At 45.1% G+C, this 283200-nt stretch overlaps 2 protein-coding genes and 1 long non-coding RNA gene across 5 annotated transcripts; 1 reads left to right on the top strand and 2 right to left on the bottom strand.

Moving 5' to 3' along the window:
• Positions 1-16540: 16540 nt before the first annotated feature.
• On the bottom strand, positions 16541-29489 carry LOC141051207 (uncharacterized). 3 transcript variants are annotated; one of them, XM_073548084.1, is made up of 8 exons: positions 29404-29489; positions 28319-28498; positions 27897-28084; positions 27583-27682; positions 27275-27454; positions 20331-20421; positions 19990-20136; positions 16541-18059 (listed from the first exon to the last, which is right to left on the bottom strand). In XM_073548084.1, exons 4-8 carry the CDS (start codon positions 27637-27639, stop codon positions 16744-16746), a joined length of 1791 nt encoding a protein of 596 aa, XP_073404185.1. In that variant the 5' UTR covers positions 27640-27682; positions 27897-28084; positions 28319-28498; positions 29404-29489; the 3' UTR covers positions 16541-16743. The 3 variants fall into 3 exon arrangements, with proteins under 3 accessions (XP_073404185.1, XP_073404183.1, XP_073404184.1); XM_073548082.1 differs by lacking the exon at positions 27897-28084; XM_073548083.1 differs by lacking the exons at positions 27897-28084; positions 29404-29489 and adding an exon at positions 29232-29252.
• Positions 29490-39875: 10386 nt separating this feature from the next.
• On the bottom strand, positions 39876-208741 carry LOC141051123 (uncharacterized). The gene is made up of 15 exons (XM_073548011.1): positions 208592-208741; positions 208283-208462; positions 208075-208198; positions 207894-207991; positions 193519-193532; positions 186322-186346; positions 179559-179566; positions 152728-152827; positions 152414-152593; positions 152214-152331; positions 152033-152130; positions 151744-151834; positions 143671-144591; positions 101293-101970; positions 39876-40413 (listed from the first exon to the last, which is right to left on the bottom strand). The coding sequence occupies exons 1-15, from the start codon at positions 208670-208672 to the stop codon at positions 39947-39949; spliced, it is 3183 nt and encodes a 1060-aa protein (XP_073404112.1). The 5' UTR covers positions 208673-208741; the 3' UTR covers positions 39876-39946.
• LOC141051149 (uncharacterized) lies at positions 117429-120897 on the top strand. The gene is made up of 3 exons (XR_012220585.1): positions 117429-117966; positions 119300-119582; positions 119854-120897. It is a non-coding gene; the product is annotated as an uncharacterized lncRNA (long non-coding RNA).
• Positions 208742-283200: the final 74459 nt, after the last annotated feature.

Below are 283200 nucleotides of genomic sequence, written 5' to 3'. Positions count from 1 at the left end.
AATGGTGACCGGTCTGCAAACCCTGTCTTATGAGGAAAGGTTGCAGGATTTGGGAATGTTTAGTTTGCAAAAGAGAAGACTGAGAGGAGACTTAATAGCTGTCTACAAATATCTAAAGGGCTGTCACATTGTAGAAGGATCAACTTTATTCTCATTTGCACAAGGAAAGACTAGAAGCAATGGGATGAAACTGAATGGGAGGAGACACAGATTAGATATTAGAAAAAACTTTTTGACAGTTAGAGTGATCAATGAGTGGAACAGGCTGCCACGAGAAGTGGTGAGTTCTCCTTCAATGGAAGTCTTCAAACAGAGGCTGGACAGACATCTGACTGGGATGATTTAGCGAATCCTGCTTTGAGCAGGGGGTTGGACCAGATGGCCCAGGAGGTCCCTTCCAACTCTACGATTCTATGATTCTATGATTCTAAGAGAACAGACTCTGCATATATGTGGGATCACCACGCATGAAACAATTATGTGAAAATATAAATTTTTATTGATTTCACAAAAGCAACAAAAAACACCACACGTTAAAAACAATTAAAAACAGTCTCATCAGCATGTACACCGCTGGCTGCAGAATATAATGGCACTTAATCTGGATAAATCAAGCTATTAATAAAGCTCCATATAATACAGACAATACAGTGGGAGCAATAGAAAGAAACAATCAAAAATGACTGGACAAGTTATTATAACCCTGTAGTAATGTAATGTGCTAAATGTATAACAGACAGCAAGGACAACCAATCAATAATCCCTGATAAGAACCCTGCAGTGTTTGGTAGATACCTGATGGAAAGAGGTAAAGAAAAACCTGGGTAACAGATAAAGCTCCTCATGAAGTGAAATCACTTATTCAAAAGAGCAACTGAAGCTCAAAAAATTAAAGAGCTAATAAAGTGCGGTAATACCACACCCCAGACTGGAGTGCAATACATCACCCAGAAGCAGAACAGTCAAAGAGTCCAGTCAAAATCGCCCCAACGTCTGTGTAAAGAGCCAGCTGCCACAGCGGGATACAATAACCCACGCGTTCCGACACCACAGGTGTCTTTCTCAAGGTGAGTGCTAATGTTGCTTAGTAGAGCAGCTATTTAAGTCAAAATAATCACTGATAAATCCTTGCCAGGTGGCAGCTAGAGGCGTGCAAGCGCACAGGTAGGCGGATATGGCGTCATGAGTTTCGAGTGTAATGCGCAGGCGCCGTCACAGCATAACAAACAAACATTAAGGTATAAATCAAGATCTCGTGAGAGTTAGATGTCCCACGCATGCGCACTACAATCAAGCGAGTAGCCATAGCGCTGTTTGTAAGCGCCATCACAGACTGCAGAGCGGCGTTTGTTCTAAGTCAAAGTCTCGTGAGATTTGCGGATCTCACACATGCGCAGAAAAGCCCTAAGGAAGCCATAGCAATACGAACAAGTGCTAACACATCATAGAGGGCAGTAAACCAAGATCTCATAAGGCCCATACATCACATGTAGGCACAATTCGGCTGAACATATGAGTAAAACAATAAAGGCTAGACACATAAGTTTAAAATGTGAGCGCTATCGTAGTATCCGCTATGTTGCAGAAACCGATGGCTAATACACACATATTAATATGACAAAAGAGCGCCGCCCTTTTGTCATATTAATATGTGTGTATTAGCCATCGGTTTCTGCAACATAGCGGATACTACGATAGCGCTCACATTTTAAACTTATGTGTCTAGCCTTTATTGTTTTACTCATATGTTCAGCCGAATTGTGCCTACATGTGATGTATGGGCCTTATGAGATCTTGGTTTACTGCCCTCTATGATGTGTTAGCACTTGTTCGTATTGCTATGGCTTCCTTAGGGCTTTTCTGCGCATGTGTGAGATCCGCAAATCTCACGAGACTTTGACTTAGAACAAACGCCGCTCTGCAGTCTGTGATGGCGCTTACAAACAGCGCTATGGCTACTCGCTTGATTGTAGTGCGCATGCGCGGGACATCTAACTCTCACGAGATCTTGATTTATACCTTAATGTTTGTTTGTTATGCTGTGACGGCGCCTGCGCATTACACTCGAAACTCATGACGCCATATCCGCCTACCTGTGCGCTTGCACGCCTCTAGCTGCCACCTGGCAAGGATTTATCAGTGATTATTTTGACTTAAATAGCTGCTCTACTAAGCAACATTAGCACTCACCTTGAGAAAGACACCTGTGGTGTCGGAACGCGTGGGTTATTGTATCCCGCTGTGGCAGCTGGCTCTTTACACAGACGTTGGGGCGACTTTGACTGGACTCTTTGACTGTTCTGCTTCTGGGTGATGTATTGCACTCCAGTTTGGGGTGTGGTATTACCGCACTTTATTAGCTCTTTAATTTTTTGAGCTTCAGTTGCTCTTTTGAATAAGTGATTTCACTTCATGAGGAGCTTTATCTGTTACCCAGGTTTTTCTTTACCTCTTTCCATCAGGTATCTACCAAACACTGCAGGGTTCTTATCAGGGATTATTGATTGGTTGTCCTTGCTGTCTTTTATACATTTAGCACATTACATTACTACAGGGTTATAATAACTTGTCCAGTCATTTTTGATTGTTTCTTTCTATTGCTCCCACTGTATTGTCTGTATTATATGGAGCTTTATTAATAGCTTGATTTATCCAGATTAAGTGCCATTATATTCTGCAGCCAGCGGTGTACATGCTGATGAGACTGTTTTTAATTGTTTTTAACGTGTGGTGTTTTTTGTTGCTCTTGTGCAATCAATAAAAATTTATATTTTCACATAATTGTTTCATGCGTGGTGATCCCACATATATGCAGAGTCTGTTCTCTTCTTTTGTTCTATGATGACATCAGCGTCACCATGGCAACCATTGTGACATCATAATGAGGGGCGGGGCTTGATACGTACACACTGCTTCCCCATTATGCAAATAGGGGCATTATGACATCATAATGAGGGGCGGGGCTTGACACGCACACACTTTTCCCCAGTATGTAGACGGGGCAAAATTGTTTGGTGAATTGGAATGCACGGGGTTAAAATTTCGCCTCACAACATAGCTTAGGACGCTCTCGGGGTCCAGACGTGTGACTGTGCCAAATTTTGTGGCTGTAGCTGCGACAGTGCGGATGCCTATCCCGGACATACACACATACACACACACATACACACATACATACATACAGTTGTGGCCAAAAGTATTGACACCCCTGCAATTCTGCCAGATAATACTCAGTTTCTTCCTGAAAATGATTGCAAACTCAAATTCTTTGGTATTATTATCTTCATTTAATTTGTCTTAAATGAAAAAACACAAAAGAGAATGAAGCAAAAAGCAAAACATTGATCATTTCACACAAAACTCCAAAAATGGGCCAGACAAAAGTATTGGCACCCTCAGCCTAATACTTGGTTGCACAACCTTTAGCCAAAATAACTGCGACCAACCGCTTCCGGTAACCATCAATGAGTTTCTTGTAATGCTCTGCTGGAATTTTAGACCATTCTTCTTTGGCAAACTGCTCCAGGTCCCTGATATTTGAAGGGTGCCTTCTCCAAACTGCCATTTTTAGATCTCTCCACAGGTGTTCTATGGGATTTAGGTCTGGACTCATTGCTGGAAGTGTGTTTTGGGTCATTGTCCTACTGGAAGACCCATGACCTCTGAGGGAGACCCATCTTTCTCACACTGGGCCCTACATTATGCTGCAAAATTTGTTGGTAGTCTTCTGACTTCATATAGCCATGCACACGGTCAGGCAGTCCAGTGCCAGAGGCAGCAAAGCAACCCCAAAACATCAGGGAACCTCCGCCATGTTTGACTGTAGGGACCGTGTTCTTTTCTTTGAATGCCTCTTTTTTTCTCCTGCAAACTCATGTTGATGCCTTTGCCCAAAAAGCTCTACTTTTGTCTCATCTGACCAGAGAACATTCTTCCAAAACATTTTAGGCTTTTTCAGGTAAGTTTTGGCAAACTCCAGCCTGGCTTTTTTATGTCTCGGGGTAAGAAGTGGGGTCTTCCTGGGTCTCCTACCATACAGTCCCTTTTCATTCAGATGCCGACGGATAGTACGGTGTTATGAATGAGTCACCGTAGGAGGCAAAAACAGAAATACTAGCTAAGTCCAGAAAACCAGAGAAGTTGGCAGCTATCGGATTGCAGACCCCTGAACCTAACAACAACAACTAGCAGTAGCCGTGGGGGGTTTCTACGGTGCCCTAGACCCCTCGATCACAGCCGGAGAACTACACAGCCTAAAGACAGAAAGGGAAATCTAAACTGCCCCAGAGCAGACCCCAAAGCAATAGGCAGCCCCCAACATATAATGACGGTGAAGCAAGATGAAAAAACACTCACACAGATAGAAAGATAGGCTGAGCAAATGATGGGGCCCAAGCTAACTAAATAGGACAGGACAGAAAAGCTGCTGTCTGCAATCCGCCAAAACCCTCTCAAAACAAGAGCCAACAGACTGATAGGGAAAAAAGCCCTGAAGACGCTAGGCTTCAAAAAGACTATATCAGTACTCAGGTATTTTTTGAAGACAGAGCAAAAAGGAATTCAGCTCACCCAGCAGGGAAAGGCAGAAATCCAGAAAAACAAGGCAAAACAAAACCAAAGCACAAATGCAAAAAGCAGAGCAGAAAACTTATCTTTTGAGGAGCAGGAATCAGACTGGTCTCCAAGAATCCCTCAGAGAAATCACCCGCAAGGCAGAAGGGCGTCGGCTGCCTTATATCCAGTCAGCAATTCCAGTCATCCAGTCATCATCATTCTGCTCAGGTGCTTTGTAATCAGCCTCACTACCTTCCTTCACCAGAAGAGGGAGTTCATCAGACCTCAATGGTGAAGGGGAAAATGAACTCACAACAGTACCTCCCCCTTGAGGAGGGGTCACCAAACCCTCATCCACGCCACCAGGGCGATCAGGGTGAGCCCGATGAAAGGCACGCACCAATCTTTTGGCATGAATATCAGAGGCCATAACCCTTCCCCTTAACCAAATACTGGAGTCTCCGTCTAGCCAGACGGGAATCCAGTATCTTCTCTATCTCATATTCCATGTTACCTTCAACTAATACAGGGTCCGGAGGTGCCACCCCAGGAACAACTGGTTCAACAAACCTCTTCAACAAGGACTTATGAAACACACTATGAATTTTAAATGTGACAGGAAGAGCCAAACGAAAAGAGACCGGATTAATAATCTCCAAAATCTTGTAAGGTCCAATAAATCTAGGCTTAAACTTAGGAGAAGCCACCTTCATAGCGATATTTTTTGATGATAACTAAACCATATCACCAACCTTAAACTGGGGACCAATGGTCCTATGTCGGTTGGAAAACCGCTGGGCCTTTTCCTGGGAGAGAGATAACTTATCCACCACTTGGTCCCAGATCTGGTGCATTCTCTCCACCACAGTGTCAACACCTGGGCAGGCAGAAGGCTCCACCTGCCCTGAAGAAAATCGAGGATGAAACCCAAAGTTACAAAAAAAAGGTGACATCAAAGTGGCAGAACTAGCTCTATTATTTAAAGCAAATTCGGCCAAGGGCAAAAATGAAACCCAATCATCCTGATCAGCAGAAATAAAACATCTCAAATACGACTCCAAGGTCTGGTTTGTTCTCTCCGTCTGCCCATAGGTCTGAGGGTGAAAAGCAGAGGAGAAGGTCAGCTGAATTCCCAGCTTGGAACAGAAAGTCCTCCAAAATCTAGACACAAACTGAACTCCTGTGTCAGATACAATGTTCTCAGGAATCCCGTGCAAGCGAACCACCTGTTGCAAAAACAGGGGCACCAACTCAGAGGAAGATGGCAACTTAGGGAGTGGTACAAGATGAACCATCTTAGAGAACCTATCACAAATCACCCAAATAACAGTCATTCTCTGAGAGACAGGCATATCAGAGATGAAATCCATTGAAATATGGGTCCATGGCCTCCTGGGGACCGGCAAAGGCATCAACAACCCACTAGAGCGAGAACAAGGTTTAGATCGGGAGCAAGTCCCACAGGACTGCACAAAATTCCTGACATCACGAGACAAGGCGGGCCACCAAAAAGAGCGACTCACCAGATCTCTAGTACCAAAAATACCTGGATGACCAGCCAATGCAGAGCAATGAACTTCAGACATCACTCTCTTCCACTGGTCAGGAACATACAACTTTCCACTGGGATAACGCTCAGGTTTGTCCTCCTGGAATTCTTCCAGAGCACGTCTCAAATCGGGCGAGATGGCAGAAAGAACTACCCCTTCGCCTAAGATGGTAGCAGGCTTGGTCACCACAGGAGAATCAGCAAAGAAGCTCCTAGAGAGGGCGTCTGCCTTGACATTCTTAGTGCCAGGAAGAAAAGAGACCACAAAATCAAAACGTGTAAAAAACAAGGCCCACCTAGCCTGTCTAGGGTTCAAGCGTTTGGCCGACTCCAGGTAAATTAAATTCTTGTGGTCAGTGAGGACCACGACTTGATGTTTAGCTCCCTCCAACCAATGTCTCCACTCCTCAAATGCCCATTTCATGGCTAACAGTTCCCGATTCCCCACATCATAGTTACGTTCAGATGGAGAGAACTTTCGGGAAAAGAAAGCACAGGGATTCATTTTAGATGTTACAGGATCCTTTTGGGACAAAACAGCTCCTGCACCAATCTCAGAAGCGTCCACCTCTACCTGGAACGGGAGTGAGACATCAGGTTGCCGCAAAACCGGGGCAGAAGTGAATCTTCGCTTCAGCTCCTGAAAGGAAGCAACAGCCTCCGGAGACCAATTCAACACATCAGCACCCTTCTTAGTCAGATCAGTCAATGGCTTGGCAATACTAGAAAATTTTGCTATAAATTTCAGATAAAAATTAGCAAAACCCAAAAACTTCTGGAGGGCCTTCAAAGAAGTGGGCTGAACCCAATCATAAATGGCCTGTACCTTGGCCGGGTCCATTTCAATAGTTGACGGAGACAAAATAAATCCCAAAAATGAAATCCTCTGTACCCAAAAAGGCATTTAGATCCTTTGACATACAGGGAATTCTCCCTCAAGATCCGGAACACAGTCCGAACATGTTCCACATGAGAATCCCAATCCTTGGAGAAGATCAAAATATCATCCAGATAGATAATCAAAAATTTATCCACAAAGTCTCGGAAAATGTCGTTCATGAAGCACTGGAAGACAGAAGGGGCATTAGTGAGCCCAAAAGGCATTACCAGGTACTCAAAATGTCCCTCCGGAGGTATTAAACGCCGTCTTCCATTCATCACCATGCTTAATGCGGATAAGATTATACGCCCCCTGAGGTCAAGCTTGGTAAACCAGCAAGCACCTTTAACTCTGGAGAATAGATCCGAAATCAGGGGTAACGGACACTGATATTTAATAGTAATTTTGTTGAGGGCACGATAATCAATACAAGGCCTTAATGAACTATCCTTTTTGGCCACGAAAAAAACCCCGGCACCTAAGGGTGAAGAGGATGGTCTAATATGACCCTTCTCCAACGCCTCCTTAATATAGGATCGCATAGCCTCATGCTCGGGTACAGATAAATTGAAGAGCCGACCCTTGGGAAATTTACACCCCGGGCTCAGTTCAATTGCACAGTCATAACTTCTATGAGGAGGCAAAGACGCAGACTCATTCTCACTAAATACATCATAAAAGTCCGCCAAATAGTCAGGAACATCATGCGACTGAGGAGAGGTGGAAAAAAACGGAGCCTCACTAAGGGCACACCGACAACCCCAACTCACCACAGACACAGATTTCCAATCCAAAACTGGATTATGAATTTGCAACCAGGGAAACCCCAGAACAATGGTATCATGCAAATTATGCAACACCAAAAATCTGCAATTTTCTTGATGGTCTGGGGCGACCCGCATTACCACCTGGGTCCAAAACTGAGGTTTATTTTTCGCCAAAGGAGTAGCATCGATCCGCCTCAAAGGGATAGGCATCCGCAGAGGTGTCATCGGAAATCCACAACGTTTAGCAAAATCCAAGTCCATTAGGTTCAGGGCTGCTCCCGAATCCACAAAAGCCTTGGTGGAAAATGTGGACAGGGAGCAGATCAGAGTAATTGCCAGAAGAAACTTAGGTTGAACACCACCCACAGAAAACGTGTGTGCAAAACGTTTCTCTCGTTTAGGACAGACAGAAATAATATGCGAGGCATCTCCACAAAAAAACACACAGCTTATTATGCCTTCTGAACTCCTGACGTTGCTCCCTGGACAAAACTCTATCACATTGCATAGGTTCAGACACTTGTTCAACAGGTGGCAACACCTCTCGTGCAGTCCTGCGTTCACGTAAACGCCGATCAACCTGAATGGCTAATGACATAGAATCGTCAAGACCAGAGGGAACAGGAAATCCCACCATAGTATCTTTTACGGCTTCTGACAAACCCTTCCGAAAGAGAGCTGCCAAGGCATTATCATTCCAGGTAGTAAGGACCGCCCACTTTTGGAATTTTTGACAGTACAATTCTGCAGAGTCTCGACCCTGGCTCAATGCCAACAGGGTCTTTTCAGCCTGATCAATAGCATTAGGTTCATCATACAACAACCCCAAGGCTTGAAAAAATGCGTTCACATTAGTCAGAATAGGATCATCTGGTTTCAAAGAAAACGCCCAATCCTGGGGATCGCCACACAGCAAAGAGATGACAATTTTAACCAGCTGCGCGGAGCTCCCTGACGAGTTAGGCTTCAAGGCAAAAAATAATTTACAATTATTTTTGAAATTCAAAAATTTAGACCGATCCCCAAAAAACACATCAGGAGTAGGGATCTTTGGTTCAGCAGCATGAGAATGAGCAAGGTAGGCGGAAATTCCCCGCACTTCCGCAGCGAGCTGCTCCACACGATCAGACAATTGCTTTATCTCCATTGAGAGAAAAAAAAATTTCCCCTACGGCCTCAGAGATATAGAGGAAAAAATATACACCCTTTTTTTTTTTTTTTTTTTTTTTTACAATTCTTTCCTGCTATTGAGTACCCTCGGATCTGCGGTATGGCGGGTAATTCTGTTATGAATGAGTCACCGTAGGAGGCAAAAACAGAAATACTAGCTAAGTCCAGAAAACCAGAGAAGTTGGCAGCTATCGGATTGCAGACCCCTGAACCTAACAACAACAACTAGCAGTAGCCGTGGGGGTTTCCTACGGTGCCCTAGACCCCTCGATCACAGCCGGAGAACTACACAGCCTAAAGACAGAAAGGGAAATCTAAACTGCCCCAGAGCAGACCCCAAAGCAATAGGCAGCCCCCAACATATAATGACGGTGAAGCAAGATGAAAAAACACTCACACAGATAGAAAGATAGGCTGAGCAAATGATGGGGCCCAAGCTAACTAAATAGGACAGGACAGAAAAGCTGCTGTCTGCAATCCGCCAAAACCCTCTCAAAACAAGAGCCAACAGACTGATAGGGAAAAAAGCCCTGAAGACGCTAGGCTTCAAAAAGACTATATCAGTACTCAGGTATTTTCTGAAGACAGAGCAAAAATGAATTCAGCTCACCCAGCAGGGAAAGGCAGAAATCCAGAAAAACAAGGCAAAACAAAACCAAAACACAAATGCAAAAAGCAGAGCAGAAAACTTAGCTTTTGAGGAGCAGGAATTAGACTGGTCTGCAAGAATTCCTCAGAGAAATCACCCGCAAGGCAGAAGGGCGTCGGCTGCCTTATATCCAGTAAGCAATTCCAGTCATCCAGTCATCATCATTCTGCTCAGGTGCTTTGTAATCAGCCTCACTACCTTCCTTCACCAGAAGAGGGAGTTCATCAGACCTCAATGGTGAAGGGGAAAATGAACTCACAACAGTACGGGTTGACACTGTTGTACCCTCGGACTGCAGGGCAGCTTGAACTTGTTTGGATGTTAGTCGAGGTTCTTTATCCAACATCCGCACAATCTTGCGTTGAAATCTCTTGTTAATTTTTCTTTTCTGTCCACATCTAGGGAGGTTAGCCACAGTGCCATGGGCTTTAAACTTCTTTATGACACTGCGCACAGTAGACACAGGAACATTCAGGTCTTTGGAGATGGACTTGTAGCCTTGAGATTGCTCATGCTTCCTCACAATTTGGTTTCTCAAGTCCTCAGACAGTTCTTTGGTCTTCTTTCTTTTCTCCATGCTCAATGCTCACACAAGGACACAGGACAGAGGTTGAGTCAACTTTAATCCATGTCAACTGGCTGCAAGTGTGATTTAGGTATTGCCAACACCTGTTAGGTGCCACAGGTAAGTTATAGGTGCTGTTAATTACACAAATTAGAGAAGCATCACATGATTTTTCGAACAGTGCCAATACTTTTGTCTACCCTCTTTTTTATGTTTGGTGTGGAATTATATCCAATTTGGCTTTAGGACAATTCTTTTTGTGTTTTTTCATTTAAGACAAATTACATGAAGATAATAATACCAAAGAATTTGTGTTTGCAATCATTTTCAGGAAGAAACTGAGTATTATCTGACAAAATTGCAGGGGTGTCAATACTTTTGGCCACAACTGTACATACATACACACTTTGAGCTTTATATATTTTATATATATATATACAGTATATATATATATATATATATATATATACTGCTCCAAACAAAAGGGAACACCACTTCTGTGAAAATAATCTGAAGCAACTCCAATTGTGAATCGATTTTTCCTGCTGTTATGCAAATGGGCAACCACTTTAAAGGGGTGTGTACTGAATAAAGATTTTCAACTGGAATATTTCATTCAGTGCTATCTAGGATACGGTATTTTAGTGTTCCGTTTATTTTTTGAGCAGTATATATTCACTGCTCAAAAAAATAAGGGGAACACTTAAACAACAGAATATAACTCCAAGTAAATCAAACTTCTGTGAAATCAAACTGTCCACTTAGGAAGCAACACTGATTGACAATCAATTTCACATGCTGTTGTGCTAATAGAATAGACAACAGATGGAAATTATTGGCAATTATCAAAACTCCCTCAATAAAGGAGTGGTTCTGCAGGTGGGGACCACAGACCACATTTCAGTACCAATGCTTTCTGGCTGATGTTCTGGTCACTTTTGAATGTTGGTTGTGCTGTCACATTCGTGGCAGCATGAGACTGACTCTACAACCCACACATGTGGCTCAGGTAGTGCAACTCATCCAGGATGGCACATCAATGCGAGCTGGGGCAAGAAGGTTTGCTGTGTCTGTCAGCGTAGTGTCCAGAGGCTGGAGGTGGTACCAGGAGACAGGCCAGTACACCAGGAGAGGTGAAGGGGGCCGTAGGAGGGCAACAACACAGCAGCAGGACCGCTACCTCTGCCTTTGTGCAAGGAGGTACAGGAGGAGCACTGCCAGAGTCCTGCAAAATTACCTCCAGCAGGCCACAAATGTGCATCTGTTTGCACAAATGGTTAGAAACCGACTCCATGAGGATGGTCTGAGTGCCCGACGTCCACAGATGGGGGTTGTGCTCACTGCCCAACACCATGCAGGATGCTTGGCATTTGCCACAGAACACCAGAATAGGCAAATTTGCCACTGGCGACCTGTGCTCTTCACAGATGAAAGCAAGTTCACACTGAGCATATGTGACAGACGTGACAGAGTCTGGAGATGCTGTGGAGAGCCATCTGCTGCCTGCAACATCCTTCAGCATGACTGGTTTGGCAGTAGGTCAGTAATGGTGTGGGGTTGCATTTCTTTGGAGGGCCGCCCAGCCCTCCATGTGCTCGCCAGAGATAGCCTGGCTACCATTAGCTACCGAGATGAGATCCTCAAACCCCTTGTGAGACCATATGCTGGTGCGGTTGGCCCTGAGTTCCTCCTAATGCAGGACAATGCCAGACCTCATGTGGCTGGAATGTGTCAGCAGTTCCTGCAAGATGAAGGCATTGAAGCTGTGGACTGGCCCGCCCGTTCCCCAGACCTGAATCCGATTGAGCACTTCTGGGACATCATGTCTCGTTCCATCCACCAACGTCATGTTGCACCACAGACTGTCCAGGAGTTGGCAGATGCTTTAGTCCAGGTCTGGGAGGAAATCCCTCAGGAGACCATCCGCCGCCTCATCAGGAGCATTTCTCTTCGTGTATACTCATCAGGAGCAGGCCCAGGCATTGTAGGGAGGTCATACAGACACGTGGAGGCCACACACAATACTGAGCATCATTTTTACTTGCTTTAAGGACATTACATTGCACTTTAATTTTGTGTGGGACTCCAAATCCAGGCCTCCATTGGTTAATAAATTTGATTTCCATTGATGATTTTTGTGTGATTTTATTGTCAGCACATTCAACTTTGTACAGAACAAAGTATTCAATGAGAATATTTCATTTATTCAGATCTAGGATGTGTTATTTGAATGTTCCCTTTATTTTTTTGAGCAGTGTATATTTGAGAGATAGCAGAATAGCCGTTAATTCATTTGTCGGCTTCTGTAAAATAATTGCAGAAGCCGAGAGGATAGGAGACATGGTTTACATACAGTAAACCATTGCATATCAGGGAGATTTACATATGTCAGTGACTACAAATTTTATTAGTGTGTTAGTGTAAAATTTTGGATCTGTAGGTGTTAAATGAAAGAATATAATCACAGAAAAAAATTGCGTGGGCTCCCGTGCAATTTTCTCCGCCAGAGAGGGAAAACCATGATTGAGGTCAGATATTAATAGCCTAGAAAGGGACCATTGTTTTTGCCCCCCCCTGGCTAAAAGCATCTGCCCCCAGCCATTCAAGAAAAGGTGCACTTAGCCTCTCACTTCCCATTGCCCTGTAGTGGTGGCATATGGGGGAATAAGAGGTTAATGTCACCTTGCTATTGTAAGGTGACATGAAGCCCGGTTAATAATGGAGAGGTGTCAATAAGACACCTATCCATTATAAATCTAATAGCATGAAAGGGTTTAAAAAACACAAACACATCAAGAATCAAGTTTTTTAATGAAATAATTAAACACACAGGTTTCCCATCTTTATTAAACTCCCAATCCAAGCGAAGCCATCGTTCTCCTATAAAAAATAAAAAAACAAAACAATATCCCATACCTGTCCGCTGTACAGTCATGTCCCACGACGCAATCCATCTCAAGGGGTTAAATAGTTTACAACCGGGAGCAGGGCTAATGTTACCAGCCTGGATGTAAACCAATGAGGAATAAATGAAAACCTGCCTGACCGGACATGAACTCTGTAGCGTCGTAAAGTTTCTGAACATTTTCCCACGCTGCCAAGTTCACCTCAGGTCAGGTGGGGCCTCTGGGCAGCCTCAGTGACATTAGCGCAGGTGATTGTCAGGTTCAGCTTTCAGCGCCAGCCACCCTGAGCTTCACACTCTTCAAGACACCTCACCAAAGTGGGTCTTTGCAGCTCCACCTCCTTAGCACTCTGGCACTGCCGCTGTAAGTCTGCGACCACCATCTCCTTCTCCTGTAGAATTCCTCTTAATGCAGCTCTGAGAACCTCCATATCTTCCAATATGACCTGGTTAATGGTTTGACACGTTGACAGGTGACCTCTGAGCTCAGAAATTTCCTTCTCCAGCACATCCATTCTGTGTTCAGCCGCTTGCCTCAGGATCTTTTCTCGCTCGACATGCTCTCTTACTATCTCTTTAAGCATCTCTATTTTGTGATCCTGTTCCCTTTTGGCTAACATGTGTCGCACCATAACTTCTTTAACTATATTTTCAAATGGGGCAGCTTGCCCACCCACACTCTGCTGCTTCAGAGTCCTACCTATCCCTTCATCAGCAGGTTCAGTTTTATCTTGGGTCTTCCCTCCATTACTTTTAACCGCCTCTAGGGTCTCTGCTGAGCTCTCTGAAGTCACTGTTCTTGTTCCCAGACTCCATCACTCCAGCCTCGGGTTCTCTAGAGTTCTCACCCCCTTCCAGAATTTTGGCGCAGTCATCATTTTCCGCCACCTCGGAGGCAAATGAACCACTGGACCGCTCTCCATGACCTTTGTGGGTTTTCACTCCACCTGCGCTCTCTGGGATTTTGCCTCCTACCGCGATCTTTGCTGATGGATCTCCACCGTCACAATGAGTCAGTTTTATTTTCAGCACATCAGCGGCTACCTCTGTGCTGGAGTTTGTCAGCGGCAATGTGACCTCCTTATCTAGGACATTAAGATTGTTTGCACCTGACCATGTCTCTTCTTCAGAGGGTTCAGCCTGGCCTACCTGTCTGCAGCCCCCGTGTCTTCAGTGGCGAGGGGAACCCTTGCCATTTTTACTCAGGTCCACCTTACCGCTCTCTTACCCTTGCGTTAGCATCACAGTCCAAATTGGAGTCACCACTACACACCCTGTCACCCTGGAACAACAAGTCCCCACTTAAACAGGTGTCGGTCCCCTTTCCTGGAGCTAACTCGTTTTTAACGGTCACACTGTTTGTCACCTCTGCTAAGTCCCAGAGATAGTCAGACCCACACTTTTTCCCATTCATCCCTTACTCTGGGACACCGACCTTAGGGGGCGCTACCTCCTCCTTTTTATGCATCACATTACCAGGAACCCCTACAGCCACCTGCTGTGGTGGGGATCCCTCCCACAAGTCCCAAAATGATTCAAAGTCCCGGCCTATTATAATAGGGTATGGCAAGTCCAGGTCTACAGGGACGTCATGGCTGTTAATAATTGGGGGAGTCTCTATGGTTACCCTGGACACCAGATAATCCCTAGGGACCCCATGGACGCAGTAGACTTCCATCTTCCTTCTGGAGATCAGATAGGCAGGGAGTGTGGAGCCCACAAGGGTCACCGAGTCCAAAAGTCTACTCTCACTCTCTCCATTGACCTCTACAGTGCACCTCTGTGACTTCTTGTCAGATGGATAGACAGTACATAATCCTGGATATGCACTGTTCAAATGTTGCCGGCAACAGTCCTTTGGCGCATTTGCAGCAGCCCCTTTTTGGGTCAATGGCCCCTTTTGGGACTCCACCCCTTTTTGGACAACCATCCCTGTTTGGGTCACCACCCCCTTTTGGGTCTCCACCTCTTTTGGACAACCATCCCTCCTTGGGGTGCATGCCGTGGACTCCCCATGCCCTCTAAGGCCCTTAGCGCCTGTGCACGGCAGTCTCTCCGCCGTGTTCCTCATAGCAAGGCTCCGCACCGCTCTGCCTGGCTCTGTCCGGCTCCGCAAAGCTCTGCACAGTGAGACTCCGCACTACTCTGCAAGGCTCCCCTTCGCAGATTTTGTGGACCCGCCGATCCACAACAAACACCTGCTGTTGTCCTCCCAGGTACCTCCTGGACCGATGCCCGCAGTTTAGCACCAACTGTGACATGTGTCTCCACTATCTGTGGACAGGGGAGTACTCACTTGGCTGGTCCTTGAGGCATATGCTGGGACATTCAGGGTTATAAGTCCATTCGGTTTATTAGTAGTACAACATAAACCTCACTTCAGGATCATGGAAACATACAGGACCTCGTGCACTGTTCGGCTCTACAGTACCCACAGTCCGCGCTGAGCCCGGTGTGCCTAATACGGATTAGTGTCCGTTAACTGTCTGTGACACCTGCACAGGATCCGAGATACCTCTTATCCTCATAGGCGTCCTCTCTGGAGGAATAACACAGGCCTCCTCACTCTGCCTCACACGAGCTAGCACTGCCATCCGCACACAAACACGCAGACTCCATCTTGGGTGTTCAGACACAACCCTTGGGTGGGGTATGTAGGTGACTGGAAACCTCCCAACGTATAGCAAAACCTTCAACAGTAGATCTGCTGAGCAAAACACTCCATGCTTCCATCACAGGGCCACCCATCTCTGTGATACATACCGCCCATTAACCACATGACCAGTCGCCATACCACACCTTATTGACAATTTAGTAGAGTCTTCAAGGAGTTCAGTAGGTGATATGTCAGCTGCCAATGGTGGATTTCAAAATAACCAAGTCCCAGTTTTATAACCATATAACATTTTACACCATTCGTACAGACCCTATGTGGTGATATTATAAATCAGGCGGTGTTTAGGCAGATTGTTTGCGGTTTTTGCAAAGCCTGGAGGGTATTCTTCACCACATAAGGACAATATTGATATGCCCAGACACTCTACTGTAAATGGCCACCACCATACTTCTTAAGCTTGCACAAATAAATTCAGGACGTTGCTTATTAAGGCAATGGCTAGTTGCAGTTGAAACCACCCTGCTTGAGATTTGCTAATAAATGCAAATGAGCAACTCGTAAACTGTAAAACAGCTTGGCAGCACTTAACCTTATAAGAATGAAAAGACTGAAGGCAGGTAGTGGATGCAATATTTTGTGCCATGTTGCTGTTTGGGATGGGGTTGTGTTCATTGAATATAATAATGTGGACATTTTAGATTGGGTAGAGTTCCCAAATCACAGTGTCATGGCAGCCAGGTGATGGACACTAATTAGTTACTGTATATCTAATATAGTCTGCCCCAGATATAATGAAATAACCAATTTTAATTCTGAGGTGATTCGATTTCCAGTAAAAGCTACTCTGGGGCATTCTTGTAAAGAATAATGAAAGATAACCCAAAAGTTTTTGAAGTAAACATTTATTAATGATAGGTAAGAAAAAAATGCAGTAATATCTATGAATGCCAAAAATTCTATATGCAAAGCTGATGAATAGATATGCTATCTGGTTTCTTTTTGCATTTTGTAATAAGCTTTTTATTGATGATTGCAAATATTTTACTACTCCAAATTGCTTTTCCTTTCTCTTGTATGACAAGTGACTTTACTTGACTATAACAGGTGTTTGTTCTGCCGTACTATTTGCCAATAACACAAATCTGTAGCAAAAAGAGAATGGCTCCTCCTCTGTGTGATTTCTCTTATGTCTGATAAGATGTGATTTCTCTGTAAAACATAGCCCACATTGTGAACATGGATATGGTTTGTCCCTTGTGTGACTTCTCAGATGTGTAACAAGATGTGATTTCTCGATAAAACATTTCCCACATTCTGAACATGAATATGGCTTCTCCCCTGTGTGAGTTCGCTGATGTGTAGCAAGATGTGATTTCTGGTTGAAACATTTCCCACATTCTGAACATGAATATGGTCGCTCCCCTGTATGAATTCTTTGATGTCTAACAAGATGGGATTTTTCGGTAAAACATATACCACATTCTGAGCATGAAAATGGCTTCTCTCCTGTGTGAATCCTCTGATGTGTAATAAGATGTGATTTCTTGGTAAAATATTTGCCACATTCTGTACATGAAAATGGCTTCTCTCCTGTGTGGATTTGCTTATGAGCAATAAGATGTGATTTCTCTGTAAAGCATTTCCCACATTCTGAACATGAAAATGTTTTCTCCCCTGTGTGAAGTTTCTGATGTCTAACAAGATGTGATTTCTTTGTAAAACACGTTCCACATTCTGAGCATGAAAAAGACCTCTTGCCTGTGTGAATTCTCTGGTGTTTAACAAGATATGATTTTAGGATAAAACATTTCCCACATTCTAAGCATGAATATGGTTTCTCCCCTGTGTGAATTTTCTTATGTGTAACAAGATACAATCTATTGGTAAAACATTTCCCACATTCTAAATAAGAAAATGTTTTCTCTCCTGTGTGAGTTCTCTGATGTCTAATAAGATGTGATTTCTTGGCAAAAGGTGTCCTACATTCCAAACATGAAAATGTCTTCTCCCCCGTGTGAATACTCTGATGGCTAACAAGATATGATTCTTTATTAAAACATTTCCCACAATCTAAGCATGTAAATGGCTTTGGTTCTCTGTGAAGTTTCTCATGTTTAACAAGATCTGATTTATCTATAAAACATTTGCCACATTTTATACATGAAAATGGCTTCTCCACTGTGTGAAATTTTTCTTCTTTCCTTTCATCCTCCTTATCATTCTGTGATAAGTCATAAGATATGAGCTGTTGATACGGATCAGATGATAAATCTTCACTGCAAAGAGCAGAAGGTATATCTGGAAGAATGTCATCCTCTTCATATGTAACCGGTATGATATCCTCATCATCTTCTTTAAAATCTGTAGACATCACATATCTCTCTGAGCATCTGATAGAGTAACCTGTTTAAAATAAAACAGAGTTTAACCTAATGATCTTATGTCTTTCACTACTTTGAAGAAGCCAGTTCCTGTTATACCTTGCTTTTTTCCAATCGTTTCTAGTCAACTTTTCAGTAAAGAGTAATAAAGGGACCTATAGGTCAGTGCTATTAGGCAATGTCCATCTTATAAACTCCCTTAATGACTTTAATGAAGCAGCAGGTTGTGGGATAAAAAAAGTTTATGGATGAAGACGTTAATTACATTCTAGCCAGCATAACTCAGGGCCCTGTTAGTTTGTCTTTCTGCACCCCGCCACAATGGTCGGTCATCATGACCAACGTCATCGTGTAATGCTGGATATGCACATAGTTTTAACTTTTTTCATGAACGGTAAAGAAAAAATATTCCACCATTTTAACTGTAACGTCATTTTGATGCTTAAACAAGAATGTAATAAAACATTCTACTGTATTCAGGGAAATATTTCTTATGTCTGCATAATATTATTGGTCAGTGACTGACAGCTCAGTCATCCAGTCTAGTGCAGGGGCGTGCTGAGCTGTCTGTACTGTGATTGACAGCTCATTTGTTCAGTCTGGTGCAGGGGTGTGCTGAGCTGTCGTATTTTGGACAGCTCAGCCACCAAATCATAGTCTGGGAGGTACAGACCTCTCACTAGATGCTCCCAATTCCCTTTATTGCTCAGCTATTTACATGAGCTGGCAGTCTCATATAGCTGTCAGCTGTAGTTTCAGCTCTGTGTGCTTTTTTTCTCTATGCCTAGTGCCTTAAGGGCCTGTCACACTAAGCGATATCGCTAGCAATATCACTATAACATCACTGGTTTTTGTGACGTTATAGCGATATTGCTAGCGATATCGCTATCTGTGATACTTACCTCCGACCGCTCCCCCGCTGGTTATCGCTGATTGCGCGAGAACGTCCTGGGCCATTTCTCGTCGTCAGCTTCCTGCTGGGCTTCCTGTGGCGCCGACGAGCGACGCATGGACGCGGGCGAGAGGATGTCAGGATCGCTGCGTCTGACAGGTAACGACCCCCGACCGCTGCTATGTCGCTGGTGAGACCTGCCTGTGTGGCAGCTCACTAGCGACCACTTAGCGATGCATCAGCGATCCTGACCGCGTCATATCGCTGGTCGGGATCGCTGGTGCATCGCTAAGTGTGACAGTACCTTTACTTATAGATCTATCGCTGCCTGACCTTGGACATCATTCCGACCACCCGTTTGTCTAATCCTTTTGCTCTGATCAGCTATTCTCCCTGTATTTTGACCTTGTACCGTTACCTCACTACGCCTTTGTCTCTTCCCTCTGTTTATGACTTACCCTCCTGGTTTTTGACCTCTGACTCCTTGACTATCCCGACTCACGGTTTATCTGTGAGAAGTGACTCACCGTCACAATGGTGTTCTTACAATTGCTCATTTGCCTTTCAACCCAGTTACTCTCTTTTCTCTGCTCTATGTAGAAACAGGAAGTCTATTGTCCCTGCATGACCCGTTCCCCTCTTCAACGACTGACCTTGCTTCTCTGCTTCTCTCCCCCTGCCACAGACTTGTGCAGTGACTCATGATTTGTGCAGAGAAAACTGACCTCCTGTTTATACCTAGAACTTAGAATAATTCAGCTAGTCAGTTTTTAATCATGTGATGTCATAGACCTAATGAAAAAGAGAAGCATTATCTGGATACAAAGGCAAAATGAGCAATTGTAAGTAAACAGTACTATATAAAATGATGACTGTAATTTATTAAGAGGATAAAAACTTTGATGGGAGGAGGAGTGCTTCTTTAAGATACAAAATGATGAGCAGTCTCCTGCTAAGTAGATTCTTCTTTGATGGAACTGTGCATGTTCACTGTCTACATGCAATGTAAAACGCCACCTAATAACTTAATGCTTATACAAAGTGATTACAAAAAAAATACCTTCAGATATGGTCGGCTGTTCAGAACGGAAAACTGGAGACTGAATTTGTACAGTAGTTGGTGAAAAACGTTTAGTTCTCATTCGCTCTCCTTCCTCTGGCATCTTGTCTCGCAGTTCTCCATCATAGCTGTATGAGTCCACAATTTCTGGTGCCAAAACACAGAGCCCAAAAATGTCAGGAACAGAGGATAGGAGACTGAACCTGTGTCACTTATAACTGAGAAACCTTTATGTCTTATCTTATCCCTTATTTTCTTATTTTCTCCCTTCACACTCCGTTCTGTGTCATAAATACAGCTTCTTGATTTTTTTTATGTCAAAACGCGGAGCTACTATTCACCTGGGTAGTCATCTGTAGGAATCTCCCTTTTACACCGCTCATCACCCCGCACATATGTCTCTGTAGTATTAATATGGGTCAGATCTTCACCCTGAAACAAATATTGTAAAAGTCACAGATGGAGAAGTCACATCTACGGTCAGCTCTAATCCTGCCATCTCCACCGTTCTCATTACACAAGTAAAAAACATATAATATCGGTGGATAAAACCAGACTGAACACAAGACTAGTGATGGGTGAGCACTAAAATGCTCGGGTGCTCGTTGCTCGAGTCGAGCAAATTTGAATGCTCCTCGAGCAATGAGCCCAATGTAAGTCTATGGGAAACTCAAGCATTTTTCCTGCGGCCCCCCTGGCGGTCTGCAGAGTGACTAGAAATTGTGGAAATTGATGGAACAGTGCTCAGATGATATGGGAACAGCATGGGGAAGACCCTTGGAAGCATTGCTGACTCCCAGGTCACTGCTGTGAACAATGTTGTCAGAGTATTACAACACTTTTACAGACTCACAATAAATCGTACAAAAACAAAACAAAAATGGATTTACCTTGGGTAATATGTTAAGAAAAATCTTTTCCAGGGTAATGACTTGTATATAAGGCAAAATAAATAACCAAAAACAAAAAATGCTACTCCACACCTTGGGCTAAGTTCACACATATCGTTTTTGAACTTTAGCATTGCTTTCAACCAAGACAAATGCATTCACTGGAAAATGTCATTTTAACATTTTACAACCTTATTTGGCCATGTGGTGTGTGACACATCATCAGACACATACTTTTCATTTATGAAGGAGGGACTCTGAAAGCCACAAAGCCTATTTTTATAGGGCCATCAGGCGGCCTTTACTATTCTAAAAGGGCCAGCAGTCAGCCCTCACTATTCTAAGCGAGCCATCAGCAGGCTGTGCTTTGTTGTTCCCATTATTAAACAGTGGGTCTCCTATACTGTTATTGCCTCTGCAGTGAGTGGCAGAGCTGCCAAAAATTAGGATGCACCCAAATACCCCTTTGAAGAGACGTACAGTAGGGCCTCATGAAAAATGTTCCCATTATTAGGAAGTGCCCCTTGGAAGAGACGTGGAGGATGGCCCCATAAATGTTCCCATTAGAAAGGAGCGGGTCTCCTATACTTGTAAAACCCATACACTAAAGGTATGGGCTGACAAACAATTACCCTTGGGGGTATACAAGAACATACTGTATAACCATTTTTTTTACGGGCATCATAAACACCCTTTAAAAAAATTATGTGGGTGCTGCATCATGGACCACGGTCACCCTGGTTATATGGTGGTGGAGGATAAGGAGAAAGAGGAAGACAACAGCAAATAGCCAAAATCAGGAAGCGTATATCCTTGTGTGGGTGTGAAGAGGTGCATGTGAATAGACCTCCCAAAAAAAGATACTGGATTTGAGTTTATGTTACGCTGCTATCATTCGGTGGTGTTGAGAAGCCTGGCCCAATCCAGTCCTTGTTCATTTTTATAAGACTCAGCCTATCAGCATTTTCAGTTGACAGGTGGAAGCGCTAATCAGTTATAATTCCACCAGCGGCACTAAAAACCTGCTCTGACAAAATGCTAGCGGCAGGGCAGGGCAGGCCAGGATCTCCAAGGCGTAGAGAGCCAGTTCATGCCATGTGTCAAGCTTGGATACCCAATAATTAAAAGGCACAGAGGAATCACGGAGGACGTTGGTACGGTCAGCAAGGTACTCCCCCAACATCTTCCCAAACTTTGCACTCCTTGTGAGAGTACCAAGTGCCCCAGGGCCAGTGTGATGGGAGGGTCTGAGAAAACTCTCCCAGAACTTTGCCAGTGTTCCCCTGCCTCTGCTGGATTGGAGTTGTGTCTCTCGCCTGTACTCCTTGATTGTCCAACAAACTGTGACCTCTTCCACCAGCGTTTCCAAATGGGAATTATTTTTAATAATTCCGCAACAAGGGCCCTCTGGTACTGCACCATTTTAATAGACCTGTCCGCCTTGGGAATAAGAGAAAGTTCTCCTTGTAGCGCGGGTCTAGAAATGTCACCAACCAGTAGCGACTGTCACCCTAAATTTTGAGAAAGCAAGGGTCACAGGAAAGGCAGCACAACATACTGTAAACTTTCCCACTTTTGCCTTCGTTAGACCGTGGCTGCTCAAATATTTGGGCATCGCTACATGCGATCTCCTCTTGTACAATAAAGTCCTATCAGTTTAATTAAACACAGCTGGACTCCAATGTAGGAGTAGAACCATTTCAAGGAGGATCACAAGGAAATGGACAGCATGTGACTTAAATATGAGTGTCTGAGCAAAGGGTCTGAATACTTATGACCATGTGCTATTTCAATTTTTCTTTTTTAATAAATTTGCAAAAATTTCTACATTTTTTTTTTCAGTCAAGATGGCGTGCAGAATGTACATTAATGAGAAAAAAATGAACTTTTTTGAATTTACCAAATGGCTGCAATGAAACAGAGTGTGAAAAATTTAAAGGGGTCTGACTACTTTCCATACCCACTGTGTGTATGTGTGTGTGTATATATATATACATACACACTGCTCAAAAAAATAAAGGGAACACTTAAACAACAGAATATAACTCCAAGTAAATCAAACTTCTGTGAAATCAATCTGTCCACTTAGGAAGCAACACTGATTGACAATCAATTTCACATGCTGTTGTGCAAATGGAAAAGACAACAGATGGAAATTATTGGCAATTATCAAGACACCCTCAATAAAGGAGTGGTTCTCCTGGTGGGGACCACAGACCACAACTCAGTACCAATGCTTTCTGGCTGATGTTTTGGTCACTTTTGAATGTTGGTTGTGCTTTCACACTCGTGGTAGCATGAGACGGACTCTACAACCTACACAAGTGGCTCAGGTAGTGCAGCTCATCCAGGATGGCATATCAATGAGAGCTGTGGCATGAAGGTTTGCTGTGTCTGTCAATGTAGTGTCCAGAGGCTGGAGGCGCTACCAGGAGACAGGCCAGTACACCAGGAGACATGGAGGGGGCCGTAGGAGGGCAACAATCCAGCAGCAGGACTGCTACCACCGCCTTTGTGCAAGGAGGAACAGAAGAAGCACTGCCAGAGCCCTGCAAAATGACCTCCTGCAGGCCACAAATGTGCATGTATCTGCACAAATGGTTAGAAACCGACTCCATGAGGATGGTCTGAGTGTCCGACGACCACAGATGGGGGTTGTGCTCACAGCCCAACACCGTGCAGGACGCTTGTCATTTGCCACAGAACACCAGGATTGGCAAATTCGCCACTGGCGCCCTGTGCTGTTCACAGATGAAAGCAGATTCACACTGAGCACATGTGACAGACGTGACAGAGTCTGGCGACACCGTGGAGAGCGATCTGCTGCCTGCAACATCCTGCAGCATGACCGGTTTGGTAGTGGGTCAGTAATGGTGTGGGGTGGCATTTCTTTGGAGGGCCGCACAGCCCTCCATGTGCTTGCCAGAGGTAGCCTGACTGCCATTAGGTACGGAGATGAGATCCTCAGACCCCTTGTGAGACCATATGCTGGCGCGGTTGGCCCTAGGTTCCTCCTAATGCAGAACAATGCCAGACCTCATGTGGCTGGAGTGTGTCAGCAGTTCCTGCAAGATGAAGGCATTGAAGCTATGGACTGGCCTGCCCGTTCCCCAGACCTGAATCCGACTGAGCACATTTGGAACATCATGTCTCGCTCCATCCACCAACATCATGTTGCACCACAGACTGTCCAGGAGTTGGCGGATGCTTTAGTCCAGGTCTGGGAGGAGATCCCTCAGGAGACCATCCTCCACCTCATCAGGAGCATGCCCAGGCATTAAACAGTAGGGAGGTCATACAGGCACATGGAGGCCACACACAAAACTGAGCATCTTTTCCTTGTCATGAGGCATTTCCACTGAAGTTGGATCAGCCTGTAATTTGATTTTCCACTTTGATTTTGAGTATCATTCCAAATCCAGACCTCCATGGGAAATTCATTTTGATTTACATTGATAATTGTTATGTTTTATTGTTCTGAACACATTCCACTATACAATGAATACAAATTTGCAACTGGAATATTTCATTCAGAGATATCTAGGATGTGGTATTTTAGTGTTTCCTTTATACAGTATATATATATATATATATATATATATATATATATATATATATATATATATATATATATCACAATTCTTTTTTTAAAATAATATATCTTTATTTAGCTTACAAAAACGCATACAAATCCGCATGAAAATCTGCATCAAAAACGACGCAGAATTTTAACTGCGTTTTCTGCCAAGAGAGGCAGAATCCACGCAGAAATTTCCACAAGCAAATCCGCAACGTGCACACATAGCCTTACATAGCTGGCCTATAGATAACTGTTTTTAACCCCTTAACTCCCGGAGCTTTTTTCAGTTTTGCATTTTTGTTTTTTCGCTCCCCTTCTTCACAGAGCCATAACTTTTTTATTTTTCCACCAATATGGCCATGTGAGAGCTTATTTTTTGTGGGAAGAGTTGTACTTTTGAACGACACCATTGGTTTTACCATGTTGTGTACTCGAAAGTGAGAAAAAAATTCCAAATGCGATGAAATTGCAAAAAAAGTGCAAGTCCAAACTTGTTTTTTGTTTGGCTTTTTTTCTAGGTTCACTAAATGCTAAAACTGACCTGCCATTACGATTCTCCAGGTGATTACGAGTTCATAGACACCAAACATGTCTAGGTTCTTTTTTATCTACCGTAAATGGTGAAAAAAATTCCAAATTTTGGTTAAAAAAAAAAAAATTTGCGCCATTTTTCGATACCATTAGCATCTCCATTTTTCATGATCTGGGGTTGGTTGAGGGCTCACTTTTTGTGCGCCGAGCTGATGTTTTTAAGGATACCATATTTGTGCCGATACGGTCTTTTGGTCGCCCGTTATTGCATTTTAATACAATGTCACGGCTACCAAAAAAATGTAATTCTGGTGTTTCGATTTTTTTCCCGCTACGCTGTTTAGCGATCGGGTTAAACCTTTTTTTTATTGATAGATCGGGAGATTCTGAACGCGACGATACCTAATATGTGAACGTGTGATTTTTTTATTGTTTTATTTTGAACGGGGCGAAAGGGGTTTATTTAAACTTTTATGAGACCTCAGGTTGTTATGGCAACGCATCGCTGACCCCCGATCACTTAACGGGGGTCAGCGATGCGCTTATTTCCAGGGCGCCGGAAGCGCCGGTTAAATCCTGCTGTCAGCGTTTGACAGCGGGATTTAACTAGTTAAGGCTACTTTCACACTTGCGTTTTTTGCTCTGCGGTTTTGCGCATGCGTTTTTTTCCCCTATATTTAACATGGGTGCGCATTGTCATGCGTTTGTACACGTTTGTATGTGCATCCTGTTGTGCGACCTGTCTCAAAAAAACACATGCACACGAAATTCATGCAAAAACACATTAAAGTCTATGGGAGCGCTGGTAATGCGCACGTCAGTGCAAAAAAAAAGCGCATGCTTTTTTTGCAAAAACCATGGACAAAAAACAAGAAAACGCATGATGCGTTTTTTATGCGCGTTTGAACTGCGCACACAGCGCAAAAAACCCCAAGTGTCAAAGTAGCCTAATAGGCGCGGGTGGATCACGATTCCACCCGTGCGTATTGCGGGCACCTGTCAGCTGTTGAAAACAGCTGACATGTTCCGACTTTGATACGGGCTCACCGCCGGAACCCTCATCAAAGCGGGGGTACTGCCATTGGGTATACTATTGCGACCAATGGCAGAAAGGGGTTAATAGTAAACTGATGTCAATAACTTTGCCAACACACTGCAGCAAAATTTAAATGGAGGCCAGAAATGGCAAAATTTTGAGCGATCTTATATGTGATCCGTGTGTCGGACAAACCACAGTTTTAAATAGATGGATTTTTAGTGCTGTAATATGGAAAGGATCTAGCTGTATTCTGCAGTGCCAACAAGCAAATGGAGCAGGAAAACGGTGTTCTCTGGATTGCTTTTTAAGCAAATAAACAGGATTAAGATTAAAAAAAAATATTCCTGGCCCCTGATACCTGGGGCTATGTCTAGAAATATATCTATGCAGCTTTATTAGTCGTCAGAAGGACTGTTAGTTGAGATGGATATGTGTATAATAGATTGTGGTATACCTACACTAACTAATAAAGCAGCAAATCTCTCCCTAGCTCAGCAGCACGTCTCCCTACACTGCCTGATTCCAGAGTAGACCGTGACAAGCATGGCGGTGCCAGGTCTGATATAGACCTGATGATGCTGTGTGGCCAGCCAATCACTGTAATGCCACAAGCAACATGTCTGTGGCATTACAGTGTGTGACAGACAATCCCTCCATGTTCATTGGCTCTCTAAAGAGCGACAAACATGCAGGGAGTGGACCCAATTTTCACCGAGCAACCCTGGAAATACTTGGCGAGCTCTGAGCATCTCGAGCAGCGAGATACTCGGGCAAGTATCGAGTAGTGGCGAGCATGCTTGCTCATCATTGCACAAGACCTTCGCAGCCGTCTACACAGCATAGGGGAGATCTCATGGCACTTTCTTTCCATCTACCTGATGATCCTGAGGAACATTGGGATCTTCCTGTTAACAGTCCTGTGGAAGAAGAGGACGGGGACATCTCTCTGGTGTTGTCCTCCTACTGGACGGAACTGGAGGAAACACATACAGGGACTGAACTCATTCTTTACATATAGATAATTTTAGGCCATGTGTATTTAATCCTGCCTATTACCCGGTGATGTGAGGGGCTGGGGAACCTCCATCATGATGTCTTTGTACAGATGTTTGTGTCCTTCTAAATACTCCCACTCCTCCATGGAGAAATAGACGCCGACATCCTGACACATACAATGATATCATCATCCCCCAAATCCCTTGATAACATTACTGTATAATGTCCCAGCATTCCCAGAAGTGTCACCTCTCCAGTCAGCAGCTCAATCATCTTGTGGATGAGATCCAAGATCTTCTGGTCATTGATGTCATCATGTATCAGGGGGTGAGGTGGAGGCCCCGTGATTGGGCTCAGGGGTTTTCCACATCCCTCAGACACAGGGGCCTGACAGCGCTCACTAGAGGTCTTCTTCACTACTGTGTAATCCTGGTTATGGAGAGACACATTAATAAATCTCACTACAGACATTTCCAGAGTCCTCACCTCTCAGTTCTGTCCATCTGTTATTCCCATAGATAAGAATGATGTAATGTGACGTCATCAGAATCTCTCACCTCTCCAGTAAGCCGGAAGAGGATCTCTAGGGTGAGGTGTAATATCCTCTCCGCCATCTTGGCCTTTTCATCCCTGACTGGTCAATCAGAAGATCTCCTCCTAAAGGATTCAATATTGTCGGACTTACATGGGTAGAAGATGATGTAACATCATAAGGAATCTAATGTAATACAATAACTAAAGTTATTATTGAAAACATATGAAGAGACAGAACGTGTAGATGTGATATTCTTTCCTTTTTTATGGAATTGAGCACAAGTGTAATATTTTATGAAGGTAGCTCCTCCATATTTGAAGTTAATGCATGTCGTACCTTCACAAGAACGCTTCAGTCAGTCTCTGGCCACAGCACTGGAAGAACCCAAATACCTATGCAGTGGAACCTTTCCACCTTCTTCATTTATTAAGGTTTGGGATATGGACAGACCTCACAGCTTAATAAACATCTTCACATGCCGTTCTGGGCAGTGTCTCTTTGGACCAATTTTATTCAGATATACTCTAATTGAAGGAACCAAATCAGCTGAATTAAGTTTGAGGTTTTGGGAGATTTGCTCAGTTACATAAATAATCATTATCAAACAGCAAAACTAATATCATGGTGGTACGAATGCCATAATGAGGGCTTATACTGCAAAATCCAACTGCAACAAAGACAGTTTCAAGAATCTTCCAAAACATTATTTTTGGGATTCAGACTTTTAGCATAAATTTCTGTTTTAGAGTAAAACTCACAATCCTCCTATAATGTGACGACTCTGTGTTTTCTCCATATTCAGCCCCACAATCTCCTCCTCCAGGATCAGCGTCCTCAGCACAGGACCGACGACACAGACATTTCATGGGAAATCCCTTTATTCCAAACTATTACAGCCAAAAGGAGGGAAATGACAGATTCTCCATTTCTCCAGATTTCTATGGAGAGAAAAACCCGACATTTCCATTATTCCCTGTAATCTCCACCCCAGAGAGAAAGCGTCATCTGCCCCCAAACCAGAGCGCCCTCCCCTGTATACATGAGCCCAGCCAGCGCTCTATTACTGTCCATATACACATGGCAGAGGGCGCTATCTCCGGGAATGGAGGGGTTACTGCCCCCTGTGCAGCCCAGTAATGGGGAATCTCCAGCACCTACCTCCACCTGCAGGGGGCGCTATCTCCGGGAATGGAGGGGTTACTGCCCCCTGTGCAGCCCAGTAATGGGGAATCTCCAGCACCTACCTCCACCTGCAGGGGGCGCTATCTCCGGGAATGGAGGGGTTACTGCCCCATGTGCAGCCCAGTAATGGGGAATGTCGAGCACCTACCTCCACCTGCAGGGGGCGCTATCTCCGGGAATGGAGGGGTTACTGCCCTCTGTGCAGCCCAGTAATGGGGAATCTCCAGCACCTACCTCCACCTGCAGGGGGCGCTATCTCCGGGAATGGAGGGGTTACTGCCCCGTGTGCAGCCCAGTAATGGGGAATCTCCAGCACCTACCTCCACCTGCAGGGGGCGCTATCTCCGGGAATGGAGGGGTTACTGCCCCCTGCGCCCAGTAATGGGGAATCTCCAGCACCTACCTCCACCTGCAGGGGGCGCTATCTCCGGGAATGGAGGGGTTACTGCCCCCTGTGCAGCCCAGTAATGGGAAATCTCCAGCACCTACCTCCACCTGCAGGAGGCGCTATCTCCGGGAATGGAGGGGTTACTGCGCCCTGTGCAGCCCAGTAATGGGGAATCTCCGGCACCTACCTCCACCTGCAGGGGGCGCTATCTCCGGGAATGGAGGGGTTACTGCCCCCTGTGCAGCCCAGTAATGGGGAATCTCCAGCACCTACCTCCACCTGCAGAGCCGCACTCCACATATATGGCTGCTCTGTGCGCACAGGACCTGAGATGAGGTCACAGGAGGGGAGGAGTCAAGGGATTCAATAAGGGCATGCATGGAGTGGAGCCTCATGTGGCCAATGTGTAGGCAGTTTGTGGATACTGGAAGTCATAGGTGCCAGTGACTGTCTCTCACATTCCCTGGATCTGAATTCAATTGAGACCTTCCGAAGCATGTGTCACTACACTTGACATCACCAAGTAGATCTACAGTCCAGGAGCTCACTAATCCCATATATGTTGCTGACTTTGCCCTTGTTTTGTTCCCCTCTTCCCGTCCCGACTCTGTGTTCCCCTTTCATGTTTTGGACTCTCTGGTATTTGACTTGGCTTGGACCCTGATATGCTGTTTGTCTCTTGTCTTTGGCATAGCTCTTCCTGACTGGTACTGACCCATTTGGCTTGTTCCTGACTCTGTATTTGTTTATTCCTTTGGTACTGCGCTACAGACTAATATCGACCCGGCTTGTTTGACTATTCTGCTGCACTGCAGGTCTGCTCTTGCTGTGTGCAGTCCTCCCTCCACTCTTTTTCCATCTAGTGGAGCTTGCATCTACCTGCATAGCAGGAGCGTGACACACGGTTTGACTTTTTTAACATAAAATTGGCTATAATCGAGAGAAGATGCCATATAGTGTTTGGAGAGTCCCTGATGTGCCTAAACAGTGGAAAACCCCCACAAGTGGCCTAATTTTGGAAACTAGACCACCAAGGAATTTATCTAGATATGTGGTGAGCACCTTGAACCCCCAAGCGCTTCACAGGAAATTATAACGTTGATTCATGAAAATTAAAAATCACATTTTTTCCACAAAAATGTTATTTTAGCCCAAATTTTTTATTTTCACTAAACTAACAGGACAAATTAGACCCCAAAATTAGTTGTGCAATTTCTCCTGATTAAAGGGAATCTGTCACCCCTTTTTTGAGATATCATATAATGATATCATTCAATTGTGTGTCACATAAAGATTCTCTTAGTACTTTTGCTTCCCCCTGACCCCGCACCTTTCATGCATAAATACCTTTTTTATATCGGTTCAAATGTATGTAAACTGCCGCTGTTCGATCCACTGGGCGGGTCATATTTACCTGCTCTCGCCCCCCCGTCTTGCTCTACGCATTTCTTCTTGTGTAGTGCAAGTCGGTCAGACAGTGTTCACGCCACCCGCTGGCTGAAACACAACAAGAAAACACAAAGTGACAAATTTGCAAAAATACTCTGCAGTAAAAATTATCACAGTAATCAGCAAGTGCTGGAAAACAAATACAGGGTATTTAGTTGATACATTTTTTGCAAAAACTTTTTACTGCAGAGTATTTTTGCAAATTTGTCACTTTGTGTTTTCTTGTTGTGTTTCAGCCAGCGGGTGGCGTGAACACTGTCTGACCGACTTGTTCACACTTGTGCATGTCACATGTTTTTAATCCGTTTTTTTCTTGCTCAGCATGGTTTGGGAGACCCCACCCCTCTCTTGTGTGACATTCACATAAATGAGCTGTCTTGCACCACGAGCCCATACTGGGGGGCGCCTGTCTGTATCCTGTTCATTTAGACACTGTTCACATGTTCAGGTTTTAAATACATTAGATAGGGACTGCTCCGTGAAGGGTTACCGTGATGTGGTGGAGCAGCTTGCTATACAGTTTTTGCAAAAAATGTATCAACTAAATACCCTGTATTTGTCATCCAGCACTTGTTGATTACTGTCATAATTTTTACTGCAGAGTATTTTTGCAAATTTGTCACTTTGTGTTTTCTTGTTGTGTTTCAGCCAGCGGGTGGCGTGAACACTGTCTGACCAACTTGTTCACACTTGTGCATGTCACATGTTTTTAATCCGTTTTTTCCTTGCTCAGCATGGTTTGGGAGACACCACCCCTATCTTGTGTGACATGCACATAAATGAGCTGTCTTGCACCACGAGCCCATACTGGGGGGCGCCTGTCTGTATCCTGTTCATTTAGACACTGTTCACATGTTCAGGTTTTAAATACATTAGATAGGGACTGCTCCGTGAAGGGTTACCGTGACGTGGTGGAGCAGCTTGCTATACAGTTTTTGCAAAAAATGTATTGACTAAATACCCTGTATTTGTTTATTACTGTCATAATTTTTACTGCAGAGTATTTTTGCAAATTTGTCAATTTGTGCTTTCTTGTTGTGTTTCAGCCAGCGGGTAGCGTGAACACTGTCTGACCGACTTGTTCACACTTGTGCATGTCACATGTTTTTAATCCGTTTTTTCCTTGCTCAGCATGGTTTGGGAGACCCCACCCCTCTCTTGTGTAACAGGCACATAAATGAGCTGTCTTGCACCACGAGCCCATACTGCGGGGGGCGCCTGTCTGTATCCTGTTCATTTAGACACTGTTCATATGTTCAGGTTTTAAATACATTAGAAAGGGACTGCTCCATGAAGAGTTACCGTGACGTGATGGAGCAGCTTGCTATACAGGTTTTGCAAAAAATGTATCAACTAAATACCCTGTATTTGTTATCCAGCACTTGCAGATTACTGTCATAATTTTTACTGCAGAGTATTTTTGCAAATTTGTCACTTTGTGTTTTCTTGTTGTGTTTGTGTAGAGCAAGGCAGGGAGGGGGGGAGCAGTTGAATAAGCCCCGCCCATCGGACCGTGGCAGTTTACATACATCTGAACCAATATAAAAAAGGTATTTATGCATGAAAGGTGCAGGGTCAGGGAGAAGCAAAAGTACTAGGAGAATCCTTATGTGACACACAATTGAATATCATTATATGATATCTCAAAAAAGGGGTGACAGATTCCCTTTAAGCTAATACCCCACCTGTGGGATAAAACCATTGTTTGGGCGCACGTTAAAGGGTCAGAAGCAGAAGAGTCACGTTTTGGAATGCAGACTTTGTTATAATGGTCTTCGGGCATCATGTCGCTTTTGGAAAGCCCTTGATGTGCCTAAACAGTGTAAATCTCTCACAAGTGATCTCATTTTGGAAATTAGATCCATCAAGGAATTTATCTAGATATGTGGTGTGCATCTTGAAACCCCAGGTGCTTCACAGAAAATTATAATGTTGAGTTGTAAAAATATAAAAAAGATTACATTTTTTTTCCACTCAAATATTATTTTAGCCCCAAATCTTTTTATTTTCACAAGGGTAACAGGAGAAAATAGACCCCAAAATTTATAGTGCAATTTCTCCTGAGTAAGCAGATACCCCATATGTGTGGGAAAACCAGTTTGGGCGCATGTCAGGGCTCGGAAGGGAAGGAGCACCAATTGACTTTTTGAACGCAAAATTGGCTTGAATCGAAAGCAGATGCCATGTTGCGTTTGGATAGCCCCTGATGTGCCTAAACAGTGGAAATCCCCACATGTGACCTCATTTTGGAGACTGTAGCCCCAATGGACTTTATCTAGATGTGTGGTGAGCACCTTGAATACCCAGGTGCTTCACAGAAAATTTCATTTTAGCCCCAATTTTTTCATTTTCATAAGTGTAACAGGAGAAAATTGACCCCAAAATGTATTTTGTAATTTCTCTTGAGTAGGCAGATACCCCATCTGTGGGAGAAAAGCACCGTAGGGTTTGGAAGGGAAGGAGTGACTTTGATGGAATGGTCTGTGGGCGTCATGTCTCGCTTGGACAGTGCCTGATGTACCTAAACAGTAAAAATCCCCCCCACAAGTGACCCTATATTGATCTAGTGTTTTCCTGGTATGTGAATGTATAATGTATACATATGCATATACGTAAATTGTGTAGTGTGCTTCAGGTTGGCATACTGAGTTATGTACTGTACGTCAGGTAAGCATACGTGTTATTAAGTCAGAAATTAATTTAGTAGCATGTGTGTGTGGCACAGTTTGATGCATCCTTTTATATACAGGCCAGGTTTTTCAGGGCAGGTGTCGCATTGCCATTGCGTATCCCTTTTGTAATACACTCAGCACCTTTTTTGTGACCTTCCTTTCTTTGAGGTTTGAGGGACCTCACCGACGAAATGTTGGCCTGGTTCTATACGAGCACCTTCAGTTCTAGAAATACTGAGGCCCTCTCCTTCCTGACTGCCAAATATTAGGGCCTTAATCACTACCTCCTGGTATCTGAAGGTACACACTGGTCTGGCCTGCATATCGTAATAGCAAGAAAGCATTATACATTACCATCTGTACGATGTGCACTGCCAGCTTCTTATACCACACCTCGGCTTTTCTCATGGTACTGTATGGCTGGAGGACGTCATCTTCCTCCATGTTTTTGTTGTTCCCTAGTACACAGTTTGGTTTGTGGACCTGTGAAGAGTGGTGGGGGTGCTGCCATCACCATGTAAGGCTGGTTTCACATTAGCGCATTTTATGCGCACGCACGGCCGGGGGTAGCTCCGCCCCCGATCCGGCTCTCTGCCCGGCGTGCCCGCCCCTTGCCTGTAGCGCCGCCTCCTAGCGGACGGCGGCGCCTGCGATCGGCGCACCCTATCTTTAGCATAGGGTGCGCCGATCGTGCGCAGGTCGTGCGCTAGTTGCGCTTTGACCTGCGCTGCGCACTTATGACGGTGCGCCGTGCGCGCCAAAATCCGAAAAGTTCGATTTTGGCGCGCACGGCGCACCGTCATAAGTGCGCAGCGCAGGTCAAAGCGCAACTAGCGCACGACCTGCGCACGATCGGCGCACCCTATGCTAAAGATAGGGTGCGCCGATCGCAGGCGCCGCCGTCCGCTAGGAGGCGGCGCTACAGGCAAGGGGCGGGCACGCCGGGCAGAGAGCCGGATCGGGGGCGGAGCTACCCCCGGCCGTGCGTGCGCATAAAATGCGCTAATGTGAAACCAGCCTAAGGCAGTCAGGAAAAGGACATCCCTCTTGTCCTTGACCACCAGCATGTTGCTGCTACATTGTGCTCTGCTCTCACGATTTCTGAGCAGCTGCCCTATTAGCATCATTAGGGAGGACTTTCTGATTTTTGCTGACAGTACCGCAGGCTGCAGAAGCTCGTACAGAGAGGCACTTAAGTCCGATACTGCTATAAGTTATCTACATAGAGGTCATAACCTTGATCCAGCAGTGGGTGCACCAAATCCCTCACAATTTTCCCACTCACCCCCAGGACAAGGGGGCATTAAGGGGGTTGAATCCAGGTGTTCTTCCCTTCATAAACTCTAAACTTGTGGGTGTAACCGGAGGTGCTCTAACAGTTTGTAGAGCTTATTTCCATACCTTGCCCTCTTATTGGGCAGATATTGTTGGAATTTGAGCCTCCCTTTGAAAGGTATCAGGGACTCATCCACACAAATGTCCGTTTGAGGCACGTACACCTCACCAAACTTGATGAAGTGATCAATCACTGGCCAAACCTTAGTCAGTCAAAGTTGGTGCTCTCTCAAGTAGCACACTGTGCATTATCATTGTAATGCAAAAATTAGTGGATGGCCTCACAACTTCAAAGTTCTGACATTTTCACTAGGCCCATGTGAAAAGCCAGGCCCCAAAACATCATCATTTCTACTGCATCTACAGGGGTCCAGTTAGAATATGATGAAGGGTGGTTTTGTGCCAAAAATTGCTGGGCGTAGAAATTTGTCTTGTCCACCAAAAGGTTTACAAAATCCTCAGAGAACTTAAAAAGTGTATTTCTGTGAGGCCAGTGGTGTCAAATTGGATTCCTGATTGGGCCACAGGAATTTGTGGCTCATAATCTTCAGTGGGTGAGGTCCATAAGGGGTCAGTAACGATGGGTGCGGATTCATTTTCTGTCCTCGGGCATCTACATGGTGGTTCGCTATCACTTGAGGTCGATCAGTGATGCGTTGCTGATTAGCCCTCAACGGCTGTAGGACGGCGGCACGGATGTCATTTTTTTCTGCGCTATCTGACTAACCATAACTCAGTTCAGTAAAAATAACTGTAGTAGACAATGATTACTACGATATATTTTTACTGTCCCTAATCTAAATTGTTTTTTGTGAAAAAAGAATAAAAAGTAAACAAACTCAACAACTGGATGTTGAGCACTGATGTACATCAGTGTTCAGCCTTCAACGGCGGTAGGACGCATGCATGGATCTTATGCTTTTTGTGCGCTGACACTAACCCTAACTCAATTATACTTATAAATAATACATTATAAAATTATACAGTATAAAAAATACTGTAGTAGACTACGATTACTATGGTATATTTTTACTGTCCCTAATCTAATCCTATCAACTAATGTAAATTTATTTTTTACTCTTTACTATCTGACATTATCTAACTCAATTCAGTAAAAAGTACTGTAGTAGGTGACCATTACTAAGGCTGGTTTCACACTTGCGTTTTTTTTCGCGGTATTTTAGCGCTAAAAAACGCATGCGATTTTTTTTCCTATACTTTGCATGGGATGCGCTTATGTGCGCATACACACGCGTTTGTATGCATTTTTGCGCGCATGCGTTTTTTTGCAGTATGCGCTCGGGCGCACAAAATGCATCCTGTTGCATTTTTTGGGCGTCCGACTTGCCTCAAAAAAACGCATGCGCGCACATTGCATTTTTTTTACAGCAAGACACCCATTATAAGTCTATGGGTGCGCATCGGCATGCTTATGTATGCGTTTTTTTGCACATGAGTTTTTTTTTGTTAACCATGGAATTTAGGGGTTTGGGTGAGAGTTAGGGTTAGTTAAGGGGGTTTAGGGTCAGGGTTAGGGTCAGGGTTAGTTAGGGTTTAGGGTTTGGGTTAGTATGGTTTGGTTAAGGGTTAGGGTCAGGGTTAGGGTTTGGGTTAGGGTCAGGGTTAGTTAGGGTTTGGGTTAGTATGGTTTGGTTAAGGGTTAGGGTCAGGGTTAAGGTCAGGGTTAGGTTTAGGGTTAGGGTCAGGGTCAGGGATAGGGTTAGTAAAGTCATGGTTTGGGTTAGTGTGAGGGGCCACCTAATGTTTGGAAAAAACGCAAACGCGGTAAAAACGCACTAAAAACGCATACAAACGCATAAAACGCTGCGTTTTTTTCATGCATGCTCATAAAAATGCTTGAAAAAAACGCAGCAGTTGTATGCGTTTCTATGAGTTTTTTCAATGCGTTTTTTTGCGGGAAAAACGCGCTGCAAAAAAAAGCAAGTGTGAAATTAGCCTAAGGTATATTTTTACTGTCCCTAATCTACTTCTATCGACTACTTAAATTATTTTTTACTTGATTCATTTTTGACACAAAAGAAACAACCGGAGGCCGATCAGTGATTCATGTCACTGACCAGCGCTCAACGGCAGCAGGACACACGCACGTACGTCTGTGTTGCATTAAAAAAATAGGAAAAAAGTCCTTGCCATAAGCAAGCACGGTGCTAATCAGTGGTGTTTGTTTGAACAGCAGCTCCACAGCTGTAGGATGCACACATGGAGTGGAGCACAGGAGGGGGGAGAAAAAATAGTTAAGGGGAAAAAAAATGTGGAAAACAGCGAGCACGAGTACCAGTGATTTATGATGCACGCTCGGAGGTGGTGCAAAGGGGGAATAGACAGGGACAAAAAAAGGCGTATAAAACACAGAGCATGGACATTGATTAGCATCACTGAGCAGTGATCTGTGGCGGGGGGGCAGGGAGGCTGGAAGAATAATAATCTTTATTTTTATATAGCGCTAACATATTCCACAGCGCTTTACAGTTTGCACACATTATCATCACTGTCCCCGATGGGGCTCACAATCTAAATTCCCTATCGGTATCTCTGGAATGTGGGAGGAAACTGGAGTACCCGGAGGAAACCCACGCAAACACGGGGAGAACATACAAACTCCTTGCAGATGTTGTCCTTGGTGGGATTCGAACCCAGGACTCCAAGGCTGCAGCGCTAACCACTGAGCCACCGTGCTGCCCCAGAAGAATGGCAATAAAGGGGAAAAGGAGATTGAGTTGGATTAGGAATGATCAGGAACGGATCAGGGAAGGATCAAGAAATCTTCTTTCAGCTGCAGCAGCAATAAGAGTGATGGCACAGGCTTTGTTGCACCCTAAGGCCAAGCATGGCGCACAAAAGGATACAGTGACCACCCTGTACAAATCTGCAGCAAGAATGAGGAAGTACAGCGAGGTAATTTTGGGGTCACATTGCATGTGTGCACTCTGATTGGTGCGATCGACAATTACCAATCAGAGCTGGTCCTGGTGACGTCTTGGTTGCTAGGCTCCAGCCTTTGATCGGTGCCGTTACAGCACCGATCATAGGCTGGACATCAGCGTTTCAAGCAATCTGATTGGCTGAAACACTGAAAACGCTGTGATTGAACAATTGCGCTGTGATTGGCAGTTATCGTAGATGTGGGGAGACAGCGCCATCCCCCCAGGATGACGACTCCATGTGCTCTGCCACAAGATTGAGCAGGCACATGGATGTGAACACCACGATTGAGTGATGCCACATTTTAGCCATGGGTACGTCTAAGTCGGTAAGTACCTGCCGACCAAGACGAACTGTATACATCTAAGTTCGTGAAGGGGTTCATAAATAAGTTGAATAATATCGCACCCTGAACAGAATGTTGGGGTACACTTCTTATAACCAGGAACCATTCAGAGTAGTAGTCATTCACCACAACTCTCTGGGTATGATCTTTGGCCAATTTTTGATCTAAACAGAAGCCTTACAATCGAAACTTATAGACCTTAAATTTACTCATTAGGCGTTTATGTGGGACAGTGTAACATGCCTTTGCAAACACAGCTACCAGATGTCAATTTTCTACTCAACTCTTTACTAAAACAGCTTGGTTTGACAACGGTTTTCCTTAGTAAAACTGTGCTGATATCACTTCCAATCAGGGTGACATCTCACCTCCGGCAGCGCTGTGAATTATTTCTTGGGGCGGCAGCAAAATACTCCTGCAGAGCGGAGAATGAGTCGGGGAGTGACAATGTCCGCTCAACAAATTCAATAAAAGTGGTGGCGTACATTACGCCAGAAATGTTTTTCAGTACAGTCTAACTTGAGTAACATTTCAAATGAGGCGCACAACGCTGATCAGATGCACCAAATTCATTAGGTGGCATGCACAAATTAACTAATTTGTACAGAACACCAATCTTAATGAATAGAAGCCATAGTTTGAGTATTTTTTTGTGTGCACCTAGGCCAGGTTCAGAAGACTGAACATATTGAAAAGAGCCAGTTGCATCCACAAATTGAAAAAGTGCAAACAGACCTGGACACGGAGTCACAGATGGTCACAGAAGATCATGTTTTCCACAAGACAACGTACTGTTGAGAATGATGATTTATACAGGCCAATAATTAGAAAACGAGACAGTCAAAACTTCTTCCACCACCCGGATTATTCTCCCCTGCTTCTCGATATCTGTATAATGCCAAAAACACGTCTGGTTTTCCTTTTCTCATGCAAAAAAAAATATGGGCCGATGCTGATCAGATTTTCATCTGTTTTTGATTTATGTATCATGTTTTTCTTTTGTATGCAAAGAAAAACTGCGTATTTGTCACTATCCCTACCCATTCTTTGCACAAAAAACTTGGATGTGACTTTAAAGGGGGTCTCTGCTTCTCATACTCACTCATCCACTCACATATCGCAATAGGCCGACAATCAGCCAAGCGTTCTCCACAGCCAGTTTACACTCCTTGCTGAAACCACTCCCGATTTTTTTTTAAGCCAGCGAGATGCATGCCCATGGTCACACACTTGTAGACATGCACACCCAGCTTTCTCCAGCACCTGACAGGTGCACTACTTGTATTCTAGCATACGCATTTTAGAAACTTTAGATTTCATATATGAAAAAAAGTGCAGCGCTTCGAAAAATTTAAAAAAAGATGAAATAATAAAAAGACATACACAAGAAAAAAACAAACTGTGCAAAACCAGGTATAAATACAGAGGCATCTTGCAGACTGGATTTGTGAGATTTTCTGGGAGAGGAAACAGTGAAAATTGGACAGATCTTTGATGCTCGTCATTTCTCCAGGGAACACTGAGTTTTTCTGTATGACAGATGGGACCCATCCAAACCTCTCACCCCTCCTAATAGTCAGGTGAGAGGAGGATGGATAATTGTATGCAAGTAAAAAATGGGACCAGGACATAATTCTAATTTGTTGCTTATTTTCCCACCATCCTAAACACACCCAACATGACATAATATCCATAATTTGGGTTGATATTACATTTCTGTGGTTCCTCAAGACCGAAAACCTGGAGCGTGAAACCACAGATGCGATTATGTCCCCCAATCACAGATATATCAGTAAATTGTGTTGACAACAGAATATTGTTGATAAGGCATGGAAATTTTGAATTTCCATTGTGCCATGTGATGTCTCTGGTATGCAATTATCTTCCCTGCATTTATTGGCGTACCTTTGCTAGCAAGAAAAATACAGGAGAAGTTTGCTATTGTTGGGATCGTTGGCCATGTAATGATCTACTTCTAATCCTTAACACAATCCATAACATTATAGTAAAAAACATTTTAATGGAGATATACTTTACTTGACTATAACTGGTATATGTTCTGTTGTACTTCTCATTCACATAAATCTGCAGCAAAAAGAGAATAATTGTCCCCTGTGTGATTTCGCTGATGTCTTGCAAGATGTGACTTCTGGTTAAAACATTTACCGCATTCTTGACAGGAAAATGGCTTCTCACCTGTGTGAATTATATGATGTCTAAGTAGATGTGGTTTTGTTATGAAACATTTCCCACATTCTAAACATGAAAATGGCTTCTCCCCTGTGTGACTTCTCTGATGTCTAAAAAGATTCGATTTCTCGTTAAAACATTTCCCACATTCTAAACATGAAAAGGTTTCCCCTGTGTGAATTCTCTGATGTCTAACAACATGCGATTTCTTGGTAAAACATTTCCCACAATATGAGCATGAAAATGGCTTCGCCACTTTGTGATGTTTCTCGTGTTTAACAAGATTTGATTTCTCTCTAAAACTTTTTCCACGTTTTATACATGAAAATGGCTTCTCCACTGTGTGAGCTCTATGCTGGTCAACTTTCTTCCTTTTATTTTTCTTAACATTCTGTGATTTATCAAAAGATAGGAGCTGTTGAAAAGGATCAAATGATAGATCTTCAGTGTGTACAGCGGAAGGTATATTTGCTATAAAATCTGTAGCCATCGCATGTCCCTCTGAGCTTCTGAAAGAGTCACCTGCCAAAAATAAAACAGTTGAAGTTAATAATGTTAGGACGATTGTGTTAACGGAAATTTGTCAGTAGGATTAACCCTGATACACCATCTAATGTATATGGGCACGGAGGACATAGAAAGTTTAATAAAATGATACATTTATGTCTACGATCCGATAATAATAATACATTTTATTTCTATAGCACAGACATATTCTGAAGCACTTTACATTTCAGAGGGGACTTGTACAGGCAATAGACATTACAGCATAACAATAATCACATAGATCATAACAGATACCAAGAGGAATGAGGGCCCTGCTCACAAGCTTACAATCTATGAGGAAAAAAGGAGACACGAAAGGTGGGTGGTAACAGTTGCCCTGATTGTATGGACCAGCCATAATGTTAAGTGTGTATCAGTACAGACGCAGAGGGCTAATGGATGCATAAAGCATGTGGGAACATGATGCGGGGAACCTGGTTATGGTAAAACTTTTGGCTGTGCCACACAAGGATCGATTAGGTTAATGTGTTGAGGCAATAGGCCAGTCTGAATAAATGCGTTTTCAGGGCACGCTTAAAATTGTGGGGATTGGGGACTAATCGTATAGACCTGGGAAGTGCATTCCAAAGAATTGGCGCAGCACGTGTAAAGTCTTGGAGACGGGAGTGGGAGGTTCTGATTATTGAGGATGCTAACCTCAGGTCATCAGCAGAACAGAGGGCGCGGGTAGGGTGGTATACTGAAACAAGGGAGGAGATGTAGGGTGGTACTGAGCCATGGAGGGCTTTGTAGGTGAGGGTAATAAGTTTATACTGAATTCTGGAGTGGATGGGTAGCCAGTGTAATGACTGGCACAAGCTAGAGGCATCGGTGTAACGATTGGTGAGGAATATGATCCTGGCTGCAGTATTCAAGACAGATTGGAGATGGGAGATTTTGGTAAGAGGGAGACCGATTAGAAGAGAGTTACAATAGTCCAGACAAGAATGAATAAGAGAAACAGTAAGAGTTTTTGCAGAGTCAAAAGTAAGAGAAGGTTGAATTCTAGAAATGTTTTTGAGGTGCGGATGACAAGAGCGAGCCAGTGATCGAATGTGGGGGGCAAAGGAAAGCTCGGAGTCAAGTATGACCCCAAGACAGCGAGCATGTTGCTGGGGAGTAATAGTGGAACCACACACAGAAATGGCAATGTCGGGTATAGGTACATTAGTAGAGGGAGGATGTTATTCATGAGAAATCCACATTTTTCTTAATATGTAAATGATCTGTTAAGATCTCATTTTTGAAAGCGGTCTTGACAAGGGTACAAATAAATCTCCATGGCATTGGATAGTCAATGAAACATTGTGAAGACTGCCATCAAGAAGTGGCTTAAATTTCGCACAACAGTGATATTAATTAAAAGTGGATGTCCCTAAAACATTGACGGCAGGGAGAAAAGTGGTCAAAGAGTCCTACAGCAACAATAAAGGAGCTGCAACAATTTCTGGCAAGTAATCTTTGTGTACTGCATGTGACCATAATCTTTTCCATATCCTTCATGTGTCAGGACTGCCGATGGGGTAGGGTGGTAAAGATAAACATCCAAGACTCGCTATGTTTTGTGAAAGCCTGCATCAAGTCTGCCAAAAGAAAGTGGGAAAATTTGAACTTCTTGACCATAATTAAAAAATATATGGTTTGGCGCAATGCCAGCATTGTGCATCAACAAAAGAGCACCATCCCCACAGTGAGGCATTGTGAAGGCAGCAAATGTTATGTCTTGGAGAAGTTTCTCAGTAGATGGAACTGGGGTTTTAGTCAAGATGGAGGGAATTATGAACCAACCCAAATATCACTCAATTTTGCATCAAAATCTTTACGCTACTGCAAAAAAGCTGAAGATGAAGAAGAATTTCACTTTTCAGCAAGATAAGCATACCTCCAAGTCAGGAAAAGAATGGATTCGCTAGAAGATGAGAGTTCTGGAACAGGTCAGCCAGAAACTAGACCTGAAACCAATTAAAAATCTGTGGGTCACATGAAGACGGGGCTGTACACAGGAGATGCCCCAGCAAACTGACAGATGGGCAAACATTGCCATTATTAGATGTGCCATGCTGACACACTCCTACCCCAAAAGACTGAACGATGTTATAAATCCAAAGAGGATATCACCAAAGTATTAGAATAAGAGTGTGCACAATAATACAGGTGCATTATTTAAGTTTTTTTTTTTTACTTTCACCCAAAAAGATTTTAGTTTTTTTTTTTTCCAATGGATTTGTAGATTATAGGTGACATTAAAAGGTGGAAAAATTCTGAAAAGATTCTTCTTGGTATGATTTTTTTTTTCCTTATTTTTACAGAGGTGTGTAGATTTTTTTATATCCACTTTATATCTGTTTTTAATATCCGAATTGCATCTATATGCCTGTTTATAGCATCCATGTGCCATCCTTCTGTCGATTTTATACATGCGTGTGTAGCACAACAGTGAATGTGCTCCTACACAACTGAGTTGGCTGTCATTCAGTACTGGAGCTTAATTACTGTTGCCGCTTACTATGTACTGTGCAGTGACTGAAGCTGCTCATCTATGACTAAAGTCCAAAGGCTGCTGGGAGGAATAAAGTCAATTTCCTCCCTGTGGCCAAACTTTCAGTGCGTTGGCCACACGACTTTATTAACCTTCAGATCAATCCCGTAACAGTTTCCCTTTATAGTTTAACAAGTACATAAGCCAACAATAGTGCCAGAAGACTAAAGGAAAGGATTCGGGTCAGCCCAGAGAATAGAGGAATTGGAGGAATAGGGCTAAGCAACAGCACATGTAAAAAAGACTTGGGTATACTAATAGATCACAGACTGAATATGAGTCAACAGTGTGATGCAGCAGCAAAAAAGGCAAATGCAATTCTAGGATGTATTGACAGAAGCATACAGTCTAGATCACGTGAAGTCATTATTGCCCTCTACTCCTCTTTGGTCAGACCTCATCTGGAATACTGTGTCTAGTTTTGGGCACCACATTTTAAAAAAGACATCAACAAACTGGAGCAAGTTCAGAAAAGAGCGACCAGAATGGTGATCGGTCTGCAAACCCTGTCTTATGAGGAAAAGTTGCAGGATTTGGGAATGTTTAGCTTGCAAAAGAGAAGAGTGAGAGGAGACTTAATAGCTGTCTACAAATATCTCAAGGGCTGTCACATTATAGAAGGATCATCTTTATTCTCATTTGCACAAGGAAAGACTAGAAGCAATGGGAAGAGACTGAATGGGAGGAGACAGATTAGATATTAGAAAAAACTTTGACAGTTAGAGTGATCAATGAGTGGAACAGGCTGCCACGAGAGGTGGTGAGTTCTCCTTCAATAGAAGTCTTCAAACAGAGGCTGGACACACATCTGTCTGGGATGATTTAGCGAATCCTGCTTTGAGCAGGGGGTTGGACCAGATGACCCAGGAGGTCCCTTCCAACTCTACCATTCTATGATTCTAGATATTTGAACTGTTTATAGTGGTTTCTCAAGTTAAAAATTCTTGTGAACCTCTGTCCAGACAATTAGAATATGTTGACATTTATAATAGGTACAAAATCTGAGCAGAAATTAGCAGAGGAATACTATGCAGTCATGTTTCAGTTGTATTTTTATTGCTCTGTTTTGTCATCTATAACAGTATCACAGTTTCATCCATCGCTTATCAGTAGTTTGACTAAAGGGAGAATATCAAGAGAGTTTTTTTTATTTCAACAACAGCTCATGTGGTTTCCGTCTACATCTGGACAACGGGTCAGAATTATACATTGAACTGAATACACCTGTGTTTTGCTACTTCAACAAAATCTCTACATTTATTGGTTACTTCTTACCCGGGTAGTCATATGTAGGAATCTCCTCTTTACATTGCTCATCACCAATAACAAACGTCTCTATATTAAAATGGGTCAGATCTTCATCCTGAAATAAATATTGCAAAAGTCACAGATGGAGAAGTCACCTCTATGATCAGCTCTAATCCTGCCATCTCCACCATCCTCATTAGGCTAGGTTCACATTAGCGTTTGAGTCCACAGCATATCATCTGTATGCGCAAACGCATGCAAAACCGCATGCAAAACACAGTTACGCAGCGTTTTTTATGCGCATCTTACGCATGACAGAAAAAAATGCTGCGTGTGCATGCATTTGTGTTGCTTATGCGCATGCGTTCGATATGACACCAGACAAATATGGGTGTGTCTCATGGGATTTCTATTAACATTTTGAAGAACGCATGCGTACGCATGTCCTTGCGTACCAATGCATTCCCACAGACCGTAATACTGTTTTCTGACGCACTCATCCGCATGCCTGCGCATATTTGACGCCTCAAAAATGCAGCATGTTACGATCGCCGCACAATGCGAAACTACGCATGCGTACGCAAAAGCATGCGAACGCATGTCCCTGCGTACACCATGTTAAATATATGTATGCATGACGCATGCGGATCAAATGTTACGCACACAGACGCAAATGTGAAGCCAGCCTTAAACAAGTATTAAACATATACCATATTTTTCGGACTATAAGACGCACTTTTTTCCTTCAAAAATGTGGAGGAAAATGGGGGGGGGTGCGTCTTATAGTCCAAATGTCCCCAATCTGGCTGTGGTGGGGAGGTGGGGGAGCGGCAGCAGCGGGTCACAGGAGACAGGAGCTGGCGGCTAACTCCTGTGTCCGCTGCTAAAGAGAAATGAATATTCCATGCCCATGCATACCAGGAGGGAGATGGGGTCCCTGCATGCCAGTATGGCGATTGGGGCCAAACATACCAGGACGGAGATGGGGGCCTTGCATACCAGGATAGGGATTGGGCCATGCATACCAGGACAGAGATGGGGGTCCTGCATACCAGAATAGGGATCGGGGCCATGCATACCTAGCCAGTAAAGGCTAAGCAAACATTTGTGAGCTGATATTAATAGTCTGGAAACCATCATGGCTATTGGCTCCTTCTCTGAATATTAACGTCCGTCCTCAGCTGTCAGCTTTCCCTTTGTTGGTTATGAAAATTACATAGCAGCACACACAATTTTTTAAAATAATTTTTTTGAAAAGTAAACAGATATTGTGTCTTATTTAACTCTTTATTTACCATTACTGAGGATATCTGGCTGACACCTGTTCATTACTAAATCTCGAGCGTAGTAATATATATATATGCACACACACACTGTGTGCATGTATGTGTATATATATATATATATATATCTATTAGGGTGTTTCATTTCTCCGAAGTTATGATTTTCTTACGACTTTGCTTGAATCCTTGGTCTAAGTCATCTAAAAGATCCATGTAAAAATTTTTAGCAAAATCGATTAATATTTAGGGGTTGCACACTTTGATCACTTCTATCTGAAAGTACTGAAATTCATGAAAATGTATCATCGACACCACACTAATGCGTATGCTGTGTTTCTATTATGCTTTGCAGGTAGTTAGACTGAAAATGAGTACTAGAAAGGGAATTTGGTTACTTGAAAAGGTGCCTGGTGGGGAATTTTTGGGAGCTCGACTCCATTCCAAGGAACAAGTGCTTTTAGTTTTTGTTTACCATCACAAGGAAGTGAAAGAAACACTCTTGTGTGCTGCTAAAGCCACAAGTATTAAACTACAGGAAGTGTGGAAGAAAGCAAGTATCCCTGTGGAATATCAACATCTGGGCAAAGAGAAATCAAGGAACACTGACAAAGCAAATATGAAGCAGCAGATTTGGAAAGATGATCTTGTTGAGCCATTTGATATTGCCAGGCAAAATGTGATGTCCATGAATAGCGCACTAGAAGACGATAAAGCATTCCTTATGTCACAAAGAGAGGATCGTATGAGTTCATCAATGAGTGGGGTAGATAAGGTTGTTGCCTCACAAATTAAAAAGAAAATAAATACAGAATAAAAGGAGGCATACAAGATGAAACATTATAAAGAAATCGCCAAAATGAACAAGACAGTTATAGTGGATCACTTAGTCTTATCTCCATCATCATCAATTCACGAAGAGGACAAATTTTCTGCACCACCAGTGAAAAAATCTTGTGCAGGTCGTAGAGTAAAACCTCTTGATCACACACTCACGGCTACATGGGATCGAGAACAACTCTCCATTCGACAAGCAAGTACTTCATTTATTGCAACTACGAAAAGCCTTGGTCACGATGTTTCATGCACTTCCATATCTCCATCTACTGTTTTCCGAGCTCTGGCGATTAACAGAAGACAAATGGCTGAGAACATGGAAAAGTCAGTTTGAAAATCCTCCTCATTTAGTCTTACATTGGGATAGTAAATTGTTGCCCTCGGTTGTCTGTGGGAGTGTCAAAACTCTAGAAGATAGAGTTGCTGTTCTTGTAACTGGAAAAGATTTTGAGCATTTGCTTGGCGTACCTGTTGCCCAGAAAGGTACTGGTGAGCTGAAGTTGTTATTCAGGAGGTGGACCGATTCGCGCAACGTGACCATATTATTGGTATATCTTTCGATACAACTGCATCTAATACAGGAATGATCCAAGGAGCATGTATTAGAATTGAAACTGAATTTGGGCGACCATTGTTGTGGTTGGCTTGCCGCCACCACACCCACAAATTAATCTTGAAAGGAGTGTTTGGTAACTGTTGTAACATACCATCAAGTGGTCCTAACATCCAGATTTTCCGAAAGTTCCAAAATCAGTGGAATTCAGTTGATAAGAAGTCCTAATCCACGATGTTAGATGAAGAAAATCCCATTCAAGGTTTTCTAGAACAAAGTGTGAAAATGGTGGACTACCTCAACAATGTCTTGAAAGATGGCAGTCATTGAAGAGAAGATTACAAAGAGCTATTACAACTATCACTTCTATATCTTGGAGGCTGGGATGAAAACGATTTAGAATTTAGGGTTCCAGGGGCTCTGACTGAAGCAAGGTGGATGGCAAAGGCCATAAATGTACTCAAAATTGTGCTATTCACTAAACAATTGCATATTTCTAATACCGAACGGAAAGGAATAAGAAAAGTAGCACGTTTTGTCTGTCTAATATATGTCCGCTTTTGGCACGAGGCAGTTGTAAGTCGATGGGCTCCAAAGAATGATTTGGAGATGCTACAGTTTTTGCAATATTATGCAGATAAAGATGTCAGAGAAAGTGCCCTCACAGTGGCTAAGAGACACATTTGGTATCTGTCAGAAACCAACATAGGATTGGCATTTTTGGATGAACGTATCGGTCAGGCTGAGGAGGATAAGATGTTTGAAAATTTAAGAATGAAACCTGCAAAGAAAAAGGAACTGAAAGAGTTGGAAGGTAAAAACCTAGTTTTTGAAGGAAAAGACCTCAGTGATTTTGTTACAAGTAAAACAAAGACTTTTTTTAATTGTTTGGGATCCACAAAGTAGAAGAATATTGCAGTGATACACTAAGAAGCGCAGTCAATGCTCTTAAGGTGGTGAATGACACTGCGGAAAGGGGCATTGCTCTGATAAAGAAGTTTAATAATTCAATCAGAGATGAACAACAGAAACAGTTCTTGTTAAGAGTTGACGAGTATCATAGAAAAGCCGTCACCAAGCGAACAAAAGGAGTTGCATCTTTCACAGCACATTAGTGTAAATCATTTAATACTGCCTATCAATGTTACTGTTTATTGTCACTATCATTCTAAGTTTTTAATTGTTTGAATTTCTAATAAAAAATAAAAGTGTGCAACCTCTAAATATTGTTCGATCGTCTTGAAATTTGGCATATATACTTTTTAGTACATTAGTGAGACTCGGGGTGTAAGCAAAGTCTGCAATAATTTGACATTTTAATTTTTACCATACAAAATGAAACACCCTAATATCTATATATCCACAAATCCGCTTAAAAAATCCGCGTGGATTTTCAACTACGCTTTCTGCCAAAAGAGGAAGAATCCGCACAGATTTTTACAACAGCAAATTCTGCAACGTGCGCCCATACACTTATGTTCTGGTGCATCTTAGGCTATGCGCGCACGTTGCGGATTTGCTTGTGCAAATTTCTACGCAGTTTCTGCCTCTCGGCAGAAAATGCAGTTGAAATACCACGCAGATTTGATGCGGTTTTGATGCGGATTTGTAAGCTATATAAAGATATCTTATTTAAAAAAAAAAAAAGTTGTGATGTCATTTCCTTATTCAACCTTTTCTCTTTCAATATCCATTGAAGATCATAATATCATTACACACGAATATGTTTATTTAAAAAAAAAAATAAATTGGGTGGGCTCCCGCGTAATTTTCATAACCAGCAGAGGGAAAGCCGACTGCTGAGGGATGATGTTAATATTCTGGGAAGGAGTCAATAGCCATAAAGGTTCCCATGCTATTAATATCAACTCACAGATGCTTGCTTAGCCTTTACTGGCTATTTTACAGCGGAACCGCAGAAAAAAATTGACATGGGGCCCCCCTATAAAATAGAACCAGCAAAGGCTAGGTAGACAGCTGCTGGCTGATATTAATAGCCTGGGAAGGGGCCATGGATATTGGCACTCCCCAAGCTAAAAACATCAGCTCTCAGCCGCCCTAGAAATGGTGCATCTTATAGATGCGTCAATTCTGGCACTTAGCCTCGCGCTTTCAACATGCTTTGTAGCGGTGGCAAGTGGGGTTCATATTTGTGGGGTTGATGTCACCTTTGTATTGTCCGGTGACATCAAGCCCACGGCTTAGTAATGGAGAGGCGTCTATAAGACACCTATCCATTACTAATCCTATAGTTATATGGTAAATAAACACACAGCCAGAATAAAGTCCTTTATTTGAAATAATCACACAGACTGCTTTATTGAATCTTAAATAACCATACTTATTGAACGCCTAATCCCCAACTCCTTTGTCTCCTGCAACAAAAATAAAATAATAAACTAAAATATAATACTCCCTATCCGACGTAGTCCATTTAATACCGAGTGTCCCACAACGATCTCACATATAGAACAGTCAAATCGGGAGATGTGACTACTCTACCCGGCCTACAGTTATACACTATGGGAGGGATTACCTCCTGTCCGTGTATCACTGCACTGCCGTGAGAGTTCACTGGAGTTCATCAGCGCTGGTGCTTTCACTTTACGGCACTACCGCTGTGTGAAAACTTTCCCACGCAATGGTGACGTAAGTGACAGCACTGGAGCTGATCATCTGATACACTGCGGGAGATATTACCTCCTGTCAGTGTATCGCCGGAGGCCGGGTAGAGCAGTCACATCTCCCGATGTGACTGTTCTACACGTGAGATCGCCGTGGGACAATCTGGATTACCTGGACTATGGCAGACAGGGAGTATTTGTTGGTTTATTATTTTACATTATTTCTAGGAGACTAGGGAGTCGGGGATTTGGTGCGAGGGGAGTACAATGGGTATTTATTTTTAAGTGAATATGCATGTAATTTTACTGTGAGCACAGGCACCAGCAGATGATACTACTCTCCCATCAGCATCACCTGCTGTCACTGTTATCAGTGACAGCAGACATAGCCAGATGGAAGCAGTAGTCTCATCAGCCCACTCCTGCTTTTTTACCACAGGTCACCACTGCGAGTCACAATCAACTGCGGAATCACTCTGACATCTGCAAGCATGATCCCCCAGTGCTGTGACCGACAGTACTGGTGGTAGCGTTACCGCCCACAGCCGCACTCACACACAGATACCTGCACACACACAGACACCCGCACAAAGCCAAACACATATACGCACGTATTCTCCGCTCACACATTTTTTCCGCCCACACACTCTTCCTCCTTCTGACATCATTTCCTTTTCTGCAGCAGTTTTGCCAGCACATCCGCAGCAAATCCGCAAACCTTTTTACACCTGCAGTTTTGTTGCGGATTTGACCGACTCAATGGAAGTCAATGGGTGCAGAAACACTGCAGATCAGCAAAAAGAATTGATATGCAGCGGAAAATAAAATGCTGCAAATAAGGATGGAAATTTTCGCAGCATGTGCTGAACAATTTAATAATGCCACTGATTAACATTGGTTTAATAATCACTTGCGGATTTATAGCATTTCCGCGTGGAAAAAACGCTGCGGAAATGCAACAAATCCGCACATAGCCTTATAGTCTGAAAAATACGGTAATACTGGTGGATAAACAAGACTGAGCACAAGACCTTCACAGCCATCTACACATCATAGGGGAGATCTCATGACACCTTCTCTCCATCTACCTCATGATCATGAGGAACATCGTGATTTTCTTGTTTACAGTCCTGAGGAAGAAGAGGACAGGGACATCTCTCTGGTGTTGTCCTTTTACTGGATAGAACTGGAGGAAACAAATACAGGGACTGAACTCATTCATTACATACAGATAATTATTGGTCATGGGTATTTAGTCCTGTCTATTACCTGGTGATGTGAGAGGCTGGGGAACCTCCATCATGATGTCCTTGTACATATCTTTATGTCCTTCTAAATACTCCCACTCCTCTATGGAGAAATAGATGGCGACATCCTGACACCTTATAGGAACCTGACACACACAATACCACCATCATCCCCCGATCCCTTCATAGCGTTACTGTATAATCTCCAAGCATTGCCACCAGTGTTACCTCTCCAGTCAGCAGCTCAATCATCTTATAGGCAAGATCTAGGATCTTCTGGTCATTGATGTCCTTATGGATAAGGGGGTGAGGCAGAGACTCAGTGATTGGGTTCAGGGGTCTTCCCCATTCGTCAGACACAGGGTCCTGACAGCGCTCACTAGAGGCCTTTTTCACTACTGTGTAATCCTGGTTATGGAGAGACACATTAGTAAATGTCACCACAGACATTTCCAAAGTCCCCACCTCTCCAGTACGTGACGTCATCAGAATCTCTCACCTCTCCAGTAAGATGAAAGATGATCTCTAGGGTGAGGTGTAATATCCTCTCCGCCATCTTGTTCCTGTCCCTATCCATCCTTGTTGGGTCAATCAGGAAAATTCTCTTATATAGATATCCAATGAGAGGATCCAAAATTAGGGACCTGAATGGGAAGAAGATGAGAAAATGTAACATCATAAAGAATCCCAGGAAATAATACAATTACTGAAGATAATAAGGGGAAACATATGAGAACATAGAATGTGTAGATATACTATTTCCTTTTTTATGGACTGGAGCAGGAGTGTGATAGCTTATAAAGGCATCAGAGGTTAAAGCATGTCGTACCTTCACAATGTTATAACCAGTCTCTGGCATCAGCACCAGGAGAACCCGAAGACCTATGCAGAAGAACCTGTCTCCTTAATTTATTAAGCTTTGGGTTCTGGAGAGACCTCATAGTGTAATAAATATCTTTACATGCCAAGAGATCCAAAGAACCAAAGAGTCTTTACAAAACCACAATGAGTAACAATCTACAGATTAGCTGCCAAATCATGACTCCATCACAAGGAACACAGATTTGACATTCTACAGAATGCCAGCTTAGGGGTCTACGGCCCCAACAGATCTGCTCCACTGACCATCACTGAACTCGGATACGTATGGGAGTAGTCAGGATTTGGAGCCAACGGCCACCTGAGCCCCATGGATACGTTTGGGAAAGCCAGGATTAGGACCCACCGGGCACCTGGCTCCATGGAGACGTTTGGAGAAGCCAGGTTGAGACCCTTTGGTCACCTGGACTTGTACCTCAATAGACTGTCAGCTTCTTAAGCATGTCATTACCTTCTCTCTGTGTATGCCACCGGGGGGGTAAATCGGCCCTGGAAGCTCTGAAGTCACAGCTGCTCTGATCCCAGCGAGTCAGAGGAAGTGTGAGACTCTGTAATTTTGCACCATCTTAAGGCTCATTCACACGCCAGTATTTGGTCAGTATTTTGCATCAGTGTTTGTATGCCAAAGCCAGGAATGGAACTTACCAAGAAAAAAATATAATTGAAAGACTGATGTCTGTTCTTTGTTTTGGAGACACGCCTGGTTTTGGCATACAAATACTGATGAAATACTGATCAAAAATACTGATGTGTGAAAGAGGCCTTAGTTATTCTGCTGGGACTGTTCTATGTGTTATTTGCCTGTTTTTTGGTTCAATGAAGTATTGCCACACAGTTTTACCCTCACCCTGTGTTGTCTGAGTAGCATTACGCCCACGGTAAAAGGAAAGTGGGCGGGTGTTCGGTGAGATGAGTACTGGTCCATGCGGTTTCAGGCTAGCAGAATAGAGCACCCACTGACCTCTGTGTCTCCATATAATACAGCAAAACAAAATATTGTTTTTCCATGTCCTGTCTATGCAGCAGAGTCAGAATGGCTGCCAAAGGTGAAAGCATTGAAGCCTGATATTTAACACCTATTGTAAGCGGTCACGGACGTGGTGAGTGCCTGGAGGGGCGTGACTAAGCGCGCAGCGGATTTTTCACTAGTTCACTAGCGCCTCTGATGGTGAGGTTAGGCTTGGCTCCCGATGCACGCCAGGTGCCACTCCAGGACAGACCAACGGACGAGCAGCAGCTGGACCCAGTAGGACAGACTGGATGGTACAGCAGGTAGAGTTAATAGCAGAGTGCAGCAGACATAATTCGTAGCAGAGTGCAGCAGGCAGGATCTGCACATGTTCTGCAGCACTTTACATTTTAGAGGGGACTTGTACAGACAATAGACATTACTGCATAACAATAAACACCTAGATCAAAACAGATGCCAAGATGAATGAGGGCCCTGCTCGCAAGCTTACAATCTATGAGGAAGAAGGGGAGACACGAAAGGTGGATAGTAACATTTGCATTCGTTATTCAGACCAGCCATATAGTGTAAGAATCGGGTGTTCATGCAATGCTGCATGAACTGGTTATCGGCCTAAGTATGTAACCATACAGACATAGAGGGCTTTTAAATGCATAAAGCATGTGAGAACCTGTTTATGCTAAAAATTTTGAATGGGCAACACAGGGATAGTTAGGTTAATACGTTGAGGCGATAGGCCAGTCTGATCAAATGCGATTTTATGGCACGCTTAAAACTGTGGGGATTAATCGTATTAACCTGGGTAGTGCATTCCAAAGATTTGGCGCAGCATGTAAAAAGTCTTGGAGACGGGAGTGAGTGGTTCTGATTATTGAGGATGCTAACCTTAGGTCAATAGCAGAACAGAGGGCATGGGTAGGATGATAGGCTGAGACTAGGGTGGAGAAGTAGGGTGGTGCTGAGCCATGGAATGCTTTGTAGGTGAGGGTGATAAGTTTGTACTGGATTCTGGAGTGGTTGGGTAACCAGTGTAATGACTGGCACAAGGTAGAGGCATCGGTATAATGATTGGTGAATATGATCCTGACTGCAGCATTCAAGACAGATTGGAGAGGGGAGGGTTTGGTAAGAGGGAGACCATTTAGGAGAGAGTTACAATAGTCCAGACGAGAAGGAATAAGAGAAACAGTAAGAGTTTTTGCAGAGTCGAAGGTAAGAAAAGGTCGAATTCTAGATAACAAGAACGAGACAGTGATCAGATGTGAGGGGTGAATGAAAGCTCGGAATCAAGTATGACCTCAAGACAGTGGGCATGTTGCTGTGGAGTAATTGTGGAACCAGACATGGAAATAGAAATGTTGGGCATAGGTAGTTTAGTAGAGGGAGGAAATACAAGGAGTTCAGTTTTTGACAGGTTCAGTTTCAGATAGAGGGAGGACATGATGTTATAGACAGTGGTAAGACAATCACCGGTGTTTTCTAAAAAGGCAGGCGTGATATTAGGAGAAGTGTATAATTGGGTGTCATCAGCATATAGATGGTATTGGAAACCAAATCTACTGATTGCTTGACCAATAGGGGCAGTATAGAAAGAGAAGAGGAGGGGGCCTAGAACCGATCCTTGAGGAATCCCAACCATAAGGGGAAGATGAGAGAAGGAGGAGCCAGCAAAAGATACAGTGAAGGAGCGGTCAGAGAGATAGGAGAACCAGCAGAGAACCGTGTCCTTGAGACCAATGGAGCGGAGCATAGTGAGGAGGAGCTGATGATCCACAGTGTTGAATGCCGCATAGATATCCAAGAGAATTAGCGTGGAGTAGTGACTATTAGATTTAGCTGTTAGATCATTACAGACTTTAGTGAGGGCAGTTTCAGTAGAGTGTAAAGTGCGGAAAAAGGATTGTAGAGGGTCGAGAAGAGAGTTATCTGAGAGATAGCGGATGAGACGGGAGTGGACCAGGTGTTCCCAGAGTTTAGAGATAAAGGGAAGATTAGAGACAGGTCTATAGTTAGCGGCACAGTTTTGGTCAAGGGATGGTTTTTTAAGTAATGGATGTATGATGGCATGCTTAAAATGAGGAGGGAAAGATACGAGTAGATGTTGAATATTTTTGTTAGGTGAGCGATGACAGCAGGGGAAAGGGACTGGAGGAGATGTGATGGAATGGGGTCACTGTTGCAAGTGGTAGGGCGAGAAGATGCAAGGAGCCTGATTACTACTACTTCTGTGACTGGTTCAAAATCAGAGTGAGCTAGATGCAGTGGGGGAAGGAGGACAGTGCATGGTATGAGGGGATTGGGAGATAATTTCCTGTCGGATATAGTCAATTTTTTCTTTGAAATTATTGTCCATATCGTCAGCGCGGAGATCTGTGGTTGGGGCCTGCACTCTTGGGTTGAGTAGGGAGTGAAAAGTGTCAGAGAGACATTTAGGGTTATTGGAGAGTGAGGTGATGAGGGTGTTGAAATAGATTTGTTTTGAGAGGTGAAGGGCAGTGTTGTACGTTTTAAGCATAAATTTATAATGGATGAAATCTTCGTGTAGATTGGATTTTCTCCATAGACGTTTGGGGCACCTGGAGCACCGCTGTAGGAAACGTGTTTGCAGTGTGTACCAGGGTTGTCGCCGTCTGTGCCGTGTTATTCTATGTATAGGCGGTGCAGTTTCATCCAGGGCACGTTGTAGTGTTTCATTGTAATGCTTCAGTGCAGAATCAGGACATGAGAGGGAGGAGATAGGGGCCAATGATGACTGCAAGTTCTTCATAAGTTTCCAGGTGTTAATGGCCTGTATATATTTCTATAAGTATGGAAGTGGGGGCGACCTGAGCTGGATGGCAGTCCTTGATAGAGAATGAAAGAAGGTTGTGGTCAGAGAGTGGGAGAGGGGAGTTTGTGAAATCATTCACTGAGCAAAGCCGGGAGAAGACCAAGTCGAGGGAGTTTCCGTCTTCATGCGTAGGAGAATTTGTAAGCTGCGAAAGGCTGAAAGAGGTTAGAGATAAAGGTGAGTGATCGATGGGGAGAGGGGAAAAGCAATGGAGAAGGTGAAATCAGCTATGATGAGGGTGGGGATGTCACAGGAGAGAAAATGTGGGAGCCAGGTGGCAAAGTGATCCAGGAACTGATGGAAGGGGCCCAGAGGACAATACACCACCGCCACTCGCGTGGAGAAGAGGATGTAGAGTCTGACAGCATGGACCTCAAAAGAAGGGAAGACAAGTGAGGGTACTTGAGGGATAACCTGAAAGGTAAATTTGGGTGATAGGAGCAGACCAACGCTTGCACCTGATCTGTTTTCCGATCTTGCGGTATGAGAGAAGTGTAGTCCACCATATGAAAGAGCAGCAGCAGCGGTGGTGTCTGACTGCTGGATCCAGGTTTCAGTAAGAGCCAGAAGCTTAAGAGAATCAGAAAGGAAGAAGTCATGGATGAAGGAGAGTGTATTATACACTGAGCAAGAATTCCAAAGGGCACAATTAAAACAGACAGAGGGCATGCAGGGAATATTAATGAGATTTGAGGGGTTTCTGAGTGTAGCATTTGAAGGGTTTGACTTACTAGAACATGAGGGGCTGGGGTTGGGAGAGATATTTCATGCGACAAGGAGGAGGATAGAAAGAGTGAGCAGATGGTTAAATGATTTGTGAGAGCACCTCTTGTGTTGGATGGTGGGACTGAGTGGATCTGTGCAGTTTAGCAATGTGAAAAGAGCATGAGTGCTATACATAGAACAGGAGAGGACTGAAGGGCCGATATGTAAGAAGTTTAAAGAGTTAATGCAAGGACAGTGGATGTGGGTGAATGCAGCCAGGATATAAATTATACAAATGGATATGGTAAATATTTGTTGTAATCCAAGTTTACAGGGAATAGGTTTAATTGTCTTACCTGTCTCCTGCCCTGTCTAAATGCCATGGTATAACTGCTAGGTACTTTGATAAATGTACTCCGATTAAATGTACATAAATGCTTCCCCTGCGTAAATGCTTCCCCAGACTATTTCTGAATTTATAGGAGGCTAGCTCTAAGATCTCTCACTATTTTACCTCGTTAGCAATCAAACTAAGTTAAGACAGAAAGACACAATAAATTTAGTGAACAGATAAACAAGTGTGCAGGTCTACATGGATCATCAACCTCTTTGAAAAAAGTTAAATGACCTCACACATCCATATCGGCCCCTCGCTTCTTTCCTCTCCTATGTATAGCACTCACGCTCTTTTCACATTGTTAAATTGCACAGATCCAGTCAGTCCCCCCATTCAACATCAGAGACGCTCTCACAAATCACTTAACCATCTGCTCACTCTTTCTATCCTCCTTTTCCTAGTCGCAGGAGACATTGCTCCCAACCCTGGTCCCCCATGTTATAGAAAGCCAAACCCCCCCAACTGCTACACTCAGAAACCCCTCTAATCTTATTAATATTCCCTGCATGCCATCTGTCTCTCTTAATTGTGCACTTTGGAATTCTCGCTCAGTGTGTAACAAACTCTCCTTCATTCATGGCTTTTTCCTTTCTAATTCTCTTAACCTCCTGGCTCTTACTGAAATTTGGATCCAGCAGTCAGACACTACCGCTGCTGCTGCTCTTTCATATGGTGGACTACACTTCTCTTATACACCAAGATCAGACAATAGAGCAGGTGGAGGCGTTGGTCTGCTTCTATCATCAAAATGTACCTTTCAGGTTATCCCTGAACTACCCTCACTAGTCTTCCCTTCTTTTGAGGTCCATGCCGTCAGACTCTACACCCCCTTCTCCATGCTAGTGGCGGTGGTGTATCGTCCTCCCGGCCCCCCCATCAGTTCCTGGATCATTTTGCCACTTGGCTTCCACATTTTCTCTCCTGTGACATCCCTACACTCATCATGGGAGATTTCAACATCCCAATTGCTCTTCCCCTCTCCCCATCTGCTACTCACCTTTTAGCTCTAACCTCCTCGTTTGGCCTTTTGCAGCTTACTAATTCTCCAACGCATGAAGACGGTGTTAAATATTAATAATCCGTTAATTTCTTATAAGACTCAGTTCTGTACATTGCTTTAGCTTACACGACATAGGCTATTTTTACGCTTGGCTCATGGTAGAAAGACAGCTCCATATATGTAGAGACCACGTGCTTTAGGAGACGTATATAATTCATGGCTAACTGTAGAGGTCGCTCTTGCTCCCTCCCCATCATGAGACACAGACGCGAGGATGACAGCTCGGCACGGATATAGCATTGAATGGACAGACAGCTGGGATATTACTTGACGGCTATGTGAGAAGCCGAACTGAGAGACAGCAGCCATTTGCTATTCAGGATCCCAGAGAGAAGAAGAATACATGTCGTTTTGCAATAATTAATGAACAATTTCTCTTTCACCTATTTTTATGTTTTTCTGTAATAATCTTTTACTTTGATGGAAGAATCCAAATAAACCACTACATTTTTATCTGGTAACTAGTCCTGAGTATTTTACAGGATAAGCATTATTTTACATTGGAGAGCCAGCCAGATCTGAATTTTTGTATTTTTTTTGTGGATTTCCCTCCACTTGCCCACAAGGGGGATTGAACTTTGCTCATATGTGCAAGTTGTCAGGAACTCCACTAATCACAAGAATCAGGCAGAACCTAGACGTGAGGACTAAGAATTGCCAGATGGATTGAGAAGTACTACAAGTGCCAAAAGTACCAGACGTGCTGAAGCCAGACGTGTGAAGACAAGTGCCCAGTGTTGTCCATCAAAGGAACAAGCTGAGACATTTCAAGGTAAGATAAAATGGATGTCGTTAATTTTTATGCTAAGCAGAGTAAATTGAAATTTAAGTCTGTAGACAATTCTAATTCAGAAGTTTTATGGTTAAGTTTATATGCCGAGTGTGAACTCGAGAATCAGAGGTTAGATTCTAAGTTTTTCAATAGAGAAAGAGAGAGAGATTAAAAAATATTTTACTGATGGTAGATATATTTCATAGATCTGTCTCAGAGAAATCCAAAAATGATTGTGTGAAGGAAAATAGTGATGTTCCCGAGATTCACTGTAATGTGGAGAAACAGTTACAGGTAGCAGCAGCCATTGAAGGTGACCTTGCAGACGTGGAACAAGATGGAGAAGTAGGAGGAGACTTCAGAACTGACGTAGAGGACGTACAAGGGAAAGACGTACCACTAAAAATAGACGACTCACAGGCCGAAATCCGAAGTAAAGTAAGGAAAAGTTTGCTAAAGATATGCAAAATAATTCCCGCATATGATAACAAAATCCATGTTTGTAGAAACTCTGAGGTTTTTGAAAGTTGTGTTGATAAATTTGATTTATCTAACGAGGAGAAGAATCAGTTGTTCAAAATGTGGATACCTGTAAATTTTGCTAGGAGATTGACATTAAAGTTATCTGGTGAAACACATGAGAATTTAAATGATAAGGACAGATTACAAATTCTTATTTTTTGTTCATCAAATGAAAATCATCCAGATATTGATATTCTTCAAAAATTAAGGATTGGTCGGAAGGAATGTACCTACACATTCATGTCTATATTTCACCGCTTGTATAGAACGGTCATGGAGAATGTCAAAACACCGTCCCTCATAAGGAGTTTTGTAAGCAAATTTTGGTTTTTAAATCCTGCATCTCGTGTTATTGCGTCACAAAAAGATTCTTTGTTTGAATGTGCGCAATCTCTTGATTTTGCTAGAAAACACGAGAATCGTGAAAGGAAAGTAAATTGTGCTAATTTTGTGAAGACAGGCAGAGTAAAATCTTATCAGAAGCCGGTATTAGCAAAGCCTTCTAAAATGAGTTTTCCTTAAAATCAAATCTATGAAGAACGAAGAAAATTACATATTTGTTATAAGCCCTATGGAATGATGCAAAGGACCACCGAAAAAACTTCACAGTTTAAGCCCTATAAAATTCCAAGTTCTGATCTTCTTTCTGTAACAAAGATGGCCGAATTTGACAGCCAGAAGCAGGTGGTGAGTGACATCATGGCCTGTAAACTGAATACTCTGCTCCAAGAATCTATCAGCTTTAAAATGGCAAGAACTTTTCAGGATATTTTTTGCAGAGAAATAAGTATGGGTGTAGGAATTGGCTAGAAAAAGTAATTATATATATTGTGTAAAAGTGTTATACAATTAGTGAGTTATATGTAATTATTTTATAGAGTATAATCCTGTAGTTTTATGGTTTGTGGATAGATACATATTCATACAGTATATATAGAGTGTTTGTAGAAGTAGAAATAGTAGAACTGTATTTTTTAATGAAAATTAAAATCTACTCCAGTAATAATATTTAGAATTATGAATATGATATTAACCTTATTTTTTATTTTTCCTTAGAATTTTCATTTCAAAGCAGGACTTAATCGGGAAAAATTATCTTCCAAGGATTTATGCCTTTATTTACACAGGAAGTTGCAATAATTGCATGATTTTATATATCTAACCCTTAAAAGGAAATAACTAATTGCATTTTAAAATGTGTGTGTGTGTGTGCGCTTTTCCTGCTTGGCTTGAATGACAACCACAGCATGTGAAATTTGAACCTTGTTCTAATAATACAAGTATACCAGTATACTATGTCCCTGTTCTTAGGAAAATAATTTTTAAGGGGGTCTCAACTTTTGCAAAGCAATGGAATTTTTTTTTCAGGCCTAAATGTCAAGTATAGCTATACAACATATATTTATGTCATGTGTATTTGTGGAATATTCTAAGAAATATTAAGATACTAAATTTAAATAGTTTACAATGCATTGATAATTATGATAATTTGGGTTAAAATACGTGTATTCATCACACCTTCGTATGTGAGGTATTTGGTTTAAACTTAATATGTGACACAGTCGGAGTGACAGTGACTGAGTGTATGAGCAGCTGCTGAGTGAGTAATGTGATACGTTTGTTTTGTATGAGGCCTCAGGATTCTGAATGAGAGAGAAAAAAAAAAAAACCCGAAAAGCTTTTATCTTTAGGAGAAATATGCAGATCAGTTAAATTATTAGAATATTAGGATATATAATGAAATATTATCTACACAACATATATTTCTATATTTCTATAGTAATTATTATTTCTTGATTTGGTTAATTGTGATAAGTGCAATCGCACATCAAAATGGTTTATGAAGAAAATCTACATTCAAATTAATTTTTCCAAAGGATAATTTTATGATATTCAAATTAATTTTGATGGTTACACATCTTCAGACAAATAATGGTATAAGCAAGTATAAATTCACATAATTTATAAATTAATTATTTTTCATTTTGGTTTTGATAAATGAATTATTTCATGAAACAATATTTTTTGGTATTAAGGGGGAAAATATGTTTTTGATCCTCACTACATCGTCACATTTGATTAATACCTCTTCTTCACACATTTTAATAGAAAAGAAATAAATAAGGTACAATGGTATAAGTATTGGGGATAATAACATTAAGCATTATAAAGAGTCATTTCTTTACAGTAAAAGGAATATTATATGCAAAGTTGCATAATTTGAATATTTTGGTAACACAAGTTTATGACAATTATGAAATAATCCAGATCATGGAAATATTAAGGGTATATGTTACTGAAGACATAACTACTCTGCATCAACATAAAGGCCTTATTCTTATTTTTATTCTTATTCTTATTTTTAATTTTCAATTTTTTATTCTATTTTTATTTTTAATTCTAACATTTTTATTTTTTCTTTCATCAATAGTAAAGTAATATCTACTATAGAATTTTGCTTCATTAAATATAACAATGATACGGTTTCATTACAAAGAAAAATGTTTCACTTCTGAGTTATATGCAACAATTCTTTTATTCATTCATTCGCTCACTCATATATTCTTATTTTGGTTCATGGCTTTACATTCCTACATATTATTAGTATAATAAATATATTCCTTAGTAATAAAGATGATAACGCTGATTACATAAAACACAGTGACACCTATGGGTTGAAAAAGGTAATTACACCTATGACATAAAAAATGTTCTATCACATGAAAAAAATATGGATAATAATGTATTATCACTTATTATTGGTTTATTATTTCAAACATTGAAATCCATATACGGTACAAATTCTGATAATTATATGGATATTACTGATTGCTATGGTACGCTGTGATATTATAGGATAGGAAAATTACCAGATTTGGTATACAATAGGGAATGAAGACTTCAAGCAAGATACTGAAATTACGTTAATAAAGACTTTTCATATTTCTAAACTTTATTGATTCTTATCAGTTGCAAGAAGAAGAATGCCGCGATCCACAAGTCCCAGAAGGTAACAAAGCTATGACTTCTGAGAAATGAACTGTGTTAATTACAAGTGCAGTATCCACCACTGACAGTCACAAGTGCAGTATCCACCACTGACAGTCACAATTAAAGTGTCTAACCTGACAACCAGAGGACGATGATCCTATGATGCTGAGATGAGCTGTGTTATCACGTTCTTATCAAGTTCCAGAAGTTTTCAATCACCTGAAAATCTTCGATGAAGGCTGGTGAACAATATGGTAATTATCAGGAAGCTACAACCCTGACATATGTCCTGTGCATTAGGACTGAGGACTGGTTATGGTGCCATGTTTAGCAAGGAAGAGTCATTTTAACCCTTGCTTTGCTGACCAAAGACGTCACACCTGTTCAAAGACCAGTACCGATGGAGGATTCGAGAATATCCAAGGCGAGCCAATGTAAGCCCAGGTTTTTAAAGGTGACACTGCACAGATATTAAAGCTGCATAGACTTTGTTTTCATATTAACATTTGAATTTATGGACTTTGATTTGATACACAACACAATTTCTACAACATCTATATGCTATAGGAAAACTGTATTTTTAAAAAAAACAAGAAGAAGACAGAAGACATCAAAATGAAGACCAGATGACACCAGATGATGACTGGACCTGAAATGCTTCAATTTAGACTTAGGGAAGTATAATTATACATATTTTATATGAATATTGTTCACGGCTTACCATAACATGAATTCACATCAATTATGTCATTGAGTACTTATAATGGTAATCTAATATTATTATTATTATTATTGATATTAAATTATTTTGTCAAAGAAGAAGAAAAGAAGAAAAAAGATCTCATTATATTTTGAGGGTTCCAATTAATGTCTGTCTCCCTCAAAAGGGGGAATTGTTAAATATTAATAATCCGTTAATTTCTTATAAGACTCAGTTCTGTACATTGCTTTAGCTTACACGACATAGGCTATTTTTAAGCTTGGCTCATGGTAGAAAGACCGCTCCATATATGTAGAGACCACGTGCTTTAGGAGACGTATATAATTCATGGCTAACTGTAGAGGTCGCTCTTGCTCCCTCCCCATCATGAGACACAGACGCGAGGATGACAGCTCGGCACGGATATAGCATTGAATGGACAGACAGCTGGGATATTACTTGATGGCTATGTGAGAATCCGAACTGAGAGACAGCAGCCATTTGCTATTCAGGATCACGGAGAGAAGAAGAATACATGTCGTTTTGCAATAACTAATGAACAATTTCTCTTTCATCTATTTTTATGTTTTTCTGTAATAATCTTTTACTTTGATGGAAGAATCCAAATAAACCACTACATTTTTATCTGGTAACTAGTCCTGAGTATTTTACAGGATAAGCATTATTTTACAGACGGAAACTCCCTCGACTTGGTCTTCTCTGAGCTTTGTGCAGTGGATGATTTCGCAAACTCCCCTCTCCCGCTCTCTGACCACAATCTTCTTTCATTCTCTATCAAGAGCTGCCAGGCTGCTCAGGTCTCCCCCACTGTCCATACTTATAGAAACCTACAGGCCATTAACACCCAGAAACTTACGAAGAACTTACAGTTTTCATTGGCCCCTATCTCCTCCCTCTCATGTCCTGATTCTGCACTGAAGCATTAAATGAAACACTTCAAAGTGCCCTGGATGAATTTGCACCCGCTATAAATAGAACACCACAACACAGACGGCGACAACCCTGGCACACCCTGCAAACACGTTTCCTGCAGCGGTGCTCCAGGTGCGCCGAACGTCTGTGGAGAAAATCCAATCTACACGAAGATTTCATCCATTATAAGTTTATGCTTCGAACATACAACACTGCCCTTCACCTCTCCAAACAAACCTATTTCAACACCCTCATCACCTCACTGTCCAATAACCCGAAACGTCTCTTTGACACTTTTCATTCTCTACTCAACCCAAGAGTACAGGCCCCAACCACGGAGCTCCGAGCGGACGATCTGGCCAATTACTTCAAAGAAAAAAATTGACCAGATCTGACAGGAAATTATCTCCCAATCACCTTATACCATGCACTGTCCTCCCTCCCCCACTGCATCTAGCTCAATCTCTGATTTTGAACCAGTCACAGAAGAAGTAAGCTCCTTGCATCTTCTTGCCCAACCACTTGCATCAGTGACCCATTTCCGTCACATCTCCTCCAGTCCCTTTCCCCTGCTGTCACCACTCACCTAACTAAAATATTTAACCTCTCTTTCTTCTGGTATTTTTCCCTCCTCATTTAAGCATGCCATCATACATCCTCTACTTAAAAAACCATCCCTCGACCAAAACTGTGCCGCTAACTATAGACCTGTCTCTAATCTTCCCTTCATCTCTAAACTCCTGGAACGCCTGGTCCACTCCCGTCTTATTCGCTATCTCTCTGATAACTGTCTTCTCAACCCTCTCCAATCCGGCTTCCGCTCCTTACACTCTACTGAAACTGCCCTCACCAAAGTCTCTAATGATCTACTAACAGCTAAATCTAATGGTCATTACTCCATGCTAATTCTCTTGGATCTCTCTGCAGCATTCAACACTGTGGATCATCAGCTCCTCCTCACTATGCTCCATTCCATTGGCCTCAAGGACACCGTTCTCTCCTGGTTCTCCTCCTATCTCTCTGACCGCTCCTTTACTGTATCTTTTGCCGGTTCCTCCACCTCTCACCTTCCCCTTACTGTTGGGGTTCCTCAAGGATCAGTGCTAGGCCCCCTCCTCTTCTCCTTGTACACTGCCCCTATTGGTCAAACAATCAGTAGATTTGGTTTCCAGTACCATCTCTATGCTGATGACACCCAATTATACGCTTCTTCTCCTGACATCACGCCAGCCTTTCTAGAAAACACAGGCGATTGTCTAAATGCTGTGTCTAACATCATGTCCTCACTATATCTGAAACTGAACCTGTCAAAGACTGAACTCCTTGTGTTTCCTCCCTCTACTAATGTACCTATACCCGACATTGCCTTTTTTGTGTGTGGCTCCACTATTACTCCCCAGCAACATGCTCGCTGTCTTGGGGTCATACTTGATTCCGAGCTTTCCTTTGCCCCCCACATTCAATCACTGGCTCGCTCTTGTCATCTGCACCTCAAAAACATTTCTAGAATTCGACCTTTTCTTACTTTTGACTCTGCAAAAACTCTTACTGTTTCTCTTATTCATTCTCGTCTCGACTATTGTAGCTCTCTTCTAATCGGTCTCCTTCTTACCAAACTCTCCCCTCTCCAATCTGTCTTGAATGCTGCAGCCAGTATCATATTCCTCACCAATCGTTACACCGATGCCTCTACCTTGTGCTAGTCATTACACTGGCTACCCATCCACTCCAGAATTCATTATAAACTTATTACCCTCACCCACAAAGCCCTCCATGGCTCAGCACCACCCTACATCTCCTCCCTTGTTTCAGTATACCACCCTACCCGTGCCCTCCATTCTGCTGATGACCTGAAGTTAGCATCCTCAATAATCAGAACCTCCCACTCCCGTCTTCAAGACTTTACACATGCTGCGCCAATTCTTTGGAATGCACTTCCCAGGTCAATACGATTAGTCCCCAATCCCCACAATTTTAAGCTTGCCCTGAAAACGCATTTATTCAGACTGGCCTATCGCCTCAACATATTAACCTAATCTATCCCTGTGTGGCACAGCCAAAAGTTTTACCATAACCAGGTTCCCCGCATCATGTTCCCACATGCTTTATGCATCCATTAGCCCTCTGTGTCTGTACTGATATTGTGGCTGGTCCAGACAATCAGGGCAACTGTTACCACCCACCTTTCGTGTCTCCCTTTTTTTTTCCTCATAGATTGTAAGCTTGCGAGCAGGGCCCTCATTCATCTTGGTATTTGTTATAATCTATGTGATTATTGTTATGCTGTAATGTCTATTGTCTGTACAAATCCCCTCCGAAATGTAAAGTGCTGCGGAATATGTTGGCGCTATAGAACATTCATTTATTATTATTATTAAGGAACAAGCAAAGTAAGATGAGTGAGCTAAATACCATAACATTTGCTTGCTGACATAGAATAGAGCAACTGAAGACATGCAGGAATTGAATGGGGTAAATGCCATTACATAATACATATCATTGACAAACTCTTGAAAAACTGCCTATGCATTACTGAGACCGAAGGGCATCATTCGGTATTTATAATGTCCATCCCTGGTGTTGAAAGCAGTCTTCCATTCGTCTCCCCGGCGAATGCGGATTAGATTGTAGGCGCCTCAATCTAATTTGGTGAAGATCCTGTTACCTCTTAATAAGTCAAACTCAGGGATCAGTGGGATAGGGTATAACCTTGGTAAATCATATAGGGTCGGAGTGATCCGTCTTTCTTTTTAACGAAAAAAAAACCCTGGTCCCAGCAGGGGAGGAAGATTCTGAATGAACCCCCTGGCCAAATTCTCCTGAATGTAGTCTGACATAGCTTGGGTCTCAGCTGGGGACAGAGGGCAAATTCGTCCTCCAGAAGGTGTAGATCTGGGAATCAGGTCGATAGAGCAGTTATACGGCCTGTGTGGCGGCAAAGTCTCAGCTTCCATTTTGTCAAATACATCTGCAAAGGACCAATAGGCAGATGGCAAACAGGGCAGCGATGCTGGAGAAGACGGGCCCTTGGTCAGAAGTACTGGAGCCAGATGCTTCTCAAGACAGGAATGTCCTCAGCGGAACACCTCTCCAGTTCTCCAGTCCAACACAGGTTCGTGCTGCCGAAGCCATGGTTGGCCTAAGGGAAAGACGTGAGACATGTGGGAAAGAACATAGAAGACTATCCTCACAGTATGAAGCATCCCATTATGGACCTCAACCGGCTCAGTAACCAGACAAACCAAAGAATTCTCCCATCGACAGACGTTACTGCCAGAGATTTTGGAGCCGATCCACTACAGCCTGGAAGATAAAATTTCCTGCTGCCCCAATAAACTGGGATTCACCGGCTGTCACGGCCACAGTAAGGGTCAGGGGTAGAGAGATGTCTTTTCCGTCTAGGGAGGCCACTCCTACAGGCCCTAGATGCTGGAGTTTCTCCGGCTTCACGAGACAGGCTCGAATGGAGTGACCCATGTCCCGACAATACAGGCACTGGCCTTTAGCGCGGCGATCCCTCTGTCGCTGACTGGCAAGGGAAAAGCGGTTGACCTTTATGGGTTCAGGTGAGACCTCGACAGGACAGGGAGAAGAAACAAGTGGCCTTTGAAAAGATGAAGCCAGGCGCCGCGGTCCTCTTTCATGTGCCACCCCACAGGCACACTCTCAGAAACAAAGGTCTATATGGATGGCGAGGGACATCAGGTCGACGAAGGTAGTTGGTAGGTCTCGACCGGCTAGCTCATCCTTAATGTCTCCGGAAAGCCCCTTCCAGAACTTCGCCACCAAAGCTTCATTATTCCATTTGAGTTTGGATGCCAGAGTGCGGAAGCATACCGCATATTGTCCCACAGATGAATTGGACTAACGTAAACGGAGAAGAGCAGAAGCTGAAGAGGTGGTTGGCCTGGGTTCATCAAATACTTTGCGAAAAGCTTCCAAGAATGCAGGCAAATTGGAGATGATCGGGTAATCTCTCTCCCATAATGGGTTCAACCATGACAGGGCTTCGCCTCCAAGGTGCGAAATAAGGAATGCCACCTTTGCTCAGTCCAACGGGAAATGGTAATGAAGGTTGAGTCGAGGACCTAGATCTCGAACTAAGCAAACAGTCTGAGAAGTCCAGGAGAAGACACGGCTGCATCAACATGCGGGAACTCTGGAGAGATGTGGTAGTCAGGGACTGCAAGTGCATGGACAGCTCCTCTGCACATCTTTCTGTTGGCAGAGCTCTTCCGGGGTCCATGGTCTGAGCAAACTGTCACAGACATTGTTTGTGAAACCACTGTGCCATGGCCCGCAGAGAGCCTGGAGGGGCATGACTAAGCGAGCAGCGGATTGTTTTCTAGAGCCTCTGATGGTGAGGCTAGGCTTGGCTCCCAATGCACGTCAGGTGCCACTCCAGGACAGACTAATGGATGCGCAGCAGCTGGAACCAGTAACAAACATAGTATTTAAGGTTGAAGGGAGACAAAGTCCATCTAGTTCAACCCATAGCCTAACATGTTGATCCAGAGGAAGGCAAAAAAAAAACCCCATGCGGCAAATAATAATAATAATAATAATAATAATAATAATCTTTATTTATACAGCGCCAACATATTCCGCAGCACTTTACAGTTTAACAGTTTTAAAACACAAGTCATAAGTAACAACGTTTACAATATAATAATTAAAGCAAAATAAGATGACCACTAAGCTCCACATTGAGGAAAAAAATTCCTTCCCAACTCCACATGCAGCAATCAGACTAATTCCCTGGATCAACGTCCTATCAAGGAATCTAATATACACTCACTGGCCACTTTATTAGGTACACCTGTCCAACTGTGTGTTAAGACTTAATTTCTAATCAGCCAATCACATGGCGGCAACTCAGTGCATTTAGGCATGTAGACATGGTCAAGACAATCTCCTGCAGTTCAAACCGAGCATCAGTATGGGGAAGAAAGGTGATTTGAGTGCCTTTGAACGTGGCATGATTGTTGGTGCCAGAAGGGCTGGTCTGAGTATTTCAGAAACTGCTGATCTACTGGGATTTTCACGCACAACCATCTCTAGGGTTTACAGAGAATGGTCCGAAAAAGAAAAAAAATCCAGTGAGCGGCAGTTCTGTGGCCGGAAATGCCTTGTTGATGCCAGAGGTCAGAGGAGAATGGGCAGACTGGTTCGAGCTGATAGAAAGGCAACAGTGACTCAAATTGCCCCCCGTTACAACCAAGGTAGGCAGAAGAGCATCTCTGAACGCACAGTGCGTCGAACTTTGAGGCAGATGGGCTACAGCAGCAGAAGACCACACTGGGTACCACTCCTCTCAGCTAAGAACAGGAAACTGAGGCTACAATTTGCACAAGCTCATCGAAATTGGCCAGTAGAAGATTGGAAAAACGTTGCCTGGTCTGATGAGTCTCGATTTCTGCTGCGACATTCGGATGGTAGGGTCAGAATTTGGCGTAAACAACATGAAAGCATGGATCCATCCTGCCTTGTATCAACGGTTCAGGCTGGTGGTGGTGGTGTCATGGTGTGGGGAATTTTTTCTTGGCACTCTTTGGGCCCCTTGGTACCAATTGAGCATCGTTGCAACGCCACAGCCTACCTGAGTATTGTTGCTGACCATGTCCATCCCTTTATGACCACAATGTACCCAACATCTGATGGCTACTTTCAGCAGGATAATGCGCCATGTCATAAAGCTCGAATCATCTCAGATCGGTTTCTTGAACATGACAATGAGTTCACTGTACTCAAATGGCCTCCTCAGTCACCAGATCTCAATCCAATAGAGCATCTTTGGGATGTGGTGGAACGGGAGATTCGCATCAGGGATGTGCAGCCGACAAATCTGCGCCAACTGTGTGATGCCATCATGTCAATATGGTCCAAAATCTCTGAGGAATGCTTCCAGCACCTTGTTGAATCTCTGCCACGAAGAATTGAGGCAGTTCTGAAGGCAAAAGGTGGTCCAACCCGTTACTAGCATGGTGTACCTAATAAAGTGGCCAGTGAGTGTATATACCCTGCAACATTATACTTTTCAAGAAAGGCATCCAGTCCCTTCTTAAATTTTAGTAGTGAATCACTCATTACAACATCATATGGCAGAGAGTTCCATAGTCTCACTGCTCTTACAGTAAAGAATCCGCGCCTGTGAGTATGCTTAAACCTTCTTTCCTCCAAACATAGAGGATGCCCCCTTGTCCCCATCACAGGTCTAAGAGTAAAAAGATCATTAGAAAGGTCTTGGTATTGTACCCGCATATATTTATACATTGTAATAAGATCACCCCTAAGGCCTCTTTCACACATCAGGTTTTCGCCGTCAGGCGCGATCCGGCGCTTTTGACAAAAACCGGATCCGGCGAAATGCAATGCCGGATCCGGTTTCCCCCCCATTGACTTGCATTAGAGCCGGATCGAGCCGGATGGCCATGCGTTTCATCCGATTTTCACCGGATCCGGCAATGTGACGCGATCTGGCGTCTGGAAAAAACGGCTACTGTAACGCTTTTTGTCTCCGGCGAAAAAGCCGGACACGCCGGATCCGGTTTTTTTGGTCTGAGCATGCTCAGTAGCTCTGCCCACAAGACAAGACAGTGGGACCCTCAGCCACACCCATCATGCCACCCAAGCCAAGAACCAGGAGCAGGAGAAGGCAGCAGACATCTACAGCAGCACCATCAGCACCACCCCAAATGGAGCAGCATGCTGAACAACGGGATGGGAGTCCAGCAGCAGATGAGAGACGGTAATTATCAAATCCCCCATTCCTCCAAACTAGGGCTATGGAATATCAAGATATTCATTGGCCCTTTGTTTCTCTTTATTCAACAGCCGCCCAATAGATGCAGCAGCAGCAGCAGCAATGGCGGCAGCAGCAGGAACACCACCCACAGCCATGGAGTCTGGCCATGAGGAAGACAGCACATCTTCTTCTGGGAGCCCTCCCTCGCATCGTCAGCGTTTGACGGTAAGTTTTTATTTCCAAAATCCATCATCTCTGTAATATATGTCTATTCATTGCCTTTTATTTCAAAACAGGAATCACAAGATGAAGAGGAGCTCCCAGAAGAAGAAGGAAGGGGTGGACAGACACTTCGAGTGGGCTCACAATTGGTAAGTTTTTTGCATCAAACGCAGAAACACAACCTCACACTACACACAACACATAGAAAACAATGTTCTGCAGACCACACACAGCAAACAAATGCCTACATCCAAAGACATAACATTTTTTGTTTTCTTCTCTAGTCTTCCCAATCTGGTGTTCGGCCAAGAGGTCCTCGCAGTGCCTCCCGGGGTCGTCGGCGACAGCAACGCGGCGGTCACCAGCGTGTAAGTATAAATATTTTTGCTTTGTTTTTTTTGCACTTTTTATTTCATTTCTTTTGTGGAGGCTAATTATGTTATTTTTGTCTTTTTCTTTAACAGCCTTCACAGCGTGCTCCCGACTCTGACGGTGAGGATGGAGGGATTGATGTGGACCACCTCATCGATCTCGTCAGAGAAAGGGAGCCGCTCTGGAATATGGCTGACCGCCGCCACGCTGACCTTATCGTTACCCGACGACTCTGGGAGGAAATCTGTTCGCTCCTTGTGGACCGCTGGGAGGACCTCGAAGCTCAGGCCCAGATTAAAGAGCGTAAGTATATACAGTACCGGTTGCTTGATTTAAACCAGTGTTTCCCGAACTCCAGTCCTCGTGGTCCCCACAGATCATGTGTTCCGGATTTCTATTTACTTTGGAAATCCTGAAAACATGACCCCTGGGGACCATGAGGACTGGAGTTTGGGAAACACTGATGTTGTATACTAACCACTTTGTCCTTTCTCATTTCAGGGGAGAGAATTGTGAAGCGGTGGCGGTCTGTGAGGGATCGTTTCAAGAAGGAGTTCAATAAAGAGATGCGGGCCCCGAGTGGATCTGGAGGACGCAGGAGCAAGTACAAGTACGCACGAGCCCTGTCGTTCCTCCGGGAGACAATGCTCACCAGAAGGTAAATATTACACACCACATGTGACAAAAAAAATGTTTAGATGTAACTTTTTTTTTTTCAGCCAGGGCCATACCATGTCACTATTTTAATTGTTTTTTTTTCTCTTTATTCCACAGCACTGTGAGCAGCACTCGGGAGCCTGCACGATTGGACCCTTCTGAGGCGATCCATGAGGAGACCGGCACCGAGGGACACTTCGACCGCCCCGGTACATCTGCACCTTCCCAGCCTTCCCACACATTCGACCCATCTGTCCCATCCACCAGCACAGGAGCATCATGGCCGCCTACATTACATGAAGCTGCTGGTGAGGAGATCGCTTTCCCTTTACCCCACCCTTCTGCCCCTGCCACCTCTAGTACACCTGCGGGTACTGGGCGGCAGCGGCAGAGGGGTCAGGAAAAGAGTTATGCTCCAGAGTTCTTGCATCTGAATGCATCTTTCCAGAACTGTCTAAAAGTCTTGTCAGAGCAAATCTCCGCAGGCTTTCAGCAGATCAACTCCAGCATTCTGGAGGTGAAGACACTTCTGCAAACCATGCATTCAGAAGCAAGATCTTCGCCAAACCACACCTTTTTCAGGTCTGTTGTGGAGCGCATGGCAACACTATCTCCTACCCAGCAGATGCATGTAATGCATTCGTGCCACGGTGCTCTACAGCAGGTTACCTCCCAACCTCCACCTCCCACCACTGTAGTTCCTCCACCTGCACCCCCTCCAGCCACTTTCCATCCTCCCCCTCCTATTACATACCAGCAACCTGCCCAGTACCAGCAACCTCCCCAGTACCAGCAACCTCCCCACTTCCAGCAACCTGCCCCGTACCAAACTCCTTCCCCGTACCAAACTCCTTCCCCATACAACTTTCCATCAACATCATCTGCTCCTACAGTCCCTGCCCAGCCCTCCACTCCACCGCCCACCACCTCTTCTGCCTCCCACATGTCCAACCATTCTGTAGCTTTTTCCACACCATCACCTCTAACTGTTCCTTCCCCACCACGATCCCAGTCCTCTCTCCACACTCCCATTGTCGAAGTGTCCCGCAGCCCCTCCAGCAGTATTTCCACCCCACACTACACAGATTTATGATGTGTTTTGTAATAAAAATGCCCTGTTGGTTTCAAACCTTTATTAAAAAAGTTTTTTTAACTTTAAAAACAGTTTACAAAAAAAAAAATATTTTAAATAAAAGTTAAATTATTGTTTACACTGGTTGTCTGTCATTTCTTTCTGCGGCGAAATATGTTTAAAAAAAAAAGGTTAAATACAGGGTATTTAAAAGGTAAAAAGGTATTCAAAACCAGGTATATAACTGTGGGTAAATTTTAGCTTTTTCCCAAAGTTGTGTTCCTGGTTGTGTTTGAAGCAAAGTATTTCACCTAAAAAGTTGTGTTGGTGATTTCCTAACAATGTACACAACTTTTGTTTAAAGGTGAAATACTTTGCATAAAACACAACCAGGTACACACCTGTGGCCTAAAGCTAAAAATAGAGACCATGACAAGATAGCCAACTTTGGTTGGCAAAGGTATATACTGTTGGTACAGAAGGCACACAAGTTTGGTTAGGGCACAAATCTTTCACACTCTGTCATCCTGCCAGTGTACTCTGCCTTGAGGTGACAAAGTATAGTGCAAAATTGTCCCTCATTACTGAAACCGTCACAGAACTTCTAGTGGTAATGTCATGGTAATCTTGCAAGGTGGTTTCTTCAGAGGTGTCCTCAATGGAAATGGGTTCCTTGCAGATAACAAAATTGTGGAGTACCACGCACGCTTTGATCACCTCGTCAACAGTTTCTGTCTTGAGGTTGATCGCAGTCAATAGGACCCGCCATTTGGCTGTCAGAATACCAAAGGTACATTCAACCATTCTTCTTGCTCTTGTGAGGCGGTAATTAAAAATGCGCTTTGGTCTTGTCAATCCTCTGCTAGAGTACGGTTTCAAAAGGTGTTCTGACAGCTGGAAGGCTTCATCCCCTACACAGACAAATGGCATAGGTGGACCAGATGTTTGCGGCAGCGGTCTAGGTGGTGGGAACTGGAAGGTGTTTCCATACAGTTTACGCCCCATGGCAGACAGTTTGAAAACTTGAGAGTCATTGGAGCGGCCATAGGCCCCAATATCAACAGCAATAAATCTGTATTCCGCGTCAGCGATGGCCATGAGGACAATTGAAAAATATTTCTTGTAATTGAAATATTCCGATCCCGATCCGGCTGGCTTTACAATGCGGATATGTTTCCCGTCCACAGCGCCCAAGCAGTTGGGAAACTGACATATCTGTTGAAACTTGTCAGCAATTTCAATCCACCTCTCTGTTGTGGGCTCTGGTAAAAACTCTTCAGCTAAGGAGTCCCACAGTGCACGGCATGTGTACTTCACTATTCCAGATATGGTGGAAATCCCGAGTCTGTACTGGAAATGCAGTGACGAAAGGGATTCTCCAGTTGCAAGAAATCTGTGGGGAATTAAAAAACAATTAGTTTTAAATCACAGCATTACATACCAAAACTCAGCTATAACACTTGGAGATACAAACTACCACCAACAAGATTGTAGTGAAAGTGTGCTCTGATGCGAGCACATCCAATAAATGTGGCTTACCTTAAAGTCACCATCAGACGCTCTGCGGGTGAAACAGAGAAGCGGCAATAGGTGTCCGCTTTTCTTATGAGGTGTGCAATGCGCTCCACCAAGTAATCAAAATTCTCCATTTTCATCCGAACATATCCAAAAAATTTATCCGGGTTTCGTCGAAGGTCCATGCAGAGTGTAGAATAGACCCCACGCGTCATTCTCTTGGCTGTGATGGGGTGGATCCACAAACGTCGTCTACGATGCCTGATGCGCTGCTGTCTCGCTCTCTCCTTCTCCAGAACAATCACCCTCAAACGATTCGCCTCTGCTGTAAAATCCGCCAAATTCTTCAAAATATTTCCAATGACAACATCCATCTTCGCCAGTAACTTGCTCTTCTCTCCAACCTGCACTTTCTCCTCTACAACCTGTCAAAGAAGGGCTGTAGGAACACGCTATATATAGTTTTCCAGTAGCCAATCCCGTTCGGAAGGCCACAAGGGTCAATTTTAAAAACCGGATCCGGCGTAATCCGTTGAAAAACGGATAGAAAAACGGATGAACCGGATGAGACGGATCCGGTTTTGTCTGTCAAGAACAAGACGGATCCGGCAGAAAACCGGATCCGGCACATCAGGTTTTACAAAACATTTGCCGGATCCGGCGTTCCGGCACGACGCCGGATCGCGCCTGACGCCGAAAACCTGATGTGTGAAAGTAGCCTAAGCCTTCGTTATTCCAAACTAAATAACCCCAAGTGTAATAACCTGTCTTGATATGGCAGACCCCCCAGTTCCCTAATAACCTTGGTCGCTCTTCTCTGCTCCCGCTCCAGTTCAGCTATGTCTTTCTTATACACCGGAGACCAGAACTGTACACAGTATTCTAAGTGTGGTCGCATAGTGACTTATATAGAGGAAAATTATGTTTTCCTCATGAGCATCTATGCCTTTTTTAATGCATCCCATTATTTTATTTGCCTTTGCAGCAGCTGCCTGACACTGGCCAGTAAATGTGAGTTTGTCGTCCATCCATACACCCAGGTCTTTTTCAGGGACAGTTATGCCCAGTGTTTTACAATTAAGCACATAATTATACATCTTTTTTCTTCTGCCCAAATGCATGACCTTACATTTATCCCCTTTAAAGCTCATTTGCCATTTATCAGCCCAAGCTTCTAGTTCACATAAGTAGGACAGACTGGATGGTACAACAGGCAGAGTTTGTATTAGAGTGCAGCAGGCAGGATCTGCACCAGAGTGCAGCAGGGACTGGTATGCAACCTTACGAAACTAAGACTGCAGAACAGGAAGGTTGCTTAGGCACATCCCCAGTGGGGAGGAAGCAATATATACATAATGCCTCTCAGCCATAATGGCTGGGGAGGCAATAGCAAGTGCACACGCTGGTCCTTTAAGACGGCGGGAGCGTGCGCGTGCCCTAAGGACATGGCTGGAAGCTCTGCTGGGAGCATGCAGAGCATGGGGAAGGGGAGAACAGACTGCAGCCGAGTGAGTTATGTGACACGCTGGAGACCCTGCCTGTCAGAGCAAGTATCCGGTGTGGTGCTAACAGAAGCTTACAGGACACATCTGCTGACCCAGATGGTTATCCAACATTCATAGCTTCAATTACCTGTTCTCAGTCGGGATGTTTTAGGCAGTGATTAGGGATGAGCGGACCTGTGCATGTTCGGGTTTGTCAGGTTCAGCTAACTGTCATTGAAAGTTAAGTTCAGCATTCAAATTTGACCCCGAATCCAATAGAAATCAATGGTGACCCGAACCTTGGTGCTTTAAAATGGCTGTAAAATATTCAATATTAAGGACTAGGGGGCTGCTAAAAGAGTCAAAATGGGGGTAGTGTAGATAGGGAAATTACTTAAAATAATATAATTTAAAGAAACGCGGCGGTGGCAGGTCTAACACAAGATAGGACCCCACGCCCCTCTCCGGAGAGACCCTGTTAGATGCTGTTGGTGACGAGGCAGTGCGGTCACGGTGTACTACGGAGGCCAGTCACCTCACCCTCCCCGCGCAATGGATGTTTTCCACATCCCTGCCACTTCAGGACCTGCTTGCACAGATTGCCATTCTCCCTTCTTACACTTCTCTAGTGCTGTACGGGCTAAGTTCCATGGTGACCATGGGTAACAGAGAATGAGGGTTCAATTCTGGAGAGGGAGCCTGATAAATGGGTACCACATTCAAGGAAAGCAGCAGTCACTCAAACTAAGCACTCCTGAGCAGGTGATGTAGCAAGACAAAATAACCATCCATGACTATTAAGAGGCTCTGTAATTGGAAGAGTATTTTAAATCCTTTAAGTAGGATCTAGTTATATGGCAAATCTGGTGCTATCAGCCGGTGGGTGTGGTGGTGTGAGGAGGAGCTCTAAGCATTTGCTGCAGACAGGTCTGACTACCAGGGAGAAAAAACCCAAAGACCCAGGATGAACTCCCTCCCCTTCTCTGGAGGCTTCGGTCTGCAGTCTGGGGTGGGAGTCAGCAACAACCGGTCAGAGGACCAACAATATCCGGTTGGACTGGCAGTGCTGTAAGTCAGGGACTTGGACGAAGAACTTGGGGAGATGCAAGACTCCTGAGGCCAAGGATAAGACTGCGGCAGATACTCCTTATGAAAGTTGACAGAGTACAAATGGATGTACGGTGGCTGTGCCCAGTGACTGTGACAATACAGCTTTGGGGGAGCCTGTAACCACCTATGGCTCCCGAGTACATGTATACCTCCGTGAGTATGAGGAGGCCAGGAAGTAGCTGATGGCACAGTGAAGAGGCTGAGGGGGTGATTGAGAGGTTGGAGGCTAGAAGAGGCGTAATCTTAGCTGGCAACAGTCCCTTCCAAAAAAAGCTGAGGAATGAAGACCGGTTTAGTCGCATGTCTGAGTCAGGGACTCCGGAATCATGCCAAGGTGGAGGAAGAGGAGGTCGAGTCTTGCCCACCTGGAAGCCTGGTAAGTGATCTCCAGGCAACACATAGCAGGACAGCCCCTGAACAGATGGCGCTCCCGTCCATGGGAGAACAGAGGGAGTAATGGGGAGGACGCAGGTGAGAGTAGCAGGGAGGGGAGCTGCCTCGTCATGCAGCAGCTCAGGCAGCAGGAATCCCCCATTTGCTTTAATCAGATGGCGTTTGGGGATAGATCTGCGCTGATGAGGCGACCAGGAGGGGAAAAGGGTGCAAGAAACAAAAAAAAGTAGAAGAAAGAAGAGACACATTGGAGGTGAAAATTGTTTATGTCCCCCTTCCTAGGGCCCTTGGTCCTTCTGTGTAGAACACTCTACCCGCCCCGGACCTTGCTGTGGGTCTGTAGCAAGGGAGCAGGGACAGTACAGACCACCAGGTGCAGGACCCAATCTCTGCTGGTCCAGCAGAGAGAGCAGCAATGGCTATACGACTGCAAAGCCGGACAGCATATGTGGAATGGAGAGTGGCCCGACGTAGGGAATTGATAAGAGTAATGGTGGTGCTCAGGACTGGTCTCCAGTGAAAGGTGGGGTTGAGCTGGCACTTGGTGCAGCCCTTGACATGTGGGGGATGGCACACCGTAACATGCAGGTGGCAGACGCAAATGCCGTTGGCACCCCACCGGCAACTGTTGTCTCCCATAATATTAGTGGTGTGCCAACAATCGGGGCTGCATCTCCTGAAACGTGTGCTGTGATGTCAGGGTCCCTCATGTGCGGATCCACTGCTGGATCAATGACAGGGACCTCAGCACTAGTGAAAGTAAGGGGTGCAGGGTCAGCTATGAATCCGGCATCATCTGTCATGGCAGCAGTACAATCAGCCAGAGCCACATCTCTGACGATGTGTGCTGCTGTGTCGGGGTCGCCTGCGCCTGTGACAACACCTGTGACAGTACCTGTGGTGGTCGGGGCAGAGGGGGCCCAGGCAGTAAAAGGGTTCCAGAGCAGTGCAGGAGAGCGACTTGTGTCAAGAGAGGTAGCTGTGCTGGGAGGACCTGCTGCATAGCTGATGAGGCTGTGCAGTGTCTCAGTTAAATGGACCACAACTATTAAAAACTGTGAGTGTAAAAACACAATCTGAGCAGAAAATCACAGCAAAAGTAAGGGAGAAAACAACAGAAGGTGGTAACCTTGTAAATAAAAATGTAATAAAAAAAATGTAAGTGTGGTTGGTGAAGTTGCAGTTTTGGTTGAAAATGCTGGTGTGTATGAAGGCAAAAGGTAAGAATGGTGCAGGGAAAGTCGCGGGCAATGGTCCTGGTGTGAATGGGGTGTCTGAAGTAGATACAGCTGGGAGCGTGGTTTCTGCTGCAGTGATGGATATTGTGAATGGTGTTAGTATGGATTTCTCCACTGCACTGGTGTAAGTAAAGGTGTGTATTGGGTGGGTGAGGAGGTGACGGGAGAATGTGTTGGTGAAGTGTCAGAGTTAGGTGAGGTGGGGGCTGGCCCATCTGGCCCTCCAGCGGTGAGTCCTCACACTGATTGACTTAATCTCCAGATTCTGGGGATGGCATTATGCACCGCCGTTTCCTAGAGGCCCTCAAAAAGGGGAGTGGACGATCAACTTAGAGGGAAGAGTAGTGGACTTGTCTTTCTGGTTAGAGAGACATGAGCTTGCTGCCTTCCAAGATTAGAGAGGAAGGAAACTGTATGGTCTTTCCTGACAGCCGGGCCACAGGTCACCAGGAAGAATGTTGTCTGTCTTTGCTGGAGGGGCAATGAAACATGTCCAACAAGGGCTAAAGTGGTGTAGTTCCTCTTAAAAATAGATTTCAAAGCAACTGACATCTTTTCCTTGATACATCCATTTGGGACCTCTACCTTCAATGTCAGTTTTGTTTCACCAGAGGGCCTTGCGCTTTTCTGGTCGAATAATGAGCTGGTGAAGGAGAAAAAATGAGATAAAGAATGTGATCATGCTCACAAGTAACGAGTTACTTTCTGGAGTCAATATTATGATGTGGCTAAGCCGATATCTGGAGGTTACAGAAGCCCCCCCCCCAAAAAAAAAGAAGAATGAATTTCGCATCTGGTGGGGGTGCTGGACCTTCATGATGAGGCTGGAACATTCAGGAGGTACTGTCACCCACTTAGCTCAGAAGGGACAGAATCGTGGTCTTCTAGCAGGGGCAACCAAAGGTTTGCCACAGGTGCGTCAATCCCCATCACTTCGGTGCAGGATGCAAGGTGCAGAAATGTGCCATGTGTGGTGGCATAGGCCATCTCGCTGTATCCTGCGGGGACACTAGGCTTCACCTGTGTGGTGACCTGCGTCAACTGTTTAGCGGCTGCACTCGTTCCTTCTCCAACGCCATCTGTGGCCAGGCAGGAGGAAGTTCCTAGCAGGACTACTCCTGCTGTGGTTGGGGGCAGTAGTGGGGTATGAATTGAGGGGCCAGTGAAGAATGGCAAGTACAGGAATCTCTCATATCAGAGGTGGTAGTAGAAGAGTCAGAGAGACAGGGAACAGAGAAATGCCTGGGAAACTGGGGCAATGTCTGTTCCCTCCCTGGAGATGGTGGCCTGTGTTGTTGAGGCCTTGAGGGAGGAAAAGATGAACGAGGAGATCAGGAGGATGGAGAAGAAGGTTTCCTCCCAACATGAAAGTTTTGGTGAAGATAGGGGTGAACAGTCTAAAAGTGAACTGTGATGTAGGTACCAAGAAAAAAGGGAGTTAAAAAAAAAATCTTCCCCCTCCCTGACCAAGAAGATGCCTAAGGAAGCTCTCACCGGCTCTCCTACAATTCCCCTCTCCAACCATTTACAAACCCTTGACGAGTCTGCAGGGACGGAGGTCGAGTGTAAGGTTCAGGGGGCAACACCAAGGGTGTGGGGAACAGGGGGGCAGAGTCCTACCTCTAAAGGATTTGCCTTCCTCTGGAGGGGCGATTGATCCTGAGATGATTAACCCTTTAATGACTGGAGCTTTTTTCAGTTTTGCGTTTTCATTTTTTGCTCCCCTTCTTCCAAGAGCTATAACTTTTTATTTTTGGTCAATATGGCCATGTGAAGGCTTAATTTTTGCAGGACGAGTTGTACTTTTGAACGATACCATTGGTTTTACCATGTCGTGTAACAGAAAACGGGAAAAAAAATTCCAAGTGCGGTGAAACTGCAAAAAAATAGAATTAGACTTACCGGTAATTCGGTTTCTAGGAACCATCCACGACAGTCACCTTGGAGGATGTCTCCCCGACCTAATGGGGGACAGGAAACACAAAGAGGTTAAATAACCCTCCCCTTCCTGCTACCTCCAGTGTTTTTTCTAGACATATTAGCATGAATAGTTACCGCCAATGGTGCAGGACTCATCCAATAAAGATATTTTAGATAGGGAGGGAAATTAGTGCTGTCGTGGAAGGTTCCTAGAAACTGAATTACCGGTAAGTCTAATTCTATTTTCTCCAGTCACCTTCCATGACAGTCACCTTGGAGTTATACCAACACTAATTTCTTAGGGAGGGACCACAGCTTGCAGAACGCGTCTGCCAAATGTTAGATCCCTATCAAAATTTAATCTATAGTGTCTGGTAAAGGTGTGAACAGAGGACCAGGTGGCGGCTCTGCATATCTGCTCCGATGACGCGTTCCCTCTCTCTGCCCATGAGGTAGCGACTGCTCAAGTGGAGTGGGCCTTTAGACACTCCGGAGGAGAAAGATCTTTTGACGAATACGCCAAGTAGATGGCTTGTTTGATCCAGTTTGCAATTGTGGTTTTTGCCGCTTTCTTCCCCTTATTCCGCCCTGAATATTTGATAAAACAGGTTCTGGTCAATTCTCCAATCCTTAGTTAGTTCAAGGTAATGGAGAACCACTCTGCGGACATCCAGGGTATGGAATCTTTCTTCCTTCGTATTAGAAGAATTTGGGCAAAATGAGGGCAACACGATATCCTGACCCCTATGAAAGTCTGAAACCATCTTGGGCATAAAGGAGGGGTCTAGGCGCAGTCTTATACTGTTAAGTGAGAGGTATGGTTCCTGTACCGATAGGGCCTGTAGTTCTCCTACTCATCTAGCTGTGGTGACTGCTACGAGGAAGACTGTTTTAAGTGTCAGGATTCTTAACGGAATTTTAGACAGGGGCTCAAAGAGGGTCTATTGAGCACTATATGAAGATCCCAGGGAGGAACCCGATTAGGGAGCCTAGGTCGTATTCTACTAGCAGCGGTCATAAACCGCTTGACCCAACTATGTGTGGCTAGGTCCTGGTCAAAGAAGGAACTGAGGGCAGACACCGGTACCTTTAGGGTGCATGGAGTGAGTCCTAGCTCTAACCCCTTTTGCAAGAAATCTAGGATCTGAGCAATATTGGGATGGAAGGGGTCAGGGACATCAGGAAGACACCAGGAAGAGAATTTCTTACATACTTTGCCGTATATGGTATTGGTCACTGGTTTCCTGCTTTTCCTGAAGGGTCCGGATTACCCCCTCCGACAGACCCCTGGCCTTCAGGATTTTGGCCTCAATAACCAGGCTGCCAGCTTTAGCTTGCTGGGGTTTGGGTACAGTAGGGGACCCTGATAAAGCAGGTCGGTTTCTTCGGGGTAGAAGCAGAGGACCTTCCTAGGCCATGTCCAACAGGGCGCTGTACCAGCTTCGTCCCGGCCACATTGGAGCAACCAGGATTGTTATGACCCTGTCCAGTCGGATCTTTTGTAGTGTCTTTGCCAGCATAGGGATCGGCGGGAAGGCGTACGCTAGTCTGAAGTCCCATGGGTGGGCGAAGGCATTTGTTCCTCGGGCTCCGTACGTAAGACTGAGGGAGAAATATGTTGCTGTTTTTGCGTTTTGCGCATTCGCAAACAAGTCGACTTCTGGATTCCCCCATCTCGAGGTCAGAGATCGGAAGACCTCTTGGTTTAGACACCACTCTCCCGGATGGACCTCCTTTCTGCTGAGGAAGTCCACCTGGATATTGTCCGTCCCCTTCAGGTGTATCGCTGAGATGGACAGCAGGTGCTTTTCGGCCCAGAGGAAAATTCTTGCTGCCACTGTCTTCAGACTGGCATATTTCGTACCCCCCTGGTGTCTGAGGTAGGCTACAGTGGTTATGTTGTCGGAATAGATCCGAATGTGGTGGTCCTAGATAAGGGATGATGCGGCTTTTAGTGCTTCCTCCACTGCCGTCAACTCTCTCAGATTTGACGATCTGGCTCTTACGTTCTGAGACCATCATTCCTGGAAATAGGCCTCCCCCACCACGGCTCCCCAACCTCTCAGGCTGTCATCGGTACAGATTATCTTCAGGGGAAGCTGGTCCCAGCTGACTCCCCGCCTCAAGTTTCAGAAATTTAGCCACCATAAGAGGGCCGATCTCACGTGTCCTGGAAGTGGAATCTTCCTTGACAGATTGCCCTGATATTTTCTTGAGTTCTCCAGGACGTATGATTGGAGGATTCTCGTGTGAGCCTGCGGCCAGGACACCGCCTGAATGCACACTGTCAGGGACCCCAGGATAGACATGGCGTCTCTCAGAGTTGGTGCCCTCTGCTCTCTGAATCGGACGATTTTGTGACAGAGTTCCACCTGACGATCCTCGGGAAGAAAGGACATTCTTTCCTCTGAGTCTAACAGAATTCCCAAGAATTTTTTCCTTGGTGATGGGTGAAGGTCCAATTTCTGCAGATTCGGGATCCACCCTAGGGCTTCGAGTAGCTGCAGGGTTCTCGACACATCCTGGTTTAGACGAGATTCTGAAGGAGCGATAACGAGCAGGTCGTCCAAATATGGAACAATACATATTTCCTGCAGGCGGATAAAAATGACTGCCTCTCTCATAATTTTCGTGAACACTCTTGGTGCTGGAGATATGCCAAGTGGGAGGGCATTGAACTGTAGATGGCCGATTCCCTGGTCGTGGGAGACGGCGAATCTCAGGAACTCCCTGTGCTCCGGATGGATTGGGACGTGGTAATACGCGTCCCTCAGGTCTATTATGGCCATCAGCCAGCCCCGCCCAATGAGTGGGATTGCCGATTTCACCGACTTCATCTTGAATCTTCGGTATTTGATAAACCGGTTTAGGGGTTTCAAATTTAGTCTGTACTTTCCGGAGGGTTTCTTTACCAGGAACAGGCGGGAGTAATGTCCTTTGCCTATTTCATGCTGAGGCACGTATGAGACTACTCCCTCTTTTAACAGCTCCTGTATTTGGAGCAGTAGGGTTTTCTGCAGACCTGGGGACTGTGTTGGGGTTATTCTCAGACAGTGGGGGGGTGGTTGCTCGAACTCTAATCTCAGCCTGAATTGAATGATCTGAAGGATCCACTGGTTCGAGGTTGTGGACTGCCATTGGGCGAGGAACTGAGTGAGTCGACTCCCCACCGGAGAGTCACTGTTTGTCCTGGGGTTGCTGCTGCTGAGGGATGAGGATGTTCTTCCCTCTATCCCCCTTCGGGTAGCTCCACCATCCCATTTTGCCCTTTCCTCTGAACTCCTTCTGGGAGGACTGTTCTCGTGGGCCACGAAAAAACCGTCTCTTGGTCATTTTCTGTTCGGGCAGCGCTCTCTTTTTGTCCGAGGCTTTCTCAAGGATGTCATCTAAGACTGGCCCGAACATGTGATGTCCCTGAAAGGGGATGGCTCAGAGCTTTGTCTTAGAGGTGATGAAACCTCCCCATGATTTCAGACAGAGGGCACTTCTCGCCGAATTAGAGAGGACTAGGGACCTTGCTGCTACCCGTACCGTTTCCCCTGAGGCATCGGCTAAAAAGCCCATTGCTTTTTGGAGTAGAGGAAGGGAATCCAGGGTTTCCTCTTTGGGAGTACCCCGAGAGAGGTGATCCTCGACAGTACGAAGCCAGAAAAATAGCGCCCTGGCGACGCACGTAGAAGCTATGCTTGCCTTCAGCAGATTCGTTGATGCTTCCCAGGATTTTTTAAGGTGACTCTCTATTTTTGCAATCCATAGGATCTCTCAATTGGGAAGCGTCCTCGAAGGGAAGGGACGTTTTCTTAGTAACCTTAGAGACCTGGACATCTATCTTAGGGATTTCCCAAATGGAGCTGTCACCTTCAAGAGGAAAGCGACTCCTGAGTTCAGAGGGTAAGCTAAGTCCCTTCTCTGGGGAGGACCACTCCTGAACTATCATACTTCGGACATTTTCATGAACTGGGAACCCTTTCCTACCTCTGGGTTTCAGCCCCCCAAACATCTCATCTTGGATCGAGAGCCTCACCTCCTCCTCCTCAACCCCCATGGTGTTTCTCACCATGGATACTAGCTCCTCCATGTCCTCAGAAGAAAAGTAGTATTTCTTTCTGTCGGGATTAGGGGTGGATGTGGAGTCCTCATTTTCCCAAATGTCCTCAGACCCTGAGGTACGGACTTCACCGGAGTCTGAATCGGTCTCCATGGGTGCTATTTTCCTCTTTTTTTGGAGAGGGGGCTGGGGCACCGGGGTCTGGACCAATGCCATGGAGGTCTGTACCTCCTGTTTAATGAGATTTTTAATACTGTCAAACAGGGAGGGCTGTTCAGTACGTAGGATGTCCTGCGTACAAGGCTGGCATAGCTTCTTTTTATACTCAGAAGGTAGCCTGGCACCACACTTGCGCCTGGGCTTATTTCTGGGGGCTGCGGCCTTTTCTTCCTGAAAGGAGAGAAAGGCATACTCACTAACCCATGCCACCAAAGTTTGGACAGATCAGGGGACCAGCCCTGCTACTCACGGTAGGAGGGGGAACGCTGGGCTCCGCACATGCAGCTGTTGAGGGCTTATCACCGTCCATGTCAGCATTCAGTCACCACAGACAAACTGCACCCACCTGGAACCTGTGGCCCGTTTATATTGGGCGACGAAGCGTTCTATCTTCATGTGCCCCTCCTTCCTCATGGTCCATGGGGAGGCACAGCAGGTACGACCCTGGCCGATAGGTAATCCTCCGGCACCCGGCGCGTGCGTTCCACCCTGGAGCGCTGTAGGCCGCGAACCGGAAGTGCACCCGTGACGTCACTTCCAGTAATCCACACGCGTCACCACCCCTACGCGCACGCCCGGCGACGGCCGTATGGAGGAAGGAAGATGCAGGTGAGCTGCACGAGGACCCCGGCTGCACTACACCTCCCCGCTTTGCCCCTTTGCAGAAGCGCGGGAGGGGCGGGAAGTCCCGAGTCGCATCGTCAGATGGAGACGGGAGCAGCTTCTTGTGAAGGAGGAGAGGAGAGTCCCCCCGACCTCGGCTGCCCGGCAATCTGTAAGTATATAGGGCTCCGTTCGCCGGCCACGGCAGCTCTTGTGACCTCTTCATGCCCCACTGGGGGAAAGGAAAAACACTGGAGGTAGCAGGAAGGGGAGGGTTATTTAACTTCTTTGTGTTACCTGTCCCCCATTAGGGCGGGGAGACATCCTCGAAGGTGACTGTCGTGGAAGGTGACTGGAGAAAAGGGCAATCCCACACTTGTTTTTGGTTTGGCTTTTTTGCTAGGTTCACTAAATGCTAAAACTGACCTGCCATTATGATTCTCCAGGTCATTACGAGTTCATAGACACCAAACATGTCTAGGCTTTTTTTATCTAAGTGGTGAAACAAAATTCCAAAGTTTGCTAAGAAAAGAAAAGAAAAAATTGCGTCTCCATTTTTCGTGATCTTGCGTCGGGTGAGGGATTTTTTTGTGCCGAGCTGACGTTTTTAATGATACCATTTTTGTGCAGAGACGATCTTTTGATCGCCCATTATTGCATTTTTATGCAATGTCGCGGCGATCAAGAAAAAATGTAATTCCGGCGTTTTGATTTTTTTTGCTACGCGGATTAGCGATAAGGTTAATCCTTTTTTTGATAGATCGGGTGATTCTGAAAGCGGCGATACCAAATATGTCTATGTTTGATTTTTTTTTTATTGTTTTATTTTGAATGGGGGGGTGATTTGAATTTATTTTTTTCATATTTTTTAAAACTTTTTTTTTACTTTTGGCATGGTTCAATAGCCTCCATGGGAGGCTAGAAGCTGCTACATAGAGGTGATGTTCAGATCACCGCCGGAGTCGACATCAAAGCGGGGGTGCTGCCATCGGATGTACTATTCTGTCCGATGGCAGAGAGGGGTTAAGGGACAAAAAACATGGACACCTCAGTTTTTTTTATTTTTAAAGAGGAGTGGGGAGTCTGCTTCTTCCTCTGAGAGAAAAAAGAAGGGTGGGTGGAAGAACGGCATCTGACTCGATCACTCGATATCAGAGATGGGTGAACCGAGCAGTAAAGTTTGGGGTCCGTACCAAACACCTAGTGTTTGTGCATGGGCCCCGAACACAGCTTCTCCAGGAAGTCTATGTTAATGTTCGGGTTCGGCACCTCAAACATCAGGTGTTTTCCATGCTGTCATCTGCATGACAGCGCAAGAAACACTGGCGGTTAAGATCATTACTGCCAGTCAGAAAGCCGAGTTTCCCACACTATCAGCAGCTGTGACCAGCGGTAAAAAGGTTACGCTGGTCACAGGTGTAAGCGGATCTCGACCCCCAGGGTGTGTACTCATTACTGTGATGCTTCACGTCTCACTGCCAAGTAGTGAGTCAGAATGGTCAAGGATTCCAAGGCCTGAAGAGTATGAAACAGAAGGAAGAGATAAAAGCATGGTCAGGTAATGTTCCGAGGTCAGAACACCAGGAGGATAATGGATCAGGGCAGAAAGGGATAAACAAACAGATGGTCAGAACAAAGTCTGAGGTCAGACAACAAAGATCAAGCATACAGGACTCAAGGCACAGGAAGCACAAACCTTATCGAGATGACTCTGAGAATAGCGATGAGGAGTCGTACCAACATACCTCAGAAATTGGGGTCTTCACAAATCAGCTGGAAGTCGAGACTAGCTGTGAAGGGCCGTAGCCACACACCTCGACCTGTGCGTTCCTCACACGGGAATATGGAAGCTCCAGAAATGGTTTACATGACTGATGTACCATGCAACAGAAGTAATGTAGCACTGAGTGTAACCATCCCTGCCTCTGGATTGGGCAGAAGCATTCTTACAGTTTTGTGCCTGCTGTCTGATGTATATACTTCTCATCAAGTTGTTCAAAAAGAAAAGTTTTTATGCCCTCTGGTCCTGGCCTGCCATGTCAAGCAGTCTGCAGCTGCCTATCACCAAGGTAACAGGACACACACCCGGCCATTTTCCTACAGCATGGAGGATGCGCACCTCATCCATGGCTGCCGCCCCCCCAGTTACATTATCTCTGTAATATAGGGGTTACTGCCCACTGTACCCAGTAATGGGGAATCTCCAGCACCTACCTCCACCTGCAGAGCCGCACTCCACATATATGGCTGCTCTGTGCGCACAGGACCTGGGATGAGGTCACAGGAGGGGAGGAGTCAGGGGTCACATGATCAGGGGCCTCAGTGTATACAGGACTGTGCTGTGCTGGTTGTCATGGTGCTGGATGAGGGGAAGTTTCTGTGTGGGGTCAGGAGGGGGTTACAGGGTGGATGTAGCAGAGCCACGTGTGTACGAAGTGTACGGAGGAGGGCCGTGTACGAGGTGTACGGAGCAGACCCGCTTGTGTACGAGGTGTACGGAGCGGAGCTGCGTGTGTACGAGGTGTACGGAGCCGAGCCGTGTGTGTACGAGGTGTACGGAGCAGAGCCGTGTGTGTACGAGGTGTACGGAGCGGAGCCGTGTGTGTACGAGGTGTACGGAGCGGAGCCGTGTGTGTACGGGGTGTACGGAGCGGAGCCGCGTGTGTACGAGATGTACGGAGTGGAGCCGTGTGTGTACGAGGTGTACGGAGGAGGGCCGTGTACGAGGTGTACGGAGCGGACCCGCTTGTGTACGAGGTGTACGGAGCTGAGCCGCGTGTGTACGAGGTGTACGGAGCTGTGTACGAGGTGTACGGAGCGGAGCTGCGTGTGTACGAGGTGTACGGAGCCGAGCCGTGTGTGTACGAGGTGTACGGAGCCGAGCCGTGTGTGTACGAGGTGTACGGAGCGGAGCCGTGTGTGTACGGGGTGTACGGAGCGGAGCCGTGTGTGTACGAGGTGTATGGAGTGGAGCCGTGTGTGTACGAGGTGTACGGAGCGGAGCCGTGTGTGTACGGGGTGTACGGAGCGGAGCCGCGTGTGTACGAGATGTACGGAGTGGAGCCGTGTGTGTACGAGGTGTACGGAGGAGGGCCGTGTACGAGGTGTACGGAGCGGACCCGCTTGTGTACGAGGTGTACGGAGCTGAGCCGCGTGTGTACGAGGTGTACGGAGCTGTGTACGAGGTGTACGGAGCGGAGCTGCGTGTGTACGAGGTGTACGGAGCCGAGCCGTGTGTGTACGAGGTGTACGGAGCCGAGCCGTGTGTGTACGAGGTGTACGGAGCGGAGCCGTGTGTGTACGGGGTGTACGGAGCGGAGCCGTGTGTGTACGAGGTGTACGGAGCGGAGCCGTGTGTGTACGGGGTGTACGGAGCGGAGCCGTGTGTGTACGAGGTGTATGGAGTGGAGCCGTGTGTGTACGAGGTGTACGGAGGAGGGCCGTGTACGAGGTGTACGGAGCGGACCCGCTTGTGTACGAGGTGTACGGAGCGGAGCTGCGTGTGTACGAGGTGTACGGAGCCGAGCTGCGTGTGTACGAGGTGTACGGAGCCGAGCCGTGTGTGTACGAGGTGTACGGAGCGGAGCCGTGTGTGTACGAGGTGTACGGAGCGGAGCCGTGTGTGTACGGGGTGTACGGAGCGGTGCCGTGTGTGTACGAGGTGTATGGAGTGGAGCCGTGTGTGTACGAGGTGTACGGAGCGGAGCGGAGTGTGTACGAGGTGTACGGAGCAGAGCCGTGTGTGTACAAGGTGTACGGAGCGGAGCCGTGTGTATATGAGGTGTACGGAGCAGAGCCGTGTGTGTATGAGGTGTACGGAGCGGAGCCGTATGTGTACGAGGTGTGCGGAGAGGAGCCGTGTGTGTACGAGGTGTGCGGAGCGGAGCCATGTGTGTACGAGGCGTGCGGAGAGGAGCCGTGTGTATACGAGGTGTGCAGAGCGGAGCCGTATGTGTACAAGGTGTGCGGAGAGGAGCCGTGTGTGTACGAGGTGTGCAGAGCGGAGCCGTATGTGTACGAGGTTTGCGGAGAGGAGCCGTGTGTGTACGAGGTGTGCAGAGCGGAGCTGTGTGTGTACAAGGTGTGCGGAGAGGAGCCACGTGTATACGAGGTGTACGGAGTTGAGCCACGTCTCCATGTATGGAGCACAGCCGTGTGTGTACACGTGTGAGGAGCCATGTGTTTATGAGGTGTATGGAAAGGAGCCGTGTGTGTACAGAGCATAGTCGTGTGTGTGTGCAACATGTATGTAGCAGAGCTGCGTGTGTACAAGGTGTACGGAGCGGAGCCACGTGTGTACGAGGTGTACAGAGCAGAGCCACTTGTGTACGAAGCGGAGCTGCGTGTGCACTAGGTGTACGGAGCTGAGCCACGTCTCTATGTTTGGAGCACAGCCGTGTGTGAACAGAGCGGAACCATTCGAGTATGACGTGTACAGAGCAGAGCCATGTGTTTGTGAGGTGTATGGAGAGGAGCCGCGTGTGTACGAGGTGTACGGAGCAGAGCTGCGTGTGTACGAGATGTACGGAGCGGAGCCGTGTGTGTGTACGGAGCGGAGCCGCGTGTGTACGAGGTGTACGGAGCGGAGCCGTGTGTGTACGAGGTGTACGGAGCGGAGCAACGTGTGTACGAGATGTACGGAGCGGAGCAACGTGTGTACGAGATGTACGGAGCGGAGCCGTGTGTGTACGAGGTGTGCGGAGAGGAGCCGTGTGCTAGGTGTACGGAGGGGAGCCGCATGTGTACAAGATGTACGGAGCGGAGCCGTGTGTGTACGAGGTGTGCGGAGCGGAGCCGCGTGTGTACGGAGGCATTGAAAACTGGGGGTTATTTGCTAAAGTTGTGGAGGGGGGGTAGGGCTGGCTCCAGATTTTCGTGGGCCCAGGGCCAAAGAGTGTCACTGGGCTCCTTTAACACATGCCACAATTCATGATCCTCTAATACGGCAGAGAAATAGCGGTATAGTACAATGAAAAATACTTCACTTCTTACATCACATGACTGATATCCATTCTAAATTCTCCAATAGCTCCAAAAACAGACAGTATATTCCTCCATACAGTATTATGGCCACCGCATAGTGCGCTATACAGAGTAATGAGGCCCATATATTTCTCCATACAGAATCATTGGTCCCATAAAATGTTCGATACAGTATATGATGAGCTCCACATAATGCTACAGTATATGTTTGTCCCCATGGATGAAGCTCCACTGTCTTATGGGCCCAAATAATGCTCCATATATAATGGGCCCCATTTCTAATGCTCCAGTGTATAATGGGCCCTGTAAATGCTGCTCCAGTGTCTGATGTCCCCCATTTGGAAAGCTCCAGCATATGATGGGCCTCACGGATGATGCTCTACTGTACGATTGGTCCAAATAATGCTCCATATATAATCTGCCCCATTTACAATGCTCCAGTATATGATGGGCCCCATGGATGATCCTCCAGTATCTCATGGGCCCAAATAATGCTCCATATATAATGGGTCCCATTTCTAATGCTCCAGTGTATAATGGGCCCTGTAAATGCTGCTCCAGTGTCTGATGTCCACCTTTGGAATGCTCCAGTGTATGGTGGGCCCCATATATCATTCTCCAGAGTATAGTGCTCCCCAAAAATTGCGCCCAACCTTTAAAACAAATAAGTCTATTCGCTAGGGAATCCCTGTACTCTGGACTCCTCGTCGTCCCCATCTTCCATCTCTCTGCACTTGGACTGTTTAGGCAGAGGGCGTACAGATGTGATGTCATCGCGCTCTCTGACCAGAATGTCACTGTCAGGAAACGCAGAAGACGTCACGGCGGTGGAGCAAGGAGAGGTAAGTATTTCAACTTTGCAAGTGCTGTGATCCTGAGCAAGCAGGGGGGGGGCACTCTTTGGCGAAGGCACTGGCACAGGGCCCCTCATAGTACGGCGGGCCCGTCATAGTACGGCGAGCCCGTCATAGTACGGCGGGCCCGTCATAGTACGGCGAGCCCGTCATAGTACGGCGGGTGGGCCCTCCCACCGGCAGAGACACTTTTGCGTACTATGAGGGGCCCTGTGCCAGTGCCGTCGCCCATGAGTATGCCCCCCACCTGCTCAAGGAACCTGCACTTTAATCTGCACCTTCCTCTTTGTCACCGTGTAAGGTGGTATAGTATACGGGAAGGGGAACCTGAGTTTCATCAGAGTCAGATTTGGCTGTGTAGAGTGCGAGGGGAATGTAGTGGTCTGGGTCAATGTACCAGCAGAATCATCTAGCAGTGGCTGGGCATCAGTGCTCTTGTGGCACCCCCAGGAGTACGGCATTACCTTCCTCCTAGGGAGAGTGATGTAATGCTTGTGAGCAACGAAGGATCTCTCTAGCAGTTAAACCAACACACAATACAGTTCCCACTCCAGGCCAGGGAGAGCTCTGAACCTGACTGCTGAGGAGCTGCTCTCTGTGGTCGGGAGGAGGGAAGTTAGGGCAGTCTGTGAAGGGAAGGGGAAGTGTGTGGACGTGAGAAGGGGAGCTGGAGGATGAGCAGAGTTAAGGCTCACTCCTAGCTGGAGCGCATGGTCCGGATTCCGGTCTCCGAGTTTGTAGGGACACTGACGGTCCTGCAGCAGAAACCGGAGGAAGTAGCAGCTCTAAATGCTCTGTTCCCAACTAAGGCTCGGAGGCCCCAGCAGCGACGTGTGTGAAACAGAAGGAAAAGGCTACGGCTGCCTGCCATACGAGAAAGTTCCAAAAGAGAGTCAACAGGGGGAACTTCAGTGAACTCAGTACTGCGAGTACCTCAGATAAGCGCTAGAACGGCGGCCACACTACCTATCTGCAGAGAGAGAATTCCTAATTTGCTTCCAGGCTGACCAACTCCTTCTCCATCTGTACTCTGGGACCTGGACAGCACTTAACAAGTACAGGTAAAGGAACTGCACGACTGTGTCTGTCATCTTTCTCCTGCGCCTGGCGCACGGCTCTGCTACATCCTGCTCTGCACACCATCTACCAACTCTTTCATCTGCCCTGCGACTACAGCCCTACCTGTGCAGGCCTTCTACATCTTAGCTGCACCACAACATCTGTCCCAGAGAAGCGACACTGCAGCGCTGGTCAATCTGATCAGAAACCACATGTGGCGTCACGTATCATTCACCTATAAACGTTATTCACCCCTTTACATGGACACCCAAGGAAACGGACCGGGTCAACATAACCGTGACACATCCCTCTGAGACACCGGCCCGGTACCTATTAACCCCACTGCCCTGGCTGGCAACCCACACTCCATGTCTGACTCATCTTGGACTGGGGAATTCACGATTTGACTTGATAACCCAGGCATGGTATGTGAGAAAGAGCTACATGGATTAATGTGGTGTGGTCTGCTGCATCATTCACTTTTGTTGGGGGTGAAAGACACAAGGAAAGGGGTTCTTCCTGACCAGGAGCCAGCACTTGACGACTCAGTGCTTGCATTTTTTGAAACTTCAGAAGAGTAGGGCATATTAGCTGGAGTCTGTTTTGGCAATGTAAGCCAAAACCAGTTCCTGATGCTCCGGCTTTAAAAGCGGTTAACCTACTCCCAGAAAAGGTAGCCTTCCAGGCGTTCCGGAGCCAGACCATGACGCAGGCTCAACACCTCCTGCCTTAGCTGCTATTGTTCTTTTGCCACTACCAGCAGATGCACCACCACCATCAGTACCAGCTGGCCCCCCCACGCCCACGTCCGCGGCCTCTTCCACCATACTTCCAAATCTTGGAGAAAATGTACACAAAATAACATCAGATATATGGTACTGTATCAGAAGCGTACAGCTGTATACAAAGGATAATTGTAAATCTCCGTATATATTTCATGAGTCACACAGAGAGACGCTCACAGGCTCAGTATGGATTAGACAATAATCTAAGAAAAAGGGTACAGTATCATCAGATAGCAGGTATATATAGTATAGTTTAAACATTCTAAATCTCCGTATATATTTCAGGAGGCAGACACAGACGCTCTCAGGCTCAGTATGAATTACAACAGAATATAAAAAGCCGTAAAACGGTAATGGATCTGAAGCGTACAGCTGTATACAGTGTAGGGGTCATTGTCAATCTCAGTATTTATTTCCAGAGTCAGAAACAGACTCTCACTTGGTCAGTTTGGATTAGACCAGAATATAAAAAGCAGTAAATGGGTAATGTATCACAAGCGTAGAGCTGTATACAGTGTTGGGGTAATTTTTAAATCTACATATAAATTGCAGGAGTAACCCACAGACTCTCACACGCTCAGGATGGATCACACCACAATATAAAAAGATCCGCAAGAAATAATCACACATGTGGGCCAATGTTTCAGGTGTCAATGATACACATATGATACTATATATACCTGGTATCACCAGATACCAGGTATATATAGCGTAGTTTAAACATTAAAAATGTACGTCTATATATCAGGAGTAGTATTGAGCCACCCCGTTAGTGTTCGAGTTCGGTTCGGTTCGTCGAACAGGAGGCAAGTTCGACGAATATTCGTCGAACGTTCGACGAACACCGTCGAACCCCATTGAAAGCAATGGCAGGCAAACACATACAAACACATAGAAAACACATACAAAACACCTTAAAAGGTGTCCCAAAGCAGACTAAATGATCAGAAGACACAAATAACATGGAAAAGGGCAACTACATATAGAAAAGAGGTGGAGGAGTAGTAGGAGGAGGAGGAGACACAGATATAGGCATGTCATGCCCTTATAAAGTCAAGAAAGGCTGGAATAAAAATCTAAAATAAAAAAAATTCTAAAATTCTAAAATCGAAGATCATATACCGTCGGACTTCCCACCATAAATTATGCCAACTGCCGATCGGGCGGCATTATTCCCACGACCCTCCGAACAGCGTCCATGAAGACAAAGTGTTTGGTTTCCGGGGGTAGTATGGTTGCAAAGCTGAACCTTAAAGGAATGTCCAGAAGGGCACCACCAGGAGTGGAGCCTGTGGCTTAATTGGACTCCACACGGGCAACCTCAACCATGCCAGCCACGGGAAGGATAGGCAGATTGCAAGCTTTCTCAATTCTGTGGGTGGTGGTGCATGGCCGTTTTTAGTTGTGCTACCGATTTGTCAGCTTAATTCCGTTAACGAACGAGACTCCGGCATGCCCCCGCGGTCCGCGTCCAGCTTACTACAGGGACACGCGAGGCTCTGGCACGCGAGATCAAGCAATAACAGGTCTGTCATGCCCTTACAAGTCCGGGGCTGCACGCGTGCTACACTGAAAGGCCAGCGTGTGTCGCTTACAGGTGCGGATAACCCGCTGAATCCCGTTAGTGATGGGGATCTGGGATTCCAATTCTTCCCCGCGAACGAGGATTTCCCAGTAAGTGCAGGTCAACCGGAATTCCGGAATTAGGCCTAACCGGCATTCCAGAAAGTATGTGAAAAAATTAAGTGTCCAAACCACAGGTGCTGTAGCTTGTTTAACAGCTGGGCTCCTCTGCTGAGTAGCACACAGTTCTTACATAAACAGGCGGCATAGCTTGGTTCACGGGTGGGCAACTCTGCTGAGTAGCAGACAGTGCTTACATAAACAGGCGGCATAGCTAGGTTCATTGGAGGGCTCCTCTGCTGAGCAGTAGACACAGGTACTAGGCCCAAAGTATTCACTGGGCTAAATGGAGTTAAAAAATGGTTCTTTCATAAACAGGCAGCATAGCTAGGTTCACGGGTGGGCTCCTCTGCTGAGTAGCAGACAGTGCTACAAGGCCCAAAAGGATTTTCTCGATAAGATGTGGTAAAAAATTATTAGAAACACACACGGTGTAGCTCCTTGACAGGTGTACTACACCGCTGGCTACCAGACACCGCTACTATGCCATGAAACTGTCTATTAACATTGAAAACAATTATTAATGTGAAAATAAAGTTACGCTTTTGGTGAACGAACCGTTCTCGAACGGAACCTCGAACAGCCGAATTTTAAGCAAAGTGTTCGAGTTCGATGAATGGCTTGAACACCGCTCAAAACAGCTCGAATTTGAACTTGGCGAACAGTTCGACTTGAACACCGCTCATCTCTAATCAGGAGGCAGACTCAGACGGTCTCAGGCCCAGTATGGATTCAACAAGATTGTAGAAAGTTGAGAAAGGGTACAATATCACCGGATACCAGGTATATATAGCATAGTTTACACATTAAAAATCTATGTCTATATATCAGGAGGCAGACTCAGACGGTCTCAGGCCCAGTATGGATTCGACAAGATTGTAGAAAGTTGAGAAAGGGTACAGTATCACCAGATAACAGGTATATATAGCATAGTTTAAACATTAAAAATCTCCGTGTATATTTCCGGAGTCTGACAAAGACACTCACAGCCTCAGTATGGATTAGACAAGAATCTAAAAAGTAGAAAAAGGGTAATGTATTCAAAGCGTACACCAATATACACTGTTGGGCTATTTTTAAATCTTCATATATATTTCAGTCTCAGTAAGACACTCCAGACTCTCCGCAAGAGGAAACGAGATGGATAAAAGTACAGACGGAAAGTCGAGTGATTGCAGAAATTTTGGAATTACTAATCACGGGAAAAACTCCCGGGAGAATTCTCAGAGGCGATGCTGACCCTCAATTACTTTGTGGAGACAGCAAAAACAGTTCTTTGTGAAGAAAGGGTTGCTGTATCGCAGTACTGTGGATCCCATCACCGTTACTCATCTCCATCAAATTGTAATCACAGGGAGAGATGTAGACATGGTCCTCACTGCCTATCATGATCTGTCACGTAACTTTGGAGTGCAAAATACAGAAGCCACAGGCGATTCTATTTGGATTGGCATGAGAGGACACATTTAAAAATGTGGGCAGGAATGTCATACATCTGTGAGTAGGAAAACTGTGAAAGCTGATGATAAACCACCACTGCATCTCATTGTGAGTCAACGTCCATAACAAATGGAAGCCATTAATCATCTGAAGATAGAGCCCAGCAGGACAGGGCATAGCTACGTCTTAACCATCATCAAGTGCTGGGGCCCTGCGCAAGCAGGGGGGGCCCACTCATGGGTGGCGGTACTGGCACAGGGCCCCTCATAGTTTGCCGGTGTGTCTGACGGTGGGTGTGCACCCCCACCGTCAGAGACACTTGATTGTACTATGAGGGACCCTGTGCCAGTGCCGTCGCCCAAGAGTGGGCCCACCAACCTGTCCAGGGCAACAGCACTCGCACGGGTGCGTGTGCCAGGTGGTGACCCCGGCCCTGGGGGGGGGGAGGCAGCCCAGTTAGGGAGGTTGAAAAAATGGCATATGTTGATGTTGGACATTCAACAGCTGCAAATGGAGGAATTGGAGAAGTCCGAGGAAGAGGAGGAAAAAGCGAGCCATTTTTCTGGCAATCTATGTGTCATCAGGGGAAGGTGGGACAAAATCCTTTGAAACCCATGCATGGTTCATTTTAATGAAGGTTAGATCATCAACATTTTGGTTCGACAGTTGGGTCCTTTTTTCTGTCAGGATTGATCCAGCAGCACTGAAGACTGTTTCGGATAGCACACTAGCAGCAGGGCAAGCGAGCTCCTGTAAGGCATATTGTGCCAATTCAGGCCATGTGTCCAGTTTACAGGCCCAATAGTCAAAGGGGAATGACCTGTGAGGGAGAACATCGATATGGGAGAAGTACTTTGTAACCATAGTTGACAACTGCTGTCTCCTGTCACTTTCAATCGATGCAGTATTACCAGTCGTGTGAGCGGTACTTGAAAAATCAGTCCACAACATGGTCATGAAACCCGTCTCCAGCGCCACTTCGGATGTGTACACCATGACCACCTTTTCCATGTTGCCCCCTACGGCTTGTGGGAGAACCATCACCGCTGCTGTGTGCTGGGAATGCCTCAAACAAACTGTTTACCCGAGTTGCTTGTTTGTTAGCCAATATTAGCTCTAGGTTCTCCTGTGGCATGATGTTTTGGAATTTGCCTTTATAGCGTGGATCCAGGATGCTGGCCAACCAGTAGTCGTCATCGTTCATCATTTTGGCAATGCAAGGGTCCCTTTTTAGGATCTGCAAGGTATAATCACACATGTGGACCAATGTTCCAGGTGTCAATGATGCACTGCGAGTGCTGGGTGGAGGAGCACTTTCTGGCAAATCCACATCCCTCCAGTCACGCACAAACCCTGTACCTGACCTTGCCACGCCAACATTTTCTCTTGCCACTGAGAAGCATCCCCCTCCCCTAAATAATCATCCCCATCCTCTTCTTTCTCCACCTTGTCCAGGAGAGTTCCCTGAGCAGACAATGGCTGTCATCAAGGCTTCCCTCCTCCTCTTCCTCCTCGGCTGCAGACGCCTGCTCCTTAATGTGTGTCAAAGTTTGCATGAGCAGACGCATGTGGGATGCTCATGCTTATGATGGCGTCATCTGCGCTCACCAGCCATGTGCATTCCTCAAAACACTGAAGGACTTTACAGAGGTCTTTCAGCTTCGACCACTGCACTTCAGACAACTCCATGTCTGCTCTCAAACTGCCTGCCCGTGTATCCTCCCACAAATGCATTACAGCCTGCCTCTGTTCGCACAGCCTCTCAACCATGTGCAGGGTGGAGTTCCACCTGGTTGCAACGTCGATAATTAGGCGGTGCTTGGGAAGGTGGAGCAATCGCTGCAGCTTCTGCATACGACTTGAGTGTACGGGCGACCGGCGGATGTGCGAGCACAGTCTTCGCACCTTATGGAGCAGGGCTCTTAACTCTGGATAATTATTGAGGAAGCACTGCACGACCAAGTTCAAGGTGTGAGCCTGGCAAGGTATGTGTCTGAGTTTTGAAAGGGCTATGGCTGCCACAAAATTCCGGCCGTTATCACTAACTACCTTGCCTGCCTCAAGATGTAGACTGCCCAGCCATGACTCAGTTTGTCGCTGCAAGTAGTCAGCCAGTACCTCCGCGGTGTGTCTGTTGTCGCCCAAACACATCATCTTCAACACAGCCTGCTAACGCTTACCACTAGCTGTTCGATAGTGGGACACCTCGTGTGCAACACTGGCAGCTGTGGATGGAGTGCTCGTGCAACTGCGCTCTGTGGACGAGCTTTCGCTTCTGGAGGAGGAGGGTCGAACCCCTACAGCCAACTGTTTCCTATACCGTGGGATAGGCAGCACTGTTCCACCGCCGCTGTCCCCTGTGGACCGTGCATCCACCACATTAACCCAGTGCGCAGTGATGGACACGTAACGGCCCTGGCTATGCCTACTGGACCATGCATCTGTTGTGAGGTGCACCTTTCCACTCACTGATTGCTTGAGTGCATGGACAATGCGGTCTTTCGCATGCAGGTGGAAGGCTGGGATGGCTTTTCGAGAAAAGTGGCGACTGGGTAGGTCATATCATGGTACTGCGTAGGCCATGAGCTCGCGGAAAGCTTCGCTTTCAACCAACCGGTAGGGCATCATCTCTAACGAGATTAGTTTGGCAATGTGGGCGTTCAAACACAGTGTACGCGGGTGAGAGGATGAGTACTTTCTTGTCCTACTCAGAGTCTCTGGTAGGGTGAGCTGGACTTGAGAGCTGCATATGGTGGAACTAGCGGTGGACATGGCGGACTGAGAGAGGGTTGGTGATGGTGGTCTTGCTGATGGCCTAGATTCAGTCTTTCGTAGCAATAACATTGTGATTCCCTGACTGCTTTGGCCTTGCGCCGACACTTCAACATTTGCTGCTGGTGATGTGCTAACCGGTGGGCTTACAGTGGGGGAAGCGATGTAGCGTTGCTGACTACCTTAATTCGGAGCAGGTGCACATGTGGTACGTGAGGTTTGGTAGTCCGTCCACGCTTGCAAGTGCATGGTGGTTAAATGTCTAAGCATGCAACTGGTATTCAAATTTCTCAGATTTTTCCCTCGGCTAAAGGTCTTTGCGCACTTCTTACAGATAACCTTTGCCTGATCATTAGAATTTTGTTCAAAAACGTCCCCCACCCACTTCCACCATACTTCCTCATTTTTGGGAAAATGTACCCAAAATACCACCAGCTATATGGTACTGTAAAACAAGGTACAAGCTGTATATAGTATTGGGGAGAATTTGAATCTCCCTAGAGATTTTAGGAGGCTGAACAATTATCTCAGGCCCACTATAGATTACACCTCAATTTAACAGGCTGAAATAGGCTGGTGTATGAGAAGGTACAAGGTGTATATAGTATTGGGGAGAATTTGAATCTCCCTAGAGATTTTAGGAGGCTGACAATGATGCTCTCAGTCCAAGTATGGCAGCAGGCAGCCTAATAAGCAGGACTGCTGCACACAAAAGTGTGGAAAAATGAACGTTTGGTAACAGTGCAGAAAAGAGGAAGAAAAGTATTTTTGCTTTTAAAAAAGCAGTTTGCACAGCAGTGTGCAAACAGCAATGCAGCTATCAGGGAGCCTTATAAGGCAGCCTAATAACCAACAGAGCTGATGCACAAAAATATAGCCTCCCCTGTCACTGCACACAAACTGTTGTGTTGTACAGTAAAAATCGCTACCAGCAGAAGCAGTTTGTTTTTCTTCTTCCCTGCCTAACGCTCTCCCTTATTCAGAATCTGCAGCAGCAACCTCTCCCTTTGCTAAGATCGGCAGAAGTAAGATGGCGGTCGGCGTGCACGCCCTTTTATAGCCCCAGTGATGCCACACAAAGCAAGTCAATCACTTGCATGCCCTTCTCAAAGATGGTGGTGACCGCTGCCCATGTCATCGCATTGCCCACAGTGTGCGTCCTCCATCATTGGCTGAAAAAGGGCGCTGGAAGCATCATTTGAATCGCGACTTTGGCGCTCTGGTTGCCGACCTCATGGCTGACCTCACGCTATGGTCGGGTTTCGTTTCATGAAACCCGACTTTAGCGAAAGTCGGCGACTTATGAATTTGACCCGTTTTGCTCAACTCTACTCACCACTGATGGTGGGGGAGGACGGACCAGGAGGGGCCCTTGGGAAGACCTATGTGGCGTCTACATCCTTATTGGCTGCAGTTCTTGAACCCCTCTCTGACATCAGAGGTACTATCCCATCCATGTGCGCTGGGCCTGTCTGACCATGGACGGGATAGTACGTCATTGTGATCGGCTGCATACACGGGTGGTGTGCGGCCGATCGCGGCCTGGTGTCAACTGATTCGCACAGCTGACACCCGGCACTAAGTGCCAGGAGACCCAGCAGCGTGACGCAGGGTCCCGATTGCTGCTATGGTAACCCGATGTTGTCACGTCGACATCCGAGTTACCAGAGCTGAAAAACTTCCTGTCATGCGCAGTGCATGATCAGGAAGTCTCTCAGGTGAATGTGCACTAAGTGCAGCGCTGACAGCTTCTATAACATGCAAGTGCTGCTTCATCTGCATACTATAGAAGGGATCAGCCTGCAAAAGATGATTGTCCCATAGTGGGACAAAGTGTAAAAGTTAGAATGAAGTAAAAAATAAAAATGAAATTTAAGCATGTAAACTTTTGAGCACAACTGTATATCCATAAATTGATATTACAGTTCTGTGGTTTTCCAAGGTCAAAAAATCTTGGCGCTTGGAAACACAGAAGTGATTATGTCCTGCAATCACAGATATATCAGTAGATTGTGATGACAGCAGATTATCATGGATAGAGTAAGGTAATATTTCATTTCCATTGTGCGTCCAGCCTACCTTGGGTTTTTTGAATGCAGGGAAGACTAACTATTTGATAGCAAGAAAAATATGCAGAAAATGTTTCCTTCCTGGTACCGTCAGCTCCTCAATAATTTCATTACCTACTCATAGCAGATGCTGCCAGGTGTCCAGAGATATTGGATATGTATTTATCTTATCAAAAATGATATTGTAACAAGCTTTTTATTGGTGATTACAAGTAGTTTTGTGTTGTAAATTGCTTTCCCTTTTCTTTGACATGTGACTTTACTTCACTATTACTGGCATATGTTTTGTTTTACTACCCTGTTATTAACATAAATGTGTATCCAAAAGAAAATAGTTCTCCCTTGTATGACTTCTTTGATGCCTAACAAGATGTGATTTCTGGGTAAAACATTTCCCACATTTTGAACATGAAAATGGCTTCTCTCCTGTATGAATTTTCTGATGTCTAACAAGATGTGTTCTCTGGTTAAAACACTTACCACATTCTAAACATGGAAATGGTTTCTCCCCTGTGTGAATTCTCTCATGTATAGCTAAATTTGATTTAAAACTAAAACATAGCCCGCATTCTAAACATGTAAATGGCTTCTCCCCTGTGTGAACTCTCTGATGTACAGTAAGTTGTGATTTACTTTTGAAACATTTCTTACATTCTGAACATGAAAATGGATTCTCCCCTGTGTGAATTCTCTGATGCATAACCAGATGTGATTTCTTCTTGAAACATTTCCCACATTCTGAGCAAGAAAATGGCTTCTCCCCAGAGTGAATTTTCATATGCACAAGATAAGATTTCTCTGTAAAACCTTTCCTACATTTTGAACATGAATATGGCTTCTCTCTAGAATGAATTCTCTGATTTCTAACAAGATGTGAATTCATGGTAAAACATGACCCACATTCCGAACATGAAAATGGTTTCTTCTCTGTGTGATTTCTCTGATGTCTAACTAAACAGGATGTCTGTTTAAAACATTTCCCACATTTCAAACATGAAAATGGCTTTTCCCCTGTGTGAATTCTCTGATGTTTAACACAATTTGATTTTATGTTAACACGATCCACATCATCTGAACATGAAAATGGCTTTGCCGCTTTGAGATGGTTTTCTTGTTTAACAAGATTTGAGCTATCTGTAAAATGTTTGCTATGTTTTATACATGAAAATGGCTTCTCCGCTATCTGAGCTCTTTGACGTTTAACTTCCTTTCTTTTATTTTTCTTAACATCCTGTGATGCCTCAAAAGACAGGAGTTTTTGTAAAGGATCAGATGATAGATCTTGGGTATGTACATCCGCTTTAAAATCTGTAGCCATCACATGTCCCTCTGAGCTTGTGAAACAGTCATCTGTAAAGAATAAAACGGAGTTTAGGATGATGGTATTAACCTAACAATGTTAGGTTTTTTGACTAGTTTGTTAAAGCCAGCTCCTTCATAAGTTCATGTTTTACTGTGAAGAATGATAAATGGACCATTAAAGCGAAGCTGTCAGCAGTTTTGGCCGATATAAAATACGGCCGCTGCCTTTCTGGGATTATCTACAACATTCCATAATGCTGTAGATAAGCCCCTGGTCCGACCTGAAAGATAAGAAAAATAAGTTTTACTATACTCACCTGGGGGGCGGTCCGGTTCGGTTAAGTCCGATGGGTGCTGCAGGTTCAGGTCCGGCGTCTCCCATCTTCTTGCGACGCCACCCTCCTGCCTGTTTCATGGCTCCCCGACAGCGCGCTCCTGCGCATGTACTGCAGTGCGTAGGTGCTTGGAAAGCTCAGAGAGGTCCGGCGCCTGTGCACTGCAGTACGTTCCTCTGCCCTCAACAGGGCAGATAAGTAAGCCTACATAGGAGTGGGATGCCGGGGAGCCATGATGCAAGCAGGAGGGCAGGGATCATAAGATGGGACGCGTCGGACCCAGACCTGCGACGCCCATCGGACCGGACTGCCCCTCCAGGTGAGTATAATAAAACTTATTTTTCTTATCTTTCAGGTTGGACCGGGGCTTATCTACAGCATTATGGAATGCTGTAGATAAGTGTCCGTATCTTATATCAGCCAAAACTGCTGACAGGTTCCCTTTAAGTAATTTTTATCCATTTGATGCACTCTCTAACATCACAATCTCTTTAAAGGAGCAGCATATATCACATACTGGCTACATGATTTCAGCCATATATGTTTAACGCTAACCTATGGTTATTTCTGAAACGCTTCAACGTTTCAGAGTCAAACATACATGGCTGAAATCGTATAGCCAGTGTCCATGCTGGTCATGGTTCTTGTGTTTTCTATATTTCTATATACTACCAGTTTTTCATACGGAGAGCACCTGGACATTTAATATGCTCTTGTCAATGAAACCTAACAAAGATGAAGGGTAAAAGCAAAATGGTCATGCATGAAGAAGCTTTGGCTTGCAATACAGTGTAATACTGGGTTAGCACCAACAGATTGTTTTATGAAAGTTTTACGCAATTTAGTCATTTTCACCATTTTGACTGTAATGTCATTCTGATACTTAGAGAATGTTTTATTTTATTCTTTTTAATATTCAGTTACCTATTGCTCATTTCATATTATCATATAATTATATAGATGATATGAATAGCCATATAAAGAATTAGTTTTACATAAAGGAATATAATAATATAGAATATAAGAATATAAAAAGTCCATGATCTCCGGTGTCCAAGAGATAACAGAGAAGGCTTGATACCTAGGCGCCACTCTGCTTATTCTGAATTTATGGTACACTTTGATAGGGCAACTTGTAAGTCTATTGTTAAATAGATCCTTCTTGTCGGATGGAACTTATAATTTTATGCTAATACAAAGCTCTTAAAAAAAGACAACTTCTTAAAGTGGACAGCAGTTTAACGTTGTTTTTACTCTCCTCAATTCCTGGTGCCGAAATGTGTGAGCCAAAAACATCAGTAACAAAAATCAGGATGAGATCAGGAGACTACACTGGTTCCAGTAATATGTGAGAAACCTTTATTTGTCCTTCGCTTTCCTTCATCTGGTTCATATCTGTCAGTTCTCTGCCATGAGCGTATGACTCTATAATATAGTCTGGTGCCAAAACACGGGACATAAAAACATCAGGAACAGGAGTTAGGATACTAAACCAGTGCCACTTATAGCTAAGAAACCTTTATTTGACTGAAGGGAGAATATCTAAAGTTTTTTTTTTTTTTTTTATAAACCACTCTCTTGGGGTTTCTGCCTTCCTCTTTATCCACAGATTTGAATTATAGCTTGATCTCACTTTCTATCTATGTCTGCATTTAGTGGTTACTACTCACCTGGGTGGTCATATGTAGGAATCTTCTCTTTACACCGCTCATCACCCCTCACATATGTCTTTGTAGTATTAATATGGATCAGATCTTCACCCTGAAACAAATATTGTACAAGTCACAGACAGATGGAGAAGTCACATCTATGATCAGCTCTAATCCTGCCATCTCCACCGTTCTCATTACACAAGTATAAAACATATAATACTGGTTGATAAAACATGCTGAGCACAAGAACTTCACAGCCATCTACACATCATAGGGGAGATCTCAGGACACCTTCTCTCCATCTACCTGATGATCCTGAGGAACATTGGGATTTTCTTGTTTACAATCCTGTGGAAGAAGAGGACGGGGACATCTCTCTGGTGTTGTCCTCTTACTGTATAAAACTTGAAGAAACACATACATGGACTGAATTCATTCTTTCCATACAGATAATTATAGGCCGTGTGTATTTAGTCCTGTCTATTACCTGGTGATGTGAGGGGCCGGGGAACCTCCATCATGACGTCCTTGTACAGATCTTTGTGTCCTTCTAAATACTCCCACTCCTCAATGGAGAAATAGATGGTGACGTCCTGACACCTTATAGGAACCTGACACATACAATGATACCGTCATCCCCCCGATCCCTCCATACCGTTACTGTATAATGTCCCAGCATTCCCAGCAGTGTCACCTCTCCAGTCAGCAGCTCAATAATTTTGTAGGTGAGTTCTACGATCTTCTGGTCATTGACGTCCTCATGTATCAGGGGGTGAGGTGGAGGCTCCAAGATTGGGCTCAGGAGTCTTCCCCATCCCTCAGACACAGGGTCCTGACAGCGCTCACTAGAGGTCTTCTTCACTACTGTGTAGTCCTGATTATGGAGAGACACATTAATAAATCTCACTACAGACATTTCCAGAGTCCTCACCTCTCCAGTTCTGTCCATCTGTTATTCCCATAGATAAGAATGATGTAATGTGACCTCATGAGACTCTCTCACCTCTCCAGTAAGCCAGAAGAAGATCTCTAGGGTGAGGTTTAATATCTTCTCCACCTTCTTGACCCTGTCCCTATCCATCATTGTATGGTCAATCAGGAAGAGTGTCTTATATAGAAGATCTCCACTGATAGGATCTGATATGTAGAGACCTGAATAGGAAGAAGAGCTGATATAAAGTCATGAAGATCCCATGTAATAATACAATTACTGGAGGTAATAATGGGAAACATATGAGGATACAGCACGTGTAGTCATATTCTTTCCTTTCATGATGGAATGCCGTGTAGGGGTGAGGCAGAGTTGATGAAGACTTTTGTAGCAACTGGGGGGTTGACATGATGCTTTTTGTAGTTTGATATGCTGATGCTGATGTGTGATTCTTTATATGTGTGATAAAAAGGTTGAATTTTATTCCTATGGTCGGTTTTGTGTCTCGGTTCTCCTCTAGGCTTTGCCTTAAAGCCATACCTGTGAATGCGGGAGGTCTTTCCACTAGGGGAACTACACTAGGTATAGGAATATAGTTTGCACTACACAGGGAACATAGAGTTAACAGTATGGATTAGCCCACAGTTGGGGAGGTGTTAGGCCAGTTTTTGTAGAAAAGGTTTTCCTGGGGTAGTGAGTGTTAGAGTCTAGGACTCAGTACAAGTATAAGTTCAGAGTGGAGTCCAGTTAGTGAAAGAGAGTGGAGTGTCGAGTAAAGCTGAACAAGACTGTGTCAGCAGGTGCAAGAAGATGCAGATGCAGCAGAGCTGAACAAGTGCTGTCCCGGAAGGTGTATTGAGAGCCATACCCCTGTGAAGAAGATGTCGGCTGGGTAGCAGAGAAAGGAAAGCATGCTGAACCTCATGGAAGTAGTTATGCCAGGAGGAGAGTCCCTAGGACTGGCTAGGACAGTTGCGCTATGGACAAGTAAAGTAGAAAGAAGATGAAGACTGACAGGTCAGGAAACGTCACTACAATGGCACTACGACTTATTCGGTATGCTGCAGCCATGTGTAACTGAACTGTTAACTCGGACCCAATGTCTCATGTCTGAAGCTACAGCCAGACCCGATCTCAAGGATGGTGAGGTAGAAAGTGCTCCTGCAGGAACAGTGAGTAAAGCACCAACTCCACAGCACAACATTCTTCACTTGACAGGACTCTTGTTTAGAAGAGGGATTTCAGGGCACAGTGAACTCAGTTCCATCTCTCAGCAAACCGGTCCTGTGCCCTCCTTCAGGCGCATACGTGTAATATCTTATTAAGGCAGCTCCTCCATGCCTGAAGTTAATGCATGTCGTACCTTCACAGGAACGCTCCAACCAGTCTCTGGTGTCAGCACCAGGTGAACCCAAATACCTACACAAAAGAACCGTTCTGTTGCCTTCATTTATTAAGCTTTGGGATTTGGAGAGGACTCATAGCTTAACAAAGGTCTTTAGATGCCATTGTGGACAGATACTATGAACAGATTTTATACCAGTCTGCAAACCATGTCTTATGAGGAACGGTTGCAAGATTTGGGAATGTTTAGCTTGCAAAAGAGAAGACTGAGAGGAGACTTAATAGCTGTCTACAAATATCTCAAGGGCTGTCACATTGTAGAAGGATCATCTTTATTCTCATTTGCACAAGGAAAGTCTAGAAGCAATGGGATGAAACTGAATGGGAGGAGACACAGATTAGATATTAGAAAAAACTTTTTGACAGAGTGATCAATGAGTGGAACAGGCTGCCACGAGAGGTGGTGAGTTCTCCTTCCATGGAAGTCTTCAAACAGAGGCTGGACAGACATCTGTCTGGGACGATTTAGTGAATCCTGCTTTGAGCAGGGGGTTGGACCAGATGACCCAGGAGGTCCCTTCCAACTCTACCATTCTATGATTCAGACATAACCGAGTTGACCGAATCAGCTGAATTCAGTTTGAGATTTCGGGAGATTGGCTTATCTATGTAAATAATCATTATCAGACAGCAAAACTAAAGTCATGATATTAAGAGAGCCATAAGCAGGAGGTGGTTTATTGTGCAAAATCGAACTGCAACAAACACAGTTTATCCTGTAGACAATTTCAGAAATATTCCAAACATTCTTGGATTTCAGCTCTTTCAGTCATAATTTTTTCTATAAGCCTCATTCAATCGTCCGTGTTCTATTCTTGTTTTTCACATATATAATGACTATGTGTTCTAACTTATAATGTGGTTTGTCAAAAAGCACCACTACTGTTTGGGACACACGTGTCTCGGATGCTACTATAAAGGGAGATTCCGCTTCCCAGACTCACTCGTCCACCCCGCTATCGCCATAGGTCGACCATGAGCTAAACGCACCCCATAACCAATTCGCACATTTTTTGCTGCCACTACTCGCCATTTTGATAGGCCAAAGAGATGGCTGCACTGGGTAATATACTAGCATACAGGAATCCCAGCTTTCCAGTACCGGACATATCACCGGTACAGCTGCCTCGTGTCGGCCCAGAGGTGGAGCAGGGCCGATATGTATCATCATCTCTACTGTAGTTAGATATGGTGTGGTAACTTTATTACATAGCACATTTGTTGTTATGTACAGTGCTGTCCCATTATTAGTATTATGTCTTGTTATCTATAACCCCTCTCTCCTCTCTTCTCCTATGTACAGCTCTCATGCTCATTTTACAATGTTAAAATGCACAGATCCTTTCATTACCACCATATAACATGAGACATTTTCACAAATCACTCAACTATCTGCTCACTCTCTCTGTAGTTTCCTTCTCCTAGTCGCAGGAGATTTCTCTCCAAATCCTGGCACTTCTTGTAATAATTGGTGATCCCATCTCCCCATCTGCCTCCCACCTTTTTTCACTAACTTATTCTGTCGGTATTTCACAGTTTACTAACACTGCTACGTATAAAGATGGTAATACGTTGGATCTGATCTACTGACTGAAGTCAGCGTATGACTTCACAAACTCCCCTTTTCCCCCTCTCTGACCACAACCTTCTTACATTCTCTGTCAAGAACGGTCACCTAGCTCAGGACACCCCAACTCTCCACACTTATAGAAATATATGTGCTATTAACACCCAGAAACTTATGAAGAATTTGCTGTAATCATTGGCCCCAATCTTCTCCCTCTCATGTCCTGACTATGCACTGAAACATAATGAAACATGGCAATATGCCCTGGATGAAGCTGCGCCTCCTACATTCAGCACAACTCAGCAGGCATCACCACCCCTGGCACGCGCTGCAAAAACGTTTTTCTCCAGGAGTACTGCAGGTGCACCGAATGTCTGTGGAGAAAATCCAATCTGGCTGAAGATTTCATCCATTATAAGTTTATGCTTAAAACATACAACTCCGCCCTTCACCTCTTCAATCAAACCTTCAACACCCTTATCACCTCACTATCCAATAATCCTAAATGGCTCTTGGCACTTTTTACTCTCTTCTCAATCACAGTACAAGCCCCCACCATCGAGCTCAACACTGGTAATTTGGCCAATTATTTAAAAGAAAAAATTGACCATATCCGACAGGAAATTTTATTCCAATCCCCTAATGTAAAACATTCTCCTCCCTCCTGCATTGTATCTAGCTCACTTTCTTTCTTTCACACAAGAAGAAGTTACCAGGCTCCTTGCATCTTCTTGCCCTACTACCTGCACCAATGACCCTATTCCCTAACATCTCCTCCAGTCCCTTTCCCCTGCTATCACCAGTCACCTAACTAAAATATTTAATCGCTCCCTCTCATCTGATATTTTTCCCTCCTCATTTAAACACGCCAGCATACATCCATTACTTAAAAAACCATGCCTCAATCAGAGATGCTCTGCTAACTACAAACCTGTCTCCAATCTTCCCTTCATCACTAAACTCCTGGAATGCTTGGTCCACTCCTGTCTAATCCGCTCTCAGAAAACTTTTCATCACCCTTTATAATCTGGCTTCCTCTCTTTACATTCTACTAAAACTGCCCTCACTAAAGTCTATAATGATCTACTAACAATTAAATCTAATGGTCACTGCTCCCTGCTGATTCTCCTGGATTTCTCTTCAGCATTCGACACTGAGGATCACCAGCTCATCCTCAATATGCTCTGCTCTATCGGGCTCAAGGACACTGACCGCTCTTTCACTCTATCTTTTGCTGCCTCCTCTTCCTCTCACTATTGAGGTTCCTCAAGGTTCAAACCTAGGCCCCCTCCTTTTCTCATTGTTTGTCTAAGAGGGGCGGTGTAGATTCGGTTTTCAGTACCATCTCTATCCTGATGACACCCAATTATAGACCTCTTCTCCTTACTTTAACCCTCCATTACTACAAAATATGAATGATTGTTTGTCTTTCTGCTGTCTCTAACATTATCAACTCCCTCTATCTAAAACTGAATCTGTCAAAAACTTAAGTTCTCATATTTTCTCTATCCACTAATCTACCTATACCCGATATTGTCATCTCCGTGTGTGTCTCCGCCATTACTCCCTAGCACCATGCCCACTGGCCTTGTTGTCATCTTTGATTTATATCTTTCACTCCCCAGATCCAATCACTTTTCTCTTCATGTCACCTACACCTCAAAAACATCTCTAGAAATAGACCATTTTTTACCTTTGACTATGCAAAAACTACTAATTGGTCTCCCTCTTACTAAACTCTCCCCTCTCCAATCTGTCCTGAATGCAGCATATTCCTTTACAACTGCTACACCGATGCCTCTACCCTGTGCCGGTCACTGCACTGGTTTCCTATCCGATACAGAGTTCAATATGAACTCATCACTCTCACCCACATAGCGGTCTATGGTTCAGCATCACCCTACATCTCCTCCCTTGTCTCAGTCAACCTCGTGCGGTTGATCAGCTCACTCGGCTGCACACGGAGGTAGACACGGGAACACAGCCCTCTGGGTAAAACAAAACGATAGCACTAGGCATAGTGTTTGCATTAGCGGGGTCCAGCCTGCTCAGGGTTAGCAAGACCCACAGTTCAAGTAGAACCAAAACACTTTTCTGGAGTGTTCCTCTCCAGACACTGAACACTGCTGCCTTTGGAGGTCAGATAAGGGTAGAGATAAGGTGGACATCCTCCCACCCGATCTATGGATGTCCACAAAAGCCAGCACATTATTCAAATTAGCTTAATCCCTCAATGCACTTAGTGTGCTGGAGGACAAACTCTGGGTTTTATATCACTGACGCCATTAGGCGTAGTGAAACATATCTGCCCTCGAGAACTTTACCAGTTACTTTGTTACACACCCTACCCACAAACTCCGTTCTGCTAATGGTTTAAAACTAAAATTCTCAATAATCCAAACCTCCCATTCCCATCTCCAAGACTTCTTGCCTGTGGCTCCAATTTTTTTGGAATGCACTACCCAGGACAATTTTATTAATTCCCAATACCTACAATTTTAAGCGCATTTCTTTAGACTGGCCTATCGGTCCACCTCACCTATATAACTATCCCATTTGGCCCATACAAAATTATGGCCTTTCTTCAAAATTATGACCCTTGTAGCATCAGTTTGCACACCCGCCATGCACTTAATAGCCCTATGTGTCTGTACTTGTGCACATATTGGCTGGCGACCAGTTCATGCCGCATTGTGTGAACACCCTATATAGTATATTATGGTTGTATTGTACATTCTAAGCACATTATACCATTTACCTTTCATGTCTTCCCTATTTGCTCATAGATTGTAAACTTGCAAGCAGGGCCCGCACTCCTTTTTATATCTGACTTATGTGTTATTCCATAATGTCCTTAGTGTCTGTACAAGTCCCCTGTAAAATTGTAAAGTGCTGCGGAATAAGCTGGCGCTATAAAAGTATTTACGGTATATAGCATCGTCCCTTACATTGCGTATTCTCATTGTTTTTGTTAAACACAGCTCCCTCTCTTATTACATATAAAATGACTGCTGATGGGTCAGCATCTGATCAGAAGACCAGTCCATCAGCCATCCTTCAGAAAAGAAGCATTACCATGCTCCAACAGTAGTCTTTTCAGTTTATACCTTACAAGAGAGGACGGTATGTAATAGATGGTGATATGAACAACAAAAATGACAAAATTATCCGATATGTAAGAAACAGTGCTGTAAATAAAAAGCACAGCGTAACAGAGGAGACAGAAGAGATATCTATAATATATATATATATATATATATATATACACACATACATACACACACACATATACAGTATAATGTAGGGGAAATATACATTTGATACACTGACGATTTTGCAAGTTTTCCCACCTACAAAGAATGGAGAGGTCTGTAATTTTTATCGCTAGGTACACTTCAACTGTGAGAAACAGAATCTTTAATGAAAATTCCAGAAAATCACATTGTATGATTTTTAAACAATTAAATTGCATTTTATAGCATGAAATAAGTGTCTGATCACATACCAACCAGCAAAAATTCTGTCTCTCACAGACCTGTTAATGTTTCTTTAAGAAGCCCTCCTACTCAGAACTCATTATCTGTATTAATTGCACCTGTTTTCACTCGTTACCTATGTAAAAGACACCTGTCCACACAATCAATCACACTCCAACCCCTCCACAATGGCCAAAACCAAAGAGCTGTCTAAGGATACCAGGGATAAAATTGTAGACCTGCACAAGGCTGGCATGGTCTACAGAGCAATGGGCTTGTAGATTGGTGAGAAGGCAACAACTGTTATTAGAAAATGGAAGAAGCACAAGATGAATGTCAATCTCCCTCGGTCTGGGGCACCAAGCAAGGTCTCGCCTCATGAGGTAATAATCATAATGAGAAAGATCAGGAACAAGCCCAGAACTACATGCAAGGACCTGGTCAATGACCTGAAGAGAGCTGAGACCACAGTCTCAAACACTATCGCTGGTAACACACTACACCGTTATGGATTAAAATGCTGAAGGGAACCAAAGGTCCCCCTGTTCAGGCCAGCACATGTCCAGTCCCATTTGAAGTTGACCAACGACCATCTGAATGAACCAGAGGAGGCGTGGGAGAAGGTCACATGGTCAGATGAGACCAAAATAGAACTTTTTGGCATCATCTCCATACACAGTGTTTAGAGGAAGAAGGATGAGTCCAACCCCAAGAACATTGTTCCAACAGTGAAGCATGGTGGGGGAAACATCATGTTTTGGGGGTGCTTTTCTGCAAAGGGGATAGGATGATTATATCATATTGAGGGGAGGATTGATGGTTTCATGTACATGAGATTTTGGCCAACAACCTCCTTCCCTCAGTAAGGGCATAGAAGATGGGTTGTGGCTGGGTCTTCCAGTATAACAATGACATGAAACACAGCAAGGGCAACTAAGGAGTGGCTCCGTAAGAATCATTTCAAGGTTCTGGTGTGACCTAACTGGTCTCCAGACCTGAAACCAAGAGAAAATCTTTGGAGTGACCTGAAACTCAATGTTGTCCAGTGACAGCCCAGAAACATCTAGAGAATATCTGTATGGAATAGTGGGGAAAAAAAACCTGCTACAGTGTGTGCAAACTTGGTTAATATTTATTTCATGCAATAAAATGCAAATTAATGATGTAAAAATTATACAATGTGATTTTCTGTATTTTTTTTTTTTAAGATTCTGTCTCTCACAGTTGAGGTGTACCTATGATAAAAAATTACAGACCTCTCCATGGTAAATAGTTATGTGACAATAAAACCATATAGGAATAGTTCTGCTGGCCCCTATAGTTATACAACATTGACAGCTACATGTCTGCTCTCCATCACATAACCTGCTTCAATTACCTGTTCACAGCAGTGGGTGCAGTCAGAGATCCAATACTCGCAGCCTTTGATCTGTACAACTCCTGGAGAGGTTTGCAGTCACTCAGCTGTGGTTGAGGAACAGTAGGCACAGGAAGCGGTATTGCTGAAATGTCCAGGCAGGTTTATTCAAACTTCATAAACCGCTCAGGATAGCAAACAAAAAAACAGGCACAAGGTGAAAACATAAAGTAAAAAGTCCATACAATACAGCGGTCCACCTGCTCAGGATAGTGTCCGGTTCTTTAGCCTTAGCACAGACCAACACACAGGAGATCCACACATCTCCAGCTCCAGACACTGAATGAGACACTCAGGTCTCCATTTTATCTGCCAGACCACGTCCCTGTGAGCAGTCATTCCCACTCATCTCTTAGGGTGAGTGCACACAGTGCAGAATCATCTGCGGATTTGCAGGTAAATCCGCTGGTAAAGTGACCTGCTGTTTACCTGCGGTTTGACACCTGGACAATGGAACCGGTGTCAAACCACTGCGGAATCTGCAGAAAGAATTGACTTGCTGCAGATTTAAAACCGCCGGAAAATCCGCAGCATGTGCACTGCAGTTTTTAAATCCCATTGATTTGCATTGTACTGTACACTGTCTGTGGATCCGCAACGTGTGCAGATACCCTTACAGGACCCAATACAAGTCTATGGGTCCTGTAAAAACAGCACACGCATGGCATCAGTGCACAGTCCGTGTGCTGTCTGCACTTAATACTGCAAAGATAGGAAAAGCTTAGTCATTTATTTATCCATCCATAAAAGCTCCGATGATCCTGATGGTAAAAACACTGATGACCCCACAGACATAAATCCCTTTATTCCAAACTATTACAGCCAAAAGTAGGGAAATGACAGATTCTCCATTTCTCCAGATTTCTATGGAGAGAAAAACCCGACATTTCCATTATTCCCTGTAATCTCCACCCCAGAGAGAAAGCGTCATCTGCCCCCAACCCAGAGCGCCCTCCCCTGTATACATGAGCCCAGCCAGCGCTCTATTACTGGCGATATACACATGGCAGAGGGCGCTATCTCCGGGAATGGAGGGGTTACTGCCCCCTGTGCAGCCCAGTAATGGGGAATCTCCAGCACCTACCTCCACCTGCAGAGGGCGCTATCTCCGGGAATGGAGGGGTTACTGCCCCCTGTGCAGCCCAGTAATGGGGAATCTCCAGCACCTACCTCCACCTGCAGGGGGCGCTATCTCCGGGAATGGAGGGGTTACTGCCCCCTGTGCAGCCCAGTAATGGGGAATCTCCAGCACCTACCTCTACCTGCAGGGGGCGCTATCTCCAGGAATGGAGGGGTTACTGCCCCCTGTGCAGCCCAGTAATGAGGAATCTCCAGCACCTACCTCCACCTGCAGGGGGCGCTATCTCCGGGAATGGAGGGGTTACTGCCCCCTGTGCAGCCCAGTAATGGGGAATCTCCAGCACCTACCTCCACCTGCAGGGGGCGCTATCTCCGGAAATGGAGGGGTTACTGCCCCCTGTGCAGCCCAGTAATGGGGAATCTCCAGCACCTACCTCCACCTGCAGGGGGCGCTATCTCCGGGAATGGAGGGGTTACTGCCCCCTGTGCAGCCCAGTAATGGGGAATCTCCAACACCTACCTCCACCTGCAGAGGGCGCTATCTCCGGGAATGGAGGGGTTACTTCCCCCTGTGCAGCCCAGTAATGGGGAATCTCCAGCACCTACCTCCACCTGCAGGGGGCGCTATCTCCGGGAATGGAGGGGTTACTGCCCCCTGTGCAGCCCAGTAATGGGGAATCTCCAGCACCTACCTCCACCTGCAGGGGGCGCTATCTCCGGGAATGGAGGGGTTACTGCCCCCTGTGCAGCCCAGTAATGGGGAATCTCCAGCACCTACCTCCACCTGCAGGGGGCGCTATCTCCGGGAATGGAGGGGTTACTGCCCTCTGTGCAGCCCAGTAATGGGGAATCTCCAGCACCTACCTCCACCTGCAGAGCCGCACACCACATATATGGCTGCTCTGTGCGCACAGGACCTGGGATGAGGTCACAGGAGGGGAGGAGTCAGGGGTTACCATAACAGTGTGCATGGAGAGCAGAGCCATGAGTGGGAACTGGGGATGCTTGCAGAGCAGAGCAGAGCTGTGTGTATAATGTGTGCAGAGCAGAGCTGTGTGTGTATGATGTGTGCAGAGCAGAGCTGTGTGTGTATGATGTGTGCAGAGCAGAGCCGTGTGTGTATGATGTGTGCAGAGCAGAGCCGTGTGTGTATGATGTGTGCAGAGCAGAGCCGTGTGTGTATGATGTGTGCAGAGCAGAGCTGTGTATGATGTGTGCAGAGCAGAGCCGTGTGTGTATGATGTGTGCAGAGCAGAGCTGTGTGTATGATGTGTGCAGAGCAGAGCCGTGTGTGTATGATGTGTGCAGAGCAGAGCCGTGTGTGTTTGATGTGTGCAGAGCTGTGTGTATGATGTGTGCAGAGCTGTGTGTATGATGTGTGCAGAGCAGTGTGTGTATGATGTGTGCAGAGCAGAGCTGTGTGTATGATGTGTGCAGAGCTGTGTGTGTATGATGTGTGCAGAGCAGAGCTGTGTGTATGATGTGTGCAGAGCTGTGTGTGTATGATGTGTGCAGAGCAGAGCTGTGTGTATGATGTGTGCAGAGCTGTGTGTGTATGATGTGTGCAGAGCAGAGCTGTGTGTATGATGTGTGCAGAGCTGTGTGTGTATGATGTGTGCAGAGCAGAGCCGTGTGTGTATGATGTGTGCAGAGCAGTGTGTGTACGATGTGTGCAGAGCTGTGTATGATGTGTGCAGAGCTGTGTGTGTATGATGTGTGCAGAGCAGAGCTGTGTGTATGATGTGTGCAGAGCAGAGCTGTGTGTATGATGTGTGCAGAGCTGTGTGTGTATAATGTGTGCAGAGCAGAGCTGTGTGTATGATGTGTGCAGAGCTGGGCTATGTGTGTATGATGTGAGCAGAGCTGTGTGTATGATGTGTGCAGAGCAGAGCTGTGTGTATGATGTGTGCAGAGCTGGGCTATGTGTGTATGATGTGTGCAGAGCTGTGTGTATGATGTGTGCAGAGCAGGGCTATGTGTATATGATGTGTGCAGAGTAGAGCTGTGTGTGTATGATGTGTGCAGAGCAGAGCTGTGTGTATGATGTGTGCAGAGCTGTGTGTATGTGTGCAGAGCAGGGCTATGTGTATATGATGTGTGCAGAGTAGAGCTGTGTGTGTATGATGTGTGCAGAGCAGAGCTGTGTGTATGATGTGTGTAGAGCTGTGTGTATGATGTGTGCAGAGCAGGGCTATGTGTATGATGTGTGCAGAGCTGTGTGTATGATGTGTGCAGAGCAGATCTGTGTGTGTATGATGTGTGCAGAGCAGAGCTGTGTGTATGATGTGAGCAGAGTTGTGTGTGTATGATGTGTGCAGAGCAGAGCTGTGTGTATGATGTGTGCAGAGCTGTGTGTGTATGATGTGTGCAGAGCAGAGCTGTGTGTATGATGTGTGCAGAGCTGTGTGTGTATGATGTGTGCAGAGCTGTGTGTATGATGTGTGCAGAGCAGGGCTATGTGTGTATGATGTGTGCAGAGCAGAGCCGTGTGTGCAGAGCAGTGTGTGTACGATGTGTGCAGAGCTGTGTGTATGATGTGTGCAGAGCTGTGTGTGTATAATGTGTGCAGAGCAGAGCTGTGTGTATGATGTGTGCAGAGCAGAGCTGTGTGTGTATGATGTGTGCAGAGCTGTGTGTGTATAATGTGTGCAGAGCAGAGCTGTGTGTATGATGTGTGCAGAGCTGTGTGTATGATGTGAGCAGAGCTGTGTGTATGATGTGTGCAGAGCAGAGCTGTGTGTATGATGTGTGCAGAGCTGTGTGTATGATGTGTGCAGAGCTGTGTGTGTATGATGTGTGCAGAGCAGAGCTGTGTGTATGATGTGTGCAGAGCTGTGTGTGTATGATGTGTGCAGAGCAGAGCTGTGTGTATGATGTGTGCAGAGCAGAGCTGTGTGTGTATGATGTGTGCAGAGCAGAGCTGTGTGTATGATGTGTGCAGAGCAGGGCTATGTGTGTATGATGTGTGCAGAGCAGAGCCGTGTGTGCAGAGCAGTGTGTGTACGATGTGTGCAGAGCTGTGTGTATGATGTGTGCAGAGCTGTATGTGTATAATGTGTGCAGAGCAGAGCTGTGTGTATGATGTGTGCAGAGCAGAGCTGTGTGTATAATGTGTGCAGAGCAGAGCTGTGTGTATGATGTGTGCAGAGCAGAGCTGTGTGTATGATGTGTGCAGAGCTGTGTGTGTATAATGTGTGCAGAGCAGAGCTGTGTGTATGATGTGAGCAGAGCTGTGTGTATGATGTGTGCAGAGCAGAGCTGTGTGTATGATGTGTGCAGAGCTGTGTGTATGATGTGTGCAGAGCAGAGCTGTGTGTGTATGATGTGTGCAGAGCTGTGTGTAGTATGTGTGCAGAGCAGAGCTGTGTGTGTATGATGTGTGCAGAGCAGAGCTGTGTATGATGTATGTGGAGCAGAGCTGTGTGTATAATATGTGCAGAGCTGTGTGTGTATGATGTGTGCAGAGCAGAGTTGTGTGTGTATGATGTGTGCAGAGCAGAGCTGTGTATGATGTGTGTGGAGAAGAGCTGTGTGTGCTGTCTGTGTCTCATGTTCGGATACCTATTACAATATATGGAGAGTGAGGCAGAGCATTCCGTGAAATGAACCTTTTATTCACCCACTTGACGTGGTACTGCACCCTAGCTACACCTTATGGTACTGCACCCTAGCTCCCATCATCTGTGTGGTCCAGGTGTCGAAAAACGGCTATTACATACCTGGTAATGTGTTTTTTCATGAGATGACGGCACCACGAGAGAGAGGGGATCCGCCCCACGAGGACAGGAAACCTTCAAGATAAAAGGGGCGGCTCCTCTCTCCGCATCAGTTGTTTTACAGAGCACGAGAGGAACTCCGGAGGTTAGTGTACATGACATAAAAACAATGTCATCAGACAGACCGCATCAGTGCAGAATAGCGATAGCAGTAGCAACGCGTTTCGAACAATCCACTGTTTTTTTTTCCAAAAGGCCGCCTTAGAGATTTGGTCGATGGAGGAGTCGGCGCTCTCCGCCCATGACATCACCATGGCCTTAGTGGAGTGGGCTTTTAGACCCTCTGGAACAGCCCTGCCTGCACTACTATACACTAGCATAATGGCCTGTCTCACCCATCTAGCTATAGTCTGTTTAGAGGCTTTAAGGCCCTTTCTTGCCCCTTGGTAAGAGACAAATAAGGCCCTCTGTTTTCTCCAAGGTCTTGTTACCTCTAAATACTGCAGAATACATCTAACGTCTAGGCAGTGAAGTCTCTCCTCCTTCCGGTTACTAGGGTTAGGACAAAAGGATGGTAAGACTATCTCCTGAGCCCTGTGATATTTTGATACCACTTTGGGAAGGTATGCTGGATCTAATTTTAACACAACTCTATCATCCATGACCTGAGTGTAGGGAGGGTCTGCTAATAAGTCCCCAACCCTACGGGCAGATGTGAGTGCCACTAACAAGGCTGTTTTTAGTGTTAGAACTTTATCTGATGTTGTGTTTAGTGGTTCAAATGGACTCTCTGTCAGAGATGATAGGACTAAATTTAGATCCCATGGAGGAGGAGTAGGGGACAGAACAGAGTCAGCTCTAGTACAGGCCCAGATAAACCTGGCCACTCACTTATTGTTTGCCAGGTCGCAGTTGAATAAGGCTGCCAGGGCTGAGACGTGTACTTTGAGGGTGCTGACAGCTAACCCCAACTCTAGACCTTTCTGCAGAAATTCCAGTACTGCTACTATCGGGACTTCTCCCCGTATTGGGCCCGAGGTAGATAAGAATTTTTTCCATATCCTTTCATACATTTTTGTAGTCAATGGTTTTCTGCTACTGAGTAAGGCTGGAGTCACACACAAGGTAGAAAAATACGGACCGTATTTTACGTCCGTATTACGCATAAATGGTCCCTAAATAGTGCTCTGTATGTCTTCCGTTGTCAGGGTGTGGCCGCATATTTTTCTCATGTAAGTATCCATATGTAATCCTTATGGCATCCATATACCATTTTTTTCTTGCAACCTTGCAAAATAGACATTTAACAGATTTGAGACCTGCACATAATTTAAATCATCAGCACCAACCCTATTTATTGCCTCAACATCAGGTGGCAGCCTCCAATCTGCCCATTTTGGTCCTCTGCTTGTGTGGGTGTCTGACACACTTCAGTTCACCCCAGCTGACCGTGTTCTCTTCAACTGGGTTTTTTCCAGGCGCTTTGGCCAGCCATACCCACTGATTGTGGATCCGAGGAGGGGGAGACCTGCATGTGGGTCCATCCACTTTTGAGGCAATGACTCACAAGAGGTCATTTTCATCCCCTCTATTCTTCTCTGCGGGATCATCCGGAAAAATTTTATAAATACTGTCGCATGAGCCTTGCAACATTTGATCGACTCTTGGAGACAGTGCGCCCTGGGATCCTGGGATAACCTTTCAGGACACAAGGATGCGCAAAGCTAGATCTGCAGAGGAGCGACTTCTACTCACATTACGGTATGTACTACACAACCAGATTCTCTATGTTCATGATGTGTTGCCCAAAGTATGTTTTTTATTTTGTCCCAAGTTTAATGCCCTCATCTTATTCCAGATATATATAAACTTACAGACCAGAATGTTATGTGTAATATGTACTGAATATCACGTAGTAATTGTGCGACCAAATATATGTGTGTTAGTAGATATGAATCCCAACAAGTTTGTTATGTATGTACCTGGTGTTAATTTGTGCATTCTAAAATGTTCCATTTCTGTTGTTCTTCAGCTTCCTGTCCACTGGCCTGTCTTATGCCGCCCTCCACCATGAGTTTCTCATTGGAAGATCTACCATTTCTGGCATAGTCAGGTTGACATGTAGTCAAATATTGTCAAGACTACATCAACTCGTCATGCCCCAGCCCAGGATGGAAGACTGGTTGAGGATATCAAGGGACTTTGAGGAGGCATGCCAGTTTCCTAATTGTATTGGGGCCCTTGATGGCAAACATATCCGGGTGCTTAATCTGCCGAACTCTGGCTCACAATTCTTCAATTATAAACAATACTTTTCTGTTGTATTGTTGGCTCTGGACGACCCTCAATACAAGTTTATAATTGTTGACATTGGGGCCTATGGAAGGACAGGAGACTCTAAAGTCTTCAATACTTCCATTATGGGTCGGTGGCTACGCACCAACCAGTTGGATCTACCACCATGCCAGCTACCAGGATCCACTCAAGAATCAGTCCCTTATGTACTTGTGGCAGATGAGGCATTTCAGTTAATGCGCAATGTCATGAGGCCATATCCCCGGCGCAACCTGGACCCCCGACGCTGAATTTGTAACTTGCGCCTTTGACATGCTCAGTGACTGGTGGAGTGTTCCTTTGGCATTCATTGGGCCAAATGGTGGGTCCTCCAGACTGCCATTCAGCTGAGTGAACAAAATGTAAATGAAGTAAATAAAGCATGTGGCGTTGGCCATAACTTCACCAGGATACATGATTGTTCCTCCTCTGCTGGTGTTGTGCGTTGGTCAGACAATGTACGTAGGGTGAGACCACCTATCAACCCTCAACGTAGACCGCTCTCTGGGCTCAAAGTGCGTGATATTTTCACAAATTACTTTGTCACCTGAGGGGGAAACTTCTTGGCAAGAGCATTCTGTGTCTATGTTGTAAATGTTTCTTTTTGGCCTTTGGGAAACTATATATATTACAACCCCTTATGTCTTTTCTCTGTTTATAAATCAATGTGTAAGCATATGGCAGCATGTCGTGATGTAAGTGCATCATTGATAAAGACAACAACAATTGAAAGTTAAAACTTTTTATGTATCCTTTTTTTTAAAGGCCTTGTGAAGCCTTTTGGTATTTTTCAAAATGGCCAGAATTGGCCTTAGAACACAAATTTTTATAATGTTACAATACAGCATTTAACCACAAAAACACACACAAAGTTATAAATTGTACTATGTAGGGGGGGAGAAGGCGGCAGCCCAGCCTGTGTTGCCTGATGGCTAGTGTGGCCACCTTGGCCCTCGGCCTGTGTGGGGGCATACTCTTGCCCATGATGGAGGTAGTGGGCCAGCTCATGGGCTTGAGGTGGATACTGGGCACTATATTGGAGACGACTCCTGTTGAGGCTGGTAGGGCCGTGAGTCTAAACCACCAAAATGGCCATGTCGTCCCCAACCAGATTGGGACCAGCCTCCAACATTGGCTGGGAACAAGTGGTCATATTGGTGTGCTGGGCTATACCCTGACATTTGGGAATGATTTTGCCAATTTTGGGTAGGGGGGGGAGGGTGTGAGGTGTAGGCCCAATTGTAGGAGGATCCTCAGACCCTGATTGATAAAGCACTTGGGGGTGTGGGTTAAGATGCATGAGATTCCTAGGTGACAGCTACCACCTCTCCAGAAACTCAACAGCTCATAAGGGGTATTGGGGGGTGTGATTGCGTCAATTAGGATCTGAATGGATCTTTGCACACGTAGCCGCACCTCACGGGGAAGGGAACGAAGATAATGGGCAAGGCTGCTTGAGTACTCCTCCTCCCCATCATCAGTGGCAACTCTGTTACGAGAATTTTGGTCCCCTGTATCCACATTGGTCGTGGTATCAGTGGCAGGGATATGGCGCCTTCGTCTACGACGCCTAGATGGCACAGCAGGCTGGGGGGAGCCCTCTAGCCGAACAGTTGGGCTGCTGCTGTTGCCCTGTTCATCCTGGATGTCGGGTGGTGATGCAGCTGACGGTCCTTGTTGTGGCTCTGTTCCTGGTGGTGGTGTTTCTGGTGGCGGCCCAGGTTCTAGGATCAGGTCGAGCCGGAGAAGTGACTTGGGCCTGGCTCCTTGGAAGGTTACAAGATGGGCCAGACACCTCAACTCCTCCACCTACAGGATCGATGATGGCCTCTGATTCAGACCCTGTCTCCCTTTCAGTGATGTTAGACTGAGTTCTGTGATTAAATATAAAATGTAGAAAAAGGAAATTTTTGATCGGGCCCTATAAAGCATTTGTGTCATGTGGTGTTTTTGTTATACTTACGGTCTGAGAGCTATAATTGGAGCGAGGAACGAGAGGCGGTCGAAATAAACATATTTCCACTTTGTGTGGGCCCTTGAACCACTTCTTGCCCGCTGCTGGCGCTCACGGCGATACTGGTCACGGATGCTGCGCCAGCATCTCATCACATCTTCGACTGCAATGTGACAAGAATGAAAACTTACAATTTGCCGAAAACAAGTTTTTGAACTAGTATCAAAGTCATGTGGCCTACTAGGGTGTGAGTTCTACCCAGGGTGGCATATAGCATTGGTGCAACCAGGCCAGATGCATAGGGTCAATGTAGCTCATGTGGCAATTAGCAACTCATTAAACTGTTTTTGCTAGGCATTATGAGGAGCTTGGGGACAGGGTAACATTCTCTCAGGGTCAAACAGTGGGTCCAAAAATAATTTACAAGCCACAAGAGCCCAATATCAGAAGCTCAGGATGTGGGGGGGCCTACTTGTTACATTTTTTGGGGATGGCAGGTAATTTGACATACATAATTTATGTGCACGTACTTATGTGCTGCTGCTCCTCACATGGCCGATCACCAAAATCAGGGAACATTTTGCGACATATGCGCCTCCATGCAGCCTCCTTTCTTGCCAGGTCAACATAATGTGCATCCCGTTGGTCCCATAATTCTTGGCGATCATGCACAAGAACAATTTGCAGCTCCACATTCAGATTCTGGTAGGGTGCCATGATGCTGTACTCCGTGAAAGCGTACTTCCTGTATGTCTGGAGCGCTTTTTGAGCTAATTTGCATGTCTAAGCTTCCTGATGATGCATTGGCCCATTTCCTGTGACCAGGAAAAGTCTGGCGTGTTTCTCGCAAGTCACACGGGTGGTCCGTGTGTAATGCGATTTTTTTTTTTTTTTTTGCACACCCATAGACTTGCATTGGCGTACTACGGTCGTAATATGCTGACAATCGCAGAATGCTGCGATTGGCATGGACCGTAGAAAATACGAGAGAAAAATACAGCTGATGGGAGCTACCCCATAGAGAATCATTGGTCCATGGGCAATGCGTTTTTTAATCGCCTCTCACTCATCCGTATTCCTCTCTAGTGTGACGCCGGCCTAAGGTGGATATTAACCCTGCTGAGAATCCCTTTTTTTCTAGTAGTGACCTTTCAAATTCCAGGCTGTCAAGTGCAGCCCGGACTTCTGAGGGTGAATGAAGGGACCCTGTGTGTTAGGTGTCAGGTTTCTGCGTTTACTCCGCAGGGATCCAGACCCTCACATTCTGCAGTCTCCTGCTGTTTACCTACTGCAGAGGAGATTGCAGAGGAGATTGCCTTGCAGCAAATCTCTCCTGAGGCTAAGTCCTTCTGCCTCCTACTGAGCATGCTCATGGGATGATCTCCCACTGGAGATCGGGAGTCATGTGCTCAGGTCCCGCTCCAGATCTCATTGGTCTATCTCAGAGGTCTGGAGGCTTGCAGAAGGCCCCGTCAGCTATAAAAGGCCACGCATGCCCGGTCCGCCATGCGCTAGTATAGACTTACTTGCTGCTGTGTGTATGAGGACTGATGTATGATTCTGGTGAATGACTCATTATAAAACCCCTTCCCTCTGATATTACGTATGTGGTCAGGGACTGAGTTAGAATCAGCGCCAGCGTTCCTCTGCTGCAACATCCACAGCTGCTAGCGTCCGACATTGCGCTTGTGTCATAGCTTTGTCGTTTAGCGGCAGTGTCCACGCCACGCTGCAGTAGCAGCTCTCCTTAGCATCCGCAGCTGTGACGCCGCACACATGGTAGGTCTAGATGGATGTAGTGCCGCCGTCTTGGGCTACTCCTGTGACCTGATAGTGTGTGTATTTATACTGAGTACTGCGACCTTAACAGGGTCAGTCTTTGTGTTTGTGTTTTTTGGCATCTCTGTGACTTAACAGAGATTGCTCTGTGCACCTGGGTGACATTTAACCCTGTGCGCATTACCGCCATATTGCTCCTGCCACCACTTAGCAGCGGTTTTATCACCTACTGCACGGTGGACCCCGAGCGGCAAACGCACTTTATTATTATTTTTATTTAGTGCGTTCCACCGTTCCTAACATTATACTAGCGCCAGGGTCTGGCTAGTGATGGCAGAACAGCAGCAATTGTTACAGTGTATTCGGCAGCTTGAGGGCCGGTTGGCCACTCTTGAGAGGGCTCTCTCAGCTGCACAATCCACCAAAGCTGCTGTAAAGGCAATCACAGACGCATTTTCCCGTATGTCCACGTTCTCCCTCGCGCCGACCGTTACCAGCCTCCCGTTGCCCGATACATTTTCTGGCGATGGTGCCTCCTGTAGGGGTTTCATCAGTCAGTGCTCTATTCAGCTGGAGCTACTGACTGCGCGATTCCCTACAGAACGGGCCAAAGTGGGGTTTATTGTTTCCCTTCTGTTGGGCAAGGCATTGGAGTGGGCTACGCCATTATGGGAGCGTGGTGACCCAGAGGTTCGGACTGCTGCTCACTTTCTAACAGCTATTAAGCAGGTCTTCCTCGGTCCACGCACAATACCTCTCTTCAGCTTCTTGCGTTGACTCAGGGTTCTCTCTCGGTTAGTCAGTATGCCGTCCATTTTCAGACACTGGCTTCCCAGCTGGAGTGGTCCGATAAAGCCCTCATCCCTGTGTTTTGGAGAGGTTTGGCAGAGCATGTTAAAGGTGCTCTCTCTACCAGAGAGGTTCCTGCAAGTTTGGAAGAGCTGATTGCCATTTCCACCCGCATTGACCTTCGTTTTTCGGAGCGCGGTATGGAGCGTGCTCAATCCAAACGGAAGGTTACCTCTGCTCCCAACTTTTTTGAGCCTCTGGAACTACCCGAGCCAGAGGTTCCACCCCCAGAGCCCATGGAGGTGTCTCGTGCCGTTCTCCAGGCGCGTCCGGCACAAGACTCCAGTTGCGGTTATCACTGTCAACACGCTGTGTCTCAAAACAACAGTGCCCTGCAACAACCAAATTCTGTGCCGCCGGGCAAGATCCTTGTTCCTCCCCGTCTTTGGCTGAAGGTGCTCACGTGGGCACACGTGTCCAGGAAGGGTGGTCACTGTGGCTAAATGCAGACCACAAAACTCCTGGCAGGGTCTTACTGGTGGCCGCACAGGGCTCGGGATGTTAAAAAATATATTTGGACCTGCGCCTTTTGTGCTCGGAATAGCCTCTCTAAATGAAGGGTGGAGAAGCCTGCCGACACACGGTGGCGTCCCACTTTAACTTCTGCCTCCGTTGTCTCCCACGGGTCCCTTCTCAGACCTGGCGATTTTGTCGCCCCTGACGCCTTCCACTTGTCTTGGCTTTCTCTGTCACCTACCGGGACATCAGACTTGCCTTCGGACGAGTCTGAGGCCTATATCTCTGATGGGTACAAGTTGGTGGATCAAAAGGCTCTGGGAGGAGGGGGCCCTAGGAGGGGGGGGTAATGTTAGGCACTGGATTTCTGCGTTTACTCCGCAGGGATCCAGACCATCACATTCTGCAGTCTCCTGCTGTTTACCTACTGCAGAGGAGATTGCCTTGCAGCAAATCTCTCCTGAGGCTAAGTCCTTCTGCCCTCCTACTAAGCATGCTCATGGGACGATCTCCCATTGGAGATCGGGAGTCATGTGCTCAGGTCCTGCTCCAGATCTCATTGGTTCATCTCTGAGATCTGGAGGCTTGCAGAAGGTCCCAGCTGCTATAAAAGGCGCGCATGGCTGTTCCGCCATGCGCTAGTATAGACTTACTTGCTGCAGTGTGTATGAGGACGGATGTATGATTCTGGTGAATGACTCATTATAAAACCCCTTCCCTCTGATATTACGTATGTGGTCAGGGACTGAGTTAGAATCAGCACCAGCGTTCCTCTGCTGCAACATCCACAGCTGCTAGCATCCGACATTGCGCTTGCGTCATAGCTTTGTCGTTTAGCGGCAGTGTCCACGCCGCGCTGCAGTAGCAGCTCTCCTTAGCATCTGCCAAACACACGGTAGGTCTAGACGGACGTAGTGCTGCCGTCTTGGGCTACTCCTGTGACCTGATACCGTGTGTGTATTTATACTGAGTACTGTGACCTTAACAGGCTCAGTCTTTGTGTTTGTGTTTTTTTGGCATCTCTGTGACTTAACAGAGATTGCTCTGCGCACCTGAGTGACGTTTAACTCTGTGCGCATTACTACCATATTGCTCCTGTCACCACTTAGCAGCGGTTTTATCACCTACTGCACGGTGGACCCCGAGCGGCGAACGCACTTTATTATTATTTTTATTTAGTGCATTCCGCCATTCCTAACACTGTGTTAGGAGGTTGTGGTCCTCTGGGAGCACCCATGGGTCCGTTACTGACATCACTCCCAGCCAGTAGAACCATGGTCTTTTTGGCCAAAAGGGAGCTATCATAATCACTCTGACTTTGTCCTCCCTGATCATCCTCAGAACTGCTGGAATGAGGCATATTGGAGGGAAGGCGTACAGGAGACCTGATGTCCACTCTATCCTGAAGGCGTCTTCTGCCAATGGCCTGTCTGCTGGACTTAGGGAGCAGAATTTCTGATCCCTCCTGTTGGCTTTTGAGGCAAAGAGATCTATGTTGGGTTTCCCCCTCATGTCCACTATCCATTGAAAAATGGACTCTTTTAGGCACCATTCTCCTTGACTCAAGTGGTTCCTGCTCAGAAAGTCTGCCTTCAGGTTGTCCATGCCTCGGATATGCAGGGCTGATAATGAGAGGAACTGGTGTTCCGCCAGAGTCATGATCCTTTTTGCTATTTGCATCAAGGACTGAGAACGGGTGCCCCCCTGGTGGTTTACATATGCGACCGCCGTTTGGTTGTCTGAAAGGACTCTCACATGGTGACCTCTTAGGTGTGTCAATAATCCTTTTAGTGCCCTTTCGATTGCTAGTAGTTCCCAATCATTTGAGGATAGAAGATTTTTTTCCTCCTGGGCTCAGGGATCCTGGAGCCATACTGTGTCTAGGTGGGCTCCCCACCCCCAAGGACTGGCATCTGTTGTGACCACCTAGGAAGCTGTGCATGTCCAGGGTTCTCCTCTCGGAGAGGACTCTATCTGTAACCACCACCTGAGTGACTGGAGTACAGGGTCTGGGAGGGTGAGCTTCTGCTTTAACTGTCCCTGTAGCCTCAGGTCGTTTTGTAGCACACACCACTGAAGTTCTCTTGTGTGGAGCTGGGCCCATTTCTGTCAAGATCCTGGTTGGATGATGACAGATAAAAGCACATGTAACCTTTTTTTTCCTTAAGCTGTGTGCTTAAGTTTGGTTTTGCCCCCAGTGGCCATTAGGGTCATTGCACTGTGGTGGTTTCAGTTCTAGTTTTGCCCCCGCTGGCCGTTAGAGTTATTGCTCTCTGGTTACTTTAGTTTAGTGTACGTGATTATGAAGCAGGTGTGATTGCTGGCTCTTACCTATAAAAGAGTTTCAGGTGGTTGCAATCACTGTTGGTGATATTGCTCATTTCCAAGCAAGTCTGGTGGAGGAAAGAACAACTAAGAGGAGTTCCTTGCAGCTCAGGCCGAGCTCTGGTGTAGTAGCTTCAGGTGGAAGCTGAATTCTGGTGGTGGACTCTGTTGCTTGGAGCAATAGAAACAGAGTAAAGCTAAGTGGTGTTATCCCTGTTTGTGACTTCCCTTATGTGTGTTTCAGTGCAGTGGTGGGATTAGTTTCTGCACCGTCCATTTCACTAGTAAGGGGTAGGTGCAGGGCGAGCTAGGGTTCTTAGGTTCCAGCTCGGCGACAGGTGTGGAGCCTGTATAGGGACTGTTAGGAGTGCAGAGACTGGCTCAGGGGAGTGCAGGAGGTCTCCACGTCCCCGTTCCCTATCGCAGGGCCCTCCATTGTAATTGTTTCCCTGGTGTTTTTCCTTATTATTTAAATTCGCCCTGCTGGAGGCGGTGTATCCAGTTTCACATGTAATTCTGAAATTCGCCTGCTGGAGGCGGTGTATCCGGCTGCACGTTTTATTATTTAAATTCGCCCTACTGGAGGCGGTGTATCCAGGGTCTCGTGTCATATAAATTCGCCCTGCTGGAGGCGGTGTGTCCAGTCACACGTGACCATCACAATTTCACTGCTGGTATGCACGAGGTTAGGGACCCCAACACTGACATGGCCCTTCTCAGAGTCATTTCTGTTTTTTTTAATGTCACAATTAAATTTTTGATCTTTTCTTCTTTCTCCTCTGGGAGGCAACACTCCTCCACCACTGAGTCCATTGTTAATCCCAAGAAATTTTGGATCATTGCTGGTTCCAGTTTGGATTTTTTGAGGTTCAGCTGCCATCCCAGCATCTGTAGTGTCTCCATCACTATTTTGACTTGTTCTTGACAGTGAGAGAGATTTTTTCCCACTATCAAGAAGTCGTCCATATGGTATCACCAGAGTATCTTTTTCCCTGAGATGTGCTGTGACCTCTGCAATTAATTTTGTGTACACTCGGGGGGCTATCGCTACCCCAAAGGGCAAAGCCCTGTACTGAAAGTGACACCATTGAGACCTCATCTGGACCGCCACCCTGAGGTATTTGCGATCTTGTTGTCTGATCGGGATGTGGTAATAAGCGTCTTTGAGGTCCAGGACTGCCATATAGCACCGAGGAAAGAGGAGCTTCACTGCTGATCTTATTGTTTCCATTTTGAATGATGGGACTATCAGATATTTGTTGAGGCCTTTCAGATTTATAATTGTCCTTCAGGAATTGTCTGTTTTTTTTTTTTTTTATAAGAAATAGAGGGGAGTAAAATCCTTCCTTTCTTTCCTCTTCCGGAACCTCTTCCAGGACAGGTTTGTCTAGGAGTGAGATTACTTCCCCCTCCAGACATTCTTGTTTTTCTTGAGAGGACTGTACTGGAGTCTGCATGTATCTTCGTGGCGGCCAGTGGTGGAACCTTAACTCCAGACCTGACCCCACAATTTTTCGGATCCAGGTGCTGGATGAGATCCTCTCCCTGGCTGGGAGGAAGTGAGAGAGGCTTCCCTCCACCTGAGAAGGACCGTCACTGGGAGGGTTTTTTGGTGTCTTTGGAGGGCTTGCCGAAGTAGAAACCTCTCCCTCCTCTGGATCGCTTGTCAGAGTTATTTCTGTCTCGATCCCTGTACTGCTGTCTTCTGAACTTTCGGCCCTTCTAAAAGGAGCGCCGAAAGGCCTGAAATGTCTGTTTTGGGAAATTCTTTTTGTTGCCGGCTTTCTTCAACACGTCATCCAATGCCAATCCAAACAGGAAATATCTCTCACATGGCAGAGAGCAGAGCTTCATCTTCACCTGTGTATCCCCCGGCCAGCATTTGAGCCATACCGCACGGCGCCCCACATTAGTTAAAGCTGCTGATTTTGCTGCTAGTTTGGCTGAATCCGCTAAAGCCTCTGCTAGAAAGACTGCCGCTGCTCTGATGGCTGGTATTGCTTCTAAGATAGACTCCCTAGGGACTCCTTGCTGTAACTGATCTTTCAGGTTATCAACCCACATTTTTAGGGATCTAGCCACACAAGTGGCTGCGATGGTGGGCCTTGATGCCCCAGCCGAGGCCTCCCAGGCTGTTTTAAGACAATTATCTGTCTTTCTGTCCAGAGGTTCTTTTAGGGAACCTAAATCCTCAAAGGGTAGGGAGGATTTTCTGGCGACTTTTTTAGATCGCTACGTCAATCTTTGGAGCTCTATCCCAAAGGGGTACCGCCTTTTCAGTGAACTGATTATTTGCGACTTCTTCTCTGGTTTTTCCCATTCCTTTTTATGAGTCCTTCCAGCTGTTCGTTAATAGGGCACTGATTGTAAAGCCTTTACAGATTTACAGACCTCCGACTGAATCAGGGATCTCAGATTATCAGCGAAAGAGGGCGTCTCTTCCGCTACTGTCTTATAAATACAGTCCTGGCACAACCTTTTATTTTTTATTCCAGGATGCTCCTAAGGGACTATTGCATAAGGGACATTCCTTATTTTTAGATTTTGATCTACTCTTTTTAGGCACCTCCTATACTCCACCCCACCAATGTATGTAAAAAGAGGGGAGAGCGGAGACAAGAAAGAGAGAGAAAGAGAACAGACATTAGCGTGCTGGACTTTCTCAGAGCTCACTCACCACTCGGACGCTTCACAGATTGGGTACCGGATCTGGAGGCTGACTGGTCTTCTCACTTTCTCCCAAAGAGACTAAGGACCCCTCCTTTTTGGAACGGTGACGATCCGCCCGTGTGCTGCCTGAGCGGCTCCCACTGCTACTGCGACACGTCTGGCTCTTCTCCTCTGAGCGGGACCGCCTTTCCTGCACCTCCTGGTGCGGCTGCAGGTGCTCTGGCGAAGGGCTCTCCATCTTACAAGCTGCTTTAGCTGCTGCTTTCTGACGAGAGCAGTCACATTTAACCTGGAAATGGTTTGGTGATGCCCACCAGCACTTCTGCTGTGTTTAAATATCATGAACACCTGGTTGATCCTGCACCTTTGGCTGCTTGCGCTATGTACTGCGCGTGCGCTCTGTGCCCTGTCCTGTGCGCGCCCCCAGCAACCATATCCGGTGCGCGCTGTCTCATTTAGTGCCCGTGTCCTCTTGCTATCTATCTGGGTGTATGTGCGGCTCGTGCATCCCCGGCTGAGACAGGTATACGCGCACTCGGCAACCATATCCGGTGTGTGCTCTGTACTGCTTCCTACTGCGCGCCCCATGTTTGACATCCAGAGCGCGCCCGCCCCCGTAAGAATGAAGCGGACAGTGAGGTGCCGGACACAGACTAGCTGCCGGGCCACAGACAGGCTCTACCCAGCTCTGTGCCCGGGTGCACATACCCGATGCGCGCACCCAGCTTCACTTCCGGTGCATGCCCGGAGTATATCCGGTGTGTACCTGCGGTATGTTCCTGGCATCTCCACGCCATTCCCCCTGCCATTGCTGCCGACGGATTCGAGAGCCATCCACACTGTGTCCTACCTTGCCTGGTCTGGAGGAAACATCAACACTGCCACCACTGCAGGTATTTCTCCCCTGGGGCAGTCCTCCTGGCTCTTACCTGCTCAACAGGGAGGGTACACCTCCGTGGCCTCTGAGGAGCTTAACTTCTGCCCAGGCACCGATGTGCCATACGGGCTGCATTGCCACCATACATCAACAGGGAGGGAGCACAAAAAGTGGCCTCTGTGGACTTCTATGGGGCATGTCGGCATCAGGGAGGGTACACGCCATGTGGCCTCCGAGGCTCCAAACTTCACCCGGAAATCTGCCTCAAGGCCTGTGGCCATGCATTCGCTCAGGTGGGACATAGGAATATATGGCCCCCGAGGCAAATAACGGTACCTGGTAATGGATGTAGCAGACCGATGCCTGCCAGTAATCATCCGACCCAGACCCAGGCATCCTCTTCTTTCTTTAAGAGTCTTCATCTTGAGGGTTCCCCATCAAGGACAGGAAACCAACTGATGCGGAGAGAGGAGCCGCCCCTTTTATCTTGAAAGTTTCCTTCCTTGTTGGGCGGATCCCCTCTCTCGTGCCATCATGTATGATGGAAAAACAAAGGTAAAGGAGGTCTGCCCTTGTGAATGGTATACAGACCATTGACACCTGTTTCTGCCTGTACTGTGTTTCATGCAGACAACCAGCCCTTTTTTTCATTATTTCCTGCCTTTTATTTGTATCTACTTTCCCTTTTAGTGATCACATCCCCTTCAAGGGATCCTGTTGCTCTTATATATTTACCTTCCACTGACACCTAGCGGTCAGATTTAGTGATGAGCACAAGTGTATCGCAGGTGATCGAGTGATATGTTCGAGTCCCCAGCAGCTGCATATTTCATGGACAGCCACAAAACATGCGGGCATTGCCTAACATACACAGTTAATCCCCACGTGTTTTGTGGATGTCCACAAAAGAAGCAGTCGCGGGGACTCGAACATGTCAGCCCTGATGTGTGTAAGGACCCCCTAGTGGCTACATTGAGTTATAGCTCCATAATCCTGGGGGATGTTTCCAGAAAGATATAGCTTGGTATTAGTATGATATCTCCCTCCGAGCAATGCCTGACATGGAGTGTGATAGCCCTTTATGCTACATTTTCATTATGTTTGTGGCAGGGCTGTGGAGTCGGTAAGCTACAGTTGCGACTCCGACTCCTGGATTTTATCAGGCTCCGACTCCTTCATAAATGGCCAATTCATAACAACAAATTTACTGTTGTAAAATATTAAACATCGTGCTTATTCAGTTTCTCACGATCATATAAGTAATCAGACCACTTAGAGCAAAAACTACATTTATTAGAATACAATTAGAATATAGCAAATAACTTTTATAAACTGTAAGTAAATATGCAATAAATACTTTTATGCAGTTAATAAGAAATCTATAAATTTGTCCTCAGAAAAAGTATTGCCTCTGTCAGATCCTCCTTCATGGATGCCCTCAAATCTGATCTAATTATTTTGAGAGCAGAGAACAACCTCTCTACACTAACTTGTGTTGGTGGCAAAGCAGTAACCACTCGGGCAACATCGCTTGTTGCACTGTTATTTTTGATGAACGGTCAAATTTCTCAATTTCTTTTAGTGCACATGAAAAATTCTGCTGAAATGTACTGGCTGTGTTCCTTGATGGGGATGACTCTTCTTCTATGCGGGAACGCTTTGCACGGTCCTTGTGATCCAAATATTTTTCGAAAATAAATTCTTCATCAGTTGATGATGAGGGTGAAGATATGGCAGGACGACCAAATTCTTCTTGTTCCTCCTGACTGTTCTGCAACCCTTTCATCCTTACTGCTATTTCAAACAGAGCTTCTTTTCCTTTACTTAGCTGTTGATCATCTAGAAGAATCCGATGCATTGGGTCTACATAAACAGCTGCCAAAAGAATGTTATTTTGTAATAGTAGCTCCTCTCTCCGTTTCATTGATGTAGCAAGGCCACTTGCAATTAACCCTCCTCTTTGGGACAGGCGAAACATCAGGTTCTTCCACTCCTTTAAGAAAATACCTGGAGTTAAGTCCTCTGCTTGTAATTTTTTAGTCACTGTAAATGGGTGCTCTAGCAATTTTTCCAGCTCAGTCACCTGATTCCACTGACTTTCATTTAGCGTCAGTTGAGGGTTAGCCATGTCTACAAGAAAGGTTTTCAGTTCAACCAAGCGCTGAATCATTAAGTAAGTACTGCCCCATCGTGTGGCTTGATCAATAATTGCCCCTTTTCCAGCACGTCTCTTCAAAATTGAGTCACCTTTAGGGGTTCTGGCAACAGTAGCCAATTTTCTCACCTTGCCAATCAGTGCAGCAGCATGTCCTTCTTGCAGACTGTCTCTTATAGCCAACTGTAGCGTATGCACAACACAGCGCATGTGATGAATGAAAGAACATATTGACACAGTTTCAACAAGATCATCTAAACTATCATGTTGCTGTTCATCTGAAGCAACTTCAGTTTGCTCCTCAGTTACAATACTGTGTTCCTCTATTTCAAACATATCTGTGTCTGTGGACCCAGAATGTTCTTCTAGCTGCTGGTCACCATCATTACTCTCATTCATTAGCTTAATAGTACTTATCATATTTGAAGCATTGTCAGTTACGACAGAAAGAACTGCTCGTTTTTAAGTTCATAGTCTTGCAGAACCTTTTCCACCAAGACCTGGAGAAACTCACTGGTGTGATGAGCTTTGGTGTCTTTTACTGCCAATGTCTTGGTAACTATTTCATTTTTGTCACAAACAAATTGGACATTGATGGCAAAATAGTTCACTCTGTGACGTGTGCAGGCATCCATTTTAAGAAACAGAAAGCGTCCCTTGAGAGTTTTTTTAAGTTCTTCCTTTTGTTTAAAAGCTTCTTCGATTACTAATTTTCTAATACTCTCTCTCTCCAGAGAAACACCAAGCTTGCGGGCCATTTCCCCATTCAGACACATAAAAGCTGGTCGTGAAAATAATGAAATAGGCACACTATCCTTTACAACAAGCTCTATGATCTGTTTTTTAAATGTATCTACTGTCATTTTCACAGTAACTTTGTCACTGACAAAATATCTTGCAACTGATGGCTGCAAAGTTCTCTGCTCCTTTGTTTGGCTGGAAGAGCTGGGCACTGGTTCATTGGTTTGGATGCAGTCTCTCTCATCCACTGCTTTCAGTACTTCTGGATGAAAGCGCTGTAAATGTCTCTTTAGATTAGAAGCTCTGGTAGGAGTATTTTTATCTTTGCCTGAATATGCACTCATCTTGGCTTCACAGCATTTGTTTTCGTCTGGATCATTTGTCATACACTGACAGACATAATGTTTTCTATCTTGAGTGATGGTGAAATGTTCAAATACAGCTGATTTAATGTGATGCTTCTTTGACATTCTCAGGTTTTTAATTCTGCATTCACAATCCAAATGACAATTGTTTTTCCTAAAAACAATTGTACAAAATTATTGCCAGGTCGTACAACTGATATAGTGGTCAGTAATACTGTTATTATTCCTCATGTACTCACAGTTAACTGATGCAAAGTTTGTTGAAAGGATAATACTTCTTACAGTCTTCCTCTTCTGAGTAGCAGGCAGCTGTGAGATGCTTGGAAGACGCACACCTAGTATGATCTAGTCTAGAGGAGGAGCTTTACTACTAAGAATTTGCAACACATTTTCACTTTCAGTTTCATACATTGTAAGTAGGGGGGTTGGGGCAGCATGAGGTTAACCAAGTATAAGATTAGATAAGGGCAGTGGAGAACAGTGACACACAAGAAGTAAGAAATGTCTCTATCTCCAGCAGAACTGCTTATCACTGTTGTTCATAGTTTGATAGAACATATATATTTGAGTAACATTTATAAAATTCATATGAAAGTTCAATTATGAAATATTAATACATTTTTTTTAAAGCTGGAGTCGGTACATTTCTACCGACGCCGACTCCAACCAAAACTAACTCCGAGACTCCGACTCCACAACCCTGGTTTGTGGTATTTATGCATAGTCATTAATTACAGTGGGTACGAAAAGTATTTAGACCCCTTTAAATTTTTCACTCTTTGTTTCATTGCAGCCATTTGGTAAATTCAAAAAAGTTGATTTTTTTCTCATTACTGTACACTCTGCAACCCATCTTGACTGAAAAAAACAGAAACATAGAGTTATGGTAGAGTGGCTTGACGGAAGCCTCTCCTCAGTGCTAGACATATGAAAGTCCGCATAGTTTGCTACAAAACACATGAAGGACTCCCAGACTATGAGAAATAAGATTCTAAGGTCTGATGAGATGACGATAGACTTTTTTGGTGATAATTCTAAGCGGTATGTGTGGTGAAAACCAGGCACTGCTCATCACCTGCCCAATACAATCCCAACAGTGAAACGTGGTGGCAAAATCATGCTATGGGGGAGTTTCTCAGCTGCAGTGACAGGACAACTGGTTGCAATTGAAGGAAACATGAATGCGGCCAAGTACAGAGATATCGTGGATGACAACCTCTTCCAGAGTGCTCTGGACCTCAGACTTGGCCGAAGGTTCACCTACCAACAAGACAATGACCCTAAACACAGCTAAAATAACAAAGGAGTGGCTTCAGAACAACTCTGTGACCATTCTTGACTGACCCAGCCAGTGCCCTGACCCAAACCCAATTGAGCATCTCTGGAGAGACCTGAAAATGGCTGTCCTCCAACATTCTCCTTCCAATCTAACGGAACTGGGGAGGATCTGCAGGGAAGAATGGCAGAGGATCCCCAAATCCAGGTGTGAAAAACTTGTTGCATCATTCCCAAGAAGACTCATTGATGTACTAGCTCAAAAGGGTGCTTCTACTCAATACTGAGCAAAGGGCCTGAATACTTATAACCATGTGGTACTTGTTATGGGCTTGCGGAACGCACCAAAAAATAAAGATGGAATAAGGTGTGTTCGCAGCCTGGGGTCCACCGTGCAGAGATAGTAAACTGCTGCTCGGTAATGGCGGAGAACTACGTGAACACAGGGGGAATATCCGCTGACCCGGTGTGCACAGGAGCGAACTCTTACCTCACAGAGCCTCTGAAACAAATACCGGAGCCTGTTAATACTCACAGGGCTCGGCTGGGTGAGCACTAGCTAACGGTCACAGAACTCTGCCTCAGAGACTCTGGGCTAGAGTCCCTCTAGACCACTAGCGCTCAGCGCCGCAGCTGCGGTGCCAGCAAGAGAAAAGAAAATATAAATTGCACCAAGTGCGCACTGCACTGCTCCGGCGGACGCCACTAACCACCCAGAGTAGGGAGGAAAGTGCTTAACTAGCGCACGGCGCTGCTGTAAGGAACGCTGCTGCTCGTGCGGTGCAGAGGTGCCTTGTGCTGGATGGCACTATATGGCGCTAACGCTCGTGTGGAGAGCGGGATGCTCTGTGGCACATAGACTATGCCACTACTGGCGTGGACTCTGACTCTGTAACCCCTATACCATACACAACCAAAGGGAGGGGATCATAATGAGTCAGTCACGTCTCATGCATCCATCTTCACACACACACAACTACCCATAAGAGTCTATACTAGGGCATGGCCGAGTGGCCATGTGACTCTTTTATAGCGGCGTCCTTCCGGGACCTTCCCAGTAGTGGACCAATGCGAGCAGGAACGGGACCTGCGCATGTGACCTCCGACCTCCAATGAGAGGTCGTCCCATGGGCATGCTCAGTACCCAAAAGACAGGACTTAGTCCCAGAAGCATCTACTTGCTGCTGACTCAAGCATGGAGTTATAGCAGAGACAAAAGGAGCAACCAGACACCTAGCGTCAGCCTGGGCCGACGTCTCTGCCGAGCAGGAATCTCTGCGGCTGCAGAGGACATGGCTTGATATTCTCGCTGTGCAGTACTTCAGTTTTTCTTTTTAAATAAATTTGCAAAAATTTCTACATTTGTTTTTTTCAGTCAAGATGGGGTGCAGAGTGTACATTAATGAGACAAAAAAAATGAACTTTTTTGAATTTACCAAATGGCTGCAATGAAAAAAAGAGTGAAAATTTAAAGTGGTCTGAATACTTTCCGTACCCACTGTATGGGCTATAACCCCACTTACATCTTCCTCCAAAATGGCCGCTGAAGAATCGTATTTTGCATCCATTATATGAAGAATGGAAATTCCCCTTCAAATTTTTTTTTTTTTATTCTTTTGACATTTTGTTCTTTGTTAATAGTGTATTAGAGAATGCAAGTTTTGAAAAAAAAAATTCTATATATTTTTTTTTTTTTAATGAATTTTCAAAGTTTTGAAAAATGTCAATTTTTGTGTTGCATGCCTTTACGTTTATCCTTATAATTCAGGCCAGAATGAAAAGGTAGAGAAACAGGAAAAGCACCATTCAACTCAGAACTGTATACGCTTTCACAAGACATGTCACAAGAGTAACTTTGGTAATATTTTACCCGTGCGGACTCAAATGCAACATTGATAATCAGCTGACACCCGGGGGCGCCGCTGATCGCTTAGACGTACTATCCCGTCCCCAGTCATACGGGCCTGGGTACCGTGGACGGGATAGTACGTCTCATGTCAGAAAGGGGTTAAAGAAATAAAAAAAATCAACTTCTGCAAAAATATGATTTTCAATATTTCCTGACCTTCGACCTAAGAGTTGTGTCCTGGCTGGTGGTAGTGGTGCACACTTAGCATGCCTATGTACGGCACACCAGAACACTAAGTTTATGACTGAAGGAGACAAGCTGAAAGATAATCAAATTGACGAGTCAGTTGAGAATCCCCAGTGCATGATGGGATACTCAAACGAATGGTCATCTGCTGGCAGAAACTGCTGTCACTCCCCATTTTATCCTGAAACAAAGCATCATAAGGGGGAGATAGGAATATCCCAACACTCCCTATATTTCGTTTGCCACCCTGAAACAAAGCGTCATCAGTGATGCTCGTTTCAGGAGCTGGTCCCTGCTCTGTTGGCTTAAATTACAAAAGTTTTTTGTTTTTAAAGATTTATTAATGAGAATATTCTTTTAGGGTTTCGGACTAATCCTGAAGCAATCATTTATGGCTTGCCAACAGTCAGACTACTACAATCACCTCAAAGAAAATATCAAACAGAGTGAGGCAGTAATAAGCTTAGCGTTTTCAGAGAACTGTCCCTTTGTTGTTCAAGAGGAAGCATAGTCATTTCACTGGATCAGTGAACAATAACTGTACACCTTTTGAGGGTCTATCACAACAAGAATGGAGAAATAAAATACAAAAGTGTAGTTATGATATCTGAGTGCTTAAGTCATGACTCAATAGCTGTTCATTTGTTCCCTTGCATTTCTCCAGCCCTGGCTCGCCTACTTGTCTCTTCCGACCAGCCTAGAACCCACAGTGCGCTCACCAGTTACTGGATCTTGGCTTTCCCAGTAAGCGAGAGCCCCAGCAGTGTACGCTTTGGCCTGGGTTTGGTATACCGCCAGTTGCTCCCTCGGGAGTCTTGCCATCTGCCATCTTTGTCGCCCACAGAACACATAATACTCTATGGATGAGTATTTCAATACAGGAAAAATTTTCACCGCTTTTTTGCCGTGTTTAATGCCACTGAAGTGTACCACAGAGCACGTAATAGTATGCTGTCGACTGACCTGGGACCTAAAGCTTCTTTTCTGGACCTAACACTAGGGGGCACCCTAGTTTACCCTGTTCCCCGGGATACTCCAGATGGCGACAAGGCTGGGGACTACGCCCTTACCTTAACTCCTAAGTTAGCCCTTCGTCTGTCCCCTTCCCCCACACAGGGAAGCAGGGGTGCTACTGTGCACCGCAGTACACCAACCTGGCAAACAGGTCAACAAAGACAAGGGTAAATTGAAAACTTCACTTACAAAATATTCACTCACATATAATAGAGGTATTCACCGGGGATGTGCAGGAAGGGGAAGAATGCAAAACAGGGAAGGATAAGGGATTATCAAGCGTATAAACCAAACAACAGTCACTTATAACTCCTCCAGCAATCTTTCTCAAACCAACTTCTCTCCCTCCTATTGTCATGAAGCAAGTGCTAACTCTGACAAGGACTAGGTACTAGAGCCCAGATTTTATAGGTAAAAGGAATGGCTAACCGAGCATAGCTGAACACAGGAATTTCTAACATGGCCGATTAACCTCTGTTCTGCTGGAAGAAATAAAGACATTTAATAAACTGGAGAAGTGCTTCTTCTCAGCGGCAGAGTAGGAGCAACCAGACGCTGTAGTCTTCTGGCTCCCCTCCGTTGCGGTAACCCCGTGACAATACTGATGAGTAACTGAATACAGAAAAATTTTTCAAAGCTTTTTTGACTCATATAATGTACCATAGAGCACGTAATAGTATACAGTGGGGAATATAAATATTTGATACACTGACGATTTTGCAAGTGATTTTCTCATAGCTATTCTATTGACTTTTGATGTAGTCACTGCATCTTGAGTGATCATTGATCCGAGTAGGTTGAAGTCCTTTTACAACTGTGAGTTTGTAGTCATCCATCTCAAATGTGTTCCGGTAATTCCTGGAAGTGGTCAATATCTTTGTCTTCTTTGTATTGAGTAGGAGTCCCATGCTCGAGCTTTCCAACTTGACACTCCGTATTGCGCATTTACGATTGTTGATAATTGTTCCAGAAATTTTGATTCCTTCTTTTTTGGCAAGTCCAGCCTTCCTGAAATTAGGTTTTGCATTTAAATTGAAGAGAAATGGTGACAGGATGCAGCCTTGTCTGACACCTTGCTCTACATTGAACCATGTTGTGTTCCGTTCGGACTTTTGCTTTTTGGTCAATGTAAAGGATCCTGAAGAGACTAATCAGATGATTTGGCACACCCATATCCTTCATGGTATTTCAAAGTTTCTGGTGATCAACACAGTCAAAGGCTTTGCTGTAGTCATTGAAGCAAAAATAGGTCTCCTTCTTGTATTCTTTGGCCTTTTCCATTAAACATCTAACGTTAGCAAACATCTCTTGTTGCTCTGCCTTTTCTGAATCCTGCTTATTCCTCTGGTAGCTCTTTGTCAAAGTAAAGCTGTAGCCATCTTTGTAGCATCTCCAGTAGTATTTTGCATTTGGTATGAGCTCACTAGACCAATAGTTTCCAGAGTCAGCAGCATCTGCTTCCTTCAGCTGAATGTTAGCACTTCAATAAAAAAAAAAAAACCAAAAACAGGCCTACTATTGGCACTTCCTCAAAGTTCAATATAATCCTACAGAAAACTGGAAGCTTACACCAAATATTCTGATAAGTTCCTCACCTGTAATCTGGAGGAAAAATTGTTTTATCTCCTATCCTTTTTACTGGGATTACCACCCTCCCCCCTGTAATTATTTCCTCTCAGATTGTAAAAACGATTACTGGTGTTTTCTTCGTCATCTTCATCTCTTGATGACATGGATGAGAATGATGATGATCTAGTATGGTCATGTTCTCTGGCTGGAGTAATTTGCCATCTATAGATAGTCCCATTTTTAAAGTCATTATGATCTCTCTGGAATTTTTGTTTTTTTTTCCCATATCTGAAACTGAGGGGTGTCTATGTCCTTATTTAGATCATCCAGTTCAGATGTAGACAGAATTTCAGTGAGTTTTTTTCATGTGTTGTCAATATCAACATCAAATTTATCCAAGTTTTTTTTTTATTATTAATGCCTATGAGTAATTCCATGAGGGATTTAGAACATTGATTGCATACATCTTCCCACTTAGTTCTAAATAGGCTGTCATCTACCGGAAAAGAAGGCGTAATCCTTACATGAAGTCCTCTTGGAATGAGACCCTTAGCCAGATATGTCTCCAAAGATATTTTGTTCCACCAAGTACGGGATTTCTTCTAGGATATTTGACGGAATTTTTCAATTCCATTTTTTGCCCACTTTCACTAGTTACATTTTGCGCTGTATCTCCATTAAAAACTGAATCTATACAATACAGCCAGGCAGTATCTCTAGCTTTAGTATCCATGAGGCCAAAAATACTTTAACTGTAAACAAAGTACAGAATAAATTAAAATCAAAAATCAATAAAATACAGACCTACTATTGGCACTTCCTCAAAGTTCAATATAATACTACAGAAAATCCTACAGATGAATTTTCAATCTACTAGAGATTAAATATCAATGCACCATATGTATTTAATATTATGACATTCTGATTCTATTTAGGCACTGTGTGCAGCGGCAGTTATTTATTCCATTTTTGGCATGCTCTGTGACTAGCAGTATTATTTTGCACCTGTATCTCCGTTATATATTTTTATATTTTGTAATTAATTTTTTAATGTATTTCCTAATAAAGATGAATTTTTTGAGAATATTTGGTGTAAGCTTCCAGTTTTCTGGAGGATTATATTGAATGTTAGTACATGTATAAATACTGATCACTACTGCTTTATTGTTCTGATTGAAAAAAGTTTAATGCAGCTGAAGCATCACATGGGTGAATAAAATAATTTCACTGGATGTGTTGCCTCACTCTCCATATCCATTGATCCACATATGAAGAAATGACGGATGGCACTCGCCGCTCAATTATGCAAGTCTTTATTCAGGAAAAAAAGGCTTTGGCATGAGAGACATGTGCAAAATTCGGACTACGGCCGTTTCGCGCTGCTGCGCTTCAACGGGTCCTGCGCGAAACGGCCGTAGTCCGAACTTTGCACATGTCTCTCGTGCCAAAGCCTTTTTTTCCCTGAATAAAGATTTGTATAATTGAAAGGAGAGTGCCATCCGTCATTTCTTCATATGTGGATTGCTATTTGTTTTTTCTTATGGATTGAGCACCCGTTCTATGTGGGGTAATTTGGCGTTATTTATTGGTGTGTATTGTTACCTCTTGGAACTAGGATTGAAGTAAAGGCGGTACAGCGGTGCTAAGTGCTTGCTCTTCTGGCTTGCTTCATATCTATTGACTATTGGTGACTGTTTTGGGGCACGCATGCTCTTCTTCAAATTGCCTGGGCTGCTGCCTTTCCTTAAAAGGGAGTCTGTCAAGTTATTTTTGCCTGCCTTCCTAATAGTATCCTCAATTAGGGCTTGGGTAGTCCTTGCAGGATATGTAACTTTTATTGATGTACGTTACCCAGTTTTGTTGTTGTAAGCCTTTGAAAATGTATTTTGTCTGCTCTCCTTACCGGAGTGTGACAGATATATAGAAATAAGAGTTTTTCTAGTGATTTTAATGGGTTTCATCCATACCTCTCACGTCTTCTCCTGGTTAGTTGAGAGGAGGGTGGCTAATTGTACGTAAAAATGGGTGCAGGACATACCGTATTTTTCGGATCATAAGACGCACTGGGGTGGGGGGGTGCGTCTTATGGTCGCAATATACTCACCTCCGGGGCTCTGCGGTGCGGTGGTGGCGGGCTGTGCTCCGGTGCAGGGGCGGCGGCTCCGCCGGCATTTCCTTCAAGCCTGGAGGCCCCCCGCACATCCCTTGCTGGCCGCCGCCATGTTGCGGTGGCCTCCGGGAACATGGGCGCTGGGAAGATGGCCGCCGGTCCGGGGGATGAGATTTCGGGACGAGATCTGAAGCCGCGCATGCGCCGTCTCCGGACCGGCGGCCATCTTCCCGGCGCCCATGTTCCCGGAGGCCACCGCAACATGGCGGCGGCCAGCAAGGGATGTGCGGGGGGGCCTCCGGGCTTGGAGGAAATGCCGGCGGAGCCGCCGCCCCTGCACCGGAGCACAGCCCGCCGCCACCACCACCCCGCAGAGGCCCACCTGCCTCAGGACAGCTGCCCCTGCGCAGCTGCCCCAGCACAGAGCCGCCACTGCACGAGCCTGGACCACTGAATGACCCCTGTGACTACTCCTCCACCTGTGCCGGATCCCTTCCCAGGTAAGGTGAATTCGGACTGTAAGACGGACCCCCATTTGACACATTATTATTTTTTTCCCTATTTTCCTTCTGAAAATTGGGGTGCGTCTTATGGTCCACTGCGTCTTATAGTCCGAAAAATACGGTAATTCTAATTTCTTTCATATCTTCCCCAAAAGCTCTTGCTAGTGGAATAATTTGACTGCCATATGTCCAAGCCTACTTTCACCATCCTAGACACACCAACATATGATATATCCATAATTTGGGTTAAAATTAAATTTCTGTGCTTTTCCAAGTCCAAAAATCCTGACACTTAAAATCACAGAAGTGATTATGTTCTCCATTCACAAATACATTAGTGGGTTGGGATGACAACAGATTATTATGAATATGACATGAAAATATTGCATTGCCATTGTGCCATGTGATTTCGAGTCTACTTAAGTGTAATTATCTTCCCTACATATAAGAACCCCATTTGTTAGCAAGAAAAATACACATAGAAAATTCTCTATTCCTGTGGATGTTAGCTTCTCACTAATTTAATTATCTACTCACAGGAGATGCTGCCTGGTATTCAGACATATTAGATATGTATTTATCTAATCCATAACACAATCCACAACGATATAATAAACTTTTTATTGGTAATTGCAAATAGTGCTGTTTATTGCTTCGCTTTCTTTTCAAATCTGACTTTACTTGACTATAACTAGTATATTTTCTGTTGTATTACCTATCATTAACATAAACCTGTAGCAAAATTAAAATGGTCCTCCCCTGTGTGCTTTCCTTTGATGTCTAAGAAAATGAGCTCTCTGGATAAAACACTTACCACATTCGGAACATGAAAATGGTTTTTCCTCTGAATGAATTTTCTGATGTCTAACAAGATGGGTTCTCTGGCTAAAACATTTCCCACACTCTGAGCATGAATGTCGCTTTTCCCCTGTGTGAATTTTCTGATGTATAAGAAGATTTGATTTAAAGGTAAAACATAGCCCACATTCTGAACATGAAAATGGCTTCTCCCCTGTATGAACTCTATGATGTATAACAAGTTGTGATTTCCTTTTGAAACATTTCTTACATTCTGAACATGAAAATGGATTCTCCCCTGTATGAACTTTATGATGTATAACAAGTTGTGATTTCTTATTGAAACATTTCTTACATTCTGAACATGAAAACGGCTTCTCCCCTGTGTGAATTCTCTGATGTATAACAAGATTTGATTTGGTGTTAAAGCATTTCCCACATTCTGAGCAAGAAAATGGTTTGTCCCCCGAGTGAGTTTTCATATGCGAAACTAGATACGATTTCTCTGTAAAACATTTCCAACATTCTGAACATGAATATGGCTTCTCTCCTGTGTGAATTTTGTGATGTCTAACAAGATGTGATTTCCTGGTAAAACATGACCCACATTCCGAACAGGAAAATGGCTTCACCTCTTTGTGATCTTTTTCATGTTTAACAAGATTTGATTTATCTGTAAAACGTTTGCTACATTTTATACATGAAAACGGATTCTCCGCTATCTGTTCTCTTTGATGGTCAACTTGGTTCCTTTTACTTTCCTTAACATCCTGTGATGGCTCAAATGATAGAAGCTGTTGAATAGGATCAGATGATAGATCTTCAGTGCGTACAGTGGAAGATTTATCTGCTTTAAGATATGTAGCCATCGTATGTCCCCCTGAACTTCTGAAACAGTCATCTGCCAAGAATAAAAAAGAAGTTGAGCATAATAATGTTGGGATGATGGTATTACCCTAACAATGTTAGTTTATGTGAGTAGTTTGTTAAAGCCAGCTCCTTCATAAATTCATGTTTCACTGTGCTTTACATCAACAATTGCAAGTGAAGTTCTCAGTAGAAAATCATAAATGGACCATTAAAGGGAATCTGTCACTACCTGGGATGTATATGACCTATTAAAATGGGCATATAGGTAATTGAAATGTTACCTTAGTCCTAACTATATGCCTCATATTAATGGTCTTGTTGCTGAGAAACGTTATATTCTTTCCTTATGTTAATGATTTCTTTCAGGCTCCGGTGCATGCAAAGTACTTACCCCGTCCTATCAGCGTCAGTTACGGCCCAGGGATCCTGCGCCTGCACCCCCTCAAAAATACATACCTCATCCTCCCTTCTGTTGGCACTGCATTCAGAGATCTTCTGCGCAGGCGAGTCACTGTGACATCCGGTGTGCACGCCGATAATATGGCGATGACTATGCAGGGAGAAAGTGGGGAGAGCACCTTATCGGCGTGCACAGCACTAGAGCGGAAGTCGCTGGCGTGTGTGCTGAGTGTAGCGGCCACAGAAGGGAGGATGAGGTATGTATTTCTGAGGGAGTGCATGGCGCATGATTCTGATGGGAGGTGGTATTACAATGAAAACAGGAGGAAAGGATTTCCTCCAGGCACCGCCCGACCCAAAGTCTGGAAGAAATCATTAACATAAAGCAGTGGTCCCCAACCTTTCTGACCTTGAAAGCCTAATTCAGCTTAGAGAAAGGGTTTCAAGACACATTCAGCACTGAGAGAGGGACGCGAGCCACATTCAGCTCCCACCCCCTTCAAAGTAGCGCATCAACCAAAGTCCCCATTACGGTACAGTTGTGGCCAAAAGTATTGACACCCCTGCAATTTTGTCAGATAATACTCAGTTTCTTCCTGAAAATGATTGCAAACACAAATTTCTTTTTTTATTATTATCTTCATTTAATTTGTCTTAAATGAAAAAACACAAAAAGAATTGTCCTAAAGCCAAATTGGATATAATTCCACACCAAACATAAAAAAAAAAGAGGGTGGACAAAAGTATTGGCACTGTTCGAAAAATCATGTGATGCTTCTCTAATTTGTGTAATTAACAGCACCTGCAACTTAGGCTAGTTTCACACTAGCGTTTGAGCGCAGCGACGGCCTGCGCACGGCCGCCGCTAAGCCCCGCCCCCTGCCCCGCCCCGCCGGTAGCTCTGCCCACCGGCGCATGACGCTGCATGCGCCCCCTATCTTTATCACAGGGGGCGCAGGCCGTGCGCAGTATGCGTTTGGCGGCGCATGCGCCTTTTTGACGGTGCGCCGACGCAACCAAACTGCAGCAGGTTGCGTTTGGCGCAGGTCGGCGCACCGTCAAAAGGACGCATGCGCCGCCAAACGCATACTGCGCACAGCCTGCGCCCTCAGTGATAAAGATAGGGGACGCAGGGCGCATGCAGCGTCATGCGCCGGTGGGCGGAGCTACCGGCGGAGGCGCGGCAGGGCTTAGCGGCGGCCGTGCGCAGGCCGTCGCTGCGCTCATAAACGCTAGTGTGAAACTAGCCTTACCTGTGGCACCTAACAGGTGTTGGCAATAACTAAATCACACTTGCAGCTAGTTGACATGGATTAAAGTTGACTCAACCTCTGTTCTGTGTCCTTGTGTGTACCATATTGAGCATGGAGAAAAGAAAGAAGACCAAAGAACTGTCTGAGGACTTGAGAAACCAAATTGTGAGAAAGCATGAGCAATCTCAAGGCTACAAGTCCATCTCCAAAGACCTGAATGTTCCTGTGTCTACCGTGCGCAGTGTCATCAAGAAGTTTAAAGCCCATGGCACTGTGACTAACCTCCCTAGATGTGGACGGAAAATAAAAATTAACAAGAGATTTCAACGCAAGATTGTGCGGATGTTGGATAAAGAACCTCGACTAACATCCAAACAAGTTCAAGCTGCCCTGCAGTCCGAGGGTACAACAGTGTCAATCCATACTATCCGTCGGCGTCTGAATGAAAAGGGACTGTATGGTAGGAGACCCAGGAAGACCCCACTTCTTACCCCGAGACATAAAAAAGCCAGGCTGGAGTTTGCCAAAACTTACCTGAAAAAGCCTAAAACATTTTGGAAGAATGTTCTCTGGTCAGATGAGACAAAAGTAGAGCTTTTTGGGCAAAGGCATCAACATAGAGTTTACAGGAGAAAAAAAAAAAAAAGAGGCATTCAAAGAAAAGAACACGGTCCCTACAGTCAAACATGGCGGAGGTTCCCTGATGTTTTGGGGTTGCTTTGCTGCCTCTGGCACTGGACTGCTTGACCGTGTGCATGGCATTATGAAGTCTGAAGACAACCAACAAATTTTGCAGCATAATGTAGGGCCCAGTGTGAGAAAGCTGGGTCTCCCTCAAAGGTCATGGGTCTTCCAGCAGGACAATGACCCAAAACACACTTCAAAAAGCACTAGAAAATGGTTTGAGAGAAAGCACTGGAGACTTCTAAGGTGGCCACCAATGAGTCCAGACCTGAATCCCATAGAACACCTGTGGAGAGATCTAAAAATGGCAGTTTGGAGAAGGCACCCTTCTAATATCAGGGACCTGGAGCAGTTTGCCAAAGAAGAATGGTCTAAAATTCCAGCAGAGCATTGTAAGAAACACATTGATGGTTACCGGAAGCGGTTGGTCGCAGTTATTTTGGCTAAAGGTTGTGCAACCAAGTATTAGGCTGAGGGTGCCAATACTGTTGTCTGGCCCATTTTTGGAGTTTTGTGTGAAATGATCAATGTTTTGCTTTTTGCTTCATTCTCTTTTGTGTTTTTTCATTTAAGACAAATTAAATGAAGATAGTAATACCAAAGAATTTGTGATTGCAATCATTTTCATGAACAAACTGAGTATTATCTGACAAAATTGCAGGGGTGTCAATACTTTTGGCCGCAACTGTATAATGATAACCAAAGCTTTTCCACAGAAATCACTCGAAAACAGTACACCGAGATCCAGGGATTCCCACAACAATATTCCCATTCAGTATTCTCCCATCAAAGACTCCCGAGTCCCAACACACAGTCACATCCAGCTTTGAGCACCATCCTCCAGCGTACCATACGTAAAGCATCTCTAAACCCCTAAGACCAGTAAATGTGTATCCAGATCTGCTCTTCTGTGCAGTGCTACTTCCAAAATTTACCATTTTGAGATGTACTCTTCATACCTGTTTGCTAGACCTGGAGCTAAAGCACCAAGCTGGCAGACAGTCGCGAGCCACAAGTCATGGGACCGCGAGCCACATGTGGCTCCCGAGCTACAGGTTGGGAACCCCTGACAAAAAAAGAATATAACATTTCTCACCAACAAGACCATTAATATGAGGCATACAAGATCAGACAAAACTTTGGCTCACAGCCCCCAATGCCACTCTTAGCCGCTCAGCCCTGTTCTGCAAAAGCCAGCTTCTCCACCATGACAGAAGATCAGCTCTCCACCCTTCTGTCAAGATCACACCTCACCTCTTGTGCCCTCGACCCACTCCCATCTCACCTCATCCCTAACTTGGCCACAGTCTTCATCCCATCTCTAACACACCTCTTCAACCTTTCACTTACAAATGGTGTCTTTCCCTCATCCTTCAAACATGCCTCAATCACATCCATCCTCAAAAAGCCCTACCTTGATCCATCCTCTGTGTCTAACTATCGCCCAATATCTCTTCTCCCTTATGCCTCAAAACTACTAGAACAGCATGTATGTCTTGAACTGTCCTCCCACCTCTCCTCCTGTTCCCTCTTTGACCGGTTACAATCTGGCTTCCGACCGCATCACTCAACTGAAACTGCCCTAACTAAAGTCACTAACGACTTACTAACCGCCAAGAGCAAGCGACACTACTCTGTCCTCCTCCTGGACCTGTCCTCAGCCTTCGACAACGTAAACCATTCCCTCCTGCTACAGACTCTCTCATCTCTTGGCATCACAGACTTGGCCCTATCCTGGATCTCATCATACCTAACAGACCGAACATTTAGTGTCTCCCTCTCACACACCACCTCCTCACCTCGCCCTCTGTCTGTTGGTGTTTCTCAAGGCTCTGTCCTAGGACCCCTACTATTCTCCATCTACACCTTTGGCTTGGGACAGCTCATAGAATCCTACGGTTTGCCGTATCACCTCTATGCAAATGACACGCAGATCTACCTATCTGGACCCAACCTCGCCTCCTTACTGACTGAAATCCCACAATGTCTGTCTGCTATCTCAGCCTTCTTCTCTGCTCGCTTTCTCAAACTGAACATGGACAAAACAGAATTCATCATCTTTCCCCCATCTCACTCTACCCCTCCGCCAGACCTGTCCATCAATGTCAATGGCTGCTTTCTTTCCCCAGTCCCGCACACTCGGTGCCTTGGGGTGATCCTCGACTCTGCACTCTCAAACCACATATCCAAGCCCTCGCCTCCTCCTGCCACCTCAAACTCAAAAATATTTCCCGGATCCACTCATTCCTCAACCACGAAACCACAAAAACACGAGTGCATGCTCTTATTTCCCGCCTCGACTACTGAAACCTCCTACTCTCTGGCTCCGCTCCAGTCCATCCTACACTCTGCTGCCCGACTAATCCACCTGTCTCCCCCCTATGCCAGGCCCTTCACTGGCTTCCTATTGCCCAGAGGCTCCAATTCAAACCCCTAACCATGACATACAAAGCCATCCACAACCTGTCTCCTCCATACATCTGTGACATGGTCTCTATGTACCTACCTGCACGCAACCTTCGATCATCTCAAGATCTCCTTCTCTACTCCCCCCTTAACTCTTCTTCCCACAACCGCATACAAGACTTATCCCGTGCTTTCTCACCATCAATGGAAACCTTCAAGAAGAACCTGAAGACCCACCTGTTCTGACAAGCCTACAGCCTGCAATTATCCTCGGTCTACTGAACCACTGCACAACCTGCTCTACCCTCTCCTACTGTATCCTCACCCATCCCTGTAGATTGTGAGCCCTCGCGGGCAGGGTCCCCTCTCCTTATGTACTTGTGTGTCCCTTGTCTTGCACATGTTTACTATACTTGTCTATATTTCCCCTTTTCACATGTAAAGCGCCATGGAATAAATGGCGCTATATAAATGAATAATAATAATACAGGTAAGATTAGTGTAACATTTCTATTACCTGTATGCTCATTTTAGTGGGTCATATAGGTCCCGGGATTGACAATTTTTATCCATAGGATGCACTCTCAAATGTCTGCAATCTCTTTAACCCTTTCACCATTCAGCCTGTTTTCATCTTCGTGACCAGGCCAAATTTTACAATTTGGACCAGTGTCACTTTATGAGGTAATAACTATGGAACTCTTCAATGAATCCCATTGATTCTGAGATTGTTTTTTATGACACATTTTACTTTATGTTAGTGGTAAATTTAGGATGATATTTTTTGCGATTACTTGTTAAAATATCGGAAATTTGATGAAAATGTAGAAAATTTCGGCATTTTACAACTTCTTATTCTTATGCCCTTAAACCAGGTAGTTATATCCCACAAAACAGTTCTTAAGTAACATTTACCACATGTCTACTTTACATCATAATTTTTTAAACTTTTTTTTGTTAGGAAGTTAGAAGGATTAAAAGTTTATCAGCAATTTCTCATTTTCCAACAAAATTTACAAAACCATTGTTTTTAGGGACCACATGACAGTTGAAGTGACTTTAAGGGGCCTATATTGCAGAAAACACCCAGAATTGACACCATTTTAAAAATTGCACCCAAAGTGTTCAAAATTACATTCAATAAGTTTATTAACCCTTTAAGTACTTCACTGGAATTAAAGTAATGTGGAAGGAAAAAAACAAACATTTTACTTTCTCTCACAAAAATGTTGCTTTAGCTCTAAAATTTTGCATTTTGACTAGGGTCACAGGAGAAAATGGACCCTACAATTTGCTGTGCAATTTCTCCTGAGTACCCAGATACCACACATATAGTGGAAAACTACTATTTGGGAACAGCAGGGAACAGAAGGGAAGGAGCACTATTTGACTTTTGAAACGCAAAATTGGTTGGAATAGATAGCAGATACCATGTGCTGCGGAATATGTCGGCGCTATAAAAATAAAATTTATTATTATTATTATTATTATTATTTGCAGAGCCCCTAATGTGCCCAAACAGTGGAAACACTGAACAAGTTAACCCATTTTGGAAACTAGACCCCTAAAAGAACTTAAATAGATGTGTGGTGAGCACCATGAGCCCCCGGGTGCTTAACAGAATTTTATGATGTTGAGCCATGAAAATAAAAAATTACATTGTCCCAAAAAATTGTTGTTTTAGCCCCAAATTTCTTATTTTTACAAGGGTAACAGGAGAATATGGACTCCAAACTTTGTTTTGCAATTTCTCCCAACTATGCTGATACTCCATATGTAGTTGAATATCAAAAATAAAGAATTCAGTTTTCTATCTCTTAATGTTAAAATTAACCTACCCTTAAAATTATAGACTGTACATGTCTTTTTCAGTGGGTAAACTTACAAAATCAGCAAGGGATCAAATACTTATTTCTCCCACTGTATACAGTATATTTCTTAGCATCCCTAATCTAGCCCTATCAACTAATCTAAATGATTATTTTTACTTGATTTACAACTGGATGTTGATCATTAATTTGCATCACTGATCAGCGCTTAGTAGCTGCAGGACGCACGCTATAAACCAACAGTGAGCCTGGATGCCGATCATTGATGTGCATAACTGATCAGCACTTGGTGGCTGAAGGACATACTTACGGAGGTGGTGGAAAAGAAAAAAAACTGCTAAAAATCGAGTGCTCAAGTACTGATCAGTGATCGGTTCCTTGTTTCTCAGTTCTCTATCTTGAGAGTATTACTCCACAAAAACATCAGGATCAGAAGATAGGATACTGAATCAGCGCCACTTATAACTAAGTAACCTGTATTTAACTGAAGGGAGAATATCCAAAGTTGTTTTTATTTCAACAACTCTCGTGGGGTTTCTGCTTCCTCTGGATCCAGACTGAATTACAGCTTGAACTTTTTATCTGTGTCTGAATAGAGAGGATTCTTCTCACCTGGGTAGTCATATGTAGGAATCTCCTCTTTACACTGCTCATCACCCCTCACATATGTCTCTGTAGTATTAATATGGGTCAGATCTTCACCCTGAAACAAATATTGTAAAAGTCACAGACAGGTGGAGAAGTCACATCTATGATCAGCTCTAATCCTGACATCTCCACCGTTCTCATTACACAAGTATAAAACATATAATACTGGTGGATAAAACAAGGCTGAGCACAAGATCTTCACAGCCGTCTACACATCATAGGGGAGATCTCATGACACCTTCTCTCCATCTACCTGATGATCCTGAGGAACATCGGGATTTTCTCGCTTAGAATCCTGTGCAAGAAAAGCACAGAGACATCTCTCTGGTGTTGTCCTCTTACTGGATAAAACTGGAGGAAACACAAAAAGGGACTGAATTCATTCTTTGCATACAGATAATTATAAGTCATGTGTATTTATTACAGTCTATTACCTGATGATGTGAAGGGAAACTCCATCATGATGTCCTTGTACAAATCTTTGTGTCTTTCTAAATACTCCCACTCCTCCATGGAGAAATAGACGGTGATGTCCTGACGCCTTATAGGAACCTGACACATACAATGATACCGTCATCCCCTGATCCCTTCATAGCATTACTGTATAATGTCCCAGCATTCCCAGCAGTGTCACCTCTCCAGTCAGCAGCTCAATCATCTTGTAGGTGAGTTCCAGGATCTTCTGGTCATTGATATCCTCCTGTATTAGGAAAGGAGCTGGAGGCCCCATGATTGGACTCAGGGGTCTTGCCCATCCCTCAGACACTGCGGCCTGACAGCGCTCACTTGAGGTCTTCTTCACTACTGTGTAATCCTGGTTATGTAGAGATATATTAATAAATTAACTACAGACATCCTAATCGTTACCCCTCGCCTCTTCAGTTCTGTCTATCTTTTATCCTCATAGATAAGAAGATGAGATAATGTGACATCATCAGAATCTCTCACCTTTCCAGTTAGCCGAAAGAGAATCTCTAGGGTGAAGTGTAATATCTCTTCCATCTTTTTCATGTCCCTATCCATCCTTGATAGGTCTATCAGAAAAATTCTTTACGTAGAAGATTTTCACTGAGAAGATACAATATTGTAGATACCTAAATGGGGAGAAGATAAGCCAGTGTGACATCATAAGGTCTGGTACATGAATGTAAAATCTTATTACGGTTTCTCCTCCAAGACTGAAGTTAATGTTTGTCGTACCTTCACAAGTACAGTACAAATGATCTCTAGCCTCAGCAGCAGGAGAACCTGAAGATTTAAAAAGAACCTTTCAGTCTCTTTGATTTATTAAGCTTTGGGATCTGGAGAGGTCGCGTAGCATAATAAACATTCTTACATGACATTCGGGGCAGTCTCTAGTTGGACCAATTTTATTCAGACGTAATAAAAATTTACTGAATCAGCTGAATTGAGCTCGAAATTTCAGGAAATTTGCTCAGCTATACAAGTAATCATTATGAAAAAGCAAGACTAAAATCATATCATAATGAAGAGGTGTTTTATAGTGCAAATTCCAACTGCAACAAAGAGTTAATCCTTTAGACAGTATGAGAAAACTTCCAAAACATTATTTGAATTTCAACTCTTTTCGACATACATAATTGTATTCGAGTAAAAACCCCAATAAGGCCTCATTCAGGCAGACATGTTCTATCCACTAATGCTGCCACTAATTTTTCGAGAACACCGTTCGCTCATGAAACACATACCTTGGATGCTACTGTAATGAAGGACTCTGCTTCCCACACTCACTCGTCCAGTCACTCATAGGCTGACAATTAGCTAAGCGCACCATAAAGTCAATTCTCAAATCCACATAAATCAAAAAACTGACCAATACATCCAAACAGAATACGACAAGTGTGAAGAAAGGCAATCCATCACAACTATTCAAGTTAACCAAGAAAATAAAACTGCACTCTGAAATTCTATCATATCCAAACTTGTAATATATAAAGTTGGAACTGTATATGTTAAAAAGTGAAGGTACTTAGCGCAAAAATTGGCCAATTCATGAGAGGCCGTCATCCATGACAAGGCATACCTTTTGATAGGAAAGGAATAGTAAGTTAGGGTTCCATCAAAGGGGCATGCCTTGTCACAGTTGATGGTCTCTCATAAAATGGCCAATTTGTATGCTAAGTTTATTTTTAACCCCTTTCCCCCCCCAAGGGTGGTTTGCATGTTAATGACCAGGCAAATTTTTACAATTCTGACCACTGTCCCTTTATGAGGTAATAACTCTGGAAAGCTTCCATAAATCCCAGTGATTCTGACAATGTTTTATCGTGACATCTTGTACTTCATGATAGTGGTAAAATTTCTTTGATATTTCTTTGTTTATTTGTGAAAAAAATGGAAATTTGGCAAAAATTTTGCCATTTTCCAACTTTGAATTTCCATGCCCTTAAATCACAGCGATATGGCACACAAAATACTTAATAAGTAACATTTCCCACATGTTTACTTTACATCAGCACAATTTTGGAACCAAATTTTTTTTGTTATGAAGTTATAAGGGTTAAAAGTTGACCAGCGATTTCTAATTGTTACAACACCATTTTATTTAGGGACCACATCACATTTGAAGTCTCTTTGAGGGATCTAAATGATAGAAAATACCCAAAAGTGACACCAATCTAAAAACTGCACCCCTCAAGGTGCACAAAACCACATTCAATACGTTTATTAACCCTTCAAGTGCTTCACAGGAATTTTTTGAATGTTTAAAAAAAAAAACAAACAAAAAAAAAAACATTTCACTTTTTTTCACAAAAAAATTGCTTCAGATCCAATTTGTTTTATTTTACCAAGAGTAACAGGAGAAATTGGACCCCAAACGTTGTTGTACAATTTGTCCTGAGTACACTGATACCCAATATATGCAGGTAAACCACTGTTTGGGCGCATGGCAGAGCTCGGAAGGGAAGGAGCGCCGTTTTACTTTTCAATGCTAAATTGGCTGGAATTGAGATCGGATGCCATGTCGCGTTTGGAGAGCCCCTGATGTGCCTAAACAGTGGAAACCCCCCATAAATGACTCCATTTTGGAAAGTAGACCCACTAAGGAACTTATCTAGATTTGTGGTTAGCACTTTGAACCCCTAAGTACTTCACAGAAGTTTATAATGTAGAGCTGTAAAAATAAAAACATTTTTCACAAAAATGATCTTTTCGCCCCCAATTTTTTATTTTCCCAAGGGCAATAGGAGAAATTGGACCCCAAAAGTTGTTGAGCAATTTGTCCCGAGTATGCCAATATCTTATATGTGGGGGTAAACCACTCTTTGGCCGCTTGGCAAAGCTCGGAAGGGAAGGTGTTGTGAATTCGCTTTCTGGCCTCTCTCTGGTTATTACTGGGGGTAGTGGAGCTGGTCAGATCGACAGAGGGGTTGCAAGTTCTCTTTCTGGGCTCCCTCTGATGGTTACTAGAGGTAATGGAGCTGATCTGATTGACAGAGGCTTGCCACCTGATAATGATGACGATTGGAGATCTGGGGTTTCAGACTGGGATTTAAGACAGCCGACTCCCTCTATCCCTGCTTGTGATTTGCATCCTGTTCCTCCTGAGGTCTGATTTCTCCAGCTCTGTCCCTGCATGTTCAGCTAAGTGGTTTACTTGCTATTCTGTTTGCATTTGATCTGGTTTTGTCTCTCTCTTCTTGGTGTGGGTCAGCCAGCTCCGGCTGGGGCTGTGCTGAATCACCGCCCATATGTTACTGCTTGTGCCAGTTTGTTTTATCCCCTGTTAGATTGGTATATTCTGAAAGCAGAGCAAAAAGAGACCAGAGTGCTGATATAGCGGGGGGCGAAGTCGTGTGACTTCAGTGTTTTTTGCATCAGACGTGTTGGACTTTTTGCATGATTGCAGACAGTGTCTTTCCTTTCCTGTCTAGTCAGTGTGGGCCCCATCATTTACTCAGTCTATTTTCCAGCCTGTGTTTGTGTTTTTATCTTGTCTCACCGACAATATATGTTTGGGGGCTATCTATTCCTTTGAGGTCTGCTCTGGGGCAGTTTAGATTTCCCCTTTCTTGCTTTAGGCTTAGTTAGCGCTCCAGCTGTGTCGAGGCGTCTAGGATCATCGTAGGTACGCTCCACGGCTACTGCTAGTTGTGTGGTTAGGATCAGGGTTCTGCAATCCACTTAGTTACCATCCTCTCTGGTTTTCTGTGGCTTAGCCTGGACCTGCTCTCCTACACGGTGACCCATTCATAACAGGAAGGAGCGCCGTTTGACTTTTCAATGCAAAATTGGCTGGACTTGAGATCACATGCCATGTCGCATTTGGAGAGCTCTAGATGTGCCTAAACAGTGGAAACCCCCCAATTCTAACTCTAACCCTAACCACAAACCTAACACACCCCTAACTCTAATGCCAACCCTAAATTTAGCCCCAACCCTAAACTTAACGGGGAAATGGAAATAAATACACTTTTTTTATCTTATTATTTTTCACTAACTAAGGGGGTGATAAAGTGGAGTTTGATTTACTATTTATAGTGGGTTTTTATGTCTGGCAGCTGTCACACACAAGACTCTTTATTGCAAAAAATAGTTTTTGCATTACCACATTTACCACATGAGAGCCATAATTTTTCCATATTTCGGACCAGAGTCATGTGAGGTCTTGTTTTTTTGCGGGACGAGTTGACATTTTTATTGGTACCATTTTCGGGCACATGATGTTTTTTGATCGCTTTTTATTCTGATTTCTGGGAGGCAAAATGAACAAAAACCTGCAATTCATGAATTTCTTTTGAGGGGCGTTTATACTGTTCTTTGTGTGGTAAAATTGATAACGCGGTTCTATTCTTCGGAACAGTACGATGACAGCAATACCTAATTTATATCTTTTTCTGTTTTGGCGCTTTTATACAATAAAAACTATTTTATATAAAAAATAATTATTTTTGAGCTATAACTTTTTTATTTTTCTGGTGATGGAGCTATATGGCCGCTTGTTTTTTGCGGGACAAGATGACGTTTTCAGCGGTACCACGTTTATTTATACCTGTATTTTTGATCGCATGTTATTTCAATTTTTATTCGGCAGTATGATGATAAAGCATTCTTTTTTGCCTTAATTTTAACCGCTTTCTGACATCAGACGTACTATCCCGTCCATGGGACCCGGGCCCCTATGCCCATGGACGGGATAGTACCTCTAGCGCGATCAGTGGCGCCCACGTGGTGAGCGCCGCTGATCGCGGCCGGGTGTCAGCTGATTATCACAGCTGACACCCGGCACTATGTGTCAGGGGCGGTCACGGACCGCCCCCGACACGTTAACCCCTTGCACACCGCGATCAAACACAATCACGGTGTGCCGGGAGTTAAAGGGAAGCATCGGCAGGGAGGGGGCTCCCTTCCGTGCTTCCCTGAGCCCCCCACGGCAGAGCAATGTGCAGCGCTGCTGCGGGGGGCTCTATCCCTGCAGGCCCCCGAATCCAAGATGGCGACGGGGACCTTCGGGGGCCCATGGAGCTGGCTTACTCAGTGCCTGCAAATCGCAGGCACGAGGAAGCCTGCTGCACTGCCTGTGACAGATCGCTGATCTGTCACAGTGATCTGTGATGTGACAGATCAGCGATGTCCCACCTGGGACAATGTAATAAAGTAAAAAAAAAAAAGTGTTAAAATAATAAAAATCGCTAAATAAATTAGAAAAAAATATTCCCCAATAAATTCATTTCTTGGAAATAAAAAAAACAAAAAAACAAAAAACAATAGAAGTATACATATTTGGTATCACCGTGTCCGTAACGACCTGCACTATAAAACTGTCCCATTAGTTAACCCCTTTAGCGAACCCCTTAAAAAATAAAAAATGAAGCAAAAAATAATGATTTATCATACCGCCGAACAAAAAGTGCAATAACGCGCGATCAAAAAGACGCATATAAATATCCATGCTACCGCTGAAAACGTCATCTTGTCCCGCAAAAAACGAGCTGCCACACAGCATCATCAGAGAAAAAATAAAAAAGTTACAGCTCGCAGAATAAAGCGATGCAAAAATAATTATTTTTTATATAAAATTGTTTTTATTGCATAAAAGCGCTAAAACATAAAAAAACGGCATAAATGAGGTATCGCTGTAACCGTACTGACCCAAAGAATAAAACCGCTTTATCAATTTTACTGCACGCGGAACGGTGTAAACGCACCCCCCAAAAGAAATTTATGAAACGCTGGTTTTTGTTCATTCTGCGTCCCAAAAATCGGAATAAAAAGCGATCAAAAAATGTCACGTGCCTGAACATGATACCAATGAAAACGTCAACTCGTCCCGCAAAAAATAAGACCTCACATGACTCAGTAGGTCAAAATACGGAAAAATTATAGCTCACAATATGTGGTGATGCAAAAACTATTTTTACAATAAACAGCGTCTTTTAGCGTGTGACAGCTGCCAAACATAAAAACCCGCCATAAAGAGTAAATCAAAACCCCGTTATCACCCCCTTAGTTAGGGAAAAATAATAAAATTAAAAGAAAATGTATTTATTTCCATTTTCCCATTAGGGTTAGGGCTAGGGCTGAGATTAGGGTTAGGGGTGTGTTGGGGTTATGGTTGGAGTTATAATTGGGGGTTTCCACTGTTTGGGCACATCAGGTGCTCTCCAAACGTGACATGGCGTCCGATCAGAATTCCAGCCAATTTTGCGTTGAAAAAGTCAAACGGTGCTCCTTCCCTTCCAAGCTCTGCCATGCGCACAACGAGTGGTTTACCCCCACATATGGGGTATCAGCCTGCTCAGGACAAATTGCACAACATTTGGGGTCCAGAAAATAAAAAATTGGGGGCAAAAATATCATTTTTATGGGAAAAAAATGATTTTTTTATTTTTATGGCTCTATGTTATAAACTTCTGTGAAGCACTTGGGGGTTCAAAGTGCTCACTACATATCTAATTTAGGCTGGTTTCACACTAGCGTTTTTAGCGCTGCGCTTCGTACGTGTCCATGATGATGCGACCTGCATCCCTATCTTTAACATGGGGGTGCATGGTCTAGCGTATGTACTAATAATAATACATTTTATTTTTATAGCGCCGACATATTCCGCAGCACTTTACATTTCATGTACTCGTTCGTATGCATTTTCATGAGCATGCGTTTTTTTGTAGTGTGCGCCTAGGCGCGTCGGGCGCAATCTGTTGCATTTTTGGTCCGTCCGGCCTGTCTCAAAAAAACGCATGCGCATACTTGCGCATGGAATGCGCAAAAAAAAAAAAAAATCACATTACAGACTATGGGAATGCAGGTGTGCGCATGAAAATGCGCACGCCTGCGTTTAAAAATCGCATGCGTTTTAAGAGTTAACATGGCTAGGAACTGGTTAAAACGCATGCGCCTAAAAAAGCAAATGCATACAAAACGCATGATGTATTTTTTGCATGCGATTCTATTGCGCACGAAGCGCAGCGCAAAAAAACGCTAGTGTGAAACTAGCCTAAGTTCCTAGGGGGGGTCTAGTTTCCAAAATTGGGTCACTTGTGGGGGGGTTTCCACTGTTTAGGCACATCAGGGGCTCTTCAAATGCAACATGACACCTGCAGACCTTTCCATCAAAGTCTGCATTCCAAAACGTCACTATGTCCCTTCCGAGCCGTGTGCCCATACAGTAGTTTACCCCCACATATGGGGTATCCGCGTACTCAGGACAAATTGGACAACAACTTTTGGGGTCCAATTTATTCTGTTACCCTTGGGAAAATAAAAAAAATGGGGACTAAAAGATCATGTTTATCATTTTTTTTTTATTTTCACGCACGGGCGTTATAAACTTCTGTGAAGCACTTGGGGGTTCAAAGTGCTCACCACACATCTAGATAAGTTCCTTGGGGGTCTAGTTTCCAAAATGGGGTCACTTGTGGGGGATTTCCACTGTTTAAGCACGAGGGGCTCTCCAAACGCAACATGGAGTCCGATCTCAATTCCTGACAATAATGCGTTGAAAAAGTCAAACGGTGCTCCTTCCCTTCCTAGCTTTGCCACATGCCGAAACAGTGGTTCCCCCCACATATCAGGTATCAGCGTACTCAGGACAAATTGCACAATAACTTTTGCAGTCCAATTTCTCCTGTTACCCTTGGTAAAATAAAAAAAATTGGACCTGAATTAATTTTTTTGTGAAAAAAAGTTAAATGTTCATTTTTTTTTTTTTAAACATTCAAAAAATTCCTATGATGCACTTGAAGGGTTAATAAACTTCTTGAATGTGGTTTTGAGCACCTTAAAGGGTGCAGCTTTTAGAATGGTGTCACTTTTGGGTATTTTCTATCATATAGACCCCTCAAAGTGGCTTCAAATGTGATGTGGTCCGTAAAAATAAAATGGTGTTGCAAAAATGAGAAATCGCTGGTCAACTTTTAACCCTTATAACTTCCTAACAAAAAAAAATTTTGGTTCCAATATTGTGCTGATGTAAAGTAAACATGTGGGAAATGTTACTTATTAAGTTTTTTGTGTGCCGTATCTCTGTGATTTAAGGGCAATAAAATTGAAAGTTGGAAAATTGTGAAATTTTCGCCAAATTTCTGTTTTTTCACAAATAAACGTAAGTTATATGAATGAAATTTTATCACTATCATGAAGTACAATATGTCACGAGAAAATGTCAGAATCCCAAGGATCCGTGGAAGCGTTTCAGAGTTATGACCTCATAAAGGGACAGTGGTCAGAATTGTAAAATTTGGCCCGGTCATGAACGTGCAAACCACCCTTGGGGGTTAAGGGGTTAAACGCGGCCGTGTGAACGAGGCCTTAGGGTATGTTCCCACAGTCAGTAAATGCTGCGGGTTGGACGCTGTGTACATCTGCCGAGACCAACCCGCAGCGGCCAGATGTTACAGCATAGTGGATGGGATTTCATGAAATCCCATCTCCACTATGCGTGCAGGGACTCCCCTGCGTAACTGGACATGCGACGCGCCTTTCCTGACCGCAGCAGGTCTATTTATCTTGCAGTGACGCACAGTCTTCGCAAGATAGTCACCCGTACAATGTAATGGACGCAGTGATTCCACATGGTTCAATCAACACACGCAGAATCATCTGTGTTCAAAAGCCGACAGCGCATTAGATGGAGCGGACGTGTGCTGGGTCCAAAGTGCCGCTGCTTTCTGCCTGTGGGCCCAGAGCCTTAGACGTAATAATAATGTAGAAAAACCCAGGATCACCTCCAATTGGAGTACAGATCAACACCGGAGCGTTCAAATAGTAAAATATAATTTCTTTTATTAGTACAAATGTCAAACATTTAAAAGACATACAAGTTTCCAACATCAGTGCAAAAAAAGGAACCAACAACTCCCATTATTTATATTTCTGCTGCATAGTATTGAACCTCATAGCTGGTAAGCAATCCATTTGTGTATGCTGCTAGAAACCTATACTAAAAATGTCTGCTGTTTAATGAAACATGCAGAGTGTATTGACTGCACCCAGGCTAGTGTTCTTCTGAGCCGATGGGCGTGTGCTGTGCAGTCAATATACTCTGCATGTTTCATTAAACAGCAGACATTTTTAGTATAGGTTTCTAGCAGCATACACAAATGGATTGCTTACCAGCTATGAGGTTCAATACTATGCAGCAGAAATATAAATAATGGGAGTTGTTGGTTCCTTTTTTTGCACTGATGTTGGAAACTTGTATGTCTTTTAAATGTTTGACATTTGTACTAATAAAAGAAATTATATTTTACTATTTGAACGCTCCGGTGTTGATCTGTACTCCATTTGGAGGTGATCCTGGGTTTTTCTACTTAATTCTTGGGGAGCATTACTATTGATAATTTGGCTGGTCTAGTAGTAATAATAATGTATAGCGCTCGGGTTTTCTCCATATTCTGCTCCTTCAGGATCAGCGTCCTCAGCACAGGAGCGACGCCACAGACATTTCATGGGAAATCCCTTTATTCCAAACTATTACAGCCAAAAGGAGGGAAATGACAGATTCTCCATTTCTCCAGATTTCTATAGAGAGAAAAACCCGACATTTCCATTATTCCCTGTAATCTAATCTCCACCCCAGAGAGAAAGCGTCATCTGACCCCAAACCAGAGCGCCCTCCCCTGTATACATGAGCCCAGCCAGCACTCTATTACAGTCCATATACACATGGCAGAGGGCGCTATCTCCAGGAATGGAAGGGTTACTGCCCCCTGTGCAGCCCAGTAATGGGGAATCTCCAGCACCTACCTCCACCTGCAGGAGGCGCTATCTCCGGGAATGGAGGGGTTACTGCCCCCTGTGCAGCCCAGTAATGCGGAATCTCCGGCACCTACCTCCACCTGCAGGGGGCGCTATCTCCGGGAATGGAGGGGTTACTGCCCCCTGTGCAGCCCAGTAATGCGGAATCTCCAGCACCTACCTCCACCTGCAGGGGGCGCTATCTCCGGGAATGGAGGGGTTACTGCCCCCTGTGCAGCCCAGTAATGAGGAATCTCCAGCACCTACCTCCACCTGCAGGGGGCGCTATCTCCAGGAATGGAGGGGTTACTGCCCCCTGTGCAGCCCAGTAATGGGGAATCTCCAGCACCTACCTCCACCTGCAGGGGGCGCTATCTCCGGGAATGGAGGGGTTACTGCCCCCTGTGCAGCCCAGTAATGGGGAATCTCCAGCACCTACCTCCACCTGCAGGGGGCGCTATCTCCAGGAATGGAGGGGTTACTGCCCCCTGTGCAGCCCAGTAATGGGGAATCTCCAGCACCTACCTCCACCTGCAGGGGGCGCTATCTCCGGGAATGGAGGGGTTACTGCCCCCTGTGCAGCCCAGTAATGCGGAATCTCCAGCACCTACCTCCACCTGCAGGGGGCGCTATCTCCGGGAATGGAGGGGTTACTGCCCCCTGTGCAGCCCAGTAATGGGGAATCTCCAGCACCTACCTCCACCTGCAGGGGGCGCTATCTCCAGGAATGGAGGGGTTACTGCCCCCTGTGCAGCCCAGTAATGGGGAATCTCCAGCACCTACCTCCACCTGCAGGGGGCGCTATCTCCGGGAATGGAGGGGTTACTGCCCCCTGTGCAGCCCAGTAATGGGGAATCTCCAGCACCTACCTCCACCTGCAGGGGGCGCTATCTCCAGGAATGGAGGGGTTACTGCCCCCTGTGCAGCCCAGTAATGGGGAATCTCCAGCACCTACCTCCACCTGCAGGGGGCGCTATCTCCGGGAATGGAGGGGTTACTGCCCCCTGTGCAGCCCAGTAATGGGTAATCTCCAGCACCTACCTCCACCTGCAGGGGGCACTATCTCCGGGAATGGAGGGGTTACTGCCCCCTGTGCAGCCCAGCAATGGGGAATCTCCAGCACCTACCTCCACCTGCAGGGGGCGCTATCTCCGGGAATGGAGGGGTTACTGCCCCCTGTGCAGCCCAGTAATGGGGAATCTCCAGCACCTACCTCCACCTGCAGAGCCGCACTCCACATATATGGCTGCTCTGTGCGCACAGGACCTGGGATGAGGTCACAGGAGGGGAGGAGTCAGGGGTCACATGATCAGGGGCCTCAGTGTATGCAGGACTCTGCTGTGCTGGTTGTCATGGTGCTGGATGAGGGGAAGTTTCTGTGTGGGGTCAGGAGGGGTTTACAGGGGAGATGTAGCAGAGCCGTGTGTGTACGAGGTGTACGGAGCAGAGCCGTGTGTGTAAGAGGTGTACGGAGCAGAGCCGTGTGTGTAAGAGGTGTACGGAGCAGAGCCGTGTGTAAGAGGTGTACGGAGCAGAGCCGTGTGTGTACGAGGTGTACGGAGCAGAGCCGTGTGTGTACGAGGTGTACGGAGCAGAGCCGTGTGTGTACGCGGTGTACGGAGCGGAGCCGTGTGTGTACGAGGTGTACGGAGCAGAGCCGTGTGTGTACGAGGTGTACGGAGCGGAGCCGTGTGTGTACGAGGTGTACGGAGCAGAGCCGTGTGTGTACGAGGTGTACGGAGCGGAGCCGTGTGTGTACGAGGTGTACGGAGCGGAGCCGTGTGTGTACGAGGTGTACGGAGCAGAGCCCTGTGTGTACGAGGTGTACGGAGCGGAGCCCTGTGTGTACGAGGTGTACGGAGCAGAGCCGTGTGTGTACGAGGTGTACGGAGCGGAGCCGTGTGTGTACGAGGTGTACGGAGCGGAGCCGTGTGTGTACGAGGTGTACGGAGCGGAGCCGTGTGTGTACGAGGTGTACGGAGCAGAGCCGTGTGTGTACGAGGTGCACGGAGCAGAGCCGTGTGTGTACGAGGTGTACGGAGCGGAGCCGTGTGTGTACGAGGTGCACGGAGCAGAGCCGTGTGTGTACGAGGTGCACGGAGCAGAGCCGTGTGTGTACGAGGTGTACGGAGCGGAGCCGTGTGTGTACGAGGTGTACGGAGCGGAGCCGTGTGTGTACGAGGTGTACGGAGCGGAGCCGTGTGTGTACGGAGAGGAGCAGTGTGTGTACGAGGTGTACGGAGAGGAGCCGTGTGTGTACGAGGTGCACGGAGCAGAGCTGTGTGTGTACGAGGTGTACGGAGCGGAGCCGTGTGTGTACGAGGTGTACGGAGCGGAGCCGTGTGTGTACGAGGTGCACGGAGCGGAGCCGTGTGTGTACGAGGTGCACGGAGCGGAGCCGTGTGTGTACGAGGTGTACGGAGCGGAGCCACGTGTGTACGAGGTGTACGGAGCGGAGCCACGTGTGTACGAGGTGTACGGAGCAGAGCCACGTGTGTACGAGGTGTACGGAGCAGAGCCACGTGTGTACGAGGTGTACGGAGCAGAGCCACGTGTGTACGAGGTGTACGGAGCAGAGCCACGTGTGTACGAGGTGTACGGAGCAGAGCCGTGTGTGTACGAGGTGTACGGAGCGGAGCCGTGTGTGTACGAGGTGCACGGAGCGGAGCCGTGTGTGTACGAGGTGCACGGAGCGGAGCCGTGTGTGTACGAGGTGCACGGAGCGGAGCCGTGTGTGTACGAGGTGCACGGAGCGGAGCCGTGTGTGTACGAGGTGCACGGAGCGGAGCCGTGTGTGTACGAGGTGCACGGAGCGGAGCCGTGTGTGTACGAGGTGCACGGAGCGGAGCCGTGTGTGTACGAGGTGCACGGAGCGGAGCCGTGTGTGTACGAGGTGCACGGAGCGGAGCCGTGTGTGTACGAGGTGTACGGAGCGGAGCCACGTGTGTACGAGGTGTACGGAGCGGAGCCGTGTGTGTACGAGGTGTACGGAGCGGAGCCGTGTGTGTACGAGGTGCACGGAGCAGAGCCGTGTGTGTACGAGGTGCACGGAGCGGAGCCGTGTGTGTACGAGGTGTACGGAGCGGAGCCGTGTGTGTACGAGGTGTACGGAGCGGAGCCGTGTGTGTACGGAGAGGAGCAGTGTGTGTACGAGGTGTACGGAGCAGAGCCGTGTGTGTACGAGGTGTACGGAGCGGAGCCGTGTGTGTACGAGGTGTACTGAGCGGAGCCGTGTGTGTACGAGGTGTACGGAGCGGAGCCGTGTGTGTACGAGGTGTACGGAGCGGAGCCGTGTGTGTACGAGGTGTACGGAGCGGAGCCGTGTGTGTACGAGGTGTACGGAGCGGAGCCGTGTGTGTACGGAGAGGAGCAGTGTGTGTACGAGGTGTACGGAGCAGAGCCGTGTGTGTACGAGGTGTACGGAGCGGAGCCGTGTGTGTACGAGGTGTACTGAGCGGAGCCGTGTGTGTACGAGGTGTACGGAGCGGAGCCGTGTGTGTACGAGGTGTACGGAGCAGAGCCGTGTGTGTACGAGGTGCACGGAGCAGAGCCGTGTGTGTACGAGGTGTACGGAGCGGAGCCGTGTGTGTACGAGGTGCACGGAGCAGAGCCGTGTGTGTACGAGGTGCACGGAGCAGAGCCGTGTGTGTACGAGGTGCACGGAGCAGAGCCGTGTGTGTACGAGGTGCACGGAGCAGAGCCGTGTGTGTACGAGGTGCACGGAGCAGAGCCGTGTGTGTACGAGGTGTACGGAGCGGAGCCGTGTGTGTACGAGGTGTACGGAGCGGAGCCGTGTGTGTACGAGGTGTACGGAGCGGAGCCGTGTGTGTACGGAGAGGAGCAGTGTGTGTACGAGGTGTACGGAGAGGAGCCGTGTGTGTACGAGGTGCACGGAGCGGAGCCGTGTGTGTACGAGGTGTACGGAGCGGAGCCGTGTGTGTACGAGGTGCACGGAGCGGAGCCGTGTGTGTACGAGGTGTACGGAGCGGAGCCACGTGTGTACGAGGTGTACGGAGCGGAGCCGTGTGTGTACGAGGTGTACGGAGCAGAGCCGTGTGTGTACGAGGTGTACGGAGCGGAGCCGTGTGTGTACGAGGTGCACGGAGCGGAGCCGTGTGTGTACGAGGTGCACGGAGCGGAGCCGTGTGTGTACGAGGTGCACGGAGCGGAGCCGTGTGTGTACGAGGTGTACGGAGCGGAGCCGTGTGTGTACGAGGTGTACGGAGCGGAGCCGTGTGTGTACGAGGTGTACGGAGCGGAGCCGTGTGTGTACGGAGAGGAGCAGTGTGTGTACGAGGTGTACGGAGAGGAGCCGTGTGTGTACGAGGTGTACGGAGCAGAGCCGTGTGTGTACGAGGTGCACGGAGCGGAGCCGTGTGTGTACGAGGTGCACGGAGCGGAGCCGTGTGTGTACGAGGTGCACGGAGCGGAGCCGTGTGTGTACGAGGTGCACGGAGCGGAGCCGTGTGTGTACGAGGTGCACGGAGCGGAGCCGTGAGTGTACGAGGTGCACGGAGCGGAGCCGTGTGTGTACGAGGTGCACGGAGCGGAGCCGTGTGTGTACGAGGTGCACGGAGCGGAGCCGTGTGTGTACGAGGTGCACGGAGCGGAGCCGTGTGTGTACGAGGTGTACGGAGCGGAGCCGTGTGTGTACGAGGTGTACGGAGCGGAGCCGTGTGTGTACGAGGTGCACGGAGCGGAGCCGTGTGTGTACGAGGTGTACGGAGCGGAGCCACGTGTGTACGAGGTGTACGGAGCGGAGCCGTGTGTGTACGAGGTGTACGGAGCAGAGCTGTGTGTGTACGAGGTGTACGGAGCGGAGCTGTGTGTGTACGAGGTGCACGGAGCGGAGCCGTGTGTGTACGAGGTGTACGGAGCGGAGCCACGTGTGTACGAGGTGTACGGAGCGGAGCCGTGTCTGTACAAGGTGTACGGAGCAGAGCCGTGTCTGTACAAGGTGTACGGAGCAGAGCCGCGAGTGTATGAGGTGTACAATTTTTTGAAACGGAAGGATGATTTTAATTTCCATTTTCTTTTTTGTGGGTCTGGCGCATACACCTCAGCTCATTGATCATGACTAAGGTGTTCAGAGCCTGAACACTTAGTGTATCAAATTTCCTATAATATACACCAGAAAATGCAATAAATTATCCCTGGTTCCTACAAGACACACGTCCATTCCCTTTTATTTGATTTCTTCACAGTCTTGGGATGTCAGTACAGATGACTTTATAAACCTGTGACTGTCATGTGATGGCCGGGGGTCAGGAGTGGCGCTCTGGTCTGGTGTCTGCCATGTCATTACTAGGGGAAGGAATGGCGCTCTGAAACCAAAACCAAAGATATTCAGAGTGCTGACTATTTTTATTTTTATAGTACACATTAAAATAAAAGATACTAAAGACAATACATTGTCACAAGAATTTTATTTGTATCTCACAATTTTTTATATAAAAATATAATTAAAAACCAATGCACAAATGGTGCGCAGGGGGCACGAAGAAACACAATATGGCCAACAACAAAACACATAGCATTCAGTAAATGTTAGAAAGTCAGTGATATGATCCAAATCAATATAGATCATAAAACTAAAGTACATATATATTCACCCAAATATGCAGAAAATATGTGAAAATATATCAAATGTAAAGTGTCCTGTGCACAAATAAATAAACAATTTATTAATTATATCCCATAAAATGGTGTGAAAATGTTTATTTCAATATGCAACCACCTTCAAAAAAAAAAAGTGCTCAGTGCAGAAAATATATAAGGGGCTATATAGCCTTCATTGCATATAAATAATAAATGAACAATAAAATAAAATATTTAAGGTAAAAAAGAATGACTTAACACTGCTGGATCACTGCTGACTACCAACACAAATGTTGCGGTATAATTAAGTGAATGGAAAAATATCACTTCATGTGGTTACTGACCAGAGTCTCCTCCTGCCCCCTGCACACACCACACTCCAATGCATGTTTTGCTTTTGACTCGTCAGGAGTGGCGCTCTGGTCTGATGTCTGCCATGTCATTACTGGGGGCAGGAGTGGCGCTCTGTTCTGGTGTCTGCCATGTCATTACTGGGGGCAGGAGTGGCGCTCTGTTCTGGTGTCTGCCATGTCATTACTGGGGGCAGGAGTGGCGCTCTGTTCTGGTGTCTGCCATGTCATTACTGAGTGCAGGAGTGGAGCTCTGTTCTGGTGTCTGCCATGTCATTACTGAGGGCAGGAGTGGCGCTCTGTTCTGGTGTCTGCCATGTCATTACTGAGGGCAAGAGTGGTGCTCTGGACTGATGTCTGCCATGCAATTACTGGGGGTAGGAGTGGTGCTCTGGTCTGGTGTCTGCCATGTCATGACTGGGGGCAGGAGTGGCGCTCTGGTCTGGTGCATAGGATATGCTAAAGGCTCATTCACACCTCAGTATTTTGCATCAGTGTTTGTATGCCAAAGCCAGGAATGGAACTTACCGAGAAAAAAATATAATTGAAAGACTGACTCCTGTTCCTTATTTTGGAGACATTCCTGGTTTTGGCATACAAATACTGATGAAATACTGATCAAAAATACTGATGTATGAAAGAGGCCTAAGGCTGTGTGCTCACATTGAGCATTTGGTGAGCATTTGATGCTGCAGATTTTCTGCACCCATTAGGTGATGTATTTTATTACATTGTTGCTTTGGCTTTTACCTTATTTTCAAGGTCATGTTCTATATAAAGCTGCTTTGTTTCTCACACTTCCATGTATTTGGCTTTGGCAGAACTATAGTGATACAGTCATTTGTAGATAATATGCCATTTTAATGCAGTTTTTGCAGATTTCACTCACTGAAAATACAAGTGGGTTTTTATCTTGTGGATTTACCTCACTTAATGCAACTCTATGGCGCAAAACTGCAAAAAATAAAAAAATTCTGAGTTCCACAAAGGGAAATTTACACCTTACCAGTTTCAAAAACCGCAGTGTGGGTTATTACACGCTGTGCATGAGTATTGTATAAATCCCGTCCACTGTGCTGGAATTGTAAGAAGCGTTTTTACAGACAAGGAGGTAAAGATTTACTGTAAAAAAAAAGGGGAGAAGCCAGCGCTGCTTGTGGTCAGAACGCAATACATAAACTGCATATGCACATATTAATATCTAGCTGTATTCAAAATGAGATATTTGGCAAAAAATTGATCAATCATGTGAGCCACCCCGCCGCACCAAGGCAATCTCATGTGGGGCAGTCCTACTCTACTTTTTTTATATTCGCTGTGCCATTGCGGCCTCCTAAATGCATTAAAAGCAAGACCCTATTGAATGCAATCTGTACCTGAAACATTTCTGAATCATTCCCATGGAGCCAGAAAGAGCAAGTGCAGATAAAGGCCAACCAGGTCTGGATATAGACATCTCAGGTTTAACCTCCACACCTGCCTGACCAGCAAACACAGATGAAGGGCGTTCTGACCACAAGCAGCGCTGGCTTCTCTCCTTTTTTACTTGATGTTGGTTTGTGGCTGACCACCACGATTGCCATGCGCGCTGGGTTATGTTCGCCGTTTTTTCTGTATTCATTGGGATTGATCTAGGCTGCTGTGCACACACAGCAGCCCAGCCCTGCCCCAGGGCTCTATTTAATTTGTGCATCTGTATTTGGGCGTGTATCACCCTTCATCTGTGATTGCTGGTCAGGAGAGTGTGGAGGTTAAACCTGAAATGTCTGTCTGGATCTGGTCGGCCTTTATCTGCGCTTGCCCTTTCTGGCGCCATGGGAGTGATTCAGAAATGCTTCAGGTACATTTTGCATTTAATATGGTCTTTCTTTTAATACATTTAAGAGGCCGCAATGGCACAGCGAATATAAAAAACGTAGAGTAGGACTGCCCCATATGAGAATGCCTTGGCGTGGCGGGGTGGCTCAAATGATTGATCAGTTTTTTGCTAAATGTCTCATTTTGAAATACAGTTAGAAATCAATATGTGCATATGCACTTTATGTATTGCGTTCTGACCACAAGCAGCGCTGGCTTCTCCCCTTTTTTACTTGATAACGATTTACTGTGGTTATCGACTACAGGACTCTAATAAGACCAGTGTGTACTCGCCTCTCACAGCAGCGCCATTCCCGCTATGTCAGCGCCACTGTTCCCAGCAGAGACGTGACATTGTTGTGTAATGTGCCTGCTGCAGTCTCTGAGCAGCCGCTATTTGCCTGCAGCTCATCACTATTCCATAAGGGCAGACGTCAGCTTGGGTTGGGAGCGAGATGAACATGTGCAGAGCATTATTTTGAGATCACACTTTGGGAATGAATGATCATAATAATAAGGGCTCATACTCACTTGTGAGAGACTCAGACGATTCTCGTGCGAGTCTCTCGCATGAATAATAATAATCTTTATTTTTATATAGCGCTAACATACTCCACAGCACTTTACAGTTTTCACACATTTTCATCACTGTCCCCGATGGGGCTCAGAATCTAAATTCCCTATCAGTATGTCTTTGGAGTGTGGGAGGAAACCCACGCAAACAAAGGGAGAACATAGGAACTCCTTGTAGATGTTGTCCTTGGTGGGATTCGAACCCAGGACCACTGAGCCACCGTGCTGCCCATGAATACCCGGCACTGCCGCCGGCACTCGGACCGGAGCGTGCGACTGCATAGAAATACATGTAGCCGCACACTCCGATCCGAGTGCCGGGTATTCATGCGAGAGACTCGCACGAGAATCATCCGAGTCTCTCACAAGTGAGTATGAGCCCTAAGAGTAAAAAACACTTTAACTACTTGGATGCAGCAGTCAGCAGAAGCCAAGGCGTCTAAGCAGTTTTCTATTTATAAATGAATAATACACACGAAAATAAACTTTGAAGTATATCTTATCAGAGAAATCGGCTTTTTTCCTCCTCTAGGACTGATCATTTGCCTTCAATTCTAGAATACAGGCCAAGTTAAAACATTCAGTATTGGGTCAGTATTTTATATCAGTATTTACAGTGCCATGTAAAAGTACCCCTGGTCAAAACTACTGTTGTGAACAGTTAAGTAAGTTGAAGATGAAATGACCTTGAAAAGGGCTATAGTTAAAGATGACACATTTCCTTTGCATTTTAGGAAAACAAAAATGTCATTTTTTACATTTAAAAAATATAAAAGCAAATTGGGCCGATGCAAAAGAATGAGCACAATTGGAGATTTGTGTGCGGAGATAACTTTGACGAAGGTTTCAGAACTTTATTAGCCTGTTATAATTATGACTTATTCATTATTGTCATTAGAAATGGCCAGATTAAGCAAATTTCCCAGCTTTATAAAAATTTAGCCTAACCGTGTTGCAAAAAATAGAAGCCATGGATTCTTCTAAGCAGCTGCGCAGCACTCTGAAAATAAAAATGGTGAAGGCTCACAAAGCTGGAGAAGGCTATGAGAAGAAAGTTGCCCTTTCTTCAGTTCAAAAAGTAATTAAGAAATGGGAGTAAACAGGAACAGTGGAGATCAAGATAAGGTCTGGAAGACCAAGATAAAATTCAGTGAGAGATGCTCATAGAGTTGCTAGAGAGGCAAACCAGAACCCCAGCTTGACTGCAAAAGACCTTCAAAAAAACTTAGCAGACTTGGAGTTGTGGTACAATGACACCTGCACAATTATGGCCTTCAAGGAAAAGTCATTAGAAGAAAACCTCTCTTGCGTCCTCAGTATGCAAAAGAACATCTAAGCAAGCCTGTGGACTGATGAGGTGAAAATAAAACTTTTTGACCAAAATGATCAAAGGTACGTGGAGAAAAAAGGGCAGAGAACATCTCTCCAACCATTCAGCATGGTGTGCGTCAATCGTGCTTTGGTGTGTTGTAGCCAATGGCAAGAGGAACATTTAACGGGTAGAGGGAAGAATGGATTAAATGAAATTTTTAAAATGATTAAAGCTATTTGTATATATATCTCAAAATACAAAAGAAATGTGTCATCTTTAATTTTAGCCCTTTTAGAGATCATTTCATCATAATTTTGACCATGGGTGCCCAAACTTTTACATGGCGCTTCATAAGTCAAAATCAGTAGTGAGTGAAGAATGCAATAAAGGTGCATATGTTTCTATTATACTTCTCACCTTATTGTTCCTCCTTAAAGGGAACCTGTCACCAGAAATTATACTGTTAACCTGCAGATTTACCGCATATCTGCAGGTTATCAGCTTTATGATGTTATCTGCGGCCTGCACGCAGCCGAATGCAGCAGGGAGAAAATGATCTTTATTCTCCCTGCCACCATTCTGGTTTCAGTCATGGCTGTGAGAAGTTATAACTGAGGCTTGCAAGAGATGTCAAAAGCAATAATAAAGAATTTTGGGGATATGTCAAAAGTAAAAGAAAAGTCAAAGATGCTATAGGATTTTTACAGGATGAAAATGATGAAATGGTAAGACAGGATGTTGAGAAGACCGAACTTTTAAATTCCTATCTTGCATCTGTTTTCTCTCAGAAAGGAAATGTAACATCAACTGTTCTTCACTGTCCTATTAAGGGAATAGAAGAATCCAGGATATCTATAAACAGAATGATAGTGAGGAAACACTTAGCTAACCTAAATGAATTCAAGTCTCCAGGTCCAGATGAATTACACCTCAGAGTACTGAAGGAGATAGCAGAAGAAATTTTTGAACCCCTCTCCATAATCTTTGAAAATTCTTGGAGAACTGGAGAAGTCCCAGAAGACTGGAGAAGAGCAAATGTTGTTCCTATCTTCAAAAAGGGGAAGAAGGTGGACCCAGGCAACTATAGGCCGGTGAGTCTGACTTCTATACCAGGAAAGATCTTTGAACAAATTATTAAACAACATGTATGTAAGTACCTGGATAAGAATGAAGTGATTAAACAGAGTCAGCATGGGTTTGTAACTAATAAGTTATGTCAGACTAACTTAATTTCCTTCTATGATAGAATCACTGATTGGGTGGATCAAGGAAATGCTGTAGATATAGTATATCTTGACTTCAGCAAAGCATTTGACAAAGTATCTCATACAATCCTTATTGAAAAAATGGCTAAGTATGGAATGGACAAGGCAACTGTTAGGTGGATTCATAACTGGCTTAGTGATCGGACCCAAAGAGTGGTCGTAAATGGCTGCACATCCAGTTGGAAGAATGTCTCAAGTGGGGTACCACAGGGCTCTGTCCTGGGCCCTGTATTGTTCAACATCTTTATCAACGATTTAGATGAAGGAATTGAGGGTAAACTGATTAAATTTGCTGATGACACAAAGCTAGGGGGGATAGCTAATACTAGAGAAGAGAGAGAGAGAGGATTCAAAAAGATATAAATAAACTGGAGCAGTGGGCAGCAACTAACAGAATGGTTTTTAACAGGGAAAAATGCAAAGTACTACATCTGGGCAATAAAAATGAAAAAAGCATATACAGAATGGGAGGAATAGGGCTAAGCAACAGCACATGTGAAAAAGACTTGGGTATACTAATAGATCACAGGCTGAATATGAGTCAACAGTGTGATGCAGCAGCAAAAAAGGCAAATGCAATTCTAGGATGTATTAACAGAAGCATACAGTCTAGATCACGTGAAGTCATTATTTCCCTCTACTCCTCTTTGGTCAGACCTCATCTGGAATATTGTGTCCAGTTTTGGGCACCACATTTTAAAAAAGACATTAACAAACTGGAGCAAGTTCAGAAAAGAGCGACCAGAATGGTGACCGGTCTGCAAACCCTGTCTTATGAGGAAAGGTTGCAGGATTTGGGAATGTTTAGTTTGCAAAAGAGAAGACTGAGAGGAGATTTAATAGCTGTCTACAAATATCTCAAGGGCTGTCACATTGTAGAAGGATCATCTTTATTCTCATTTGCACAAGGAAAGACTAGAAGCAATGGGATGAAACTGAATGGGAGGAGACACAGATTAGATATTAGAAAAAACTTTTTGACAGTTAGAGTGATCAATGAGTGGAACAGGCTGCCACGAGAAGTGGTGAGTTCTCCTTCAATGGAAGTCTTCAAACAGAGGCTGGACAGACATCTGACTGGGATGATTTAGCGAATCCTGCTTTGAGCAGGGGGTTGGACCAGATGGCCCAGGAGGTCCCTTCCAACTCTACGATTCTATGATCTCATTTCTAAACTTTGGCCAATTTTGTTACAGGACCCCACCTTGTCCAGGTTACTACCGAAGCGACCACCAATCATTGCTAGACACAATAAAACCTTGCATGATTTTTTGGTTCACAGCCATTATGGATCCCCTACATCTCAATATATTTTTTATTTCAAAGGTCCCAAATGGGGTTCCTTCAGCTGTGGGACATGTAAAGCTAGTAGATATCACGCTGCTGCTATGCAGGTAGATGCTAGCTCCACTAGATGGTAATAGAATGGAGGGTGGACTGCAAACAGCAAGAGCAGACCTGCAGTGCAGTAGCGAGGCTACCAGCAGGTGGCAGGAGAATAGTCAAACTAGCCGGGTCCAATTCTAGATTGTAGCGCAGTACCAAAGCAAACTCAGGGTCAGAGACAAGCCAGGGGGTCAGTAACGGTCAGTAGCGGATATGCCATAGACAAGAGACAAAAGCAGGTAAGGGTCCAAGCCAATTTCAAATACCAAGAAGTCCAGACACAAAGGGGATGCACAGAGTTGGGATAGGGAGCAGGGAATAACACAGACACGGGTTGAGTCAGGAATAACAGCAAAACAAATCAGGGTGTAACAGAGTCAGCTACTCACGCTGTAGGCAGAACTATAACTGATATAGCCTGCAGGAAGCAGCGGCACTAAATAGCAAACCTCAACCCAGACAGAGGCTGAGAAAGGTTAACCCCTGAAATGACCAGACCGGGAACATGGAAAGACAGGACTCAACACCCAATTTGGATCCTGACAGTACTCTCCTCTCAAGGGGGGCCACTGGACCCCCAGGTTTCCCAGGATAATGCGTATGAAATGCCCGAACCAATCAATCAGCATGAACAGATATCGTCAGGACCCAAGATCCTCCGGACCATAACCCCTCCAATGGACTAAATACTGAAGTGAACTGCAGACCATACGAGAATCCAGGAAAAGTACAAGCAAACACCCAATCTTTTACAAAATGCCCTCCAAAATTTGGACACAAATTGCACCCCTCTATCGGAAACCACACTCAAAGGCACACCTTGCAACCACACAACGTGCTCACCGAACAACTTAGATAGTTTTTCTACATTAAAATGTGCCTTTTTACTGAATCTGTCAACCACTACCTAGATCACTATTTTACCATTGGATGGAGGGAGATCAGTGATAAAATCCATGGACAAATGAGTCCAAGATCAAGCAAAAAAGTTCCAGCAACAAACATCCAGATCAGATAGTTGAATAGACGTTAAAACTTCATCTTTATTGCAATATCTTTAAAAACATGCTGTTAGAATTGTAGATCCAGTGGATTACGCGTTTCGAACAAAAACGTTCTTAGTCATAGCCATGTCTGACGTGGTTGGCCTGTTATGGGAGCACAGGTTTCACAAGTAGACACAAACTTAGCGACATCAGAGGTCATGGAAGACCACCAAAACAGCCTAGCAATGGCTTTCCAGGTGGCCGAGATCCCCGGGTGCCCACTGAGAGCAGAGTCGTGGCACTCCCGGAGAAACCCCCACCGGTACTGAACCGAGACAAAGAGCTTATTATCAGGCAAAGACAGAGGAGCAAGAGACTGAGCCTCCCGAATTTCATGCTCCAAATCAGAGGATACCCCAGCAACAACCACCCCATGCTGAAGAATGGAGAAAGGAGGTTCAAGGGCAATATCGGATCAAAACTGCGAGATAAGGCATCCGCGATGACATTCTTGGAACCAGGCTGAAAAGTGATAGAAAAATGAAAACGTGAAAAAAAAGCGACCACCTCGCCTGTCTAGGATTTAACCGCTTGGCAGACTCAATGAAGGACAGGTTCTTGTGGTCTGTAATCACAGTGATCCGATGAACCGCCCCCTCCAAAAAGTGACTCCATTCTTCAAAAGCCAATTTTATGGCCAATAACTCCCAGTTACCAACATCATAATTCCTCTCCGCAAAAGAAAAATTCCTGGAGAAAAAGGCACATGGTCTTAAATTGGTAAAAGTAACGGGTCCCTGAGAGAACTCCGCCCCCATTCCCACCTCTGATGCGTCCATCTCTACAATGAGTGGTTCTGATGAATCGGGCTGAACCAATACAGGAACGGACATAAAATACTTCTTTAATGTAATAAATGCTTCAACCGCCAAAGTTGACCAGAATTTAAGATCAACCCCCTTGCAAGTGAGATCAGTGAGTGACTTGACCACCTGAGAAAACCCCTTGATGAATTTTCGATAATAATTGTCGAAACCCAGAAAACGCTGCAGACCATTGAGGTCTCTGGGCTGCACCCAATCAACAATGGCCTGTACCTTTCTGGGATCCATCCGAAACCCATTGGCAGAAAGGATGAACCCCAGAAAGGAAAGCTCCTGGACACAAAACGAATATTTCTCGAGTTTAGCGAACAGAGAGATTCCCCGTAACCTATGAAGAACAGCACGTAAATAACCAACGTGGGATTCCTTGTCAAGAGAGAAAACCAGGATATTGTCCAGGTATACAACCATAAAGCGCCCTATAAAATCAGAAAAAACGTAGTTCATGAAGTTCTGAAACACTGCAGGCAAGTTCATGAGCCCGAAGGGCATGATTCAATTTTCAAACAGATCCATGGAGGTGAGAAATGCCGTTTTCCACTCATCCCCTTCCCGAACATGGATCGCGTTATATGCTCCCCTGAGATCAAGTTTGGAAAACCACTTAGCCCCAGACAATTGGTTATAAAGATCTGGAATGAGTGGGAGAAGGTAAGTATATCTCACGGTAATTTTATTTAGTTCCCGGAAATCGAGGCACCGGCGTAAACCACCATCTTTTTTCTTAACAAAAAAGAATCCAGCGGCCACAGGTGAGACAGAGGGATGGATGTGGCCTTTGAGTAGACTATCAGAGATATAGTTTTTCATAGCGGTACGTTCTGGGCCAGAAAGATTGTACAAATGAGTTTTGGGCAATTTAGAATCAGGAATAAGATTAATCGTGCAATCATAAAGATGATGTGGTGGCAAGACCTCAGCCTCTTTTTTAGAGAAAACGTCCACAAAATCCTTCAGGTACTCCAGAATACCCTCCAGATTAATGGCAGACACAAAAACAGTAGAAAGACAACCACTGGAACAATTAGGACCCCATTTAACAATATCACGAGATTCCCAGTCTATAACAGGATATTGAGACAAACTTAACATTTTGATCCAACGGTGTATTTTTTTTTTATAAATCAGATATATTTTTATTGACGAAATTCAAACAGAGAACAAAGTCCAGACATTACAATGCCCAACAAGGTCACATAACCTACAATCACCCAGACTCAGAAGCTTGTTAATTGATGGACAAGAGGCACCAACCTCCATGGTCTCCATAAACGGCATCACCTCAGACTTAGCAGGCAATACAGGAATCTCTCACTGGATAACGCCTCTTTTCCGTAACCTCCGTTCCATATGATTGATCTGAAAGTCCTCTCCTGAACTGACATCTCAAAGCCGAGTCATTCCAAGACACCTCAGTGGACCACTGTCTAAACTCAGAAAATTACCGTTCAGCAGTGAGTTTACTCTGGGAGAGACCCATGATCATGTCCTATGCCCTGACCCGATCTGGTTCATCAAAAATAAGTCCTAAGGCCTCAAAAAACCTATCCACAGACACACGTTAAGGTGCAGTAGCAGGTAAAGAGAAAGCTCACAATTGAGGTCCCTCCTGAATTAGGGAAATAATTATCCCCACCCGCTGACTCATCTCCAGAGGATCAGGGTCTAAACGTACTGTCACACTTAGCGATGCACCAACGATCCCGACCAGCGATATGACGCGGTCAGGATTGCTGGTGCATCGCTAAGTGGTCACTAGTGAGCTGCCACACAGGCAGATCTCACCAGTGACATCGTAGCGGTCGGGGGTCGCTACTTACCTGTCACACTAGGCGATCCTGACGTCCTCCCGCCCGCGTCCACGCGTCGCTTGTCTCCATAGCAGGAAGCCCAGCAGGAAGCTGACAACGAGAAACAGTCCTGGACGTTCTCACGCGATCAGCGATAACCAGCGGGGGAGCGATCGGAGGGAAGTATCAGACATAGCGATATCGCTAGCAATATTGCTATAACGTCACAAGTTATAGCGATATTGCTAGCGATATCGCTAAGTGTGACAGTACCTTAAGAGAGAACAGCAGCTTACAACTCTCCCTGAATGTACGGTAACCTTTTTTGTCTTTGAGCTTTTTGCTCAGGTTTGGTTTTGCCCCGGTGGCCACAAGTGTCATTGCACTTGATGTTTTCTGTGCTTAGAGATAGTTTTGCCCCCGGTGGCCAGTATGGTCATTGCCCTGATGTTTTTACTTCTAGTTTTCCCCCGGTGGTGGTTAGTGTCATTGCACGGGAATCACTAACAGGTGTGTTTGCTCAATAAAGGTGTGTCAGTAGTGCTCACTCACGTTGATGATATTATTATTGTTTTTTCCTGCCAGCCTGGGTGAAGGAGGGAGCTGAGGAGAGTCCAGGACAGCTCAGTCAGAGTCCTGGAGTGGCAGCTATGGTGTCAGTGAAGATTTCTTGCAAAGCTTGGTGGAGTGGCAGCTATGGTGTAGAGCTGCACTCAGTTTGCTGGATTCTGTTACTGGAAAGCTGCGCTCAGGTGCTGGACTCAGTTGCTGGACAGTTGCACCCAGGTGCTGGACTCTGTAGCTGGACAGCTGTATTCAGGTGCTGGACTCTGTTGCTCCAAGGTGGCACTCAGTGCTGGACGCTGTTGCTGTAAAGCTGCACCCAGGTGTGGACACGGTCGGAGAACGATGCACTCAGGTGTTGGACTCTGTTGCTGGGAGCGTTAACAACAGAGCAAAGCTAAGTGTTTCCCTGTTTGTCTCTTTTCCTCATGTTGGTGTTAGTGCAGTGGTGGGATTAGTTTCTGCACTGTTCATTGCACTAGTAAGGGATAGGTGCAGGGCGAGCTAGGGTCACAGGTTCCTGAGCGTTGCCCGGTGCGAAACCGGCATAGGGAACGTTAGGAGTGTAAGGGACACTGACTCAGGGGAGTGCAGGAGGTCTCCAAGTCCCCATCCCCTATCGCAGGGCCCGTTGTATCGTTTTCCCTTTCGCCTTGTATTAGTTACCGGCTTGCAGGCCGCATCACACAGGACATTTACATGTGCGGCGTCCTGTTGTTTCAGTTACCGGCCTGCGGGCCGCGTCACACAGGACAGGGCACGTGACAGTATGTTACACTTTTTGCACTATGCACAATGCACTTTTTCATCAATTTAATAACTGACATTGGCATATTGCTAATTTTTATTATATACTGATTTTTTTCACATGTACAGCTAAGGTGTCATGAAGTGACTGGCCCTGTGTTACACGACCCAACAAACGGTCGGTCACCAAATGGTAAACAAACTAGGGAACATCGGGGACACAATTACAACTGTGGGCCCTGCGATAGGGAACGGGGAAATGGACACCTCCTGCACTCTCCTGAGGCTGCGCCCTGGTCTATCCTATACGGCTTCTTTCAAACTGTCGCCGAGCAGGATACCTTAGCCCTCACTTGCCCTGCACCTATCCCTCAGTAGGGAATTGGCAAGTGCGGACACTGGTCCCACCGCTGCACTAATACAACACCAAGGAAAGATAAAACAGACTATGTAAGACAAACAACACTTAGCTTTCTCTGATGCAATGCACCGCACAGCAGAGTAAGGCACCCGATCACAGCATTCACCAGATGCACCACTGCACCAGAAAGATCCTGTCTTCAGCACGGTTGGTTTCCAAAAGGACCTGTATAACCAACAGTCAGCTGATGCACCAGGTGACCTTTAAAAGGGATGTGGGAGTGGTCACCACCTGCATCAACAAACTCAAGAGCAGCAATGTAATTACACCAGCAGCCCCCGGGGGGAAAAACTGATGTTAACCCCCGATGGCCTGAAAGGAAGAAAGATTTAATGTGAGAATACAGATCTGCCACGGATCCAAAAATGGATTGAGACAGTAGGTTATCTATATATATAAAAATGAATGTATGTGTGTATCAGCCACGCCCACTCCGCATAGCCCCACCCAATCACTAAGCATCTTTCATTTTACCAGAGCTGTTTAAAAGAAGATGAGCTGTGATTGGTTGCTATGAACAACAGTTTTCCCACTCCACAACACCTCAGCAGACACTGAGCGGGTGGGAGAAATCTAGCATCCCTGGGAACATAAGCTTACAGCCATTGTCTGCCCCCGAAAGGAACAGAGAGCACATGACAGAAATGAATCACCCCCTCCCTGCCCGTATACCCATCACACATCCTCCATCCCATAGTCCCATAGGCACATCTTCCCTCTTAAAGGGATCTCCGGTATGGAAGTTAGGGCAAATCCCTCAGCGCTCTGATTCTGACCCCAGGCTTCTATTAAAGGGATCATTGGTATGGAAGTCAGGGCAAATCCACTCAGCGCTCTGATTCTGACCCTAGGCCTCTCTTAAAGGGATCCCCAGTATGGAAGTGAGGGCAAATCCACTCTGTGCTTTGGTACTGACCCTAAGCCTCTCTTAAAGGGATCTCTGGTATGGACATTAGGGCAAATCCACTCATTGATCTCGTTCTGACCTCAGGCTTCTCTTAAAGGTATCCCTGGTATGGAAGCTAGGACCTTTCCACTCAGCGCTCTGGTTCTGACCCCAGGCTGACTGGATGATGTGGGATATTAGTGGTAGTGGTCCGGTGGCTCTGACAGGATGATGTGGGATATTAGGGGTAGTAATCCAGTGGCTCTGGCTGACGGGATGATGTGGGATATTAGGGGTAGTAGTCCGGTGGCTCTGGTTGACGGGATGATGTGGGATATTAGGGGTAGTAGTCCGGTGGCTCTGGTTGACGGGATGATGTGGGATATTAGTGGTAGTAGTCCGGTGTCTCTGATGGGATGATGTGGGATATTAGGGGTAGTAGTCCGGTGGCTCTGGTTGACAGGATGATGTGGCATATTAGGGGTAGTAGTCCGGTGGCTCTGGTTGACGGGATGATGTAGGGTATTAGGGATAGTAGTCCGGTGGCTCTGACGGGATAATGTGGGATGTTAGTGATAGTCGTCCGGCGGTGGCTCTGGCTGACAGGATGATGTGGGATATTAGGGGTAGTAGTCCAGTAGCTCTGGCTGACGGGATAATGTAGAATATTAGGGGTAGTAGTTGCGTGGCTCGGGATAATGTGGGATATTAGTGGTAGTAGTCTGGTGGCTCTGACTGGATGATGTGGAATATTAGTGGCAGTTGTCCGCTGGCTCTGGCTGATGGGATGGTGTGGGATATTAGAAAAAAGAGGTTGACGGCACTCCAAGAAATAAAAAAGAAAATATTTTATTGTGGCACATTAAGCCATGTTAAAATCAAATTGCCTGACGCATTTCGAGTGCTTTGCTTGCACTCTTATTCATGGGATACAAAAAACCAGTACAACCACAATTATATATTAACCAATGGAAAAAAGCACACAATCATGATAAACACATGTGCAAAAGACAAAAAGTGAGAAAGAACCTGAGAGACAACTCAATGAGTTGAATCGCATATGAAATAGCTCAGTGAATATACAAAAATTCATTTTTGGAATTCATAAAAGACAACTTAATGGGTTAAATCGCATGCAAAATAGCTCAGTAAATATAAAATAAATCATTTTTAGAATTCATGCCCAGAGGAAATCTGGTGTTAAGTTTCAGAATCCAAAAAGCTTCCCGCATAAAAAGCATTTTTTTCATGTGTTTATCATGATTGTGTGCTTTTTTTTTTCATTGGTTAGGCTAGTTTCACACTAGCGTATCTTCACGCAGCGCACGGCGCCGCTAAGCCCCGCCACCCTGCCCCGCCCCTCCGGTCATCTCCTCCCTACTATCGCATGCAGCGCTGCATGCGATCTGCGCACCCTATCTTTAGCATAGGGTGCGCAGACCGTGCGCTGGCCGTGCGCTTGTAGGATTTTTGCGTGGCTGCGCACTTTTGAAGGTGTGCCGATGTGCGCCGAACGCACCATGTTGCATTTTGATGCGCTCGGCGCACCTTCAAAAGTGTGCAGCGCACGCAAAAATCCTACTAGCGCACGGCCTGCGCACCTTATGCTAAACATAGGGTGCGCAGATCGCATGCAGCGCTGTGTGATAGTAGGGAGGAGATGACCGCAGGGGGCGGGCAGGGGGCGGGGCTTAGTGGCACTGTGCACTGCGTGAAGATGCGCTAGTGTGAAACTAGCCTTAATCTATGTATATATAATTGTGGTTGTACTGTTTTTTTGTATCCTATGACTGAGTGCAAGCGAAGCATTCGAAACGCGTCAGGCAATTTGATTTTAGCATGGCTTAATCTGCCACAATAAAATATTTTCTTTTTTTTTTCTTGGAGTGCAGTCAAGCTCTTTTTTCTTCTACCTCGCTCTAACTAGCTTGGACGTGCACCCTACCTCCACATGTGATTTGGCTCAAATAATTTAGATTTATCTCGTTGCAGCTCCTAGACCTCTTTCAGTGTGGGATATTAGTGGTAGTAGTCCGGTAGCTCTGGCTGATGGGATGATGTGGGATATTAGGGGTAGTAATCCGGTGGCTCTGATGGGATGATGTGGGATATTAGAGGTAGTAGTCCGGTGGCTCTGGCTGACGGGATGATGTGGGATATTAGGGGTAGTAATCCGGTGGCTCTGATGGGATGATGTGGGATATTAGTGGTAGTAGTCCGGTGGCTCTGGCTGACGAGATGATGTGGGATATTAGGGGTAGTTATGAATGGGTCACCGAGGAGGAAAAAACAAAACAAGCTAAGTCACAGAAAACCAGAGAGGTTGGTAACTATGCAGATTGCAGATCCCTGATCCTACCACACAACTAGCAGCAGCCGTAGAGCGTTCCTACGATGAACTTAGACGCTTCGTCACAGCCGGAGGACTAAATAAGCCTAAAGCAAGAAAAGAGGAAAACTAACTGCCCCAGAGCAGACCCCAAAAGAATAGACAGCCCCCACACATGTATTGACAGTGAAACAAGATGAAAACACAAACACAGGCAGGAAAATAGGCTGAGCAAACGATGGGGCCCAAGCTAACTAGAAAGGTCAGGAAAGGAAAGACACTGTCTGCAATCTGCCAAAAACCCTACAAAAATAATGTCCAACACTTCTGATAACAAAATTAACCCTGAAGTCACTAGACTTCTCCCACTATATCAGCACTCTGAAATATTCTGAGACAGAGCAAAAAGAGGCCAATGTAATAAGGGACAAAAAGCAAATTGGCAAATACAGATAAATAAGAGTGGAAATTCAGCACCGCCCCAGCCGGGGCTGGCTGACCACACAAAAAACTGAATAGACCAACAAAGTCAAGTGTGAACATTAGCAGAAAAACTTAGCTTGAGCTGACTGGAACAGAGCTGAGAACCAAGACCTGAATAGCCAGAAGGAATCACCAGCACCAGAATAGGGGGTTGGCTGTCTTAAATCCAGTCTGAGATTCCTGAGGTCCAATCGTCATCCTCATTATCAGGTGGCAGATCTCTACTGATTAAATCAGCCTCACTACCTCCTGTTACCACCAGAGGGAGCCTGGAAGGAGAACTCACAACTGGTAGACCAGAAAATGAACTCACAACAGGTAGTAATCCGGTGGCTCTGACGGAATGATATGGGATATTAAGGGTAGAAGTCCGGTGGCTCTGGCTGACGTGGGATATTAGGGGTAGTAGTCCGGTGGCCCTGGCTGATGGGATGATGTGGGATATTAGGGGTAGCAGTCCAGTGACTATGGCTGACAGGATGATGTGGGATGTTATAGTGAAGAGGAGTGGGCGGGGCTATACACTCAGCTTTATATATATATATATATATATTCATTATAATTTGTTATAATTAACTGTAGTTAGTTACTATGCCCGGGCAACGCAGGGCTCTTCAGCTAGTATATACTAATTATGATATTTAAATCTGTGTAATCTTTCTCATATCATGCTTGAACAGCAGTCTGCACATTAATTATTTGCAAAACAAAGAAAAAACCCTCAAAATATATATTTATTCATGCTGTGCAAGTGCACAAAAATGCCCCAAGTAGCAGTAGAGACGTAGGAACGACTGACAAAGACAGAAAAAAGGGAGAAAGGTCCAAAGCTACATTTAAATAACAACTTTTATTGTGAAAGACAATGAAGGAACAAGACAAATACGAGCATTGATAAAATAGATGAAGAGACACTATCATTGTCACCGGATACAAGAAGCACCCTGAGCAGTGGGGTTAGTGGTAATAGGGGTAAAGATGATAAATTCCCTCATAGTGGGCAAGTGGAGTTTGTATTAAAAAGACATGATAAGCCCTCCAAACCCCCTTTCAATCGCCATAACCTGGGAATGTAATCCTCATAAGTGATGGAGTGGGGTGGAGGAAAACAAAATAAATCTATTGCACTTAGCCCATTCAAGTAATTAGAAGGTTAGAACATACCCATCATTGCAACCACCAGCAACCCGCTGACTGAGAGCCCCGACGCACGTTTCGCGGTATAACCGCTTCCTCGGGGGGCGTGGCTAAAGTAGTTACAATTACCCAGTTATATACAAAATACAAGCAGTCATATGTGATCAAAGGTCCAATCCTGAGAGACACAGGTAACATGGGCGCATTGGGTGGAGATCAAAATCTCCGCCCCCACTGTCTCAACAGGAAGTGACACCGACGGAGGGACGGCTGGCACCTAGCCGTTACCTGACGATGGAGCACGCCTAAGAGAACAGTGGGGAAGAAGAGATAAGACTCCGCCCACAGGTGCCTCCCAGTCACGTGCAACTGATTGTTCTAGCTGTTGCCCAGCAACAGAACGCGCCCGGGGAAGAGGAGAGGAAACTCCACCCACAAGCACCTCCCAGTCACATGTGACTGATTATCCAATCATAGGAAAGCTAAGTGACATATACACAGTGGGGAAAAAGAAATATATCATATCAAATCATCTGTCCAAGTTCTGCTCAAAGGAGAATGCACAGTAAGAGAGGCGGCTAAACAAAGCCGCTATCCAATGACTGCGCACATCCAGGAGGCAGCAAGGATAAGGGTAAAGAGTTAACCCACCGCAGTGGCAGCCATCAATACATATATTATTAAAATATAACAATATATTGCCTATGGAATCAACATTAGAATGACATGAATATAAAAATACGTACAAACAATAAAGCAATCCTATTATCAGATTACACATAAGCAAGAAAAAGAGAAATATCTTTTATTTATGTGTAACCAAAGGTATACCCACAGAAAAATACAATATGATAAGAATGACAATTTTATACATTTATATTTATGAAACACCTAGACATCATTATATCCAAGTCCCAAGAAATACTAAAGATGAAAGCTATGAATCGATGAGCCTTTCAAGAAAAAAAGAGTTCTCTCTTTCTCTCCGATGTACCCTCTCGTGATATCTTCATTATAAGGAGATGGAAAACACCGGATACTCCAGGATATAAGAAGGTCCAGAAATCATCAATGGATCAGTGAATAGTTTCAATACTGTATGCATAACATGAAAAAACCAGGTAAATAACTAAGGGCAAGAAAAATGAGGAAAATTAAAAGCAGTTTTAAAAACAAATTATATACAAAATATACATAAGGTGGGGTCAAAAAAGCGGAGAGGACAATAAAAAATAATAATAATATTAATAGCCTCATAGAAAAGACGCAAAACCCAGGGACTCATTGAGTCCATGGGGAGTCATGGTACCGAGGATGGTGATCCACCTGCACTCGGCCTGTGCCAGCAGACATTTAATATCACCACCCCTGATACCAGTCTTAAGACTTTGTATAACTCTCACCAAAAATGATTTAGGGTCACAGCCGTGATGAATCTTATAATGCTGGGGTATAGTTTTCAATTGAGAGACGTCAGAGACATCTACCGCCGCCATGATGTCCCGGACGTGCTCTCTAGTACGCACCTTCAGCTGACGGGACGTTAAACTGATATATATTTTAGGGCACCTGCAGTTGGCATAATAAACCACCAGGGTGGTGCTACAAGTAATATGCTGGCGGATAGAAAAAGTATGCATACCGTCAGCTGATTGGAAAGTAGACGTCCGCAAAATATTCTTGCAGGCCACACAATGACCACAGGGAAAACACCCCGTGGTGGACCACGGGAGTCAAAAGCATTTTTTTGATGGGGGACGTAGTGGGAATGCACAAGAAGGTCTCCCAAATTGGGACTCCTACGATAGGCCATAAGAGGGCGCCCTGACAGAACATTATTTAGACATGGTTCAGTTTGTAGAATATCCCAATGCCTATTGAGGCATTCCCTCATTGCATCCCACTCCCCACTGAAGGTAGAGATAAATCTCACAATATCCCGTGAATCCTTCCTCTTCGGTGGAGGATGCAGAAGGGCAGAACGTTTAGATTTTATGGCATGATTGTAACCCCTTTTAATGCTGTGGTGGCTGTAAGCCCTCATCAAAAATCGCTCCCTTAGGTCATCTGCCTGTTGTTGAAATCTCTGATCGGAGGAACATATGCGATGCATACGCAAAAATTGTCCGACTGGGATGGCCCGTATTGTTGCATATGGGTGGCAGGAGTCAGCATGAAGAAAAGAGTTTACGGAGGTGGGTTTCCTGTAGACATCTGTTTGTAGATGTAACTGTTGATCAACCAAAATTTTGATGTCCAGGAATTCCACCTCCGTCTGACTGTAACTATATGTCAATTTGATGTTAAACCTGTTAGAGTTAAGCTCTTCCATAAAAAGTTGAAGTTGATGTTGGGACCCCTGCCAAATGATGAAAACATCATAGATATATCGTAGCCAGCACTGCACATGGTCCACGGCCCACACCCCCTCCTCCCCAAACACGTCTCTCTCCCAAAACCCCAAAAAGAGGCAGGCGAAAGAGGGCACACAGGCCGCGCCCATGGCAGTGCCGCATTGCTGTAAATAAAAATAGTTTTTGAAGATGAAAAAATGGTGAGTTAAAATATATTCCAATAACTCCAATACCAATTTACAAATAGGGCCATCCCAGTTGCTGCCCCTCAAAAAATACCTGCAGGCTTCAATGCCATCTTCATGGCGAATGCAGGTATACAAAGATTCTATATCGGCTGTGACCAATATCATATCAGGTTCAAGGGAAACTCCATCAATCCTCCCCAGGACGTCCATTGTATCACGGGCAAAGGAAGGTAGGGCTTCAACCAGGGGCTGAAGGTAATGATCAATAAATTTGCAAACTGGTTCGCATAAACCTCCAATGCCAGACACAATTGGACGCCCCGGAGGGTTCAATGGATCTTTGTGAATTTTTGGAAAAAAGTATATGGTAGGAATCTTGGGAAATTTTGCTATCAAACCATCATAAATCTTCTTGGGGATAATCCCCCTATCCAAAGCTGCAGAGAGGATGTCCTCCAAATCATTAGAGAAGGCCCTTACAGGGTTATGGTCCAATCTAAGATATGTTCTCTCGTCTCTCAGCTGTCGCAAGGCCTCCTTCTCATACATATTTTGAGGCCATATCACCACATTTCCCCCCCTTATCCGCCGGTTTGATCACTATGTCTGAGTAAGATCGCAACTCATTCAGAGCAAGACGTTGTTTTGCGGTCAAATTATCAGACCTCCGTTTTGTAGTGATCCTCCGGAAATCCTCCACCACTAATCTGGTGAAAATTTCCACCGCATAACATAGAGACAAGGGGGGAAATTTGGTAGACCGAGGTAATATTGACGAGGGAAACATACCTGGACGGCCAACATCCTGCTCCCTCAGTAGTTCCTCTAATGCTGACAAGGCCTCATCCTCCATTTGGCTGTCTGTGGGAACATCCAACTTTCCACCACCATATAGCTTCTTACATACCAACTTGCGAGAAAACAAGTAAAGATCCTTTATTGCTACAAAAGGATCAAAAGAATTAGTGGGGGAAAAAGTTAAACCTTTTAACAGCACATCAACCTGAATAGGAGTCAGAATATAATTAGAAAGATTAATCACCTGTGGAATCTGATTTTTAGCCTTGTCTGTTTTTTTGGGGACAGCCCCTTTGGCTTTATCATTATGAGAGTCACGGATGGCACCTGGACGTGACCCAACAAATTTAGAATTGGATCGAGTAGATCCCTCACTGGAGGCAAAGGAAGTAACTGACATAGATCTTGCTCGGGAAGAATTTGTGGTTTTTTTGGATCTGTGATTCCATTGGTATACAGGGTTAGTTTGGTGGTCACCCACATCCCTCTGAAATTTTTTTGTTTTTACTTCGCAGATTTCTTTTTCCCATTTCACAAAGTCAGCATCCAATTCACAGTTAAGGGCTGTCAATTCCTCCCCTGACATATCCTTCTTCAAAATGTTTTGCAATTCCTCGATTTCAACATCTAAAGCAGTGATAGAACTCCTATTCAATTGAATGAGTAATTCCATGAAGCCTTTAGAGCAGTCGCTAGCCAAGTCCTCCCATTATTGCCGTATGTCTGCATCCTCAACCGAAAAGGAAGGGAACACCTACACCCGCAGGCCTCGCGGAATTAAACCTTTCTCAATGTATTTATTCAGGAAAGCGCAATTCCACCAAATTCTGGTGCGCCTATTCAATAGAGACCTAAGCTTCCTGCCCACCTCCCTAACCTCTCGACCACCACCAGCCACACTTGTTCCGGAGTTATCATTAAGCACTTCATCAATATGAGACAGCCATGCTTGCTCCCGTGCCTTATAGTCCATATGGGGCTTAGATCGGGTAGCTGTGAAAAACACAGGAACAATTAGAGCAAAACAAAGAAAAAAACCCTCAAAATACATATTTATTCATGCTGTGCAAGTTCCCCAAAATGCCCCAAGTAGCAGTAGAGATGTAGGAACGACTCACAAAGACAGAAAAAAGGGAGAAAGGAACAGAGTCCAAAACTACATTTAAATAACAACTTTTATTGTGAAAGACAATGAAGGAGCAAGACAAATATGAGCATTGATAAAATAGATGAAGAGACACTATCATTGTCACCGGATACAAGAAGCACCCTGAGCAGTGGGGTTAGTGGTAAATAGGGGTAAAGATGATAAATTCCCTCATAGTGGGAAAGTGGAGTTTGTATGAAAAAGACATGATAAGCCCTCCAAACCCCCTTTCAATCGCCATAACCTGGGAATGTAATCCTAATAAGTGATGGAGTGGGGTGGAGGAAAACAAAATAAATCTATTGCACTTAGCCCATTCAAGTAATTAGAAGGTTAGAACATACCCATCATTGCAACCACCAGCAACCCGCTGACTAGGAGAGCCCCGACGCACGTTTCGTGGTATAACTGCTTCCTTGGGGGGCGTGGCTAAAGTAGTGACAATTGCCCAGTTATATACAAAATACAAGCAGTCACATGTGATCAAAGGTCCAATCCCTTCCCTTCCAGTCCAATTCTTTATTGTTATCATCGGTGCATCTTTCTAATATATTAAAAATCAAAAAAGAAAAAAGCCCATAATGAACGCGCAAAATCTCAATTTTTATTCATAATTATAAAAAGACATAAAACCACATAAACATATTACAAAAAAGGTGCCAATAGTGCAAAGTCATGAGCCCAACTGAACTAGAAAAGTGACACCAACACTGGGCAGGAATGTAGTATTGTATCATTATATTCATGGATTCCATGCAATTTTACTCATGTACTTCATTGAAAAAAAACTTTACCAAAAGGGAAAATCCCATCATAGTCATATAAATTATACTAGCAGCCTTAGTGAATAATAGTCCCATACATAGAAATCATTACGGTTAACTACTAGATGCAAAGAATCATATCAAAGAAACATCCATAGTAATGACCTACCAAGCTTTCAGTGATGGTGCCGCTGCCCCAACGTACGTTTTGGTGACGTGCCTTCATCAGGGGGAGTGGCATCATGACCTCAGCAAGCTCAGAGGATGTTGGTAGTTGTAGTTTATTATGGTATCCTCATCGAGACAACGCTGCTTTAGTGGCTGCATGTCGGCACATGCGCCACCCACGCATCCGGATCAAATGTCATCAGGGAAGGCACAACAACGAAGAGCGACGCGACCGGACCAACACTGCAACCCATGTGGGGTACGTGGGCAGAGGCATCAGGACCATGCGCCGCCCACCGTGGTTGACTGGCACCGTCACCTGAAGACATGCCCAAAGCCGAAGGCGCATGCGCACCAGCCAGGAATTGCTCCCAGCGCAGTCATCCGATACCGAGCCACACACATACAGAATACAATTATACCATCACATATTCCCACATACACAATCATAAGAGACATACAAATATAATAAAAAGCTGCATTTAAACGTCCTAGTGATAAATATACTTCGGTGCCAGGAGCAAAAACAGCAGAAGTGAGACATGCTAATTCAGGTGACAAGTATGCTATGTGGTCCAGTGACCGCTGTGTCCGCTAGGGGGCGCTGTGTGGGTGTCCCAGGACAGCCGTATAAACATTTCCATTGCCCTGATAGGGGTAGGATACTGAAAGATCATAATGATCAGCAGAGGTACTGCTGACTAGTACGTTCTGTTACAATGTGTCAGGGAAGCCTGTGTGTGATTGTCTGCAATAGGACCTTGGGTGAGGTCATAGCCATGTGATCACCTGTGGGTGTGGTTATGGACCATATAAGGTACCTGAGGTCTGGTCACATGTGGGTGAATGCAGGGACCCGATTGGTCCAGAGAGGAAGGTCCCGCTGACATAGGGCTTCCTGCCTGACAGCACATGTGGACGCTGTATGTAATGGCGATGTGTGCCTGTTAGTTCCCTGGAGGGAATAAACGTGCAGCATGGTGAAACAGCACGAGGCAACCCTGACGTGGGTAAGATAACTTGGTGGCTAAAAAGCCTGCGCATTGAACAGTGCATAATTTGTGTGATGCAAGGATAACAGAGCTGAACTCTGTAATGGACGCAATGCTGACTGTATGCTGAAATGGATTATACTGCTTTATGAAAACCCATGCTGGATGACTTATTCGCTGCCAAGCGAGTGTCCCCCAACCTTGAATGACAGCGCTACCTCACAAATGGTGGAGAATTGCTAAGGGCAATATAGGAGCCTTGTTGCTGGGGGCAACGGAAAAGGACTGCCAAAAAAAAAAAAATACTTTGTTGCTAAGGGCTGCGGTTCCAACAGCACATGTTGCAGTGCTGGCAACGCTGAGCCAGGAGGACTGACTGTTGTGAAAGCCGTACACTGACAGCAGCTCAGTGGAAGAGACGGGTGATTGCTAGTGTGCCTCTGCAGATAAGAGGTACCCGAGGACCTGTGTGGCCGACACAGGTAACGACAGGGTTCGTTGTTGTACTGACCTGGATCAGTGAGCAAGGTCCTGGAGGGTCAGTGTTGGGAGGTTCTGGGAGAGGAATCGGATCCCTGGAACACGTGATATGACCTTGGACCTGGTGAGGCAGGTGTGTTGGGAGACCCTGGGAGGAGGGTCGGCTCCCTGAATAGCACCCGGTGTGCCCTGTGTGTTGGACGGTCTCAGGCGGAGACGGTACGTCCTCAATAGCGCACAGACAGGATACGTGAGTTTTTTGGAGTTTTTTCGTGCATGTGTTTTTCCTTTTTTCCCTCAGCAAAACCTGAAGGTGCTTGCTGTGGCTCAGTGGGGTCACGAAGATCTCGCAGCACAGGGACCTGGTGTTTTTCTTTTTTTGGGATCTGCTCTTTCAGCATTGGTAGCAGACGCTGTCTGTCTACACCATCCTGCTGCAGCGTTATTGCATGTGACTAAGCGGATACAGTAGTTGTGGCTTTACACAACTATTAAGGGTGAGTACCCTGTATTATTTCTTTATACCCATTATACCTGCACTGGTAAGGCCCTATGGGTGCGCTTTTGTGGTTTCTTTTATCTTCAAGGGTGACAAGCGGCTTCCGGTAACCCGGCGGGGTTACGAAGGGGACAAGCGGCTTCCAGTGGATCAGCGGGTCCACGAAGACGGCGCAGCAGGAGCTGCAGTGACACCAGCAGCTGTGTGTGAACAGCAGCCGGTGGTGCCGGTGATCGGTGACAGCAGGAGCTGTGGTGGTGCCAACAAAGACTTGTGTGGTATCGTAAGAGACACAAACTGTGTGGTGTGAACTGTGGTCTGAGAAGACCGGTATAACAGACATGGGGAGATCCCAAAAGGGGGTGGAGTCCCAAAAGGGGGCGGTGACCCAAATCGGTGTATTAGCACAAAAGGGGGTGGAGTCCCGGGAGGGGGCGGCAACCCAAAGTGGGGTGTGGTCCAGAAAAGGGCCCAGTTAGAAGAAATGACAGCACTAGATGACTCAGTGGGTACATCTGGAGTACCGCAGTGTGTGTGTATGACTTGGTCAGAATGTGGGATATCCTTTCCGGATAGTAACGATGGGCCGCAGGTGTGTACCGTGATGCTGCATCGGGAAGGAGTCCCTGGTAGGCTGGACTCAAAGAGTCAGGTGACTCTCACAGGAACTCCGCTCGTTTTAGCTCTGACCGAGAAAAACGTCAGAGTTCGCTGCCTCCATGGGGTCATCGTGAATTATAAGGTGGACAGAGTCCTAATTGAGATGACAAAGGGGGAGTGCCAAGGTGGTAGTATGCCACCAAACTTAGTGCATACCTTTGAGAGGTGCCGGGACTTTGTCATGTTTAAAGATGTGGGGCAGGAGGATAGAGATGTTTCTACTGTAGGGCTAGCAGACACTGAGACGCTGACGCCTCCTAACGTGGACAGGCCAGACGTAAGGGCGACCGGAGAAATAATTGCGTCAGACGAATTTACTGACCTGACGTCACCTGAAGCGTTCCACAGTGTGAATGAGAATGGTGTGGTAAACAAAAAGAGCGGAGCTGACACACGGATAGAGAGTGTCTTGGGGGTTCACCGTACGGTGTGGTGTGACTGTGACGTGTTATTGCCAGTGGCCACCACTAGGACAGAATCTAATGCTGTGCTGACTGAAACTCATGACAGGACTGGTGGTAACCTGATCGAGAGGATAATGGGAATAGAAACACAGTCAGAGGGTAACCGGGGGGTTCACTCGACTGATAGGACTGACTCACCCTTTGACGATATAGTTAAAGAATTAGTGGTGCGACACGTGCTGGCCAAAAGAGAACAAGATCAGGAGATGCAACTAATAAAAGAGACAGTGGAAGAACATGTCAAACAAGAGAGAATCTTGAGACAATTGGCCGAGCACAAGGTGGAGGGGCTCGAGAAAGAAGTCTTGGAGCTCAGAGGTCACCTGTCCACCTGACAAAGTGTGAACAAGAGCCTTAAGGAAGAGATTGAGGAACTCAGAGGAGTAGTAGAAGGTCTTCTGCGGGAGAAGAGCTTGGACGGAGATGTTTAGCAGCTGGGTCCGAGTGATAACAAGACGGAACTGCCGGTACCTATCTTGGCAAAGGCTCGCGAAGAGATAAAATCTCCTGAAGTTGGTGAGCAAAGAGCCGAAGAAAACAGTCACTTGGTCGGGTCAACTGTAGTGAGGGAAGTGTCCGTGGTAAAGCCAGAGTCTTCTGTCCAGGAAGAAACAAGACCACGACCTTCAAATCTGTGATCGAGGTACCCGAAAACATGCAAGAAGCCTGTGCGGAGGAAGGGGTACATGAGGCTTTCAAGGAGGCGGTCAAAGCATGTGAGGTGCACTGGGCACCTGAGACTCGGCAGTTGGTGATAGTATCAGCCAGGGAAGATACATCAAACCGAGTAGCTGTCCTGAAAGAGATGCATTTGCAGTGTCTACGTGTCAAACAATTGGTTAGGCAGAGTGATATGAAGGCTGCTCGACGCCTAGAGATAGCAAGAGAGGCTATGGATCGGTTGGGTTTGAGGAAAGATGTGGTTCCGGTACCCAAAACTCTGATTGGGAGAATCATTGGAAGGTCCGGGAAGGTAATGCAAGACCTTGTGAATATCTCCGGTGTGGTGAGGGTGAGGATCCCTCCTGATGATGACCAGGTATCCAGGGAAGTGGATAGGATTTCCATCATGGTGGTTGGCTCCGTGGAAAGCCTGAGAGAATTTCGGATGCTCGTGGAGTATCGAGTGGAGTACCTGCAAGAAATTGAGCAGTTGAGGCTGGACCGTCGGCGAATTAATAAAGAAATAAAGAATACCAGGTGGCGGCCGCCTCCTACCCAAGATGTAAGGACCCGAACGGTTCCTCCAAGAAGTGACAGGGCAGATGGCAGAAGAGTGTCAGCAAGGGGTAGTTCGACTGGCAGGATGACGTTGAAAGACCATAGTTCCTGTGAGACGCTGACTGAGTCAGACTCAGACCAGACAGCAGGCTCTACTAAGACTTATGACCGCACCAACTGAAAGAGACGGTCAGTGAGAGAAAGATCAGGTGACGAAGAATACTGCAAGTAATAGAAAAACTGACGGCACATCTAGAACTTGTCTGAATAGGTGCATAACAAAAGGTAACTTACATATTAAATAGAAAATGGTAGCACACCAAATATGAAATATGTGAAATACGAATAGCAAAATGGCTTTAGTAATACATTTCATAATGGCTTTTATAAGGCATATCAAATATGAAATAAGTGAAACATGAATAGCATAATGGCTTTTGTAATCTAGAAAAACATATGAGATACTTAGCACAAAATTTGGCCAAAAGATGTGAGCCCATTCACCAACGACAAGGTGATCTCAGATTGAATGGGTCCCTATACTGACTGCCTAGTGTGAACTGACCTCTGGCTAGTAACATGATAAAGCCTGTATATATATAGGACGATAGGAACCAAAACATGTGATTGAATGCGATTAAAATCACCACTTGATGAAGGGCGGAGTGCTCAGTCAGAAAAACAGTATACAAGTAATAGAAAAACTGACGGCACATCTAGAACTAGTCTGAATAGGTGCATACCAAAAGGTAACTTACATATTAAATAGAAAATGGTAGCACACCAAATATGAAATATGTGAAATACAAATAGCAAAATGGCTTTAGTAATACATTTCATAATGGCTTTTATAAGGCATATCAAAAATGAAATAAGTGAAACATGAATAGCATAATGGCTTTTGTAATCTAGAAAAACATATGAGATACTTAGCACAAAATTTGGCCAAAAGATGTGAGCCCATTCACCAACGACAAGGTGATCTCAGATTGAATGGGTCCCTATACTGACTGCCTAGTGTGAACTGACCTCTGGCTAGTAACATGATAAAGCCTGTATATATATAGGACGATAGGAACCAAAATATGTGATTGAATGCGATTAAAATCACCACTTGATGAAGGGCGGAGTGCTCAGTCAGAAAAACAGTATACAATTAATACTGCAGACAGGTGGAGACTAGAGTGTCTGATGACGCAGACAAACCGTGACTGGGGGGTCAAAGACAATGACCGGTATTATGACCGCTGGGAGTGGGGGAGGCCTAACGTAGAGATGAGGCCGTATGACAAATGGAGACGGTTCTCTCGACCTGGTGGGCAAGGTGTAGTGAGTGCCCAGTCTCGAGAGCCGGGGGTTATGCTGTGTGTTCAACCCCACAGGATTGAACATAGGGGGGATGTATGTGGTGCAGTGACCGCTGTGTCCGCTAGGGGGCGCTGTGTGGGTGTCCCAGGACAGCCGTATAAACATTTCCATTGCCCTGATAGGGGTAGGATAATGAAAGATCATAATGATCAGCAGAGGTACTGCTGACTAGTACGTTCTGTTACAATGTGTCAGGGAAGCCTGTGTGTGATTGTCTGCAATAGGACCTTGGGTGAGGTCATAGCCATGTGATCACCTGTGGGTGTGGTTATGGACCATATAAGGTCCATATAAGGTACCTGAGGTCTGGTCACATGTGGGTGAATGCAGGGACCCGATTGGTCCAGAGAGGAAGGTCCCGCTGACATAGGGCTTCCTGCCTGACAGCACATGTGGACGCTGTGTGTAATGGCGATATGTGCCTGTTAGTTCCCTGGAGGGAATAAACGTGCAGCATGGTGAAACAGCACGAGGCAACCCTGATGTGGGTAAGATAACTTGGTGGCTAAAAAGCCTGCGCATTGAACAGTGCATAACTTGTATGATGCAAGGATAACAGAGCTGAACTCTGTAATGGACGCAATGCTGACTGTATGCTGTTTCTGTTGCTGTGACGGTTTATGAAGCTGAAATAAACCGCATGGATTATACTGCTTTATGAAAACCCGTGCTGGATGTGACTTATTCGCTGCCAAGCGAGTGTCCCCCAACCTTGAATGACAGCGCTACCTCACAGCTATAATAAAACATTACAAAAATAAGTGTCAAGTGCGATAATGAAATGACATATTACAAAGAATGCCTATACACAATCATAAGAGACATAAAAGGCTGTAACTAAAAGTTCTAGCCGTATAAATGTACATCAGTGCCAGGATTCAAAACGGCAAAGCTGAAACATACTAATACGTGACAAGTATGCTATAATAAATAGTAGCAAGAATATGAAATGTCAAGTGCAAAAATAAAGTGACATATTATAAATCATTTATTAGGTTTTCATTGTGAATATATTGAAAAGGAAAAAATAAAAATTATCTACTACCTTAAGGTGTATACAAAAAAAAAAGTATTAGAAAGTGCCACACAATATAAAAATGTGAAAAAATATGTAAAAAGATAAAATCACACACGAATAAGAACACTACTGAAAATGGCCTAATATAAAATATATAAAACCCATAACCTAATAAATATAGATTAAATACATAAATTCCACATAAACCGATAAACTATCATCACAGTTGATGTGAATAGTATCAAACATACTGCACATAGCATCAGAGGGCCGATATCAAAACAAAAATACAAAATTATATCCTACATAAGAAAAAGAGGGAAGTAGTAAAAAAATCTGGATCTTTATGATGTAGTCCATATAAATATAAGTCCCATAAAGGAATAACCAACATATGACAGCACGACGGTGTGACAGCTTACGCGATCATTTAGTGAGGAGTTACTACACACCCACTAATCAGCCTAAAATATTTCCAGGTCTGATGCCCAAACCCCGAAATGATTGGGGTTACATGCCAATCTATATTTATTAGGATATAGGTTTTATATATTTTATATTAAGCCATTTTCAGTAGTGTTCTTATTCTTTATTGTGTGATTTTTATCTTTTTGCATATTTTTTCACATTTTTATATTGTGTGGCGCTTTCTAATACTTTTTTTTGTATATACCTTAAGGTAGTAGATAATTTTTACGTATTTAATTTTTATTTTTTCCTTTTCAATATATTCACAATGAATACCTAATAAATGATTTGCAATATGTTACTTTATTTTTAATTTCTCCTGAGTGCGCAGATACCCAATATGTGGAGGAAAACAACTGTTTGGGTGCATGGCAGAATGGAGTGTCATTTGACCTTTGGAATGCAAAATTTGCTAGAATAATTAGCGGACGCCATGTCGCGTTTGAAGAGCCCCTGATTTGCCTAAACAGTGGAAAACCCCCCCCCCAAGTGACACCATTTTGGAAACTAGACCCCTTTGGGACCTTATCTAGATGTGTTTTCAGCACATTGAACCAGGTGCTTTACAGAAGTTTATAACGTAGAGCCGTGAAAATAAAAAGTCAAATTTTTCCCACAAAAATCTTTTTAGCTACAAATGTTGCATTATCACAAGGGCAAAATAAGAAAATGAACCCCAAAGTTTGTTGTGCAATTTCTCCTGAGTTCACCGATACCCCATATGTGGCCAAAAACTACTTTAGAGGCACAGTGCAACGCTCAGAATGGAAGTAGCGCCATATTACATGGCAGATTTTGCTGTACTTGTTTGAGGGTGTCATGTCACATTGGCAGAGCCCCTGAGGTGCCAGAGCAGCAGAACCACCCATAAATGACCCCATTTTACCAATTCAACCTCTCAATGAATTCATCTAGGGGTGAAGTGATTATATTGACACCACAGGTGTGTCACAGACTTTTATACCATTGGGCAGTGAAGAAAAAATATTTTACATTTTTACCACAAAGATTGTGTGTTAGCCCCAAGTTTTCCATTTTTACACTGGGAAATGGGTAAAAACAGAATTTGTCCCACAATTTCTGCTGAATGTAGAAATACCCCATATGTGGCTGCACAGTACTGCTTTGCCATACAGAGTGACTCAGGAGGGATGGAGCGCTATTTGCCTCCGTGAGCGCAGATTTTCCTAAACTAGTTTGCGGATTCCATATAAAGAGCCCCTAAGTGCTAGAAAAGCAGAATCCCCCCTCAAGTGACCACATTTCGGAAATTATAACCCTTTCGGAATTTATATACAGATGTAGTGACGATTTTGACTCCATGGGTGTTTTCCAGAAACAAGCAGCAGTGGATGTTGCCGAATGAAAGTTGCAAACTGCCATTGTAGAGACCAGGACGCTGTAGTGACCTGTACATGGCAGTCACCAGTACATTATGCCCAGCTCATGCTCCCAGAGACACACCTGTAAATTAGGCGGGCTCTCATCACTACAGAAATGCCATACACATGGCCGCTAAATGTTGTTTAGGCCCACTGGGGCTCAGAAGGGAGTGGGGCATTTGGTTTTGGGACTGGAGAATTTGCTGAATTTCTTTTGGGGAGCGAGGAGCCATTTCATTTTTCCAGAGCCTTTGTGCTACCAGTAATGTGGAAGCCCACTATAATTCCATTAACAGATGACAGATCTGAGTGGGGACTTGCTTTTTTTGTGGATTGAGTTGAAGCTTTTATTGGGAACATTTTACATAATGCTAGGGATCACATTTATCTGGCCCTGGGGTTTCCATCTAAATCTCTGAGTGACGTGATTCAGATGAAACCCCCAAAAGACCCATTCACTATAATGAGGCAGCAGATTTACTCTGTTCAGTGGTGCCCTTTTCAGAAGTGCACAAAACTGTGGCAGATGGCACTTTTATGCAATCCTAAAAAGACGGACACCGCCAAATCACAGGTCCTATGGCATCCACAGTGCCTCTATCTGCCTCATTATAGGGAATTTTCCACCAGGGGTTCTGTCTGAATCATGTATTTCAGAGATTTACACGGAAACCCCAGTGTAAGCGCTCAGCATAGAGCACAGGATAAATGTATGCTGAGCCTTACTGCAATCTTTGGGAGGCAGAATGAAAAAATCAACAGCATGTGAAGAATAGGTTTTATTTATTTTTTACGGGACGAACTGGCGTTTTTATTGGCACCATTTTCGGGCACATGACATTTTTTGATCGCTTTCTATTTTGATTTTTGGAATGAACAAAAAAACAGCAATTCAGGCATTGCTTTTTACCGTTCCGCGTGTGGTAAAATTGGTAATTTTCTATTTTTCTGCTGATAGAGCGGTATTGTGGCTTGGTTTTTGGGGGCAAGATAACGTTTCGGGTGGTACCATTTTTATTTAGATCCGTCTTTTTGATTGCCTTTTGTTGAACTTTTTGTTCGGCGGTATGATGATAAAGCATAGTCTTTTGCCTTTTCTTATGGTGTTCACTGAAGAGGATAACTAGTGGGACAGTATTATAGAGTGAGTCGTTACGGACGCGGAAATACCAAATATGTGTACTTTTATTGTTTTTTTTATTTACATAAATAAATGTATTGGAAAAATATTTTTATTTTGTTCTTTATTTAGGGATTTTTTAAAAATATTTACACTTTGTAATTTTTTATTTTACTTTTTTACATTGTCCCAAAATGAAACATTACTGTATTACATCAGATGGCTGATCCAACACTCTGTACTGCAAAGTATCAGATAAGGATCTTACAGGCAGGGAAGGAGGCATCCCAGCGCCTTCTCTCAGCTGGTGCTCATAAGCCGCCTTCCCTGCAGGACCTGGAAGGACCCTGCGGCCATCTTGGGGCCGGGGGTCTCCATGGAGACCATCAGAACAACGCAATTGCATTGTCCTGATGGAAGTGCACAGGGAGTCCCCTCCCTACACGATACTTCTCTATGCTACTGTAGCTGACAGCAGCATCAGAGGGGTTAAATGCCCGCAATCGGTGTTAGCATCGATCATGGGCGTTGCTGCCGGGTGTCAGCTGTCACATGCATCTGACACCTGCACCTGACCACCGCAGCGTTCAGCGTGAGGTTGCACGATCGGTGCGCTGTACTAGTAGTGCTGTTTGCAGGAAAGTAGCTCCCGCAGAGCAGTACTGGTACGGCATATGTCGGGAAGGGGTTAAGACCCGCGACGGCTATTACAAGTATTGTGTTATGCCATTTGGGCTCTGAAATGCCCCAGCCGTCTTCCAAGAACTTGTAAACAATATTTTCCAGAACCTCGTCTACACGTGTGGTAGTGTACCTAGATGACATCTTGGTATTCTCTCCCGATCTGCCAACACACAGGTGGGACGTTCACCAGGTTCTGCTAAGGTTAAGAATGAGCTGTATTATGTGCCAAATATAAAAAATGCGTCTTTGAGTAGACCTCCCTTCTTTTTCTTGGGTACATTGTTTCCGAGACTGACCTGAAGATGGATCATGAGAAGGTATCCGCTGTCCTGAAGTGGCCCTCTTCAGACGAACTTCATGCTATCATCAGTTTCTTGGGTTCGTGAATAAATATTGTCAATTTATTCCGCATTTTTACTCCTGGACTGCTATTTCTGTCATAGTAGCATAGTTAGTAAGGCCGAAAAAAGACATTAGTCCATCCAGTTCAGCCTATAAAATTCTGTCAGAATAAATCCCCAGATCTACGTCCTTCTAAAGAACCTAACAATAATTGTAAGATACAATATTGTTACGCTCCAGGAAGACATCCAGGCCTCTCTTGAACCCTTCGACTAAACCCTTCCAGATTCTCACTGCCCTAACAGTAAAGAATCCACTTCTATGTTGGTGGAAAAGCATTTTTTCCTCCAGACGCAGAGAATGCCCCCTTGTGACTGTCACCTTCCTTGGTATAAACAGATCCTTGGAGAGATATTTGTATTGTCCCCTTATATACTTATAAATGGTTATTAGATCGCCCCTCAGTCATCTTTTTTCTAGACTAAATAATCCTAATTTTGCTAATCTCTCTGGGTATTGTAGTTCCCCCATCCCCTTTATTAATTTTGTTGCCCTCCTTTGTACCCGCTCTAGTTCCATTATATCCTTCCTGAGCACCGGTGCCCAAAACTATACACAGTACTTCATGTGCGGTCTAACCAGAGATTTGTACAGAGGCAGTATAATGCTCTCATCATGTGTATCCAGACCTCTTTTAATGCACCCCATGATCCTATTTGCCTTGGCAGCTGCTGCCTGGCACTGGCTGCTCCATTTAAGTTTATCATTAACTAGGATCCCCAAGTCCTTCTCCATGTTAGATTTACTCAGTGGTTTCCCGTTCAGTGTGTAATGGTGATATTGATTCCTTCTTCCCATGCGTATAACCTTACATTTATCATTCTTAAACTGCATCTGCCACCTTTCGGCCCAAGTTCCCAACTTATCCAGATCCATCTGTAGCAGAATACTATCTTCTCTTGTATTGACTGCTTTACATAGTTTTGTTTCATCTGCAAATATCGATATTTTACTGTGTAAATCTTCTACCAGATCGTTAATAAATATGTTGAAGAGAATAGGTCCCAACACCGACCCCTGCAGTACCCAACTGGTCACAGCGACCCAGTTAGAGAATATACCATTTATAACCACCCTCTGCTTTCTATCACTAAGCCAGTTACTTACCCATTCACACACATTTTCCCCCAGACCCAGCATTCTCATTTTGTGTACCAACCTCTTGCGTGGCACGGTATCAAACACTTTGGAAGAATCAAGATATACAACATCCAATGACCCACCTTGGTCCAGTCTATAGCTTACCTCTTCATAAAAACTGATTAGATTGGTTTGACAGGAGCTATTCCTCATAAACCCATGCTGATATGGCATTAAACAGTTATTCTCATTAAGATAATCCAGAATAACAACCCTCAGAAACCTTTCAAATATTTTACCAACAATAGAGGTTAGACTTACTGTCCTCACCCAAAAGGGGGCCAACCCTACGGAGTGGACTCCAGAAGCAGAAGACGCCTTTGTATCCATCAAGCATGCTTTCTCTTCGGCTCCTGTGCTGCATCGTCTAAACCATAACAAACAATTCTTTCTGGAGGTGGATGCTTCTTCCTCAGTGGCCGATGCTGTTCTTACTCAGAAGTCTTCACCTGGTCACATGGTGACCTTCTGTAAGATCTTCTCTGCAACTTAACGCAATTACTCTATTGGCTATAGAGAACTGTTCGCGATCAAGCTGGGTCTGGAAGAGTAGCGATACTTGCTTGAAGGAGCGATACACCATGTGGTTATATACACTGACCACAAGAACCTTGCCTATCTGCAATCCGCACAGCGACTTAACCCTTGACAAGCCAGGTGGTCTTTGTTCTTCGCTAGCTTAATCTTCACGCTATTCTTCTGCATAAAATGTGTGATGTCTCTGTAGCCCTAATATTTCTGTACATAAGGTCTCTGAATAAATAATCTTAACCAAGCATTACAAACTTAGATAAGGGAGGCGGGGAGAGGGAGACATTTTAATTGGAATGCATAACACCAGATGTTACAACAAAGAATGGAATGGATCATACATGTGAATAGTAATTTTCGTTATGAACAGGATTATTATTATAGTATTGAAAAGTTAAAGACTTTTCACACTCAGAGGTTGTAGATTGAAGAGGCTGATGAATAAGAGATCCCTGAGGTTGAGAGTTATAAAGAAGAGGCAGGAGAAAATATTGGGTATTTTTTGGGAGCTATAAGGGAAGGTGTTGAAATACTCTTCTCCAAATAGTGAATATATATGTAACTGTGAAATATTCAAAGGAATACTGCATTTAATGTCATTTTTAAATACCAGATGTAGATTAATAACTTCATGTTTTAATCCAAATGCAAGTTCTAACTTACTTTCTCGTTTACTTTTTTGTCATTACTTTGACTCCCTATTATGTATCTTCTTGTATAGTTTCTCAAAATGATATGGTTTACATCCATGTGAATTTTCCTTTGTGGTCAACAAAATATGATATTCAAGTAACACATTTACAATCTTCTAGGCATCATAATGGCTTCTCCCTTTGTAAGATATTTGATGACTAGTAAGATTCCTTTTGTTAGTAAAATATTTCTCACATTCTGAATATGGAAATGGATTCTCTCCTGCGTGAGATCGCTGATGTTTAACAAGAACTGATTTATTTGCAAAACATTCCCCACTTTCTAAATATGAAAATGACTACTCTGTGTGAATTCTCTGATGAGTAACAAGATGTGATCTGTCTGCGAAACATTTCCCACATTCTGAACATGGAAATGGCTTCTCCCCTGTGTGAGTTCTCTCATGTCTAACAAGATGTGATCTGTCTGCAAAACATTTCCCACATTCTGAACAAGAAAATGGCTTCTCCCCTGTGTGGGTTCGCTGATGTTTAACAAGAACTGATTTATTAGTAAAACATTTCCCACATTCTAAACATGAATATGGCTTTTCTCCTGTGTGAATTCTCTGATGTTTAACAAGATATGATCTTTCTGCAAAATATTTCTCACATTCTGAACATGAAAATGGCTTCTCTCCTGTGTGAGTTCTCTTATGTGCAACAAGACGTGATCTGTCTGCGAAACATTTCCCACATTCTAAACACGAAAATGGCTTCTCCCCTGTGTGAGTTCGCTGATGTTTAATAAGAACTGATTTATTTGCAAAACATTCCCCACATTCTAAACATGAAAATGGCTTCTCCCCTGTGTGAGTTCTCTGATGTGTAACAAGATGTGATCTTTCTGCAAAACACTTCCCACATTCTGAACATGAAAATGGCTTCTCCCCTGTGTGAGTTCTCTGATGTGAAACACATTGTGATTTCTTTGCAAAACATTTCCCACATTTTGAACATAAATATGGCTTTTCCCCTGTGTGAATTCTCTGATGTTTAATAACAGATGAATTATCTGCAAAACATTTCTTACATTCTGAACATGAAAATGGCTTCTCCCCTGTGTGAATTCTCTGATGTCTAATAAGAAGTGATTTCTTGTTAAAATTATTCTCACATTCTGAACATGAATACGAATTATTCCTTGCATGAACTCTTTTTTGTCCAACAAGCTCTAATTTTGGCCTAAAATATTTTCCACACTCTGAAGAAGAAAATATTTTCTCCTCCATATGAATTTTTGGATTTGTAACAAAAGACGCTTTGAGGGAAAAACTTTTTCCACATTCTACACTTGAAAATGTCTTTACTGTAAGAGCAGTTACATTGTTAACTCCACTTTTGTGACTTTCATTTTTCTTAAAAGTATGTGATGAATCAGAAGATAGGACCTGTTTAAAAGTATCAGATGATAGATATTTGCTGTAAAAGGATGACTGTATTTCTGGACTAGTGGGATAGATGTCAGTTATATCTTGAGTGATATCAAGGTCATCCGATTTAAAAATTGAAGATGTCGCTTGTCCCTCTGATCTCTTGGTGCAGTCACCTGCCAAAAATAATTATTTTTTAATAAATTAGGCTGAAATATACTTTTATAAAATTTTGAAAATAGCCAAAAAATGCAAGTTATGTAGCAAAAATAAATTGTTTGCCAAGATAAAAACAGTTAAAGTAAACTTGGAAAAGCAACATGGCTTCCATCAACCAATCCAGCAAAATCTGTGCTCCCAAAATCAAATATTCCCCTCGCTTCTGAGACCTGCTGTATGCCTCTAGCCTAACATGTCGATCCAGATGAAAGTAAATACCCAATGGGGCAGACATTAATTGCTACATATTAGGGAAAAATTCCTTCCCAACTCCACATACATCAGTCAGACTAGTTCCCTGGATCAACGTCCCATCACAGAATCTAGTACCCTTAAACTGCAATATATTTTTACAGGAAAGGCATACAGACCCTTCTTGAATTTTAGTAGTGAATTAACCATTAAAACATCATGTGTCAGAGCATTCTATAGTCTTACTGCTCTTAGAGTAAAGAACCACTGTGCAGTAACTACTGTAGGCAAAAACAGGGTCATCTTTCGAGTAATTAAAGCAGGCCTGCACAACATATGGCCTGTGGGCTGCATACGGCACACTAAAGGATGTTGTGCGTGTCGCAAAGCTGACCTGGAGAAGCCGCATCCTTCTTCCTATATTAAAATGTATTTGCGGCTTTTAGACGTGAATAGATTTGAACACTGTGGCAGTGGGACAGGAGCAGTGCAGTGCTTGTCAGCCCACGCTTTGATTTGCACTGGCTTGATGAGGTCAGCATGCTACTGAGCTCTTCACACCGCTGCAGGCACCAGGCCACTGAGGTGACGAGGACGCGGCGGGCACCGGTAAACGCTCCAAGAGGAGACACAGATGAAATGTGTTTGTTTTGTGTGCAGTGAGGGGAGATATGTTTTGGAGGAAACAAAGTGAGAGGAAAATTATATATTCATTGGCGCAGCATGGGAGAGATTTATCTTTATGGGGCAGTATAATGATGCTTCTATTTCTAAGGACACCATGTCAAGAAGTGCTGCTGAAGACAGAGAAGAAACAAATCTGAAAAGACTAGCTTTGGGCGTAAAATGTCACTACTGTGTCTGTACTACATGGAAACAAAATTAATGTGAACGACTTCAATCAGAGAAGATATCACCTACAAGGTACCTTGATTTAAATGTTTATTTGTGATCCTCCCTGCATCTCAATAGTAGTGCGGCTCCTGAATTGTCCGTAGTCTGACGTTGCCTGTTAACAACTCCCTTAATTTTTTTACCATTGTTAAGGACATACTGGGAAATGTAGGTTCAAGCAGTACAATTATATAGGGGACTGTCCTACAATTACACTTGGTTGCTGTACTAAGATTGGTACTGCATACATGTACTGACGGTGGTTCTAGCCCTGCATTCATATACTGACGGTGGTTCTGGCTCTGCATTCATGTACTGACGGTGGTTCTTCCGCTGCATTCATGCACTAACAATGGTTCCAGCACTGCAGTCATGTACTGATGGTGGTTCTAGCCCTGCATTCATATACTGACGGTGGTTCTGGCTCTGCATTCATGTACTGACGGTGGTTCTGGCTCTGCATTCATGTACTGACGGTGGTTCTTCCGCTGTATTCATGCACTAACAATGGTTCCAGCACTGCAGTCATGTACTGATGGTGGTTCTAGCATTGCACTCATGTACTGACGATGGTTAGCTGCATTCATGAACTGACTATGGTTATGGAGCTGCATTCATGTACTGACAATGGTTCTGTCTCTACTTTCAAGTACTGACTGTGGGTCTGATGCAGCATTCATGTACTGATAGTGGTTCTGGCACTGCATTCATGTACTAACAATGGTTCCAGCACTGCAGTCATGTACTGATGATGGTTATGGAGCTGCGTTCATGTACTGATTCTGATCTTTTACACATGTAACGATCTATAGTGTGCTTTCTGGCTTTGTTAAAACTTAAAAATCCTAAAAACTTAATCTCACATCTTTATGAGGAGGATTTACCAAATTTTTTCTGTAAAAACTCAGTTTAAGTTAGAGTGTATTCATACTGATTTCTTGGGGGAGTAGAAACTCTCCAAATCCTCCTCAAATACTCAAAACTTGGTTCTAGAGATGTATTAATGTACTGATGCTGGTTCTAGTGATGTATTCACGTATCTACCTCATTACTTTTTTGTGGTCGCTGGGATTGGTTCAGTATAGCAATGTGGCCCTTGGAGCAAAAAAATGTTGTGCATCCCTGAATTAGCGTATGTGACATGGCAGTACTTGGCAACCTAACCTATTGTAGGGGAAAAATTTTATGTTTGATGAGTTGTTTTTTTTAAGAAATATTAGATATTTAGAGAGAACTTTTCAACATAGGGCACTAAACCGGAATTGCACTCATTTATGATGACCTATTGGAGCTACTATAAGACCTGACTAGAAGTAAAAGCATTAGTGCTCCCCATTTTAAGAAAGATTCTACACTTGTCATTTTCATTCCTTGGGATCGAAAACATCATAAAATTCATGACATGGAGTTATTAGAGCCATCAACCACGCACATCTTAGAGATGTATCATGACATATGTATAATGTATTTTACTGTAGTTTATCGTGAACTTCTTTGAAGTTACATGATGTTTTCTCACAAATTGAAAAGTCAGGATAAAGGGAAACTCTGCTGTTACTGTACAGAAATTCACATGTGGACAAGATTAAAAGATATTACATTTAATTTACTAATAAGGGGGAATTTTTATTTTCTAGACTTGCAGATGACTCCAGTACAATTTCTTATTTACATGCTCACACTATTAGGGACAGTTTTGGTTGGAGGAGCATGCAGTGGTATAGAGGCAGAACAGTGACTTATAATTGTGATATGGTCAAACTACACCACCGATAAAACAGTGGCAGCCAGTGACTGAGGAGAATCTGTGACTTCTCTGAATTTAGCGGTTAGTACTCACCTGGGTAGTCATATGTAGGAATCTCCTCTTTGCACCACTCATCACCACTCACATATGTCTCTGTAGTATTAATATGGGTCAGAATTTTACCCTAAAACAAATATTGTAAAAGTCACAGACAGATGGAGAAGTCACATCTATGATCAGCTCTAATCCTGCCATCTCCACCGTTCTCATTACACAAGTATAAAACATATAATACTGGTGGATACAACAAGACTGAGCACAAGACCTTCACAGCCGTCTACACATCATAGGGGAGATCTCAGACACCTTCTCTCCATCTACCTGATGATCCTGAGGAACATTGGGATTTTCTTGTTTACAGTCCTGTGGGAGAAGAGGACGGGGACATCTCTCTGGTGTTGTCCTCTTACTGGGTAGAACTGGAGGAAACACATACAGGGACTGAATTCATTATTTAAATACAGATTATTATAGGTCATGTATATTTAGCCCTGTCTATTACCTGGTGATGTGAGGGGCTGGGGAACCTCCATCATGACGTCCTTGTACAGATCTTTGTGTCCTTCTAAATACTCCCACTCCTCCATGGAAAAATAGATGGTGACATCCTGACACCTTATAGGAACCTGAAATATACAATGATACCGTCATCACCCCCAATTCCTTTAAAGAGTTACTGTATAGCGTCCCATCATTCCCAGTAGTGTCACCTCTCCAGTCAGCAGCTCAATCATCTTGTATGTGAGTTCTAGGATTGTATGGTCATTGATGTTCTGATGCATCAAGGGGTGATGTGGAGGTCCAGTAATTGGGCTCAGGGGTGTTCTCCCTCCCTCAGACACAGGGGCCTGACAGTGCTCACTAGAGGTCTTCTTCACTACTGTGTAATCCTGGTTATGGAGAGACACACTAATAAATCTCACTACAGACATTTCCAGAGTCCTCACCTCTCCAGCTCTGTCCATCTGTTATTCCCATAGATAAGAATGATGTAATGTGACGTCATCAGAATCTCTCACCTCTCCAGTAAGCCGGAAGAGGATCTCTAGGGTGAGGTGTAACATCTTCTCCACTATCTGGTTCCTGTCCATATCCAACATTGATGGGTCAATCACGAAAATTCTCTTATATAGAATATCTCCACTGAGAGGATCCAATATTGTAGGGATCTGAATGGTGAGAAGAGGACGATGTAACATCATAAAGATCCCATGTAATGACACATTTACAGGCGATAAAGGGAACATATGAGGAGATTGAGACCTCTGATCTACACGTTCTAACTGCATTCCTCAAAGGCCACAAACAGGTCATGTTTTCAGGATTTCCTTGTATTGCACAAGGTGCTGGAATCATTATCTGTGCAGGTGATTAAATCATCACCTGAGCAATACAAGGAAATCCTGAAAACATGACCTGTTTTTTTCGGCCCTTGAGGAATTTAGTTTGAGACCTCTGGTGTAGATGTTCTATTGTCAGATCATATAAACTGGAATGTCATAAACATCACCTACTTGCTGCACTTGTGACTTGGATGTGATTGTAAAAGCGGATTCCCAATTGTCATAATCACTTGTCCATTCAACAAGCACAACTGGCTGAAAATGCACTCCACAGTCACACATCCACACCACACTTCTTGCAGCCACCACTTGCCATTTTGATAGGCTACCAAGACTCCTGCCCTGGGTGGCACACTAGCTCACATGCACAGATAACTTTTCAAAGCCCTCGATAGGTACTTCTTGCACTTTGGCATACACTGGGTAAAAAAAACAAGCTATACTTTTCTTCTTTTATCTGGGTACGTTTAGAACAGCAAAGAACAAACTTATTAAACTTAACTTTAGATTTAATATAAAAAAGTACAGTGCTTAAAAATTTAAAAATAAATGAAATAAGATTTATATACATGGAATAAAACAAATACAAAAATAAACGGGTTAAATACAGAAACGTCTTGTGGATTGAACCTTCTGGCGAAGGAGATCACCGCAGAAATTAGGACAGATCTACATGTCTCATTGTCCCTGCTGGATCTGACAATGAGTTTTTCTGGGGAAGAAATTGTAAAGGGTCTCAGGTGAAAGTTGGATGATTACCATATATACTCGCGTATAAGCCGAGATTTTCAGCCCATTTTTTGGGGCTGAAAGTCCCCCCCCCCTCTCTCTCGGCTTATACACGAGTCATATATCGGGGGGAATCGGCGGGGGAGGGGGAGCGGGGGTGTCAGAGATCATAACCACCTTCTGCAGCCCCCCTGCTTGTTCCATGTTGTCGGCGCTGCTCTTCCTTCCTGCTTCAGCTGTCAAGTGTAACCGCTCATTAAATATGCGCATATTTAATGAGCGGTACCAAGTGACCGCTGAAGCAGGAAGAGCAGCGCCGACAACATGGAACAAGCAGGGGCTGCGCTGCAGAGACAAGAGCCAGGACTGGGTGAGTATGAACAGGGGGAGGCATTTTCACCTGTCCCTGCGCTCTGCTGTCTTGCTTCCTCTGCAGTGACATTCAGGTCAGATGGCGCGATCGTGCCCTCTGCCTGCACAGTCACTGCAGAGCCCGTAATGCTGATGAGCAGGGGGCAGCGATGTAGGTGAGTATACAGTTTTTTTTTTTGTAATGGAGGCAGCAATATGATGGGGCCACACACTGTGCAGCAAAGCTGGGGCCACTCACTGTGCAGATAACTGGGGCCACTCACTGTGCAGTATAACTGGGGCCACTCACTGTGCAGCATAACTGGGGCCACACACTGTGCAGCATAACTGGGGCCACACACTGTGCAGCATTATCTGGGGCCACACACTGTGCAGCATTATCTGGGGGCCACTCACTGTGCAGCATTATCTGGGGCCACTCACTGTGCAGCATTATCTGGGGCCACACACTGTGCAGCATTATCTGGGGCCACACACTGTGCAGCATTATCTGGGGCCACACACTGTGCAGCATTATCTGGGGCCACACACTGTGCAGCATTATCTGGGGCCACACACTGTGCAGCATTATCTGGGGCCACACACTGTGCAGCATTATCTGGGGCCACTCACTGTGCAGCATTATCTGGGGCCACTCACTGTGCAGCATTATCTGGGGCAACTCACTGTGCAGCATAACTGGGGCCACACACTGTGCAGCATTATCTGGAGCCACACACTGTGCAGCATTATCTGGGGCCACATACTGTGCAGAATTATCTGGAGCCACACACTGTGCAGCATTATCTGGGGGCCACTCACTGTGCAGATAACTGGGACCACTCACTGTGCAACATTATCTGGGGCCACACACTGTGCAGCATTATATGGGGCCACTCACTGTGCAGCATTATATGGGGGCCACTCACTGTGCAGCATTATCTGGGGCCACTCACTGTGCAGCATTATCTGGGGCCACTCACTGTGCAGCATTATCTGGGGCCACACACTGTGCAGCATAACTGGGGCCACACACTGTGCAGCATATCTGGGGCCACACACTGTGCAGCATAACTGGGGCCACACACTGTGCAGCATTATCTGGGGCCACTCACTGTGCAGCATAACTGGGGCCACACACTGTGCAGCATAACTGGAGCCACACACTGTGCAGCATATCTGGGGCCACACACTGTGCAGCATAACTGGGGCCACACACTGTGCAGCATATCTGGGGCCACACACTGTGCAGCATATCTGGGGCCACTCACTGTGCAGCATATCTGGGGCCACTCACTGTGCAACATTATCTGGGGCCACACACTGTGCAGCATTATCTGGGGCCACTCACTGTGCAGCATTATCTGGGGCCACACACTGTGCAGCATTATCTGGGGCCACACACTGTGCAGCATTATATGGGGCCACTCACTGTGCAGCATTATCTGGGGCCACACACTGTGCAGCATTATCTGGGGCCACACACTGTGCAGCATTATCTGGGGCCACACACTGTGCAGCATTATCTGGGGCCACACACTGTGCAGCATTATATGGGGCCACTCACTGTGCAGCATTATCTGGGGCCACACACTGTGCAGCATTATCTGGGGCCACACACTGTGCAGCATTATCTGGGGCCACACACTGTGCAGCATTATCTGGGGGCCACTCACTGTGCAGCATTATCTGGGGCCACTCACTGTGCAGCATTATCTGGGGCCACACACTGTGCAGCATTATCTGGGGCCACACACTGTGCAGCATTATATGGGGCCACTCACTGTGCAGCATTATCTGGGGCCACACACTGTGCAGCATTATCTGGGGCCACACACTGTGCAGCATTATCTGGGGCCACACACTGTGCAGCATTATCTGGGGCCACACACTGTGCAGCATTATCTGGGGCCACTCACTGTGCAGCATTATCTGGGGCCACTCACTGTGCAGCATTATCTGGGGCCACACACTGTGCAGCATTATCTGGGGCCACACACTGTGCAGCATTATCTGGGGCCACACACTGTGCAGCATTATCTGGGGCCACACACTGTGCAGCATTATCTGGGGCCACTCACTGTGCAGCATTATCTGGGGCCACACACTGTGCAGCATTATCTGGGGCCACACACTGTGCAGCATTATCTGGGGCCACACACTGTGCAGCATTATATGGGGCCACTCACTGTGCAGCATTATCTGGGGCCACACACTGTGCAGCATTATCTGGGGCCACACACTGTGCAGCATTATCTGGGGCCACACACTGTGCAGCATTATCTGGGGCCACACACTGTGCAGCATTATCTGGGGCCACACACTGTGCAGCATTATCTGGGGCCACTCACTGTGCAGCATTATCTGGGGCCACTCACTGTGCAGCATTATCTGGGGCCACACACTGTGCAGCATTATATGGGGCCACTCACTGTGCAGCATTATCTGGGGCCACACACTGTGCAGCATTATCTGGGGCCACACACTGTGCAGCATTATCTGGGGCCACACACTGTGCAGCATTATCTGGGGCCACACACTGTGCAGCATTATCTGGGGCCACACACTGTGCAGCATTATCTGGGGCCACACACTGTGCAGCATTATCTGGGGCCACACACTGTGCAGCATTATCTGGGGCCACACACTGTGCAGCATTATCTGGGGCCACACACTGTGCAGCATTATCTGGGGCCACTCACTGTGCAGCATTATCTGGGGCCACTCACTGTGCAGCATTATCTGGGGCCACTCACTGTGCAGCATAACTGGGGCCACACACTGTGCAGCATTATCTGGAGCCACACACTGTGCAGCATTATCTGGGGCCACATACTGTGCAGAATTATCTGGAGCCACACACTGTGCAGCATTATCTGGGGGCCACTCACTGTGCAGATAACTGGGACCACTCACTGTGCAACATTATCTGGGGCCACACACTGTGCAGCATAACTGGGGCCACACACTGTGCAGCATTATCTGGGGCCACTCACTGTGCAGCATAACTGGGGCCACTCACTGTGCAGCATTATCTGGGGCCACTCACTGTGCAGCATTATCTGGGGCCACACACTGTGCAGTATTATCTGGGGCCACTCACTGTGCAGCATAACTGGGGCCACTCACTGTGCAGCATTATCTGGGGCCACACACTGTGCAGCATTATCTGGGGCCACATACTGTGCAGCATTATCTGGGGCCACATACTGTGCAGCATTATCTGGAGCCACACACTGTGCAGCATTATCTGGGGGCCACTCACTGTGCAGATAACTGGGGCCACTCACTGTGCAGCATTATCTGGGGCCACTCACTGTGCACCCTCGGCTTATACGCGAGTAAATAAGTTTTCCCAGTTTTTGTGACAAAATTAGGGGGGTCGGCTTATACACGGGTCGGCTTATACACGCGTATATACGGTAATTGTATGCACAGAGAGATGGTAGAAACACTTAATATTATATTTCTGTATTTTCCCAAGGCTGAAAATTCTGGCTGCTTTAATCCACAGAAGTAATGATGTCTACAGATTACAGATGTTGTTGATATCAGATTTGTGATAATATGGCATCAAAATATTGCATTTCCATTGTGCCATGCGATGCTGGAGTAGTTCAGTCTGCTCAGGGACAATTATCTTCACCACTGATGTAGCACCTATTTGCTAATGACAAAGTACAGAGAAAAACGTTGCTCTTCCATAAATGTTCAGATACTCGCTAATTTATTTATCTACACCCAGAGGAGGAGGCTTTAGGCTACTTTCACACTTGCGTTTTTTGGGCTGCGCACCGTGCGCAGTGCAAACACACATAAAAAACGCATCATGTGTCGGTGTGCTTTTTTTGCGGGTTTGGGCACGTTTTTTTTTTAAAAAAACACATGCTTTTTTTGCGCATACGTGTACATTACCATGCGCACCCATAGACTATAATGGGTGTTTGGCTGTAAAAAAAACCCCCATTGCGTGCGCATGCGCTTTTTTGGGGCAAGTCGGACGCACAAAAAATGCAACAGGATGCATTTTGTGTGCTTGAGCGCACACTATAAAAAAAGCATGAGCGTACAAACGTATGTGTATGCGCACCCATGTAAAAGATAGGGAAAAAAACGCATGCGGTTTTTTGTGCTAAAAAACAGCGCAAAAAAAACGCAAGTGTGAAACCAGCCTTAGTGTTTTAGAATTTTCATTTATCTCATCCTGAACTCATATGTCATGTAGTGACAAAGGACTGTGGGAACATACCCGGTGTGACGAGTCACTATAGTAAATATATTACTTACTGAAAGTAAAGGGAGGTCAAACAATCCGAGTCAGGTCCAGGAAATGGTGCAGTACGACAAAGGGAAGTCAGAGACGAAATCCAATTCATGAGTCGAGGTCAGAAAAGCCAGAGAGACAACACAGTTTACAGGGAGCAGGCACAAGCGAAGTCAGGTCACAAGCAAAGGGTCTGAGTCTGGGAAGAAAATCAAGTCAAGCTGGGTCAGGCACAGAGGGATCAATATTACACAGGCAACAACAAGTGTACGATTGGCACCGGGTGGAGGAACTATTCAGGTCAGGTGAGAAAATCAGAATATCATCCAAATAAACCACAATAAATCTCCCAATATAATCAGAAAAAATAATCATAAAATGTAGAAAAACTGCGGTATAATGCGGTGTAACGCAGTCCGTTAACGCTGCCATAGCCTCCCATTAACTAGCGCATCGCGACATATGCCGTAAAGCGGCACACGTTCGCAATGTGCCATTAAGCACTGACGGATCCTCAGACGCGGGCTGCAGCGTCTGAGGCTCGGCCACAGCTAGCGCTAATGATTCATCAGGGCTAGCGGTCATAGCATGTCACCGCTAGCGCTGATTAATCATCAGCGCTAGCGGTATAGCATAACGCATATAGCAGCCCGTCAGCGCTATGCGTTGATAGGGCCGATTAATGCTATGTGAACCTGGCCTAAGACCAAAAGGCATGCAGAGATTTTCAAAGAGACCTTCAGACATTAAAAACGCTGTCTTACACTCATCACCCTCATGAATCCGTATCAGATTATATGGACCTCTGAGATACAGTTTGGAATACCATTTGGCCCCAGAAAATTGATTATATAGATCGGGGATAAGTGAAAGCGGATAAGTATTTTTAACCGCTATTTTGTTTAATTCTCGGAAATCGAGGCAGGGACGGAGACCTCCATCTTTTTAACAAAAAAGAATCTGGCAGCTACCAGCGATGAGAAAGAGCAAATATGACCTTCTCGTAAACTTTCGCTAAAATTAACTTTCATGGCTGAAAACTCAGGACCAGACAAGTTATACATGCGAGCCTTAGGTAATTTGGCATTAGGAATGAGATTAATTGCACAGTCATAGGAGCAGTGAGGAGGTAATATCGCAGACTTTTTTTCCAAAAAAAATCTCCAAAGTCTTTCAGATATTCTAGAAGACCCTCCAGACTAACAGAGCAAACATGCACAGGTTTAAGACATTTTTCAATACAATAAGGACCCCATTTGACAATATCTTTCCGATTCCAGTCAATAATCGGATTATGCATATGCAACCAAGGAATACCCAAGACAATTCCAGCAGGTAAATTGTCCAAAACATAACAGGAGATTAATTCCATACGAAGAGACCCCTCTTTGAGTGTGAACTCCACCGTAACTAACCGAAACAGATTTTTGAGCAACGGTGTTCTGTCAATGGCCACGATTTGAATAGGGCTTTCTAGCTTAACTGTCCCTAATCTAAACTCTAGAACCAGTCCCGCATCAATGAAATTAGCAGATCCGCAGTCAACAAAGTCAAATGTGAACAGACACTGATCTTGAAAAAGAAGCTCAGCATTCAACAACACCTTATCAGAGGAGTAAAAAAGTACCTGTAAATCTGAGTGAACTCTTTGAAAATCAACCAGACTTAGGCGTTTCCCGACGGCTTGTTTGCTGCAGATCGTGCCAAGCAATCCTTTAAGAAATGTCCAGCTTGGCCACAATAGAGACAAAGTCCAGTTCCCGATGGCGTCTCCTCTCCTTAATCCTTGAACTGGCAGCACCAACCTCCATAGGTTCCACTTCAGGTGCACAAACCGGTCCAGTTAGACAAAATGGAGAATCTTTTTGCACATCGCAGTCTCTCCTGCATCCTCCGATCCATGCAAATAGTCTGAGTCATGGCCTCCGTCAAACAACCAAGTGGAGCATGTAGAACCAGAGCATCCTTTAGAGACTCCAAAAGACCCCTGAGGAATTGGCATCTGAGAACTGCTGCATTCCACAGGACCTCAGAAGACCACTGACGAACCTCAGTACAATAGTCTTCTGCTGTGCGGTTCCCGTGTCAGGTTCTCGATCCTTGTCTCTGCCACCTTGACCGTCAGGTTTATCATAGATTTTCTTCTAAAGTGTTAAAAAAGGTGTCCACCGAAGGACGCTCAGGAGCAAGAGATGGTAGGGAAAATGCCCAGGTCTGAGGACCCCCCGCAAAAGTGATGTTATAATTCCCACCTGTTGTGACTCATTCCCTGATGACCGGAGGAGCAAGGTAAACAATAATGTACAACTCTCTTTAAAAATTCTGGTCTTTGTCTCCTGAAAATTTGTCAGGGAGTTGTATAACAGGTTCAGAGGGGCTCAAAGATATGTCAGATGGTTCAGAAGTCATAACAGCTGTCTGAGGAGAGAGATTCTGAGAGGCAGTAAGAGTACCAGAAATCTGGCCCTTTAACTGAACCTGTGAGGAAGCCAGTTTGTTTTGTTCCAAGGCCAAATCTTGGACTAACTGAGTCAGATTCGCCACCTGATCACACAAAGTATGTAAATGATCCATAGGGGGGGAAAATTAAAACAATTTAACGATCAATCGTAATGTGACGCAAGTCACTATAGTAAATAATATATATTACTGAAAGTAAAGGGAAGTCAAATAATCCAAGTCAGGTCCAGGAAATGGCGCAGTACGACAAAGGAAAGTCAGAGACAAAGTCCAATTCACGAGCCGAGGTCAGAGAGACAAAACAGTTTACAGGGAGCAGGCACAAGCGAAGTCAGGTCACAAGCAAAGGGTCTACATCCGGCAAGAAAATCAAGTCAAGCTAGGTCAGGCACAGAGGGATCAATGTTACACAGGCAACAGCAAGTGTATGATTGACACTGGGTGGAGGAGCTAGCATGCTTAAGTAGAAGACTAATTAAGGAAAAGGAACACAGGTTATTGTGGGAGACCCAGCACAGACTGACTGCCCCAGTACAAAGTAACAGAAACAGAGTGGAGATCATGACACCCGTTCCCTCAAACTCCCTGTCCCTTGGATGGTGGAGATGCTGGGGTCTCCTACCTTGCTATGCTCCTATCTTGCCTTTGTTTCAAACCCTAGCCAGGGAGGTTTGAGGCCAAAGTGTAAAGGCAAACACTAAAAAGACAGATAGGGGTAAGCAGACAATGTGTGACAACACAGCATTTAATATTAATTATCCAGACATCTATTTTCAATAAGCAAGGAGGCATAGACTTATCTATATGTTGACTTTTGAATTTATGTGTTTCTTTCTTTGGTCAAAAGTCTGAATTATTCACTCTTCTTGGAGGTTGAATTATTATTTGCAAATTGATGAATGGTTGTTATTTACCACTTATATCAGCTCCTACAGTTTATTGTACTGTTACCTTTGCAAGACAGGGATACAGGGTCACTGAACAATTATGTTTATTAATATGATGATTACACATTGTCCAGGCCAGCTAGTTTGTTGACTTGCAAACATCGAAGGATAAACTATAAATAATCAAACAATGTGGGTTAACCTCTTCAACTCTTCCCCTTGATCTGTGGATAATGACTAGAAGGACAACAGTTGTGAACTATAAAAAAGGGGATATGCCTCAGTAACAAGACATCTAAACATCCAAGAGATCCAGAGAACCAGAGACTCTCTACAAAACCAGAGCCAGGAACACTCTACAAGACAGCTGCCAGCTCATGGCTCCATCACGAGGGACACAAATTTGACATTTTACAGGATGTCAGCTTAGGAGACCATGGCCCCAGCTGAAATAATACATATCTGCTCCATTGACCATCACTGAACCCATGGATACTTTTGGGGCAGTCGGGATTTGGACCCAATGGTCACCTGGATCCCATGGATATGTTTGAGAAAGCCAGAATTGGGATCCACCGGTCACCCGTCTCTAACAAGATGTTCGGAGAAGCCAGCTTGTGATACAATGGACTGTCAGCTTCCTCAGCTTGTCGTTACCTCTTCTCTATGCGTGCCACAGGTGGGTGTAGTTGGTCCTGGAAGTTCGGAAGTCACAGCTGCTCTTATACTGGAGAGTCAGTGGAAGGATGAGACCATCTGTGTATTTTGCTGGGACTGTTCTATGTGTCATTTGCCTGTTTTGTGGTTCAATAAAGTATGGCCACACTGTTTTACCTTTACCCTGTGTTGTCTCAGTAGTAAAATGCCCACAGTGAAAGCATTCGATGCGTGTTTGATGGGATGAGCCCTGGTCCATGTGGTTTCGGCTAGCGGACTTGTGCACCTGCTGACCCCCCCGTGTCTCCACTCTGGGATAGAAGATAACTACAATCATACAAATACACTAACAAAACAATTGTCACGGGTTTACCGTGACAGACAGGGGCCAGAAGGCTGTAGTGTCCGATTTCTCGTACTTATGCACTGATGGTCTCAGCTGTACAGTGTTGGCCACTCCCCTCCACTATATAAACTTACCTCTGGCAAGCAGAGATTACCAGTGTTAGTTTTGTACAGCCTGGATCTGGAGTCGGAGGTATGGTATTTTGAGGAGGCTTTTAGAGTGTTGTTCTAAAGACTGTTGCTTGGTGATTTGACTGTGTATATATCCTCATCCTCTCCTATTTGATTTTTACTTCCTATACTTCCCAGTGTTCCTCTCTGTTGTTCGTGAGTGCATATTTGTACGATTAGTATTTTCATTTATCCCTGTAAGTCTGCCCTTGCTACTCTGGTTTGTATATCCTTATACACTGCTACTCTCCAGTTCCCTGGGTGGGGGAGGGGATAGGATAGAGCTGATTTAGGAGCTCAGTAAGGCATGTGGCCCCAGAGTCCTCACCATCAGAAGAAATCCAAAGAGCAGGGATAGGTAGGGCGCCCCTAGCTTTAAGGATAGGAAAGGATGCCCTAGCCCCAAGATCGCTGGCAACTGTGGGAAAGGGGAGGAATAGGAAGGAAGAAACCAAATGGAAGAGAATAGATATAAACATGCAAACCAACTCCATGCAGCAGTTTCCTGAAAAACTCTCCAACGGCCTACTTCAAACAATGAACTATGAAATTCCAAACAAAAACCAGTGTGCTAAAAGCATTAAAGCTACCAGCCTCTAAAGACTGCTCAAATGGATACTGAAAAAAAACAAGCAACTGGTATCTAAAAAAAATTAAGAAAAAGTGAGGTAGTAATAATCAGTTGCGGATCGGTCATTCAGTTTACCACAGACCGGGTCGAACTGGCCCACCAGGACACCAGAAAATTCTCCGATGGGCCCCGGGGCCTTGGTGGACCTTCAAACAGAATGTGGAAGAGGACCGCTGATTTCAACTACATGCATCCGAGCAATAGTTAACATGACCGCCGACCTATCAGAGGCTGGTGGCTGACGTCAGTGTGCCCGTCGCAGGCGCCGCATGATAGTGACCTCGATGGGCACATTAACAGTGTTTACAAAATACCCTGTTAATTATTTATTATTGCTTTTTTTACTTACCGTATTTATTTTCATTAGGGTACATGCACACATTGTCTTTTCTTTGGATTTGATTGTTTCTATGGCCAGTGTGAACATGCCTTTACATCATGCATGTTTTCAAGTTATACTCCGGCTCAGTTTTCTGTTTTTTTTTTCTTCAGTATTTTAGTATTAAGTATAAATAGGGAGTGGCCCCCTTTTCACTGAGCTGGGCAGTTCATATATAGTCCTTCCAAAGCTGGGTGTCCTTTTGGGACCTGGTGACTCTCTGCCACAGTTCACATTAGGTAGCTTTTAATATTAGAGTGTGTAGTTACTGTCCCAATTGGGTATACCTTGTCACGGAGGGACAGCTTTATGCTTTTTTTTATCAAAAAAACTGTTTATGGTTCTGAAGGGGCGTGGCCTGGCTATGGAGGAGTGAGGACACACCACCTCAGATCTCCTCTCCTGGCCAAGAATCAGCCGATCGTGAAGTCCCTGGGGCGTTTTGCTCAGAGTATGAGTTGTAGGAGGAAGGGGAGATCAGCCTGCAGCAGATCTAAGAGCTTCTCATCCAGCAACAGAGGCATACAGAACTTTCTTCTGGGAACCCTGGCCAGCAAGGGGAGCACATATATGGCCACTGCCCCCTCCAGCTATTCAGCTACCCTGGGGCTGAAGGGGAGTGAGGTGAGAGCCAGAGAAGGAGAGCGTGATTTTGTACAGACTCCAGCTCGCATAACATCACTCCGTGCTGCAGGAGTTAAAACAAGGGGGTCGTCTAAGGCCTCTTTCACACATTAGTTTTTTGCCATCAGTCACAATCCGCCAAAGTGTTAAAAAAAAACAGATCCTGTGCAGATTGCAAAAAACTGATGCTCCGGATCCGTTTTTTTTGACGAATCCATTTTTTTGACGGATCCGTCTCAGCAGCTTGCTGCAGGAATTTAAAGGAATATAAATCGAGAGAGAGAGAGAGAATTTTTTTGTGCCAGAATGGTCACTGGATTCCGTCTTTTGACGGACAGCGACGGCTCCTGCGACCATAGGCTTCCATTGTAGCCAACGACGGATGGCTGGATCCGTCGCTGACCGACTTTTTGACGTACACAAAAAACGTTACAATGTATGTCATCTCCGGCCGACGGACAAAATGTGTGGCCATCCGTCACAATCTGTCGCTGTCTGTCTAGGAGAAAAAAATGGATCCAGCACAATCAGTTGCTGAATCGGTTTTTTGACAAAACGACGGATTGTGACTGATGGCAAAAACTGATGTGTGAAAGAGGCCTAACTCAGCAACGTAACAGGCTAACAGCTAGTCCTACATGAGAAGACATGGAGACATACAGTACATAACACTGCTGGAGCTGGCTTGCAGGTCAGAATTGAATACTCTGCGCACAGAAGTTAAACAAGTAGATACTCAGGTCCAGGACCATACTAACAGAATCCAAGATATTGAAAGGAAGATGCTTTCTCATCAGAAGTCACTAGACATATAATACTCCAGTCAGCTTTATTACCTGATAGAAGCCCAGGATGATACAGAAAACAGGGAAAGGCGCAATAATCTGAGGATACAGGGTCTACTTGAGTCAGTAGAATCTAAAGATCTTTCTCATACATTGCAATGCATTTTCAACAGAATTCTGGGTGAGCCTCCTGAGAAGGAGATTGAATTGGACAGAGCTCACAGAGCACTTGGCCCCAGAGCATCTGAACCGCGCCGTCCACGGGACGTGATATGCCGCGTTCATCACTATGTACAAAAAGAAGCCATCCTGCAGAGCCTCAGAGATGCATCCTCTGCTCTATTAAAAGGATCAAAGATTCTAATCCTACTGGCCCTGTCCTGCCTGAATTTGCAAAGAAGAAGAGCATTGAGCCCTATCTTGGATTTGCTTCGAGATCCTAACTTGCCGTATAGCTGGGGTTTCCATACCATTTGCAGGTCCGTCATGCAGGCCGCATGCATATCCTCAGGTCCCTATTGGACATCGCATCATTTACATCAACCTTGAACCTCCCTCAGATTGAAATTATGGACTGGCCTGCTATTCCAGTGGAGGCTTCTGGCAGGTTATCCCAACGTCCGCCGACGGCCATTCAACGCTGGGGCAGGAGGGGGCGGGAATTCCTCCTTGAGATCTGTTGTCTGTGGATGATTTCCTTTCAACAATTAATGCACTATTCTGATATACAATGTTATGTTTCCATGTTTTGCTTTCAGATACTGATTGTGGAATGTTGCTGTAGTTAGCTATACTTGTAACCATCATCAGGAGTAGTGTTATCAATGTTTTCTTCCCACTGGAGCTTTGTGACCTTCTTCCCCCTCCCTAGACATAGACAACAGGTTAATAATAGTATTGAGTGAGGGAGGGTCCTCGGGCTTGTATTCTGATTAGATGTTACTTAAGTGGCGGATTCAGCTTTGGTGTCATCTCGGCCTAGGGAGGGGAGCCCCTCTATAAAAAGCATATTCCCCTCCGGGAATTCACGTCACAATGTTAGACGTTAAACAATTTTTCCAACACCACCTGTGCACTTCGCACATCTTTTTGTACATGTTCTTTTGTATCTTATTAGTATATCCACTCTAATCTGGTTACTATGTTTCTTTTGGTTTTCTTGCCTTACATTTTTCTCCTCTCCCTTATCGACTCTTATTTCCCCCTTTCTCCCCCCCATATTATTTTTTTCTTTTTCTTCTCTCTTCTTTTTCTTTTTTCTCTCCCTTTTCCTCCCCAGCTTAAAAAGTACTTTACCATTACCATGGAGCGGATCAACATAGGATCCATTAATGCCCAAGGGATGAATGTCCCTCAGAAAAGGTCTCAGATCTTGTATGATATGTATGAAAAGCAGACTCCTATCCTCCTGTTACAAGAGACTCATTTCAAGGCTGGCTGTCTCCCAACCCTGAAGGATCGATATTATTTCTCTTGGTTTCACAGCCCTAACACCGACTCAAAGTCAAAAGGGGTCTTAATAGCCCTACATAAGTCATTGGCCCATTCGGTCCTAGATTCTAAAATTGACCCAGAAGGCAGGTACATTCTCCTAAAACTTTGTATTAACTCAATGGTATTCACCATAGCTAATTGGTACCTAGTCAATAAAAACCCGACTTTAGCTTGTTCCGCTATTCTGTCGCTCCTGTTGGATTTTGGGGAGGGGACTCTGCAGGCGGTGACTTCAATTTTACCCTTGACCCGGAGGTGGATACTTCATCAAAGCGCCATTTCCTGCCCCATAGACGTATCAATGCTCTTAACCGTAACATTCAGAACCTACGCCTGGTAGATGCCTGGAGAGTCCTGCATCCTCTGGTTAAGGACTATACGTATTATTCCCCGACGCACTCTTCATATAGCCGCATAGATATGCTGTAAACCAGCCAACATGCCCTGACCTGGCAGCCTCAGCCTTCTATTGGTCATATTGCCAGGTCAGACCATGCTCCGGTGTTTCTCCATCTTACCCCACCAAACGGCCTTCACCGACCATGGACATGGCGCCTCAATGATAACTTACTTAAAGACCCTCTGTGCACTATGGAGATGAAGAAGTCACTCTGAATTTCTAGAAATCCAAGAACGTGACCAGACGTCCCTTCCAACCCAGTGGGAAACACTTAAGTGTGTTATAAGGGGTCTTTTGATAAAGCATGGCTCTAGATTGAAAAAAAGAGAGGGCCTCACTAATTTCCTGTCTGCTCCAGCGGAATAATACATCGGAATCCTCACAAAAACAATCTCTGTCCTCTTCTGTGTATGTGGACCTGTTAAAGGCAAGGGAGGAGCTCAGAGTCCTACTGGATCAAAAATATTCCAGTCAAAAAATCAGATTCCATCAATTTATGTATGAACGTGCAGATAAATGTGGCAGGGCATTGGCTAGGGTGCTACATCCCGGAAAGGACACTAGTTATATCCCACAAGTCATGTGGATCGGGGAGGACCACACACAGGATCCAACCCAAATTACCGAATCCTTTCGAGCCTATTACAGTGACCTATATAATATTAAGGGGCAATTCAGGGACATGTCAGCTTCGCCTCTTCATCTAAAAATAAATGACTACATCAGACAAAATGCCCTTCCAACTGTCCATCCTGACTTGCGGACTCTCTGGAGGACTTTTCCAAAGAAGAGATTGCTGCCATTATTAAATGAAATCTTTTGGGAAAGAGTCCAGGCCCTGATGGGATCACTCCAAAATTTTATAAGGTATTTAGCGAGCACCTTGTCCCTTTCCTAACAAAAGTCTTCAGTTCTGTGTCAGAGGGATCCCCATTCGTGCCCCAGTCCCTGAAGGCCCACATCAGCGTTTTGCCAAAACCTGGGAAGGATCCATTGTTAATTTCCAATTATATGCCCATCTCTTTGCGGAATATGTTAGCGCTATATAAAAATAAAGATTAATGTGGACATCAAAATATTTTCGAAGGCCCTGGCCAATAGGTTGGCACCTTTGTTACCCGGGGTTATTCATACATATTGTCATGATCCAGGGTGGGGTTTCGCTTTGGCCCGTCCTGATCAGACTGGGGGTTAATTGTTCCGCCTCTCTCTGGCAGAGGGCGGCTATTTAATGCTCACTGGACCTAGGTCCGGTGTCAATTATACTCCTGCCCTCAGCTGAGTTAGTTGACCTCTTGTGTACGTGTCCCTTGTGCCTGATAACTTGTTACTTGTTTGGTTTTGATTCGGTTCTGTCCCTGTTACGAGTTCTGCCTGTCCCTCTTGTACTGCGCTACCTCTCGTGTATGACTCTCTGCTTGTGACCCGACTTCTCTCTGCTCGTCCCCTTGGTACCACGTCGCCCTCTTGTGTATGACCTTTGGCTTTGTCTGACCACCCGTCTGTTTGTCCCTCCTGTGCTTCGTTTGCCCGTACTGTGTGTGACCTCCGTTTTGCCTGACTGAGTTGTTGTATGGTGTCCTGTCATCTCTGAAAGCAGGACGCTAAGCCTCTCCCCCTTGCAGTCACATGACCATAGGTCATGTGCCAGCTTGCTAACTTCAGTGTCCTCAGGTCCTGTGCATCTTTACTTTCCGGCGCTGACAGGATCCTGACACCCATAGTTTGAAGCACGCATTGTTACCGCTGCTGCCCTGCTCCACAGGTATCTTTGAGCACTGTTTCTGTACTCAGGACACGCGCACTGGCTCAGTGAGCGCGTGTAGTGCGGTGTTCCTGACACATATCAAGTAGGGTTTGTCAAGGGCCAGGAGGATTTGTCTGTCCATAACACTTTTTTCCAATCTTCCTCTGTCCAATGTCAGTGTTCTTTTTCCTGTATTAATCTTTTCCTTTTACTAGCCAGTCTCAGATATGGCTTTTTCTTTGCCACTCTGCCCTGAAAGCCAGCATCCCGGAGTCACCTCTTCACAGTAGACGTTGACACTGGCGTTTTGCGTGTACTATTTAATTAAGCTGCCAGTTGAGGACCTGTAAGGCGTCAATTTCTCAAACTACAGACTCTATTAGTACTTGTCTTGTTGCTCAGTTTTGCAGCGGGGCCTCCAACTTCTTTCTACTCTGATTAGAGCCTGTTTGTGCTCGCCTCTGAGGGGAGTAGTACACACCGTTGTACGAAATCTTCTGTTTCTTGCCAATTTCTCGCATGGAATAGCCTTAATTTCTAAGAACAAGAATAGACTGTGGAGATTCACATGAAAGTTCTTTTTTTCTGGCCATTTTGAGAGTTTAATGGAACCAAATGTAATGCTCCAGATTCTCAACTAGCTAAAAGGAAGGTCAGGTTTATAGCTTCTCTAATCAGCCAAACTGTTTTCAGCTGTGCTAACATACTTGCACAAGGGTTTTCAAGGGTATTCTAACCATTCATTAGCCTTCTTATACAGTTAGCAAACACAAAGTACCATAAGAACACTGGAGTGTTGGTTGTGGGAAATGGGCCTCTATACATCTATGAAGATATTGAATTACAAACAAAACGTTTGCAGCTAGAATAGTCATTTACCACATTAACAATGTATAGAGTGCATTTCTGAATCATTTAATGTTAGCTTCATCGGAAAAAAACAGTGCTTTTCTTTCAAAAATAAGGAAATTTCTAAGTGACCCTAAACCAAATACATATACTCTGTATATGTGTGTGTGTCACTGACATGTGTATATATATATTCTATGTGTATACATCTATTCTATCCTGTCAGTGTGATTTTACTGTACACCGCACATGATTTGCCGGCTTTTCAAAGGACACAGATGCGTAAAAATCGGACAGCACTCCCATGGTCCGGGAGCTGTGCGATTTTTTTCTCTCGCATCCATTTACTTGCATTGGTGAGTCTCATCCAAGATACGCAGCAAATCGCAACATGCTGCAATATTTTTCTCAGTCTGATTTCAGCTGAGAAAAAAATCGCAGATGAGATGTAATCCATTGAATAACAATGGTCAGAGAGCAATCCGATTTTTTATCGGATTGCACTCGTCCATTTTTCTCGCAAATGAGTATGAGCCCTCAGACTGTGATTTTGAACACAATTCATAACATGAAACATAAGTTGAACACTGAATAAGACATCTCCTCCATGCTTCCAATCACTGGCTATGTTGGTCACCGTGTCAGCCACGGATTAGCTGTAGAGATTACATACGTTAAAGGCCCTTTTACATTTAGCGATGCACCAGCGATCCGACCAGCGATCCCACCCGGTCAGGATCGCTGGTGCATCGCTAAATGATCGCTAGTGAGCTTTCATACAGAAAGACCTCACAGCGATTCAGCAGCGACGCAGCGCACGATACTTACCATTCACACGCAGCGATCCTGCGTCCTCCCGCCCGCCTCCAGCGTCGCTCGTCGTCACAGCAGGAAGTCTCAGCAGGAAGCGCCCGACGAGAAATGGAGCCGGACATTCTCGCGCGATCAGCGATGGACAGCGGGGGAGCCGGTCGCTGGTAAGTATCACACATAGCGATATCGCTAGCAATATCGCTATAACGTCACAAAACCAGTGACGTTTTAGCGATATTGCTAGCGATATCGCTTAGTGTAAAACCCCCTTAAGATTGACCAGGAAATACAGAGACTGGTGAGGATCCAAAGTTGTGGTGGTCCTGGAGTTGTGGGGGGGACATCATTAATATGACTATTACTATTTTATTATTTTACAGTAGTCAGGTTTTTCTTTCCATCTACTAATAAAAGCTATATATTTTAGGCCACACACACAACAAGCAGTTTCCTCCTTGGACTCTTCAGCTGAATATGTTTCTCATAGACTCATCTTCCATAACGCTAATTATTATCTCATTTACAGACACTGGAATCGGCATTAGCAATACTGCAGGAGATATTCATTACACGTGACATGACAAATAAATACTTCATGATGAGGACAACATCTTCATTTTTGACTACCGCTCTATAAACAGATTGGGTCAGAGTCCATCACTGACTCCATCACCACCAGCTGCCTATATCATAGAATCGTAGAGTTGGAAGGGACCTCCTGGGCCATCTGGTCCAACCCCCTGCTCAAAGCAGGATTCGCTAAATCATTCAGTCAGATGTCTGTCCAGCCTCTGTTTGAAGACTTCCATTGAAGGAGAACTCACCACTTCTCGTGGCAGCCTGTTCCACTCATTGATCACTCTGTCAAAAAGTTTTTTCTAATATCTAATCTGTGTCTCCTCCCATTCAGTTTCATCCCATTGATTCTAGTCTTTCCTTGTGCAAATGAGAATAAAGTTGATCCTTCTACAATGTGACAGCCCTTTAGATATTTGTAGACAGCTATTAAGTCTCCTCTCAGTCTTCTCTTTTGCAAACTAAACATTCCCAAATCCTGCAACCTTTCCTCATAAGACAGGGTTTGCAGACCGGTCACCATTCTGGTCGCTCTTTTCTGAACTTGCTCCAGTTTGTTGATGTCTTTTTTAAAATGTGGTGCCCAAAACTGGACACAATATTCCAGATGAGGTCTGACCAAAGAGGAGTAGAGGGAAATAATGACTTCACGTGATCTAGACTGTATGCTTCTGTTAATACATCCTAGAATTGCATTTGCCTTTTTTGCTGCTGCATCACACTGTTGACTCATATTCAGTCTGTGATCTATTAGTATACCCAAGTCTTTTTCACATGTGCTGTCACTTAGCCCTATTCCTCCCATTCTGTATATGCTTTTTTCATTTTTATTGCCCAGATGTAGTACTTTGCATTTCTCCCTGTTAAAAACCATTCTGTTAGTTGCTGCCCACTTCTCCAGTTTATTTATATCTTTTTGAATCCTCTCTCTCTCTTCTCTAGTATCAGCTATCCCTCCTAGCTTTGTGTCATCAGCAAATTTAATCAGTTTACCCTCAATTCCTTCATCTAAATCATTGATAAAGATGTTGAACAATACAGGGCCCAGGACAGAGCCCTGTGGTACCCCACTTGAGACATTCTTCCAACTGGATGTGCAGCCATTTACGACCACTCTTTGGGACCGATCACTAAGCCAGTTATGAATCCACCTAACAGTTGCCTTGTCCATTCCATACTTAGTCATTTTTTCAATAAGGATTGTATGAGAGACTTTGTCAAATGCTTTGCTGAAGTCAAGATATACTATATCTACAGCATTTCCTTGATCCACCCAATCAGTGATTCCGTCATAGAAGGAAATTAAGTTAGTCTGACATTACTTAGTTACAAACCCATGCTGACTCTGTTTAATCACTTCATTCTTATCCAGGTACTGACATACATGTTGTTTAATAATTTGTTCAAAGATCTTTCCTGGTATAGAAGTCAGACTCACCGGCCTATAGTTGCCTGGGTCCACCTTCTTCCCCTTTTTGAAGATAGGAACAACATTTGCTCTTCTCCAGTCTTCTGGCACTTCTCCTGTTCTCCAAGAATTTTCAAAGATTATGGAGAGGGGTTCAAAAATGTCTTCTGCCATCTCCTTCAGTACTCTGGGGTGTAATTCATCTGGACCTGGAGACTTGAATTCATTTAGGTTAGCTAAGTGTTTCCTCACTATCTTTCTGTTTATAGATATCCTGGATTCTTCTATTCCCTTAATAGGACAGTGAAGAACAGTTGATGTTACATTTCCTTTCTGAGAGAAAACAGATGCAAAATAGGAATTTAAAAGTTCAGCCTTCTCAACATCCTGTCTTACCATTTCATCATTTTCATCCTGTAAAAATCCTATAGCATCTTTGACTTTTCTTTTACTTTTGACATATCCCCCAAATCCTTTATTATTGCTTTTGACATCTCTTGCAAGCCTCAAATCATTTTCAGCTTCAGTTAATCTGATTTGTGCCCTGCAGGTTCTGTAGACAACATTATATTATTCTTTAGATATGCCTCCCTCTTTCCATTTTATAAACATTTTTTTCTTCCTTTTTAGCATGTGCTTAAGTTCTTTGTTCATCCATCTTGGTTTCCTTAAATGCTTCCTATTCTTCCCTCTTTTCGGAATTGTTAACAACTGTGCTTTGAGAATTTCATTTTTCAAGATTTCCCATCCTTCCTGGACATTTTTGTCTTTAAGGATATCCAGCCATTGGATCCCTCCAATTCTCTTTCTGAATCCCTTAAAATCTGCCTTTCTGAAATCTAACCTTGACGTCTGAGTCTTCACAGGTCTTCCTCCTCTAGTTATCCAAAGTTCTAAAATAGCATGGTCGCTACCTCCTAGGGTCCCAGCCACTTTTACCTCCTCAACCATTTCCTCCCTGTTCATAAGGATTAGATCCAAGGTAGCAGTTCCCCTTGTTTTCTCCCCTACCTTTTGGAAGATATAGTTGTCAGCAAGAAAGGATAAGAATTTCCTTGACCTGTTAGTTTTGCCTGAGAGAGATTCCCAACAAATGTCTGGATAGTTGAAATCTCCCATGACAACTATGTCATATTTTTTGGAGAACTTGGCCATTTGATGCATAAAGAGTTCATCCATATCTTCAGCTTGCACAGGCGGCCTGTAGTAAATGCCTACAATCGTGTCCTTTCCATTGTTCTGTCCTTGTATTCTTACCCAAACAGTTTCCACAGAACTCCCAGTCTCTGAAGCTTCACTCTCTGTGCAGATATACGCATTTCTAACATACAATGCGACACCTCCTCCTCGTTTATCAAGTCTGTTTCTTGCAAATAAGTTGTATCCTTCTAGTCTTGTATTCCAATCATGTGTATTGTCCCACCAAGTTTCAGTGATTCCAAAGACATCATATTTCTTTTCCTGTGTTAGTAGTTCCAATTCTCCTTGTTTGTTGCCCATGCTTTGTGCATTAGTATAGAAACATTTTAGTTTGTGATAGGTTTCTCTTTCTCCAATATTTTTATTAATTAGATTCTTTTGTCTTTGTTCTTCCTTTCCACTTCTAATAGCAGAGTTCTCAATAGCATTTGTCAGGTGTATGGCTTTTTCTGGTCTTTTGCTTCCCTTCCCATGTTGTTCTAGTTTAAAGCTCTCCTTACAAGTGTAGCAAGGAGACTTCCAAATACCTGCTTTCCAGTCTTCGTAAGGTGCACCCCATCTCTAGCAAGTAGTCCATCGTATAAGTAATTCACTCCGTGATCCAGAAATCCAAATCGTTGCTGACGGCACCATCGAAGTAGCCAGTTGTTCACCTGCAGAATCTTATTCTACCTCCTTGTTCCATGGCCATCCACTGGGAGGATGGAAGAGAAGACCACCTGCGCTCCCAGTTCCTTCACTTTCTTGCCTAAGTCTTCAAAGTCTCTGCAAATGGTTTCCAGGTCATTTCTTGCGGTGTCATTTGTCCCCACATGTAGCAGCAGGAATGGGTAGTCATCTGTAGGTCTGAAGAGTCCTGATATCCTGTCAGACACATCTTTAATTTTTGCACCTGGAAGACAGCACATTTCTCTTGAAGTTATATCCGGTCTGCAGATAGCGGCCTCTGTTCCTCTCAACAGGGTATCCCCCATGACCACCACTCTCCGTTTCTTCTTCACAACATTTTTCTTTCTCCATCCAGGAGGACTCTGAAGGCGTACAAGGTTGCTGTTTGTTGGCAAAGTCTTATCCTGATGTATTTCTTCATCATTTTCCTGCATGAGAGCCTGGTACTGGTTTCTGAGCAGTATGGGTGCTGACTGCCTCCTGATCCTCCTGCTTCTCTGGGTCACATGTCTCCATTCCTCTGTTTCTTCAGGTGCACTTCGAATTTCTTCTCTTTCTGTAACATGAAGAGATAATTCTGCTGTCCAAGAACTCTTCACCTTCCTTAATGATCTTCAACGTAGCTAACCTCTCTTCGAGATTTTGCAACTTTTCCTCCAACAGGGACACAAGCTTGCATTTGTGGCATGTGAAGTTTGGCTTTTCCACCGGTAAGTCTGTGAACATGTAGCAGTCTGTGAACATGTAGCAAGAAATGCAGCTCACCAAATGGCTCCTTGCCTCTTCCATATTGAGATTTCTTAAAAATGATGAAAGATGAGCCAAAATTCTCCGATTTCCTCTTTTCAGCTGCAACGGCCAAAACCCAGTGATAGTTGAGCTCGCGGAGACTCTTCACTTATCCCAGAAGGCACTGGGAATATGCAAATGATCTCCTCAAGACTCTTCCCCTATATGAATGTTTGTGTGTATGGGGGGAGTCTGGAGAGAGAGCCACCAGCTGAATAATTGCTTAGCCAACAGTTATCTCATGTGTATGGGGTCATTAGTAATACACTGACCGGCAAGGATAATACACCGCACTACAGTAGTACAGTGTATCACCTGAGTAATATCATGGGTTTGCATGTTGTATCTGAGGCAGAAAGAGATAGATAGAGCCTCCTCCATCTTAAGTCACGGGAAAAATATATCTGTGTACCATGTTATCCAGTAGATAGAAAAATGATAATTACTTACCGGTAATTTGATTTTCCAGAGCCATGACAGCACCACAGACATGAGAGATGGTATCCACCCCCAGGAAACAGGAAACCTGTAGCAGAGACATAAGGGGGCGGCACCTCTCTCCTCAGTTTGTTTCAGAGTATGCAAAGGTAACCGCCTTATTAGTTTACATACATGTTATATAACAGTGTCACTAATATTCACCTTCTTTTTTTTTTATATCTATATATATATTTTCACATAGATTTTCATATCCAGATACAACTTTAAATTTTCTGGTGCACCACACAACCATCACCAAGATAGGGCGGGAACAATGCGGTGCTGTCATGGCTCTGGAAAATCAAATTACCGGTAAGTAATAATCATTTTTTCCCTTCCCCATGACAGCACCGCAGACATGAGAGGAAAGATAGAATAGACTCCTAGGGTGGGACAACAGCAGACAACACTTTTCTCCCAAAGGCCAGATTTGAGGGCCCTAGGTCTAGTCTATAGTGTCGGAAGAAAGTGGACCATACTGCTGCCTTACAAATCTGCTCAACCGAAGCATTTGCCCATTCAGCCCAGGACGCGGCTATAGTTCTCGTAGAGTGAGCTGTTGTTAGGAGTGGCGGAAGGCACTAAATAAAAATATAAATAAAGTGCCTTCGCCACTCGGGCTCCACCGTGCAGAGGATGTAATAACTGCTGCTAGGTGACGACAGAGCAATCTGGCGGTAGTGTGCACACGGTTAACTGCACCCAATGTGCACTGTACAGACTCTGTTGAACTCACAGAGTCCTAGAAACAATAATAAACACAAAAGCGCTGAGTCTGTTTAGGACACAGAACTACAGCGCTGCACCCGCGGTATCTGGTCACAGGAGTAGCACTAGATGGCGGTACTTACTCAGTCTAGACCTACCGACAAGGATCGGGTGTGGAGCGTCGCAACCGCGAACACACGCAGGGCTCCAACTGCAGCGCGGCAAGAACGGAGCCTGTTATGATTGAGTCACCGAGGAGGAAAAAACAAAACACAAGCTCAGCCCAGAAAATCAGAGAGGCTGGAAACTAGCGGATTGCAGACCCCTAATCCTATCACACACCTAGCAGTAGCCGTGGAGTGTTCCTAGACACCTCGTCACAGCCGGAGATCTAAATAAGCCTAAAAAGAGAAAAGGGAAAAACTGACTGCCACAGAGCAGACCCCAAAGCAATAGGCAACCCCCAACATATAAGGACGGTGAAACAAGATGAAAACACTAACACAGATAGAAAGATAGGTTGAGCAAACAATGGGGCCCAAGCTAACTAAAAAGGACAGGACAGAAAAGCTGCTGTCTGCAATCCGAGAAAACCCTGCTAAAAATATTACCAACACAACTGATAAGCAAAAAGGACCCTGAAGTCACTAGACTTCAAACCCTATATCAGCACTCAGAATATTCTGAAAGCAGAGCAAAAGAGAACACCAATCAAGGAATAAGAATCCAGCACACCCCCGGCCGGGGATGGCTGAACTCAAAAAAACAAGGTAAACAAAACCAAAACTAATAAGTTTTTGCTCTGCTATTGAACTTATCTTTGGGAAGCAGGAATCAGACTGGTCTCCAAGAATCCAGCAGAGAAATCACCAGCCACTCAGAAGGGCGTCGGCTGCCTTATATCCAGTCAGAAGTTCCTGTTACCCAGTCACAATCCACCTGATCAGGTGTTTGGTTTCTTACATCCAAATCAACCTCACTACCTTCCTTCACCAGAAGAGGGAGATCCTCGGACACAAAAGGTGAATGAACAGATGAGCTCACAACAGGAGCCGCTGCAATGACACTGCTAACGCTAGGCTGTTGAGGCAATGGAGCAATAGCGCGCTGGCGCTGATACTGGCAATAACTCAGGCACTCTCACAGATTTAGTATCAGAGGGTAGGGGTTTCCAATGAGTCATTCACCAGTCCATGCATCCATCAACAAACATACAGCAGCAGTATGGCTATACTAGCGCATGGCGGAATAGCCATGCGCGCTTTTTATAGTGAACGGGACCTTCCGGAAATCTCCAGGTCTCCAAGAAGAGCCAATGGGATCCGACACAGGACCTGAACACCTGACTCCCGAACTCAAATGGGAGTTCGTCCCATGAGCATGCTCAGATGCAGGGGTAGAGGACTTAGCCTCTGGAGAGAGTTGCCGCAAGGCAATCTCCTCTGCAGTCTCCTCTACAGCAGATGAAGAGCAGGAGACTGCAGAATGTGAGGATGTAGATTTCAGCAAAGGAGAGGCAGAAATCTGACTCCTAACAGCTGTTACACCCAGTGGGGGAGTCTGACCTGAAGAAGAATAAGCCAGTGCAATACCCATACGTAGCCATCGTGCAATCGCTGACTTTGAAGCTTTCTTACCCCTGTTTGTCCCCTGAAAGGAGACAAAAAGGGCTGATGACTGTTGCCATGATTTTGAGGCTTCTATATATTGAAGCAGGCAACGTCTGACATCTAGGCAATGGAAGGTTTTCTCTCCCTGGGATTTAGGGTTTGGACAAAACGAGGGCAAAATTATCTCTGCTCCGTGTGGAATTTGGAATTAACCTTCGGTAGGAAGGCCGGATCAGTTTTTATGATCACTCTATCATCCAAAAAGGTGGTATATGGTGGATTTACGGATATTGCCTGCAGCTCGCAGACACGACGAGCTGAAGTCAGGGCCACCAAGAGTACTGTTTTTAGCGTTAGCACCTTTATTGAGATGGAAGCAATAGGCTCAAATGGAGACGATGTCAGTGCCCTTAAACACTAAATTTAGATCCCAGGGAGCTACCTTTGTTGGCAATTTTGTGGGCCTGGATGTAAAGGAGGCCTGAATGAATCTATAGATCCACGGGTGGTCAGCCAATTTTTGATCAAACAACGCCCCCAGGGCCGATACCTGCACCTTTAAGTTGCTTGTGGTCAGTCCTTTTTCTAGTCCTTTCTGGAGGAACTCTAGGATCTCTGTTATTGGTACTTTTTGGCCTGTCCTAGTCCATTGTCAGCCCGTGAACTGTAAGAATTTTTCCCAGATTTTCTGGTATTTACGTGAAGTTACTTCTTTCCTGCTAGCGAGCAGGGTGGTTACTAACAGGACTGAGAAACCCTTTGCTAGAAGGAGTCCCCTCTCAAGTTCCACGCAGTGAGGTGCAGTCTGTGAACTCGGGGATGTTCTACTGGGCCCTGGTATAGCAGATTCGGGGTATCTGGGAGGATCCATGGGTACATGTGAACCATGCCCTTTTCGGCCAGAAGGGCGCAACCAGGATTATTCGAGCTTTGTCTTGTCGGATCTTTTTTAAGACTACTGGAATCAATGGAAACAGGGGGAACGCATAGGCCAGATGAAATTTCCAGCGGTGTAGCAGCGAATCCACCCCCTCTGGTCGCTCTCTTGGATTTAGGGAGTAGAACCTGTCCACTTTCCGATTTTGTCTTGTAGTCAACAGGTCTACCTCCGGTGTGCCCCAGGCAGCGCAGATTTCCCCAAATATTTTTTGATTTAGGGACCATTCTCCCTGGTGTAGTACATGACGGCTTAAATAATCGGCCACATAATTGTTTGCTCCCTCTAAATGTGTACCCGATAAGGACAGAAGATTGTTTTCCGCCCATGCGAATAATTCCCTGACCTCTGCCATAAGGGTTGCCGACCTTGTACCCCCTTGTCTGTTTATGTATGCTATGACCGTGTTGTTGTCGGATAATATTGTGACATGCCTCCCTTGCACTTCTTGTTTTACTAGGAGAAGGGCTCGCCTTACAGCCGCCAGTTCTTTCAGATTTGAGGATGCATCCATCATTACAGGTTCCCACTGGCCCTGTAGGGTTCGTTTCTCTATATGTGCCCCCCAACCACTCGGACTTGCGTCCGTGGTTAGTACCACCGAGTTTTGAGTAGTCCAGGGCACTGATCTGTTTAAGTTTTCAGTGCCCAGCCACCATTTTAGGGAATCCTGCATCTGAGGTGGGAGAATGATCTCCCGATTTAAATTGTAAGGACACCTCCCCTGCTCGGATATGATCTGCCACTGTAGTTCTCTCGTGTGGGCTTGTGCCCACCGGACCGCTGGGATTGTTGCTGTCAAGTGCCCAGGAGCGACATTGCCTCCGTTATTGATATGGCTCGACCGGATTGTATCCGTTGTATTTTTTGTTGCATAGCCCCAACTTTCCTTTCTGGAAGAATGCACTGCTGTTTTAATGAGTCCAATTGAATTCCAAGGAATTCTTGTGACTGAACTGGAGTTAATCTGGATTTTTTTAGATTGATCATCCAGCCTAACCTGGTTAATATTTCCAGAACCTCCGCAACTGCATTTTTGCAACTTTGCTTGCTGTTTGCTATGACGAGGAAATCGTCTAAATAGGGTATCAACAGGATATTTTCCCTTCTTATAAAGGACGCTACCTCCCCAATGATTTTTGTAAATATACGAGGGGCTACTGACACCCCGAAAGGTAGGCATTGGTACTGGAGATGAGTGAGGACTTGAGCAATCTCTACTACCAATCTTAGATATTGCTGATGTTCTCCCCATATTGGCACATGGTAATAAGCGTCGGTAAGATCTACAGTCATATGTTAAAGTTTGGGCACCCCTATTAATGTTAACCTTTTTTCTTTATAACAATTTTGGTTTTTGCAACAGCTATTTCAGTTTCATATATCTAATAACTGATGGACCCAAACTTTAACATAGGACTGTATTACTGCCATGTAGCAGCCTGGGTAGAGTAGCTTCACTGCTGATCCCAAGGTCTCCATTTTGAATGTTTCTGTTCTGATGTATTGGTTCAGGGCTTTGAGATTGAATATTATTCTTAGTGACCCATCTGGTTTTGGCGTGAGGAACAGAGTGCTGTAAAACCCCTTCCCTACTTGATGATACGGTACTTTTATTAGTACCTCTTTTTGTATGAGGAGTTGAATCTCCTTTTCCAGTGTGGCCTGGTTCTTTTTGGCTACTCGGGTCACTTTTACTCATGGAGGTGGAAGGCTTAGAAAACTTAGTTGTAGGCCCCCGGCTAACAGGTCGGTTACCCACTTTGAGGCGGGCAATGCTACCCATTGATGGACAAAGAACCGAAGCCTTCCCCCAACCGCCCTGGCGTCATTGCTTAGTATCGGGTCTCGGGATGGTTTTGCTAAAGAGGAAACCTTTCTCTTTCCTTTCCTTCCAGGGTCTGCCCCGCATGGCTCTATCATCTGGCCACCCCCGGCTCCCTCTATTCCCTGCTCCACAAAAGGACGAGCGAGCTTCAGTCCACCGATGTCTAGGAAGGGGGTTGGAAACCGTTTTTTCTTACCTGATGCTTTTTCTAAAATTTCGTCCAATGCTTTCCCAAACAGGTATTGGCCCTCACAGGGGACAGCGCAGAGTTTGACCTTTGACTGGAAGTCTGCCGACCAGTTTTTTAACCAAAGAGCTCTGCGGCCTGAATTCGAAAGGGCGCATGCACGGGCGGCACCTCGGACGGAACTACTGCGGCGTCAGCCAGGAATCCCGCTGCCTTCTGTAGGGAAGGTATTGCCTCCAGCAGTGTGTCTCTTCGGCATTTATTTTTAATTTGGTCACTTAATTCGTCCAACCACTTGACCATAGCACGCGCTGTACAAATGGCGGCTACCCCGGATTTAAACGACCAAGCCGATGCCTCCCAAGCAGATTTTAGAAAAGCATCCACTTTTTTGTCAAGGGGATCTTTTAGGGCGCCCATGTCCTCAAATGGCAATGCTATCCCCCTGGAAGTACTAGCAATGGCGGCATCAAGCCTGGGAGCTTTTTCCCATTTATCGCATACCTCCTCATCAAACGGGTATTTACGTTTGAGTGCCTGCGGTATGGACATTTTTTTGTTGGGTTTTTCCATTCCCTCTTAATTAAATTTAACAGGTTATCATGAAAGGGAAAAACCCTTAGTTTTTTCCCTTCAAGATTACTAAACATAGCATCTTGAATTGATTTTGGTTCTTTAGGCGTTTCAAGTCCCATTGTGGACCTTGCAAGTTTTAGAAACTTCCCAATATCCTTGGATAGGAAATATGGACGACCCTTTTCCTCGTCCGAGGAGTCTAGGTCTGAGTCCAAGGCCCCTATCTCCCCTTGTTCTTCCTCAGACTCTATGTCGGTAGTTATTTCTGCGGGAGGAAGAGGTGGAGGTGGGGGTGGGGGTGAAGCTGGGGTTACGCCGGAGCTAAGTGTAGTCTGCTCGGCCACTGTTTTTTTAATGCAAGAGCGACAGAGTCGCTTTTCGTAAGTTTTAGCTAGGGCCTTTTTGCATAATGCACATTCCTTATTCTTTTGCTTTGATGTGGCCTTTCCCTAAGAGAGACATGACATAGGGCAGTCGTTAATATTATGTGTTGCCTTACAAAGGCACTCACCAGGCCTTCTGGGTACCCCGGTCGTCTGTGGCTCTTCCTCCTGTGCGCGCATCTCGCCTTCAGGATCCATCCGATGCTTTAGCCACCTGGCTGCTGGTCTGGCCTGTATGCAGCCTCTCTCGGACCGGTGGCACCTTGCCTTATCTCTCTTTCATGGAGGACCGCACCCTCCCGGTAGTGCCCAGTACACCGCTCCCCCAGTGTGTGACGTCACTTCCGGTGCGACCCCGGAAGTCGTTGCCACTCAGTCGGCGCCAGCGTCATGGTGGCCACGCCTCTCCCAGCCCAGCCTCCCACAGGAGCGGCCGTCGGGGAGTCTCACGAGGAGGCCGCTGCAGCGCCCACCGAGCCGGACTGACAGGCGCGCGCCACCGCGCTCCGCTGCCTTCCTCTCCCCGCGGACCTCAGCCTCCTGGCTGGCTAACATCAGAGGGGGATCCCTCCGGAGTTAAAGACTCTGCCCCAGGCATCCGCCTGCGGGAAACAGGAAACCAAACTGAGGAGAGAGGTGCCGCCCCCTACTTATGTCTCTGCTACAGGTTTCCTGTTTCCTGGGGGCGGATACCATCTCTCATGTCTGCGGTGCTGTCATGGGGAAGGGAAAAAATCAAAACAGAGTCCTCAGTGGTTGATACCTTTTAATGACTGAGTGAAAAGATGGCAATAAATATACTGATGAAGAGACCGGAGGAGTCTGGATAGCGGCTATTTGTTCCCATCCTCTCAGTCATTAAAATGTATCAACTACTGAGGACTCTCAATTGTGATTATTTGTTATGTGATCGGAGGCGCAGAGGGGGAGGTGTCAAACTCATTTTCTGCTCCACCAGTTGAGAGTTCCCCTTCCGTTCTCCATCTGGTGGTGACAGGAGGTAGTGCTGTTGGTTTAAGTGGTAGTGATCTGCCACCTGATGAGGAAGATAACGATTGGATCTCTGGAGTATCAGACTGGATATAAGACAGCCAACGCCCTATCCGGGTGCTGGTGATTCAGTCTGCTTCTCAGGTCCTGGACTTCAGCTCTCTTCCAGTCTTCTCAAGTTAAGTTTGTTTTTTGCTAATGTTCACACTTGCGCTTGTTGGTCAATTCAGTTTTTTGTGTAATCAGCTTGCCCCTGCTGGGGCTATGCTGAATTTCCACTCCTATTAATCAGTATTTGCCAATCTGCTTTTTGTTCCTTATTAGATTGGCCTCTTTTTTGCTCTGTCTCAGAATATTTCAGAGTGCTGATATAGGTTTAGAAGTCTAGAGACTTCAGGGTTAATTTTGATATCAGAAGTGTTGAACAATATTTTTGTAGGTTTTTTTTGGCAGATTGCAGACAGTGTCTTTCCTTTCCTGTCCTTTTTAGTTAGCCGGGCCCCATCGTTTGCTCAGCCTATTTTCCTGCCTTTGTTTGTAATTTCATCTTGTTTCACCGTCAATACATGTGGGGGGCTGTCTTTCCTTTGGGGTCTGCTCTGGGGCAGTTAGTTTTCCTCTTTTCCTGCTTTAGGCTTATGTAGCTCTCCGGTTGTGACAAGGCGTCTAGGACCAGCGTAGGAACGCTCCACGACTGTTTCTAGTTGTGCGGTTAAGTTCAGGGATCTGCAATCTGCATAGTTACCAACTTCTCTGGTTTTCTGAGACTTAGCTTGTAGTTTATTGTTTCCTTCTCGGTGACCCATTCATAACAGGGAGGCCTTTTCCCATCAACACACCCCAATATATCGCCATGACAAAAGGGGCCCAACAATGGGGTCCTAGAACAATGTCATTAAGAATATAAGTTGAAGAAAAAGCTAAAATATATTGTCTAAAGAACTAAAAAGTTCTATTTCTGGGAAAATCTGTCCCCAGAATGTCTCCATTACAATGTACAGTCCCCACCGCAGATAACAGCCCCTCATACATCTACAGCAACGGCCCGGGGGCCACAGCTCCCAGACTTGGCAAACTGATCCAGGATGTCGGTGCTGTGTCCCGGGGTCATCTGTATCAGAAGTGGGGAGAAGGGAGCATTTATTTATTAGCTGCTAGGGTGGGTGATACCGTACTGTGGGGGCGTCTTATAGTATCATAATGTGTGTGGGGGGGATGGCTGAACTGTGGGGACATTATACTGTGTTGGCGGAACTGTGGGGAATGTGTTTGGAAGGATAGCGGCACTGTGGAGACATTATACTGTATGTGGGGGGATGGCGGTACTGTGGGGACATTATACTGTGTGTGGGGGGATGGCGGCACTGTGGGGACATTATACTGTGTGTGGGGGGGATGGGGGCACTGTGGGGACATTATACTGTGTGAGCGGGGATGGCGGCACTGTGTGGATATTATACTGTGGGTGTGGAGGAATGGCGGACCAGTGGGGACATTATACTGTGTGTGAGGGTATTGTGGTAATGTGGGGACATTCAACTGTGTGTGTAGGGGGATGGCGGCACTGTGGGGACATTATACTGTGTCAGACAGGGGCGCTGTACCAATGGCGCAATATGTGTTTCCTGACTCCCGGTTATTGTTGGGTCATCTGTGTCTATCAGAGGAGAGGGAAGAAAGCGTTATAGTTCTTAGTAATGGGGAATCTCCAGCACCTACCTCCACCTGCAGGGGGCGCTATCTCCGGGAATGGAGGGGTTACTGCCCCCTGTGCAGCCCAGTAATGGGGAATCTCCAGCACCTACCTCCACCTGCAGAGCCGCACACCACATATATGGCTGCTCTGTGCGCACAGGACCTGGGATGAGGTCACAGGAGGGGAGGAGTCAGGGGTCACATGATCAGGGGCCTCAGTGTATGCAGGACTCTGCTGTGCTGGTTGTCATGGTGCTGGATGAGGGGAGGTTTCTGTGTGGGGTCAGGAGGGGTGTACAGGGTGGATGTAGCGGAGCCGTGTGTGTACGAGGTGTACGGAGCGGAGCCGTGTGTGTTTGACATGTATGGAGCAGAGCCCTGTGTGTACGAGGTGTACAGAGCGGAGCCGTGTGTGTACGAGGTGTACGGAGCGGAGCCGTGTGTGTACGAGGTGTACGGAGCGGAGCCGTGTGTGTTTGACATGTATGGAGCAGAGCCGTGTGTGTACGAGGTGTACGGAGCGGAGCCGTGTGTGTACGAGGTGTACGGAGCGGAGCCGTGTGTGTACGAGGTGTACGGAGCGGAGCCGTGTGTGTTTGACATGTATGGAGCAGAGCCCTGTGTGTACGAGGTGTACGGAGCGGAGCCGTGTGTGTACGAGGTGTACGGAGCGGAGCCGTGTGTGTACGAGGTGTACGGAGCGGAGCCGTGTGTGTTTGACATGTATGGAGCAGAGCCCTGTGTGTACGAGGTGTACGGAGCAGAGCCGTGTGTGTTTGTTATGTATGGAGCAGAGCCCTGTGTGTACGGGGATGGATCTTTGTGTGTATGAGGCTGAACCATTTGTATGAGTGATGTATAGGGCGAAGCCGCACATATGCGCATTGTGTACAGGGGAAAAGCTGTGCATTGTGTAAATGTCAGTGGCGCGAGTCTGCGTGTCCCTTGTGTGGGGTGGAGCCATGCAAAAAATTATGGCAACAAAAATCTCACTCTTTTGAAACTTAAGGATGATTTTAATTTCTAGTTTCTTTTTTGTGGGTCTGGCGCATACAGCTCACTGCTCATTGCTCATGACTAAGGCATTCTGAGCCCGGACACTTAGCCTATCAAATTTCCTATAATATACCAGAATGTGCCATAAATTATCCCTGGTTCCTACAAGAAACGCATCCATTCCCTTTTTAATTGATTTCTTCACAGTCTGGGGGCAGGAGTGGTGCTCTGGACTGATGTCTGCCATGTCATTACTGGGAACAGGAGAGGCGCACTGGTCTGGTGTCTGCTATGTCATTACTGGGGGCAGGAGTGGCACTCTGGTCTGGTGTCTGCCATGTCATTACTGGGAACAGGAGAGGCGTTCTGGTCTGGTGTCTGCTATGTCATTACTGGGGGCAGGAGTGGCACTCTGGTCTGGTGTCTGCCATGTCATAACTGGGGGCAGGAGTGGCACTCTGGTCTGGTGTCTGCTATGTCATAACTGGGGGCAGGAGTGGCACTCTGGTCTGGTGTCTGCCATGTCAATACTGGGGGCAGGAGTGGCACTCTGGTCTGGTGTCTGCCATGTCATAACTGGGGGCAGGAGTGGCACTCTGGTCTGGTGTCTGCTATGTCATTACTGGGGGCAGGAGTGGTGCTCTGGTCTGGTGTTTGCCATGTCATGACTGGGGACAAGAGTGGCACTCTGGTCTGGTGTCTGCCATGTCAATACTGGGGGCAGGAGTGGCGCTCTGGTCTGGTGTCTTCCATGTCATGACTGGGGTCAGGAGTGGCGCTCTGGTCTGGTGTTTGCCATGTCATGACTGGGGACAAGAGTGGCACTCTGGTCTGGTGTCTGCCATGTCAATACTGGGGGAAGGAGTGGCGCTCTGGTCTGTTGTCTGCCATGTCAATACTGGGGGCAGGAGTGGCACTCTGGTCTGGTGTCTGCCATGTCAATACGGGGGGCAGGAGTGGTGCTCTGGTCTGGTGCATAGGAGACACTAAGGCTGTGTGCTCACATTTAGCATTTGGTGAGCTTTTGATGCTGGAGATTTTCTGCATCCATTAGGTGATGTATTTTATTGCATTTTTGCTTTGGCATCTTTTTCATGTTATACAAGACACATGAAAAATTCTATGGAGCAAAACTGCAAAAAATCCAAAAATTCAGAGTTCCACAAAGAGAAATTTACCGCAGAGCAGGTTATTACACAGTGTGCATGAGTATTCTATAAATCCCATCCACTGTGCTGGAATTGTAAGAAGCGTTTTTACAGACAATGAGGTAAAGATTTCAGTGGTTGTTGACTACAGGACTCCAATAAAACCAATGTGTACTCGCCTCTCACAGCAGCACCATTCCAGCTATGTCAGCGCCACTGTTCCCAGTGACATTGTTGTGTAATGTGCCTACTGCAACCTCTGAGCAGCCGCTATTTGCCTGCAGCTCATCACTATTCCATAAGGGCAGACGTCAGCTTGGGTTCGGAGAATATGAATATGTGCTGAGCATTATTTTGAAATCACACTTTGGGATATGACTAATAATAATTATTATAATAAAAGATGAAAAAACACTTTAACTACTTGGATGCAGCTGTCAGTAGAAGCCAAGGCATCTAAGCCTTTTTCTATTAATAAATGAATAATACAAGCAAAAATAAACTTTGTTGTATATCTTATCAGAGAAATCGGCTTTTTTCCTCTTAGGACTGATCATTTGCCCTCAATTCTCACATACAGGCCAAAGTTAAAACGTTCAGTATTTACAGTGCCATGTAAAAGTTTGGGCACCCCAGGTCATAACTACTGTGGTTATGAACAGTTAACAAGTTGAAGATGAAATGATCTCTCAAAGGGCTAAAGTTAAAGATGGCACATTTCATTTGCATTTTAGGAAAACATGTTTTTTTACATTTTAAAAAATACAAAAAGGAAAATGGGCCGATGCAAAGATTGAGCACAATTGGAGATTTGTGTGCTGAGATAACTTTGACAAAGGTTTCAGAACTTAATTAGCCTGTTAAGATTATGGCTTGTTCACTATCATCATTAGCAATGGCCAGGTGATGCAAATTTCCCAGCTTTAAAAAAACTTAGCCTAACCATGTCACAAAAAATAGCAGCCATGTATTCTGAGCAACTGCGCAGCACTTTGTAAATGATAATGGTGAAGGCCCACAAAGCAGGAGAAGGCTATAAGAAGAAAGTTGCCCTTTCTTCATTTCAAAATGTAATTAAGAAATGGAAGTAAACAGGAACAGTAGAGATCAAGATAAGGTCTGGAAGACCAAGATAAAATTCAGAGAGAGCAGCTTGTAGACATATCAGAACACCAGCTTGACTGCAAAAGACCTTCAGAATGACTTGGAGTTGTGGTACATTGACACGTGCACAAATATGACCTTCATGGAATAGTCATCAGAAGAAAACCTTTCTTGCATCCTCACCATAAAATTCAGCTGCAAAAGTATGCAAAAGAACATCTAAAGAAACATGTGGAACGATGAGGTGAAAACAGAACTTTTTGACCAAAATGATCAAAGTTATGTGTGGAGAAAAAAGGGCAGAGAACATCTCGCCAACCATTAAGCATGGGGTGCCTCAATAATGCTTCAGTGTTGTGTTGCAGCCAATGGCAAGGGGAACATTTAACAGGCAGAGGGAAGAATGGATTAAATGAAATTTTTTAAAAGTTATATATCCTATAATACAAAAGAAAGGTGTCATCTTTAATTTTTGCCCTTTTAGAGATTATTTCATCTTCAACTTTCTTAATTGTTCACAATAGCAGTAAGTTTGACCAGGGGTGCCCAAACTTTTACATGGCGCTTTATATGTCAAAACCAGTAGTGATTGAAGAATGCAGAAGAGGTGCATGTTTCTATTATATGTCTCCTCTTATTGTTCCTCCTTAAAGTGAACCTGTCACAAAAAATAACACTGTTAACCTGCAGATATGCAGTTAATCTGCAGGTTAACAGCATTATGATGCTATCTGGCACCTGACCTCTTCTGTCTGCGCCCCCACACTATGAGGGTGACCTTTCCCTATGTCTCGGGTTTATTATTCAGTGCACACTGCACTTCGAACTCCTGGCTTATCAGTTAGTCTACGACTGAGCCAAAGAAGCTTTCATCATGTCTCATCTCTCGGGTGAGGCTTTGACTTTGCTCTATTCCCTATGGGAGAAAGGGGATCCATTTTTATCAAATCTCCAGTCCTTCATAGAGGCTTTCAGGAAGGTTTTTGATGAGCCCGAATGTGCATCCTCAGTGGCGTCTTTTCTCCTCTGTCTTCGTCAGTGACACCTCACAGTGGGCAAGTATGCTGTACCTTTCCGCACACTCTTATCTGAATTTGTCTGGAGTAGCGAAGCTCTGGTGGCCACCTTCTGGGAAGGCCTTTTTGTGTTAATCAAAGAAAGCTGACCAATCACGACATACCCTCCTCACTGGATGACCTGGTGTATCTGACTACACGGATTGACATTAGGTTCCAGGAGCGCTTCAGGGAGATGACCCGTGAGAGAAGACCCTTATGCCTGGCACTTACCTTTCAAAAGCCGCTGCCTTGGCATCATCCCTACAGCCTATGCAAGTGGACCAGGGGACTATGGCCAAGCATTGCCACAGGGTCTGTCGTACTGTCGTACCGAGGGTAGGTGATTCTATTGTGGCTGTCCCGAGCATGTCATCCGCTCCTGTCCTGAGATCGGGAAACTTCAGAGTCTAGAGTCTGTTGGATAGACCACTCTGGGCAAGAATTGCCATTCTCCATCACTGTCTCTGACAAGAACTCTTTCCTGTGGCGACATCAGTTTTGTTGAATCAGCCTACCTGGACTCTGGGACTGAAAGTAATTTTATCCAACAGGCCCTCATGGACTAATATAAGATCCGGTCCAATGTCTACAGGATCCATTGGTGGTGTCATTGCTGGATGGAAGACCCCTCTCCGAGGTCATCCTTTCTGTCACCGAACCAGTGGAACTTCGGGTAGGAAAGCTGCACTCAGAAAAGATTCCTTTTTATGTGCTGTCCGGTTTGTCTCACCCTCTGCTTCTAGGTCCATCATGGCAGAAAAAAACACAAGCCAGTCCTGGACTGGAAGTCCGGAGAAGTACTCCACAGGGGCAAGTCTGTAAAGAATTTTGCCTTGCTCCCGTTCACCCTGCTTGACCTCAGACTTTCCCAGCTCACACTGGTCACCACAAAATAATCATCAGCAAAGGTAATATTTCTGTTTTATGGAGTTTGATGTGCTGATTCCAAAAATATGCTTAGTTTTGCTCTATCACATAAAGTTTCTAAGATAAAAGTATTTTTTTTTATTACGTTATTTCTGCATTTTCAATGTATGTGGTTTTTCCCATGTTATTCCCATTTCTTTGCTTGTCTTACTTAATTGTGAATTTTCTTACAGGTACAACATCAGTAAAGGTTTTAGTGAGTTTTATGGGAAGGAGTAATGACAGTTCAGTCAACCAATGACTGCTTCTCGGAAAGTCACATGTTATGGGGAGGAGCTAACTGTTATGAGGTGGTAAGATTTGAGTCAGTCAGAAAAGAATGGTGATGGCAGCAAGGACTGGTACGAGGGGCGCCTGAAAACTTCGAGGCCCACCCATGAAATCTTTTTCGCATGGTCTTGTTTTGCAATGCAATATGTTATTTAGTTAGTTGAATGGTCTCATGAGCAATCTGGATTTATTTATATTTTTTTTAATTCCGTTACAGCATTTTAAAGTTGGGTCGCAAGGCTGAAATATGGAAATGGAGAAATTGGCAAAGTTCACACATCAGCTGCTGCAATTCACTCCTGTGGTTTCCAACTGCTTCAGCACCCACCCTATTCCCCTGATTTGGCTCCCTCGGACTATCACCTATTCCCACAGATGAAAAAGCACCTTGGTGGAAGGTGGAATTGCAGCCATTGCAGCAGCTGATGTGTGAACTTTGCCAGCGTCTCCATTTCCATATTTCAGCCTTGCGACTAGTGTTGAGCATTCCGATACCGCAAGTATCGGGTATCGGCCGATACTTGCTGTATCGGAATTCCGATACCGACTTCCGATATTTTTTCAATATCGGAAGTCGGCATCGGAATCGGAAGTTCAAAGTTGATTGACAGCCTGACGTCATCATGATGCGCGGTGTGTGCGCATCATGATGCGCCGTCATTTCGGGCCTTCCGGGGGTCTCTGCCGGCCTGCCGGGGGGCTGTGCCGGCCTGCCGGGGGGCTGTGTGGACTGCCCGGGGTCTGTACCGGCCTGCCGGGGGGCTGTGCCGGCCTGCCGGTGGTCTGTGCACCCTGTGGGGGTCTGTACCGGCCTGCCGGGGGGCTGTGCCGGCCTGCCGGTGGTCTGTGCACCCTGTGGGGGTCTGTACCGGCCTGCCGGGGGGCTGTGCTGATGTCCGGGGGTCTGTGCAAGCATCGTCCGATGGGACTACAAGTCCCATCTGGCGATGCCTGCTACCATGACAGTGATTGACACATTAGCCAATGATGGGACAGTAGTAGTCCCATCATCCGGCTAATGTGTTAAATGTTAAAAAAAAAAAAAAAAATACTACATACATACTACATGCATGCTACATACATACTACATGCTACATACATACTACATACATACCACATACATACTACATACATACTACATACATACCACATACATACCACATATATACATACATACTACATACCTAACACATATATACTACATGCATGCTACATACATACTACATGCTACATATATACTACATACATACTACATACATACATACTACATATATACTACATGCATGCTACATACATACTACATGCTACATACATACTACATATATACTACATGCATACTACATACATACTACATGCATGCTACATACATACTACATGCTACATACATACCACATACATACTACATACATGCTACATACATACTACATGCTACATACATACTACATATATACTACATGCATGCTACATACATACTACATGCTACATACATACTACATATATACTACATGCATGCTACATACATACTACATGCTACATACATACTACATATATACTACATGCATGCTACATACATACTACATGCTACATACATACTACATATATACTACATGCATGCTACATACATACTACATACATACTACATATATACTACATACATACTACATGCATACTACATGCTACATACATACCACATACATACTACATACATACTACATGCTACATACATACTACATATATACTACATGCATGCTACATACATACTGCATGCTACATGCATGCTACATACATACTACATACATACTACATGCTACATACATACCACATATATACTACATACATACTACATACAATACATTCATACAATACATACATAGACATACAGTACATATAACATAGAGTAACATACTTACCAATACTTGTCACATTGTTCCCCGAAGCCATTGTCTTTTACGGAATAAATATTAACATAACAAACCACAAAAATACTCACCCACGATCCGAAGCAGTCCACGAGTGTGTCCCACGACGATCTTGGGTAGAGAACTGCAGCATCAGCTGTTGCTGCCGTTCTCTACGGGCTGCAGGAATCCAATGACGGAAGGTAGGTATCCTTCCGCACTGTATTCCTCCGCCACTTAAAAAAAAAAAAAAGTCCCTAGTCTCACTTTATGCCATTGCTGCGTGGGAATTTCCCATAGACTTGAATGGGACTTCCGGTATCGGAATCGGCGATACCGATACTTTTTTTTAAGATCGGCCGATCCATTCCGATCCGATACTTTGAAGTATCGGACGGTATCGCTCAACTCTAGTCATGATACAACTCTAAGCTGTGCGTGGTTGATGGCTCTAATGACTCCATGTCATGAATTTCATGGCATAAAGTGAGACTAGGGACTTTTTTTTTTTTAAGTGGCGGAGGAATACAGTGCGGAAGGATACCTACCTTCCGTCATTGGATTCCTGCAGCCCGTAGAGAACGGCAGCAACAGCTGATGCTGCAGTTCTCTACCCAAGATCGTCGTGGGACACACTCGTGGACTGCTTCGGATCGTGGGTGAGTATTTTTGTGGTTTGTTATGTTAATATTTATTCCGTAAAAGACAATGGCTTCGGGGAACAATGTGACAAGTATTGGTAAGTATGTTACTCTATGTTATATGTACTGTATGTCTATGTATGTATTGTATGAATGTATTGTATGTATGTAGTATATATGTGGTATGTATGTAGCATGTAGTATGTATGTAGTATGTATGTAGCATGCATGTAGCATGCAGTATGTAGCATGCATGTAGTATATATGTAGTATGTATGTAGCATGTAGTATGTATGTAGTATATATGTGGTATGTATGTAGCATGTAGTATGTATGTAGCATGCATGTAGTATGTATGTGGTATGTATGTAGCATGTAGCATGCATGTAGTATGTAGTATATATGTGGTATGTATGTAGCATGTAGTATGTATGTAGCATGCAGTATGTATGTAGCATGCATGTAGTATATATGTAGTATGTATGTAGCATATATGTAGTATGTATGTAGCATGTAGTATGTATGTAGCATGCAGTATGTATGTAGCATGCATGTAGTATATATGTAGTATGTATGTAGCATATATGTAGTATGTATGTAGCATATAGTATATATGTAGTATGCATGTTGCATGCATGTAGTATATATGTAGTATGTATGTTGCATGTAGTATATATGTAGTATGTATGTTGCATGTAGTATATATGTAGTATGAATGTAGCATGTATGTAGTATGTAGTATGAATGTAGCATGTATGTAATATGCATGTTGTATGTATGTAGCATGTAATTTTTTTTTTTTTTTTTTTTTTTACATTCAACACATTAGCCGGATGATGGGACTACTACTGTCCCATCATTGGCTAATGTGTCAATCACTGTCATGGTAGCAGGCATCGCCCGATGGGACTTGTAGTCCCATCGGACGATGCCTGCACAGACCCCCGAAGCCTGCACAGCCCCCCGGCAGGCCGGCACAGACCACCGGAGCCTGCACAGCCCCCCGGCAGGCCGGCACAGCCCCCCGGCAGGCCGGCACAGCCCACCGGAGCCTGCACAGCCCCCCGGCAGGCCTGCACAGACCACCGGAGCCTGCACAGACCCCCTGGCAGGCCGGCACAGCCCCCCGAAAGGCCCGTACAGACCCCAGAGAGGCTGTACAAGGGAAAAACAGGATTTTTCTTATTCCGATACCGGAAGTCCCATAGACTTGAATGGGACTTCCGGTATCGGAATCGGCGATACCGATACTTTTTTTTTAAGATCGGCCGATCCATTCCGATCCGATACTTTGAAGTATCGGACGGTATCGCTCAACTCTACTTGCGACCCAACTTTAAAATGCTGTAACGGAAACAAAAAAAAATCAAAATTAATCCAGATTGCTCATGAGACCATTCAACTAACTAAATAACATATTGCATTGCAAAACAAGACCATGCAAAAAAGATTTCATGGGTGGGCCTTGAAGTTTTCAGGTGCCACTCGTATGTGAGACTCTGACAGGAGACCGGCCTCTACAGGGATCTGAGCCCTGCCATGGGGACATAGAAGGGAAGGCAGTGGACAGCCGCCATTGTGAGAGGATTTACACTGCATTTTTGGGAGGGCAAGTCGCCTCAGAGGGAGGAAAACAGCTCAACCACTGAGGTGTAACTGAGTGAGGGTCTCCACAGAGAGAGAACCTGAAAGCAGCCAATGTCACACTGAGAAACTGTCTGCAAATGTTCATCTGTAAGGAATAGGCTGACCGGTTTACCTCACAACTGTATATAGTTATCTACCAGATTACCTCCAGTAAAATCAGCTCTAAATACAAGCTGCCGCTGTCATCTCTGGGGAAATATCTACATATAGTCGGTCGGTTCATCACATTTTTTTTTAGTTTGTCACTGCCACTGAACTGAACTTACTCCACTGTTTGATCTGATTTAACATAGAAAAATCAATCATCCGAACAAATTCTGCTACGTATGTGTGTGGTTCTTTTACACCAAAAGGCCAAGTACGTTCAATCATTCATAATATTAAAAAGATGTACCAGATGTACTTTAACCCCTTCACCCCCAAGGGTGGTTTGCACGTTCATGACCGGGCCAATTTTTACAATTCTGACCACTGTACCTTTATGAGGTCATAACTCTGGAACGCTTCCATGGATCCCGGTGATTCTGACACTGTTTTCTCATGACATATTGTACTTCATGTTAGTGGTAAAATTTCATTCAAATAACTTGCATTTATTTGTGAAAAAAATGGAAATTTGGCAAAAATTTTGAAAATTTCGCAATTTTCCAACTTTGAATTTTTATGCCCTTAAATCACAGAGATACGGCACACAAAAAACTTGATAACTAACATTTCCCACATGTTTACTTTACATCAGCACAATTTTGGAACCAAAATTTTTTTTTGTTAGGAAGTTATAAGGGTTAAAAGTTGACCAGCGATTTCTCATTTTTACAACACCATTTTATTTTTAGTACCACATCACATTTGAAGCCACTTTGAGGGGTCTATATGATAGAAAATACCCAAAAGTGACACCATTCTAAAAACTGCACCCCTTAAGGTGCTCAAAACCACATTCAAGAAGTTTATTAACCCTTTAGGTGCGTCACAGGACTTTTTTTTGAATATTTAAAAAAAAAATGAACAACTAACTTTTTTTCACAAAAAAAATACTTCAGGTTCATTTTTTTTATTTTACCAAGGGTAACAGGAGAAATTGGACTGCAAAAGTTATTGTGCAATTTGTCCTGAGTACGCTGATACCTGATTTGTGGGGGGGAACGACTGTTTCGGCGCATGGCAGAGCTCAGAATGGAAGGAGCGCTGTTTGACTTTTTCAATGCAAAATTGGCTGGAATTCAGATCGGATGCCATGTCACGTTTGGAAAGTCCCTGATGTACCTAAACAGTGGAAACCCCCTACAAGTGACCCCATTTTGGAAACTAGACCCCCCAAGGAACTTATCTAGATATGTGGTGAGAACTTTGAACCCACAAGGGCTTTACAGAAATTTATAACGTACAGCGGTACAATTAAAAAATCATATTTTTTCCACAAAAATGATCTTTTCACCCCAATTTTTATTTTCCCAAGGGTAACAGGACCTAAAGGTTATTGTGCAATTTGTCCTGAGTACGCTGATACCCCACATGTGGGGGTAAACCACTATTTGGGCGCATGGCAGAGCTCGGAAGGGAAGCAGTGCCATTTGACGTTTTTGGCTGGAATTGAGATCAGACACCATGTCGCGATTGGAAAACCCCTGATGTACCAAAACAGTGGAAACCCCCCACAAAGACACCATTTTGGAAACTAGACCCCCTAAGGAACTTATCTAGATGTGTGGTGAGAACTTTGAACCCCCAAGGGCTTCACAGAAGTTTATTACAGCCGTACAATTAAAAAATCATATTTTTTCCACAAAATGATCTTTTTACCCTCAATTCTTATTTTTCCAAGGGTAACAGGACCCTAAAAGTTATTGTGCAATTTGTCCTGAGTACACTGATACCCCACATGTGGGGGTAAACCACTATTTGGGAGCATGGCAGAGCTCGGAAGGGAAGCAGCGCCATTTGATGTTTTTGGCTGGAATTGAGATCGGACACCATGTCGCGATTGGAAAACCCCTGATGTACCTAAACAGTGGAAACCCCCCACAAATGACACCATTTTGTAAACTAGATCCCCCAAGGAACTTATCTAGATGTGTGGTGAGCACTTTGAACCCCCCAGTGCTTCACAGAAGTTTATAACGCCTGGGCGTGAAAATAAAAAATTCGTATTTTTTCCACAAACATGATCTTTTAGTCACCATTTTTTTATTTTCCCAAGGGTAACAGGAGAAATTGGACTCCAAAAGTTGTTGTCCAATTTGTCCTGAGTATGCTGATACCCCATATGTGGGAGAAAACTACTGTATGGGCACACGTCGGGGCTCGGAAGGGAAGCAGTGACGTTTTGGAATGCAGACTTTGATGGAATGGTCTGCGGGTGTCATGTGCGTTTGGAGAGCCCCTGATGTACCTAAACTATTGAAACTCCCCACAAGTGACCCCATTTTGGACACTAGACCCCCCACGGAACTTATCTAGATGTGTGGTGAGCACTTTGAACCCCCAAGTGCTTCACAGAAGTTTATAACGCTCGGACGTGAAAATAAAAAAAACATTTTTTTCCACAAGAATCATATTTTTGCCCCCAATTTTTTATTTTCCTAAGGGTAACAGGAGAAATTGGACCCCAAAAATTGTTTTTCAATTTGTCCTGAGTAGGCTGATACCCTACATGTGGGGGTAAAACACTGTTTGGGCGCATGGCAGAGCTTGGAAGGGAAGGAGCACCATTTGACTTTTTCAACTCAGAATTGGCTGGAATTGAGATCAGACGCAATGTTGCATTTGGAGAGCCCCTGATGTGCCCAAACAGTGGAAACCCCCAATTCTAACTCCAACCCGAACCCCAACACACCCCTAATCCTAATCTCAGCCCTAACCCTAACCCTAGCCCTAACCCTAATGGAAAAATGGAAATAAATAAATTTTTTTAATTTTATTATTTTTCCCTAACTAAGGGGGTGATAACGGGGGGTTTGATTTACTATTTATGGCGGTTTTTATGTTTGGCAGCTGTCGCACGCTAAAAGACGCTTTTTATTGTAAAAATAGTTTTTGCATCACCACATATTGAGAGCTATAATTTTTTGAGAGCGTTTCATGAATTTCTTTTGGGGGAGTGCGTTTACACCATTCCGCGTGCGGTAAAATTGATAAAGCGGTTTTATTCTTCGGGTCAGTATGGTTACAGCGATACCTCATTTAGGTCATTTTTTCATGTTTTGTCGGTTTTATGCAATGAAAACTATTTTATATAAAAAAGAATTATTTTTGCATCGCTTTATTCTGCGAGCTATAACTTTTTTATTTTTTCGTTGATGATGCTGTGTGGTGGCTCGTTTTTTGCGGGACAAGATGACGTTTTCAGCGGTACCATGGATATCTATATGCGTCTTTTTGATCGCGCGTTATTACACTTTTTGTTTGGCGGTATGATAATAAATCATTTTTTGCTTCGTTTTTATTTTTATTTTTTAAGGGGTTCTCTAAAGGGGTTAACTAATGGGACAATTTTATAGGGCGGGTCGTTACGGACGCGGCGATACCTAATATGTGTACTTTTATTGTTTTTGTTTTTTTTATTTCCAAAAAATGGATTTATCTGGGGGAATATTTTTTTTTTCTTCTAATTTATTTGGCGATTTTTTTTTAATTATTTTAACACTTTTTTATTTTTTTTTAACTTTATTAAATAGTCCCAGGTGGGACATCACTGTCCTGTGACAGATCACTGATCTGTCACAGGCAGTGCCGAAGGCTTCCTCATGCCTGCACTTTGCAGGCACTGAGGAAGCCAGCCTCCTGCAGGCCCTCGAAGGCCCCCGTTGCCATCTTGGATTCGGGGGCCTGCAGGAAAGGAGCCCCCCGCAGCAGCGCTGCACATTGCGCTGCCGTGGGGGGCTCAGGGAAGCACGGAGGGAGCCCCCTCCCTGCCGATGCGTCCCTTTAACCCCCCGGTACACCGCGATCGTGTTTGATCGCGGTGTGCAAGGGGTTAACGTGTCGGGCGTTCCGTGACCACCCCTGACACATTGTGCCGGGTGTCAGCTGTGATAATCAGCTGACACCCGGCCGCGATCAGCGGCGCTCACCACGTGGGCGCCGCTGATCGCGGTAGACGTACTTTCCCGTCCATGGGCATAGGGGCCCGGGTCCCATGGACGGGATAGTACGTCTGATGTCAGAAAGGGGTTAAGTGTCCACTAGGTGATCAAGACAAAAGTTGGACCCCTCATGTGATATTAAAGTTCTCCAAATGGTCTTCATGACTGGTCGAATATGAGGAAAGTGGCTATGTCATTGCTGTTCCCATGATTTGTAGAGAACCCAAAAAATCATAGTGGTGACAGCTACTTTTTTTTTGTCAAACTGAAGGGCTTTTCTAAAAAGAACAAACATAAGATTAATTACCCTGAACTTGAATCTGCAATTAGGCCAGTTCCACATGATGGTACCTTACCAGTTCCTGTACCACCGTTGTCTGGATTGGATGAAAATGAAGTAGAATATGAAGACTATGGAGCTGAAGCTATTGGCGAAGATATGGTGACCTCAAGTCAAGATGAGTATGTATCTGATGGAGCAGCCGAGCAGCCAGAACACTTTACTCAACATGAATTAAATGATCTCATCAGAGACCTTTCATTGTCAAAAGATATAGCTAAATTTCTTGCATCTAGATTGAAACAGAAGAATCTTCTTCATGATGTCAAAGTGTGTTAGTACTGAAACAGAAGTAACACTTCAACACAATTTTTCCCAGTTGATGGACCAATGGTGTACTGTAACAATTTGAATGGCCTCTGAAGAACTGAACCAAAAGTATTTTTTTGCAGATTGACGATTGTTTATTGACTCTTCCCAGAGAAATTTGAAAGCAGTGTTGTTTCATAATGAAAATATGAAACCATCAATCCCTATTGTTCACTCATGTCATCTAATGGAAAGTTATGAAATTATGTCAGTTATTTTGGATTATATACAATATACACATCATCAATGGAATATCTGTGGAAATTTCCGGGTGCATTGCTTAGGCCGAACGGCATTACCAGGTACTCGTAGTGACCGTCACGGGTGTTGAAGGCGGTTTTCCATTCATCTCCTTCCTGGATTCGGGTCAAATTGTAGGCACCTCTGAAATCCAGCTTGGTAAAGATTTTGGCCCCTCGGAGATGATCGAACAGTTCTGAAATGAGAGGCAAAGGGTACCTGTTTTATACCGTGATCTGATTTAGTCCCCGGTAATCAATGCAGAGCCGCAAGGATCCGTCCTTTTTCTTCACGAAGAAGAATCCTGCTCCTGCCGGAGACAATGAATTTCAGATAAACCCTCTGGCCAAATTTTTCTGGATGTAGTCTGACATGGCCTGAGTCTCTGCTTGGGAAAGAGGATAAACTCTCCCATGGGGAGGTGATGTTCCAGGAAGAAGATCAATTGGACAGTCATACGACCTGTGGGGAGGGAGTTTCTCAGCCTCTTTTTTCCTGAAGACATCCGAGAAGGACCGGTAAGAGGATGGTAACCCAGGCAGAGTAGCAGGTTGGACTGGAGTTGAAACTGGTTCAATCCGGGTTAAGCACTGGTCCGTGCAGGAATCTCCCCAATGCAGGATCTCGCCTGTTCTCCAATTAAGGACTGGTTTGTGTCTCTGGAACCAGGACAAACCTAAAAGCAAGGGGTGAGACAAACCTGGGTACACATAAAAACGAATTCTTTCAGTATGCATTAGACCTACCCTGAGTTCCACTGGCTCAGTCTGGAACTGGACGGGTTCGGTCAGTGGCTTGCCATTGACAGCGGTTATCCGCAATGGATTGGAAAGAGACTGGACTGGTAAGCGGTAATGATCCACCAGCATCTGCTGGATAAAATTCCCGGCGGCTCCGGAATCCAACAGACAAAGTCCAGAAAATTTTATTTCTCCGTAGGACACGGAGACCGAGATCTGCAATGAAGGAGAGGAATATTCTCTACCTAGGGTGGCCTCTCCTACCGAGCCTAGGCACTGGAGTTTCCCGACTTCTTAGGGCAAGAGCAGATCAGATGTTCGAAACTACCACAATAGAGACAACTTCCATCCTTGCGACGCGCCTCCTGGCGGCGGTGGGCAAAACTTACTCTGTCAACCTCCATAGCTTTGGGAGAAGAAGGTGAGGTAGCCATTTTGGAAGAATTAGATTCCAGGTGGTAGAACCTCTTATCTCGCTTGATCTCCATGGAATGCTCTTGAAAATGCAGGTCAATCCGGGTCGCCAAGGAAATCAGGTCATCCAAAGTGGTAGGCCTGTCCCGTCTCACCAGCTCATCCTTAATTTTTCCAGATAGGCCCTCCCAGAAGGTAGCCACAAGGCCTCATTGTTCCAGGATAATTCAGACAAGAGGGTGCGGAACTGAACCGCATACTGAGCCACCGTGAGGGTTCCTTGGCGTAAGCGAAATCTTCTCCAGCCTAGTGGTAATGACTCTTGTCTATGACACTTTTTGTCAGCGGGTTCGTTTCACCTTCTGTTTAATCTTTTTTCGGTACATTGGAAGTTTTTTCTTCTTTTTTTCTTTTCTTTTTTCTTTCCTTTTTATACACTATCTGTAACAGGAATGCAAAAGGGTTAAAATGAGAATTAATAAGAATAATTGTAAATGCACCCTAGCGCACTATTAACCCTTGAACTTTGACATCTGTCCTTCCATCACATGTTTTTTTGGCGCCTAAATTCAAACACTGTATGTATTTAACCAGAGAAGGTTGTGTCTGTTCACTACATGTCATCCCCTGAGGAAGAAGTGGTTCACACTTTGAAACGCGTTGGGAAAATAAGTGGTTAAACTTTTCATGTGGTAGTAATTTTATCTGGTCAAGCAGCGCACAGTAAGCCTGAGATAAATACTTTATCCAAAAGGATCTATATTGGTGGTCACGGAGTGGACCTTCGGGCGTGCAGCAAGCTGACATTGGTTTATATGCTTATATCTTTCCTGGAAAGGGTGAGTAGATTTCATCATTCTTTATTCCATTTTCCACCCAGATAAGACCCTATTGCGCTTTTTCTTTTTCCTTAGTTTTTTTACTAATAAAAAGGATATAAAATATGGAAATAAAAAGTGACATACAAATATGCAAAGCAGTAATAAAATAAAAGTGAGAAACTTACAGAAACATCAAAACTTTGCAGTCTGGCATTCTGCTCCCTGAGGGGAGGAGAAATATGGAATGGCTCACATCAGCTTGGCTGCCCTCAGTCTGTGAACATCTTTGTTTGTGAAATCCCTAATTTATAGATTTAACCTGGAGATCAGATTTCTAGACCAGCGTCTCATGTTTATATTCTAATTCTTGGTTTGTGACTGGACCATGGCTACTTTACCAATGAATACATTATTTTTCTCTGAACACTCTTTTGTGTAACCTTTCTTTCTCATAGTAAATATACAGTGTCCGGCTGCAATTTGGCATCTCTCTTCACAGGCACCAGAAGGTTTGAAATGTCTCCAGTTTGTGTGCTCTCAGGAAGGCCGCCTGGAGTCAGAGACCAGGAAACTGCCTTTTCTCAGGATAACATATGTTGTGACCTTTGTCAAGAGCTGCAGCCTGGAACATATGCTATCACCTTTGTGAGACCATTAGCCTAGAACAGATGTTAATTACTGCCGGTCATACATCCATACACATACATATTTCACTACACCTCCATCCTTATGAACGGGCATGGAGGTCGACCTACAGGTCAGTTCCCGAGCGCGTATCCGGTTCCACCACGATTTGGCAAGCTAATCAACGGCAAAACCAGCCAATCCTTCCAATAAGTGATTAACCAACCTGTGGAAGCTGGCAGAGGCATTTTCATGCCAAATGGCATCACTAGAAACTCAAACAGCCTGAATGGAGTTACAAAGGCAGACCTCTCCTGAGCTTCTTTGGTCAGGAGTATCTGTGAATATCCCTTACTTAAGTCCATGATAGTGATGTACAATGCATTAGCTAGCTGCTCTAACAGCTCTTCTATCCTTGCCATGGGATAGACCTCACATGTAGTAAGTAGATTTAATTTCCTGTAGTCTACACAGAACCGTGTAGTATGGTCCTTTTTCGGAACAAGAACCACAGGTGAGGCCCAGGCACTCTTGGATTTTTGTATTACCTTCAGGTTTAGCATCTCCTCTACCTGTTCCCTCATGTGTGCCTTCACCTCTGCTGACACCTGGTATGCAGACTGTCTTACTGGGGGATTGGTACCAGTGTCTACATGGTGAGTTGCCAAGTGAGTCCTCCCAGGCTTCCATGTGAAGACTTCTGTGAACTTTCTGAGCACCCCATCAGCTCAGACCCCATCAGCTCAGAACTGACTGTGGGAGTTCAGGGTTAAACTCTGCTGACTCCAGGGACTCCATATATTGAGTCCCAGCCCCCCACAACTAGTAACAGATCAGCCTCCCCCTCTTCAGGCAGGCTACAGACAGGTAATACACAGGCCTCCCTGTCATGATGAGCCTTCACCATATTTACATGAAATACTTTCTGACGCTTGGCATGCTCAGCTAGGGTCACCTCATAATTAACAACATTTAGCTGCTTGTGTACAGTGTATGGTCCCTCCCATGCGGCCTGTAATTTATTCTGTAACATAGGATCCAACACCCAAACTTTCTGCCCCTCCTCATAGGCTCTCATTCTGGCATTACGGTCATACCAGACCTGGTTGATTTGGGCCTGGGTCACGTTCTCATGGGCCAGGTTGCTCAGTTTTTGCATTCTCTCTCATAGTCGCAGTACATATTCAACCACCGAGACATCCGTAGTTTTGAGGTCGCCCTCCCAACAGTCCTTAATCAAATAAAGTGGCACCCTAACCCTCCTCCCATAAACCAGTTCGAAGGAGGAGAATCCTGTAGACACCTGGGGTACCTCTCTGTCCGCAAACAGATGGGGGAAGTACTGTTCCCAGTCTCTTCCTTCAGTTTCCATCAGCATTTCTTTTAATGTCCCATTAAAACGCTAGCAGAGTCCGTTGGTTTGGGGATGATAGGCGCTGGCCACAAAATGCTGCACTTGTATTGTTTTGCAGAGGCTTTCCATCATATTGGACATGAATTGGGTTCCCTGATCGGATAACATTTTCCTGGGGAAACCCACATGAGAGAAAACAGTCAGTAAAGCATCCGCCACTTTGTCTGCTTGGATGGAGGACAGTGCTACAGCTTCCGGATATCGTGTAGCATAGTCCATCACTGTGAGGATGAACTTTTTGCCAGAGCTACTAGGTATTGAAAGTGGCCCTGTAATATCCACAGCCACTTACTGGAAAGGCTCATCGAGCACTGGCAGTGGTATCAATGGGGTTTTCTGTATATTCCCAGACTTTCCAACTCTGACAAACTACGCATGATCGACAGTAATTGGCTATATCTGTCCCCATCTTAGGCCAACGCAAGTTATGTGTCAGGCGAGCTTTAAGGGCCTGTCACAATAAGCGATATCGCTAGCAATATCGCTATAACGTCACTGGTTTTTGTGACGTTATAGTGATATCGCTATGTCTGATACTTACATCCGACCGCTCCCCCGCTGGTTATCGCTGATCGCACGAGAACGTCCTGGACCGTTTCTCGTCGTCAGCTTCCTGCTGGGCTTCCTGTGGCGCCGACGAGCGACACGTGGATGCGGGTGGGAGGACGTCAGGATCGCCGCGTCTGACAGGTAAGTAACGACCCCCGACCCCTGCTATGTCGCTGGTGTGATCTACCTGTGTGGCAGCTCACTAGCGACCACTTAGCGATGTACCAGCGATCCTGACCGTATCACATCGCTGGTCGGGATCGCTGGTGCATCGCTAAGTGTGACAGTACCTTTAGTCTTTTGTATTCCAAAGTGCCCAGCCAGAGGAATTTCATGAGCAATTCTCAATAATTGTTCCTTAAATAGATAAGGAACGAACAGCCTCTTTTCACATTCCCAAGGTTCTGTAATATCCGAGGGGAGAGTCTCTTTATACAGTCTGCCCTAGTCCCAGTATATTCTCTCTTTGTCAGAAGCAGTGGGGGGTTGGTCTGCAAGATATCTGAGCTTCTCCAGACTGACATCTGTCTGCAGGGCCTCCTGGAAGCTCTGTCAGTCTGCAAGCCCTGACCTAGTGTGAATGCCAGTCTCTGGTCTGAAGCAGAGTCTTCAGTGTCAGTTATCAGGGAGCTTGGCGGGTCTGCCATGCGATGAGGCTCCCGGGCCATAGTATGACCCTCCTGTTTTGGCAGGTCTGTCTGAGACTCATCCCCTAATCTCTGGGGTGGAGTTTGAGCCACAGTCTGACTCCTGGTCACAGCTGCCACATACATACATTCCTGTGCATTGGAACATTTTCACTCCTTGTACAGGATCTCAGGTAGGTCACTTGCTTCCACCTTCTTTATAGCATTTACTTGCAAGGTAGGCACATAGTGGGGCACCATCCTCCCCAAGTCTATGCCTAGCAACACATTGGTGGGAATAGCCTCTGATACTCCCACTTCTCTCAGTCCTTTCACTGCTCCTCAGTCCAGGTACACACGGGCCATGGGCACGGCAGGGCTGACCCCTCCAATCCTGGTTATAGACATAGTCTCTCTTGGTGTAATATCGGCAGGGTTTACCATTGCTGGGTGCACCAGAGTCACCTCTGCCCCAGTGTCTCTGAGATCAATGGTGACTTTGAGGCACCCCTGAGGGTTCAGTCGCCACAGAGGTACTGCACCTCCTCCTGAGGTGTGGTACCCCACCATCCAGGTAAGGTGGAGACACCTGACCACACTCCAACATCTGCACCCCACACCACAAAGTAGTGTAGCAAAGCACCTTCGGCGGCTCCCTGCTTGGAGTGTAGCATAGCACCCCTTGATGGCTCCCTGCTTGGAACACGAAATGTGCTGGGAGGTGGGTGGAGTTTAGTTCACACAAAAGAGCAGGAAGAGTTGAGTCAGTCAGTCAGTCAGTCTTTCATTCAGTCAATGAGTGAGGTGTAGAAGGACAGTGTGAGAAAGAGAAGATCCCCGGGAGATCCAAGATGGCCGCCGAAGGAGTAGGGCACGTTATATAGTGCTCCTGCTTCATCTGAAGCGATCCACCACTGTGAGCCTCGGAGCTAAAGAAAAAAAGCCCCCGGAGCCACTAAGTCCATCCAACCTCATCAGAGATTGCCTTATTTTCAGCCCAGAAGCCCTCTCTCCCACTTAAAGAAGAACTATACCTGATACACGTGGGAGACGGCGGAGAGCGGGTCAGAGATAGGACCCAGAAGGCTGGATCTCCCTGTGGCTTGTGCCGACCGCTCACAGCAGGAAGGGAGCGGAGAAACCACCGACCGCTGCTGATATTAGCAGATACTAGAACGGGGAGCCCTGAGAGATGGGAGATAGGAAGATCGAGGGAGCAGAGGCCGGTAAGAGACAGGAGACGCGCGGCGGTGATTCCCCTTCAGGAGGCCTAGCGTTCAGCTTCTACTGCAGCCGCACGAGCCTCTCCTGGGCACAGACACAGATCCACTGACCACTCCATCGACCCCCAGGGAGACGAAGATGGAGAAGAAGCCTTCGGGAGGTGGGTGAGGGGGGAGGTAGGAGATTGTCACTTTCCTCTGACTCAGCGGTGGGAAGCAAATACGCTGCAAGCTTCTGATAAAATCAAAACCTGGCCCTGAATCTGCAGGGTCTGTCATTGTTATAAAGCCTACTGGTCCTGTGCTGGCTGTTTCCCCCCCCTTCCCTCTTACAGATAATTCTGATGGTGGTGATCCTGACAGGACAGGAAACCCTGAGCACAATTACACATCTCCTATCTGCTCTGAAGATCGGCTGTAAAGACAGCCTCTCTCTGCTAGGATAAGTGGGTCTGCTTGTCTAAGGGAATTGCTCAATCCCTTTCTAATACCATGATTTAAAAAGCAATATACTTTGCCCACCGGGGGGGAAATATGTACAACAGCTCCATGTTGATTGTAAGAGAGGAGGCTCCCAGGAGATAATGAGAAGATGGTTCCTATATCATAATATAATGCTCACTGCTGATAAAATCCGCTAAACAGCTATTAAGAAAATTCTTTGTTCTTCCTCCATTCCAACCTTGTGTCAGAAAATACAACAATGGAGGAGCTATTGAGTATTATATGAACAAAATAGCACGTGACCCCCATCTAGTGGACATTTGAAAAATATCAACTGCGAGACTCCCTTTTATTCCAGTCAATACCCTGCTATTTGATTTCACAGCTGTCCACACTGATTCTCGTCTGCAGTTCTCGGTGGGGTAACGCATTGAAGTTCTGGTGCCGATTATAGGAAAAGGACCATGGTCAAGATTGGAAAACCAACCGACACCAATGCTAACAGTGGCCCACAAGCATCCAAAAAGATGGAAAAATTTTTCACGAAACAAAGTGGCCCTAAGCAAGGGTCATCGCAATTTAAGGACGCAGATGATGTCCTAGGGCCAGAGGATATGCAAGAGGATCCTTCTGATTTTTCGGACTCAGATAAACCGATTTCAAGAGGCTTCATCAAAAGTATTTTATCCTCAGCCTTGGCTCCTTTGGCGAAAGACTTATCTACAATTAAAAAAGAGATTCAGCAGATAGGGGGCAGAGTGGAGGAGCTGGAAGAAGCACATTCAAAATTATCTGCCTTCTCTGGGGATCTGAAATCTGGTCTCCTGCAACAAGAGGATCATATCAACTCCCTTTATACTGCGATGGAAGACATCGAAAATAGAAACAGAAGGAACAATCTCAGAATTCGGGGAGTCCCAGAAGCCCTGGACCAAGAAGACGTGCAAGCAATTCTTCATGCTCTTTTTCTACCGATGCTGGACCCAGAGGAGAGAAAAGGGCTGGTCCTTGAGAGAGCACATAGGGCATTAAAACCCAAGCCCAAACAATCGGAATTCCCAAGAGATATAATTTGTAGAATTTTGGACTTCCGCATGAAAGAAAAGATTTTCAAAAAGGCAAGGTCACTTGACACCCTGGAGTATAAGGGCTCTAAAATCTGGGTTTTTCAGGACTTGGCACCATCAGCCTTGTCCAAAAGATATCTGCTGAAACCTTTTACAGATGCTCTCAAACAGAGACAATTCCTTTTCGTTGGCTTTTCCCATTTGGCCTCTTCATCACCGCAGATGGCAAAAGATTTACTGTTAAGTCATCCCCTGACATTGTCAAGGTGTGCACAGAGTTGGACATACAACTGGACCAGATACCGGATCTTCGCCTTGCCCGCACCGAGTTTAGCCTCCCAGACCCGGCACTACAAGAACCTTGGAAAAAAGTAGGAAACTCCAAAGAACAAAAAAACAGAAGAAGACAAGCAGGGAGACAAAACCCCTCCACTGATTGAATCAATTACTCTTGTTCCTGGACTCTCCTGGCACGCAACCTCTTAGATGATCCATTAGGATTATCCCGCCTTCTCATGGAACAATAAGATAATTTAGTTATGTTTCATTATATTATACCCCCCGATGATGTTTATAATGGCATCTGCAATTTCGCTGAGATCAAAAAAGTTGCTAATTTGGGGCAACCAGCCCCTGTTGTTGATTATATGTTAATGTTTCTGTCTTTTGCTTTTCTTTCTTTCCTTTCACAACTTCTCCCTTGTCCGTTGGCAACTCATCTGTTATCCCATCCCGAGCCCTGGTATCCATTGACCTGACATGGCAGACCGAATGCAAGGGACAACAATTGCATCATACAACGTAAGAGGACTGAACGCACCAGTTAAAAGAGCACAGATACTGGCACACATTAAGAAATTAGGGACTGACATTGCACTCCTGCAAGAGACCCACTTCATCCAGGAAAAGACCCCGTGTTTTGAGAAACACTACTATAACACATGGTTTCACTCATTTTCCTCTTCTAGGAAGGGAAAAGGAGTAGCAATTGCTCTTGCAAAGAATACACCCTTTCAGTATCTTGATCAGCTCCATGACAAAGATGGTAGATAAATTTTCATAAAGGGAATTTTAGCACATAAATTGGTCACGATAGGTTGTATATATGCCCCTAATGTAAAACAAGACACCTGGTTTTCTAGAATCATGAGAGAGACAAGTCAATTTACAGAGGGAACTTTGATTTTGGGGGGAGATCTGAATGTCCCTCTTGAGCCGCAAATAGACTCCTCTACAGGGAAGTCTAACATCTCAAAAAACGCATTAACACGTATTCGAACAACCCAACATCTCCATCAATTAATCAACACTTGGAGATTCCTTAACCCTATGGCACGTGACTTTTCACATTTCTCGCAGGCACAATCGTCCTACAGTAAAAAAGACTATCTATTCGTTCCATTTCAAACATCTGCATATCTGAGGGATTCACAAATAATCTCGAGCATACATTCCGATCACTCTATTTTACTGAACATACTTATGATAGGCCATAGACCAAATAATAGCTCTTGGAGGCTGAATAAAACTCTGATTGCGAATGAGTCTTCCAGAGATAAAATAAAAAAGAAAATCCAGGAGTTCTTTGAGCTCAATTTGAGTGAAAATATCAAATCCTCAACTATCTGGGAGGCTCACAAGGCCGTAGTCAGAGGTGAAATTATTTCTATGGCCTTGCATAGGAACAAAAACAGAAAAGATAAAATTGAGAGATTACATAAGGAAATTCAAACACAAGAAAAAGACCATAAGGCGACTCTGGACCCTGGCACTTTAAACCTGCTCACTCAGAGGAGACAAGCTCTTAGAGATTTGCTAAACAAAGAATCGTTAAAAATCTACACCAGATGGAAACAGAATATTTGCACATGGGGATAAAATGACAAAATTCATGACAACTATGATCAAAAACCGTAAAGCTAAATCTCTTATTTATACGGTTAAACGCCCTGATGGTGTCGAAATCACAAATCCAAATGGAATAGCTTCCGCCTTTAAAGATTACTATTCAGCCCTGTATAATTTAAGACCGGGAGAGAGTGTAGAACAATTAGAAAAAAGACGAATTAGTATGCAAGAATTCCTACAAAATTTAAAACTCCCAACTTTATCTGAATCTCAGCGACAGGAGCTGTCTGCCCCTTTTACGCTCAGGGAGTTCCAGTCCACCCTGTCGAGCTGTCCTATGGGCAAGAGCCCGGGTCCAGATGGCCTTCCGACTTCCTATTATAGGACTTTCTGGGAGATGTTGGGTCCGCATTTGTTAAAGTTGTGCAATGATATCTTGAAGGGTGAAACTTTTGAGAGACAAACCTTGGAAGCACACATTACATTAATACACAAAGAGGGCAGAGACCCCGAGTTGTGTAGTAATTATAGACCGATTTCACTTCTTAATTATGACCTAAAACTATTTGCAAAGATGATGGCCACGAGGGTTAGCCTGGTCCTGGACACACTCATCTCTCCGGATCAGGTTGGCTTTGTGAAAGGAAGAGAGGGGAGGGATAACTCCCTGAGATTACTATACCTGATGCAACATGCCCATAACCATCATAAGCTTTGGTCTTGATGGGTACCAACGCAGAGAAGGCGTTTGACAGGGTGGACTGGACATTTATGCATGAGACCCTGAGAAGTTTCGGTTTCCCCCGGTGGTTATTGAGGCCATCTTTCAAATGTACAAATCTCCATCCGCAAAAGTAAGAGTAAATGGGGATTTTTTGCCCCCCTTTGAGATCAAAAATGGCACACGTCAGGGCTTCCCCCTCTCACCAGTGTTGTTTGTCTTAACTATTGAGACTTTGTTAATAGACAACACCCGTCAGAAGAGGGCATTAGGATTGCGGGCACCTCACATGTAGTGGCGGGGTTTGCAGATGATTTTCTCTTGCTTCTATCAGACCCGGTGAGAGAAACCCCAGCGGTACTAGAGAAGTTTGAGGCTTTTGGAGAGCTATCGAACTTCAAGATCAACTTAGAGAAATCTGAGGCGATGGGAATAAACATAAGACCTAAAATAGTCCAAAATCTGAAAGCAGCCTTTCCAATTAGATGGAATCTTAAATATATTAAATACCTAGGTATTAAACTAAGCCCACATTGGAATTCCCTTTTTTCACTCAATTTCGTGCCCCTACTTAATAATACTCTAGAAGCCATTAAGTCATGGAGAGCCCCCTATATCTCATGGATGGGAAGAAAAAATCTCATCAAAGGATTTCTATTACCCAAGTATAGTTATATCTCCAGAATGATACCAATTATAGTTCCAGACACGTTCTTCCAGAAGGTCAGATCTCTTTTAGGAAGATATATATGGGGGGGTATAAAACCCAGAATAAGTCATAACTCACTTTCTTTGCCTAAACACAAAGGAGGTATGGGAATGCCAGATCCACAAAAATATCATTCAGCGGCGACTTTGTCTCTTCTGGTTGACTGGGTGAGGGACAGAGAACACAAACTCTGGATAGAAATAGCGAAAGAGTCATTGTCGGTCCCAATTACCACTTTACTCCATTCATCTACGGTGTTTTTAAAAAAGTCTCCTCCCAAAATGCAATAACAAAGAATTTGATTAAGTCCTGGTCCAAATTTTCATCCTCACTGATGCCGCTTCCATCCCCTCTGGTAAAGGTAAGAGACCTTCCTGGCCTTTACCTAGATCATCCGGATAATAGAGTTACAGAAACTTTGCACAAGATAGACGACGACCTAGATGATTTTATGGAGGATGGAGTGATCCTCCCTATGCAGGATCTGCAAGTGAAATTACCGCACTACCACATTAACTTTCTTCATTACAATAGGCTCAAAAACTCATTCAGGTCATATTTACCATCTGGATTCCCACTCAGAGAGTTGATGGCATTTGAAAAGATGTTGACCCAGACAAACAAACCTAGAGGTGTGCCAGGCAAACTTTATCAGATGCTATTGACCCACTCCACCTAGTCAAAAGAGCGTTCATATTAAAGTGGGAGGGGGATCTTGGGGTGGAGTTGCAGGAATGGGAGGTTGACAAGATATACAAAAATTTGCATGGTCCATCTGGCTGTGTAAAGATCCGAGAAAACTCCTACAAAGTCCTTACTAGGTGGTATGCCACTCCTGACGTAAAAAAGAAATGGAAACCTGAGGCGTCCTCGGATTGCTGGAGATGTCTTGGGGAGAAGGGTACCTATATGCACATTTGGTGGCAGTGCGACAAAATTCAGCCATTTTGGCGTAAATTGCTTAAAATTTCGACAAAACTTTGTTGGCTCCCGGACCCCCCATCCCTGAGACTGATCTTTTTGAACTGGTCTGGTGAAATAGCACAATTTAAACACAAAAAACTTCTTATGTATTTGCTGGCAGCAGCTAAAATGCTAATTCCTCTGTATTGGCTGACTCAGACCTGTCCTTCTATTGCTGAATGGTTACATAAAGTTAACCAAATCTACTATATTGAAGAGGTAATAGCCAGCACGACCTTTGGGTTAAGTAGGTTCAACCTGGTTTGGGCGCCGTGGATACTCTTTAGAGAGTCAGATGTGTACCTACAACTTCTAAACTCCCAGTAGAACATCTCTTATTTATCTTAAAGTTAATCTGGTGGAGGGTAGAGGGAGTTGCCCCTTTATGCGGATAAGGGAAACACATTGCTGACTGCACACTAACCCCCATTGTTCTCCCCACCCCAATCTACCCCCAAATTCTTTTTCTTTCTAGACTTTCCCTCTATCCCTCATCTCTATCCTGTTTATTCAGTTAAAAATCTTTTTACACTGCATCAAAGGTTGGCATATTCATATGAAACATATGACAAAGATCCGATGTCGGCCTTCTGCTTGGACGACTTCGAAGAAACGCTGCCGCCCTGTGTGCAATGTGGCAAACGGTATTAGGTGGTAATAAAAATACACCGATATGGAGTCAGAAGGAAGGACTATGATAGCCTTGATTTTCTGGAAAATGTATTTTATTTGTCGCATGTAATCTTGCTTCTTGCGTAGGAAAGGTGACCTGATGGACGGACTAGTCAGAGTGAAGAAGGAAAGGTTTGCACAGTGTAGGTAGGCGTCAGTTATTACAGTGGGGAAACAGCTAGGAAAGTGTAGTGGACGTGCAGTACCTTGGGCTGACCATTAGATGGCAGGGAAGAGTGTGAGCAAAGGACTTGACAACAGCTTAGGGCTTTAGAAACCGTTCGTCATGAGGGAGGGTTCCAGAAGGTTCCAGTCCCCAGGGGGAGCTCCAGTGACAGGAGGACTGCGACAGTCTGTGCGCTGTGAGGAGAAACTAAACCAGGGGGACTGAGGAGAGAGAACGTCAGGGGGGTGGTCCTGACAGGAAGGACCGCAGAAGCGACGAGGCATTGGGTGTGAGACACCATATTTGACACGACGACTGATCAGTGGAAGCGCTGTTGGTTTACGGGCCTAAGGCGGCCACAGTGACGGACCTGTCAGGAGCATCGACGAGTAAAGAGGGGACGGTGTGCACACACGCGTCCCCAGTACAGAGTAAGCGGCCCTGGAAACAGACGGCTGTGAGGTAAAGAAAGTGCGGTGTGCTCTGAGGCCGTCAGACGGACGGCAAGTGAAATAAACTTGGATCTGTTGCACCCAGAATCTGCGTCCATCTTGTCTCTGTTTCGTCTCTGCGCGGTAAGAAGAGGGACCACCCCCCCAGCTCGGCCCACTGACTCTACATTTGGCGTAGTCGGCAGGATCGCCGCCGCTAATACATCATCTTCTGCGGCAGGCCTGCCTTAAAGGATGGAGAAGGACTTGGACTGTGCTGCTTGGATAATAAATACCTGTCGATTACAATTGGCTTACCTGTGGATTACAAATTGGGAGCGCTGTGGTGACTTCGTGGTGCTGACAGAAGATCCGGGGCGGTATCAGGTGCTGCGCAAGATGGCGGCATTACTACAGCGCAGGGGAGAGGTCCGGGTGTTTGCAGTCGTGTTGAATGGACTGGGACCCCTCCAACGTACCCCCGTGGACAGCAGTATGTGCCCGGAGGCCGACGCTCCCATGTACTGGACCCTGGCAGAAGGGTGGAAAGGCCTGCCGACGCCCCACCCAGCAGGAGGAGTGTGGCACAGAAGAAAAGCTTGGCTGTAGCTGTCTGGCGCCATTCGATTGCTGCCCAACGGACGGTATGAGACGCTGCGGGTGTCGGGGCATCGGTCGCCTAGAGTGGCAATGGAGGCGGGAGATGGAGCTGTGCCAGAAGTCGCCCTCAGAGCCACGGGTGAGCAGCGGGATACTGAGCTGGGGAGCGGAGCCTGAGCGGAGTCATCGAGAGCGGCCGCCACCAATACCAGCAGAGGACTTCTCAGCGGAGCCCCCGAGTCCGGAGGGAAGGCCCGCCGGACAGTGGAGCAAGGAACGGAGGCTGCGGGGGCCACCGCGTGATGATGGGATGGAGGCTGCAGCACCGGGGAAGGTGAGAGTACCCCCGGCCCTATCAGTGCCTCCGCAGGCGGCCCCCACCATTCTGCTGCAGCACGCGGCCCCCTGCGCACCGGAAGGCCTAGTTACCACGGGCCCCGTGGTGTATGCGGAACTGAGCGAGGCCCCCGCTCAAGTCCCTGAGCTACCCTGCCTGGAGCTACCAGTGCGGCGTTCATCCGAAGAAGACGCTGCTGCGCTCCCCTTGCCAAGAGCAGCTGCCTTGTTGGAACCAGCCGTTACTCCGACTCCGTTAGAAGTTTTGGATGCTGCTTACCCTGCGGCCGTGGTTATGCCAGCGTTCGAACCGGCTGCGGCCTGTTTGACAGGCCCTGTAACTCCAGCCCTCAAGCACCCAGCTGTCCTCATCCGCCACCCGGCCCCAGCGGCTGCTGGGCCGCAGATATCATCGGCCGCCTCCGCCCCACGCACTTTTACAGCAAAGTCCCACCCACCGGACTCTGGGACTGGCACGGCACCCTCCGTTTGGGTCGCGGAGGAGATCAAACAAAAGAAAGTTCGGGAGCAGGAGGTATGGAGCTTGCTCCACTCAAAGGGGGAGGCTGGCATGGAGGTGGAAAGATCCCGGGGACGGCTGGTATACACCAACGTCGACAGGGGGTATGGCTTCATCCGTGACATGACCGGCCAGAAGGTATATGTGAATGTGGCTTCCATACGGCATGGTCAGGTGCTTAAGGAAGGGGACTGGGTTTCCTACTATAAAGAGTACTGCCTCCGCGGGTATTATGCAGTGGCAGTGCTAGCGGAGCCCGAAGGAAGCGAACCCCCATAAAGAGGACTTGAATGGACACCCTCAGTATTCCCGAAACTCCACGGCTGTGGGGTTCCTCACTACTGACCGCTAGAAGGCGGAATGAACTGTCAGGAGTTTGCAGCAGGTTATAAGGACAGTTGCGTTTGGAAAAAAAAAAAAATGTTTTGTTGAAGTTTATCTGATGCAACTATTTTTCTCTCTTTCTTTCTTCTTTCTATGTTCCTTGTACGTAAATATGTTTGCCTGACAGAACGGGAATACGGAAAAGCGGAGGAGTGTCCTGGTCCAAGGAAGGGGGGAGGACGAAAGGGGATCTGCAATGTTATGTTATATTATGTTGGTTTTAAAATGAGCAAAAGAAAACGAAAAAAAAAAATATTAAAATGGGTACTTGTGCTATTATAAAGTTGTTTAAGGTATAATATGCCAAGGTAAAATGCAACAGGTCCGGGTAAGGGAAGGTCTGCGGGACCAAAGGAAAGTGTGAGATCCGGTAGGGATCTAAGAGTTGAGGAGGTCTGGGAGACCGGGACGCCGACCATGACATGTAATTGAAAGAAGGGAAAATGAGTTGTAAGACGTGAGAAAGACAGCCATCCTAGGTCAGGTCCCCAACACCACGGACACCCCTGAAGGAGGAAGGCGGGCGCTGGTAATGATCTGGAAGGTTAGAGACCTCGATCATGGCGTACCGAATAGTGGAAGGTGACAGTAGGGGAGAGTAGGGGAAGGTACATGCCATAGAGAGAATATGGGTGTACCTAGCCCAATTTGAAAGACGTTGTCATGTGGCGTGCGCGCTGGTGAGTAGCAGTAGGCTGCTCAGAGCATAGTGCTCCCAGTATGGTTCGGCCCCGCAGATAGTGGGTTTGGCCCAACAGCTGGTCCGACAACAGAGTGTAGGTGTAGCTTCAGAACGACGAAGGCAGGGATGACGATTGTCGAGGACGACAATGGACAAAGGAAGGGGGAGTGTAGGGAAGGTGACCTGATGGACGGACTAGTCAGAGTGAAGAAGGAAAGGTTTGCACAGTGTAGGTAGGCGTCAGTTATTACAGTGGGGAAACAGCTAGGAAAGTGTAGTGGACGTGCAGTACCTTGGGTTGACCATTAGATGGCAGGGAGGAGTGTGAGCAAAGGACTTGACAACAGCTTAGGGCTTTAGAAACCGTTGGTCAGGAGGGAGGGTTCCAGAAGGTTCCAGTCCCCAGGGGGAGCTCCAGTGACAGGAGGACTGCGACAGTCTGTGCGCTGTGAGGAGAAACTAAACCAGGGGGACTGAGGAGAGAGAACGTCAGGGGGGTGGTCCTGACAGGAAGGACCGCAGAAGGGACGAGGCATTGGGTGTGAGACACCATATTTGACACGACGACTGATCAGTGGAAGCGCTGTTGGTTTACGGGCCTAAGGCGGCCACAGTGACGGACCTGTCAGGAGCGTCGACGAGTGAAGAGGGGATGGTGTACGCACACGCATCCCCAGTACAGAGTAAGCGGCCCTGGAAACAGAGGGCCGTGAGGTAAAGAAAGTGCGGTGTGCTCTGAGGCCGTCAGACGGATGGCAAGTGAAATAAACTTGGATCTGTTGCACCCAGAATCTGCCTCCATCTTGTCTCTGTTTCGTCTCTGCGCGGTAAGAAGGGGGACCACCCCCCCAGCTCGGCCCACTGACTCTACACTTGTTTAAAATCAATAAAAAGAAGTTTAAAACAAGAGAAGATCCCCGGGAGAGGGATGAAAGAAGGAAGTGCTGCAGCAGGCCACAGTGATCTGGGTCTGCTGGCACAAGAAAGAGACAGAGAAAGGAAGCTTGATTCTCCATTGGGAAGAAGGATTAGCACGGAACGTGAGGAGAATAAGAGAACAAGGACCAGGGTTAGAGGAGAACCCTTTTCAAGTTCTAAGTGCAAGGCCGGGGTCCGGTCCCCGAGGTTGTACGGATACTAATGGTCCTGCAGCAGACACCGGAGGAATAGAAGTAGTGACCACTTTATTCCCACTCAAGACTTGGGGGCACAACAGCAACATATTAGTGAGCCGGGACTTAGTAGCAAGGAGTCCCCAAAGCAGGCTACAGCTGTCTGCCGTACAAGTAGAGTTCATAGCAACATCTGACAGGAGGAACTCCAGTGTAACTCAGTACTAGGAGTACTTCATTCAAAGGCGCTATAAGAGGAGACATTCAGAAAAGGCACATATGTTGGCGGAGTGTTGGAAAGGAGTACTTCGTCTTGCCTGGAAGTTGGCTGAGCTCCTGACCCGGAGGACACGGCACGGATGCGGGCACCTGTACCTGCAACAGACTGTGAGTAAAGCTTTGGAACTACATGCCCTGGTGTCCTCCACTTATTCCTGCGTCAACCTGCCCAGCACTGCTACATCCCTTGCACCTGACACACCATCTAAGTGTCACTTCACCTACACTGCCCTGAGACTACAGCCCTGCCTGTGGAGGGCTATAACATCACTGCTGCACCACACCATCTGTCCCAGAGGATCTGTCTACAGCGTCGGCTTACATCTCTATTGCCAAACACCACAGGTGGCGTCACGAATCACTTATAAACTTTCACCACAATAAGCATACTGAAACATAACCCCTTTTGTAATGGAGCCCCAGGGCCACGGACCGGGTCACTGCTGCCGTGACAACCCCCGTTGAGAAGATCAACCGGCCCGGTACCGAGTACCCCACGGCCCTGGTGAGTGAGGGCGCTCCAACTTTATTGCCAACAGTGACAGATTGACAATTCTCATTGGTCCTCACATCAGAGCTGGCCACAAAGAAGACAGGAGGTGGGGGCAGACAGCTTTGTGGTTGTAGTTGGGCATTTCTCCCTATCAGGGCAGACTGAGCTAACATGTCCCACTTTGTTGCAGGAGAAGCATCGATGTGCATCATCTAAAGAATGTCTATTCCCTGGGATCCCATGGGAGATGGGTTTGGACAGCACTGGTGATTGGCTGGCAGAGGGAGAAGGGTCCCCATTTGGCTTACCTTCCTTCCAGCTGCATCCCGATGGCTTCCGCACCTCAGGCATCCTGTTAGCCACATAACAGTCTGCAATCTTTGCAGTTTGTGGCTCTCGATCACACACAAATTGTCGTACATCCGTGGGGCACATTTGAAGAAATTGATCCTAGACCATTAGATCTGTTAAGTCCTCAAAAGTCCTCTGATCCATTTATTGGAATGTGGTCCTCAAGGTGCCCACGACATCCGCATAACTGTCAGTTGATCCACATTGTAGGTTCTGGAACTTTCTCCGATACACTTTTGGGGTTAGGTTGTATTTCCTGATCAGGGCCTCTCTTATTGCCTCATAGTTCCCATCTAGCTCTGGAGGGAGGCCAGCAAAAACTTCCAGGGCTTTGCCTCTCAACCCTGGAGCTGGATACTGCACCCAGTGCTCACGGGGTAGATGGTATTGCCTGCAGGTTTTTTCAAACCCCCCAAGGAAAGTATCATATTTCAGTACAGGAATGCAAGGAGGTTTCACAAAATATTGTTGCTTGTGTTTATGGGACAGTAGAAATACAGTAGAGCATTATGTTCATCTTGATTGGGAACAAAGAAACATCCATGTTCCTGGTAGAAACAATGTTCAGCATAATCCTTTAGTTGCGCCAACAAAAATCTTTCTTCCTCCACTACATATACTAATGTTGTCCTATAATGATTATTAGAATCTGGCACTTTAAAGATACATATAAACACGACAATATTCTGGACTTACATATAAACCCTTGCCGAAATAAGATAAAGAGATCCAGAAAAAGTAATCTTAAAATACCATGTTTGTTAAATACACATAAAATCATGAAAAACTGAAAACTGCCCAGTAGAAGGCACAATATACCCTAATAGTCACATATATCTAGATATAGCGGCAACATGACTAACAAGTCTAAGTCCCCATATCCATCTCATACAAAAAAATAATTGCTAATGCTAAAAATATTAATGATAGAAAAAAGGTCCTAGACCATGATTCAGATCATAGATCTCATCTAGCTGAAAACATCATACCCATTCAGATGTAGCGGCAACATGACAAACCAGTCTAAGTCCCCTAATCAATCCTCATAAGTGAACAACTCCATCGTGAGTTAGAAAGGTTAGATGTAAACATGAATAGACAGGTTAACAATACCTGAATATGGTGGACACAAATAACGATGGGTACCGCAGCCTCCTCCACCCCAACGCGCGTTTCGCAACAAGCTTCTTCCGCCCCGGTAAAAAAAATGGTATTTTAAGATTACTTTTTCTGGATCTCTTTATCTTATTTTGGCAAGGGTTTATATGTAAGTCCGAAATATTGTCGTGTTTATATTCCTCCACTACATATAAAGTTGGGTTTGATTAAAGACTTTATGAAAGCCATGGCAAAGACAAATTCACAAGGGTTCCAGTACATTTCACAGAAATTCTCCAGCATTTCACCAGCAAAACTGAAGGAAGGGGTATTTGTTGGTTCTCAGATCAGAGAGCTTATGAGAGATAATGTGCTTGAAGGAACTCTAAATGATAAGGAATTGAGATCTTGGAAAAGCTTCAAGTGGATCTGTGAAAACTTCTTAGAAAAAAACATCTCCAGAATATGTTGAAGGTGTTGAGGAACTGCTAAATGTATACCATTGTCTTGGATGTTGCATGTCTCTGAAAATGCACTTTTTGCATTCACATTTAGATTTTTCCCCTCAAAATCTTGGTGATGTAAGAGGTGAACAAAGAAAGCGATTTCATCAGGACATTAAAGTAATGGAACACCGCTACCAGGGTTTTTGGAATGACTCAATGATGGCAGATTACTGTTTCATGTTATATAGGGACAATCCTGAAAAATCGTATCAACGACAGTCTGATGTCAAGCACTTTTAATTTCTGCTCATATTTTGGTTTCTGTTTTGCATGTGAAATTATTTTTGTTCAATAAAAACTGTTTTGTAAGGTGAAGCATTTTTTTCTGATATGTAGATTATTGTTTTCCTAATATCACCAGTATATTTCCTATACCTTATAATCATGATGCTGCTCCATGGAAACTATACGTGCTACAGGAAAACTATATACATTTTTTAAATCAAGACAAAAAGATGATTCAGAACAGTACAAAGTCACCTGCGATGATTACAAAAAATATTTTTTTGTAGACCTGTGTAAGGGTACTTCAAACTAAGCGAGATTGCTAGCGAGATCTCTGATGTGTCACCAATTTTGTGACACATCAGTGATCTCCCCTGTGATTTCACTCTGTGTGTCACGCATCAGCGACTGCCACCCCCGCCGGGTGAACTGCATCACCAATCAACGCTCGGCGTCTGAGCACTGAGGCGGCACAAAATGGGGGGTGGAGGGGGGGTAAAAAGAGGGGGAAGGGGGATGGGGGGATTGGGGGGGGTGAAGATAGATTGGGCAGGGAATCAGGGATCACTTACAGTTGTAGTGTTCTTTTTTCTTTCTTCTTTTTTCTGTCTTCCACAGGGATTGTGGTGCTACAGGCTGCTGTGGCACCACAATACCCAGCACAGGAGCTCTTGCTGCATGTGACCTCTCGGCAGGAGTCCTCACTCTAGCTGAGGATTCCTGCAGAGAGGTCACACGCACAAGCTCCTGTGCTGGTATTGTGGTGCCACAGCAGCCTGTAGCACCACAATCCCTGCGGAAGACAGAAAAAAAAAGTCAGACAGGTCACCTGCAGGTCAGAGACAGGTCACAGTGCAGTCACACTGCTGCTGTGACCTGTCATTGATGGGATCGAATGGTTACATCAATCCCACCAATCCCTCCAGGCCCTGGTAACCATGACAACTGCCTAGGATCGGAGCTCATAGCTCCAATTCCTAGGCAGGTCATGGCCAGGTCACCAGCAGGGCACAGAGTGGTCACAGCGTGACCGCAGCTGTGCCCTGTGGTTGGCGCAATCGACAATGACATTGATTGCGCCCACCAGCTCCTGCAGGCCCTGCTGGGTCTGTACCAGGCTCCGGCCTAGGATCAGTGCTAATACACGGCGATTGGCGTGATTGATGATCGCACCAATACAGGGGCTAAAAGCTGGTGCCAGGCACAGGGGTTAGGATCGAGTACTCCAATCCTAACCTGGGACCTCATTGTTTCTGCCAATCTGATTGATGAGAAATGCTGCGATTGGCTGTTCAAAAATGAACAGCCAATCACAGCGCTCTGGAGGCCAGGGGGGGCGGGATCGCAGCCCGGGAGGCCGACGTCATCTTCCCTAAGGTAAGATGGCGTTGGAATTTTAATGTATTGCATTAAAGGGATCGACGTACTATCCCGTCCACAGGCATACGGGCCCGGGTACCGTGGACAGGATAGTACGTCGGATGTCAGAGAGGGGTTAAAATAAAAGTTAAATTTTAGTTACACATTATCTTCTCTTTCTCTATATTGTTTCCATTTGGTAAATTCAAAAAAGTTCATTTTTTTCTCATTAATGTACTTTGCACCCTCATCTTGACTGAAAAAAAGCAGAAATGTAGAAATCTTTGCAAATGTATTAAAAAAGAAAAACTGAAATATCACATGGTCATAAGTATTCACACCCTTTGCTCATTATTGATTAGAATCACCCTTTTGAGCTAGTACAGCCATGAGTCTTCTTGGGAATGATGCAACATGTTTTTCACACCTGGATTTGGGGATCCTCTGCCATTCTTCCTTGCAGATCCTCTCCAATTACGTCAGGTTGGATGGTGAACGTTGGTGGACAGCCATTTTCAGGTCTCTCCCGAAATGCTCAATTGGTTTTAGGTCAGGGCTCTGGCTGGTCAAGACAAGAATGGTCTCAGAGTTGTTCTGAAGCCACTTCTTTGTTATTTTAGCTGTGTGCTTAGGGCAAATGTCTTGTTGGAAGGTGAACCTTCAGCCACGTCTGAGGTCCAGTGCACTCTGGAGGAGGTTTTCATGTAGGAAATCTCTGTACTTGGTCACATTCATGTTTCCTAAAATGGCAGTCATCCTGTCCATGCAGCTGAAAACCCCCCCATAGCATGATGCTGCCACCACCATGTTTCACTGTTGGGATTATATCGGGCAGGTGATGAGCAGTGCCTGGTTTTCTCCACACATACCACTTAGAATTATCACCAAAAAGGTCTATCTTCGTCTCATCAGACCAGAGAATCTTATTTATCAGTCCTTCATGTGTTTTTTAGCAAACTCTGTGCTGGCTTTCATATGTCTTGCATTGAGGAGAGGCTTCCGTCGGGCCAATCTGCCATAAAGGCCTGACTGGTGGAGGGCTGCAGTGATAGTTGACTTTGTGGAACTTTATCCCATCTCAGAACTGCATCTCTGAAGCTCAGTCACAGTGATGTTGGGGTTCTTCTTTACCTCTCTCATCAAGGCTCTTCTCCCATGATTGCTCAGTTTGGATGGACGGCCAGGTCTAGGAAGACTTCTGGAGGTCACAAACTTCTTCCATTTAAGGATTATGGAGGCCACTGTGCTCTTAGGAACCTGAGAACTGCAGAAATTATTTTGTAACATTGGCCACATCTGTGCCTTGTCACAATTCTGTCTCTGAGCTCCTTGGCCGGTTCCTTTGACCTCATGATTCTCATTTGGTCTGACATGCACTGTGAGCTGTGAGGTCTAAGGGTATGTGCAGACGTTGCGGATCTGCTGCAGATTTCCTAGTGATTTACAGTACAATGTTAATCTATGGGAAATAAAAACCGCTGTGCACATGCTGCGGAAAACTACACGAGGAAACGCAGTGGTTTATTTTCTGCAGCAAGTCAATTCTTTGTACGGATTCCACGTTTTTACACCCATTCCATTGTAGGAATCCACAGGTGTAAAACGCATGCCAAATCCGCACAAAATCTGCAGTAAATCCGCAATTATTCCACAGGAAAAACACGTGGATTTTTACCTGCGGATTCTGCCAAAAATAGCAGATTCTGCGTGGAAAATTCCGCACAGCAATCCGCAACATGTGCACATACCCTTATAACGATAGATGTGTGCCTTTCCAAATCAAGTCCTATCAGTTTAATTAAACACAGCTGGACTCCAATGAAGGAGTAGAACATCTCAAGGAGGATCACAAGACAGCATGTGACTTAAATATGAGTATCTGAGCAGAGAGTCTGAATACTTATGACCATTTGATATTTCAGTTTTTCTTGTTTAATAAATTTGCAAAAAATTCAAAATCTGTTTTTTTTCAGTCAAGATGGAGTGCATAGTGTACATTAATGTGAAAAAAATGAACTTTACAGCGCAATCGTCCTGTCCTCTTTGCAGAAAAGCCCCCCAAAGTTTTTTTTTTCCCATCATGCTTCATAGCGGAGATGGTGATTTTAGGGGCATACTCATCTTTGCTCAAAAAGTTCTATTTTTGTCTTATCTGACCACACAACCTTCTCTCACGCCTCCTCTGGATCATCCAGATGGTCATTGGCGACTTTAAAACTGGCCTAGACATGTGCTGGTGTGAGCAGGGGGACCTTGCATGCCTTGCAGGATTTTAATCCATGAAGGCGTAGTGTGTCACTAAAGGTAATATTTGAGACTATGATCCAAACTCTCTTCAGGTCATTGTCCAAGTTCTGGGCTGATTTGTGACCTTTTTCAGAATCATCCTTATCCCACGAGGCGAGATCTTGCATTAAGCCACAGCCCAAGGAAGATTGACAGTCATCTTGTGTTTTTGCCATTTTCTAATATTTGTGCAACAGTTGTTGCCTTCTCACCAAGCTACCTGCCTATTGTCCTGTAGCCCATGCCAGCCTTCTGCAGGTCTACAATTTTGTCCCTGGAGTTCTTAGACAACTGTTTGGTCTTGGCCATTGTGGAGAGGTTGGAGTGTGACTGATTGTGTGGACAGGTGTCTTTTTATACATGTAACTAATTCAAACAAGGGCAATTAATACAGGTAATGAGTACAGAGTAGGAGGGCTACTTAAAAAAAAACTAACAGGTCTGCGAGAGAAAGAATTCATGTTGGTTGGTAGGTGATCAGATACTTACTTCATACAATAAAATACTATTTAGTTATTTAAAAATCATATAATAATGTGATTTTCTGTTTTTTTATTTTCAGATTCTCTCACACAGTTGAAGTGTACCTCCGATAAAAATTACAGACCTCTCCATTCTTTGTAGGTGGCAAAATCAGCAGTGTATCAAATACTTGTTTTACCCACTGCAGAGGCATAGCTGGGGTTTTGGTTCAGGGACGGTGAAACTTCTGAGTGGCCCCTAACCAGGTAACCTTGCTTACAACTGGGTGACGTAACCTAATAGTGGATGTAGAACCTCAGCAGATGACTGCGCTGTTACTGAAAATAATCTTCATACAAAGACGAACATTGATATTACCTCCATATGGTCAGTGGTAGATACCAGTCCTATGGCACATATAAGTGATTACAGCACAGTGATAGATGGTGACCTACCGCTGACGTTCTTTCTAATGGAGTCATTCACTTTTCACGTCTTTTCTATCTGTCTCAGACGGACATGACAACTTCTCCAGCCATGACTCGGTTGCAAAGATTACAACAAAGACATTTCACTTCTCACATTTTCAGCACTGTACCCAATAGGACCATTCCCAATCTGCATAAACTCCTGATCCTGCTGATACCTCAATGTTGAGTTGCTGCTGCCATATGTGCCCCTACTACTGCACCTATTGTGTGGTTCTCTAAGTTCTAAAGTAACCATCGAGAATATAGTAATGCTGAGTGCAAGTGTCAGAAAACAGTGCCCACATTTTGTCGCCTAGAAAGTAATATTGCCGTGTGCACCTTTTGACAGTCACAGTAACCTGAGTTCCCCTATAACAATAAGTGCCCACTTTACATTTAATGTCACGAGTCTCCCCCCTGTACAGCTTCCCTATACACGGTATGTTCTCTTATACACAGTATAATGCCACCTCATTATATAGTACCATCCACACAGTATACAAACAACTTAGTAGCCCCCAAACTGCTTGATGGCTCCAACACTGTATGATGGCCCTCTCACTGTAATCTCTACACTGTATGATGGCCCCCTAGATAGCCTCCTTATAGTATAATGCACTCCCCATAGGCCTGCACATAGTGTAAAGTACCCCCATAGGCCTCCATATAGTATAATGCACTCCTTATAGGTCTCTATAGTATAATACACTCCCCATAGACAGACTCTATATAATATAATGCATTCCCCAAAGGCATACTCTATATAGTATAATGCTTTCCCCATAGGGACACTCTGTATTGCATAATGCACCCCCCATAGGCAGACTCTGCATTGCATAATGCACCCTCATAGGCAGACTCTATATAGTATAATGCACCTCCATAGGGAGACTATATATTTATTTATATATATATGTTAGGAGTGGCGGAAGGCACTAAATAAAAAATATGAATAAAGTGCCTTCGCCGCTCGGGGTCCACTGTGCGGAGGATGGAAAACCGCAGCTAGTAGATGCAGAGCACTATGGCAGTAATGTGCACAGGGTTTAACTGCACCCAATGTGCACTGAAGCAAGCTCTGTTACACTCACAGAGCTGCAGGCAAAAGCATACACAAAACGTTGAGTCTTTTCTGGGTCACGGAGTCTCAGCGACGCAGACACGGTATTCAGAGTCACAGGAGTAGCCTTAGACAACAGGACTACTCCATCTAGACCTACCGTTAAATAAGGTGCGTGGCGTCGCAACTGTGAACGCAGAGATAAGCTGCAACTGCAGTGAGGCAAGAACTGAGCCGCTGGAATGGCGCGGCAATAACGCTGAGGCAACGCAGATGCTAAGTTGCTGAGCAAGATGGAGCTAGGCGCGCTGGCGCTACTACTGGCAGGAACCAATCACTCACACAAACGTATTATCAGAGGGAAGGGGTTTCTTAATAAGTCATTCACCAGTCCAAGCATCCATTATCAAACATACAGCAGCAAGTATGAAAATACTAGCACATGGCGGAACAGCCATGCGCGCTTTTTATACCGAACGGGACCTTCCGGAAATCTCCAAGGCTCCAGGAAGAGCCAATGGGATTCGACACAGGACCTGAGCACCTGACTGTCGAACTCCAATGGGAGTTCGTCCCATGAGCATGCTCAGATGAGGGAACAAAGGACTAAGCCTCTGGAGAGAGTTGCCGCAGGGCAATCTCCTCTGCAATCTCCTCTACAGCAGGAAAGGCGCAGGAGACTGCAGCATGTGAGGATCTAGATTTCAGCAAAGGAGAGGCAGAAATCTGACTCCTAACAATATATATATAGTATAATGCACTCCCCTTAGGCAGACTCTATATTGTATAATGCAACTCCATAGGCAGACTCAAGTATAGTGCACCCCCCATAGGCAGATTATATATAATATAATGCACCCCATAGGGAAACTATGTTGTATAATGCACACACCATAGGGAGACTATATATAGTATAATGCACCCCCCATAGGCAGACTTTATAGTATAATGCATCCCCATAGGCAGACTCTATAGTATAATTCACCCCTATAGGCACACTCTATAGTATAAAGCACCCTTATAGGCAAACTCTATAGTATGATGCACCCCCCATAGGCAGAACCTATATAACATAAAGCGCCCCCATAAAAATAAATAAATACAATACTCACCCAAGTCACCTTTCCTCCACTGTTCTGGCCGCCCACAAATTTCCGGACAGCGGGCGCCGAGTAGTGACGTTATCACACCTGCTGTCAGTGTCTGCGTCAGTGACGTCAGACGCTGAGAGGGGGATGATGGGAGAGGGAGCTTACATCTCCCTCTCATCAATGCTGTCAGCTGTATTGGCACTTGCGATGATAGGCGGGAGTGGGGCCCACTGCAGGAACCGGGCCCCCCTTCCTGCTCAGGGGTCCCATAGCCGCCAGGTGGCAGAGCAGGGAGATCGATTCTCCCTTTTATGCCGCAGTCAAACTGTATCGGCGTGCACACCAATACAGTTACAGTACTGAAGCTCTGGGTGGTCCCCTTCAGAACACAGGGCGACCACCCCCTCTTCCCCCCCCCAGTAGCTACGCTACTGACCCTCTGTATGTGTCACAGAAAAGTGAAATCTAGTGAAGAACAACCACCATGTTGCTTGTCTAGCTGTCAGATGCGTCACATATTCTAAATATAAAAGACTTTTATGATCAGTGATTACCATGATCGGGTGAACTTCCCCCTCCAGCAAATGGCACCACTCTTCACAAGCCCACTTAATGGCCAAGAGTTCCCTGTTACCAATGTCATCGTTTTTCTCAAAGGACAAGAGTTTTTTAGAAAAATATGCACAGGGACGCTATTTAACAGGTGATGCCCTCTGCAACAATACAGTTTTCGCCCCCACTTCAGACGTGTCAACCTCTACAATAGATGGCTGAGTGACATCAGGCTGTACGAGAATCGGCGCATATGCAAAGCACTTTTATAAGGTATCATATGCCTCCCTGGCCGGACTGGACCATTTGGAAAAGTCCATCCTTTTTGTGGTCATACATATCCGAAGTTTGGACACTACGAAATGTTTTTGATGAACTTAACACGAATAGTTGGCAACACCCAAAAAGCTTTGTAACACTTAAGTCCTCAGGACTGGAGTATTTTCTATTCACATCAATAAAGAAGAGTTTTTGGATTTTTGTGAAGCTGGATTTTTCTTTCTTTGCAATTATTCACGTCCAAGGCACGGATGCTTCCTTTGCTCTGGATTGTCAAATAGTACATGTGGGTGAGCTGGACTATCTTTTCTTCCACTTATTATCAGTTGACCACCTCTAAAACTTGACGTAATACTCCTGTATTAGCTGGTCTCCCTGCTGAAGCTGACATAGCTTGGACTCGCCAGGGTGAAGCGCATGGAT

This window comes from Dendrobates tinctorius, unplaced genomic scaffold (genome assembly GCF_039654945.1).
Source record: "Dendrobates tinctorius isolate UK_male_01 unplaced genomic scaffold, ASM3965494v1 ptg000155l, whole genome shotgun sequence".
In the NCBI taxonomy this organism is placed as follows: Eukaryota; Metazoa; Chordata; class Amphibia; order Anura; family Dendrobatidae; genus Dendrobates; species Dendrobates tinctorius.
The sequence above is the reverse complement of the archived record's forward strand: the minus strand, read 5'-3'. Positions and strand labels throughout refer to the sequence as shown.

Coding starts and splice junctions, on each gene's coding strand:
- LOC141051207 (XM_073548084.1), bottom strand. CDS start 27,639: ATGGCGGAGAGGATATTACACCTCACCCTAGAGATCCTCTTCCGGCTT. Junction 20,137..20,330: donor TCCTACAGATGACTACCCAG/GTGAATAGTAGC, acceptor TTTTGGCACCAG/AAATTGTGGACTCATACAGC. Junction 18,060..19,989: donor ACAGCCGACCATATCTGAAG/GTATTTTTTTTG, acceptor TATTTTAAACAG/GTTACTCTATCAGATGCTCA.
- LOC141051123 (XM_073548011.1), bottom strand. CDS start 208,672: ATGTTGGATATGGACAGGAACCAGATAGTGGAGAAGATGTTACACCTC. Junction 152,332..152,413: donor TTGAGCTGCTGACTGGAGAG/GTGACACTGCTG, acceptor TGTATGTGTCAG/GTTCCTATAAGGCGTCAGGA. Junction 40,414..101,292: donor TCTTGTTAGGCATCAAAGAA/GTCATACAAGGG, acceptor ACCAGCATAGAG/CTCACACAGTGGAGAAGCCA.